The sequence below is a fragment of the Cyprinus carpio genome, chromosome B5, assembly GCF_018340385.1.
Source record: "Cyprinus carpio isolate SPL01 chromosome B5, ASM1834038v1, whole genome shotgun sequence".
Taxonomy (NCBI): Eukaryota; Metazoa; Chordata; class Actinopteri; order Cypriniformes; family Cyprinidae; genus Cyprinus; species Cyprinus carpio.
This window is the reverse complement of record NC_056601.1, coordinates 10,356,255-10,629,195: the sequence shown is the minus strand read 5'-3', so window position 1 is coordinate 10,629,195 and position 272,941 is coordinate 10,356,255. Positions and strand designations below refer to the sequence as shown.

General features: G+C 36.8%; 5 protein-coding genes and 1 long non-coding RNA gene across 11 annotated transcripts; 1 reads left to right on the top strand and 5 right to left on the bottom strand.

Annotated features, from left to right (window-relative positions):
- Positions 1-78,523: 78,523 nt before the first annotated feature.
- Positions 78,524-91,359, bottom strand: LOC109073801 (ectoderm-neural cortex protein 1). 2 transcript variants are annotated; one of them, XM_042724252.1, is made up of 5 exons: positions 91,004-91,359; positions 89,876-90,033; positions 89,410-89,709; positions 87,471-88,994; positions 78,524-82,324 (listed from the first exon to the last, which is right to left on the bottom strand). In XM_042724252.1, exons 2-4 carry the CDS (start codon positions 89,891-89,893, stop codon positions 87,513-87,515), a joined length of 1,800 nt encoding a protein of 599 aa, XP_042580186.1. In that variant the 5' UTR covers positions 89,894-90,033; positions 91,004-91,359; the 3' UTR covers positions 78,524-82,324; positions 87,471-87,512. The 2 variants fall into 2 exon arrangements, with proteins under 2 accessions (XP_042580186.1, XP_042580187.1); XM_042724253.1 differs by lacking the exon at positions 89,876-90,033 and having other exon boundaries at positions 91,004-91,358.
- Positions 91,360-96,472: 5,113 nt separating this feature from the next.
- Positions 96,473-104,514, top strand: LOC109067062 (beta-hexosaminidase subunit beta-like). 5 transcript variants are annotated; one of them, XM_042724247.1, is made up of 15 exons: positions 96,475-96,782; positions 96,952-97,100; positions 97,411-97,476; positions 98,053-98,099; positions 98,198-98,308; positions 98,732-98,833; positions 99,131-99,136; positions 99,341-99,473; positions 99,779-99,959; positions 100,259-100,345; positions 100,502-100,574; positions 102,627-102,804; positions 103,473-103,563; positions 103,727-103,831; positions 104,202-104,514. In XM_042724247.1, the coding sequence occupies exons 1-15, from the start codon at positions 96,541-96,543 to the stop codon at positions 104,263-104,265; spliced, it is 1,635 nt and encodes a 544-aa protein (XP_042580181.1). In that variant the 5' UTR covers positions 96,475-96,540; the 3' UTR covers positions 104,266-104,514. The 5 variants fall into 5 exon arrangements, 4 of the variants coding, with proteins under 4 accessions (XP_042580181.1, XP_042580183.1, XP_042580184.1 ...); XM_042724249.1 differs by lacking the exon at positions 102,627-102,804 and adding an exon at positions 100,950-101,124 and having other exon boundaries at positions 96,477-96,782; XR_006154854.1 differs by lacking the exons at positions 103,727-103,831; positions 104,202-104,514 and adding an exon at positions 100,950-101,124 and having other exon boundaries at positions 96,473-96,782.
- Positions 104,506-112,723, bottom strand: gfm2 (GTP dependent ribosome recycling factor mitochondrial 2). Its single transcript, XM_042724246.1, has 20 exons — positions 112,385-112,723; positions 112,080-112,149; positions 111,941-111,986; positions 111,744-111,841; positions 111,159-111,284; positions 109,939-110,027; positions 109,685-109,773; positions 109,486-109,546; positions 109,223-109,408; positions 108,958-109,038; positions 108,736-108,884; positions 108,498-108,638; positions 107,520-107,619; positions 106,937-107,126; positions 106,782-106,858; positions 106,353-106,491; positions 105,635-105,814; positions 105,382-105,497; positions 105,115-105,297; positions 104,506-104,922 (listed from the first exon to the last, which is right to left on the bottom strand). Exons 1-20 carry the CDS (start codon positions 112,418-112,420, stop codon positions 104,794-104,796), a joined length of 2,286 nt encoding a protein of 761 aa, XP_042580180.1. The 5' UTR covers positions 112,421-112,723; the 3' UTR covers positions 104,506-104,793.
- A 2,648-nt stretch (positions 112,724-115,371) lies between these two features.
- On the bottom strand, positions 115,372-130,609 carry aif1l (allograft inflammatory factor 1-like). The gene is made up of 6 exons (XM_042724244.1): positions 130,443-130,609; positions 130,183-130,244; positions 124,923-124,989; positions 122,991-123,032; positions 119,406-119,568; positions 115,372-117,119 (listed from the first exon to the last, which is right to left on the bottom strand). Exons 1-6 carry the CDS (start codon positions 130,465-130,467, stop codon positions 117,032-117,034), a joined length of 447 nt encoding a protein of 148 aa, XP_042580178.1. The 5' UTR covers positions 130,468-130,609; the 3' UTR covers positions 115,372-117,031.
- A 1,259-nt stretch (positions 130,610-131,868) lies between these two features.
- LOC109065903 (laminin subunit gamma-3-like) lies at positions 131,869-217,628 on the bottom strand. The gene is made up of 29 exons (XM_042724245.1): positions 216,875-217,628; positions 205,500-205,804; positions 184,025-184,155; positions 182,097-182,263; positions 180,082-180,087; positions 174,821-175,003; positions 174,081-174,198; positions 171,658-171,756; positions 170,442-170,578; positions 169,924-170,040; positions 162,023-162,221; positions 160,544-160,647; positions 153,560-153,787; positions 143,932-144,120; positions 143,472-143,723; positions 142,816-142,966; positions 142,588-142,730; positions 141,288-141,466; positions 140,695-140,887; positions 139,443-139,684; positions 139,258-139,334; positions 139,032-139,166; positions 138,664-138,916; positions 136,500-136,643; positions 136,152-136,254; positions 135,210-135,412; positions 134,731-134,871; positions 134,244-134,346; positions 131,869-132,806 (listed from the first exon to the last, which is right to left on the bottom strand). Exons 1-29 carry the CDS (start codon positions 217,242-217,244, stop codon positions 132,523-132,525), a joined length of 4,956 nt encoding a protein of 1,651 aa, XP_042580179.1. The 5' UTR covers positions 217,245-217,628; the 3' UTR covers positions 131,869-132,522.
- On the bottom strand, positions 212,446-213,401 carry LOC122137454. The gene is made up of 2 exons (XR_006154853.1): positions 213,207-213,401; positions 212,446-212,896 (listed from the first exon to the last, which is right to left on the bottom strand). It is a non-coding gene; the product is annotated as an uncharacterized LOC122137454 (long non-coding RNA).
- Positions 217,629-272,941: the final 55,313 nt, after the last annotated feature.

The window sequence follows — 272,941 nt, the reverse complement described above, 5'->3', positions numbered from 1 at the left end:
CATCTGGGGGTTTTGTTGGGGTGATCAAGAAAGCATGACCCTGTTATTGACATTAATTAAATCCTAAATGTCTAGGGTCAAAAAAGTTTATGCTGACTACACATGCACATGCTTAAACCAATAGTTGAACAAAGGACAGCTTCAGTAGAGCGAAACACAGGTGAAGGCTATGATTAAATATATTTGTGTGTCCACAATGGTCATGATGCACTCAGAAGATCTCCTTACAGTCTACTGTACCTGTTTGTTTTTTTAATCGAAGTGAATAAATATGAATATTACCTGTTCTATAAAGGCCTTGATTGAAGGGATGGTTAAATCAACAAGCATATAACACTGCTTTGTTTCAATATTTATTCAGAGGTCAAGACCATGGCCTCACAGTAGTTAATGTTTGACCTTCACTATTCACACAGTGCTCAGCTAACAACATTACCTCACGTACACAAACATTCAGAATGAAGGTAATGAAATTGGGTCATAGACCCTGTTAAGAAATGGGTAATTAAATGAGAGGGATTCATCAGTTTCATTCACAACATCACATGAATGTTAATCATATGTGATAGCGCCTGAGCGGAACCCCTTGTGTGGATTAGGCCTAGATTTTTTTTTTTTTTTTTTTTCACCTTTTACATGAATGTAGTACAGTGGGACAACGCATAGTACAAATTTTTCATGTGCTAATTTCGTTGTGTTGTGGCTTGTTTCCATTGTGTTGTAACAACAGAATCGCCACAACACAATGCATAGGACTAATTTCGTTGTGTTGTGCAAATTTCGTTGTGGAGCTTCTGCTCTTCATACAATGAACATAGATGGTCTCCAAATTTTTTCTGTTCCTCACATATATTAGGAAGATTATCAGTGAGTATCTTAAATTCCAAAAAAGTTAGGACTTGGAATATAGCACACAAAGCCACTTGTGTGAGACTTTTCTGGTACGTTTTTGTCCTTTGTGGAGCTTTGTATCATAAAATATCATCCACCATCCAAAATCCACAGTTGTATGCAAAACATTCTACTTCAGATCTACTTTTGTTTCACTGAAGAAGGAAAATGATGGATCAACATAAAGAAAATTATGAATAATGTAACACACAACTAATAATAACATATGAACTTTAACACACAATCTTGTCATCAAATAATTTCCAAAACTCGGCCATGTCCAAGAATCTTGGTCAGCTGGCGTAACAGGGGCGGGGCTTCATCAATCCGACGTCCTGCTCGTCAACCAGCCCTTTGTTACCATGGAGACAGAGAACAGAGATACTGACGGAGAGGAGAATATTGTGTATCTCTGAAATGAGCAAACAATCTTTGGATTTGCAATTTGAGATTTGGACCAGGATCTGATCCCACTCCTTATGTTGTGTTTTTTGATTCTTTCTTTAATCTTAGCAAGCTTTCGGCCTTCTGTGACATTCTCCAGACCTTGTAGCACTTACTTTGGTCCGTGTGTGAGATGGGGCTTGTCTGAGTGGCTGTATTTTGCTTTATAGCCTGGAGCCTGCAGTGACAGAATCAGGTTAGGCAGTTTCAGCACACGTTCAGGCACACACACAAAAGTCCCCCACCCACATTGCCACATAATGTATTTTTCTCAACTGTCCATGTCAGTTTACATCAGGACACGAAAATACTGACCCTTTTGTTCAGGAGATGAATGATGATTTAGCTTATAAAAGCATTCACCACCTACTACATGAGTCAGGGCTATGTGTGCATGTTAGAATAAGGAATCACATTGCCACCTTTCAGATTCAATCTCTCACATTTGGAAACTGGTTTCACATGTCCATATGGAGGAGAATGTGTAATATGTGTCATGCTTTACTCTTCTGAAACAGTTCAGATTCATTGGTGCTCACGAGCCATTGCCTATAATGCCACATGAGCAGCAAATGTCTTAAACAAGTCTCATCAGCATTGGGATTACAAACCGGCATTCAGATATATTTCTTGATACTTTTAGGTCATCATTATGTAGCTGTATCGGACTAAAGGCTTTGTTCATGCACTTAGCATATTGTCAGTTACATAAATTAGCATAAATTCAGGCTTTCTGTTATTTCAGTCACAAACAAAAAAGACATAATTGTTGACTGTAGACCAGTACTAGGTGTGAATATTATTTGTACTCGAGTTAAAGTGACAAGAATTCAGTGTGTATTTGCTATTTTAATTGCTATTTGTTCTATTGAAAAACACGTTTCTCTGTGCACGAGAACACCTGTTATTCTTTGTGTTTTGTTTCTTCCAATGCATAAACCTTATTTATTGTTAAAATTTGTAAGGAATCATTTTATGTACATAGAGCATGTTTTGTATAATTGTTGTATGTAGACGGGTGTATAAGGTGTATATGTAGTAAATGTTCATACATCAGCTTTTGTGTTTTTTCTTGTTTTAAGCTATTTTAATCCATTTTATTAGCATTATGATATCTAATATTTACTTATGTACATAACTGCTAGACCACAGCTTCAACTAGATGTTTTACATTTTTTATCTGGACATTTGTATCTATGCATTTTGAATGCAGGCAATTTTGATTTCATGTTGATAATTCAATTGGAGATTTATTCTTAAGTTACCCTTTATACAGTGACAGCTTCTGTCATACAAATGTTACAAATTAATTACAGAACTGTACAGGTACTAAAGCCTGATTCTCAGACTAGAGCTTTCATAGGCTGAATATATTAGACTGTAATTGCAGATGCAAAAGGTATTTAGAAATTTTCTTTCCATTATTGTAAACAGACATTGAGTAGTGTGAATAACATGATCATTTTGCAAATTCAAAACTTTAGAACTAATTGATTAATAATCCACATAATACAGTCTTTCAGTAGTCTGTAAAACAGTTATCAGTACTAGAAAAGGATGCTGCTTGTCAGAAAAAAAACTATGCTAATTTTTACCTTTGTGAATTTGAACATTCTCACCTAAAAAAGCTAACTTTTTAAATCAGACATATTGTCTGTAGAAAACAGAGGAAAAGCCTCACTGCAGATACCACTGTATACTTTATTAGTCTGGTAAAACTGCTGATTTGTTACATATTCAGCAAACCCTCCATTTCTCTTTATCCTTTCCCCCATTATTTAGGGACCTCTAAAAGTTATTTGCACACACAATTAGCGACTAACAAAGTCAATATATACAACTGCTGAGTAATGCATCTCTGGGTGGGGACAGTAACCAACAGTACAAAAACACTTCCCCATGGCACCATAATGACTTTAGGAGCAGTTCCACTGTAAACCTGTAATCCCAGCAAATAAATAACAGCCATTAACTAGTATCCCTCCTATGGCACTTTTAAAGAAGAAACCCCTTTCCTGTGCATATTCTACATTTTACTCTGACGAGTGTGTTAATCTTGAGACACAAGGGGACACAAAAGTAATCAACATAAAAAATGGCTACTAGGTCATTTTAAGTTTAAGTTAAATATTGTATTTAAATAAAATTAAAATCTGTAAATTATAGAAAATGAAAGTCACTTCAAAATACAGCATGCTTTTTCTTTATTCCCTTAAAGCCCATCAAGTCCTCACCCCCACATTTTACTGCACTCGTTTTTTGTGCTGATTTGTTTTTCTTTGATTCCGTTTTTTTTTATCCATTGTTTGTGGTGTCTTGTGCATGAGCACTGTTTTTTTAGGACGCTATGTTAACTTAAAAATGCATCTCGATACCTTGAGTTTTTTTTATTATTTTTTTTTTATTTTTTTACCCTGCTTGTTGATTTGTTTTTTTGAATTTGATTGGTGTTCCAAGCGCTGATATTTAAGACCACTGGGACTTTTAACTGTTGGTATCGCTCCGCTTGTGTTTATTATGTGCCCTTCAAGTGGAGTCATAAATATCATAATTAGTGAACAAGCGAGGTTGTATGTGGGGAACTCTGAATTCTAGATGTTACATGAGTTGCAACGTCGCTTTGAAACATGGCTGAAACACTGACCTATAATATAAATAATACATAATATATTTATAGTTTATAATATAGAGATCAGTGTGGGAAAGGCAAATATCGTAAAGTAAAAACTCAACTTTCATGGTTTGCTTTATGTAGCAAAACATTTTTTAGCTGTGACCATGAATAAATAAGTGACAGAACTAAATATTCTTCATCATTTTAAATTCAGATGTAGTTATTTGGGTTTATTGTGCAAAATATAATTTTTTGTTTTGTTTTGTTTCTGGCTTGAAAACATGACATGCCTGACTAACTGGCAATATTAATGTGTCAAAAAAATGTTCGTTGCTCAATACAAATTTGCTGAGTTATTGTAAAAAAGCAATATCACACTTGCAATTGTGCAGCCATCATGACTGCAGGTGTGATATTGCTTTTATACAATAGCAATACCAATACAGCTGTGACCGATAGAAAATCAAAAATTATTGCTCGTGTGATATTGCTCAATTGAGAAAGAAATAAAAAGATTTATACTTTGTGGGCGTCCATTTCTGGTGTGTTTTCCCATCAAATCTTTGTGGTGGGTTCAGAAAGGGTTGGAGAAATAGATATGTATACATTTTTTGTCATGTAACTTTTGGTAACCTGCGTGGGCAACAGTGAATCACACACTGACACACATCTGCACACATTGTTCCCTTCAGCTACAAAGGAAAGCTGCATCCCTGTTTACTAAACACACAGTAATTACATAGGCACATTACTGAGCTTTGATGCCAAGCAGAGGCCCGTAGCCATCACGCACAATCAAGTGTTTAGTGCTTTCGCACTCTTTCATTTCTTACTAATCCCTCCGTTTCTCCATTCCCTCTTCCTCAGGGAGCGCCAACACTGTCTTTCATCACCTGACAGAATAAGACCAGTACTTCCCAATTTGTCCTTCTTTAAGCCCTCACGAACACACACACACACACACATACACAAGCATATATGTTATCGCCTCATGAGCTCTGGTAATTAGAGGGTTCAGGTTTGACTGAAGTCCAGTTACTTTAGCCTGCGTGTGGTGTGTGAGCAACATTTTGAAGTATTTTGTCCCACATGAACCATGAAAAGTCTCGGTAATACTGCTGCTAGTGTCAAAACCCATCATTATGTCTTTGTAGTGGCGTGTGAGTGGTGTTTTGTACAGTAATAAAGTGACACTGTGAAAGGTGCTTAGGGAGTGGGTTTTACCACGGGTCAGCGGAGCACTTATGCACAAACGCAGATCTTCATCTGAAGTATGGCACGCTGAAGTAGATATCTCATAAGAGTGTCACTCGTGTTAAATCCTCCAATCCCTAAAGCCTCAGAGTCAACAAGACACTTATTCACTGTTAAATCAGTTTGAAGCCTGTATCCGTCAAAACTGTAACTGTGACAGTCCACAAATACACACAGCCTTCAGTCAAAGCGAAGCCTCTATTCTAGAGCTGTCAGCACAAATACACACACACAAACTGAAGTGCATGTACTTTTCTTCAAAAACATTCCATGTATTAATATCATTTTGAGGGGATGTCAGTCAAAGAAATACCAGGGAATGTCAGAAAGAGATTTAGAGAAAGAAAGAAAGAAAGAAAGAAAGAAAGAAAGAAAGAAAGAAAAGAAATGGGCCTGTGTACCTTTCAGAAAAAAACTTTTAAAAGAGTCTTTAGTGTTGCAGGGTGTGTGCAGTGCTTTGAAGTGTCTCTGAATTACAGTCTTTCTCTGCCAACTTAATAGATCAGCAGAACATTTACCACACAAATGGAAAACAGGTACAGAAACAATAAATATAATTTGAACGTAATCAAAAAAACATAATCTAGGTGAGGAGGGTTTATTTGACTCAGCAGTCGGAAGGGATTACAGTGTGCCAGTGAGTATGGGATGAATGGAAAGCTCAAGATACGGTTCAAAAGTTTGGGGTTGGTAGACTTCTTAATTTTGTTTATTTTTTTTTATTATTATTTTTTTTATTATTAAAGAAGTCTCTTATACAATACAATAAAAACAGTAATAGTGTGAAATATTATGATTTAAAGTAAACAGTTGGATATATTTTAAAATGCAGTTTATTCTTGTGATGGCAAAGCTGAATTTTCAGCATCATTACTCCAGTCTTTCCTGTCACATGATCCCTCAGAAATCTTTCTAATATTCTAATTTGGTGCTCAAGAAACATTTTTTTAAATTATTATTATCATTATATTTGCTCAATAAAAGTATAAATTTCTTACTGATCCCAAACTTTTGAATGATACATACTGTACAAACAGAACTGTTTGTTATATAATGGTCATATTAAAACTGTAATGGAAACATTTCTCTATGCCTTCCTGTTTTATATTCCTCTATATATTTTTCTGTATACATTCAATTGTATAATGTAGAAATCCATCAGTAATATAAATTATTACATTTAAAATTTGATAATCTAAACAAAGAATAAAAATACATAACCATTTATTGTAATATTTATTGTGTAAAATGATTTTGGTAAATTTAAAAAAAATGGCTTTGTCATTTCCACCACACCACAATGCCCATAGTTAAAAATAGATAGATAGATAGATAGATAGATAGATAGATAGATAGATAGACAGCTAGATAGATAGATAGATAGATAGATAGATAGATAGATAGATAGATAGATAGATAGATAGATAGATATGTGAGGTTATACGGCAGCTTTAATTTTGCCCTTCACAAAACCTGCTCCACACACAGTGTCTGTAATTGATATCGGTTGGCCTTTGCGGCTTGTGAGGGTGAATACACTCACACATATTCAACCTTTCAACATGTCACCACTGTGGACAATAACAAACACACGCACACCTGTTGTCACTTTGTGTGTTACTAATGACGCTTTTTCAATTGCTCAGTACAGCCAGCCTCAGCTGTTCTCAAGGGAGATAAAAGCACAGCGGAGTATTATTGGCTTTGTATGAGCTGTGTGTGTGTGTGTGTTAATCTACAGGAGCAGTATTATGAAGTCTGCATGATAGAAAATGAAGGTTCTTTCTGCAGTTCAGCTGACTACAGTTATTACCATCCCAGTTGACCCACCTGCTCTCTCAGCAGTGAGCTTCTGGAGGCGGCTTTGTTCCCTGAAATTACCCCACTGTGTGTCTCTGCATGTTGACACGCATCCTATATCACGCCTATTGTGAAATAGTTTCTCGTAAGAATGTGCATGTGACTTGTGCTTTGTCTTATAATGAAAGGTTCTTATTTCATTCAGGCAGTCACAGGGGCAGCATCTAATAGCTGTCCTTATTGGCCTGTCATCAGAACCCATCCCAGCTTATTAGAAAGTACACACAACTCCATCTGTCTTCATTAAGACCAGTGCCCCTCTCGGCCCTGTGTCCTCATAAAGATATCCCCATACATCCAAAGTAGTAATGATGCCACATTTCATACTTTACCACCGTGTGCTTGCTCTGCAGTGTATGCACTAGTCTTCTTTTGGCTCAGTCAGAGACTATTCTGAAAAAAAGAAAAAAAAAAAAAAATTATCTTTTTATATTCCCAAGTATGCCTGAATCTCTCTAGCATGCTTTTTGGAGTGTATTACAATTGCAGACAATTAGAGTAGGAGTACCCTGTAAACAACCCACAAGATTTAGTTTTCATCTTCACAAATATATACTACCACTCATGTATTTTTGATTAAATCACTGGAGCCTTGGCGAGCATAAGAGACTTTTTAAAAAATTATGAATGGTGTATGCTTTATTTTTATTTTCCTCTAGTAAAAACTTGCACTAGGACACTATACGTAAATATGACACTATATGTGACCGTAGACCACAAAACCAGTCATAAGGTTAATTTTTTTTAAATTGAGCTTTATACATCATCCGAAATAAATATAAATAAGCTTTTCACTGATGTATGGTTTGTTAGGATAATATTTGCCTGAGATACAACTATTTGAAAATCTGGAATCTGAGGGTGCAAAAAAATCAAAATATTGAGAATATCGCCTTTAAAGTTGTCCAAAAGAAGTTCTTAGCAGTGCATATTACTAATCAAAAATTAAGTTTTGATATATTTATGGTAGGAAATTTACAAAAATATGATCTTTACTTCATATCCTAATGGACAATTTTGATCCATACAATGTATTTTTGGCTATTGCTACAAATATGTACTACTTATGAATGGTTTTGTGGTCCAGGGTCACATATGTATAATGGTTTTTAAATTTATTGTATTATGATTGGATTAGATTGTGGGCATTGTAACGAATGTGTAACTGTATGTGATCCCTAAAAATCATTAAGCATTAACATACAGTAGTGGACACTTAATTAATATTTCTGTTGCATAAAAGTATCTCGTTTTGATTCTTGAACCATTAACTCCTCATAACTCATCATATGATGACCACAGCTGCATACCATGAACAAAAAGCACACACAGACCTCTCATTGTGTACAAAAACTTTTGCTATGAGTGTTAAGAATAAAAAAAAAAAACAACAACAATCAACCAAAGAAAGGGTCAAAACAGTGCAGATTATGTGATTATAAATAATTTAGCTAAACCAACTCATCACTTTACAAAGTGTCTTTGTGGATACACACAATCTGTCATTATTGTCATGAATCAGAAGGACTAGCAGCTTTTAAACTAAGTATCAGTCATTAACACCCCGCTGTGTGTGACCTCCAAGCAAATGCTTAATATCTCAGCGATCCACAAAGATTGCAGCTGTAATAAAACATTACAGCTCCCTAGCTAACCCACATACCACATCACAGCCATGTGTAATCCAGGAACTGCAGCTGGCTGTTAATAAATCCTCTGGATGATGAGAATGCATAATGATAACATGGTAATTGCTGCTGACAGTGACATTTGACATTTTATATACATTTTACAAACTAATACTGGCTGAATAATCATTAAAATAGATTCAGCTTACAATTACATTTAATATAATTACATTTTATACAACAATTCTGAACCTCCAATCTGATTGGATGAATGTTGTTACAATGAGTGCTTACAGTACACACTGGACTCAGACTTTCATCTATTTAAACAGTTCTGCTTGTCTGTGTTTGTTAAAGATGGCTGTGCGTTATTGGCGGGGATCTTTCAGTGACTCTTTCTGCGGGTTACATTATTACGCCAGTAGGCTGCTACAAGTGACAGTCGTTATAAGTGAGTCATTAAATCATTAATTCAAACGATTTATTCTAAGACACTGATTCATTCAGGAGTGAAGTATGTATAACTTTATTTCATTCACTCAAATGATTCATTCAAACCACTGATTTTTTTCAGGAACAAAACAAGTGGCTGTCTGTGAGTGAGCCATTACTGTAAATCATTCAGTCAACTGATTTGGTCAAAAATACTGATTTATTCATCCCTACTGTGTGTTGCTTGGAGACATTTGATTCTGCTTTTACTTTGTTTTGCTCCAGCAATGAAATGAAAGAAATGTCTTGTGTATTGCACTTTTGCTTTTTATGCAACTATCAATGAACATCGCAATGATGCTGTTGGTCTAAATATCATCTGATTTTTGGAACAATGAACAATTTGCGATATTGCTTACATGTTCTCTTAGATGTGTTTTAGATGTGTGCTCACTTAAATGTGTTTAAATATAAAGTGTTGGTGTGTTGGTGCATAATTCTCACATAAACATTTTGTATACTCTGAAAACATTTTTTTTTCTATCAATTGTCTTGGCATTAGTAAAATGAAATAAGGCAGTTTTTTTCAGTGTGAGACTTCAGAGATGCCTTTTTTCACTTTTTAAATCTAATCCAACATTATGTGAATAGGCCTTCACTCTGCAAAATATGTGCAAAAAACAAATACAAACCCTTTGTTCCTCCTTTGGTGGTTATGAAGGCGTAACAGAATCTGTTAAAATTGGACAAGCTCTGGTCTTTCACATGCCAACTCAAGTCTTATTCCAGTGCTCTACATTTAAGCTCACTGTTGGTCAAGGCTGGTACAGTCCTGGACAAACCACTACAATGTGGTTTGGACTACTTTAGATAACTAACTCAGCATGATCAGATATGCAGGCCAGGCTTGTTTCAAGATCATGCTGAGCACAGCAGATCTTGGAGGCTTCTTAATGGAAAGTGGTAAATTAAGTCTGCTTGAAAGGCTCTGAACACATACACAAGCACTGTGACCTAAGATTACATGAATACAAAACAATTTGCATGCTAAAATGTCTACCTGAATGTTTTTGCAAGCGGTAACAGTCTTCATATAAATTAACATTTTAAAATGTCAAATGAGCACATACTATATGTGACCCTGGACCACAAAACCAGACATAAGAGTAAATTTTTCAAAATTGAGATTTATACATCATCTAAAAGCTGAATAAATAAGCTTTCCATTGATGTATGGTTTGTTAGGATAGGCCACGATACAACTATTTGAAAATCTGGAATCTGAGGGTGCAAAAAAATCGAAATATTGAGAAAATCACCTTTAAAGTTGTTCAAATTAAGTTCTTAGGAATGCATATTACTAATCAAAATTTAAGTTTTGTTATATTTACAGTTGGAAATTCACAAAACATCTACATGGAGCATGAACTTTACTTAATGTCCTAATGATTTTTGGCATAAAAAAAAAAAAAATAATTTTGACCCATACAATATATTTTTGGCTATTGCTACAAATATACCCCAGTGACTTAAGACTGGTTTGTGGTCCAGAGTCACATATATGCGCACACATATGCACTCACAAACAGTTTGTATTGCATGATCTGTATTCTAAAGCTAATAGATTAATACCAAATCAATGCATGAATGGCATGTAACATAATTCACATTAATTCACATCAAGCCTTGACTAATGAACAACCCATGAGGTACCATTAATCAGCTATGCAAATCAATATGTTATAAAACATCCATTTCTCTTTCTCTTATTTTCACATTCAGTATGAGTTATTGGCATGGCAAAAGATGGTACATTTGTATTGCCAAGACACTAGCAAGTTCAGCAATATCCACTGAAGTCTGTCTTTTCCTCTTCTGTCTTTTTCTCCCACACACATAGGTAGGCGAGGAGAGTGCAAGCGAGAGTTGCAGAATAGTAATTTCATTGATTTCTTTTACAACAACCCAAGGCCCAGTAACATAGTTCAAACTGCAATAGATTTATCTTCATTTGCAGAAGGAGAATGCAGTACTTCTACATCATAACTCAAACAGAATTTGTACCCAAACACCACCCTTTTTGTTCATAACTGGCAACATCTATCTATCTATACATGCATGCATATATATAGTAGCATATAACATATATATATAAATAAACATGAAAGACAGTGAGTGCTTTAAATGTTATACATACCTGTAGTTCTTGCCATACTTCTTCCTGTAATGTTTAATGCAATACAGAGAAAGAAAGTTCTAAGAAGTGTAGCCTCGGGCTTCCCCGCAAGCATTCTGAAGTTGTACATTTGGGTAAACTGCTGAGATAAGTGAATTACTTCTAATACATCCCTGAGGAGTCACACAGAGTGATCACAAACATCCAGAACGTACAACGCTGGAGGAATGATAGACAGAACTGGTGCAGCTTCAACTGAAAATAAACACAGTGATCCAAATACAGCAGCTGGTCAACATTAGCAGTGTAAGCTATAAATAAATGAAGGTCTGTCCTTGAATGTATAAATATCATACTTTAATGTCACCCTGCTTAAAGTGTGTTTAATTTAAAGTTACATAAACATCACAACTCTCGCAACTACCTTCATGCATTCATGTAAAAGCTTTAGAAAATCTGAAAACTCAGTCACGGTGATTCACATACAGCATCTTTTCAATGTTAGTGTTGCAAACTTCAAATAAACAAAGACCTGAAAGTTTGAAGTTAAGTAATAAGCATCAGAGCACTTGTTATTCACGGAATAGTAATACAGGAGCAAATGATTTAATGTTAAATTTCTCTAGTTCTTTTCTGATGAAGAAACAAACTCATCTTGGAAGGCCTGAGGTTAGTTTTAATTTTTGGGTGAACTATTAATTTAAAGCCCAGAACACACGGCATGATTTTAGTAATCCTAAAAGATCACTGTATGTCACACTGTGCGACATGGATCTAATAAACTTGGCTTTGATGTGTGTAGAGTGCGATGACTCGTACGGTACGGCGCACGTTACTATAAAAGAATAAGACGTCATCAGTATGCGCTAATGCTACACAAAAAGAGCATGATAAATCACACTTTAGTAGTTGTATTTTTTTTTAACTGGGTGTGATTTTAGTACCGGACTGCCTTTTTCGAGAACCAAATTAGCTTCTACTCTGGAGCAGGGTCTAACAAGCATAACTGGTACTACCCGTGACGTACAGTAAGTAGACATTGATTGGCCAGACGCATTCGAAAAACACCCTTACCCGCCATGATTTAAAACGTGTGTAACATACTGTAAACATTGTATCAACTTATTTCGCAAGTATGAAGAACAGTGATAGATGAACTAAAGTGCAGGCACTTGTAGCACATGTAGCACTGCCAGTTGTTGTTGGAGAATCTTAGTCCTCCTTTCCGTTCTTTCAATCACTTTAAGTATACGTTAACATTCCATGTCCATTATAGTGAAACCCACAAGACACAACAAAAACACAGCTCCAATCACAGCGTCCTCCATCCTCCTGTTGTTAACGTTGTTCTTCTTTGTTAACCTTGTTGAAAGCCGCGCACAAATGACATCGCTGTCGACCGACTTACGTCACGTCCTAGTACACACTCATGGTGCGAAGGCAACCCTTTAAATGGTACTGAGAAACAGTTCGCGCAAAATCGTCCCAGTACTTTAGTACTGTACATTTAGTTCTGGAACTAAAGCGGTGCGAAAGGCCCTATTGTCTACTTATGACACGGTAGTACCAGTTTTGCTGGTAAGACCCTGCTCCGGAGTAGGAACTAATTTGGTTCTCGAAAAAGGCAGTCCGGCACTAAAATCACACCCAGTTTCTGCAGTGCGAAAACGCCCAAAAGTGGGTAGTTCCACAATTAGTTCTGGTACTATGAAAAGGTTCCTGCGGTGCGAAAGGCCCTAATGTCTGCAAGTCTGCTGAGGGCCATTTTTAATGTGGAAATATAAGCGGTTTAAGGAACAGAATAAGGGAGGACTAAAAAAAAAAAATGAATTTGACGTTTTTCATCTTTAGAAAAGGAGAGGATTATTAACAACTTCCTTCAGAGGATAAAGAAAAGGAAAAATTTGAAAAGTCAACTTGATAACACCACACTTTGTTAACACTTGTCTGGTGCATGTCTTTTTTTTATTACTGCTCCCCTTGTTCCTAATCTAGTCTGAACTAGCGATTTAAGAGTCAAATTCTAAACCTTCTAGTGCAAGTATTAATTAAAGCAAGTGGCCACAAAACAGAAGTCTTTGTCAAGTGCCTGTCATCTGCCATGTACTGTACCTGTATGTGTGTGTGTGTGTTTTACTGTGGAAAGAGCTCAGAGATGTTGAAGTCTCAGTAACATTTTTTTATTGCATTGCTTGTGAAACAAAAACACTTCAAGAGGGAAACTTTGGAAAACACTCACTCTACACAGTTTTATCTGCTATGTACCAACTTTTTTTTTATCCATGTTCTTGAGGGTTTACTACACACACTTGGCTACTAGGGAGTTTTCCACCAGCGTGGTGGCGAATCATTTGGCAATATGTCTGGTGTTACTGATCATTCAAATTCTAGGAAATGCTGACAATGAATGCTGTTGATTTTACATCATGATAAGCCATGAGTTGCATTTAGCTCAGGGGTTTCAGTTGGTGTGTTTATTCAGAATCTGTTTGTGATTCAAATCAAATGCTAATGAGAAATGCTGCTTTGATTGTGTTTTCGGCATGTTGGTCAGTAACATGTTGGTTTTCTCTAATGTGTATTAGTATTTGAGGGACTTGATGAGTGCATGCATTAAAAAAATAAAAGGGATGATGCATCTGTCCTTGACAGGAAATTAAGTGGAAGGAGAGATGGACAGAATTGGAAAGGACAACAAGTCAGGACTCTAACTCAGGTCGACTAAACCGCAAGCACGCAATGTGTAATTTAAAGATCGGACTATTGCAAGGCTCTACTGGCGGGCCTTTGAGCCAGCTCGACTAAACCTTTGCAGATGATCCAGAACGTGGCAGCCTGTCTGCTCTTCAATCACCTATAGAGAACCTGTCACACCCCTTCTGATCTCACTTCACTGGCTCCCAGTTGTGGCCAGAATCAAATTTGAGGTTTTGATGCTGGTTTCAGGACTGCCACTTAAGAAGCGCCTCCCTACCCCAATTCACTCATAGAAGTTTACAATCTATCCCACCAGCTCAGGCCATGGAATAAATGACACGTTGTTGTTCCTTCACAATGAGGCAAAAGTCACTCTCCAAAACCTTTACCCTCTCTGTTCCTCTCTGCTGGAATGAGCTGCCAATTCCACCTGAGCATCTTTCAATAGGCAGCTGAAGAAAAACCTCTTCCGTAAGTACTTAACCACCTCAAACCTTTAAACCCCTTATTCTCCCCCCAAATTAAGTAAATAGGAAAATCCTCTCTGCATATTTCCTCTTCTGTAGCTTGCTCCCAAATCTAGTAGTTTAATAAACATGGCATTTTGTTTTACAAATATCATTAGCTCTTTGATGAATCACTCTGATCCTCTTTTGTAATTCAGTTCGGATAAAAGCACCTGCATTCATATAAATCTATCAGAGAGCTGCTCACAAGGATATCAGTTCCAAAAAATTATAGAAAACAGTTTGCCATCTCTGTCTCTTTTCAGCTTATTCCCTTTATCGGGGGTCGCCACAGCGGAGTGATCCGCACAACTGATTTGGCACATGTTTTACAACGGATGCCCTTCCTGCAGCAACCCACCACTGAGAGTACACTAACTTGTGCAGCACCACTGCTGGGACACACTCACTCACCCACTACAGCCAATTTACTTATTTATCCAGTTTACCTGTACTGCATGTTTTTGGATTTTGGGGAAAACAGGAGCATAGAAAACAGTTTGCCATAATCCTTCGATATTAATTTTCTAAATAAATACATTTAACAAAACTGCTTCAAAACATTTGTTTGCAGAATCAATGTCATGTAACGTGACTCCTCAAAAATGGGATTGTTATGAATCATTACTTCAATAATAATAATAACTTGGTACACTCACATATATTCAAGATTTTTTTTTTCCTTTTCTTTATTGTAGACTCTCTTATTTTTCAGTTACCTGACAACCATCAATGGTGTAATTCCACGAGTGAGTGAACATGCAAACAATTTGACTAAGTGGTGACAGCCGAAACCCAGTGTAGAAAATGTCTACTCTCTGTCTGTTGTACTTCCTTTGTTCATCATTGTGGCTCATGAGTGAAAAGAGCATGACGGGTTTGCGTGTCTGATCACCTCTTCTCCTCTCTTGCTATAATGATGTCCCTTTGTCCATCAATCACTGCATGCAGCATCACACCTATATACTTGGACCTTCGCTTTCATGAAGAAAAGACGAGAGAAGGAGAAAGTGTCCTGTGCAATTAGAGGGGCCTGTGGCAGCCTGACGGTCACCTCCACCACTGCGCACACACACAAACAGTGCTAATGAAGGAGCGCTCGTGTGTTGTTTTCTGAGGGCGTTTTGAGTTCAGTACTCTGTCAGCTTGATGTGTCATATGCACTTGAAAATAAACTATAAATTTGAGCACTGAATTGTTCCTTTTTAAGGTTTCCCTAACTTCCTTTCTAAAACTTCTTGTCATTGACATCCCTCATTTCTCTCTCTGTCGCCTCCATTTCTCTCCTCAGGTAGCGGGGGGAGCTGAGGGTCCTTTTATGACTCTATAAATCTCCAGGCGCCATGGGCCAGGCAGCCCAGAGCAGTAGATCACCGTCACCCTGTCACACACACGCGCTTAATGAGCGAATCGCAGCCCGCGGGGAGCACAGGGTGGCACAGGGCCGTTTAGTCAGAGGACTGTCAATCACACAGACACATACACACACAAACGAGATGGGGACAATTATGAGTCCCAGCACAAAGCAAGGACTCTGAAGGTTGGATTTAGGTGGATACACTTGCTGTGACTGGTAATGGATGGTGTGTGTCGATTACAATGGTAAAGTACACCTGAGATTAGAATGCAATGTCTGCCCTGTGTGTTTGGCAGCTCTCCATGCTGTGGGTTATTTCAGCAGCGAAAACAACAGCTGATATCAGCCGAAAGCACCACACTACATTAGTGCTGACAATTCATGCAGTTATGAAACATTTTTGCATGGAGTAACTGATGGTTTTGTGGGGAGAAGGTAATTATATGATAAACACACACACACATAAACACACAAACACATTGTTGATATGTTTCCAAAATTTAAGGGGGAAAAGAACTGCATTATGAACTGTTATGAACTATGTATATATTTAAAATTTAAATAAATATAAAAATTAGAAATGCATAATTTTAATTATATAAAATTATAAAAATACAATTTATTATTTTATTATTATTAATATTATTTTGTTTTACTTCTCTTGTAAAATTAATGTTAAATAAATAATGACTTTTAGCTCTCGTCCTATACAGTACAGACTCTGCAAGTGTTTGAGGCTATTTAGTTTGTCAGGAGTTTTCAGTTTTTAGCTTCATTTTGTTAATCAGTAATTAAATTCAAAGTGGTCATAAAACTGCAATGAACTTTCACTGCAGGATGTAACTTTGATTTTACTTGAAAATTTAAGGCAGCAATAAAAATCAAGTTTTCAATTTCAGTGGGCTGAAATTTTTATAGCTCAAAAAGGTTCATAAAAAGTGTCATGCTGGCTCAGAAACTGCTAGAAATACAGGATTCATCTTTGCTTGACTTTTGAACACGAGCTGTAAAAGACTTGACTAATCTTTTTGAAGCTGCCTAGAAATGACATCCTGACAATGCATGATGGCAACACAAGAACAGTCTTAAAACCATGATACATGATGCATTGTAAGCATTCATTTAGACAAGAAATCTTTTGTAACATTAAACATTGCCACTTTTGATCGATCTAATGTGTTCTTGGTGAATAAAAGTATTTATTTTTTCTAAAAGATCATTTATAATTATAAATGTATACAGTGAGGTCCAAAAATCTATTTGGATTTTTTTCTGATGGTATGGGGTAGGATTAAGTGATCTAAAATATGCAGAATAAGCCATTAATATGAGCTTTATAAGTGCTAATAAACAGCCAACATACTAGTAGTACCTAATTGGTACCTAAACTAAAGTGTTACCAATATTTCTTTTTCATTTTACATCAGAAATTGTAAAATGTGTTTATTTCCAGATTAAAATTATATTTTGAAACCCTTCACTAGCAACTATCACATGTGAAATGTGAAAGATATACAAATATTTCATGTTTTTGCATTAGAATGAAATATTAGTGATGTAGGCCTACCGTTTATTGCTTGCAAAAAAAAAATACACAGCTAATTTTGGACGGCCATCAATGGAGAAATATTCTTTTTGCAGTCATAAACCTTGATGACTTGATTATATAATTGTTTCACATGCCAAAGAAAAAGATGTCTGCTACATAATATGTCACCAGAAATACCTGTTCATGACCCTGTGAAACATCATGTGCTAACACACAGGAGATGTCTTTGCTTCACTTTTATCCTCTCTGTTTCATTCTTGCTGAGGGAAAAACCTGACCTTTTCTTATTTTTAACATCTGTCCGTTTCCTCCCCAGTCGTATATTTTCATGACCATCTCCAATTCATGAGTTCATTCTCACATTGTGTTTTGTTGTGTAAGGATAATTCTATCAGTCTTATACAATATGCGCTCTGCCTTTACCTTCATGCTCCAGTGACTCTTCCATTAGTCAGGGAGGGTGTTGTCTCTTTCTCTTCCTCTGACGTTTCCTTACCTTCTCTTTTGTGTTTGAGCTTATTTCAAACAGCATTCTCTTCCGCATTACACAAAGCTGCATATTTGGGTTTTTTGTTTGATGATTCTCAAAGGAAGTTTCGCCTGTAGTCAAATGTAGGGAGAATACAGAAAGCAGTGGGACTGTCTTTATGTCTGTACCAACTGGCCAGCAAATCTTGCTCATAAAGTATCAACATTCATTAAAGTATTATCATGAAGAGCCTGCCTGTTTCTAACACTGAATTTAATATCTTAATGTTTTATGAGAAAAACAGTAAGTTTTTACATTTGATACTTTTAAAATGTTGTTGTTGTTTGTTTTTGATCTATAAGTACCATTATTTTTACTAGGATTAAACTGTGTGTCTTTAGGCATGTGTAATAATAAATATTATTGGGTCTAACAACAGCAATGGTTACTCTTTACATCATTTAACCCCTTACCAGTTACCCCCCATTTTCAGCATAGAGACAGAAATGACATACCCAAAATAAAAAGGTTTCTGCTCATGATTCTTTCTGATTAGATACATAATCAACATATGTTCACAAAGCTGACACTTCAAAGTTTACTGTTCAGGAATCAGAATTACTCAGACTGTTATGATAATAAAGATATATAAACTCAAACATAAAAACAAAAATAGAAATATGAAAAACATATTTTTTAAATGTATTTAAAAAATTGTTGATGTAGGATATGTGTGTTTAAAACATAGTGTAGCTAAAGCCACAAGTCTACCAATGCTTCATTTGAAATTTCATAATATAATCTGTAAAAACTGTGAATTTTATGAAATATTTTCTAAGGCCATGTCGTGTGTTTTTATAGAAGGCTAATCGGATTGATTTATGACCCCTGTCATCTTCTGTAAACTGACATGTAAAGCTCTCATATATGCTTTCTCATGTTTATTTGGCTCTGAACGATCCTCCATTCATGATTCTATTGTTCTCACGAAACGATCCTTTCACACCTCCGCCAGGTATGACACATTATCCGCATTATTCTTTTATCATTATTCTTTTGTTTTTATTCCCGCCATTATTAGCCTTTGTTGTGGTATTTTAAGGTCTACAAAGACACCAAATCTTCAGTTCCAGTATTCATTTGAAATGCACCTGTTAAAGCCTTACTATAAAAATACAACAAAACATTTTCTTACGACCTTACGTGAATTATTATGAAAAAAATGCATTATGAAGAAGAAATGCACCTGTTATCTAGCAGCATTAGAGCTAACGTTAGCACCAAGCTACCTCAGAGAATTTATGAAATTATTAGTACACTTTTACTTAAAACTCACTTTAAAACCCCGATCGAGTGTTTGTAATAACTTCCTTTTGCGAGCACAAGTGGAATTTGGTCGTTTACTGTTGTAAAAATATGCTATTTATAGCCTTTTACATCGCTGCACAAGTTAGCATTTCAGATGTACATTTTCAATATTTTCTATAAAAATGCCCCAAATCTCAAGAAAATCGCATACCAAGCTTTACTATCGTAATCGCGTGTTTATTGTTTGGATATGTCGTGGGTACAGAGGTGTATCTGTGTTGTTGTGGTCAGATATCAATGCGGAAGTGTACATGAAGCATGTGACACGATGTGACGTTGTCTTGTTATGAGACTCTAAGATTGACAAGGCGAAGGACGAATCAGAGTCTGTGTGAGACACAGCGCGTGCACGAAGCTCGGCACACACACATACAGCGCTGGGAGAGGCTATTTATCATCAGATCGCGTAAATCAGTGGAAAATGAATAGAAATGATTATTCTGTCTGAAGAAATATGAAGTAAACATCAGTAAATATATCATATATCTCCGTAGATATGCATCTTTGGTCTATAAACCCTTTTTGACGCTGTTCAGTGAGTCTATGTGAACACAAATAAACCACTGCTGACGTGACTGAATATGAATGCGTGGTGAATTTCTATTCAAAATTTGGCATAATACGGATTTATTATTTTGCACTCCTGACATAAATTAATAAATAACTGTCACTGCAAACAATGTTTTATCAAAACAGTGGTCAAATATCGAAGCTAGAGTCTTTAAACTTTCATCTGATGCACAGTTTCTCCAGATCAAGTAAGAGAGTGATGTTTAACGTGCTGTGAAAGTGAAACAATAATAATCTGGGGCCGTCAGCGATCTTTAACCCCTAACAAGAGTTAATATATATACACACTACGATTCAAAAGTTTGTGGTATGTAAGATGTTGTTGAAAGACGTCTCTTATGCTCACCAAGGCAGTAAGAATACAATAAGTACATTATATATTTTAATATTATATATATTAAATTTTGTTATATTCCTGTGATGGTAAAGTTACATACTCAGCAGCCATTACTCCAGTTTTTAGTGTCACGTTCAGAAATCATTCTGCTGATTTGGTGCAATGTTAGAAACAGTTGTGCTGGTTAATATTTTTTGTGGAAACCATGGTAAATAATGCCAAGATTCTTTGTTGAATAGAAATTCAATATAAGAACATTTATTTGGAATTTAAATCTTTTGTCAGACATTAGAAATGTCTTTACTGTAACTTGTCACCTATCTACTTGGATTTTATCTATTTTACATTCCCCGATTTACTTATTATTATAAATGATATTACCAGCATAACAGTTTGAAAGAAAAAAAAAAGTTTTTTAATACTTTTTTTAAATATAGCAACTTTCTTCATTTTACGTCAACATGTTTAGTTTGTTTGTTTTGCTTTTGTAATTTTTTAGAAGTTTTTATATTTTTTTTTTTATTAGATTTTGAATCCCTGATTTCCAGTCTTTTGAACTCTAGTGTATATCAAGTCAATGTAACCAAGAGGCTGTAAGTTCACCCCTTTAGCCCTGTCTGGTCTGAGAGATAAAATCATAAATTCACTCTTAAAAGGATCACATTGCCACAGCAGCTCTCCACCTCACACCTAAATAAAATATATCACTGTCCTGTTGTCTACATGGTACATATAGGTATATGAAAAGGTATTTTGCCAAGTATATTCATGTTTACATGTTAGCATTGGAGGGCATTTTCTTTTTGAGTGTATGAGTGTGAATGTTTTGTGTTTGTGTTTGTGTGTGTGTGTGTGTGTGTGTGTGTGTGTGTGTGTGTGTGTGTGAGAGAGAGAGAGAGAGAGAGAGAGAGAGAGAGAGAGAGAGAGAGAGAGAGAGAGAGAGAGAGATAACATGAGTGATCTGAGACAGAGAGACATTTTCCGAGGATGAGTCAGCTGGGAAATATGAGCCTCTGATTTCAAGATAAATCTGTTTTATTTGCCAGGTCTGTTTCTGCTTTTCATTTACACTTTATCGCACCTCTCCACTCTCTTGCGTTTACAAACATTTCAGAAGAACCATATCAAAAGACAAGACACAAGCTTAAGATACAGCGTAAAATCAGCTTTCTGTCTCTCTGTCCTTAGTCAACCTTGACTTTTAGCAGCTACATATGTATGTGTGTCTTAGTGTGAACCTTATCACCACTTTCTGTCTTGTCCTATTTTAAGATCTTGACATTCTGTTAAAGGGATTAACACTTTACTTTTGCTTATATGATTTCTGTCATCATATGTGTGTGTATGTGTGAGTGTGTATATATACAGTACATATATCTTTGCTCCAGCTTTGCTCTGTTCTTCATTTTTAAGTTGGTACCTCTGCAGTGCTTTACAAACTTCAGTGAAAGGTCACACGGAAGCAAAGATTACTCTTCCTGTAATAAACACCTTCTGATGAAATCAGTGAGGGACAAATCTGATAAGTAAAGCCTATTTCCCCTTCTAGAAAAATAAAGGAACCTCATGATTACAGAAAACTACTCACTTCCTCTCAACACGGAACATTCTTTACGCCTAAACAAAAATCATGTCTACAATCAATGGCATTTTTTCCCCTCTTCAGACTACATTGTGAGCTTAATGCATACAGATACAAAAATGAATAAACGTTGAGTATTTTATAAATTTCCAATTTGCTTAAAGATCTCAGCGTATTACTATTTGAGGTCAAGCACTGCCCTGGCCTTTATTAAAGCACCTGCAAACACACTGGTTACTGCAGAGACCATCCTGTCAGCACATTTTCTATTAATAATAAGACTGACAGGCTCAACACTACCTTACACATATCTGTCATTGCTGATATTATTACAGGAGTAATAGCCACAAATTAAAATGTCAAGTCACCTCTGTATATATTTGTTGATACCAGAACAACAACAAATCAGTGTGTTTTACATAAAAATTGTTGTTTTCTGTAACACCTTCGCTTGTTTGCATCAGATAATGTTTTAATCGCTAAAGTTATTCTAAAAGATTTTAATAATTAATTAATCTGAAAATGTTCACCTCATTCTCCATGCTAGATTTTTAACAGATAAGGGAGTATATACTGTAAGGATGAAAGAATAAAGATGAGTTATTTTTTTTAGCATGTTTAAGAATTAAAAAAAGATGAACATGTTTAAGATTTTAAAAAAAGTCAGTAACGGTATTAATTTTTTTGCATATGTGTTCTGATTAACCTAGAATTAGATATACAGTTGTATATGCAGAGTTGGATATAAAAGAAAATAGAGTTGGATATACATAGGTTTTGCAAATCTCAAATCAGTAGTAAAGAATTCTTGATTTTTTTCCCAAAACAATCTAAGTTCTCTACTCCACACACACACACACACACACACACACACACACACACACACACACACACACACACACACACACACACACACACACACACACACACACACACACACACACACACACACACACACACACACACACACACGTTGTGTTTCCATGTTTTATGGGGACATTCCATAAGTGTTATGGTTTATTAACTGTACAAACTGTATTTTCTATTGCCCTACACCTAAACCTACCCCTCACAGGAAACTTTCTGCATTTTTAGATTTTTTAAAAACTTCATTCTGTATGATTTATAAGCTTGTTTCCTCATGGGGACCTAAAAAATGTACTGGTATTACTATCCTTTTGGGGACATTTGGTCCCCATAATGCGATAAATACCAGGTACAGACACACACACACTTGCATTCCTGTGGCAAGAGGTGTGTCTTCTAATTAGTCTGTTGTGTTTTAATCTGTGTTCTTGTACAAAGCCTAATTAACAGGTACACTGAGTTAGAAGAGGTTGAAGGTCAAGATAATAGCATGCACTTGCTAACAAAGACACATTCTATCTCCTCTTAATCTCCAGCCTTTTCAACAACTCCAACACACACACACACACACACACACACACACACACACACACACACACACACACACACTCAGGTTTGATATGCACGCCTGGTTTTAGTCAATAAAAGGAAAGGTGAGAAGCCAAGTTAGCAGTAAATGTCAAGAAAGAAAGTGTGTGTGCATGCTGATAGCCAGATTATTAGCAAATGTTTCAGTGAGTTAGCTCTAATTCAATGTGTTAGTATGTTTTAATGAAGAGTGGAGTGGAATGTTTGGCATTTATCCATACTGACAGCACCACAGTTTACACAGCAACATATTAGTGTTTAAGGGAAAGACCTTGTTCTCATGGGAAGAAACACAAGACCGAGGCTCTAATAAGATCCAAAATGGCCTCATAAAACACAGAAACACACACACTCGCACACACTCTAATCCCAACAACTTTAATGTCTTGGGCCCTTCAACAGTGCCTTTGTGGTGCAGTAAAAACATTCTAGAGTTTCCTAAATGTAATGACCTGCTCTGAATCAGGAGCTTTATACAGATCTACCGGCCAACTCTCATGTTCAGAAGCCAGAGGTGCTGAAAATGTCTGCTATAGGTACTTCATGGCTCCTGGCCATTCTTGTTATTCTCTTTCATCTTAAAGAGATTGCAGTGAGACAATATAGAGGTTTTGTGGAATTGTGGATAAGCTTATGTCTTACATTAAAATCACTACTACAAAGCACAGAGCACAAAGGTTCAGGTTCAGTCCCCATCACATGTCTTTGTATTACCTGCTGGAGCTAGTATGCTGAAAGTTAGCTAACAGATAAAGCATGTGTCCTTTAGGCTATCAGGACCGGAATGCACTAGCAAGCTGTAACTAAATCATTCAAGAGCCATCCTTGTTTGTGACATTAAAACTATGCATGCTATGAAGCTATTATATTAGATAAAAGGAAACCCGCCTTTAAAGAAGGCTAAGCATTATGCATTATTTTAGTTTTGACAGCTCTGATAATGATAATCTGACATTTTTTTGTTTTCTCTGCACACAAAAAGTATTAAACCACTGATGTCACATGGACTTTTTTAACAATGTCCTTACTACTTTTCTGGGCCTTAAATGTTTCAGTTGCATTGCTGTCTATGGAGGGTCAGAGAGCTCACGGATTTCATAAAAAATATCTTAAATTGTGTTCCAAAGATGAATGAAGGCCTTACGGGTTTGGAACAACTTGAGGGTGAGTAATTAATGACAGAGTTTTCCAAACTGTCCCTTTAAGGGAATGTTTTATTACTGGTGGTCTAATCCACTTTCTAAAACTCACCAATAATGTACATTATGTAACGTAAAAATGATCATTACCTATGATAAATAAATGCTGTAAAAGTATTGTTCTTTGTAAGTTCATGATAGCTAATGCATTAGCCAACTGAAAACAGCTATTGTAAAGTTACTATTTGTTTTTCTTCTCACAATTCTTTGACCACTTAACTGAATGGCTTTTGTACATCTGAATTTTGTAGTATCACTTCACTAATGGTGTTTTGTGAAACACATGGGTCAAAATCACTGATATGGTCAAAATGCATCCAGCTGCTGTTGCCATGGTTTCATATCTCCGGTCTCTGTTTGTCTCTAATATCCATGCTGCTGAATGTTACAGAGACAAAAGGTCCCCACTCAATGAGCGCAGGCGCCGGTGTATATTCAAATGAGACAGGCCTTATATCAAACCACCCACACAAAAATTCACTGTTTTAAACAAAGTTAGAACAATACGATCCATGTGTGGGAGTTGAGCTCAGGGAAACAAGATGCAGAATGTGTGATGTATTATTTCACAAAGAACTACATGCACATGGGCTCCGTATGAATTATTAATAAACCCCTGCGCACATAGTGTTTATATATATATATATATATAGGATTTAATTTATTCTTTCCTACTAAAATTACTGAAATAATGGTTAACAGATCGTGTGTTCCTGCTTTGATAACAGGCCTTTGAAACACTATCTCTTTCACTAATTTGCATAGGATAGCTAAGATTTTGTCTTTGAAAAACATGCACCCCAGGTTGATCGATCCTAATGACACTCTTTTATTCAGCAAGGCATGTGTGATGATATGATTTCAAACCCTCATCATTTCTGTTCTCAGTTTATCTCCACTTACATTAAGCACATATTACCTGAGTGTGATTTCAGGCACATTTTGTCATCTGTTGTTCAATGTTATATGCTTTATGAGCGGAGCAATTTTGTGTTGCCAGGTTTCAAGTTGCTATAGCAACACATGACAGGAAACACATGATACCTGAAATAGAAGAGCTCCGCTTCACAAGGATTAAGACATTCCTCTTCATTGAAAGGACTGAGATGAGCCTGAGTGTTGGTGTGTGTTTGTTTACCTTTCCTTGTAAATTTGATATAAAACCATCTATAAAACTGCATAAATTACCAGCACAGCATAAGGCATCATGCTGCTGTAATGGGTTTTGGGAAATAGCACTGTAACTTTTATCACTACTGCATTCAAATATAGAGCTCATACTTTATTCAATTTGATGCAGTTGCTGATTTATATATTATTATATTTATATGCCATTTAAAAATTATTTAAATGCTTAATTTTACGATTAAACCTCTAGATTTTAATGTGAGATGCAAAACATAAAGTTTAAGAGATGTACAAATAAAAGTTCCTCAAAAGCTTGATGTATCATATTTTAACATGGATAAACAAATGAATGATCAAGTAACCTTAAGTTTAATCAGTCCAAGAAAAGTTCATCTTTAAAGTGCACCTATTATGTCCCTTTTTAAAAGATGTAATATCTCAGGTGTCCCCAGAATGTGTCTGCGAAGTTTGAGCTCAAAATACCCAACAGATCATTTATTATATCATTTTGAATCATGCTGAAACCAGGCGTTTTAAAGCCATATCAGTTTCAATTTCTGACACGGTTTTCTGAGCGCACACATCTGAAGCGCGTGCACAGAAAGTGCTGTCACATGGCATGTGAGTTCTCTTTCATGTCTTATTGTGCTTAAACAGTAAACGTTTTTATCATTATAGGGTGGTTTTGTACACACAACACATACTTATGTTCAAACAAAAGTGAATTTTGCATAATAGGAGCCCTTTAAATTTTTCTAAATACTTAAAAGTTATTATTATTTTTACTTTCAGTGCCCCACAACCTGAAGGCGGACATTTTTAGAATTACACTAATATATAATAATTTAGAGGTCAGGTAAATCAGATATAATACAGTAGGCTTTATAGAGTTAACTAGACACAGCATCTTAAATCTGTGGGCAAAAAAGTGTGTGAGACACAGCACAACAATCATAGACTTTCTATTACTTTCTTTCTATGCATAACGTAATAGGGTACAATTGAGTACAGAAGATGCTTTTGGAAGACTATTCATTTTTACATGCATCATGACTAACCAGAGGAGACAGATATAATGATTGTTTGATGGCATATTGAAAACACATTCTTTTCACACTGAGCCAGAACACAACAAATAACATGTCATGACAGCAGCATACAGGATTAGTTCAAATCATAATTCCTAGTCCACAGGCAAAGAGGATTCCACTGAGATCAACACCTTTCTTTCATATATGAGCTGTCAGCTGTCTTGTAAATCTTTTATGTCTAGCTTGATCTTTAGCATTTTGTTGGGTTTAATGCCAGTCAAAACAAGTCGATGACAGTTTCATTTAATATAAAGCACATTTGCTGAAGTCAGTCTTCTATTATTACAACCTGTCATGAATTTGTTAGTCACTGTCAGAATTCTGCTTTAAAAAAAATTAAAAAGAAGGCCAGCAAAAGTCATGTGCACTCCACATACACACACACAAATTTTCACAGTTTCTGTGATGGTATGCCAGATTTTGTCAATAACAATAACTGACCTGTGGCTCAACTGATTTTAGCTGAACATCAATACTACAAGACCTGGCAGACGATGCTCTAAAATTTCCAAAAAAAGAAGGGAGGAGTTCAATAAGTGTCATTTTGACTTGCAGTCAAGCCTTTTCTAAAACAGCCAAGTAACAAAGATCATCCATGTTTTGGCCTGGTTGCCAAGGAAATATGACATCAGAGATAGAGTTACTCCTGATGTCTTTCTCTAAGTTTTTTATTGTTTTCCAGCCTACATCTTTCAATTAATTAATCTTTTCAAATTAAATTCCATAATTATTATTTTTTTTTTTTAAATGTGGGGCAAATTACTTTTAAAAAAGCATGCTTATTTACTGTATCATAGAATGACTTTATTTATGTCTCAAAATTACAGCAGAAATGCAGAGAGTAGAAAATAGGTACTATGAGTGTCAACAATGGTATTGGTAACAAATATAATAACAATATGTGCAGCAATATTGCAGCTAAATGTAAACTGTCAACCATCTATGAATACCTCCCTAAAACCATTTCACATGCTTCTGTAGTCCTAATCAGATCAAACTCTAGTTTGAAACAGAATATTTCAGAATATCACTGTTTTTCCCCTATTTTAAAATTAATGTGCATGACTAATGCTAATTTATAACATGAAATGCTAAAAATTACTATATGTAGAAATGAACTTTAATCTGGATTAATAAATGCTGTAACATATATTGTTCATTGTTAGTTTATGTTAGCATTAGCTAAAGTTAATGTATAGAACCTTACTGTAAAGTATTACCTGTTTTAATGGGTTAGAAATGTTTATTGCTGTATTTTGTTTTATTCTTTGTTTTATTAAGTGATTTGTGGCAGTTTATTGGCTCCACACTCTTTGCTGTTATTTCTGGGTTTAACAGAAGCTTTTTGTTTCCACTGGAATGTCAAAACTGAATTTGTAACAATAGTTTAATATAATCAAAGCTAATTAAATATTCATTAATCATAGTCATAACTCTGCAATCTAGACTAATTAACATTCCCCACTGAGCTTTGGTGCGTTTCCTCTCTCACTACCTCTTTCTCTCTCAGGGATTTCAAACTGGAAACTTGTCGGCATTTCCAGCAGTGTTAAACATCCGCAGTAAGTGAGCTCTGACTGGGGACTTCATAACAACTTCAACTACACCCTGATGTTGTTTTCCTGGGCACTCATTCATTAAAATCCCCCTGGACTTCACACTCATCAACCAATCACCTCATGCAATCATGAAGTCCTGCAGGTGGCATGTTTATTTAAAATATAATTTATTTCAGCTTGGTCCCATTTTAATCAAGGCCACACAGGGTGAGAGTACCAGAGCCTTCATGAGGGTGTGTGTTTGAGACCCCTCACAGCATGATGGATTATGCCTGGCCAGGTGACAGAGCTCAAGGAAATAAGGGAGTGCCATCTCTCTTGCTCTCTCTCTTTCAATCTGTTTCTCCCTCAGAGATGCTTGACTGGAATAGTAATATGTGTTTTTAAGAAAACCCAAACAAAATGACAAACTCACACTGAATGTGAAGAGACTCTTCCACACTAATTGCAAAATGCAAATCTTCATGTATTATTAGAGGTGCCATAACCATACAACTATATTTGCTGTCCTTTCTTACAGTTCGTTTGTGTACTGTATATGAGCATGTGTGTGTTATTGACTTTTCTTTGTTATACTTTAGTCACATTTTTTTCACAGATGTTAGTTAAATCTGGCACAGTCCCCCTCCTGGAGACATTCAAAGATATGTTAAAGGGATAGTTCAGGCAAAAATGAAAATTCTCTCGTTAATTACTTACCCTCATGTTATTCCAAAGCTGCAAGACCTCCGTTCATCTTCAGAACACAAATTAAGATATTTTTGATGAAATCCAAGAGCTTTCTGACCCTGCATAGACAGCAAAGCAACTACCATGTTCAAGGCCCAGAAATGTAATAAGGACATCATTAAAATAGTCCATGTGACATCAGTGGTTCAACTTTATGAAGGTACAAGAATACTTTTTGTGCACAAAAAAATAAATAAATAAATAAATAAAATAAAATATAGGTCTTACAGCTTTGGAACAACATTAATGACATAATTTTTATTTTCGGGTGAACTATCCCTTTAACTAATGTTAATAAATAGAACCTTGTTGTAAGTGTTACCCAAAAACAACAGCAACAGAAGTCTATAGTAGCCTATGTTCTCATTTACACAGCTAAGTGTGTGTGCTGCCATAGGTCAATGTGTGTGACTTCACTGATCTGCTTTGAAGCTGTTTTCCACCTCATTAACACAGATGGTAAATGCATATGCACACACTACATATGCCTTTGTGGCTTTATATGTTTCACATCTGTTATGGGTGAATGTATAGTATTAAACATGAGCTACCCTTTTGAACACTATTAAAGCAACAATAGTTCAACATATTTAGTCAAGACTACCTTTTTGGCCTTAAGCAGTAAACTGGTCTGTTTAAACAGTAATCGGTTTCACACACACCTTACAAAGCAGCCCATTCATAACAGTCATCCTCTTCTTAATGTGTGTGAGTGTGTGTACATGTGCTCTGATCTACCTGTGTGCAGGGCTGTTGTCCGGGGGGTACAAGTGGGGGCCTACTAAGCTTGTTTACAAGTTTATATGATATAACGTAGGCCTACTCATTGGCCTCAGGGGAGAGAAGGCCCACCCTTAAACATTTTATCACTGACTCTGTGAATTTGTGTCAAGTGTCTCACATACAGTGTTTTTTATAAAATAATGTAAAATTTATAATTTTGCTCCGAGATGGAACTGTATGTTAGTAAATGTCATATTTAAGTGTCATATTGGCAGGAGATAATACAAGTAATGCATACATTTTTTTTTTTTTGTGACAGAATTGACTGCTCTTTTTTTACAGTCTATTTTTGTGACATAGCACTACATTTGATAGTGCAAGATAAATATCTTAAAAAATAATATTAGCAGCCACCACGAAAGTTATAACCAGGACTGATAGCATGAATATTGTGACCAGTGTTCAAAACATGGAGAGAATGACTTTCATTAAAATACTATAGATGGATAAATATTTGCGGTACTGGGAATAATGAACTGCATTGACCACTTTATGACATGTTTATTGCCCACTGTATGATCTCATATGTATATATATATATATATATATATATATATATATATATATATATATATATATATATATATATATATATAAAGAATAATAAATAAAAATGTCATATTGTGCATACCAGTGCATATATATGTAAAGGTTTCTGTATGTGGCTGTGCATTTCGGTTATTGTCCTGTGAGCTTGTTCTTTTCAAGAACACAAACATAATTTGAGTGTGTGAACTCTTTTTCTTTGGCTCTTTAAGTCATGAAAGGGTGTTAAATCTATCCATTAAAATAATCCACCCACTTTTACACACTCTCATTTGCTTAAGTTTAAAACCGTCTCCAGCAACCGACCAAAACATGTCAGTAAACATGCTCTCAAACACACACACACACACACACACACACACACACACACACACACACACACACACACACACACACACACACACACACACACACACACACACACACACACACACACACACTCACACACACACACACACACACACACACACACACACACACACACACACAATCTGTGAATCGCTTGAGGCACTTCAGAGCACTGATATTGATCGTGAGCTGCACATCTGGATACTCTTTCCATAAAGTTTTAAACACTGGGGTTGTGAAGAGGTGACTCAGTAGCTCAGATAATAGCCGCGGAGGATACAGTAGCTGAAAAAGGCATTCACATGCACTACTAACTTTAATAATGGATTCCTGTTCTGGTGGGTGTTGTTATGGATCTCATTTTCAGAATTTGTTGCTGCAGTGCTACATATGTTTTCACAGAATCTGAAATATCAATATACAGCAAATGTTCTTACACTCCTTACAATATGTTTTGTCTTGCTGGCACAGAAACACAAATGTAGCTTCAGGGCTCTGATTTTTGGAAGAATCATGACAGAGACTCATCGACACACTTCTCACATACCCACCATATTTTCCAATCTAAATCTGGCTAGAATAGAAATTAATCTGCACTGAGACTTTGAATTTCACATGTCCATTTGAAAGTGTGGCAGACACTTAAAGGGATAGTTCACCAAAAACTGACTTAGTACATTCAAAAATTCAGCACATACTCATCCTCATGTCATTCCAAACCTGTATGACTTTGTTTCTTCTGCATAATGCAAGAGATAATTTGAAAAATCTCTCAGAGAGGTACATTGACTTTCAATTGTGTGTTCTTCCTGTTTAATTCTTAAAACTGTCATTTTTGTGTAAAATCTCCCTCTAATAAAAGATAATACATATGTTTGTTTGTATTTACTCTTAGACCTACATGTATAATGACACACATTTATGTTTTTGATGACAGGCCCCTTCACGCCATGCAGCCTCTATCATTACACACACGTCACACATGCACACATACACAAATCTCCAAAGAACTGTTATGGCGGTCTCACTCCCCTGTAAAAACCAGGGCGTATCCCCATTACTAAATTAACCGCATCATGCTGGTCCTGTGGGTCAGTAATATGTCGCTATGGTCGGAGCAGAATGAACCACTTAGGCTTTTGTTTGAACTGTCACTATAGCTACAGCATGGTTGTTTGGGGCCATGTGCCATGTGTTACATTTCCTTCTCTGACCACAGCCTGTGCACAATAACATGCCAGAACATAATGGCATTAATCCTTCATTACATTTCAAATGACAAATGTGCTAAATACTGAACCAGTAGTGGAGACATGTATTTATAACTTCTATGAAGAGATTCACATCAGAAACACTGCTTCTCTTTCTTAAAAAGGCTTTGTTAACTTAGCAACTGACATACGCTATATACATCACGTATTTCAGCAAGGAGTGAAACAACATCTGCTTTTTTGTCGCCTCAGCAAGAAAAACCTTGACATTATCAAGCAGCACAAAAAGCTTTAAAGCATCCGTGTGTTTGTGTTACTCGCCATGGAGATTACGTTTTTATGAGCCAATATGGTGCTTGGTAATGCGATTCTTCCTTGCCGTCTCTGGAGAGGGTAATTTACGGTTTACGGTGCACTCAGAGGGAAAACATAACATAATAAATAACATTATGTAGCTTAAATAACATTATGTTGCTTAAAGGCAATGCAGTGACATTGAAAGCTAGTGCAATTAAACAACAACCTGGCTAATAACACACAAGGTTGCCAGTTTGAGTGTGCAGTTTTGCGCTGTTTTTGCTGAATCGCACTAGCTTTCAGTGTAGAGTTACAAATCTGTCTAATACATTCTGAAAACAGCTTCAATAAAAGAACTGACTTGATCCTGATGAAAGAAGCATTAAAGAGATACTTCTCCCAAGAATGAACATTCTGTCAATATATATATATATATATATATCAACTCTAATGTTCTAGACGTTTCATTCTTATTTGGAATACAAAACATCCTGAAAAAAGGTGTGAACATGAGGGTGAGTAAAAGAAAACAGAACTTTCATGCTTGCTTAGTTGAAGGCCTATATGGCTTTATTGGCTTAATTGACTAACCAAATTAAACTGTTTACAGTACTGTTGGTATCAGTATTTGTAAGGTTGTGAGTAAGCACTTTGTGATAAACTGCAGAATCTTTTAATTATCAATGAACAATTGAACAAGTTTCAAGAAAAGCATGCAGCCGTTTATCGTTTTTTAACTGCTGCAAAGGATAGGGTGACCAAACGTGCTATTTTCCTAGGACACGTTCTGGCTAGGATTCCTATATTGCCTAAAATATCCACTTTTTGGCTTTGTTTGCACTGCGCAGACCAATTGTTGTATGACAAAGTACCATGAGAGCTCTAGAGAGCAGACGGCTTCTTGTGCTTTTGAATCACTTTCATGGTACTTTGATGTCATACACCAGTCGGTTTGCTCAGTGCTGCTTCAAGTCGAACACTAATATGTACACGTATTTGCATCGCTTTGACCGTTCTCTGTAGATCCCACCTTCTCACGCACCACGAATGGTCAATTATGTACAATGTCTGCATGTTATTGGTCAAACGATCATTACCTTCATTAAGTATGAAAACAGGAAACCAAAGCCAAAACCCGGATATATTAGGCAATATAGAAATCCTGGCCAGGACATGTCCTGGGAAAATGGCATGTTTGGTCACCCTAGCAAAGGAGACACTTTCAAGACCATGCACATAAACAATCTCAATCACACCAGAAATGAAGAGCACTAGTAAAACCATTAGAGATAGATAGTTTACCCAAAAATGAAAATTGTGTCATCGTTTACTCACCTTCATGTTCCAAACCTGTATTTTCTAAATCAGTGGTCCCCAACCTTGTTACTCGAGGCCCCCCAACACTGCATGTTTTCCATGTCACCTTAATCAAACACACCTGATTCAAATAATCAGCTCATTAGTAGACTCCAAGACCTGAATTTGGTGTGTCAGACAAAGGAGAGATGCAAAATGTGCAGTGTTGGGGGGCCTCCAGGAACGTGGTTGGGAACCACTGTTCTATATCTTTTATCTTCTTTTGTTTTCCACAGAATAAAGAATATCATACAGGTTTGGAACAACATGAGGGTGAGTAAATGATGACACAATTTGCATTTTATAGATGAACTCACCAACCAGTCAACTAAACAACATGAAAGAAGAAGCAGACAGTTTGTTTGCAGAACGTGACCTCCTTGTCTCTCCTGACCTGTTTTTCACTCATGTTCTCACTGTAATTCATTTTCATTCCTTTTTCCCTGTTTGTTCTGACACCCAGCTTGTGGTGGGTGGTTCTGAACATCTGTGTCCTGGAACAAAACAAGAAGCAATTTCTGGGTGGATGGTATTTTCCACTGTCTTTTTTTGTGAGGTCATCCTGCAGTAAGACTGCTCGCACCATTAGATCATCTGGAAGAACACATGCAATATCTACCTACACACATGCTAGCGCAATGCTGGATAAATCAAATGTCAAATTAAAGTATTATTAAGTCATTAATTAATGGGACTATGGTTAATGTTTCCACCTGCAATATCAATATTAATAATATAAGCATTAACGTAATAAAAAAATGTATTAGTGTATTTTAAATATACAACATTTAAAAACAAAACAAAAACAAGCATAAACTTATACAGGTCACTGCATTGCCATTGTACATACTGTGGCAGCACATTCCTGTTAAAAATATGAATTTAATGAGGGAATTATGCTAGTGTGAGCCATGACATCATATAATAAATATACTGTTAATTTATTTCTGCCATATACTGGCTGTATTGACTCAATTCCATCAGTTCAAATATAGTTCAGTGCAAACATACACAAATGCTTTTGTTAATTTTCCAATGCTTGCATGAGCAATTGTCACAGATAAAACTCAAGGGACATGTGCTGTATCTGAACTTGAACTTGAGAAAATGAAACTGATGACAGTTGTTGATAATGCGACATTTGAGTATTATGACAAAACTGAAGATCATCTGGACAGAGACAGAGGAAACTGTTTCTCTAAATGTCATTGACAACATCTAGATGTTCATTTGAATTTGAACCCAAACATTTACAGAAAGAGTGATCAAGACAAAGGGAAGCTGGAAATGTGACCTAGCAGGTCCTTTTGTCTCACATATAAAGAAGTCAGCTGATTCAGGAGAAGTTTCATCAGCAGAGCAGTTCATTTTAATGCATGTGTTTGCTTGAAAGCCCTTTGTAGTCCTCCCAAATGTGCTTTTGATATGTCAGGCATTATGGGTGATTACAGTATACTTCAAGAGAGAGAGAGAAAGAAAGAGGGAGGTGTAAAGAAAGAAACAAAAAAAGAGATTCCCCAGAGGTGTATTATCCTGCTTTCATTGACTAATTTTTGCAAAACTGCACACACTTTTGTATCATTTGCTAGGACAAAGGAAACAGAGAGAGATAGAGCAACTGAGAGAGAAAGAGAATATTAAAATTTTATTAAAATGAATAAGGGTCTTGATGGCCCAAAGCTCATAAGATATTGGAACATTATTATTATGCATTATTAAACTTGCCGCAGCCAACATATGCAGCAAAAGCTGCAAGAGTTTAAGACCATTATCTCATGGACCACCAAAATTAAATTTTTTAATATCCATAAATCCAGTGAAACAGTCTCATTTAGATGCACATAGAGTTACTTAGAATCCAGCATATAACATTTTCCCTTAAACTTTGCTCCAAAAAAACATAATTAAGGGTTTCAATCAAAGTTATTGAATTAATCTGAAATTGTTAACAAATGTAGAGGTTGAAATAAGGCATAATAAATCTGTGAATGTTTCTTTCCATTTGCTGGAGTTTACTGGTTGTGTGGGTGATTCCAGTCTCTGTGTGGCTGTACATGTTTAATCAGTAAGATACAGTTCTCTCTAACTCATGCACTGCTGGGGGATTTCTTCGCAAGCTTTTCTTCAAGCACACATTTTCCAGGAAGAAGACATGACAGCATAAATACTGCAGATACTTTCCTTCCAGAGGATTCTTTCCGAATTTGTTTATAGATGTTCTTCATTACATCAGCACATCAACCGAACATGACATGAAAACTAAATTTCCTTTAATTGCAGCCCTGTTCTTTTAAACTATGTGTCATTTTCAGTCAAAATGGACCAAATGCATCAGAATTCAGTGAAGGGATTCAACTCCATTACTTGCAGTGTGATATTGTCTTCAAATGAAATGACCAGAGTGCACTTATCTTCTCCTGTTCAATACACTAATCTGATGATGTGTGCTAGCCTGATATTGTAAATATTATCTTTGCTCTACTGAAATTGTGAGAAGCATTTAAATGACCAGCAGGTTTTGCATAATTTTTACATTTCCAAACTTTTTTGTAATTTGTAAAGATGAAAATATTATGAATGTATAATATATATATATATATATATATATATATATATATATATATATATATATATATTATATATATATATATATATTATATATATAATTTTTCTCTTTTCACAATAATGATAAGATAACAGTGGAAACTGAGGCTAGCTGTCATACATTTACTCCTGTGAATATTTCTCAAGGTACATTTACTGAATAAGCACAAACATTAAAGTCTTTACTACAGAAAAATCAATTGAACATTTCCACCTTTATTTCTCAGGAGAAAAGATACAGTTCATTAAACTCTGACCTTTCAGTGAGACATGTTGTTGACATGCAAGTTGTCACAGTAGGCACGTGCCATTAAATATATATATATTAATTAACATCTTTTCAGCCAAATTTGACCAGTTAAAATCTTGAAACACAAAATGAGTCATACATCAAATATTAAAGGATGTCTAATGAAAAAGTGTTTTACGATTGTTCAGTACCTGCAGATTGAAAGATATTGTCAAGTACTACAATGTTACAATGCTTTGATTTCTATGATAATTTAATTCTAAAATAATAATTAGCCTACTACTTATAAAATCATCTCATAAAACTTAAAAGGAAGATTTTGCAAACAGCAGAGCTCTTCTTTTCTCTTCTTTTGGTCTTTTATTAAAGATTTCAGCAACCCTCATCACAAAGAACGAGAAAGGAAAACCCCAGAATCTTCTGAGGATTTCTGCCTCCCTTTGTTTTTCTTTTGGATACCAAAACAAGAAGAAAGTGAGGATGTAATCCCTGAAACACGCTGGTGCTTGACATCAACAAACATACTGTCAGCTTTTCAAAGCCAGGGGTGTGTGCACTCACGATTTGCCATGCATAGAGAGAGAGATAAGAGTGGAAATGTGGTGGATACGCAATACTGTAGAGTGCAAGCCTAAACACACAAACAAACACAAACAGTTTGACAATGACACTCTTTTTCACTTGTAGTTATGGCCCAGACATGTGCTCATACACCAGTGAATGTCAGACTGCTTCAGTTGTTCACAATCACACATTTGAGAAATGCAGCCTGCATAACATCAACAGTCAAGATGTAGATCTCGTCATGTCACTGCCTGCAACATCATGTGCATTCCTCAATCATAACGTTGCCAGAGTGCACATGAAAACACAATCAAACCACCCACGATAAGAAGTGTGCTCAAAAAAATTGACAGAAGGAAGGTATATATACTATACTGACTGTTGTGTGTAACTATGTCATCATACATGTCAAATGGGAAATATTCTCTATTAAAGGTGCCATAGAATGCATTGATACAATATTTTAAATTGTTCTCTGATGTCCCCAGAGTGTGTATGTGAAGATTTTTATAGCTTGTTGAAATTGCCACTTTTAGGGTATGAGCCAAAATTCGCTGTTTATGTGTATGTCCCCTTTAAATGAAAATGAGCTGGTGCTCCCAGCCTCCCTTCTCAGAAGAGTGCGGAGCTTCAAGAGCTCATGCTCGCAGGCATACCGTTGTTATGGTTTAACTGCTGGTGACCGTGTTACTGATCCTCACATTGCTTCCAAACGCAATTTTCAACTACCACATTTCTTTTTACGATCGTTCTAGTAGCACGTGAAGGCAGCATTAGTGAAAACAGGCAGATACAATGGTAGCTTTAGCAACATTAGCCTTACAGAGAGCCAAGAAGCTCTTATGGAAAACAAAATATGATGCGTGATGCTTACTTTGTCTGGAGTCTGGACGTTTGTCCCTCTTTCAGAAGCAATCTTTGCACAACTCCAGCGCTGAACTGACCCTCATTTGTGAGGCAGTCCGGCGTAAAATGTTAGCACAAAGTATAGGACATTTTTTAGTTTTTTTTTTTCCCGGGACATTTCCTTTGAAAATGAAATTTAACCATTGTGTCCTCAGCTGTCTATGGAGACTCCTATGTTTATTGGTGCATCCCAACACATGACACTTTTAATTGCTCTTTGGTGCTGACATTGTACCTCCAGCAGCAGTGGAGTTATGTATATGCTAATAGGGCAGAGAGCATCACAAATGGGTGGGACTTTCCCAGACTAAGACGTTATAGTCTGGAACTGCTTGTGTGGAGAGACTGTTTATGATTTTTTGGGATTATGAAACAATGAGTGAGTGGATTTTTACCATTATAGACTGGTTGTTTTCACACACTGCGGCCACACAACTGTGTTCAAACTGTATAATTTAACTTGGATTCAAACTGGTCAAAGCTGGTCTACAATCATTAGCTGGTTTAGATCTGTAGTAGATCTTTTATAGGGGGGCTCAGCAAACTTCCAAGCAGAAAATCAAGACGACTTAATAAGGTTAATTAATTAATATACAAATACTCCCAGTTTAGGTTAACATAAAAGTATGTTTGAAAATAAGCAGCTTTAATATAAACCTTATGCAAAGTCCCTTTAAGGCAAGTCATTTCACTCAGGGGAAACATCACATTTTCCAAAACTGTTTGCCAAGTTTACAATTAAATTTCATATTTAAAATCACAAATGAAATCTGACAACATGTTTGTTTTGAGGCTAGACAAGCCAGTGCGCATATGCAGTCCTAAGAATGCTCAGTCCGCTTACTGTTTCTATTGCAATCGGGACTTCAAGCAGCAGCTACAGTGATGCGAATGCGATGACTCTACCAATTAGCAATTGGCTCTTTTATTCAGAAGGTGGGGCTTCCTTCGATAGAACAGCCATACTGAGTGTTGCATTTCTCCCCATTCAAAACTATATGAGTGGCACGTCTTGGGTATTCTATAGTCTTTGCCATACGTGTCAGAGAAAGAAGTGCGCAGCTATCTTTAGAATGTCATCATGAACCTCCATTTTTCACGGTAGCTCTATAGCATCACTGCTGAAGAGTAATTAGTTGGTGAAGTGGATTTACTTATTGTAGAGTTAACGAAAGTTATTGTGTGCATTGTAATGCTCGAAGCGGATGTCATAACAAATGTCAGTAGGTTTTAAAAAAGAGCGGTTCATTCTTTCATTTGTATGACCTTATGTTCACGCTGTGGAAATACAAATGGAAGACAGAAGACAACAAGCACAGTGTTGAAAAGGGGCGGAGCTACATATAATTATAGCAGAAATGCTGAAAACTTAAAAAAATAAAGCTTCCAAAAGGAGGTTTTTGGAACCATTCTGGGTTCCCCAAAGAACCATTGAGTGAACCATTTTTTCTTAGTGAAGAACAATTTAATAACCTGAAAACCATAAAGAACCTTACAATAAACAATAGGGGGGCTGTGAGTCACTGAAGTTGAGAAATACTGGTTTAGATGATTTATCAGCTGGTCTGAACTGGTTTAACATTGATTAAGCTGATCTTGACCTGGTAGTTTAATTATGCTGACCAACCTATGACCTCATAGTCAAGGATCACACAGTGTGACTGCTGACAAAACAGCTCTCAGTTTGTATACTGGCTCTTTATTAGCATGCTAACAGACTCACCCAGGCTTAAAAGCAACCACTTAGCGTGAGTGTTCAGCTAACTTTAGCAAAACATGCCACCACTTAAACTTTTGCCAAAAGCTCATTTCCACAGCATGACTTCACCTCTACTTGAGAGAATGTTAAAACCTTCAAAGCAGCTGATGGAGGAACATTAATCAACCCACATTCAATATGACAGTCATTGCAGAGGGCCTCAAGGTACAAACACATTAGAGAGGGGCAACAGCTCATTCAATGGATGCAAATGAACACGCGATCCTCAGCAGACAGAAGTGCTTCTGTGGGACAGTATAATTGTTTGTCATAAAAATCCATCATCGGATTAAGGCAAGGCAGTGTACATTTTGTCGCGAGTGGAGGTGTGCGGGTGCATTTAGACATGATTTATTCTCCTCATGGCATGAAGAACGAACCACTACAGATGTTCATTTAAGGATCGTAAATTAATCTTCTTATCAGCTCAGTTTTACTGCACTATCTCTCGGCTTCAGTGAAATGCTTCAACTAGCTTTCATGGCTTGTTACCTTACCTCTGCTTGCTTGTTAACTGACTCAACCCTGTCGCACATCCAATTTATTCCGAAGTCGAGGTCAGAAGCATTGTTCATGGACTGCAGCTTGTTTTCATTCACACAATTATACCCGTTATACAAAGGTAGCATTTCTTTTCTGATTAAAGTGCATCTTTGGTTTTGATTTTCAGATTAGTGCATGATAGATTGCATGAACTCGATGTCTCGGTCAGTGGAGGAGACTGGTCACAGCGTTCGTATTTTCCGTCACATTTTCCATTGCATGAGTCATCCAAAGGCTCATAAATATTTAGACAGCATGGAGACATTCACAGGGTCACAGGAAATGGATCTTCGCATGCAAGCTCACCTTTGACAAGCGCTTGAAATCACAAAGCTGTTGGCACTTAAAACTAGAAAGAAAATGCATTTGTTAAGAATATATAAAAATAACGACTGTTACTGAAAAGAGTAAAGGAGCAATATGCATGTGTGCATCGTTTACGAGTTATTTAAAATTCACTGAGCATTTTGTGACCCTCTGTAAGAAACTCTTTGTGTTCATGCAGGTGTCTGCATTTGTGTGTGAATCAATTTGTGTTTACCATGTGATCTCATGTGTGGCCACTTTATGTATGCATGAATATATGTGTGTGTGCATGTATGTGAATGTAGCCCATCAGTCTTCACCAGGTCCCTTAAACACTGCTCTTATGTCCTTGCTCTGAATAGGTCATTTCTCCAAGATCCTGACAGCTGCTCTAGAGGGGAGGAACAGGAACAAGAGGCCCACCCTATACTCACTCTGCTTGGGCAGACAGCTGGGTAAGACCCTGGCCCTGGCCTACAACACTAGAGCCTTGTGTGCTGCTCAAAAGCTTTCTCTGAGCAACTTCAACACACTACTAAAGTGTTAATTTCTTTAACAAAAACTATGATGAAAAATAGTGATGAGATGACACTGACATCATTAAACACTAACTGTGACAATACTGTATCAACATAAAATACAGTTGAGAAAAAAAAACAAGACTAAAATGTAGTTTAAAATAATAAATCCCCTTGATATCCAAAATATCAATATATTTTTTCAAAAAACAAAAAACAAAAAAAAAAAACAAGTATAGACCTCTTTCATGTTTGGGTTTGCCAGATGTCAAGAGAAATCTCCATATCAGAGCTTTTCTCTTAAAAGGACAGATTTTTTCAAGTGTTTTACTCTGTCTTCATAAATTATAATTATGAGTAATTTCTCCTCAAATCACATCAATCATGACAAGTAATCACAATTATAATTTTGAGCAAAATAATTGGGATTATCAGTTGAACCGTTATGCAGTATTACTAAAATAGTATTTAAGTATTGAATGATGGATTGATTGATTGACTAAAACTTTACCAATAAAAAAAAAAAAAAACAGGATAGGTTAACAATATCATTAGAACTTAAAAATTACATTTCATACAGATCTAAGACTTAATTAAAAACACCTGATAAAATTAACATTACAGCAGAATGCAATTATGTTGGTAACATATGACTTAATGGTGCATGGCTACCTAAGCGAGAAGCATCCATTTATAATTTTGGAAACTAATATCATTATTTTTTTAAATCCAATTTTGTGTGAAAATACAGCAGATTAACATTGGGTGGTCCGATAATGACAAACCAAGTTAATATTTAAAATTGCAGTTGATATTACTTCCAGTTAATTTGTCACAATCTAAATTGAAGGTCAATTAACCAACCTAATTAATTATGTCCGTACACATACCTAATCGTACACAGAAAAAAGAAAATGTGCATAATGGGTAGTATGGCATGTGTTGAGAGAGCTTCTGTTCTTCTGCCCATCTCTGTCTCTTAGAAATGAAGTATGCATTACTTCTGGATTCTTTTAATGTGTGTTAATATTGCTTGGTTTTGCAATTTTATTAGGAATCAGGCAGTATAGGACCACGTCTATGTGTGTCAGTGAGTGGTCACAGCAGGAAGAATAAATTTGTATTTCTGTAACTCGGTACAGATTAGACTAGTCTGGTGTGAAATCCAGGATAAGTGGTAAAGAAAAGAAGAGGATATTTACACAGATCAAAGTCATTACCAACCGCTCATCCGTGCACTGGAACTGGAACAGCGCTCACCAGGAGCCTGCCACAAAGACATTCATTCTCTGCAGCTGCCTTTTCTGAAATTCAACTGGCTTTGAAAACTTTTTACTGCACACAGAAAGGCTAAAAAAAGGTATATACTGGAATAATGTTCCTATTACAAGGAGTAATTGAATAAAGAAAAGCAGGAGTGTTTAATCAAATGAAATGTTCTCGCCAGTAATCACTAAAGGTAAACAAGTAATGATGGTAAGAAAAAATACTGATGCAAAGGTGGCTGGCCCTTTCTAATCAAAGAGATATTATTAGTGAGAACATAACTGTTTATTTTATACACACATTCATTGTGCTGTTTGAATAATATCCAGTCTCTCTTCTGACATAATTGTTTAATATTTTTCACATGATCTTCAGCAGCACTGAACAGTACACTGAATTAAAACCTGTGTAGTAGTGTATTGAGGTGAAGGTGCATCATAGCGTGAGAGGGATGATACGCATCTGCACCTGCTTTAGTCAGACCTTAACCTGCTCCAAATCATTACAACATCAGTTCATCAGCTGTGGAATGCCCAGCAAGCACTGAACAGTTCCTAGAATTCCCCTTTGCATGTCTCGCACATTTCCCAAACATTGAATAAAGAACAAGGCATTAGCATTAACATTTGTATAAAACACTCACCTGCACAATCAACATAAGTATGGTGATTTAGCATAATGGTTAAATATTTAGACTGGTAACAGATACATTGTGTGTTCTAATCTAAGTCAAAAGACAGATCATAATCTAAAAGACTCGATTTTACACAGAATGTGTAGCTCCTATAGTTCGTCTTTGTATGACAAATGTACTATTTGAACACTGCTGCGAATATAAAAGTCCTTTTTGGAGATTACAAGTTGACACAAGTGACACAACTATGCCAGTCATGAGAAGAATGAGGAATTTGCATAAAAAAACATTTCACCTTGTTGCATAATGTGGTTGCCAATACTTCATTCCAACATGTATCTGATCTGCTTGTTCCATCCTCAAAGGCTTTGATTAGGATAATTGTAAGAAAGAAGTATATGGAATCTCCACATATACACACACAATTTACCTTAAAGGGATACTCCATCCCAAAATGAAAATTTTGTCATTATTCACTTACCCCCATGTCGTTCCAAACCCGTAAAAGATTTGTTCATCTTCAGAACACAATTTAAGATATTTTGGATGAAAACAGGGAGGCTTGAGACTGTCCCATAGACTGCCAAATAAATAACAGTGTCAAGGTCCAGGAAAGTATGAAAAGCATCGTCATAGTCCATCTGCCATCAGTGATTCAACCGTAACGTTATGAAGTGACGAGAATTTTTCTTGTACATGAAGAAAACAAAAATAACAACTTTATTCAACAATTCAACAAATCACTGATGGCAGATGGACTATTTTGACGATGCTTTTCATATTTTCCTGGAGCTTGACACTGTTATTTATTTGGCAGTTTATGGGACAGTCTCCCGATTTTCATCCAAAATATCTTAAATTGTGTTCCGAAGATGAACCAAGCTTTTACGGGTTTGGAACAACATGGGGGTAAGTGATTAATTACAAAATTTTCATTTTGCGGTGGAGTAACCCTTTGATTTGTTGCTGGTCCGTCTCTTTATGCTTTTGTGATAGCACGTACACTACTGTTTAAAAGTTTGGGGCAAGTAAGATTTTTTAAAAAGAAACGAATAGGGATACATTACATTTATCAAAAGTGACAGTAAAGACTTTTACATTTTACAATTCTACAACTATATTTTACAACTTTTACAATTTTAAATAAATGCTGTTTTGTTTAACTTTCTATTCATCCTGGAAAAATTTAAGTTTCTATGAAAATATTAATTGTTTTCAACATTGACAATAATAATAAATGTTACTTTAGCTGACGACTTTGTCACATTCTTCATTAATAAAATTAAAACCATAAGTGCACAATTTTCCACACCACAATCTGACAAGCACATAAACATACACTCGTTCACATCCTTATCGTCACTCTGAGACAGATGTCTCCAAACTCATCCTTTCTAATCATCCAAATACTTGTCCATCTCATCTCCTTCAAGCCATTTCTCCTGCAGTTGTACCTGCACTCACTCACATCATTAACACATCCCTTCACACTGGTGTTTTTCTCTCAGCATTTAGAAAGGCTCGTATAACCCCCACTACTTAAGAAACCCACCCTTAACCCATCTCTTACAGAGAACTACAGACTGGTTTCCCTTCTTCCTTTCTTTGCAAAAACACTTGAACAAGCTATGTTCAACCAAGTCTCTGCCTTTTTCACACAGAACAACCTCCTCGAAATCAACCAGTCTGGTTTCAGAAGTTGACATTCAACTGAGACTGCCTTGCTCTCAGTTGTTGAAGCCAAACAACAGATTCCAAATCTTCAATAGTTATCTTGTTGAAGCTGTCCGCTGCTTTTGACACGGTTAACCACCAGATCCTCCTGTCAACCCTATTGGCAAAGGGCATCTCAGGAACTGCACACCAGTGGTTTGAGTCTTATCTCTCATATAGGTCCTTCAAGGTATCTTGGAGAGGTGAGGTGTCCAAGTCGCAAAATCTAACTACTGGGGTGCCTCAGGGTTCAGTTCTTGGACCACTTCTCTTCTCTGTCTACATGGCATCACTAGGTTATGTCATTCAGAAACATGGCTTTTCATATCACTGCTATGCTGATGACACTCTACTCTACCTCTCATTCCATCCTGATGATCCGAAGATAACTGCTCACATCTCAGCTTGTCTAATAGACATTTCTTGCTGGATGAAGGACCATCACCTTCAACTCAACCTTGCCAAGACAGAACTGCTTGTGGTTCCATCAAACCCATTGTTTCATCACAATTTCACCATCCAGTTAGGCACATCAACCATAACTCCTTCAAAAACAGACAGAAACCTTGAAGTTATGACTGATGATCAGCTGACTTTCTAAGACCACATTGCTAAAACTGCCTGGTCCTGCAGATTTGCTTTATTCAAAATCAAGAAGATCAGGCCCTTTCTTAAGGAACATGCTTCACAACTCATTGTTCAAGCTCTTGTTCTGTCCAGGCTGGACTATTGCAATGCTATCTTGGCAGGTCTTCCAATTAATCCAAAACGCAGCAGCAAGATAAATTTTTAATGAGGTGAAAAGAATGCACGTCACACCTCTGTTTATTAATTTGCACTGGCTACCAATAGCTGCTCGCATAAAATTCAAGCCGTTAATTTTTGCCTACATAACCACCACTGGCTCTGCACCCCTTTACCTAAATTCATTACTTCAGACTAATGTGCCCTCTAGAAGCTTGCATTCTGCAAGTGAACGTCACTTTATTGTGCCCTCCCAAAGAGGCACAAAATCACTTTCACTGACTTCTAAATTAAATATTCCCTCCTGGTGGAATAACCTGCCCCACTCAATCCAGTCCTTAGCCATCTTCAAGAATTGGCTAAAAACACATCTCTTACATCTTTATTTGACCCTGTAACTCTAGCACGCTCTATTCTAATTATATTTTAAAGAAAAAACTTTTTTACTGTATTTTTTCAAATAAATGCATCCTCGTTGAGCAAAAATCATTAAAAAACATTTTTTTAAATTCTTGCCAGCTCCAAATTTTTTAATCATGTTCATATTTCAGTTCTTGCTCTAAATAACTTGAAAGATCCATCTGCCATACAAAACACACAATGGCTTTAACAAATGACAACTCAGGCATGCATATATCTGCAGACATACCTCAGCACGCTTCCCCAGAAATAGTGTAGAAATGCACACAAACACAACACTCATTCATGGCATTCCGCTCAGCAGCATACTTGCACAACACAAGTACATGATAACCTGAACACATACAAATATATTGCAAAACAACAATTTTGGTTACCCAAAGGCCTCAAAGAGAGCTCTCTTTTCTCTCTCTGTGTCTCTCTCTCTCTCTCTCTCACACACACACACACACACACACACACACACACACACACACACACACATTCATTCTTTATGTGCCACCCTGCGTTCCCCATTCCATTCCAGGGTGTAGTTTGTTCCATCCAACAGCGCAGTGTGTTAGTGTTTTAAAACGCACAACACATTCATTTCCTTGACCGAGAAAACACTGATCTATTTTCATTTTTCTCTTGAAGCAGCTGGATGTCACACCTGTTAGTGAGGAATGCAAATTAAGGTTCAGTGTGTGTCAGAGGGTGTGTTGGGACAAAAGAAAAGTTTAAACATTTCCTTCTCTATCGCCTAGTATCTAAATCAAATTAAAATCACATCGCATAAGCCAATGATTATCTCTATTTATTTGATAAAAATCTTAGGGGATTGAGAGCGAAAAAAAAAAACAGAAAGATGAGGGGACAGTATTATTGCTCAAAATAAGCAGGCATGAAAGTAGTATGGTGTCCTATTTAGTAGTATTAAGTAGTATTGTGCCTCCAGTGCGTAAACTGTGTCAAACCTCAACTGTATCAAACAATTAAAATCAGAAATTCATTTAAAATCCAACAATTAAAGCAATAAAAAGGGATTATATAAATGGATTTTTAAAAGTAGCAAAAATAATTTGTAACCACTAACTTAATTCAAATACCATTTGTTTAAAATGTAATATTGCTATTATATTTTTACTTTTACCAGCAAACCTCATTTAAAATTAACAGAAATATTGACCTCTGATTTTCTGAAGGTTAAGCATCTGCTTTTACTGGCCATTTATTTAAAAAAAAAAAAAAAACCTTCCTTCTTTAAAGTTTCAGGCCCTATGATGTGTTGAGAAATGGAAGGAAAGACAGGAATGTAGACATAGAAATTATGCAGGCCAGATTCAAACCAGCATCCCTGTGAGTATAGCAACTCTTATAAATCATGAACATGTTAACTAATCACTGTGCCACAGCTTAGCCCAGGCCATTATTTCTGACACCTATGGGAAAATAAAGAGATAAAAAAGAATGAGAAAATTGTATGTTCATTATAAAAAGAAAAAAAGAAAAACAAAGAAAAGCCACAAACACTGAACAACAGAAATGAGAAATGACCATCATACATTGCTGGTCACAGAACATTTGAATGTGTGTGGGTGTGAGAAAACCAACTCTATCATACCAGTCATCTAATTTAAATATCAACACTGTGTGCAAATACTCTCACGTGGACACAAACACACACTTATGAGCATCTGTTCAGTGTTTGTTCATTTAAAGCAGGAGGATACAAATGAATTCTTCCTGTTGACCTACTTCCAGAGTAGGTCATACAGAAAAACAGATGCTAACAAGTGCATTTGCACACCCATAAATGAAGTCTGAATTAAATATGTATTAATACCCTACCTGATATTTGTTTGCATTTCCAAAGTAATGAACTAAAACCAGTACCTCATCAAAAATTCCCTGCCAGCGATCTGTCGTCTGCAGTGTTTTTTCAGGGCTAATAATGATAGAGTACACCTGCAGCTGGAATAAACATGCTACATCCGTATTTGTGAATATGCCACTAGTAATATGACTGATGCTCTCACTAGCTTTGTCGGTATGCATTTTCATGTCACATCTCCTCTTATAGATGTCTAGAAAAAGGCACAAGAGTTGTATATCTAGGATTAAAACAGCTTTTCTTTTCTATTCTAAAAATGTATATCTGTACTACACACGTAGCATTGTTTAGCCAGAAAATATTTCATTTTAAATGACTGATGTGCTGCCAGCGTGTAATATGATAGAGCAATTTAGATGGCTTTAATCTTCGTTCTGACCGCTTTATTTGATGGGCCAATATAGTTGATTTCCACTTTAATATCTGAGGCCTGACAGGATGGCTTTTTGTCCTGTGGGGGTACACATAGAGCACAGGAATGAAGGAGAAGAAAAGATGAAAGAGGAGGGAGAGGTCTAGGGGTGTTTGCTCTGTGTCACGATACTGCTGTTAGGGAGACGAAGGCACAACGAAGATTATAAAAACAAATCCTTTTAATAATAATCCCCACGAAGAAGAGGGTCTAACACACAGGGTAACACCAACAATACCGGACAAAAGAAGACAGGACACTTTAAAGAACTACACTTTAAACACGGAAGCAAATGAAGATAATAAATGACACACACCTAAACTAAATGACACAATCAAACATGAGGGAAACTAGTTCACTCAGAGCACATGAGGGATGAAAACAGAACAAAAGTCCAATGAGGTGTGACACTCTGTTTCCTGTGGGGCAAAGTGGGGTAATATCACTCCCAAGCCCCCCGAAACACAACAAGAGGTCTATTGTGTTGAGAGAGAGAGAGAGAGAGAGAGAGAGAGAGAGAGAGAGAGAGAGAGAGAGAGAGAGAGAGGGATGTTACTTAGCTGTTAAAGGAGTAAAACTCAATTATATGAACCTGAGTTTTGTCAGTGTCTCTCTATTTTAAAGCCACCGAAGACAGCAGAAGCAGAAGCACATATTACATCATTAAATCCCAAATAGTAGTTTTTGTTGTTGTTGTTGTTGTTGTTGTTGTTGTTGTTTTTATAATAACACAAATGGAATTATTATAAAAATGTCAAGGCTATCAAATTTATTTGCAGTTTTAAGAGACAAAGCAGTAGATCAAAATTACTAACAGATAACAGTTAACAGGTAACAATATACCATGCAAGGTGTGCATTCCTGAGTTGCTTTCTCTTGCCCTAATGCCAAAACAGAAGAATAATTCCCAAGCATAATTTTCCTGGATTGTTAATCAAGAAAATACCTCAGGGAAATCTTTTTCCATTCCTAGAACTATGTTATGTCTGTATTTGTGTGTGTGCATGCGTTCAATTAGTTTGAAACATGGCACTGTGAAATTGAGAATGTGTTGATGTGTGTGAAAAAAAGGAAAGCATACTGGTGAGTGCAGACAGAATATGAATAAAGAATATATGTGTAAGTATATGTAAGTGATGGCAGGGCCACAAGGCGGGGGATCTGACAGGTGGCTGGATAACTAAAAGCTGCTGAGAGAACTACTTGTCTAAGATTAATAGTTTTGATAAAGTGGTAATGAGAGAACCGAGGGAGAATGAGAAGAGAAAGGAGAGGGCTGGAGAATAGAGGCAGGGAGAACAGGCACAAAGGCAAAAGTCATTTTTGAACTGGACACCATACTGTTTAGAGGTTGACTGTGTGTAACTGTACCCATATTCTTTATTTTAATTTTATATTTCATGACTATTTCTGGCACTTTATTTTATTTGATTTATTTACAATTAATACTATTGTTGTTGTATTGATGTGACTATTAAAACCACAGCAATAAAATACTTGAACTAAAATTAAAACTGAAAAAGGGAAAATAAAAGTCACTAAAACTTGCTAAATTACAACTGAAGAGAGAACACAAACAGAACAGGAGAAAAATAAAGGCAGAAAAAAAGAACCCATTAAAAAACTTAATTTGGTTAAGTTAAACTCTTGCATGGAAAAAGACTTCCTGCATCCTCATAACTGTGGTCTAATCTGAGGCCAAGACTGAGTTCTGTACTGGGTAAATATGACTCAAAACGGATACAAATGCTCCGTTTGGTGTTGTAAGTGACTGATTCCAAATGAGACGTGAAACATCCTCCCTAGTAATAAACCTCCTGCTGCGAAACACACATACACACACTTTGATCTTCAAAGCTTTGTCTCATTCTGCAGAAAATGATGACAGGCGCATGAGCAGGGTTGTGTGGGTAATTGAATGTACTGCACTCAAAATACATTGACGGTAGAATCCTATTAACAAAATTTGCTCTTTTTGTCTCTTTTTTTTCCTCCAAGTGTTTCCCCAGTTCTCAGAACCTTAAACTAAAATTAAAAGTGCCTCCAACTATGTCCGTTTCATCTAGTTTCTATAATTTATATGGCACATTTTCACTTTTTTGCTTTGCTGAACACAAGTGTGCCATGAACCAACTGGTCCAGACTTCACACTAGACAGTCAGGAATTAGCCCTGCTGATAGATGTTGTGAATACACTATTATGCTGACCAAACCCACTGAAAAAAACAAAACAAAAACATGCAATTTGTTGAGCCTAAGAGTGCTTTTTGACCCACTTAAGTAGGACATAATTACAGCTTTATAATTGCATTATTACTTCTGTCGTGTTTGAAATATTGTTAATGTGTACTGCTGAATGAACTGACAAGCATTTATTGTATCAAAAATATACTTTAATGTTATTACTGTTGAAAATTTTATTAGTCATTAAAGTTAGTCATCAAAGTGTACTCTTCAACAAACGTTAATTTAATTATATATTTTTAGACTATAATGTAATCTGCAAGTATAGCTTTTTAAAAAATTATTTGAAGATTTGAAGTTCACTCTATACAATTAAGTAAATTTTTTATGTCTTTGTGAAAAAAAAATGACTTCAAATGAATTTGTGAGTTGCTAGCCTAAACTAAGTGTAATGTGGTATGTAAACATTAGCATGATAATAATTATACTTCCGTAACATGCAAATAGCTGGTCTTATTGAGAAGAACTGAACAAACATAAACCTCCTATGTCAACATGTGAAGTCATGATTCTACACACCTCTTCTCCTTTGAAGAAAACGATCCCCATCTCAATATCCTGACAGAGCCGAAGGTCAGAGCTTAGGGTCAGCTGTAATGCAGTGCATAAAGAGGTTAAACACATTACAGCAGAGGTGGGCTGAGCTGGATAGTATCAGCTGACATGTGCACCACAGGAGATCAAACCACTGATCAGATCGGTGCCGGGCCATTTCTCTAACTGCCCGACTAATGCTGCATTAGCATGGAATGAGCCGGTCCATCTGCAGTCCACTGACCCCGGGCTAACGGTTTTTCCTGTCATTACACTGTCAGGTCATTTGTGTCAATGGTGCTAGAAAAAACCAGCTGTGATCTTAGCATGATGTACTGTAAAATAACACGCCAGAGGGACAATGTGGATGGTGCGGATATAGGGTTGTGTGCATAGATGTATTGTGTGCGATAAGCTTGGTTGGTTACATTCAGTGTATTTGTGTGGGGGTTTTTTCAGCCTGTTTGCTCATCGTATTTTCATACCATGTCTGAATTTCTGGCATGAAAAACACACATGACGAGATCTGAAAACTAAATAAAGCATCTCAATGAACTCATTGACACTGAGACAAAAATGTTAGATTGCATTGATCTGGGTTACTTTTGTTTATCAGGCTTTTTTATTCTGAATCAATTACAGAGAATAACAGACATAGGGGCCTCAAAAAAGTATTGACACTTTAATGTTCAAAGTTTTTGAGTCACTGATTTTTTACCGGCCTGTAGTTCATTTTTTTCATGGATGTATGAAGTCAGTTCCACTCAAATTCAAACTGGTGTCATGTGACCACCAGTGTAGCTCATAATATTTAAGTTTGTTAATATTAATAACAAACATGTTCCACAAAGTTTGACCACCAGAAAGAATATTTTGCCTTAATTTCAAACAATATATTGTCACATTTTAAAACTCCACAAACTTAAGTTTGTGAAATATTTTGATTAAAAAGGGTGTTTGTGCTACAGTATATACTGTATCTTAAAAATAAATGCCATTTTTGCAAAGAAAAAAATATTTTTGATGAAATCCAAGAGCTTTCTGGGCATAGACAGCAAGGGAACTATAACATTCTAGGCCCAGAAATGTAGTAAAGACATAGTTAATATAGTCCATGTGACATCAGTGGTTCAACCTTAATTTTCACGAAAGTGTTGTGGTACGTGAATGGGTGGCGGACATTGACTCAGAAGAGAAGAAATTGTTGAATAAAGTCGTTATTTTTGTTTTCTTACTGTTTTAATGGTGTCCTTTCAACTTCATAAAACCAAGAACGAACCACTGATGTCACATGGTCACATCAACATGGTAATTGTGTTGCTGTCTATGCAGGGTCAGAAAGCTCTCGGATTTCATCAAAAATATCTTAATATGTGTTCCGAAGATGAATTAAGGTCTTACGGGTTTGTAATGACATGAGCAATTAATGACAGAATTTTAATTTTGGGATGAACTAACCCTTTAAATGTCCAAATATTCATTGGCCCACTTTATGTAGATAAATGTATGAATGTAAGTAAATGTGGTAAATGAGATATGAAGAGACATCCATGAATAATATAATGTGGCCGCAGCAGTTCATATAAGCATACATAAACAGCATGGTTTAGTTATTGCTAAAAATGTGATCTAAGTGACTTTGGCAGAGGAATGATCACTGGTGCCAGACGGGATGGTTTGAATATCTTGGAGACCACTGATCTCTTGAGATTTTCATGCACAACAGTTTTTACAGAGAATGTGTGAAAAACAATAAACATTCAGACAGCAATGTCTCTGTGGGAAAATGGCTTGTTAATGAGCGAGGTCAGAGGAGAATAACCAGAGCAGTTCACACTGTGAGGAAGGTGACAGTAACTAACATAACCAGGTGTTAATGTTGAAGAGCAGCAGAAGACCAAACTGTGTTCTTCCTGTTAGAACAAGAAACAGGTAAAGACGTAAACAATTTCCATGAATCCATCCTGCTTTTTGTGATTAAGGCTGCTGGTGGTGTAATGGTGTGGGAAATATTATCATCTCATAAATTAGGGCTATTAATTCCAATTCAGCACCATTTAAATGCCACCATCTACCTGATTATTGCTGCTGAACATGTGCATCCCTTTATGACCACATTCTGCTTTTATTCTAATAGGGATATTTTATCATGGCAACAAATTATTTTTCTTGTTATCTCGACATAACAGTGATTTTCTCAATATCTTGATAATAGTTTTTTTATTTTTTTTTCTTGGATCTGGAACACTTAAGAAGATATCTTGAAAATGTATCAGTGTGGTTTTTTTTTAATCCACACACTGAAGTCACTGGGATCCAGTGTTTTTTTTACCTTTCTTTGGACCTTTTTACTGTTTGATCATGTGTTATTTTCATTAACAATTAGCCATACTGCATATGTGTGTACTGCAGGTGCTGTTCTCTGTAACTAACCCTCAGAGACCCTGATGTTTATTTTATTAGATGAGGTTAACCATCTTCCTGCTGTTCGTGGGACAATGAACTATGTGTAAGCAGGATATTTGTACTAGGCATTGTGCATCAGTGAATGTGTTTGGACAGTACATCACTGCTTTCGCTGCATTTTCTGTTTGTACTGCCAACTTAGCTATTATAGAGAGAAAACGAGGGGAGAAAGAGCATCTTCTTTCTCTATTTATCTTTGCTTTCTATCTTTTTATCTCTCTGTGCCATTCCATTGTGTCTGCTTTTCCATGCCAGTTCCTCTGCTTTAATGAAGGTGTCTGTGCAGTGAGTCTATTGACATAAACTGGCACTCAGGTGATTCACATATTGTTAGCAGTCGAGCAGGTTTTCCAGAAAATGCGAATTGCACTGAGGGTGTGTTGGTGTGAACCACAGGATAGTCATTAAAATTCATTCATTCTTTTCTACAAATACATCTCTTTACCTCCACCAAAGCAACATATCCTTTATCTTACTTCCCCAGAAACTCCCTTACACACATTAAGTGAACAGGTGAGTCATTAACATTACACCTATAAAAGCATAAAAAGCTAATTGTTTTGCGGTAAGCCTTTCAGGCTGTTCTTTATCATTTCTGTCAGACTAGTATGTAAAGAAAGAGTCCAGAGAAAAGGTCCACATACCAGACGTCTGAGATTTTACAGAGAAGTTTCAGAATAGTAATTCCTGCATACCACACATAGCAGCTTGATGACATACAGTCATCAAACAACGCGATGTCCGGGTCAACTCATGTGAACCCTTATGAAATGGATCTATTAATTAGCTCTGGCATAATATCAGAGAAAGGGCAGAAATAGCTTCACGCCTGGCAGAATGTCTTGTCGCTGTATGAAAATGCAGCAAGCCTGCCTTGTTTTTGCACTGATTACACACCTTTTGCTCCTTGTCTTGGTAGTTTTATGATTATTACATTTTTATGTGATTCATTTATTTTGAGTTGCCATAGTGGGGGGTAGGAAGTGTTTGTGTGAAGTGGGCTGTGTTTGTATATGTGTGTGTACTCTGTGTCTGTGTGTTTAAGACTGTGAGTCACACAACAGCCCGATTTCAACCGACACAACCAGGTCAAGAGGAACGGAGCTGCAGTGAGCTCTCCAGTGTTTTGGGTGGATTTCAAAGCCAGAGACTCAGTATTAAAACTTCTCTTCATTAGGCCTATTTCCTTATATTCATATTTCCAGTTTGCCTTCTAGATTGTCTTTTGGATAGTCAGTTTGAATACAAAGTTTTTAAGTGCTCATGCATTTTTTTTCTGTCATGTTTTCTAGTGATTTTTCTTCTGCTCTTGACATATCAAATGTTGACACAAGAAAACAATTTCTTTAGTCAGTATGCAACATATTTAATTGGCATCTTTCACACATTTTTCTATATACATACACTCATTTTGTGATAAAAATAATGTTTTTAAAAAGGCTATCATGCTCACTGGTGCTGCATTTATATGATCACAAATGAGTTATTATTATTACATTTTTTTTATTAGCTATTTTCTATTTTTAATTTATTCCTGTGATGGAAAACTTAATTTTCAGCATCATAACTCCAGTCTTCTGTGTCACATGATCCTTCAGAAGTCATTCTAATATGCTGATTTGGTGCTCAAGAAACATTTATTTCAGTATTCACTGATGAAGGAACAGAATTGATATGAAATTGAAATCATTTCTAACATCATAAATATCTTTAGTGTTGATTTTTATTTAGAAGGATTAAAAATCATATTGTTTCTCTCTTTCCATCTTTTCAGTAAAAAAAGATATGACAATTAAGACTAATGATATTAGTAATAGTGATATAGCACACGAAAATATGAACAACATAAACAGATTTAAAAAATGTGTCCATGTAGCTACTTGTTATTGGGCAGGGGCATTGTTTACTAAAAGTCACAAGGTAGATTTAACTAAATTACTGGTAATTAAACATTCTCAAAGGAGAAACAGTTGTGATGCATGTCAAGATGCATCTCTTGTTATCATAATCCCATCTCTGCTTAATGTGCTCTGTAACTGTCTGTCTTACATCCATGCCGCCGATTTTTGTCGTACATGGTGGATGTTTATTGTGGTTTATGTTAAGATAATCAAAAAGTTTGAGCTGTGCAGTTTTGTTTTGTATATTATTGTTGTTTTCACCTATAGCCTGGGAAGATTCGGTGGCTGTAATGAATCTCTCATGGGAGTTGTATTTTATAGGCAACAAACACACTAAATGTTCTAAGAAAAGTTGACAAAGACCCAAGCGAATCAACACACACACACACACACACACACACACACACACACACACACACACACACACAAACAGACACACACTGTAGATAAGCGTTTTATGCATCACACTGCCAAGGACTGCTCAAGATTGGGCCCATAAATCAAACAGACCCCCTTTACACACACACACAGACACACACATACGAACGCACACACACACACACACACACACACACACACACACACACACACACACACACACACACACACACCTACACACCCTCTGCCACCACGTCCTTGACATTAAATGGGTTTTTTCTCCACCCTTCCCAGCAGTTTCTTCATTACTGAAGTTATGGAGCTATGATTTATGTAGCAACGGCCATCACCGCTGCACAATTTTCAGCCAAACTACTGCACATCCCATAAAAAAAAGAAAAGAGGAAGATGTCCCTTTTTTATTTTCCCTCGCTTTAATTCTCTTTCTCTTGCTCACTCGCTTGCTCTTCTTCCCTCCCTCCGGCACAAACCGCTATGCAGGGGGTAATATAAATTGACAATGTTATGTGTGCCTCTCTATTTGGGGAGATGATTTCGCACACGGTTGCTGAATGCGGATTGTACATTTGAAAATAAATGTGTGTGAAGCAATCTCTCATGGTAAACTTCAAGATAATAAATAATTCACCTCCCAAAAGGAAAATATCAACAGACCTTGAGGAAGAAATAATGATTTGTGTGATTTATTATTTGGCAGCCTCTGCTCTAAAGGTACAGGATCCAGAAACCTCCTTGATCTCACACCTTGGCTTTCCTCCTGCTTTAAAGCTGATATTGAAGTTGTTGCATAATTGATGAATTTTGCAGCATTAGTGCTTATTTTCCTGTTTACTATTGAAGCTGCTTTGAAACGATCTGTATTGTATAAAGTGCTATAAATGTGACTTGACTTGTGTTTTGACTGTCAGGTGTTTGGATAATGGCTAATTTTTAATTCATAGTTAATTCATTTAGTTCAATTCAATTTAGTTTAATTCAACACAGATACTAAGACAAACGCAAATTTCAGTCTGATGCAGGCTATAAAAAATACTGAGTCATACATCATCATAACTAGACATTTATTTATAGAAACCAATTTTATTTTAACAAAGGGTCCAAAATTCAGAAATGCTTTTTTCGCCTCCTTCTTTCAACAAGTGAATAGTTGAAAAATTAATTTTCAGAATGTAAGACCCATAAGCCAATCTTTTTTATGTTATGGTTGATAATAAAACACATATATCTATACAATATTGTTTAAATAAATAATAATAAAAAACAATTATAATTAAAATTCATAATTTTAAACACTGGAAAATCTGTAAGTGAATTTAAGTCACAACATTATTATTTTCGCTAATGTTTAAAAATGTATATTCATTTTAAAAATTGCTAAGATTATAGTAGGTGTTATAAAATGACTTTTACAATTATTAACTTCAAAGTGAGTATTAGATTATGAGAAAATAAATCTAAATGTAAAAATAGAAATGAACAAGCACAATTAAATATTCAATATCAGCCGATATATATGAAAAATATCTAATATTGGCTGAAACTGATATACTGATATATCATGCATCTGACAATTCACATTTTAATGGTCACAAATATGCTTATTGGTTTATTGATCTAGAAATTTTTACGTGTTTATTGCAATTCAGTTTTGAAATTTTCAATATGCTTTCTGACATTTGGACCCGACTATATGTCCTTTACATAACTGATGTGAACTCCCATATGCTATGTGTGTGTGTGTGTGTAAGAGAAAAGACACAACATTAGACAGACATTGATGTGGAAAGCTAGAGCACATCTGCCTTGATATAATGTGACAAGCGTCCTGTGTATGTGGAGATGAGTCAGTGTGAGTCTGTCTGTAGAGAGACAGTCAGTCTATATACGTAAGAGTTTCTTCATGTGCTTGTTTTCATCATAGATGAACTAAAGACACTTGGTATGTGACAGTTTTACCTCATCGGATTAACTTTAACTTCTCCACCCTAACTCTGCTATGGATATTTCCTCCTCTCCCGGTCCTCTCTTTCTGTCTCTAAATATGTCTGAGGGTTAGCCACAGTGGAAAAATACATTTTGTTCTGTGTTTTAGCAGAATTGTGAGATATTAATCTCTGCAGCTGCGATTAGCTCCCATGTGTAGCTATGTGTGTGTGATGGGTTTAAGTCTATCTGACACCAGGTATATAGCACAGCCTGCACATTTTTACATGTTCTGTTCATATTGTTGTTATCATTCAGGCAATATGAGAGAAAAAAAAAACCTTAAGGGAATAAAATGTTATTATGGATAATTAATTATTCATGAGCTTATATAGCACATAACCATGAGCCAGATGAAGGTAAACTTATATGGACTGCTGTCCATTATGTAGAGAGTGACTTAATTTGGTAACAAATATTATGTGAATAATACACACACAAAGAGAGTTTTTTTTTTTTTTATTTTTTTTTACTTTTATGCATTAAATTATTCATAAAATTGTTCAAAAGTGACAGTAAAGATATTCACATTGTAACAAAAGCTTTCTATTTCAGCTAAATGCTGTTCTTTTAAACTTTCTATTCATCAAAGAATCCTTTAAAAAATTGTACAGATTTCAACACTGATAATAAATTTTTATTGAGTAGCAAATCAGTATATTGGAATTATTTCTGAAGGATCATTTGACACTAAAGACTGGAGTAATGATGCTAAAAATTCAGCTTTGCCATCACAGGAATGAACTGCATTTTAAAATATATTCAAATGGAAACCAGTTTGGATTAAATAAATGCAAATGATAAGTGCATATGGATTCATTATGCATTTGAAGTTATGCATTTCTAAACTTGCCCAGGTCCTCAAATGAACTTCAAATCATAAGCCAACATTTCATCATTGATCTATAGAAGTAATTACAGAATTAACAGATTAGATGGCTGTTTCTCTCCTCTGCCTCTCTCCTCATTCAGCTGGTCTCTGATCTCGCTCTTTCATTCTCATCTGCACATTTCATTTGCTCCTCTTGGCAATGTCTCATTACTGAGACTGAATGGATGAATAGCTAAATAATCCTCAAATCAACTTTCATTATTATTACAGAGCAAGTTTTTCTCTCACTCTGTCTATAGCAATTTTCTGTTGTGGTTTCCATGGAGCCGCTGCAGATGTAGCTAAAGAATATGAAAATGTGTAAAAACATGAATATGGAAATATGTGAGTCACACAAATGAAGAGGCAATGTTAAATTCAACCTCTTACATCTTAAAATATTTATTTCGTTTTTGACAAACTTAACCTTGGAGCTACATCATTAAGGTGATGTGCTTTTACGTGTTCAGTTATGACTCCCCCCTCCTTCACCCAGCACACACACTCACACAAATGTAGCAAATCTTGTCATATATTTCCTCACAATTTCTATAAAATAACAGCCTTAAGTCACAGCTCTGTCACATGATAAAGTATTCATAACTTTTTCTTCGGGTTATACAATAAATAATTTCTCTCCAAAGCTGATCTCATAAATGTTATGCTCTCCAAGTTTGCACATACATACAAACAGACAAAGCCTCAGGGCCAATCATTCACCTGCCACACATATATACTCTCTGTTCTGTTGCCAGAACTCAGCAGCATTTCAGGTGTTCAGTTTTTAACGGCAGTGTCTGTCCAGTGTATTGCATAAGCTCTGATATCATTCACTATTCTGCTTTGGCTGGAGGTGTTATTGCATAGGTTTTGCAATATCACCTCCTCGCATCTGCTTGCATTGAGACATGGGGATGATGATGGAGATCTACCAGCAGTGCCTTAGTATATGTGCTTTACATATTTATATCTCAATATGTGCATGTAAAACGTATGTAGGTATTTAAAAACAAACAGTAAAGGTAAGTCAGTAAGGTAAGAAAAAAAGAATATATATATATATAATAAAATTCTATTTTCAGAAACATGTAGCTGTTTTTTTTAATCTTTCTATCCATCAAAGAATCTTGAAAAAAAGTACAGTATCTTAGTTTCCACATACAAATTAAGCATCACCAAAGTTGATAACACTGAGATATGTTTCTTGAGCACCAAATCAGCATATCTGAATGATTTCTGAAAACTGGAGTAATTCCGCTTTGGCATTACATTTTTGTCTTAATAAAAAGTCTTTATGATGAGCATAAGAGGCTTCTTTCAAAAACATTAAATATATATATTACCAAAATGTACAGGGTAGTATAGGCTGCATGTTTGTTAAATTTCTGTTATAACTGTGAGAATAAATTGGCCTTATGTAGTGAAACCTTACATTACATCAATTATGAAGCCTTCTAATGATCTCTACTGAAAAATTGCTACTTTATTAACCCTAAAAGGGGCAAAACCATAAAGAGACATCAGGAAATTAATTTATTCATATGTTTTTATTTAAATTTTCATTATTTTATTTTTTTAATTATATATATATATTTAAATCTTTACTCTTATTTTTGTGATTTTATATTTTAATAATTGTAATTGCAATGATTGATTTTAATGATTGTATCCCCCAGGATACTTTGCCCCTTTGTGGGTATAAATTCAGTCTATCAGTGCTTGTTACATCATGGTTGTAAATTAATGAATGCTTTGGAATACAGATATAAGGTCTCTTTTTAAAGAAGACACATAGCAGATTATTGCTGAAGTAAAAGCATTAAAAAAAAAGAAAATATAAAAATGTCATACATGTTTAAGTTTAATGCAGTATACTAATTTTTATTTCATAAAAAATTAGTATTTTATAAAATATATTGTACTCTAAAAATGCTATAAAATCAAAGCCATATGTCTAACCATAAAAAGGCCTCTAACACTAGCTTGCTCTATTCTTTTTCTATTCTATCTGTTTTCTTTTTATTTATTATATAAGACATATATAGCACTTGTATATCATTGCTCTTTTGTTGATTTTGATTGCTTCCATTGTCCTCATTTGTAAGTCGCTTTGGATAATGTCAATGTAAATGTAAATAAATTTAAATAAATAAATTTATGCATTTAGCAGACGCTTTTATCCAAAGCGACTTACAGTGCATTCAGGCTATCAATTTTTACCTATCATGTGTTCCCGGGGAATCGAACCCCCAACCTAGCACATCTAAAAACAAATACATAAATAACTGATCCACAGGAAAATGTAATAAAGTTATGTTCCAAATTTGAAGTTGATATTACAAAAATTGTGGTTCTTGTGAGATTTTGTTTGGGCACTATACCAAAAATAGCCACTGGGTTACAACTAAAAACTCTATTTATGTGTTTTTCTGTCACTAATGAATGAATTTCTGTCACAATATCACTTCTATTACAAAACAGTTACCAAATATGAAAACTTGACTGTCAGACCTTTCCAACAATAAGATTACATAAAGATTTGATTTTCTGTATATATGTTTTTATATCTTGATTTATACTCCTACGTATCCCCTGAGATACAAACATTTTGAGATAGATAACAAAAAAATTTAAGCATTTAATTTATAAAATATTAATGTAAACCTTAATGCTGAAAAACTTTTTAAACATCTAATTCCCCTCCAACATGTGTAAATTTGTGAGCTAGATCAACTTTTATCGGAGAGTGTGTAGATTTCCCACTACAGGCAGCCATGAAAGTTTAAATGCTGCCCGTGAGCTAAACAAGGAATGTAGAAACAAAGTCACCTCATCTAAATATTCACAACAAACACCCTTTCAAAATGAAACCAAGAAATAAGACCTACACTTTCGCTGATTATCCCCACAGCTTCTTAAATGTTTGTATCCCCAGGATACGACACCCCTTTTAGGGTTCAAGTGTAAATTTGCAAAAAGGTTTCTATATAGGGTCAGTGTATGTTTACAGTAAATTAATACAAAAACAAACAAATAAAAATTTACATAAAAACAAAGTCCTCAGTGTATGTTTTGGCTTCACAAACCACATATTTAAAGGCAGGACTGATCCTGTTACAGCCTTTTTCAATGTCAGACTGATGCGAGGTCAGTTTACATCTGAGTGGCCATTACACTGTGCTGGAATCCTCACTGACCCTGAGAAAGCTTAGTCTCTGGGATAGGATATGATGTTGTTTTCACAAGTTACAGGAGGTCGTTTATACTGCAGTATATGACAACTTCCAGACAAGACATGATTATTTTATATTAAACAGTGGAAGTGCAGAGTTATATGTACACAAACAGACATATATCATAATGGCATCTGTATAAACATACAGAAAGCACCACTAATGCGTGAAGTAAGCTTTCAATTTATGGTTTTTGTCAAAGCTATCAGCCATATTGTCATCCTTATTAAGTAAATGAGAATATCAACACAGGCTGTGACTTGGCTGTCATTTCAAGAGATATGCATGCTTGCTAAAGTGACATGCAATATGTCTGCACAAATACCTGTACTGCAAAAACAAAATAAATAAAATGCTTAATACTGCATTTCTTTTAACTGAAAAAATATCTAAACATTTTTTACAATTGCTTTTGTAAGAAAAAAATACTTTTTTAAAGTATAGACCTTACTAAATTTGGTTGAATCTATGAGTAAAACAAAATAATTACCATGCTGTGATGTTTAGACAATGTTATGGTAAACATGACAATAATATTGATTAAGAAATTCATTTTATGCTGTGCGCAAACAGCAAATGAAAAAAATGGAAATGCCTTGATACTGATATTGATGAAATGCTTGGGAAACATTGTTATATCTACCATGGCACAGGGGCTCAAGTCCAGCAAACAATAAACAGAGCAGCTAATGCTCAAACTTAAGCCAGAAAGTCAATGATGGCTTACTAATACTGCCTTTAGTATTTCACACTCACTGCTCCCTGACAAAAGGCTTAAGACTCCCTGCTCTTAATTCTCCTCTCTCTCTCTCTTTCCGTTCCTACTCCTATAATTATTTGTCATTTTCAAACCTTTCCTTTTGGCAGTCATTTGGCCTGTGCTTTTAAATGGGAGAGACTGTAGTTTCCAGCTGTCCAGAAGAGTCAACATACGCCTCTGAGGAATGTGACCTTGCCTTTTCTTTTCTTTTTTCAGACATACTACAGTGAATGTACCAACTTACAACAGCGGTTTATTCTTTCAATAAGCAGACGTGTGCAGGCCATTGTTGAACATCAGTCTAGGCTGGTCTGCTTCACGCTCTCTGCATAACGTCTCTCACTTGATTATTCAATTCATAACAGAACAGGATCTCATGAAATGATAAATGTTCTGAGGAGTTTTTTTTTTCTTTCTGATGGCACTATGTATGTGCTGTCATCTGGAAAATGTCATATTTAGAATGTTTTCTTATCTGCAATAAATCACTGATGTATTTTCTGCCTCAAAAAAAAAAAAAACTTAACTGCAAACTCGTGAATGTGACTATACTGTGTATCTTCCAATTGTAAATGTATATCTTAAAATTGCAACTTTATATTTAATAATGCTTCTATATAATTCAGTGACATTTTATTTGCCTTTCTTTTTTTTTTACCTGATGTAAATAGAGGTTTCCATACTAAAGGTATACACCAAGAATAAAACAAAAGTATATTTGCAATGCATATTAGATGGTCTGAAAGGAAGCTCATTGCGGCTATTCTTTCATCTGGATTAAACTACAAAGAAGTACAAAGCCAAATGCTATTTTAAAGTAAAATAAAAAAAAAAAAAAAAGTAGACATGGCATGAATAACTTTCAAATAAAATTGTATTAATTGGTGATTTTTTAAATAAGAAAAAAAAAGTTGTATCACATGATTAAAATAAATTTTTGTTATATTTTTAGTAGTGAATAGGTCCATAAGAAATGCAGTGTTTCAGATTTAAAGTCTTGCCATGGCCTTTTCTGCTAGATGATTTGTGTGATGCATTTGTGATTTACTGCTGTTTAATATATGTATCTGATATTTGTAGAGAATGTGGTGTTTTGAAATGTGACTGAATCAAAGGCTGATTGCTGCGAGATGTTCCTTTGCAAAGGTTATCAAAGGATTACTGTAATTAAACTATTAGTTGCTTATTCAACAAACAATTAGTGTTGCTAGTGTTTTTGCTTTTCATCCATTCCTGTCTTTCTCTATTCCAGTTTTCCCCCCTCAAGCCTATCACTATTCATTATTGCTCTGTGTATTTTCCGTCTCACTTCTGCTTGGCTAACACAGCTCTCATTGCTGCTGGACAAATGTGTTTTTGAAAGATCCTGAGAAATGTAATCGTATCATCTGTCAAAACAAGACCCACGGCTTAGCAGGAACCCAATACTGGATCAGGACTTTAACATCTAGCCCGGCTCAGACTGGACTGGGTCATATGGGGCGAGTGTTTCTGACACATAACACAGCGCTAAGCACTAAGCTTGGTGGACCCTGCTTGTATTCCACTGACCCCAATTCTGTAGTGATACCAAGACGAAGGGAAAGAAGGTAAACAAGTTAAAAAACCTAACTGTAAAAGAGATTAGAATTATTCTGGTTAATTAGGGTGTCTGTTGAACCCGCTTAGAGTGCTTAAAAGAAACATGCTGAGTTAAAGAGACTGTAGAGACCACCCACTACCGTTTGGTACGTAACATATCCCACGACACACTGACCTCAATGTTCATTCATCTCTCACACACACATATTTATACACAAACACTCTTCCCCTTTAATTTATAGTGTAAATAATACTCCTCCACACGTGCATATCACTGGAGCGCACACTCACAAATTACACAATCTGACCTATTATTTACACGTTAGACGCCAATCTAGAGTTTATTTGCGGGATGATGCCGAAATTCTGCTGCATTTGATGTGGCTCATAAAAACTAAAGGGAGGCGCTAAAGTCGCTTTAACAAAAGTCAACAGCTGCTATGTGCTGCATTTGTCATCACTCTTAAATTTTTAAAAGCTAAGAGTTAAATTGGTGAGAGAGAGGTGTCTGTAGGGAGAAAAAACTGGCAATTACTTTTACTAAAAAAAAAAAACTATGTGTCCAATTTCACGAAATGTGTTAAGACATTCACGTATGGTTTGAGTAGATGGCATGGAAAGTTTTACATGTATTTCAGTGTGTGAGTGTGCATATATATAGCTACATGCGTACAACTTGTTTATACTGTGATACAATTTTCAGGATATTTGATAAACAGAAATCTCATAAGAACTGCATTTACTTGAATCAATTTAAAATGTCAGAATGTATATAAAGTTGGATTTGAACCCAGGTCTCCATGCACACTAATTAAAAACAGCGCCACTAGACTAACACATCTTGCACATAAATAAATACTAAGTGTTTTTTCATCATCTCGCCTAGGGCACCAAATGAGCCAGGACCGCCACTGGTGCCTCATCCAAAAACCTGATGCATGATGCCCCTGACCGTGTTCCACTCTGTCTTTCTCTTATCTCAAGAAATAAATTAAGCAATTACACGGGTCAGTCAGAGGATCATACAAACAGAGAGAGCAAGAGACACATGAGTGATTCAGTCTACATATTCAAATGTTCGCTCTCTTGCTGTACTAAATAGGGAATTTCCATCTCACACAAATCAGGCGAACAGACAAACTAAGGAACATGCAGTTCACATGTTTCAGACTGAGTACGATCTGAGTAAGCCCATGTAAAGCACAAATAACAGACAATGAAAGGTACACAAACAACACAATAAATAGAGTTCTTCTAATCTATAAAAACGATTGAATCAAATGATCCTTCCAGAAATTGTGCTTTATTTTTTGGTGTAAAAGTACTGTTTTTAAACAAACATTATAATAAATGAATATTCAAATTTATTACATTCAAGTAATACAGTGCAATAAGTGGCCGCTCCTCCTATTTTCAGTTTGTTCAAATTTCTCGTTTACTACTTCAAATCAAGACTGGATGTACTACAGCAGTTATCTTGCAATATTCTTGAAAAGACTGAACAACAAACTGAAAAGTAGGGAAAAGTCTGAGTACTGTTAGTAAACAACATGTATCTGTTTGTTTCATGTGTGTATGTGTCAGTATGAGAAAACGGGTCTCTCAGTTGGAAGCTAATGTGTAGATGACAGTGTGGATCAGCTAGCGGCTCCACAGGATTAAAGAAATGGGGGTTAAATGTCCTCTGACCTTTCCTATTAGCAGCATAATAGCACAGGACGCTTGCCATTCATATATACCTCTGCCTAAAAGGACAACTTCCAACAGAGAGGCCTTCAGGCATGCACCCCACTGAATTTAAGAGTGAGAACCACCGACCCCATTCCCGCTCTGCCCAGCAATCCCCGTAAATCACTAACTGCCCCCTCTAGAGCTAAAGTGATCACTTCAAACCCCTAGGCAACCTTCAAAACATCAACTTAAGCACCCTCAACCGACCCCAATCTCCAACAGTCCATTGATACTTCACAGTTCATTAAAGTTTAGGTGGCCAGTCCACCAATATATATATATAAAAACACTATAGCTTCAGGTATTCTACAATCAACTTCCAAAAATACTACAGCAAAGGATGACTGACAGCTGAGTAGGCAGTCTTTTGTTGTTGCCAAGATGCATCAAAATGGATTACTGTTTACACAACAAATGAAAGAGGTCAGATACATTTTTGACTACCACCAAATGTTTTGAACACCGTTTACACCTTTATTTAGCCTTTTATATATAAAATGAAAGATCTTAGCTTCATGTGTAAACAGGGTTTTGAGTTCTGTGACCAGTTTTAGACAGGCAATCAATAGACTCAACAGATGGTTCTGTTTCTGGTAGACCTGTCCACTAATTCACAAAGGACCAGTTTCCTGGAGCTGACTTATACCCAGTCTGGTAATGTGTGGTGATTGCTCACTGAAAGCTCACTGTTCCTGGATTAAGATGATGCTGAGCACATGTAGCCCCTGCAGAGTCTCAGACTGACCCGGCGTATGTATCATGATTCACACGCAGTCTGGTCTGGAGGTCTTCGGTACATGAGGGTTTATGGAATCAGCTGTTGTCACATCAGAAAGATGCTGGGCTAAAGGTTTCCAGTCTGTGGTCGATGACTCTCTGAAGCTGGTTTGTCTGGGTGCCTTTAAAATGTATGGCCTGGGGCCCTTTTCCAAAACACATGTTAGTGATTTAAAGAGGAAAAGGGGGGTGCTAACGAATGGGTGGGTAAATCTGCATGTTTGTGTGAACGTGAACACACTGGCTGTGCATTCATTCAAAAAAGGTGTTTAGAAGCGAGTGATAAGATATATATTTTTACAAAAAACCTTGTCACCCATTTCTAAGCAATAGTTTGAATTAATGCAGAGTGTTCACATTCACATAAACATTTGCATGCTCATTTACTCACCCAAAACATCCACCCACAACAGCAAATTCAGTACAATCATCCTACTGTATGACTTTAAGCACTGACAATTCAATTTTATAAACAATTTCTCAGTCCTTCATTGCTACATCATCATACTCATCTATGTGCCTCTCAGCCAGATGGACATGGCAAACATAAAAAAAGGAAGAGAGAGCGACAGACAGATAAAAAGAAGGCACGAGAGGGAAAGATTTGGATGACCTAGTTCTTAAAAGTATGCAAACTAAATAAAAATTTTGGTTGATTCATTGTCTTTTAATAGCACATATAAACACAGTTGAGACAGATGTTAACAACCATGCTGTTGGTTAATTTGTAATCGTCAGATAGATTGGCAACACATTCCTACTACTGTTTCAGGTTAATAAATAATAAGTAACCCTGCTTAGTAAATATAATACTATCTATATAACGTTTCAACAAGTCTCCATTGAAAAACAAAGAATCAAACAGTTTTGGTTATTTACATATAAGATTTGCTGGAATACAAAAATACAAACAAAACTAGCCATAATGAAATACAATTAGCAATTCAAAATCCATATGGTCACATTGAAAGGCCATGGGAGGACACAGGACGGCAATGCTGGGGCTGTATAGGCCCTTGTTTTAACCTCTGGCTTTTGACCTCTGTACTGAGAGCACTACAAGTCACACAACAGGACTGTTGTTGTAGAACAAGGACTGATACATACTAAAATTACAAGAGTAATGAGCGCCAACACACATGATCCTCCTGCAGCTACAGGAAATGTGGAGATGAAGTCATGACCTTTGGATAACCTTCCTGATACTGGGCCAGAGAGACTAAACCTAAACTCCCAGTAGGAACATCTAAGACAGAAACAGCGAGAGAGAAAGAGGGAGGGAGAGAAAATGTATGACTGAGGAAAAAAAAAAACAGAAGGGGAAAAAGAACAAGGCAGGGACAGAAAGAATAAAAGGAAGGATGAGAGACAAAGTTAAGATGAGTCTGATTTCACTATCAGCTGTCTGAGGGATATGAGTAAGCTGTGTGGCGGGGAGACGCTTCGGGTGAACTGATAAAGCAGCTTCCCCACAGATAGCACCAAAGGCAGAGACCAGACCAGGAGTGATCAGTAGGAATTCCTCTGAGGAAGAACCTTATCTGGGATAATGGGCCTCATGTCTGTTATTGGGCTGGAAAATGATTAAATGTGTGTGTGTAGCGGTCAGAAGCAGCTTCAGACTGTCTGCCCTCATTCTCTATAAATGAAGGAGAGTATTTCAAACAAACAAATAAAAAAATTAAATAAAATAACTTTTAACAGCCATTAAAATGTATATTATATATAACATATGTTTGTATATAAAGTAAATTTATAAAGTAAATTATGAATATTATTTATGTTGTTGTTGTTGTTGTTAAATCAATGATTAACAAATTTAAGTTATGTTTTAAGTATGATATTTATTTTTGAACTTGGCTTTTCTGAAAAAAAAAAAAAAAAAAAAAAAAATATATATATATATATATATATATATATATATATTAAAAAAGTGGCAAAATGGAAACCTGCTGGTATTTGAATTCACCAAGTTCTTCTCATCCTTAAAAAAAGGTAAACAAACATGTGTACAATGAATGAGCTGATAATGCTGCTCATGTTTACACACAAATTAAAATCAAGCAAATGGTCAATAATGTAGGTATTCCTTAGACCATATGACCTTTACCAGATAAAAAAAACAAAACAAAAAAAAAACACACTGTTTCAGGTGTTTACATGACCTTATAATCATTGTAATATATACTAGACTTTTAAAATGAATTTATTTTTAAGAAATGTAAACATTTAAACGTGAAATTGTTAATATTTATTTAAAATATTAAAAATATATAAAATACATTAAAAAAGTTTTTTTTTTTTTTAAAGGTTCTTTACAGCTAGAATCATACCATCCTGAAGAACCCCTTTTCCACAATAGTTATTTGGAATAATGATTATTTGTATTTGTAATATTAATAATTTATTTCATTGTTTATTTCCTTTTTTCAGGTTTATTTGCAGGGACAAATAATACAAATGTATCAATAATATCGATATACAGGCAAGGATAAAGTAAGCATAATTATTTAATCAGTACTAAACCAAACAACCTCATGTACATAGCATAAAAATCTCAAACTAGTAGAGCAAAAAAGAAATATGAATAAACATGAATCTTATTAAAAAATGGTATTTGTAGCATCATTAGGTTTCTTTATAGCACTTTTTTAAAGCATAGTTCTTTGTGGAACCTTTCCATAAGGGTTCTATTTAACACCAAAAAGGTTCTGCTATTGTTAAGCCAAATATCTGGTATTGTTCAGAACCATTAATCTTAAGAGTATTTTGTAAATATTTTAAATACAAACATTAGTGTGCTCATATACAATTACGATAATAAAAATATTTGCGAACAGCAGGAAGATTGGTGACCTCCAGCCTAAGAGAGGACTTGTTTTTCTGGTCAGAGACAAAAGCTCCATTTACGTCCTCTGCCCCAGCTGTGATTGGACCATTTGAAAGAGGAACTGGATTTAATTGGCTCTGTGACACAAGACACTTTCCTCTCTCGCTCTCTCTCTGTCTGTCTTGAGCATGCTTAATTTGCTCAGTTCAATGTCTGTTTTTCCACTCAGATCACTTTGGTTGTAAATGTCAAAAGCCATAAAATCAGTGTTCCAGAAACTGGATAAAGCAATAATTACCATATAAAAATATCAGCACTGGAATATTAGATGTTCACGCCATTGACCTTTGGTTATTGCTTCCTTCAGTGACAGTGTTATGAAAGGAAAGTGAGTGAGAGAAAGAGAGAGATTCTATTTTGATCTTTTTGTCCCATTACTCGTTAGAATGGAACTATAATAATAACTAAAACATAGTATTGAACCTCACTCACTATACTATCGTTTACTGATACTGTTACCTGCTGTTTATGATAAGGCCTTTATAACACTCTTTCTTTACACCTTTCATCATTTTTTAGCTTTTTAGTACAAAGCTGAAGTTACTGTCGTTAAGACCGGTTAACAGATACAGCTCATAAAACAGAGCGCAGCTGATAACTGAAAAGTTAATGTTTACTCAGTATTGTAGTATTGAAACACATTGTTTGTTTGTGTGTGAGAGATAGAGAATGGTAGGAAGTGAGGTGTAGGAGGACACACAGTGACACTCTCATCACTCAAACTACACAATAATGTAGAATCACATCGATGTTAGGCTTAAGTCATTTCTGTGACAGATTCACATCAGTCTGGAAAGTAAACAAACAATTATATTACATCTGAGAAACTCCTGATTTATTATATCAATACTTGAAAATAAGAGTCTCGTAAACACTGCCATCTGATAAAGAGGAGTCTCAAAATGAGAAGCTTTTAGCAAAGGAATCTGAAGTGTGCTTTAGTGCAAAGAGAAAACACTCTCTAGTCACTTCTTCATATGATTAAGTATGATTCAATATGCAGAATTTAATCTATCTTGTATATTTAATGCTCATTTAAACCATATTCACATTTAATCAGATTTAATCATAAAATGAAAGTGAAGATTTTACCCAGATGAAGAATATGGTCCTTTTTCATCCATATTACCTCATTCATATCCATCTTTTTCCTATTCCTCTTTCCTAACTAACATCATGTCTTCTTCCAAATCTTCTTGTGACCCAATACTTTTGAGGGAGACATTTCACACAAGCGTCAGAATATCAGAACAATAAAGGGATTAGCCTAAGATTAGGATAAAACCGTCGGTGCAGTAATTGTTTTCTGCCAATTACAATGTAACATAAACACAGTCACCTCAACAACTCAACAATAATTTATCTAATTTGGGCAGTTTAGCCCCTTTTTTTAAGTCAGTAGTGCGAAATTTAGGAGTTCTTTTTGATAGTGATCTCAAGTTTGAGAAACTTGTTTTTATCACTTGAGATTAATAGCCAAGGTGAAACCATTTTTGTCCATGCGTGACTTTGAAAAAGAATTTCATGCCTTTGTATTCACAAGGTTAGATTACTGCAACTCATTATATGTTGGCATAAATAAATCATTACTTAACTGCTTACAGCTGGTCCAAAATGCTGTACCGAGGCTTTTGACAGGTTCTCGTAAGAGAGATCATATTACTCCTGTTCTGAGTTCTTTACAATGGTTACCGATCCCCTATAGAATTCGTTTTAAAATGTAGTTTTTTGTCTATAAATCATTGCATAGTAGGGCTCCACTGTACTTGGTTGAACTGACTGAGAAATATGAGCCAAAACGGTCTCTAAGGTCAGCTGACCAGCTGGCCTTGATGATTCCTAGAACTAAACGGCAAAGTGGAGATCGAGCTATTGTAGCGATAGGTCCGAAACTCTGGAATGAATTATCGTTTTCTCTCAGATCAGCTCCCACATTAAGTATTTTTAAAGCTTAAAGAACATATCCTTGCATTAGCATTTAATGGGGTATAATCATTTCTCTGTATATTGTGGAATGTGGAGTTTATTTCACTGACATTTTATTGTTTTATGTTTTGAGACTGTTTTATTATGTGTTTACTTATTGAACAGCACTTTGGTCAATGTTCAGTTATGTAAAAGTGCTCAATAAATAAATAAAAAGAAAGAAGAACTCAACCATGTTACATTTATCGATCCTCTCAATCATTCTAATCCATTCATCAATCTAACACAAATGCTAGATGTGTGAACAGAATTGAACCAAAAACATACTGAAACATGACAGTGGAGATGGCTAACAATGATCTGAGAAAGCGCATTTGCTTGGATGTTGGTTTGTCCATAGTGTGACTGTGACACTTCAGTGTTGAAATGTTTTCCAAGAGCGTGGCCTGTTTACATGCTGTCCTGACGGTCCAGACATAGTGTCATATTGGACCGTGTACACTGTCGGTGCACTTTGTTTTTTGTCTCACTTAAATGATTTGACTCATCCAGCAGACATTTGTTTGTGTAAACACACATCATCGTTAACCCTTGTTAAATAAACCCGGTGTTTACTAAACAAATAATCAGCGATGTCCAGCGTCTAGTGAAGTGTTGTTCTTTTGCAGCTGTCCACCAGTTTGTCAAGCCGTGTTAGTAAACTTTGAGATCTTCAAGTCCTTAAATGGAAAATGTGGTTAGTGAGTCCACAGGTTCCACCCAGACATATACACACACACACACACACACACACACACACACACACACACACACACACACACACACATTTACTTAGCTAAATAAATGGGGACATTACATAGACTTACATTGTTTTTATATTGTATAAGCCTATAGATAGTTATCGATTTTATAAACTAATCCTATTCCTAATCCACACCCTAACCCTACCCCTCACAAAAAAAAACCTTTATGCATTTTTACAATAAACAAACAAACAAATACTATAAATTGCTAGAAATTTAACTAAAATTATTAAAATATAAAATAAATAAAACAAAAACTAATGTTATCTAACAAACATGAATAAAAACTAAAACTTAAGTATATAAATAATAATAAAATAACACACACTTACTCACCTGTATGACTTTTAAAACAAAAGAGTTTCAAGAGACCATCAAAGTACTTCAAAATATATTTTTTGATGTTGTTGTTCCACAAAAATAAAATTAATTAAAGTCACACAAATTTGTAATAATGTGGGTAAGTAAATGATGACACATCTTTCATATTTGGGTAAACTGTTTATTTAACTCTCTGTCCATTAGTGCTGTCAAACGATTAATCGCATCCAAAATAAAAGTTTTTATTTACATATATATCTGTGTGTACTGTGTATATTTATTATCAATATATAAATACACACACATACAGTATATATTTTGAAAATATTTCCATGTATTTGCGTGTATATATTTCTATTCATATAATTTACATTATATATAAATATATTTAATATATAAACGTAACATTTTTCTTAAATATATACATGCATGGGTGTGTATTTATACATAATACATATACACAGTACACACACATACTATCTAAACAAAAACTTTTATTTTGGATGCGATTAATCGTTTGACAGCACTACTGTCCATAGCTGTGGAAATGTGTCCATCAGGTGAGTTTACACATGCATGTACACAAGAATCTAATGCAGACATGGCTGTAAGAGCATGTTATATTGTATGTTTGCCATATGACTTTTGCCATTTGTATGTGTGTGGTCTCAATCAAGCAAATCTGATCAGAACACAGTTTTTCAATAAGAATGCATGTTTGTGTTCTCGCTTACACCTCTAAATTCCTCTGTTTTACAACTTGCAAGGCATGCTCGAGTGAGGGTGAAAAAAAATGTTTCTGGATCTTATTTAGCCACACACAGCCAGACCAAGCAGGAAAAATGAAGGGAGAATAAAGTAGAAAGAGACACTGATACCTTAAAAGAGATGGGGGAAATAGAGAAACTGAAAGAGAGAAGGGAAGAGGGAGACATTCAAAGAAACATTCACTGGAGAGTCTTGGCAGCCTGTCTCGACAGCCTACAGTTAATAAGCCACCATGGGAGATACAGGACTCACACACACATTCTCACATATACACAACAATCAAGATGACAAAACATAATTAAAAGGATTCCCAGCAGTGTTTCTTTGAGCACTGCAGAGGAGAATAGAAAGTGCGGTGCATAGAAAGGCCACAAGGTAAAGTGTCACAGAGAGGAATTGTTCAAAAAATTTTACAATTCCAAACAGGTATTGGATTTCCTATGGTTCCTCCTCCCACTCAAACACACGCTTGCACACACTCCATCTGCTCGCGTGCTGTCTAATTAGGGAGCAGCTCATTTAACTGATGAAAGGGAAGGCGGCCCCCAAATGTCAGACCGCAGTCCCAGTGAAGAATCCAAAGCCTCTGGTGCTTTAGCCTATTAACAACACAAACTGGTGCCTCGGAGGCTGACTTTGGGTTTGTGTGTGTTTTACGCTGCCTCATTAACAGTGGCTATCCTACCTTCATACGTCATTGACCAATTCAACACCTTATGATTAAGGACACTGCCCCTTATTAGTGTTTTTACTGAGGGGTGTTGCAAGGAAGCACACACGCACACACACACACACACACACACACACACACACACACACACACACACACACACACACACACACACACACACACACACACTTTAGTGGCTGCCTATATTGCTTATGTTTCTTATTTGCATCTTGTTCTAGCCACACAATGACATGAAAATGTAAACTTCTAGTGAACCTGACAGTATGCCTATACAAAGAGTGTATTTTATTGAATTTTTTGTCAAACATAAAAATTTAAATAGCCAATTAGTGTTATTTTAGAGACATGACATAATTTCCTCTGTTCTATAAAGTGCAACACAATAACTATTTTACAAGTTCACTGGTCCATATTATCCCAGCATGAGATATGAGAAATGAATTTGGCATGCCGTTCAATATAGACTCAGCTTAAGCATGAGCATCCCCCTTGGACTGAAGAATAAAAATACTATATATATATATATATATATATATATATATATATACACACACAGACACAAAGACAGAAGTGAAAATAATTTATAATGATAAACAAATTTTCAGAAAAATGCCATAATTTAATAGAAAGTCACTACTAGAGTAATGACTGCTGAAAATTCAGCTTTGCCATCACAGGAAAAAATACATTTAAAATATAATTAAATAGAAAACAATATTATAAATTGTATTGCATATAATATTTCACAATATTATTGTTTTTACAATAAGTAATTTTTGATCTTTGTTTTTGCTACATCTCTTCAAATAAAATTTCCACCACAAGAACTGATTAGAGTGAAAATTAAGTTTTGATTAAAAATGTAAAGTAGATAAAAATCAATGACTTTGGCACTTAAAAGTCATAAATTGACAGTTTTACTAGATTATGTCATGTAAAGCATAGCCCTCCTTAACTAAGCATTAGGCAAGTATTTAATGTTAAATTCATCAAAGGAATGGTGCAAACAGTCAATATATGTCTGCATCAGGGCAGGCTGATATTGACAACTTTCCTCCCTCAGTAATTACTTTTCCAGTTCGTTAAAGACCAGCGTCTTTAACGAGAATGGCAAAGACTGATAAGAGTGAAGCCCGCTCACGCCAGCTGATGCATGAGCATTCACTCCTTTAATTAAAGGTCAATAAACCTGATAAATTTCTCTTTTCTTTATTTCAGTTTCAAGCTGGAGTGTAGATTCACTAGTTCATGCTGCTGTGTGTCCGTCACTGATTCACACTGATCACTGAAGCAAACTCCACAAGTCTGTTATTTTAAATGAGGTTTCCTGTTATGACAGCCTGTCTGTCCTCAGAGTATCTCCAGCATTTTGAACAGCTCTTGGATTAATGAGAGAAGACGGGTTTAGAGAAACTGCACTAGCTAACTCTCCATCCCCCCGGCCCAGCAGAAAAAAAAGAAAAGAAAAAAAAATACAGCTTAACAGCTTCTTTGGCCCTGAAAAACAGCATCAAATCAGTGTGTTGCTGTGGTTTTGGGCCTGGCTATGTTTTCAAAGCCAATCAATAACAAACAGTATCCAAGTACAAAATAATGACATTTAAACAACACTTTACCACCGTTTATCGCAATCAAATAATCACAGCAGACCTTTATCATGCAGATGCTGGAGTTAATGAAGAGAGTGATAGTGTGTTTTGATATGTAATGAGCTGTTTTCAGTTCATGACAGCAGTTTAAATGAGACAGCAATAACAATGCGGTGTAAAAATAAAAAGGTGCACATACAAAGAGTTCTAGAAAATTATTCTAGAAAATGGAGGGAAGCTAGTTGATTAAACAAGGGTATTAAAATGTAAACTGTGACAGTGGCTAGTAGGTAATCTTAACCAAATGATGGAGATATGCAAAAGAGAGGAGGAAAGCTATTGACAGGATATTCAGCTCTGCCAGGCCTCGTAATACTGATCCAAAGAGCTCTTTAGTGAAAGAGTGCAGCCAGGCTCTGGAGGAGAAAGGGAGAGGGGGAACAGGCTTGGACGATTCCAGGCTTTTGTGTGTGGTCTCAATCACAAGCCCCTTGAGACCCATCCCTCCTCTGCTGCCTTCTCTCTCCATCCATCGTTCTGTTTACACGGTCACTTTCTCTTTCCTCTCTTCCTCTTCTTTTTTTAATGTGCTGCAGGTGGGCCTGATCACAAACAGGCACTACTAAAGGCAGCTAACCTTCCTCAAAGGTCAGTATAAGGGCATTTTCTCTATGTGTGGTCTTAAGAGTTTATGTTGGTCATTTGGGAATATATTTTGCTTTTAACCCTGAAACTGAACGAAACATGACTGACTGTCACGTTATAGGAGGTTCTGATTTGGTACGGAACCTGAAATGATTCGTTAAGCTAATAATGAAGATTCTGTAGTCATTTAACCTTACATCATCTTCTTGTTTTTTAAACGTATTATATATTTATTCTGTGGGTTTCAAACTGATATCACTCACAAGGCTCAGTAAAGTATAACAGGATATTCATTTCCTTATAACAATTTTATACTCTAGGAAAATGGTATAATATTAGCACTGTAATATGTTGCAGACTGATATATTATAAATCGCGATATGACAAGTCGACTCTATTTCTGATGCGTCTGAAGATTTTTCATAAAATATCCGATGCTAAATAATGTCATTAGGTAAGAAGCGGTATTTCGGTCCAATGAGGTTTCGGTGTGGCCGTAGCTCTGGCACGACCCCATATAAATAGAAGAAATCAAGCAACTAACAGAAGCGTCGAATTTAGTCAACAAAGGTCTTGTCAAGCAATAACAAATTACTCAAGTATGTAAATATATACTGTATGGTTTGCTTTGTTTATAAAGTATGAAGCCTTTCTGTAATGGGTCATTCATTATACTTAAATGTATAATTCACCCAAAAATGAAAAAAAATTCTGTCATTAATTACTCTCCTTCATGTTGTTCCAAACCCATAAGACCTTCGTTAACCTCTGGGATACAAATTAAGATATTTTAGATGAAAACAGAGAGTTTTCTGATGCATGCGTCATGGTACCCTTGTGAATGGTGGTGGACGAATGGTGACATGGAGGAGAATTGTTGGATAAAGTCATTATTTTTGTTTTCTTTGCACACAAAAAGTATTCTCATAGCTTTGTAAAATTATAGTTGAACCACTAATAATGTCAAATGGACTATTTTAACAATGTCCTCCTTACTGCCTTTGCGTTGGTATCTATGCAGGGTCAGAGAGCTCTCGGATTTCATTAAAAATATCTTTATGTTCCAAAGAAGAACAGGTTTGGAATGATATGAGGGTGAGCAATTAATGACAAAATTTTCATTATTGGGTGAACTATCCCATTAAGAAACCACACTGAATGATAGGGGTTTAAGACTGGCCATGAGTGTCAATTAGAGAATGTCATCAGAGAAAGACGCACTTGTTTTGCAATTAGTCTGCTATTTTTATTATAGCCATTGGCTAAACAGCAAGGTGCTCTACACCTGATTGATGATTGGATCAGATTTCACTCAGAGCAACCTATTATTGGCCAAGAGACCACGTGACATCTCAAGGAGGCTCTTACCATGGCAGAAAACACGGCGTATGTGCCAGCTCTCCCGAACTGACAGACATGTTGCCTGGCAACAGGAACTTGAGGAACACGATATCACATGACTGTATTTATTGCATGTATATTGTATGTAGAGTCATACTTATAATTAGTTTTGATTGGAGGAAATGACCATGCCACTACACAATCCATATAATATCTCCAGTATAAACATTAATATTTATCATCCTAAGTCGACATGTTATTATCATGGAGATATATTGTAATCACTTGGGTTATATGAGCCTGTGAGAAGTGTGAACTTTACGGCTTTCTCAGGGTGTGATTAAGCACATCCTTATCATCTTGCCATAGTGTGCTTGGGTAAGTGTCAAGAGCCTGTAAAACTGGTCTTTCTTTAACGTACTGAAAGGGAGTCGTTTTATCACAGGAATGTAAACACTCCTGTCCTCAGGATGAGCAGCTTTGTAACATCGTGTGTCACTGTGTGTTTACTCATGGTATACCTGGTAGTTATTGAGGGCAGGGTGCAGACTCTTTGAAATGGTTAAAAATAGACCATGCATGGTTATTTGATATCCATTAAGGAATTACTGGAACAAGGTAAGAGGACGATAAAGAACGTAGGAGGAACTTCCATGAAAAATGGAAAGATGACAAGAAAAGGAGGCCTGTGGCGGAGGAGGTCTTTTTAAATTTTCATGTTTCACATCAGCTGCCAGAGTTTGCAGATAATGGTCAGGGTTGCCACGGCAACACTGAAATAAAACAGAAAGTATCTTATGGGTCACGTATGGCTGTTACTTCCTGTCTTGCAGACACACACACACACACACGACAAGATGATCTCAGCCTTTTCTCTATATTTTAAAGGGGCCCTTAATAAACACACACCCATTTAATACATTGTACAGACAAGTGCTGCCTGCCATATAAAGCAGGCCAGATATGTGAGAAATGAGCTCCAAATAAGCCATGCTGGAATTAAAAGCTTAATTTCTTTACATAAAAGAGAGAAAAATTTAGTTCAGGATCATAAAAGCATGTACTGAAGTTATTTTTGACAAGCCAGGAAAACTTGAATAATGCAAGAAGCTTTTATACGGTATCTTTTAAGAGGAAAAACTCTTATCTTTATTCAGCCATGAATTTCACATTGTGAAAAAATCACTTGTACAAAATAATGTTAACCGCAGTGGTTGAGATAAAATAACAATACAATTATAGAATACGACAAATACAGGAATGAAAAGAAAAATGACGCCCACAAAAACAACAGTACAGGCCAACACTGACAGTGCTTTAGCAATGCGTCTGTTTGTGAAGGCATACAGCTTTTAAGAGTTCTAAATGCACACAGGCTTATGAGTCACCTCTGAATCAATCTTTCACTTCAGCAGGAGGAGAGCGGGAAGAAGGGAGGGCAAAGGAGCAAGAGGGAGAGAGGAGAGAAAAACAAAACACTTGACTATTACTAGTTAAAATGGAGAGGGGGCAATGATTGTTGACCACTGCTGTGGCAACTGTGTTATGCGAAGGGGGGCAGAACGGGGTTTTTTGATTGGCTGGAGGTCAGAGTGTGGAGTGTTCTGTGAAAAGGTATTCTGGAAGGGGGAAGGAAGGGGTCAAAGATGGAAGGGGTGTAAGACCCTAAAGGCTGATCGGAACATTGTAAGCAAGAATTTCCTGGAGGGGATGAGAGGGTTTGTGGGAGGAACTTTGCTACCAGTTTTCCACTCTTAGGGCTTTCCTTCAACTTTGCAGTCGCTGTGCAATTGAACAACATGGAATACTATATTATATCATTTAAAGCTATATAATTTGTTTGTAGCATGTAGAACAGAGTTGTCACAACAGCTATAGTGTAGCAAATGGCTAGTGGTGTTATTCAACCTACCCGAACACTGTTGTTGCTCTGCAGTGAATATTCAAACAGATCATCTCTACAATAAGTACATTTGGCATTGACATGAAAGCACTACGGTCTTTGCCCTTATGTAGACATAAGTGTTAGTTATTCCAAGACCTTTGGGATTCAGCTTTATCATAATAAACACCATTTTGTTCATCATCATTAAATTTTCCTGATGAAATCATCACTTTTTATGTCACAGGCTGTAGCAACCAACATCCACTCTTAAAAGTAAAGGTTTTGTATTGAGGTTCTTTATTCTTTAGATTATTAAAATGTTCTTCATACTAACACTGTGTTTACATAGTTCGCCATCTACAATGAACGCAAAACAAAAGTTCTGAATCCATTTGTACTGTTGTCGGAAGTAGCCCAAGCGCATGGAGTGTGTCAGAAACATAAAGGAGCATAAGCTTATAGTCTGTCATGTCACAATCACTGTAGACAGCCTTGCTGTTTATAATGGGCTCTTTGCTTTTGTTGTAACGCATCATTCGTGTCTAGTGTTAACAACATTCTTGGAAGAATCTTTCCATGGAAAAGTTCTTTAAAGAACCCAAAATGATTCGTCTATGGCAGGGATCTCAAACCCTGCTCCTGAAGAGCTACCATCCTGCAGACTTCAGCTCCAACACACCTGTCTGTAATTAACCTTGATTAGCTGGTTCAGGTGTGTTTGATTGGGGTTGGAGCTGAAATCTGTAGGACGGTAGCTCTCCAGGAGCACGGTTGGAGACCACTGGTCTATGGCATCACTGGGAAAAACCCTTTTTGGAACATGTTTTTTTAAGAGCACATCCAGAAAGGTGTCTGTGACATATTCCTAATCCAATCATGATGTTAACAGCACTGCTGAACTGTAAGGGACAGTCAAAGTTACAACATGCTGGTGACAGTTCCAGCTGTCTTCAGCTAGCCCTACGGGACCCTTACAACCCAAAGATACTCTGTGTCAGTCTGGGTTTCAGTACTGACAGAGTGATGGATGCAGAGCAGAGTTACAGAGGCTGAATACTGGCCCCAGTTTAGCATGGGGTCACTGGTTGAAAGCACTTGCTAAACTACACTAAGGTTTGAGGTCTATCTATATTGTATAAGATCACAAACAGTTGATGCAGGTCAGAGAACCATCACCACTAGATGAATTTACCTGTGGTTAAAGCACATCAGCACATATCAATTACTTAATCTAAAGAACCTGATTCTTTTGGGTCAAATTTAAAGGGACAGTTCACCCAAAAATGACAATTTTGAGAGTGGGTACAAGATGACAATCTTCATTTTTGGGTGAACTGGCCCTCCGTTTTGAAGAAAGCCATCCCCCAAACTCTCAAAACCACTTCCCAACTCCCCCATCTGCTGACCTGCCCACCCTGGGTAATCTGAACCTCTGACATCATTCGGACCATTCTTATCCTGTCAATGACCTTTGACCTCCAAGCCTCCCTGTTTTTGATCAGATAACCAAGAGGCTCAAGAGTTCGCTCACCACTACAAATTCCACCTGCTCAGTCAAAATGACCTTATGTAAATGTGCAAAAGAGCAGCTGGAACACAGAGCGTTTTGGGCCATGCGCGGTACAAAAACCTGTCAACTTCTACACATCTAAACATGTATCCAAGCAGAAAAATTTACAATAAATAAAAAAAGAAATATTGTTATTACACAATGGATCAAACAAAACAAACAGCTTAAAAAAAATCATAAATTAAGACTATTAATAGACACTGAAATATGTGAAGCCAGACAACCAGTTTCTTGCAGTTTTTTCTTGTCCTTTTTTTTTTTTTTTTTAATTTACAGTTTCGTTGTTGTTGCCATAGAGACTGCATTCCCTTGCAGGGTGACGAAATGACTCTCACCTCTTTTCTCTCTCCTTCTGTCATTCACGTTTACGTGACTATGTGCTTAGAATAGTACAGGCAAAAACGGCAAAACAGAAGCGTCTCGCACAGTTTAAATCTTGTGCAGGAGAAATGTACTGAACTGTAGTCAGTCAGTCATCAGAAGCTGGAAGTACAGTGTTTGTTGGTGCTTTCTCAGAGGGCATGCTCAAGCTGTTTATTTTTGAGGGGGCGGGAGTATGACTGGGTGTTGAGTGGGGTCAGACGGACTCTCGTTCAGACGAACATGCTGGGACATGCCTCTCCCGCACTCACTTAGTCGCAAACGCACAGCTGGCACGTGTACCTTGGGACACATTGTGCCCGTGTCCATTTTCACACCAAGCTGCCAAGGATGTTCAACAGGAACAGTTCAGCATCTGCCTGTCCTCCTCGTAGAAGACGTGTGAAGGACAAGTACTTAAAAAAAAAAAAAAAAAAAAAAAAAAAAAAAAATTCTTGCTCACGTTTCCTTCTGTTCTTTTTGTGATTTTTATCAGTCCATTAAGAGTCGGCATCAGCCTTTCTTCTGAGCAAGGTCTATTTTTTAACATCAACATGGGAGAAAAGGTAGATACATATCAGGACATGAGGTACTTTTCCTGGAGGATCTTAACATCTCCAATCATGCGTTGAAACTCTTGTTGTTCTCCCAATCAAAGGCTTCCACTCATCCTTCATGCATTATACAAATTAAGACAGGCATACGGGTCTATTTTAGCTTGCATGGCATCAGCATTGTACAAAAATGGTCAGAGTACACAAACGTGAGGGACGAAGGTGATGATTATGCTGGTTACGATGAAAGCAGACTGGACTTCAGGGTGCGTCGCAGTTCTTTTGGTTTTCATGGTGAAGCCCAAGTTATGATACGCCACAGAACGAAGGATGAGACATCACAATGTACTTAAAACTTCCAAGTAGGAAGTAAAAAAAAAATTGGCAAACTTGCAGCAGAAAAAAAAAAAAGCTTTGCGACTGGACTTTGTACACAATATTTAGGCTAGCTCTTATGGGAGAAAGTCTCTTCATAAAATTGCACGGGAAGGTTATAGCGTTTCTTCACAGTTGGAATCCAGTAGACAATATCGACAAATGGACACACAGAATTCTGTGGAAAGATAAGACAACAAAAACAGATTAGGAATTTCAATTTCTCATGCTGCTTTCGAAAGCTAGACTAGAACTTCACATTTACGCCACACATTCACATGCATTTCAGGAAAGAATAACATCTCACAAATATAAATTCAGACAATGAACCAGACCATTTGTTCCTTATCTTTTTTCCCTCAAGGAAAAACAAAAGAAGAGAAAACAGGTCAGACCTTCACACCTGTTCAACAGCAAACAAGGCATTACAATACACACACACTCATAGAGACCTGCACTCTTTAAAATACTGCATACAGTCAGATCATTAACGGTATTAATTCAATTAACAAAGGCACATTTAGGAACCTAGAGCACAACTGAATGTAGTGCAACAAAGGCTTCCTCTTCTCTCCATTGTTGTACCAAATGCAACAGTATGTTTTTCCTCTTTGGCTTTGTCTGTACTATCGTTTTACAGCCTTAAGCTTCCGCAAAGACCAATATCCATTCTGAAGTCACGTATTCTCTCTCAGGGCCTCTAGCTTGAAATAAAGGAGACAAATGAAGTGGAGGTGATCATTTGAAAGCTGAAGTCCCCCAGAGCGATCAAATCGAGTCGTCAGCAGACATTTTCTCTCTTTTCCTTCCCAACTCCCACTTTCTTCTTTTAAGTTCTGCATACAGTTCATATAAATGAGAGTAAAGGGCAGCAGAGCCCTGCAGTTACAGAAGAATTGCTTGCCAATTAAAACCCACTCAAACAGAGGCCCAACGAGACCAGAAGCGTGCAAAGCCAAATGCATCCCTCCATCGATCCCAGGGCCGGTTGAGTGTAGATTCTGTAGAGCTGCTTTTGAAAACAAAATGTTCTGCGAACCATGGCACTTCAATTAAGCAACATGGAGTTGACGGTGAATGAACACAGCTTAGGCTAATGACCTCCCTCCACTCCCACACCCGCCAAACACAAGCCTGGCATAAACACACATGCATATGTGCAGCTCACACTCGTGCACATGCGCAGCAACATACAAGCTTAGTTTTTACCATGGTGGATATTTTCCATTGATTTCCATTTTATATACGGTTATACTGAGCTAAGGACAAATTTCTGATGCAAACCTCTTCATGTCCTTTAAAGAAAATGTTTAACCTTCTTTTCTTTGTGGTCTATTAATCAAAAAAAAAAAAAAAAAAGAAACTGGAGAAAAATGATTGACAATAGTAAGAAACTATTTTTGAGCACCAAATTAGCTTATTAGAATGATTTCTGAAGGATCACGTGACACTAAAGGCTGGAGTAATGGCTGCTGAAATATGAGCTTTGCCATCACAGTAAAATATAATAAAACAAAGTAATTTTAAATTATACCACCATTTCAACTACTACCCAAAATTTTGAATCATATTGTGCATAATTGTTTTATTTGCTTCACACATTTATTAAATTAAATTATTAAATTTGTAAATCTCAAAATAGTCAACTATTGGAAATTTCGATCCATCACTACTTTATGTTTTTAAACAGATGTTCTAATTTTTGAGGATTATGACTAAAATTTTCAAAGTTTGACAAAAAGAATCCCACATCATGGACCATCTATCCAAACTGCTAAAGACTGAGGCTATTTGTTGTTGGCCATCTTTTAGAAGAAGAAAAAAAAAAAACTGTACATACAGATATGTTGTTTGTTATTCTGTCTGTTCTGGCATAACAAAATATTTCAGCAAAGAACATCACTGAACCTATGCAGAGTTCAACAGCACATTTGTACAAAAAACGGTTTTACCAAGAGAGGGAAAAGATAAGAGATAAAGAGAACAGTGTGTCTGTGTATGTAGGAAAGGGAGGATTCTCTGTAACCAGATGCATTCCCCTGGGAGAAAGATAGCAGGAGTTTGAGTGTGAGAAAACACAGTTGGAGAGAAAGAAAGAGCAAGACTGAAAATCTTTGTTTACCCTCCCTTATCCAGTCCTCCCCCTCTCCCCTCATCTTGGTCTTCTCTCTCCTCCCACTCCTCTGGCCAGCAGTGAGGCTCCTCATTGTTATAGGGAGGAAGCTTGCTTAGAACACTTCATGGTCTTTTAAGTGCATAGGAATGGCTCAGGGAACAAAGGCAGGACCACCACTTTGAAATGAACTGCCCTGTCAAGGTGGGCGGCATTTCACACGCACATGGTCACAGAGACCATGCGAAGCTAAATGACCAGTTCCATAGGGTCAGGAATGGAATGAGTGTGGAGTACTGCCTCAGTTTTTGTTTTTCAGTCAGGAGGAAGTTGGTGCTCGTTCTATTTAGTCTACTGTCCTGGAGTTTGATTCACTCTATCAGTATTTAATGGTTATTCTGTTCTCGCTGCAGTCAGACTGATTACCCACCATGAAGGGAGAGGAGAAATTAATGTATAAAATATTAATTTCATTTTACCAGGCAGAGATAAATCTTTCTATTGCTAGGTGCTTTTACTCAAAGAATAAAGTGCTAAATATAAATGCCCCCCCCCATTTCTTTCAATGGATATTCTCATTAAATAAGAATGAAAATATTGCCTAAATGTTCTTATTTTCCACTATAATATCAGTGCATCCAGATTGATTTTTGCACCTAAACTCACATCTCAGTCAAGGATTTCAGCACACTGCAAAACACGGTGATCGGCAATGCAGAAACCGTTTATGGAAAACAACAGCTATGACTCATCTGAATTACCTCATCTCATTTACTTATGCATGGTTTACTCTAAAGTTAAGCAATATACGAGTCAAGCCAAAAGATTTCCTACTAAACATCTAGTGACTCATCAATAGCGTGGGATTTACACTGATCTCTGAACTTAATCGGTTTTGTTTTACTAGACTGTGTTTTATCTATATACATTTCAAACAAGTATGTTTATTTCACCATATTTCATCAATGATTAACCAATCACAGGAGATAGATCTTACAGTTAAATCATATTAATGCTTTAGTCAGACTTAAACCATATTAGTCATTGATTTTTTTTTTTATCTACATAATGGGATTGTAGCACTGCTTTATCCAGCATGTACATGCATTAAGGTGTGGTCACATTTGCAAAATTTCAAGAGAAAATTTATGATATCTGCCAGTCAGGCTGCTATGCAAATCTGTGTGACCAACTTAAACCAATGCTGAATCTACAAGGGGAAATCTTGCGCAATCACACAAATGACAGACTGTGTAGATTCCTATTAAAATGACTGTATTTGCTGTGAAAACTCACTGATCTGTAAATGTGACTACATCTTTAACCTGAAAGACAGTGCAGCACAATGTCTATTTAATCAATATTTGATTACACATTGTAGCATATATACTGTACTTAGACAAAGACTGTAGCTAAACAATGCAAAAGCCTACAGTAACCATACTGCAAAGGTACAGAAGTTTGCTTAGACTTCAAGCTAGCATGCTCCATGTCGTCAACACCACTGCTCATCCAAATTAAACAACTCACCTTTTCTTTCTCTGTCTTTTCTCTGAGCCCTCCCTCCTCTCTCATTTGCCCTCCCTCTCTTTCCTCCTTCCTCCACCCTTAGACAAATTTCCCCCTCAGGAACAATAAAAGTCTTCTATTCTGCTTCAATTACCCACGGTGCAACACCCTCACTGCACACTCATACCTCATTTAGCCCTACCGCAAGCTGCCTCCACACAACAGAGGCACACAAAAAATTTTACATGTGAAGATTTGCATATGCCCACACACACTGAAATTCAGGTGTAACCTAGCATTTTCTCTGGTAGGTGTATGGAGCTTCAATCTCCAGCTTAAAGACCAAGGCTTTGAATTCTCTCAAGCAAGGATTTCTATTTTTTCCTCCCTCACAGTCTGGAGACTGATCAGATACAGCAGAGTCTCCATATCAGCAAGACCAGACAGAGCACTCGCACACACATACACACTGCATCGCTGGACATATCCCTGCTGAGAGGTAGATACTGGAAAGCATGATGCCCTTTTCTGATGCAGTCCTGCTGTGACCGAAGCCTGTTTTCCTGGAGACTGAGCAAAGCTCAATGCTTAATAGCCACTATTTTTATGGACTCTTGGGAGACGTGACATCTGTAGCAACCTATTATAAAACATCCATTAATGCACCAACTTTGAAAGTTATCGATTAAAGCGAAACGCTGCGATTAAAACACCTATACACAACAGAAGAATCTCCTAAAAAACAGCAAAAAGACTATCAGTCAAGGAACGAGAAAGAATACAAAAAAAAAGCACGGGGTAACTGATAGAATGAATAGAAAGATATCTGATTTTGCACGAGCTGTGTTGACCTGGTTGATATTCATAGCATGCTGTCTTAGCGTTTCTTTCCTCTCTGCTTCCTAAAACAATCTAATTGTTCTGTCAATACTCAATTTGCCATTGATTTGAACAAGGTTCTTTGTCAATGTATGCATGAGGCAGATCATGAGGGATAAATAATTTCTATATCCAAATGCAGTATGCATATAAACATAAAGAGCCATGTAAAATGTTTCAATGTGTCAGTACACTTTCAAAGAGGGGGTACGGTGTATGGCAACAACAACACTAGAATATTTTATAATTAGGAGTTAAAAATGTTCTGGAAAAAAACAGCTTCACAAATTAACTAAGAAGGGCTGTGAAATTCCCTCGCGTTCCAAAGAAACATTATCTTAAAACCTATTGCAGTTCTTACAAACTACTTTAACCATGCAAAGATAAGCTCATACAGCCACTTGTAGACAGAATGTAAACAACAACAACGTGATTTTCTGGATGAATGTCCACCATGAAATGAAACCGAGACTGATCCTAGTAATACATGAAATGCCGACAGGAATCTAGAAATTCTGGCCAATGATAAGCCAATAATTTTATGTTAAGTCTGAAAAATGATAACTGATAAATAGAACATATTAAAATTTCTATACTATTTTATCTAAATAGATTTGAAATAAAACCATTTATTTGAAGGGCCAATTTAAACAGCACAACTTTATGATGTACAGTATGAAAATGGGATCCCCTGACTAGATTTTGAAATTTGATAGATTAGATTGTGTAATGTTTTTAAATTATTATTTTTAAAGTCCTTTATACAAAAAAAAAGTAACATGCTTGCTAAGCCTAATTCTTTTCTTTAGACTGCATAACCTACCTCGTAGGAATAGTAGGGTCACACGGGGAGAACAGGCATGCTTCAGGCTGGGAGGTGTTTCCAGGTGCTGACGAAGGCAGTGGGGATTAAGGAATATGGTACGGTAGTGATGCTGTTCCAGGCATCCAGCGTGGGGTCGTAACAGTCCAGGGTTTTGCAGCGCTGTGTACCAAAGTAGCCACCCACCACATAAAGTTTGTTTCCAGAGGCCACTGCTTGGCAGCTCATTCGTTTTGCGGTAACATCTCCAACTTTAGTCCACTGATAAGTCTCACTGCTGAATTTGTAAGCGGAGCAAGCAGAGAATTCTGTGTCGCCTCCCATTACAAAGATCTGGTTGCCGAGAACAGCAGCTGCAGTGTAGCGCCACGGCTGTGGACAGGATGCCGGGACCGCCCAGCGATTTTCTGAGGGATCATAGCACTGAACTTTAGGCAGCTTGTCGTGGGCCACACTCGTCCCACCGAAGGCGAATAACTTCATCTTAACGCTGACGACAGCAGCATTGCTAACTCCTTCTCGCAGTGGTGCCACCATGCTCCACTTATTAGCAACTGGGTCAAACTGCTCTACCTGCTTCAAGGACACAGATGGTGATGCAGGCAGGCAGCCAGTGGCAGCTGTGTGACCTCCAACGACGTACAGGCAGTGGCGTAACTCAGCAGAACCGTGACCGAAACGTGCTATCAGCATCGGAGCCGCTTTGGACCATTCTTCATGTAATGTGTCATACACCCAGACATCCTTAGACACACCGTTCTCTGAGCCCCGGCCCCCAGTCACATACACTTTGCAGCCAATGGCACAGGCGCTGAACTCCTTGCGTGGACTGGGGATGTCTGCCTTTGGAATGATCTCTTTGGCCTTCTGGTCCACCAGGTAGAGCTTGTCGCACATAAAGGTGGGGCCACCCAACAGGAAAAGGGCATGGCTGGTCTTGCGGGGCCGGGCGCAAGGACTATTGACGACGCCATCGTTTTGCAAGATGCGCAGTTTGCAGCGGATGGCCTCGTCCACCAGCTCTTTGCTTTTAGCCTGTGCGATGATGAGCTCCTCCGTAGAGACATTCTCCATGAGGAAGATGGCAGGCAGGAGAGCCAGACGCACAGTACGGAGCAGCTCCGGAAGGTGACAGTGCCTCCTCTCAAGGTCGTAGTTCACCCAGTTAAGCGCCGACTCGTAGACCAGACGCTCGTCTTCGGTTTCGAGCTCTTCGTGTGCCAGCAGTTGGACCAGCATGTCCTTAGGCAGCTGGAGAAACTCTTCAGTCTTGCAGATAGCAGGGAAGTTACTGAGGCACATGCTCCAGGACAGCTGGAATAGCTGGGTGCACTGGTGAGCATCTGAGAGAAGCAGCATGCCCAGGCAGTTGGATGGGTGGAGGTTCTTCTCCAGGAACTCGGCACAAGCATCACGGATGTCCTGAAACTCCAGCATGTCACCGGCCTCAAGGAGAGACTCTGCGTTCTCCTCATTTATTATCACTCTTGATGAATAAGCATAGTCCAGGAGGAGCTCCAATACCTAGACAACGCAGAGTAAATGCAAAGTTAACCTAAATAAATTGACAAAACTTTTTTGCAGTCAAACTGTAATAGGAGTTACTTTGCAAAAAGCCTGATGTTCAACCTGATGATAAACCCAGAGCTACTCCAAGGTTTCAGTACTCTTCAATTAACAATGTGTTGTACATTAAACCAGAGTAGCTTACAAAGACAAAATTGATTTCTGTTATCATCTACTCACCCTCATGTCATTTCAAACCATTATATAACAAAAGTTTTGTCCTACAATGGGAGGAAAAAAAGATTTTCCACAGAAGAAATCACACAGGTTTGGAACCATATGGGGTGGGTAAATAACAGAATTTCAATTTTTGGCTGAATTATCCCTTTCACACTCTTTGACTACTCTACAAATTCAAGAACTTCCACAGTACCTCTGGATGAATGGAGTCCCTGAAGTCCACTTCACTGTCCTGACTCTCTCTCAGCCCTCCGCTGAACATTGCTTCAAAGTAGCGGCTGCAGGCGGCCAGCACAGCCCTGTGGCACGGGAAAGAGCGGCTTCCCGCGTGGAGCAGAACATCAGTGAAGAGTCTCTGCTGCCGAAGAGCATTCAGGTGCATTAGCACACTGTCGGCATACGAGGACTTGTGGAACAGGTAGATATTCATAGAGCCCGTGCTGGCACGAGACTTGCGGTTCTCGTGGACGCAGACCGACATTTTCATTGAATCCTGAAGAAAAAAGAGAAAAAAGAAAATTTGTCCTGTTAACAAAAGATGCAAGAATAAAAACTGATCACAAATAACATTTTCTACAGGGAATGTGTGCTAATCTTTTTTAGACAATTAAAAATCACACTGAGAATGAAAGACAAAAATTTTAATAGCACCTGTGTACCCTATTGACAACTGGCATGTTGCTGTGGCTTGAATAGCCTCTGTTGTCCGTTCTAGGAGCTGACTGACATTGTTTTGAACAGTGATATGATCACTATCAGCACAATACTCAAAGAGCATGCCAAACCTCAACATGAAGGCAGAGAAGATGATGTAATTCTGCAAACACAACATAAAAACCCACTGGAAGCCTCTTTGATGTCTAGCCGACTGGAATGCGAACAAATGCAAGGGAGTCTAATCATTACCAGGTGTTCAAAGGCAGATGGATAAGGAGGGGGGAAACTGAAGGGGGGGGGGTACTTTCAGAAGTAAACACCCCTGCCTGAAAATTCACAGTGGAAAAATGAACAAAGCGTGGAGAACCAGGCACATTGTCAACACTGAGTGTGTCAATGTCACCGGCTGCCATCTGGTCGCCTATATGGTGCACATTCAAATCCAATCAGTCTGAATTTCCATGTAACCGATACACGCCCCTCAGGTCCCTGCTGGCTGTCAACATCCCTCCGGGGAGAATTTAATTGTGTTTCCACTAATGTTGTGCAGAGGCAAAACGTAGTTCCGAACTTAGCTTAATAAATTAAAGACACACAAGCAATGATGATGTATCACACCTGATATAGTCCAATAATCCATTTATATTGGCCACAGCTGTGAAGTACAAGAGCCAGAAACCCTGTGCTGACATTGGCTATTAATTATTTTGCAACACAGCACTGAAAAACAGCAATGTGATCCGAACGATATGTTTATGATAAATCATAAACAATCAGTTAATAGGTTACAATAAAGAGTGAAATGACAAATACATCTTATAAATAGGCTCTATTAAAAAAGTGCTTTTAAAACACCATTTATTTCTTGTTACAGAAAACTAATTTTGAATGATGACAGATCAACATTCTCATGACAATGTCATAGGTGCACTGACATCACTTGCACACTCCACTATCTTGATAAATATGTATCATTAGAATATTATTTTAAAATAAATGACAACTAGAATTATTTAATGCTTTAAATGTGAATTTTTTCTTAATATTTCAAAAAGTTTCACATGCTTTAATAGAGAAATGTCCTATGAAATATGTACTAGAAACAAACTGAAGATATAACGTTATATTACCTGTTCAGGAGCAATGAGGACTTCAGTTCCGTCTGCTTTGATCCACAAACATGCCACAAGCAACGCGTGCAGAGTCACGATACTGGCGGCGATACTAAACGCTCTGGCAACAGCGTCCGATGTCGCGTGGATAAACCACAAAACAAACAAATGAAGAATAATTGAATTCACTTGCTTTTAACGTAAGCAACCGGCCTATAAATGCAGTTTGGTCTATTGTTACACAGAAAACTCCTCGAGTTCCTCTGTCTTTGTGACTACGGTGCACAACTACATTCGCTCGTATCGTCACACAGCAGCTCCGCCACCGCGTGTGTGTGCAGGTCTCAATAGTGAACAGCTGACGGGTGTGAACAGCTTTTAGAGGACGAAGAAAGAGAGGCGGAGCTCTGCTGCTCTTTAGGAGAATGTGGGAGGAGATAGACCCATGAACAGGCGTGAAAAGAGATAAGGAGATTGTGGTAGGGCTTATTAATAGAATAATAAAGGAATTTTACTAGGCTGCATCACCAAGGGGTTTGTGTGTATAAAAGTATTCAAAGTGTCTGTATACATTACTGTATACTTCGCATATAACTGATCTTTTAGGAAGTGCTGCTTAAGAGTCTTCCTACTTAAACAGCAACTCCAGTGGCAATGCTGTTTTTTTAAAGTGAAAGTAATTTAAATCATATAGTCTATAAATTATGCATCCAGACTAAAATATATATTCCTCATTAGTCTTGAGATGCACTACCATGCACACACTGGTTAGAAGGTTCAGAGCTAGTTTTGAATTTAAATTCATGGAACAATGTCGCCCCCTACTGAACAAAAGGCGCAATTGCGTTGTCTGCATCATGCTTGTAAATGCCCTTGACTTATGCTAGGTGATTTAAATTTGTACCTTTCGAATGAAAAATGTCACGATTGTTCTTGGATCTTCTTTGGCAGTAATGTGGTAGACTTATGTATGTGGCTCCTGTGGCCTGGTATGTTTCTTTACTAAATCTGTGGAGCTATAAAATGATTGTGGCCCATACCTCTGTTGTCGGGCTCCGTGTGCATACAAAAATTGGATTATTGGATAACTGGATTATTTATTATAATTAAAATTATTATAAACAGATCAAACAGCGCGGACATAGAAAACCAGAAATGCAAACTATAACCATGGTGTCATTCATTTCAGGGTTTGTACAACCTTTTGAGAGAGAAATTCAAGCAGTTTACAGTTACTTTCAAGCATTTCACATAAATGTTTCCAGCACTTTAAAGCTCCAAAATGATCCAATTTGAATGTTATTTTTAATGGGATGATCAAAATATACTGTGGTGAACAAACACTTGTGTAAAAAAATAGTCAAAATAAAATAAAATAAAATCACCATTATAACCTGTAGATGGCAGCAGAGAAGCACTTTTTGGTTTATTAGTCATTAAACGTACAGTAAGGAATTTTTGGCCACCAGGGGTCACTCAATCAAAATAATAACAAAAGACGTACTTTGATGACGTCGGGAAAGAGCGTGGGCTCATGGGAGTTGTAGTTACTGTCAATGACAACCAGCCATCTAGCATCTCCAGCAGAAAACATGTTCACTGACGAGGTAATGTATTGTTGTATTTTGTATTATATTTCTATTCTTGTTACGTTTAGTTATGGCTATTCACTTCATGACATGCCATTCTAATGAAATTGCCGCGAAGTAACGTTAGCTAATAAAACTGAATGGATGCATACCTGTTTATTAGAATGTAAGCGAGTTCGGCATCTCTTTGTAGATTCAGCTTGTCACGAAGCTCTCTCCATCTTGGAAATGCAACTCCAATATTTATCTTTGTCTTGTTTCTTCTCTTGTCCCAAAACCTTCTCGGGTCATTTATTTCACCCGTTCGTTTGCGCTTCACAGAACGTGCAGGCAAAGCATAATCATGATCCATAACTAACGTAAGTGATTGATTGAGGTATAAATACTAATATAAACAATATAGATATAAAATATAATAATCTCGATCGAGGCTAGCTACTACTTTTTCTTCGTCTGTTCTTTGCTTCTGTTGGCTGTGTTCACCTTTGTATTTGGCGGTTCCGCAGGAAGTTAGAGAAACTAGAGAGGTCAAAGGTTATATGACGCCATAGACGGGTGACAAAACGGAAATAAAGAAACGTGCCGTGTCTTCTAATTAAACTATAATTTTCTCCGGATTTGAAAGTTCGTGGAAACTGTCGAGATAATGTAAGTACACCACTAAAAAAAATATATAACATAGATATAGTGATTTCTGCTATTTTTAAAGCAGAAAAATTACATATTGTGCCTTTAATTTGTAGTTTTTCCTTTATATTTTGAAATGATGAAATCAGTATTATAAAATATCAAATCATCAAGAAATCAGATTTTGTCAGAGTTTAGCTCTTTTTTTTTTGTCTATGAAGTAAGACAAGTTGCAAAGTGCTTTGTGCTCATAAATGTGCAAAGTGCTCATAATCACTGAAGTTGTTGGTCAGTTCCAGATAAGACTATAGAAGAATAATGTGCATTTAATAATAGTACATTTTATACATTTTCTACTTAAAAATTAGATTTTGCACGTAACTGTTGTTAATAAAATAGATTTTGTAATCTTCCCAACTCAAGCTTAGTGCTTTACTGTCAAATGTGTATAAACATGAAATAAACAAGAAATGAACATGTAACATTTTTAGAAACTGCACTTATTCATGCAAAATGATTTTATTAATTAATTTATCATATCCCTCTAAAATTAAAAGAATACTGCACATTGTAATTTCTATGAGTCAAGTCTATTTATTATCAAAGCATTTGTCAGTAATACAGTTAAAATGGGGGAAATATGTGAATGATTGCATTGAAGGCTGGTTTAAGGTGTGCCCCTAAATTTTCTGCTTGTGCTCCTAAAATTTTTAGTCAGGTGCTATACGGTGCTCCTAGTAAAAATAGTTAGTCTGGAGCCCTGCCACAAGGTCAAAAATTACTGGTATTACTAAGTATACTTGTGGGTCCCCATAACGTAGTGAACACCAGTACACACACACACACACACACACACACACACACACACACACACACAACAGTAACTCTGTAATTGGGCTGAGTTTCTTTTTTATTTAGCTGAATATTATTAGAAAACCAGAATAGAAACAATTGGCAGCAAAGTTCTTTATGATCTACTTATGCATACAATGCTTTTGGGCAGCCCAGCTCTGGGTAGGTTTGATGAAATTGACAGTGTTCAGTGTTACTTTTCTCGTAATTCTTTAAAAGGAACATCAACAGTTCACTTAAATATTAAAATTCAGTTATTTGCCTCACCCTGGTATTCCTGTTATGTGCCCTTCTTTCTTCACCGACCAAGACCAAGCAAAACATTTTAAATTATTTTTTTGTTGTCTGAGACATTAAGAATGACTGAATTTTCAAGTATGAGGTCTCTGAGTAGAGTATAAGTTCTCTGCACAACAAAAGTGGGCATTTGTAGTTTTATTTAATAAACCTGGGGAAGGCTTTAAATGGTAGTACAGCCGTGGCCAAAAGTTTTGAGAATGACCCAAATATAAATTTTCACAAAGTCTGCTGCCTCAGTTCTTGTGATGGCAATTTGCATATACTCCAGAATGTTATGAAGAGTGATCAGATGAATTGCAATAAATTCCAAAGTCCCTCTTCGCCATGAAAATTAACTTAATCCCAAAAACATTTCCACTGTATTACAGCCTTGCTACAAAAAGACCAGCTGACATCAAGTCAGTGATTCTCTCATTAACACAGGTGAGTGTTGATGAGGACACTCTGTCATGCTGACTGAGTTAGAATGACAGACTGGAAGCTTTACAAGGAGGGTGGTGCTTGAAATCATTGTTCTTCCTCTGTTAACTATGGTTACCTGCAAGGAAATATGTGCAGTTATCTTTGCTTTGCACAAAAAGGGATTTACAAGCAAGGATACTATTGTAAGATTGCACCTAAATCAACCATTTATCGGATCATCGAGAACTTCAAGGGGAGAGGTTCAATTGCTGTGAAGGCTTCAGGGCACCCAAGAAAGTCCAGCAAGCCCCAGGAGTCCAGGCTGTCTCCTAAAGTTGATTTGGCTGCGGGATCGGGGCACCACCAGTGCAGAGCTTGGTCAGGAATGGCAGCAGACAGGTGTGAGTGCATCTGCAGGCACAGTGGGGCCAAGGCTTTTGAAGGATGGCCTGGTGTCAAGAAGGGCAGCAAAGAACTCACTTCTCTCCAGGAAAAGAATCAGTTACAGACTGAAATTCTCCAAAAGGTACAGGGATTGGACTGCAGAGGACTGGGGTAAAGTCATTTTCTCTGATGAATCCTCTTTCTGATTGTTTGGGGCATCCAGAATAAAGCTTGTCCAGACAAGAAAAGGTGAGCGCTTCCATCAGCCCTGTGTCATGCAAACAGTAAAGCATCCTGAGACCATTCATGTGTGGGGTTGCTTCTCATCCAAGGGAGTGGGCTCACTCACAATTTTGCCAAAGAACAAAGCCATGAATAAAGAATGGTACAAAAACTTCCTCTGAGACACTTCTTCCAACCATCTAGGAACAGTTTGGTAACGAACAATGCATTTTCCAGCATGATGGAGCACCTTGCCATAAGGCAAAAGTGATAACTAAGTGGCTCGGGGAACAAAACATCAAAATTTTGGGTCCATGGCCAGGAAAATCCCCAGACCTCTATCCCCTTGAGAACTTGTGGTCAATCCTCAAGAGGCGGGTGGACAAACAAAACCCCACAAATTCTGACAAACTCCAAGCATTGATTATGCATGAATGGGCTGCCATCAGTCAGGATGTGGCGCAGAAGTTGATTGACAGCATGCCAGGGCGAATTGCAGAGGTCTTGAAATGAAGGGCCAACACTGCAAATACTAAGTCTTTGCATAAACTTATTGTAATTGTCAATAAAAGCCTTTAACACTTATGAATTCTTGTCATTATACTTCAGTATACCATAGTAACATCTGACAAAAAGATCTAAAAACACTGTAGCAGCAGACTGTGAAAATTAATATTTGTCTCATTCTCAAAACTTTTGGCCACAGCTGTACATTATCTATTTGTGCAGAAAAAATCTTGAACCTCATTTTCTTTCTATCGTAATTTTACATTAGAAAAGAATATATCATATATCATAATATATCATATCTAGTTGTTCAGAACAACAACAAATATTGCTCTACAAAAAGTAGTTAAGTACACAGTAGGCCACTATTAATTACATTATAAGTACTGAAACCTGAAACAATTGTTTAGCTCATATCGTTTCGTTTGCCTGGGCCATTTGTTTGCAAGTTTAGCCTACATCTAAGAACTGACCTTCTTCATTGTTCTCGGCACAAATTAGCAGATAAAGGGATGAGGTTTGATAATAATAATCTGTGAAACTCCCAGGGGGTGTGGCGGCTTGGTAGGTCTCATGACTTGGGTTGAGGTAAACGCCGCCCCTGAGCTCATCCACACTCCTCCGTTCAGATTGAAGCAGAAGTCAGCTGACCGCACAGCGCTCAACACAGACATGTACTGCCTGCTCAAATGTGCGCCGCTGATTTTGGCGGTAGCCGTCTGCCATGGCTGGCTCTTCGGCGACTTTGTGGGAAAACAGAAGGAGCTGGATGAAATCTCTCTCTGGCCGCTACCGCAGAAATTTCAGTCGTCCGCCGTCGCTTTTAAACTCAGCCCCGCCAGCTTTCAGATCGTCCACGCGAAACAGTCCTCCGCCGGACCGAGCTGCAGCATACTCGTGAATGCGTTTCGCAGGTAACTTAACCGTACAATACCTTATTCATATTTGTGCAGATATTGTTTTATAAAAGATGCTAATGTTTCGCTTTAACAGGAAGTGTGTTACAGTGTGTTACAGTATGATTCATAAGCGCTGTGTGCTCCGTGCCAAATATACAGCATTGTCTTCAACTGACCTTTGCAGATATTTTGAATACATGTTTGGTGACCTGAAGAAGCACGAGAAAAGCCGAAAGAAAGTGTATGATTCAGATCTCGCGGAGCTTCAGGTATGGATCACATCAGCTGATCCGGAGTGCGACGGTTACCCGAGTCTGCAAACCGACGAGTCATGTGAGCTCTTTTCCCTTCCGCTTCTGTGATCCTCAATGATCTCTAATCCAATGAACGATCGGCAAATCCAATAACTGACATCTGCCTCTCGGAGGTGTAATCGGGTTAACATATTAACGTGATCCTAGATCTCTTTTTAGATGTAGTAACATTTGACTCATGCAAAGTAATTTATAAACGCCTTTCTGCTTAATATTAAATGGAAACTGCATTATAAAAGTCAGATGTGTTGAGATTAAACTCAGATCAGCTGTGTGGTGAATATTGTGGTTGTCTGTGAATTGTGTAAAGTTTTGTTCTCTTTGTGTAGATGAGCTGTCAGTTGATGAACCCTCTGCTGTGCTGAAAGCTGCTAATGTATGGGGAGCTTTGCGAGGTAAGCGAAACTCTACAATGGAGTTCTACAGTAAAGGCCGTAAACAAGCCTACATTTATATTTCCCTTTTGAACATACACACTACCATCAAAAGGTCTGTGGTCAGTCTTTTATGTTGTTAAGAATAAATTAATACTTTTTTTCAGTAGGGACACAATAAACTGGTCAAAAGTGACAGTAAACATTTAAATTGTCACAAATAATATATTTCTATTCATCAATGAATTGTAAAAAAAAATCGCACAACTGTTTCAGCATTGGTAGTAATAAGAAATATTTCTACAGCATGAAATTCAGCTTTGCCATCACAGGAAATTACATTTTAAAATATACTAAAATTGTTGTTATTTTAAATTACAACAGCATTTCTCAATATTACTGTTTTTACTGTATTAGCTCGTTTCCAGTCCTGTCAGTGGTATATTCCTTTCTTAAGAATGTTAAGTGTTGTTTTAAAGCCACGTTTTGCATAATCCTGCCCTAAGAGAAGAGATTGCAGTATTTATTATGTCTATGTTTTATCTTAATTTATGATTTCATCAACGTGTAACTTCCTCATATGTTTATTGTTGTAAGGACTGGAAACATTCAGCCAGCTGGTCTATAGGGACGACTATGGAGCCGTAAGTTTGAAGTAGACCATTACTTATTGGATTGATGTTTTTCATTAGAGCTTTAAATATTGATAAATTCCATCAACCTTTTTTGGTCTTCTCAACAGAACAACATCAATAAGACAGACATCTCAGATTTCCCACGGTTTGCCCATCGAGGGATCCTTCTGGACTCGTCTCGACACTTCCTGCCACTCAAAGTCATTTTGGCCAATTTGGTGAGCTAAAATCATTTGCTTTACAATGAAAGGCTTTACTTAAACACATGCATGGGTCTAGAGTTGCATTTTTTTATTAGAAAAATAGGCCATCATTAATTGATGAGTTTTTCATCAATTTCCTCATTAGAAGACTTATGTCAGCTAAATAGCTCAAGGAAGTTATTTCACTTATGAGACTGGAAAGTCAAGTTTTTAACGTTTGTACATGACAGTAATCACAAGACAAGATGATGCTTATCACAAGGTTTTTCTGGAAAAAATTGCGGTCAGTGAACAGTAGTTTTGACCTAGAATTAAATGCGAGTGAGTCACATGTTCATATTAGTGGACATATGTGCAAGGACCTTCCAAGGTTTTTTGTTGGTTTTGAAATGCTTCTCATCCCACAGTGTTAAGTAATAAAATGTCTCATTTTCACAGGAAGCTATGGCGATGAACAAGTTTAATGTATTTCACTGGCACATTGTGGACGATCCATCATTTCCTTATATGAGCCGTACCTTCCCTGACTTAAGCCAGAAGGTGAGTATATGATGTACTTGACTTTGTTTTAGATTTAAGCTCGACTGCCTCACACTGATTAAACACATCTCTATTCAGAACATGAGAAATATTTTAGATTTTAAAAAGGTTGTTAGTGGATATTATTTATCACTAAAGGGTGATGGCCAACATCATGTAAATAGGAGACCACAACTATGCGTATCAAGCTATTGTATTGTTACACTGCAACAAATTCCAGATTTTTTGAAAGCCTTTAAAAAAAGATATGCCATGCTTTTAAAAACAGTTCTTTTTGTGTATTTGCTGCATTGGAAGCGAAAGGTAAGGAATAAATATTTATCACAAAATGATGATAGTGCTGTAAGACACGTCAGTTCCAGTGTCATTTCCTTTAGTGTAGAAATTTCTCCTCTAATCGAAAATATTAGGTTGTAGAACTCAACTGCCACTGCTGAAATCTAACTGGTAAAGTGTTCGTCTTTGTGTAATGATCATGTTTTCCCTATTTTTTTTTGTGATTGACAGGGAGCCTATCACCCATTCACACATGTGTACACTCCATCTGACGTGAAGATGGTCATCGAGTTTGCCCGCATGAGGGGGATCCGAGTCATCCCTGAGTTTGACACCCCAGGACACACACAGTCATGGGGCAATGGTCAGTTGGTGGACTTGATACAAGAGTTTTTTACAGATTGTTTTGCTTAGTTATGTTTAGGGCTGGAATAACACTGCACAACTATTAAAATGTGAACAGAAAGCATTGACTTTTAAGTCGAAACAAACGCAGAGCTAACTCGCAAAGAAACATGCCTTATTGCTAGGAGATGCATGATGAATGTAAACAAGTCATATAGTGTGTTCCAGCCTTAAGTCGTGTTTTATTGGTTTCAGTAGTTCACATTTAAACTGCACTTACTGATGAATATGACAACACGTTTTCTCTGTCGCTCTTTCTCTTAGGCATAAAGGGTCTACTAACACCTTGTTACAGTGGCTCTAGTCCTTCAGGAACATTTGGGCCAGTGAACCCCATCTTAAACTCCTCTTATGACTTCATGACACAGTTTTTTAAAGAGATTAGCACCGTCTTCCCTGATGCCTACATTCACCTGGGGGGAGACGAGGTTGACTTCAGTTGCTGGTAAGAAAACAGGAGCTTCTTACTCAATCGTCAATTATTAAACTACATTGTTTATCTGAATAATGTAATGCCAATAATCTTACCTTATATAACATTCTTTTCTTTTATCAAATTTGTTTATTAAAAGAAATAACTTTAACTATCACACGGGACCTTGAGTGTTAAACAGAATGAAAAAAAAAACACATAGCCTAATATGTAAGGGCATGTATTGTTTCTCTTTTTCTATTTGATTTACTTTGTGTTGATCGCTGTTATTGTTAAAGGCCATGCTTACATTCAACTTATTGTTTCTGTAGGAAGTCTAATCCTGATATTCAGAAGTTTATGGTGCAGCAGGGCTTTGGCACAGACTACAGCAAACTGGAGTCTTTCTACATTCAAAGGTAAGAGCTTCACTATAGTCAGGAATACATTGTGGTCTTGTAGTCTAAATTATAGATGATTATGATGTTTTTTTTTCTCAGAAGAATGTAATTGTAAATGAAAATATGTATCAAAACACATTCTAACATTATGTATTATTCATTTTTGGAAAACAGATTGCTTGATATTGTGGCTGCAACCAAGAAAGGTTACATGGTGTGGCAGGAAGTGTTTGATAATGGGGTGAAGGTAAGGCTCATCTCTTCTGTGCTGATGGGCTCGTCCTGTTGGGATGTAATGTAAATCCATAAATGTTATATCACAGTCTTCGTTACTTTAACCACCTTTAATAAACAAATTAAGACAGATTCTTGCAGGTCTAAAATGTTCTGTGACTTCAAATCAAAACCTAATCTACTTTTCTTTAACCTTCTTAATCACAAATAGCTTGACTTGCACGCTCGCCTTTTCACAAGCCACTGCTAACATATCACTAAATTGCTGTTTTTAACTGCTTGCATGTAGATGTATGATTGCCCATAATGATATAACGACCCCCCCCCAGCAGAAGAAAAAAAAAAAAACATTGATTAGGGCACATAATGTGCTTTATGCATGTTCCAGCTGAAGGATGACACTGTGGTGGAGGTGTGGATTGGGAACAAGATGGAGGAGGAGCTACAGAATGTGACTGGGGCAGGATTTACAACCATTCTTTCTGCCCCTTGGTACCTGGACTACATTAGCTATGGACAGGACTGGCAACGCTACTACAAAGTTGAGCCACTCAATTTCCCTGGTCAGTTTTTCCTGTCCAACTCTTAATTTTGTTAATTTTAGCACCACTAGTTTACTAATCTACTCTAGTTATTGAGTTTAACACATGTATTGACCATTAAATTATGTGTGATAGTTTTGACATGTCATGTTGGCAACTTATGGTTAAGAAAGTGAGTTCAGATTTTTAATTAAATATGGTTATTAGTAACCTTTTCAATCACTCTACCTTTAATTACATTTCAACCTGTTTCTTGCCCTGAAAATAGCCATGGACAAGTTTACATGGTGTTGAATCCCAAACAAGCTTGGGGTTGAGGCTTTGGTCTGTGTAGAGATGGTTCATTGAGAAACACCTGCATTTTAAAAGAGGACAAATGCGCTCGTCATCGACCGTATATTAATTATATAGAATTTCCTGTCATTTTTTGCGTTATTGTAGTGTATAGTTGTGATCCGCTCAGTCTGGCTCTGGCTCTTGGTTTTGCTTGTCACTAGTACGTTGTCATGTCTACGTAATGTCAGAATGTTTGGCCACTCCTGATCAACTCTGAGCTCCTGCCACATCTCGAGGTCAGTTGTTGTAGACACTCAAACCACATATTCCTGAATGCTTTGGAAAGCTTGCATTCCATCATGTGTCACTCTAAATACACTACCGTTCAAAAGTTTGGATCTGGTAAGAGTTTTAAAAAATTATTTTGAAAGAAGTCTCTCCAAGGCTGTTTATTTGGTCAAAAATACAGTAAATGCAGCAATATTGTTAAATGTCATGATCATTCAGAAGTCTTTGAATAATTTTTTTTACTTTTTATTTGACAACATAAATATCTTTACTGTCACTTTTGACCTTAATAAAATCTTAGTGACCCCAAACTTTTGAATAGTAGGGTATGCTTTGCCATAATTCCTCCTCCATCTTGCTTCAGTCTTGTTAAATGAATATTACTACTAAAAAGTAACATTTTCTACCCCGTTCTTCATAAATGCTACTGTTCACTTTTATTTCTAGAATAATAGTTAACTGTTGTCAGGTTTTGAGGTCATTAACTAATGATCTAATGAGAAAGCAGACATGTTGAGTCACTGAGCATCTGACCTTCCAGGAAAATATGACACTAGATGGATATATTTCTTTGGACTACATTCAAGATCTAACGTATTACAATTTTTGATGTAGTGTTGACATTTTTAACCTATTATTTATAACTTATTATTAAGAATATTGATTGCATTATAATGGGATGTGTCAATAATAATTTTTTTTTACACCTGAATTTATGACAAACATCATACATCTATATTTTTCGTCACTTTAAAATGAACCATGTTCAGTTCTTTCATGATGACTACTTGCAACTAGATCTGCATAAATGTGCAAAGTAAAGTAAAATGTGACAAAGTAAATGTGAACGAAGCATGAAAAGCCTCACAGAGACCTTAAATGGAGTCCAGAGGGATTTATCCACGTTGACGTGTGTTCGTTTGTGTGTTCTACATGCGTCTGTATGTGTACACATGTAGCTGAAAGCCGACACACAGATCCATGTGTGGAAAGAAAGGCCGCAGTACCAGGATGAGATGGCGAAGGTAACAGCGGCTGGTTTCAATGCTCTGCTCTCCACACCCTGGTACCTCAACCGCATCAGCTACGGCCAAGACTGGGTCAACATTTACAAAGCCGACCCCCAGAATTTCACTGGTGTGTGTGTCATTCACAGATAAAGTCTATGGGCCTCTGTTTCTGTTTGACTTGTTGTGTTTCTCCCAAATTTGCACAAAATCTCAAGGCGTACAGTAAAAAACTGACTGATAAGTAACTTAAACAGCACTGATTATACAATACATGATTTTCAGACCTATGTTGGAGTTGAGAAGTCTGTTATTGGATGAATCTGGGTAATTGTCTTGTTTACTGTAACCAAGGTTGGTACAAATAGTTTTAGGTTCTGAAGGTCAGCTACACTGATTCAAAGGCAACATGTTTAAATGATAAATGTGGCATTAGATTGTACAGTGTCATTTACGCCAGATTTTCTCATATCCTTAAATCAATGAGGATCTTTTTTTTTTCTTCAGTCCAAAGCTCTGTCATAGCAATGGCATTGTTAGGAACACGTTGTCATTTGGATATGCAAATAAACATGCTTGTCATGTGACCATGGCACTTTGGACAGACTGACAGTTATGAGTCTATTCAGTCACCACCCAGTTTAAATGGTATGCTTTGTCTGCAAGTATTCAGGTGTTTGACACAAAGATCAGACTCAAACAGGATCAACTCTTTACTTTGAGGGACAGCTTTTTGTGCAATGTTAAATAATTTTTTTTTGCTGTTGTTTATAACTTGTGATTGATAATTTACCACAGGCACAGATGCACAGAAGAAGCTGGTGATTGGTGGAGAGGCTTGTCTTTGGGGAGAGTATGTGGATGCTACCAACCTCACTCCTCGACTCTGGTATGATATATTACTCAACAGTACCATCTCCTGTCTTGTAATATGTAAAACATAAAAGCTAAAGTTAGGAGTTAGTGCCAAAACTGGAACCAAACCTAGTATTTATTTAGAATTATGTAAATTATGCTTTTTTTGTTTTGTTTGTTTGCATATGCCATTGTAGGCCAAGAGCCAGTGCTGTTGCTGAGAGGTTATGGAGTGATAAAAGTGTGACAGACGTGGGTAATGCCTATAAACGTCTGGTCCAGCATCGCTGCCGCATGGTCAAGTGAGTTAAAATATGACAGTGGCAAATTCATTAATGCAATCTACAAGTTATTATTTAATTTATCAATAATACAACATGCAGTTCCATTGATCTATTTAATTCTTCAATTTTATGTGTAAGAATCAAATTGCTTAGCAGTGGAGTGGCCTCACTAATCTCTGATGTCCTTGATTTTTGTTTATTTATAGTTTAAATTATTACAATATTATTTATTTCTAATTATTTTTTAAGGCTGTCTGTTTTGGGTCGATTGGGAAAATTTAAAAAAATGTAAAACATTCTGTACAGTCTTTGTACAAAAAAAAATTGCACAGGCATATTTTTGCATGTTTCACTGGTGAAAGTGAGATTTTCTTCTCTTCCCCATCAGGAGAGGCATACCTGCAGAACCTCTATTTGTTGGCCACTGCCGTCAGGAGTACATGGGGCTATGAAATTCAACATTAAGTTCACAGTAGACAATTAAAGGGAATAAAAGGACAACACTTCTTAAAAGATAAAACCATGTTAACCATTCCAGTAACTATGATTTGCTGTTCTATGCACTGAGCCAGTTATTGACAGAACTTGATGTTTTTTATTATTAAATGGACAGTTCTGGATTTCCTCTGTAGGCTTAAATTTTATTAAACTGTAATTACTATTCTTGTGAATAAATTTGAATGAATTTGAAGTTTTTGAAATGAGGTCTGCTTTTTAATTATTTCCCAAGTAAATATTTTTTTAAAAAATGTATGCATTGTTCTTTTAAAATGATTGGTATATTTTATATACATGTACACACAAACACCAGTAAGTGTTTTTTACTTTACACTCTTCTCTCCATCAGAGAAAAAAATCCAATTAGGTCTCTGGATGTGGGCTGAGCAGTAGCTCCACTGGTTTCAATGGGTCTACGGTGTACTTAAGCTTTCCATGCTTTTGGGAAACACAGCCCAGTTCAGTTGGTGAAAGTTCATGTTTTAAGCCAGTCCAGCCATCTTGTTGAGCAGTATATTCTGCTCCTGAGTGTTCATAGGCTCATAGCTGGAAAGCTCCAGAGAAAAAGTAGCATTCCCAGAGGTCAAAGTGCGCAGAACGGTTGAGTAGCCCTTGAAGCAAATAAATAAATATAAAAATCGTTTCAGCATAGTTCACTTGTTATGGTGTATAGTAATCACGAGGTGAGTTACATTTTATTGGCATTATTATACATAGAGATTAACTTGCAGTAAATTGTGCTGACACGTAATATTTATCAATAATAATATATATCATTGTAATATTTTTAATAAAAGACTCACCATCATCTCAGCCAAAGGTACTTTAGCCAGCAAAACCTTGTTTTCCTGTCGACTTTGGATGTCGCATATAATACCGCGTCGCTGGGCGAGATCTGCAAGCACAGGACTCAGATACTCTTCGCCTACAGTCACTTCCAGAGCCATCACCGGCTCCAAAACCTGCCCCCCAGCCAGCTTCAAAGCCTGAACCAGAAGGACATAAACTCAATTGTTATGGCATTATTTGAAAGTGATTGTGGGAAAAGGCACGGGACAGTGTTTGAGTACCTTGAGCATGCAGCGGGACACGCAGGCTGACACCATGGCTGCAGAAGTGCCTGGCTCCAAACTTACATGCTGGATAACAGTCTTTACTCCCTCTACTGGAAAACCCAGCACAGGACCTGGGAAGGGAGTTGGTTTAACAACTGCATATGGCTGACAAAGACATTAGATTTATAGACTGCAATACTGTACCAGGAAGATATAAATGTGATCAATGATTCAGGCATACAAGCTTTAAAGCATCCATTTCTGTTACCTTGGAGGTAGGCGCTCTGAACTCCATTTTCCACAGCTTGTCTGACAACAGCAGGAAGTTGAGTTTTTACTTCCTCCTCAAAAGTCACGTCACAGGAAATGCTAGACTCCATCAGAGCATGGACGGCAAGCTCCACGGTAACAACATGCCTCTTTTCTCCAAGAGTACGATCTAATGTGTCTGAAATGATCATACGCATCATACTGAAATTTACAAATACTTATCTACTCAGAATAAATACTGTATTATTTGATATTATAATCCATTTTACATGTATACCATTAAAGTTTGTTCTGTTTAGAACTATAGGCATGTTAGTTTCTTCCTATTTTAAGTTTATATATATATATATATATATATATATATATATATATATATATATATATATATATATATATATATATATATATATATATATATAAATAAAGCATTAAAACATCCTACACTCTTGAACCTACATTAAATCAGGGCATGTGACAAGTCATACATGTCTTCTTTTTCATTTTATTGTTTTATGCCTATATATATATATATTTTTTTTTTACCATGGACAAAGTCCATTGTAACCATAAGTCGCACTGGACCATAAAACAGTAAAGCAGACAAACAAAACAGATGACCTGTCATTGGGAAATAGTGCTGATGTTTCATCACAAACAAAGTAATATGATTTTTACATACATATAAAAAACAAAGGTGGAGCTAGCACTAGCCTCACCTGTGGCAGTTGCTGATTGGAGGATGGTCTCTCTGTAGGCCACCTGCAAGGGTCCTAGGTGAGTTTCGATGTTGTACTCTCTCTTAATACGGTCATGGATGATCTCAATGTGCAGCTCTCCCATGCCACACAGTATCGTCTGTGCATGAATAAGTGAAAAATACATTGTAGAACAGAAGCACTCCTCTCCTCAACACAAGATTCAAGGGTATGTGATGTTCGCAGCACAAATGGTGCAGGATCAGTTACGTGTCACAATGTAATATTTGTGTAAAACTTTTTTTCTGAGCACTGAGGTTGTTTGAACAAGTAAATAAGTACTTAATATGAAAATATGTACATGCCTATGCAAGCACTAATAAACAAGATGCAACGTCTAATAGACAAAACACTTTCAAAAATGAAATACTTTGTAAATGACTCCTTTACCTGTCCAGAATCAGGGTCTATTCTGACTTTCAGACTGGGGTCTTCTCTTTGCAGGCAGTTGAGCGCATGCTCCAGATCTGTTTAACAAACCCCAGTGAGATTTCAATCCTTCCACCTGCTGCAGCCTATTTGGAAACTGTTCACAATGTTCTTACCTGCTTGTTTGGCCAGAGTAGGAGGTTCAATGGAGCAGAAGAACACAGGCTCAGGGACCTCCACCCCTGCAAGAACCAGACTGCTGCTCTCCCTTTGTGAGCTACTCTTGCTCTCTGCTTCCTGCTGAGCCCGCCGCACCGCAGCTGCAGCAGAGGCTTTGGAGGAGACGATGGTGTCTCCTGTCACAGTCTGATTTGAAACAAACAACATGACAGAACATATTATTTTCTAAAGATGTGTAATGCATCAGATGAAGACTCCAGACCTATAAGCCAGCAAGAAAAAGCATCTTTATGACGGTGCTGATAGCCTCAAGGGTCTCCCTCTTTGCTTCCTCAGTTCTAAACTGCCCTACTGTAATACAGGCAAAAAAATGCCAAAAATATATCTTTAAAAAAAAGCATCTTCAGTCTATAAGAGGGATACCACTAATGGTAACTGCTATTTCTGTTTTAAATTACAAGACTAATTGAATACTATGTTACTTTGAAGGATGTTGCAAGAGTATTTTCCTCTCAAAGCAGTTCAAACAATCATGTAAACTACACATAGTTTTCTTTATCCCATAAAAGTTGAGTTTACCTGTTTGAGTCCAACTGTGAGCACAATGTTTCCTGCAGATAAAGAAGGAATTTCTATATGCTGATCGGCAAAAGGCAAGAGAAGTCGACTCATTCTTTCCCTGGAGCAACAAAAACACAAAACATTGTTCTTCATGGTAGAGCTTAAAATAAAATAAATCTTGAGTCAAAATAAAAAAGTAAAAAAAAACAATAGTTCTTAATGTAACACTAGGGCTGTCACGATATATCCGATTTTTCACTACATGATTATTGTGGTCACAAAATTTTAATCAAATTCACCTTTATTTATTTGTTCCTTGTTTGACTGATGAGTCACACCATTGTATACAAAAAGAACAACTACACTAAACAGACTAAAATGCCAACCGCTTATAGTTTAGTACAGCATCAAAGTACGATTTATGAGAATAACAACATATTTTTATGTTTTAAATAACTGATTCATATCACAGAATGAGACATAAATTATATTATTTTATTATATTCTAAGGCTATGTCGATTAACATTACCTTAGAAGCACATATCCTTATTAAAATACCTGAGATGGATTGTGCGAGAGCACCCTCTGAGGTCGAGTATGAATGAAACAAATTACATGTGAGAGTTTAGCGCTCCCTAAAGGCACTGGATTAATATGTGTCCTATTCATTTTTAAATATCACCAATACTGGGTTTTGGCAATACTCCTAATTAAAACTACAATGGCATTACATTATTTAAATGTCACGATTATCGTCAATACCTGTATATAGTGACACCCCTACACCATAGTAATAGCCTTTATTTTTGAGTGTGTGTGTGTGTGTGTGTGTTGTGTTTTCCACAACAAATGAAAGACCAAAAGTAAAAAGATGCAGAATTAACAAAAATACATAAGTCATTTCTTTTTTAAGAGAACTATGAAAATCTGGCATTGGACTCATTGGATGTCATTATAACTGCATACAAGTCTGAAATCAAAAAGAATAAACCTACGTTCCGTTCCTGTTGATGTTGTACACTGCTGACTGAGCCTTCATGCTTCCTGAATAGATCCTAACAAACACGAGAGGACCCCTCTGTTTGTCATGGACCACTTTGAATGCCAACGCACAGAGATCATCCTTATACCAGCGTCTGGACAGACAACAACACATATACATTTAATCAGAACATGATTTATTCTCCTTTAGCAAAATGAGTTGATGAGGGGGCTGAGGAATGGTGCACTCACACTAGGTCATGGTTCCTCTCATTGGGGGCAGGAAGGTAAGCAGTAATGGCATCCAGCAGAGGTTGAACCCCTTTATTTTTCAGAGAGCTTCCACACAACACAGGCACCCCCTTACGAGCTAATGTCACTTTTCTCAGTGCCTCCTGCAACTGGATATTCGATTTCAATTCTGTTTAAAAAAGAAACATGGAGCACATGTATAGAGAAACTGTATATTCTTACCTTCCCAGCAGGCACTGCATCAAAGCTTTCACTGTACTGTCCCAGCAGCAGCTCCGCAAAATCATCATCTAGATCTGCTACCTGTCCAGTTCACACAAAAAAAGATCAGCCAAACATTAAAATTGTGTCATTATGAGCCATATCATTCTAAACCTCTTTTTGTTGAACTGTCCTTTTAAGAACCTTCTGTACCTCAGGATTTGGCAAATTACAATACATGTATCAGTATTTATTCTATTGTTTAAAATTTTTTGTTTTGTTTCACCTGTTCTATCAAGGTGGCCCTGGCCTCACTGACAGCCTGGAGCACATCTGGGTCATCTGAGGGCTGAAGGGCGCTGGTCTCAAAAGCATGACCATCATATGTCAGTGAGCTCCCCTGCCATGTCATTTTCTGCCTAGTGATCAAGTCCACCAATCCGGTGAAGCTCTTCCCTGAGCCAATGGGGATCTGGAAAAAATACCAAATATCCAGAAGGAATCTTTTCATTGGTAATAGTAGTTGGTTACTATGGTTAAAAAGGTTACCTGAAGGAGAATAGGGTTGGCCTTTAGTTTAGTCTTTATGCTGTCTAAAGAGTACCTCAGGCTAGAAGAAATTAGAGGGAACTGCAGTCATTCATTTAGATCAATACAACATGCCACTTTTCAGACAATGTGTTAATAGATCCTCTAAATTTAAACATGAGATTCTGAGAAATAGGCAAAAAATGTTTATATGTAAAACCTAGCTGCAGGCTTGTCCATCTTGTTTAGGAAACACACACATGGGATTTTATGTTTTTCTGCCTGCCGCCACACAGTCATGGTTTGAGCCTGAAATTCATGTAAAAAAAACAACAACAAAAAAATATATTAAAAAATATATTATGTACAGAAAATATTTTGCCATTACAGTTAATTGAATTACTAATTCAAATACATTAATAATTTATTTATACTATGATTTATTATTTTGACTACAAATAACTTCTGGCAAACCTCTACTCCAGCAGAAGCATCAAACACAGCAACTGCTCCATCTAACACTCGTAAAGCTCTCTCAACCTCCAGAGTAAAATCAACATGACCTGAGAAAGAAAGATCATTCATATTGACTTACTGCATTTAAATATATATTTACTTTAAAAAAAAATTCTTAAGATTATTTTTCTTCTCCTTTTACTTGCCATAATTAAAAAAAAAATACTTAATATCATTTATTTTTATATATTAGAAATTAAGTCTTTACTCTTATTTATTGGAAAGCATACAAGACTTCTTTACAAAATATTGAAAATAATAATTTATATATATATATATATATATAAAAAGAAAAAAAGTAATATTTTGAAATGTTTTTACAATTAAAATATAATTTATTCCTGTGATGCAAAGCTGAATTTTCAGTATCATTTCTCCAGTCTTCAGTGTCACACTTGATCCTTCAGAAATCATTCTAACATGCTAATTCATAATCAATGATGGAAACAGTTGTGCTCCTTAATTTTTATTTTTTATTTTATTTTTGTAACCTGAGACACTTTTGTTAGGATTTTTTGATAAATAAAAAGTTAAAAAGTACAGCATTTATTTAAAACATAAATCTTTTGTAACAATAATACACATTACTGTTCAAATGTTTGGGGTCAGTAAATTTTTTTCTTTCTTTTTTTTTAAAAAAGAAATTAATACTTTGTGCTAAATTGATACAAAGTGATAGTAAAGACTTATATTGTTACAAAAGTTTTATATTTTAAATAAATGCTGTTCTTTTTTACTTTTTATTCATCAAAAAATCCTGACAAAAGTGTCACAGGTTCCAAAAAAATATTAAGCAGCACAACTGTTTCCATCATTGATTATAAATTAGCATGTTAGAATGATTTCTGAAGGATCAAGTGTGACATTGAAGACTGGAGTAATGATACTGAAAATTCAGCTTTTATCACAGGAATAAATTATATTTTAAAATACATTCACACAGAAAACAGTTATTTTAAATTGTAAAAACATTTCAAAATATTACTTTTTTTTCTGTATATATTATATATATATATATATATATATATATATATATATATATATATATATATATATATATATATATATATATATATTATATTTACACACACACACTGTATTTATTGTACCAACCCCAAACTTTTGCACTGTGTGTCCCTTGCCCTGCACTGAATACAACACTGTGTGGACACGTGTACCTGGCGTGTCTATGAGGTTAATCCTGTGATCCTTCCAGTCAAAGGTAACAGCAGCTGACTGGATGGTGATTCCTCTCTCCCTCTCCTGATCCATGTAATCAGTTACAGTGTCACCGTCATCCACATCTAAACAAGACCAATCACAAAGACATTTATATCATATAAAACAAATACACATATTTATTAAAGGATGTGCATTAAACAACTTAAACATGTTATTTTAGTATTATTTATATACCATGATAGTATTTATTAATATTTTGAATAAGCCTTTTTTTTAGATTTATTTTAAGTTTTCATTTTAATTCAAATTTTAGTGAATGTGCCATTTTCATTATATTTGTTAAAAAATTTCTATTTAGCATTACTTTTTATTTGAGATTTATTTACATTAGTACTTCAATTTAAAATTAGTTTATTTCAGTTTACTGTTTTTAAATGTAAGTTTTTCATAATATTACATTCTTATTTAATACTTATATAATTAATGTTATCATAATTATTTCAAATTATTCAGCTTTTTTGTTTTTCAATTAACGATAGTCAGATATTCTTTGTCAACTTTCTTTCTAAAGGTCACCTCACCTCCGAAAGCCCGTGTGTAGCCAGAGAAGTACAGCATTCTCTCTGTTGTAGTGGTCTTCCCTGCATCTATATGCGCCATGATACCTATGTTACGAATTCTGACCAAGAACATAACAGAAACATTTGGTATTAATAGACCATTATTCTTACAGGCTCTAAAAGATGTTGTAAAAAGATGCTCACAAGTCATATCTTACTTTGAGATGTCAGGGTTGACCACTGCTCTAAGTGATTTCACCTCATCTGAAGGAGAAAAAAAAAGTTGTGAACAGTAAGACAATAGTCTAAAATTACAAAACACGCAGAACTCTGTAACTATTCTCTATTGTCCTTTACCTCGATAAAAACTGTAATTTCTCCTCCAAGAGCACGTCTGTGAGGATCTGGTCATCAGGTGTCTGATGCTCTGAAAGGGAATGAATGATGCAGTTAATGCTGTTAAACACTCATTTAAGTGTATGAGATGATGTTTAAATAGATCCAGCACCTTTTTAAAACAGTGGTCGCTTTAAACAAGGATTTACTGTTGTAACCATGGCATTTTGGCGGAAAGTATAATTAAATTACTCTGTAAATTACAGTCAATGACAAATACCTATAGATCTGATGCAATAAAGACAATAGGGACAGCACAAACTTACCCATCGGAGGATGGGGAACGGTACATTCAGATGCATTTTAAGACGGAAAGTTTGATTAAAGGGTTAAAGCTTCAGTTGTACAGTATGACACATGACTGCAGTGCTTGCTCAAAGTCACGCTGAGATCAGACTGGACATTAAATTCATCGTAACGCTTGCACGGATGGGTCGAATCTCAGTGACGACACGATAAAGCAAAACACATCTAAAACAAACTCGTATCGTTTCCCACTGGCAACATGTTAAACACGGTAAACTGGTAGCTGTCAAAGCCTTTTAGAATCGTTACAGTCGACGACAGTTTGTGAACGCACACGTTTTGGTGCCTCTGTAAATAAGTCCGACAGAAACATGAATGAACTGTAAGGTATTCCGGGGCTAACCAGACGAATAAAAAAGTTACTAGTTAAATGTATATACATTTAAAAAGTAGTAAGTCCATAATTAAAGTAACTTCACATTTTATATACTTGTAAAAACCTGTAACTTCATAATTAACGTTTTTGTCTGCGGATTAGTCCCGGAATATTACTGGTCGTTTATATTTCTGTAACGTTATATATTATATGCATATCCCGTGTGTGTGTGTATTATATATATATATATATATATATATATATATATATATATATATATATATATATATATATATATATATATATATATATATATATATATATATATACTGTAAATACATACTGTAATACATTAATACATAATGTGAATCTATAAAAGTTTAAGTACGCCAATAATATAGGTTTTTTTTTTTTTTTTTTTTTTTTTTTTTTTGTGAAAATTTGTTTGTTTGTTTGTTCATTTATTTGGTTAGGGTTCATTTGTCACACGTCATTAAGGAGTGACACCATTTGAGCCCAGTAGGGGGAAACACAGTCCTTCATTACGACTCTCGCACAAACCTTTGCAACTGACCAACGACCTTATATTTCAATACTCTTTGAACTGACTAGCAGTGTAAACAGCACGAACAGCACGCGGAACTTTTTAATCGGTCTGTCCCAGCTCTGTTTGTTATTTCATTGCAAAGGTCAGTGTTACACTGTTTGGTAAATTTAATTTTTGTGTCAGTCCGTGTTGTCCCTCAGGCAGAATGGGGAAAGAGCAGCAGATTACAATGGGCCTTTCTCACATTGCAGTTTTTTTTTCTCCAGCAGCGGAAGTCGTCATAGTTGGGTAAACTTGAAGAGCAGTGAATGTTAGAGTACCACAAATATATATTTTTGAATTCCCATAATTGAGAGACACTGATAATGGCAGTCGGAAGAGAATGTCCAATGTCCCTCCCATAGACGCTGCACCTGCATTAGCGTTAACCGGGTTTTTTTTTTCTTTGTAATTTGATGCAAATGTGATATAATACAAAGAGTTTTATAAATGTACATACATTAAAAGAAAAAAAAATACAAATGTGAAAAACTTGAGAGGATTTACGATGCTGATGACCGTTAAAAGCGTCATCACAGTCTTGTGAAAAGGGTCCATTGACAGAGAGAGACCTGTAGACCTGCCGTTTATGTGGAGGAGGTAACAATTACCTTCTAAAACATTGTTTCAAATATATATATATATATATATATATATATATATATATATATATATATATATATATATATATATATATAAATAAAGCTGTATGAAGAACTGAATTGTGGGTGAGAACAAGGCCACTTCTATTGAAAACTGTAATGCAGAAGTCTAATGAGGAAGTGAACCAGACCACTGAGTCTACACTTACGAAAATATCCTCTTTACTATCATTATTCTGGAAAAGCCCCAATAACAAAACCTTTCTGTAATTAAAAAGGTTTTATTCCTATCTTTCAAGCTTAAAATTGTTTGAAAAATCACGTAACCTACACACACAGCATAAAACAGGGTGTCACAAACAAAACCCTATCGTAATATCTAATTGTGACCATTATCATACCCACAGGGCTCCAGACTAACATTTGAGAGCAGTGGCACCAGTGCCACTAAGTTCTACAGATGGTGACACCAGGAGCAGATTTGGTAGCACTGGGAGTATTAAAATATACATCATTTAATCCTAAAATTACTATTGTTTTGCATTAATAAGTGCACTAACTAATATTACGTTAATTTCTTTATTTTTCTTTTGTTTATTGTTTATACAGATTTGACAGTAAAGCACTAAGCTTGAGTTAAGATGCATACAAAATTTACTTTTATTAACAACAGTAACAGGTGCAAAATCTAATTTTTAAATAGATAATGTATATATTCCACTCTTATTAAATGTACCATTATTCTTCCATGGAACTGACCAACTTCAGTGATTATGTGTGATTTTGTAGCAAATTTAAGAAAAGTTTGTTTTTCAAGGCACTTTGTGACTTTTCTTACTTCATGCACAAATATAAAGTGTAACATTCTGGAAAAATCTGATTTCATGATGATTTGATATTTTATAATAGTGATTTTATAAACATATATATATATATATATATAACTAGAAATGAATGACTAATAAGCACTGATCTATATATTCTCTATTATAGATCAGTGCTAATAAGCCAATAAGCGCTCCTCTGCTGCCGTCTACTGGTTATATTTGTGATTTGATGCATTTTTAAAATTTAACTAATAAGTGTTTGCTTACAGTCACGTGATGCTACAGAAATCATACTAATATGATGGTTTGCTGCTTAAGAAGCTTTTTAAAATATAACACTTGATTAATGATTAATTTATTTAACTTGCTGAATGAAATTTTAAAATAAATATTAGAATAAATAAATCTGACTGACCCCTCACTTCCTAACACACACACACACATTTTTAGTGTTATGAAAGATTGTAAGAACAAAACTACTTTATAATAGTTTTTCACAAATTAGGACATACCCAAATGTCCCCAAACTGAGATTGTGTCACATTTTGCACAATTCTGGGGAACAATTAGATGTAGACACATACACACACAGACGTAAATAAAGCTCCACTAATAGTTCAGGTGTAACAGTAGGGTATTTACTTCCTTTGGTGTTTGGCAAAAAAAAAAAAAAAAAAAAGATATGAAAAAGTTCACAAATGCCTTTGCAAATTAATATGCTGACAGAAAACTATTCATAATTCTAATAACTCATTAAAAATGCATTTCTAATAAATAGCAATACAGTGCAGCCCTCAATTCACATTTCACTGATTTTAAAAGGAAAACAAAAGCATGTCTACAAGATAAACTTGAACAGAGGCACAGAAATAAAACTCAGAAAACATGACATGTGACAGAATCAAATAAATGTTGCTTTGTTTGCAGTCTGAAATGGAAGTGAAAGCCACACCTGCTACGGCTGAGTGATGTCATTTCATCATCTTAAACTTAAAAAAAAAAAAAAAAAAAAATACCTCTTGAGATCATTTGTGCCATAACGTAGCACATCTTATAGAAAGAAAACTTGAGGACAGTGTAAAACAAAAAAACAAAACAAAAGCACTACTGGAATATACACATTGGAGCTGCACAACATGCAAGTCTGCTTGGGTTAAAACACGACAACATTTCCAAGGACTCCACCACACAACGACATTCTTGGAATGTCTCAGAATACGACTCAACAGAATATAAATTCCAAGCACACGTGCAAACACACAAAATCTGTTTCAAAGATGCTTCACTCAATCATCACTCAAAACCTCTGCTACATCAAACTGAGTGAGGCACTTGGAAAGAGGGCCATAGTGACTAAAATCAACCCTGCTGCGGATCTTTCCTACAACATCATTTCCAATTCAAGCAGGAGAATTTATAAATGCATATCTGCACAAGATGTGTGTACTTAACAGTTAATGTGCTTATATGGTACAGTAACATTACAGATTAATCATTTGGACGCATACAAACAAGTTAAAAAGAAAGTCTGAAGACTGTGGAAAGTAAAAAAGGGACAGAGAATGAGCAAAGAAAGTTTGATGAATTAACGGGCGTCCCTTTTTGCCTTCTCCCTCACTCAAATCCCAGCGTTCTCACTCCCTGCGCCTTCCTGTATAAAAATGTTACAAAGGAAATCCTGCTTTAGAAGCAGATCAAGCTAAATGAAACGTTTTTTCATGGCTGAGCACTAACTGAATCTTACAAGAGCCTCATGCACATCTATGATGTCACACTATAGGACTCGGTGTTAAGCATAAGCTAAAGAACTCTTCAAGCGACTCAAATGGCAAACACGAATGTACTGAAATGAAAAAATAAAAAAAAAAATCACACATTATGGGGAAAGACGAAATATCTTAATTCTCAATCTTGATTCTTAAAATCTGCCTTGCAAGCTAAAATTGTGTCATCCTGTGCACTTTATACTTGGTACACTTGCAGTGTTACACACTAAACTTCCAGGATTTGTGCTTGTAAACACTATTCAAAAACACCTTTTTCATATAAATATATACATTTGTTTACTTATAAAAAGCTACTTTGCGCTTCGACTTCACAGCAAATATAGACATCTTTCACTTTTTTTTTTTCTTAATTTTGTCAGTCTATGAACTAAGATTTTCCCTGGATCTTGGCAAAAAGATTCTAGGTAAGGCTATAGAAACCTAGCCCCTAATGTTAAATGGGCGGGATTTGTGAATGCAGGGATGTCAATCAAATCCATCTCCACTGGTCTATGGTAGGCTGGTGATGTCACGCTTGGGAGGGGGTCCACCGGGTTTACAGCTGGTCCCATTAGCTTTGTCTTCAAACATCATAACCCTGTATAAGGAAGAGAGAAAATTCATTTCAACAATCCAAAACTGGGGTGGGTTATATACACACACATTTTATAACAAAAGAAAATTAACTACTCTTGCCACCTAAAAGTAATTAGAACCGTGATTTAAAGTGGACAAACAATTGTTACATTTATTTAAACCATATTAACTTTGCAAGTATTTTATTAACAAGATTAATCTTCTCACCACTACAAGGGAATTTATAATACATTGTAATTTAGATATAACATTTATATTATGTTGTATTATATTATATAATTATAATATTGTGAGAGGTCAAGATTTTATTATGCACATACACATTAGTCCTATTTTTCAAAGGATAAGGCTTCTATGTCCAAATATAGGCATTTAAGAACGGGGGAGTTAAAAAAACGTTGTGGTGTCCACTCAGTGTCCAGCACCGGCTATAAGCTATCCAGCTTCCCACTGAGTAGATTAGTAGAGAAAGCTAGAGAGTGTAAGTGCACTGCAAGAGACAAGTCAAAAAGAGAATGGACCAGCCTGTGAAACCACATATCCCGGATCAGACAAAATGCAGGTATTTTGGAGTTAATAGATACAAAACAAAACAAAACAAAAAATAAAAGTGAGAGAAAGAGAGAACAGTGACAGTGCAGAACTGCTGACTGATCCATTCACATGTGACTTTCTGTTTTAGGTAAACCTTGACAAATCTCTCATAAGACCTTAACAAGCCCTGATTCACCTAACAGCTAGTCACAAATCACCCGTTCACAATGTGTAGAATACTGACAGATGAAGATACAAATCTCTGCAAACTAATAATAAATCAGTATGTGTCTGAATCATAAGTCTGATACCACCTGTTATTAAAATCATCCAGCACGTGGGGAAGTCGTGGCCTAATGGTTAGAGTTTGACTCCTAACCCTAAGGTTGTGGGTTTGAGTCTCGGGCTGGCAATACCACGACTGAGGTGCCCTTGAGCAAGGCACCCAACCCCAACTGCTCCCTGGGCACCGCAGCATAAAAACAGTTGCCCACTGCTCCGGGTGTGTGTTCACTGCTGTGTGTGTGCACTTTGGATGGGTTAAATGCAGAGCACGAATTCTGAGTATGGGTCACCATACTTGGCTGTATGTCACTCACAGCAAGAAATTAAACAATCTAATTTCTGCAGCATCACAGCCAAGAACCACACATTCAGTGATAGTGGTTATAAATTAGTTCTGTTTGCTTAGGCAAAGCACCAGACATCTTTAACACAGAACTCAAATGATAGTTATGCAAAAAAAATAAAAATAATAATTTATTGAGTAATTGTGCAATTACTTTTCAAAATGGTCAGACGAACCAACCTCTGCCTGGTGGACCACAGAATGGGTGAAAAAAAGTAATCTATCAAATCTAGCAAGCACTTGTGAGAGAGAAAGTTCAAACCTCCAGTCTGTGCATCCACTCAAAAGCCTTGTGAAAAATGGCTTAAGATGTTTTCAATGAATCATGAAACTTGGCACAAACTAATGTTTGTTTCAAACAACCCAATTTTCTTTTCCAAACTACAGCCGTGTTTTTCACAAAAAAGGCAAAAATGGAAAACAAAACAGGAAGTTGATGGTTGTGTTTATCGCTTCCACTGAGACAAGGGAGGTGTTTAGTGGTACCTGTGCCAACTTGGACAACATCCACACTTGTGTCAACAGCCATAATTAGGGGATAACTGTATCTCCAACCCCACCCAAGAAAATGTGTGCTGTTATGTCATTATATATACACACTAGTGTGTTTATACAAAACTAAAAAATCATCAAATCTTACATGACATAATTTCATTAATGAATGAAGCCTTAACTTTTAAAATAAGTAGTGAAAAGACACAATTATTTTTTTGTGCAAACAAACATAACTGAAAGCCCTAGTCTCTTTTTTTCAGTCACTCAAGGCAGTTTATTTAATGACTGATTTAACATCGATACTGAGTTACCGGAGGCTTGTACTGTACTAAAGCCAAATTTCTGGTATCGATCCAACCCCAAGTGTCTCATGATGATGACGACATCACCCGTCACGGCAGATCCCTCTCCCACTGAGAGATAATGGCACAGATATGCTGATCCTGCACTAGATGTGCTGATGAGATTAAACACATGTCGACATATCTAAAAATAGCTAGACTGAGTCAAAGCACATGGAAGCAGGAAATAGCCCAACAATTCTGCACAATGCCGTTTGCCAATATTAAAAACAAGACGGAGAGAGAATATACATGAAGCATGTTTAAATCCGCATATATACAAACTTACAGTTTGAGAACAGCTGACCGCTTGCCAAGCATCATTTTTACAAAGTCCCTGTAGTTGATGGTGTCGCTGCAACCTCCTGTCACCTCCGAGATCATTTTCTTCATCTCCAGATGAGTCTTTGGCACACCCAACTTCTCCATCATTCGCTTCAAGCCCATCATGTCTGGAAACACAAACAAACTCTTACAGCTTGACAAATAGATCCCTAATAACCATGGGATGCTGACTAGTTGTTCACCAATGAACTAGTCAATTAATGAGGTCACAATTTAGCCTGTATATTTGTTGAAGATCTGGTATTAACTCTGTTGAAGGGATACATAGAACACCGATGTCTTTGGCTGCTGGGTTGTGTTTTAAAGAGGTTATATGACGTCGCTAAAAAGAATATTATTTTGGGTATTTGGTGTAATGCAATGTTTTATGCTGTTTAAGGTTAAAAAAAAATATATATATATTTTCCACATATTGTACATTATTGTTGCTCCTCTATGCCCCACCTTTCCGAAACACGTCGATTTTTACAAAGCTCATCGTTCTGAAAAGCAAGGTGTATGCTGATTGGCCAGCTATCCAGTACATTGTGATTGGCCGAATTGCTCAAGCGTGTGACGGAAATGTTAAGCCCCTTACCATATTGTGATACCGTGTGTCCCGGTGTGACAAGACAAAACTAATAAAAACCCATTACAAATGAGGCATTTGTAGCATCCAGTGGGGACATAATTACCGATTATAATTACTTATACTTTCTTTTTACGCATTGCGTATCGCGCTGCGTAAATATAAAACCATGTCTGGAGAAACAACAAACAACAAGCGCTACTTTACACTGCACAAAACTCGCATTTGAATCATTAGTGGCAAATTCTTTAAACATGAAAATGTACTTACAGGCTGTGAGTCAGAAGTGCAGGCTGTCCTTGCAAAGTTGGAACTGCCCACTTTATAGAAACAGCCTTTGTGCACAGAAGCATTGGAGGCTACTCTCACAGGAAACAGTCCTCATCCTCTGCAAAATGCGCTGCACATATCTGCATATTTGGGTTGAACTGTTCTGGCACAGTGCTGTAAATCCAACTAAACCACTGATTTCTAGTTGTGTCCTTTTTGAAGGCCAAACAAAGTAGTTTCGCTTTCACAATGAAACACACAGTGTCTCCACAACATGGTGGTGGCGGCAACAGCGAGAATAAAAGTCACACCTTCTTTCTTTGCATGAACATTTGGGCGGCGTTATGCAAATCTTCCCACATCATGATGTATACATGTGGGGGCATGTAAGAATGAGCCATTTTAGGTAGGAGTGGTTGACTTAACTTTTATAAAGAATCTCTCTTTGGATTTGAGACTTTAGTCTTTGCAACTTTACAGATCTTCTTTATGCACCAAGAGCTTGTAACACACCAAAGAGAAAGGAAAAATTGGAATCGCATCATTTGACCTCTTTACGTGAAACATCAGGTTAAAAATAGTCTAAGTAGACTAAAAATATGTCAAGAACCCTACTTTTTGTGTGAGTGTCCCCTAAGAAATAAAGAGTCTGATTTGGTGTACATTGACACAAAAATTGGCCTAATTAGAAAAGGGCAACAACCATTATGCTCAAAGAAATGCATTTAAACTTCCAATGTGCTGACATCCTGAAGATAATACTACATACGTGTCATCTATGCGGTGAACCAGCCTCAGGGCTAATACTACAACACCAAGCATATTACAACCACAGAGTAGGGCTACACAGAGATGTCAGTGTTCATCTGTCCACATCATTTGCATTAATGGAATGATTTTCTCCTCACTGTGCATTAAAAAAATTTTGTCCCATATTATACAATTCGCCTTTCTCATGCATACATGCTACCACAAACTACACATTTGTTCAAGTCTTCCATGAATCAGCTTCTGTAGTGCCCTTATTTCTGTGACACATGCTTCAACTGTTTGGATTTATAATCAGTAATAATGACCTATGCCACTTTCCCCCAACATCTTATGTGGGCAAGCCTTCTATTTGCATAAAAATGCATGCTATACTTTCCTGAATGAAACAGAATTGGAAAATAGTACAGGATTTCAACTTGTCTATCATGATTTGAGTGCACTGATGGTAACTTTAAAAACATTATTATTATCAGTAATGATTAACATTTATCTATCCCTACCTACGTTGTGTTTACGCCAGATGCAAAGTTGTTTTAGATGCATGTTTTTTTTTTTTTTTTTAAGTGACATGCAGTGATCAGTTACACACAGTAAGACCAGAAACTTCAAGTGTTATTATTCAGGTAAAACTGACTTAACTAGCTTAAGTTTTTCTTGAAACTGTTGCTCAATTTTTATTTCATGCTGTCTTTGACGATGAAACTGTTCTACAGTGCAACTATTACTTTTTTCCCACCATAGCAATATGAATCTTTTAGAGCAATGGTTCATGGTCTTAGCTCATTTAGACAAACAACTAAATGAGCTAAAAAAAAATATATATATATATATACCTTGAACCACCCATTACAAATTACAATTAAATTCCTAATATGTTAATGATGAAGCGTTAAGCGCGAGTGATTTACATGTTAAGTCAATGCAAAGACGCGAACAGACATCCTGCGGCGCGAATTGAGCGTTTTGACGCGCATAACGCATGATTTGTGCAAGTTAACCAATCAGGAGCTTGCTCTAGTAGTGACGTAATTATGACGTAGCGAGCAGAGGCAGAAATCCGAAACAACAATGGAGGACAAAATCATCGTCGGTGTGTGTGAATATTTTTATACGGTCTATGGTGGATACCCAGAGCTGTACGATGCATCTTCGTACTTTTATAGAAACAGTGGCTCCATTTATCATTTGAAAACTATAACAATCTAAACTTGAACAAAAAAACACCACTGCCTCCTTTAGTTTTCATTTAAACATTAAATAGCCGCAGAAATGTAGTTCAGGGAAATGTGTAGGCTTATAAAGCCTGCATTTAAATGAAACAAAATATTATATCAAACAGTATTGCCTCTTTTAATTTTTATTTTCATTGTAACACATTAATAGATTAATTGAATAAAGACCAAAGATTACCTGTTAGATTTACCCAAAACAAATTATATTTTATGTTTAACCACTAAAGAGACATCAGAGCCAGCGGCAAATGTCAGAAGGACTAGCCGAGTTGAGTGCGCTCTCGTCTGTAACATGAGAACTGAGCTCCCGCTGATCATCTCCGAAATCGGCGAAACACATTTTTAAATAGGCGCGGTAATAAATTTATAAATAAACCGCATATTTGAGTTTAAACCAACTACATTCTGTTGTGAAGTGAATTTCACGTGCGAATGAAGCGAATAAACTCAAAATGTTCAAGCTTCCAACTACAGTTTTTTAATTTTCTCCATCTCCTATCATGAGTCACTCCTACTCTTTTTACAGCACATGACAATGACCTTTAAGTTGGTTACAGATGAGATCTTATGTTTCCCATCTGTCAAGTGTGGCATCATCTACACAGAGCATGACAAAAGAGCACTTCCCCAATAACACCTCAAAGTCTTAACTACATATGCACACACACACACACACACACACACTTACCGATCTCTCCCTGATCATTCAGGTCAAACTCAGCATATTTATCTGTGGATTGAAAAAAAAAATAAAAAATTATTTTAATAGTCAAACAAGAACAAATGAAAATTCACACACAGCCGCCAGCAACATCTGGACAGTGGCAGCATCTAGAGGTCAGGCATGTGACAGCTGCGGTTCAGAGGCAAACAACAGAGAGGAAATTTGGAGAACCCAGCATTTCTTATCTGAAATGAGGCCTATTTCACAAAGGATGGCTGGCTATATCTGTAAATGAGGACAGCTAGTACCAGATCTGAATCTGTGTCCTATTTGATTTAGCTAGATTCTACCATTTCCTCTCTCTCCCCTCCATCTTTCTCATTCGATGTCATTTCATTCTCACAATGAAGCTTCTGTTGGAGTGGATGCATAGAGAGTGTAATGGAGTCACCGTGAGGAGGCTGATGGGAAGGAGGGGTTTACAATGGCCCCCTATAAACACAAACGCAGCCTGTTCACCCCCGAGCTGAATGAGTGTGTGAAACAGACAAGAGCAACGATGCTGCCTAAATGTAACTCACAATTTTCACTGACTGAATCGCTACCTCTCTAAATGGTTTTCTTTTTTTTGGATGGTGATCCATCTTATAATCAACTGTATTCTTTCCCTCTTTTCACTTCTGCTTTTAGGGCAGTGGTGTACACACATTCTGACATTAGTGGGTCAAACTAATATATATATATGTGTGTGTGTGTGTGTGTGTGTGTGTGTGTGTGTGTGTGTGTGTGTGTGTGTGTGAGCATGTGCAAGCGTGTGCTTCCATTTCAACAATGTCGAGAAATCTCAAGGGTTTGGCACTCCTCCTGTCCCTTGTGCTTTTGACTTCTGTCCTTTCCTTCCTTCCATTTTCTCACAGTTTAACAAGAAATTACTGTAATATTCAGAGCCACTTAACCCCTTTAACCCAATCACTGCGTCTTGATAATGACCCACAAAACCAGGTAGTAAACTGGTAGACAACTGGTAAATAATTCAGTTAAACATGTCTCAGTCAGATCCTTTTTTTTAATAATCTGATGCAATCCTGACTTGACACAGAATATTCAAAGAAGGGCAAAAAAAATAGAGCACGACTAGACTGTATTATGAAAAGTGGGCAATACACACCAAAATGGAGACAGGCAGCTGGAGGGGAGGGGTTAAAAAGTAACAAATTCATAATGTCAGCCAAAAATTAAAGTTGTTTCAGATAAGGAAGATTTAAATGTTTTGGCCAATATTTTCTTAGTAGTTACCGAATTCCGAATTCAGCAAATAGTCAAGTCAAATCAGATAAAATAGCTTGTGAATTAAACTTCACTCTTTTGTCTAAATACTCAATATTCAAGCATCTCTAGTTTCAGAGACAGAGCAAGTTATCACATTTTCATAAAGATTACAAAGATTACAACAAAAAATTGTTTTTTTTTTTTTAACTTAGAACAACACCAATCAATTGTGCACAATAAGACCAAGTATCCGTGTTAAGTCAATACTGACTTCACAGGTCATCTTTTGAGTAGTGTTAACATTAGAAAGAGAGGGAGGATGACTTCAGGATTCAGGGGACAAGTTTTCATGGAGGTTTTCAAACAGAAAAGCAAAACCACACTTTAGCTTTGACCAAAAGGCTCAGAAGACTGTTCGTTTACATTCCAGTTGTCCTTTCCCACACACACACACACAAACCGTTATTTTCCTCTCCCACAAGAAGCACATGTCCAAAACCCTTAGCGCTAAAACAACAACAAGGGGGCAAGACCAGCACATTCCTGCAAGACCATATGGAGAAAGCAAGTTCATCACATGCACAAACACCCACAAGCTCTCTTAGCATTCATGCAACAAACACACAAACATATGCGCATATAAATGCTGGACTGTGTCGGTGTTTAAAATATTTCAACTATCCTTACTTTTTAAAGAATCCAACTTATCTGGTAAATCCTCTTCATCCCTGTACTTCTGATCTTCCATAAACTCCTGCCAACGAGAGAGAAACAGAGTTAGCATGATCTCATACTGGAATAGGCTGGGTGAATGATTATCCCCTCTGTTTGGTTGTGCATGGCAGAATCCCAGAGAGGGCGAGCAAGCATGTGTCAAGTATCTTAGAGTGTGGAGTCTCTGCAATGTAGTTTTATTCTCTAGAACAGTTTTGATGCCAAGGACACCCAAATATCCCCTTCCTTGAAAAACACAGACAGCTAGGCTATATATTTTTGTGTAGAAAGAGAAATATGATTGGGATTATTCGCCCATGTAAATTTTGCACTTTTTAAAGTTAGTAACATTAAAACATCAGAAATCTTCTTGGTTTGAAAGTGACTTGTGTGTGAGCTTCATCAGGGCTCAGAAAATCGTCCCGGTGCTATTGTGTTTTCCAGTCAGATCCCTGCCCGATCTTAAATACAAGGGTTCCCGCAAGTCCTTAAAAAAAGTCTTCAATTTTGTTGTATAAAATTTAAGGCCATAAAGTGTCTCAAATATCTTAAATGGTATAAGAAATGTCAACATTACAATTTCAAGAGGTCTTACATTTGGGGACGGAAAGACAAGAATTGCGGATTAATGAATATGGATTAATGTGATGATTAAACTTCAATTTCACTGAATAAATATGAGCTGCACGTTTCAAGTCAAAACGCAGCATGGGTGTTTTTATACGAATGTATCTCTGAAGGGAACCGACTGCATTCAGAAAAGTTTTGATGGCATTTTCATTTAATCTTGCCTGTAATGCCTAATAACTAGTGCAGTCGAACGATTAATCGCATCCAAAATAAAAAAGCACAAAGCATAATGTGTGTGCACTGTGTATGTTTATGTATACATACACGAATACACACACGCATGTATACATTTGAGTAAAATGTTATATTTACATTAAATACACACACATAATATATAAATAAATAATACACACACACACACACATACATATACACACACGTAAATTTCTCAAAATATATACTGTATGTGCGCGTTTATGAGCGCAGCGCTGCTTTGTGTCCAACCGCTATCGTGAAAATGCTATATTCTGCCTTTCCAAAAGTGGCACCTACTGGCAGGGAATGAATCTGCATTTTCAATAAGCCTTTCTGCTGTTTATGTTCAGACAAATGCAAAAATCTACCCATATTTTTATGCAAAACACAGAGACTGTGACTTCTAAAAAGATATACATTTATGTTTTAAATTAACAAGTTATAGGTTTGACTTATCCCTATTCTTAAAAATGGTTCAAAAGCAGAAATATGATAAAATTAAAATAAGTTCGGCCTACCAAAATCTGAAGAGTGTCTGCCGGAAGGGCTACCAGGGATTTTGAAATTTTGCAAGCCCTGTTTGCATCGCTGCATTATTGACAATAGCCAACAGCCCTTTTTTGGCCAAGAAATTCCACTAATGTGACTGCACCTTTAGTGTTTGAGGATAAGCATGCTTCATAAATGCAGCCTGCAAGCTAGTGAAGTGTAGAGTGCTAGCTAGTGTGTTATCAGTGCATAATAAAGACAAACAACACAGGTCGGTAAATTCTAACATTTGTTAATGATCTTTGACAAGACTCTGCATGAGGCCCATAAATCAAAGATACACATGTGTGATATGAGACTTCACTATCAGTGAAGTATTAGAGTGTGTGTGCGTATCAGGGAGTGCAGTGTGTGTGGGTGTGTTTGTGAGTGGATTTTAATTATGGCTGGTGGGAGATGCTGCGGACTAAGTTAAGGAATGTGCTGTAAAAGCGAACAGCATGTGTGTGTGAGGAGCATCAAGCAACCTTGAACAGTCAAGTATGACTCATCGTGACGTCTTGTCTCTGCTCGTTCTCTCTAACCCACACATACTGAGAGAGGGAGTAAAAACACGCTAGATTAACAAAGTGTGGTCAAGTCGTGATACAGTTTTAGAATTAGAAGATAAAAACTACACTGTGAGGATCAGACCTCTTGAGTCATGCTGAGAGATGAAGAGCACGAGTACCAGCTTCTACCTCAGCCAAGTCACGACTAGGGATGCAATGATACTGTTTTTTCAGAACCTATCTGATCACAAAAATTCTGAGTATATCTGCTGATACAGATCCAATCCGATACCAGCACAGTTTTTTTTTGTTAAATCAATGTAGAATTTCTATATTTCTCTGTGTTGACCTAATCACACTCTTGATGTGTAAAACACAATCTACTACATATAGACAACTTAATTTTAATAAAGAAAAAAAATCATAATCTATGACAAAAATACTATTATAAACTAGGTTAGTGGATAATTCAGCAGCAAAAGATACTCTAATCACTGGTGTACAATTTTATAAAATCTAGTGAAATATTTTATTTACAAATAAAAATAAATCTAAAATCTGAAAATGTTACACATTGCTCTTTGTATTGTACAATACATTCATGAAAAAAAACAAGCATATACATTTATATAGAAATATAAAAGACGTTTCTTTTAAATGTATAGCACAGTAATAAAGGCAGCAACATATGATAGATAGGACAGAACAAGAAAGACTTAATCTTTGATTGCGCAGAACAGTATTATAATACTAAAGGCGCCAATATACAGCGGCACGTGCGCTTATGCGCATCCTGTGCGCAGAATGATACGCTTGAAACAACACGGAGTCACAGTGCGCAGCCCTCCGAGCCGAGTCCGCATAGAAAAGTTAGTACAACACACATGCTGCTCTGCTCGTGTTCATCTTCAGTTCTCTCTTCACAGCAGTTCAGTCAGTGTACTGTTTGAGTAAATGAATTACTCCGGGATATTGGTTTATTTCGACTCAGAGGGAGTGTCAGCCACGTTACAAAAAAAAAAAAAAGTTAAATAATTTAAGTAATTTGTGGATTAATGCTGACTGGAGATGCGAACCGTTTCAAATGATTCAGTCCGAGAAGAACCGGTTTAATCGAACGATTCGTTCGCGAACCGGACATTACTAGTGTAAAGGGAAGAGATATTGATACGTGGTGTATTAAATCCGTGCGTTAGTTTATTAATACTTTTCTTTTAACGGTTTTAAAATTTCAGGTAATGTGCGCTCTTGAAGAGAGTTTCATCGTTTTGACTGTAGTAACTGAACGCAACACGCAGTTTGATTGCTGAATAAAGGATGACAGAGCAGCGGCGGAAAGAAGAGTTTGTGAACTTGAATTTAATGACTTCAATATTAATCTGTACCTCACATCGAACAACTTCAGAACACTTGAAATATAGTGCATAAAAACGTTTTGGTGCTTTATAATGTTTTTGTGCCTTTCGTGGGGCTCAACAATAACAATAGTATACGCACAATATCTGGTTTGGATCGGTCTCCCCTGACCGATACCCGATCCGGCAGAAAACGCCAGTATCGGATCGATGCATCCCTAGTCACGACTACACATCAACATTCCTTCACATCATTCAGAAATCGAAACTGAATTTTCTTCATTTGAGAAGCTCAGTGTTTGCTTTTCACTGGCATGCAGCATCTCTTATCACCCTTATACTGCTCTTATCAGATTATTAAGAAATCAACAAATCTGACTGACGAAAACACGCAAGAACACGCACATATCATATTACACCCTCAAAATCAAAAGACACTAGCCCTTGTTTTACTGAAAGAAAATTACGGCTTTTTTAGCACTGCTACGATTTTCTGCATAAATAAAAATTAAGTTAATTTCCCCTAATTTTTTTATTACCATAAGGGACCAACAAAGAAACCATTTTCATTACTGTAAAGCAGAATTTTTTTTAGTATTAAGCACATAAAGCACCATAAATTTATAACAATTAAAAATACACTGTCCTTAAGAGAATAATTATACAAAATAAAAAATTACAAATAAAACAAAGGTCAAATGTCTTTGCATTATGGTAACAAGAATTTGGTGGGAAATGTGCTTAAATGGTGAAAGATTTTTTCTTCTGGATTGTGACGCACATTAAAATAAAAAGACGAAAAAAGAAAGCAGCAGGATAGATACTTGGGTCAATCCATCAGTTGTTGAATGGATGAAGGCAAATCTTATCGGAGGTTGACTAACATTTTATTGACCCTTTTCCTGAGATTCACCTCTACACTATGTGCAGGTAAGCACTGCAGATGTCACTACTAGTAGTAGGCCAGAACATGACCTGATTTTCTCCTTCGTGTTCATGTGACCAGACCAAGCTGTCACTCCCACCAGCCTCAGTCCACATTAGAGAGAGAGGGAGAGAGAGAGAGAGAGAGAGAGGCCTCTGAGACTGCGGCTCAAATGCCACTGCTGCCCACTCCTCAATCTCCCTCCCACATAATGGGTCCATTCATGCTGGATCACAGACACCTGTTTCCCGTCTGAGGCCACAGAGACAGCCGGCTGCGGGGGGACACACTGCCTATCATCACATCAAAGAAGGCTGATCTTAAATATTAGCTTCAAAATAACACTAGTCAAGATAAAAAGCCTCTTGGGATTTTCATTAAAAGGTTTTGCCCAAAATGAGGTCACCTCCTTTACTTAAACGTTAAGTGTGTCATTTTTATTTTAAAACACTTTAAGATTAATATGCTCATTATTATAGTACATAGTTGTATGTTGATTCCACTAAAACTATTGTTCGAGGATCTTGGTCCCTCACGACACACTAACACTGGCTCAGCCAATAGCGTGAGTTTTGGGCGGGGCTATCTGTTTGTCCGACCAATTGCTGACGGGGCGAGTGTTTGGGGGAATCCTTGAGCGTTTAACGCAGCTGTGAATGACTCATGAGCGGGTTGAACTGGGCTGTGTCTCAAGACCTAGTCATCGATCTACTGAGATAGTGATTTTTAGCAGTTTTATAGTTTGCTGCAGCATTAAAATGAGAAGAAAATCATGTCTCCGTAGGCAGCTCAATAGATTGAGACACAGCCCTGCTCTGGATTGTGAAATGATCTGCAGCTTAATGTGGTCGAGCTAAATAAATTAGGTCATGCTGCTGTAAAATCGAATTTAACAATTTCGCTGCTGTCCAAAATAACATTTAACAGCTAAAAGACCACAGGGAAGAGTAAAGTAAATTAAAAGCATCGCTAATATTTACAGACAACGCGGGAACTACATCAGGGTAAATGGAGGCGGCTCAAGGCCAATGAAATAATCTCGCCTCCTCACTCAGACAATAATAATCCATCAGCGTTAGCTTATTTACCTTATTGATTTCCTCCAGCTTCTCCCTCTGCTGTGCTTTGAGTAACCCGAAGGCTTTTCCACCTGAAAAATGAGACATAGTGACTGTACCTACCCGTCTGGATGTTTTACACAGGCTGTCTGGTGCACTTGCAGGCATGAGATAAGGACAGTCGGCCGCTAACGGCACACGCGCGCGCACAGAACAAAAACAGATTTCGCGCGGATAACCGTAAATACAGCATCAGTTCACTAATAACAGACCGGTGACAAACCATATACCTTGTAAATCCAGGTTGGAAGGCATGCTGGGACGGTCAAGAGGTGGTAATGAAGGAAGAGAGAGGAGAGACACTGGTGTAGGTGACTGCTCGCGTCGGTTATGCGGGAAAGAGGGAATCTCACGCTATTTAAGAGGCGCAGGTCTCCCTGTGATGCAGTCGCTGCTCGCCAGGAATGCAGCTATAAAATATATAGCCACCGTGCGGTGAAGAGAGGTAATGCAGGCCGACGTGACTGAACTGGGAAAAAGCGTTCTGCCAGCCAATGTTCTTTCATCATGTATAAAGCTATTTGTAATTTAATTAGTCATATATACGCCTAACGCCTTCAGCGTATCAAACGTGTTCAACTGCACAATGTAGTGACTATTTAGTCAGTTTTGCACATATCATATTGCATGCACAGCAGTTTATTTTTAACAGTCTTTAATCTTATCTTTCTCATCGTTTACATTTTAATTTAGAAACATCTAATTTCCTGTAATTACAATTGCACGCCTCATTTAGTTAGTTTTGTACATTTCATGGCTATTGTATTTCACAGTTGCGAATTAGTTGTTTACTTGTACACTTTTATTAGAATACATATCGTTTTTTTTTTCTCTTTCCCTATCTTATCGTTCATCATCTTAACATTTAATTTTAAACTCTCAGCTTAGGCTATCTCTGATTTTATCTCTGCTTTGGAGCAAGTCATAAGCTTTTAATTTCCTGCAGTTATGATTTATTGTGCAGTTGATAAAGTTTGACTTGATGTGTGTGGGTTTCATTAGAGACAAGTTTTAATATGTTTTAACAGCGGTTCTCAGCAGGTTTAAGTAAGTAGCCTATTATATTTTGCGTTAATTTATATCCATATATTGAGCCAATGAACGATCAACATTAAACGTATAGCTTTGTAACTAGAACTGTTAGTGATTACTGATAACATAGGCCTACAAATATGAGAGTTGTTATGAATTCAGGTTTTTGTGATGCAATATGACGTGAAGTGTTCAGTCTGGTTGTCTGTTTTTGACAAATGGTTCCCTTTTTATTGAAATAAAAGTTAAGCAAAGTGTCTCTAGTCTCGGGTTCAGTGGGGTTAAAACATTAAAAGTGTACTAGCCTCAGTCAATGGCTCAGAGAATGGATCAAAAGCTCAGATTTCACAGGAAGCAGCTAATACAATTAGCTACGATACATCAAAACTGAAGACAAGCAAACAATGGGCCATGCAGGCATTCATTTTGATATGTCCCAAATAATGGAAAATTTCGGCTATTCATAGCCAAATCCTTTTGTGACTATAATTTATGAACAGATGGATAATAAGCACAAAAATACATATTTAATATGCCATGTTAGATATTAAATAAGTAATAAGTTGCAAGTCAATAGGCTCACAAGTAAACACACACTGATGCTCATAATGCATGATCACACTCTTGAGAACAGCATGACACAATGTGTTTATTTGGTCTTTATTTCCGCACTTTAAAATCAAATTTTCAATTTTCAAACTCATGTGCAAGACATTGTGTACAACAACCGAATTATTTTGAATAGATGGCTCCCTCAAGTGGCCAAAAGAGACCATATCTTGTCAGGAAATACCATTAGTTAAGGTTAATGGATGGGAAAATTGCATATTACTACATTGCAAGTAGATTGCACGCAAACTTCATAATGGTAGCCTGCAAAACATCAATATTTAAGCATAATGTCAATGTGATCATCTTTGAAAGCCCAATAAAGATAACACTGACATTTTGCTTGAAAACTGATGATTTCAATTCAAAGTGCTACAGTGTATAAATGCCATCACTTGCATTTTTGACTTTTTACCAGTAGAGTAAATAAGTAAAGCCACTCTGTATTCACAACAAATGAATGTTATAAAGAATTTACATTTGAATGTGTCATTAATATGTTCAGAATTGCTTTTATAACAAGACAAAGCTGAAAGAGGAATGGAGAGGGGGATTTCAGAAGTTTGTTTCCTTTTTTTTTTTTTTTTTTTTTGGTTCTGCAGCTTCCTTTGAATCAGATTTTCTAAGGCGACTAACACCTTTGAGATACCTCAGTGTCTCTCTAAAAGACTAGATAACTGATATACTTCTTCCTCCCCCCGGCTTAGTCCCTTTTTGTGGGCATGTTTTAGGCAAGTTCTGGGCGATGTCTGTCAGACTGTCTCTTTCTTCTCGTATTTCCTGAAGGCTCTGTTCAAGATTTTGCAGCTGTTTCTCTTGATCGTGCGCAGCACTGTGGAGCGTCTGAATCTTTCCGGTGAGAGATGGACTCTCCACAGCACCCTGGAGAACACGAAGACGGGCTGCAGTCTCATTCAGGATGCGATCATAGTTCTCCAGCACCACATTAGCATCTGTTCACATCAATGGGAGAAGAGTATGATTTTGAGAATATTGCTGGAGGAATACTTTTGTTCCTCTTAAAAAACACATAACAATGACCAAAAAAAGAAAAAAAAATTTCCTTGTCCTAGGTATAGGGTTGTAGGGAAAATAAAATGAAATAAAATAAATAGTGCTGTCAATCAATAAAAAAAAAAAAATAATTGCATGTTTTTTTTCTTTCTGAAATTAATCGTGATTAATCCCACCTAACATTAAAGTTTTTAAATCTACTTTTATATTGCAATAATTTTACATTTAATCTTCAAATTAATTTACAGTAGAAACAACATGAACACAGTATATTTTCAATATCTGTTTAATGGCATCTCTTTTATGACAAAAGACCAGTATCACTGATACCAAAACTACTGATATCTCTAGGACTGTGCTTCCCAAACCTGTCCTGGAGGCCCCCCTGTCCTGCACCTTTTGTATGTCTCCCTTATCTAACACACCTGATTCAACTCATCAGCTCATTAGTAGAGACTGCAAGAACCAAATTGGGTGTGTCTGATTAGGGAGAGATACAAAATGTGCAGGGCGGGGGTGGCCTCCAGGACAAGGTTTGGGAAGCACTGCCCTAATATTTAACCATTGACTAAATGTAATGTTGACGATACTTACATAACAGTATAACTGAGAGCTATTAATTTTATTAGCTCTTTTTATTGGACATTAAAAAGTAACAATGTAAAAATCTTCACATAAACACATTATAAATGCCATATTTACCTGAGCCCTTCAGCAAGTATAGGAAATATACAGAAATTTAATAAAGTTATCAAACACTAAATTCTAAATTAAATATAGATTAATCCTTAAAGCTACAAAAGTTACTGATTCCCTCTTTTTTTTCTTTTGTTCTTTGATTAACAGACATCACAGCAACTTGGTTTATTAGATTATTTGGCTGCTATTTCAGTAGCACTTTAATATATGATATGATTCAGGCTACAGTGCACGCCACCATATTTGCATGTGTAATTATTAATTAAAGAGCACACACTACGAGCACAGTAAACGGCTGACAGGTAAAGAAAATTAGTTTTTACTGTCATATGGCATGACAACATCTCATCTGACCACAGTCCACAGTTATTCTACTGAAGCTCCTCGTCAAATGGACTGCTTCCTCACTTGTTTAACTAGCGCCTGGCACTGAGGCGAAGTGGGGTGTGTGTCTGAAATGTCTCCTGTTTGATGTGGATGTAAAGACGTTTTGTGTCTAAATAAATGCAATTCTTGTCAAGGAAAAAGAGACAAAAGCAGTTCCGTCCCTAGTTCTGTCCCTGCATTAACTGCGATAAATATTTTTAACCCTGTTAAACTGGAAAAATTAATCACCTGCATTAATGCGCTAATTTTGACAGCACTAAAAATAAAATAAAATAAAATACTGAATTTACCCAGTTGTTTAAGGAGCAGAGTTAGCGTGTTTGTAAAGGACTCCAGCTGACTCTTGGCTGTCTCCATGCTGTCTATCACATTCCTTGAAGAAAGCTGGAGGTCCTGAGGAGAAATGGCACATCAGCATCGCGGCTATTCAAAAACAACCTCCTCGGTCAACTTATCTGGGGTGCATTTCACAAACGCAACTATGGTCGCAAGTTCCTTCGTTACTAACAGAGTTCAATGGAACTTACGACCATAGTTAGCTAACGATGCTTTTGTGAAACGCACCCCTGGACTTTACAGGTACGCATCATGTTTAATACTTTTCTTTGATCTAGTCTTTCTCTGGAACATGTACTGCAGTGTCTCAACCCCCCTAAACAGAATGGCAGTACTGAATGTCCTGCAGAAGTCTGTGTTCTAATAATAATGACATTGAGGTCCTATCCAACTGGACAAACATTGGCAATTCTACTATCAAGTTAATGCCAAATTGTTTACCTCTGCCTCCATGGTTTTCTGTTTCTCTGAAGCTTGGCTTTCCAGCTCAGTCAACTGCTCCAGGGTGGTGTCCACAGCTGAACGCAACTGTCCAGATGCATGCTTTGTCCGTTTCCCCTGCGTGAGGGACACTTTGGCATCCTGTCATGAATAACAACATAACAGGGCTTTCAGTTCCCATCAGTTCTTGCTTCAGTCCAGGCTCCTCAAGGCAATATAGTGTTTATACACTTAGGCTCTGATCTGACTAAATTGCCTTTCACAGTTACGGTTATACACAACATCTATAATCACAATTTGTTTAACAGAATGAATTATAGCATAAAAAAACTTTACTGACAAATACTTAGATTCAGTGACTTTGAGAAAAGTATTTCTTATTTGCATAATTCAGACAAAGAAACTTTAGCTGAACAGGACTGATAAATATAACCACTTTTTGTTTTTTGAATACATGTGTGCTTCAGCTTATAGCCTACTTTAGCCACTGCATCTGCAGACTCCTGGGCATGTTTAGCTGTGCTGCTCACAGCCGTAGCGTTCTCCACTGCAGGCTTGACCATTCTCTCTGTCTGCTTGACTCTTTTTTTCACATCCACCAGGGTCTTTTCTCTCAGCAGCTTCTCTCTCTTCAGATATCCTTTGCTATATGTGGGCAGTTGAGGCCAGTCCTGCTCCATGTCTACGGCAGAGAACATTTTTACAATTCAGAGTACATTATCACAACACTGTCACATTTTCATTCCGTTATACACTACCATTCAAAAGAATTCAAAAGCCTCTTATGCTCACCAAAACAGCATTTATTTGATCAAAATACAGTAAAATCAGTAAAACTGTGAAATACTATTACAATTTAAATTAAATGTTTTCTATTTTAATATGTTTGTAAAAGCTGAATTTTCAGCCAGTCTTCATTGTCATGTGATCCTTCAGAAATCATTCTAATATTGGCTGCTCATGAAGCATTTATTAGTATTATAATGGTGAAAACATATTTTTTTCAGGATTCTCTGATGAACAGAAAGTTTAAAAGAACAGCATTTATTTGAAATAGAAAATGTAGATTATATTTTTTTTATTGTCACTTTAATGCTTTCCAAAAAAAAAAAAAAAAATCTTACTGACCCTAAAATTTTAAATGGTATACCATTCTTCTGCTGTATTTCTCACAGTCCTCAGCTGGACCTTATTACTCTCTTTCAATCCCCCTTTTTTATTACAAATGCTTAATTTTTACCTTGTTTAACTCAATTTACAGCACAGCTTTTAACATTATACAGCTTAGAATGTTCAAGTTGTAATTAGGACACATTTACTTCTATGTTTACCTCATTTATTGCTCATCTGTCATAACTTGAAAATGGATTTTATGTATCAACAGTGAAAATATGAAAGAAGTAAAAAGCAGAACCAGTTACCTTCCAGACCCTTCTGTAAAGACAGAATCTCCGCCTCAACCTCTTTCCCTGTCACCACAGAGGAGACGGCTGACACCTTAAATCCCTCAGCCACAGCCGTCAGCTTCAGATAAAAAGACAAAAGATGCATCTCATTACACTGTCTTTTGGCAGGAAATTGTCACATTTGAATTTGCTTTGAGCTGAGAACACATCCCTGTTGTTTTTTCTCTTGTGCTGTAACATTTCCCACCAGACTGACTGGCAGGAGGTGCTAAACTCACAGGATGAAAGAACTGCTAGACCTTTAATTACTAGGACTTTATTATACTTCTTTGTGTGTTTTTTATCAGTGTGGTCAGGCTTTACCTGCTTGTGCTCTTGAACATTTTTCAGGTGTTTTTCTGCACTGTCCACGTGAGGCTGTATTTCCCCTCTGGTCTTATTTATCAAATGCTCTTTGGACTGGACAGAAACGTCCAACTCAGCTGTCCTGTTCATCAGGTCCTCGATCTGAAATGCAGATTAATTTGGTTTAGAATATATTCTTTTCGATGACCTCCACACTCAGAGCACACTATTTATTTATTTAAAAAAAACAAAAAACAAAAAAACTATTTTTATTAATATTTTATTGCCTATGGCCTGAGACTTTTTATTGGCATATCAGCATCATTAGCTAATTTTTAAGGTTGAAATATTTTATAATATATATAAATGTAAATAAGCTTCTTACAGATTACAACAAAAATACTATTGCTAAAGATCTTTCAATTTTTAATTTGTTAAAAATCCTACAAATTTTCAAGGTGAAAACTTCTTAAAAACATCCATTAAGGAACCTTTTAGATTAAACACCTCTTAGCATTAAAGGGATAGTTCACCCAAAAATGAAAATTCTGTCATTAATTACTCACCCTCATGTGGTTCCAAAGCTGTAAGACCTTCATTCATCTTTAGAACACAAATTAAGATATTTTGTATGAAATCTGAGAGCTTTCTGACCCTGCATAGACAGCAATGCAACTGACACATTCAAGGACATTGTCAAAATAGTCCATGTGACATCTGTGGTTCAACCATAATGTTATTAAGATGAGAATACTTTTTGTGTGCAAAGAAAACAAAAATAAAGATTTTAACAATGTCCTTACTACCTTTCTGAGCCTTGAATGTGGTATTTGCGTTGCTGTCTATGCAGGGTCAGAAAGCTCTCGTATTTCATCAAAAATATCTTAATTGGTGTTCCAAAGATGAATAAAGGTCTTATGGGTTTAGAACAACGTGAGGGTAGGGGTGTGTGATATTGACAAAAAGTGATATCTCGATATGTTCTGTTTTTTTTTTTCCCCCACAACAATAACTAGAAGATATTTTGCAGAGTGTGTTATTGTGCTGATATCTGACTACCGTGGACTGCTGCAGTTTATGATATTCTTCATATTCTGTATGGTCAGTTCACATCAGTGATAGAAATGAATTTTTTTCTATAAGTTTAAATTGATATTTACATTTTATGGGCATTTTTACCTTTAATAAAGCTTTTTTTTCATAAAAATGTGCATCTTTTGAGTCAAATTCTTACAATTAATCAGTCAATTAGAATAATAAGACATTAAAGCTGTTACCAAATAAATGAAATCAGTATCAACAAAATTAATCTTTGCAGAAATTGCATCTGAAGTGGCATTTAGATGTGTTTGCACACATTTTAATGCAGCTCAGAGGGACATGGTGTGCTTAACCCGCAAGAAAAAAAAGCATAATGTTTTGATATTTTAAACATAAAACATTGAATACTGATATTTGAAATTATTTTAAAAATGAAAAGATACTTTATATGTGAAATTAAAACCGCCAGTAGATGGCAGCAAGTCACTGTTAATAAGTGAATCATTTTGACTGAACCAAATCATTATAACTGAAATATATGCATTTTCTGCCCCCATATCTTGAATTTTGTGATCACTCTTAATGCATTTTAATAGACTGAATCATGCAGTGAAAGAATGCACACTAAATGCACATGTGCACTGTTTAACCCACTAGAATTCATCACGTAATGTACGCGTGCAATCCCTAGGTGTTTTGTTTGTTTTTTTGCAAAATACACGATAATGCTAAAACGCACACAACAATTACGATATTATCGCAGACGATATATATCGTAGACCCCTACGTGAGGATGAGTAATTAATGACAGAATTTTCTTTTGGGTGCACTATCCCTTTAAATGTTTTACAATTCAATCAGAAATGCTTCTTAGTATATAGCTTTGGTTACAAAACATGACTGGACCATAAAATAATGTTTATGAAAGCTTCTGAAAATGATTTCTATATGTCATGTTGTGGAATAGTGATGACAACTAAGCATAGTAATTTTAACTATAAAATAATTAATAATTTTCCATTACTCTAGATGTATAAGATTTTAGTTAATAAGATTAAAATACATGCATGTTAAACAATAATTAGTGTATTGAGGCATTAATAGCAGTACCACAATGTCCATTCATAATGCATGAACGAACCTCTGTGATTTCAGGATCCTGTGTTGCTGTGACATTTGTTTGATTAAGCATCTGTGAGAAAGACGTTATATTGGACTCCTGCACTGTGAGGGTGAAATTGCCCTCCGTTCTGTGTAGTTCAGATAGTGAAGAGGTGATGTTCTCTAAAATTGCAGCTATCTCGGAGTTGTGCCTCTGAAGTGACAGGTGTGTCACTAAAGTCTCATTAACCTCAAGCGTCAGATTCTCCTTCAACTGCTGCATCTCCTCCAGCCTTTGAGACAAAAATAGATAAGACAGTGGCATTTAAAATGAGTTATTAAAGACAAATACCCAGGGAACCCCAAAAAGTGCTTGATGAATACAGACACAAACATAATGTAACTCACTTCTCTGTGAGATCCTGTACATATGAATCGGTGGAGTTGTCTTCTAGTAACATTATCAGCTGTGAATAGGTTCTGTTAGCCATTTTAAAGGCATCTTCTGCTATCTGCTCTATATGAGCTGCCATGTCTGTGTGACTGTTAAAAGAAAACATTATAAACAATTTTTGCAGAAGTCGCATCTAAAACTCAAATTGACATTTGTAGTAAATTCAGTATTTCTGCTAACCTTTTCACCAGCACCTCAGACTCATTCACTATAGCGTTCCATTTGTTTGGTTCTTTAGGGATTACAGATGGGATGACTAGAATAAGATGTTTGAAGAGAAGCAGAGAGACACAAAAGCCTTCATTATGACACGTTCTCTGGCCAGACGGATTAGACATTCATTTAATTGATCTGTGCAGACTCACCATGCTGTTAAGGTCAAGAGTCATCTTCTGAAGCTGGTCTTGCATTTTCAGAGCAGCAGATAAAGTGTCACCAAGCTCTTGACACTCATGTTCACCCTTCACTGTCTTTTCTTCCTCTGTAACTTCTCCGGTGTCTGTTAAGTTGCAGTTCAGTGCCGATGCAATGCTACGCAGCTGTAGCTGTAAGGTCTGGGCAGATGTTTCCAGCTGTGAGAACTGCTTAATGAAAGCCTCGCGAGCCTCTGCATCAAAGGAGGAACATCAGTGTTGGATCAGTAAGGAGTTTCCAACAAAACGACTGTCACTGGCAGAAACAACAAAGCTGAATGGAGGTACAATATGTTCTACATTAGTTTCTGATAAACTGAAAAGCCACTGTACAAACCATACTAAACAAATTAGTTTTTCTTAGCATATAATATCCTTCAAAAGTATTTTTGAAATAAGACTTTCATGCTCACCAAGGCTGCAATTATACAGCCTTATAAAATATAGTAAAATCAGTAATACTTTAAAATGTCATTACAGTTTAAAATCTATTTGAATATATTTTAAAATGGCAATATTAAAGCTGAATTTTCTGCAGCCATTACTCCAGTCTTTAAAGTCACACGATCCTTCAGAAATCATTCTAATATGCTGATTTGAATATGCATAATATTTTTGCAGAAACTGTGATGCATTTTTCTTTTCAGGATTCTTTGATGAATAGAAAGTTCAAAAGAACAACACTTATTTGAAATAGATTTTTTGCAATATTGTAAATGTCTTTACTGTCATTTTTGATCAAATTAATGAGTCTTACACACATGTTGCATGTTAACAATTACAACAATATATAAATAACTACATAAGCCCCTCTAATTACACATTAAATTCTTCTTATTTACATTGTGTTACTTTCTATTAACTATGTAATGGTGCTTTAATGTAAAAAAACAACAACAACAACAACAAAAAAAACACAACAACAACAATGACTAATTAGGCTTTTTAAGGGCATTATTATTTATTTTATTAATATTTTATCTAATTAATCTGCCTTCCATGTAGTAAACATAGTACATGTGCTGGACATTAAATATTATATACTAAACAGTATTATATATTGTATTATAAAATATATTGTAATATTATATATTATTGTATAATATTAGATAGTCACCAGTGGTACTTTGCCATTTAATATGTGTTAAACAGCTTGTTTGTGAATTCTCTTATCTTGGGAGTGGGAAGGTTAAGGACTTTTCACCTTGAATAGCTATGAGGTCCTCCAGAGCATTGGGCAGATAGTCTTCAACTTGGTCCTTCTGTATGTGATTGTCCAGGCCGTTATGTTGGTGTCTGTGCTGCTGGCGCCCACGATAATGCCGACTGTATCTATTGCAGTCATAGCTGCTGAGCAGCGTCTCCAACTCCCGCAGTCTGGCCTTTAGTTTACTGGCCTGTACACATAACAATGTGAAAAAAATCATTAACAAAACCTGTGAGAAAAAATGAAGAGACAATGTGTAAACGTAGTCATATTTAAAAACAGAAAAATCAAAGCACTCAATTACAGCAGTAGACGAAACTTTGATTATTAAAAATATCAACTGCACCTTATTAGCTTGAGCCCCACTGAGCTTTGCACTATCATTTAAAGGGCAGAGTTAAAACCAGCCTTGCGTTACCACCCATTCATGCTCATTATGAAAAACCAGGAAGATCTGAGCAAAGGAACTTCGTGAGTGGGTGAGATAACACGTAATTGTGAACCTTTTAATTTGCTAAGCAACCATTACATCAAAAGATAATTTTTCATGCTTCATCATCTCTCTCTCTCATGAACTGAGGAAGGCCCACCTGGTCTCTGATGAGACTATAGCACACAGGACACTCCTCACATTGGTGGGTCAGGCGGTTCTGGTAGTAGTTCAATTCACACTTGTCACACTTATATCCAACAAACCCATGGCGACAAGAACACGTCCCATTGTCATGGCACTGCATCAAGGTCGAGCCCATGGGGTCACAATTACATGCTATAGGTGGAAGATTGACAAAGAGAAACAATGACTCTCACTTGAAACAGGTATGTGAAAGACACAATGGACAAAATTATATATAATGTTAAAGGGATAGTTCACCAAAAATGAAAATTCTGTCATTAATTACTCACCTTCATGTCGTTCCAAACCCGTAAGACTTTCATTGGTCGTCAAAACACAAATTAAGATACTTTTGATAAAATCAGAGAGCTTTCTGACCCTAGACAGTAATGGAACTACCACATTCAAGGCCCAAAAAGGTAGTAAGGACATAATTAAAATAGTCCATGTGACAGCAGTGGTTCAGCCGTAATTTTATGAAGCTACGAGAATACTTCTCTTGATGCATGCATGTGGTGCTGCTGATGCAGAACTTGGCGTTCCGACATAGAACCTAGATGCGCTGCGGCTTGTTTGAAAAGAGAGGAATGCACACACATGCGTTGTGGTACTCTGTACGTTGGTACTCAGTACGTCATGTAAAACTGACACGGAAGAGAAGAAGTTGTTGAATGAAGTTGTTATTTTTGTTTTTTACACACAAAAATTATTCTGGTAGCTTCATAACATTACGGTTGAACCACATTGACTATTTTAATGATGTCCTTACTACGTTTCTGGGCTTTAAACGTGGTAGTTCCGTTGCTCTCTATGGTGAGTCAGAAAGCTCTTGGATTTCATCAAAAATATCTTAATGTGTCTTACAGGTTTAGAATGACATGAGGGTGAGTAGTTAATGACAAAAAAAAATCATATTTTGGGTGAATTATCTTTTTAAATATGTATTAAAATGTATACCCGTTTAAAACTAAATTCAATTGTGTTATAACACTCCTTGGAGTTTATTTAGCTGAACTCACAGTAAAATACTTTGGTTAACAGAGTAACATTGACAGCTGACAACTATAATTTGTTTATTAAATATTTGTATTTTTAATTTGTTAATAATAAAAAAAAAATGAAAAGTTCCATTAGTAAAATAAATATTAAACATTAAAATGTAAATAGTAAACCGTTTTTAAAGATACAAATCAATCTTAGTTTCAGGGCAAATCTGACTTGTCCATGTCAACCACACATGTCCAGTGTCTGGTTCTGATTATTGATTTCAATACCTCTGCAGCCTCTAGACGAGAAACCAAAGAATCCCATTCGACAAGTGTCACACGACAGCCCCTCTACACCTGTTCGACACATGCACTGTCCTGTGATTGGATGACATGCTGAAGAAGAGGAGCCAATGGGGTTGCAGTTACACCTATAGAAGAGAAGAAAAGAGTATAGAATTTATGCTATTTTAATTTATAGGCTGATAGACTGACAGGCATACTGACAGATCTTACATCTCGCAGCCCAAGCCTGGCTGCAGGTTGAAATAGCCAGTTTCACACTGTCCACAGTCTCTCCCTGTCACATGACTCAGGCAAACACATTTTCCTGTATCAGGGTGGCAGTCAGGTGATCCTGATGTCCCAGCCACGTTACAGGCACAAGCTAAGAAACAGAAATTCATAAATTCTCAATGCAAAATACCCAGAACGTTAAGTTTCCTGAGTTACAAAGAATTTCACAAAAAATCTTCTCACCCACATGATCGCAAATGATGTATAGCTCATGCACAAAATGTTTTTTAATGTCTACATTCTAATGAGGCATGCAACAAAGCAACAGCTCGAACAAGGACAAAATGCTTAATGTTGCCAAGCTTCTCAAAAACAATTTAATCAAAGTTTTGAAGTCTCAAAGCATCAACGCCTTTCCATTGACTTCTATTGTTTTTATACTCAGCTAATGATATTTTCTGTCTCTTACTCATTTGCATTTACATATCTGCAGTATATTAAGCCATTTTTTTTTGGCTGGTTTCCACAATGTAGGTGATTTTTAATTTTACTGTCCCTAGGAGGATAAGGTAGGTGACTATATACCCCTCCCCCCCCGAAATCAACAATCAAATGTCTTCATTTTGTGCCACATTCATGTTTTAAATGATACTCACGTTTGCACTTTCGCTCTGGATTGAGTTCATTGGCCAAAGCGTTGCCGTAGTAACCTGATCTGCATTTTTCACAATGGTCCCCAGTCGTATGTCCCAGGCATTTCAGACAGCGTCCAGTCATGTGATCGCACACACCCACTGCATTGGGATCCACGTTCCCATTACACTCGCACATCACACACGGTTGCACTTTATCTCCCCAACCCAAAGGGTTGCCATAGAAACCATCTTCACATAATTCACACCGTACACCTGGGAATCCATTAAAATCCATTAACACAATCTACTTTCTATTTATTATCACCCTTTGTGTTTGTGCTTCAGATGCAAGCGTCTGCTAAATGTATATTTATTTACAGTGAGTGCATAATGTATTTTAACTACTAATCTGTTTGCATATTAATGCTGAGCTATGCTGAGCTGAATTATGTAAATAGCACATAAACTGAATGCAACTGACCCCTTTGGCCTGTTGGACAGTTGGTACAAACCACGTCCCCCGTCTCTGGCACCTGGGCACAGGTGGTGTGATCTGGACAAGGACAAGGTAAGCAGTCGCCTGGGCTGCCAGTCAGTGCATTGCCATAGTAACCATCTTCACAAAGCTCACAATAATGACCTGTGGTGAAGTCTCTGCAGTCACACACACCTGCAATAAAACACACACACACACACACACACACACACACATCAAGTACAGTACATGGCAAATTTTCTGAAGGAAAAAAAAAATCCCTCAACTAATGCTGTAAAATAAACATGAGAGTCGGTTGGTACTACATTATTATAATACTGAAGGTTACAATTAACTGATTTGTATACAAACACTCAAATTACACTCATTGAAGTTTTTATAATATTGAAGTTATAATATTAACTTTAAATGTAAATAACATAATTATATTTCTACTCCAATTCGTTTTTTGAAATATAAACACTGAACACTGAAGTGAACATTGCTGTGGTTGAAACAATAATTGAGCGATTATATGAGACAGGATATGGACTTGGGTCTCGGTAAGTTGTACTCTTTCTTTTAACATACCATCAATTGTTCATTCATGCTGTCGCCGAAAGAGATCAGTTCAGAAGAGTTTCGCGCTGCCACTTCTCTTGAACTGAGGCGATACTACAGCGATCTGGCACTCCACATGAAATAGTATTTATTGTTTGAATATTGTAATAAAATGGACAGAATTTGAAATATGGGAGTTTGTTTCACACGAAAAGTAACAAAGCACAAAGCTTATTGCGATTTCTGGATAAGAGGTGCACATCAATGTTCCTTTCATTAACTGAAAACATGCTAGACTAATCGATTCTTAGGATTTAAGAATCGATATAATTTCATAAAAATGAGAATGGATTAAAATTGAGAAATCAATATTTTTACCCAGCCCTAAAAATATGATATTATTTTGGAGACAGGCTACATGAAGTCAGACAGTCTAAGACAATCTTAAGATTCATTGAACCTCACAAGCTGAAACTCAGTATTACAGCTCCATGAATACAATATTAGTTTCTACAAAAGCAAACATACTCAAATGGCTTTCTGGCTCAGTGCAGAAACACCAGGGTGTGAGCAATCACGCATCAACTCATCAGTTCAGACCAGTGTCAGCACAAAAACACAGGCTACAATATGTCATTGGGAAAATCGCTGGGCTCCATTTGGATTCTGCCCACATGTCCTGAAAGTTTAATTTTACAGAAATTAAAAACAAGTAGAGATATACTACAAAATACATAAGGAAGAATACACATTACATAAAAAATAGAAATGTTTACACATAAACTAAACTATAATATATATGAAAAGAAACAAACGTTTTATAATTTTTCAAGTGTATGAGTGTGTACCTATAGACAAGCACCCCTCATCTGTTTAAGTTAAAAAGTACACTACCCATCTGAAACAGCAGATGGCAATACACTATTATATTAAACGTGTGAGTGAAAATGCGAGAAAGTATGTGATGTGACTAGTCGGTAACTACAAAGCTCAAAGATATCAGACTGTTCAAATGCATCTGTCTTCAAAAGCTCATCGATTATTTCTGATTCAGTGGTAAGAACTTAATTTAAAAGTCATTTATTCTCTTTACCAATAAGAACATAAAGTCTCTAGATGTGTCTTTCTGTCTCAGATTATTAGGAAAAGCTGCCCTAAGAGGGCAAACAGCATTATGAGAGTTCATTCTGACCTTCGACTTTGATATATAATACGTAAGCACATTCATGGTTGAAAAAACATGTTTCCTTACCCCGTGTATGTATGAAATATGTTCAGCACATGAGATGAATAGTAAAGCAGCTTCATGAAGGACAAGTATTCAGAAAGATCCACGAAAATAATTGTATAAATTACAGGCACTATAACATAAAAGAACATTCTAACATGCATTTCAGTGAAAACCTCGAAAGCTACTGAATTGTTTATTAGCTTTAGTGCTGACGTTCCCTATTGAGACAGCTTTGAGAAAAATCACTAGCGGAATGACAAAAGATAGAAATCAATAATAAAACTATAGTGTTAAAGAAATTAAGTCTCTAAAATTACCAATCTATGGTAAAGATGACTTTAGAAACTGAAGCTAATAAACCGATTAAGATATTCAAATGGTTTGGATAAAAGCACAGAAGCACTACACAGTACAAGTGGATGGTGAAAAACAACTCAGCTTGTTTGTAAGTGAGGTCGTGTGGAGCTCTGTGTGATGGTTAATTCACACCTAGCAATCAGATAATCACAACATTAAAGGACAAAGACTTCACACTCCTGCTGTCCCTCAAATGCACTAAATGCCACTGAGAGAATTTGCAAGGTTAACAGTAATAGATTTAATAAGGTTTCACTGAGAGAGATAGCTGAGTGCCTGAGAGAATAGAGAGAAAGTCAGAGAAAAGTATTGGGTAGGGGTAAGAAATTATTTGAATTATTTATGAAATAATTTGTTGTAATTATTTATTGTATTGTATAGCTGATAACAGACAATAATGTAACTGGAAAACATTCTTCCACAAATATAACAAAGAATAATTTGATTGTGTTATATTTGTGAATAAAGCATACACATATAGTACATATTCAGTCCCAACCACTATCCAGGAGGACATGATGCTTTCTTATAAGCCAGAGTACTATCTCTAGCTTGGAAGACTTTGTGATTTCGAAGATTTTGACCAGCGTTAATAGATCCAAATCAGAGTCAGAGAAAGAAAGAGAAAGCAAGCAAGAGACTGAGAGGAACAGACAGATGGACAGAAAGATCAATAACGGGGAACCAGTGTGATAACTTCAAATGAAAAGCACCTTAGTTCATAAAGAAGTCTGGAGTCTTTTAAGAAAAGACTGTAGGGGCGTCTGGGTTTTTATTTTTTTTGTCTGATTTTATAAGCAGCTGGATTCGGCCGTGTTCCTCTTCCTCTGTTTATTTGTTCTGCTGAAATAGATTTAGGAGGCATTTTATTTTCAGCCTTTGGGAGGTCTGGAAACACAGTGTATGCACAGACGTACCGTCTGTGTCGGTCTGACCTGGAAACAAATTTAACTCTAAAAGTCTTACTAAAAGAACCACCGCCCCATATATCACTTCACCAAGACAAACCTCAACTCTCACAAAGATCAATACCACTCTCTTACACAACAAAACACAGGACTCACAGCAACACCACATAATGCAGAGCAAAAACGTTTTGAACACTCTGCTATACCTTAAAGTACAACAAAAAGCCAATTTTGGTCTTTTTATGGCGTCAGAAGACATAGAATAGAGTACAGAACCCACATGGACCACATTTTCGGGGGCTTTTTGCAATTTGAAAGCTTTATTCTCCTTTTTTTATAACTGCGTGGAAAGGATTGTTTTTTTCTGGTTTTATGTAAGAGAGCACATGAGGGTGAGAAATTACTATATTTATTTTTGAGTGAACCAAATGTATGAGTTCTCAAACACTAAATTCAAGGTCACGAAGTGAGACAACATTACATATTTTGTCGGTGACCCGTTTCATTTCACTTCACAGTAATGTTGCAATCCAAAGGCAACAGGTGACTAAAATTTGGATCAGATTCATTTGAATCATAACTGAAGGCTTGAAGATGACGGATGACATTTCTGTCAGCATTGCAACCGGTGATGAGAATGTGTGCAATCCAGCTGAAATGATTAATCTCAGGACGTTTTTCAGCATGAACAGCCAGTTACACCTGGTCACAAAGGTATAAAGAGACAGACAGAAGGAAGAATAGGAAGGTGAGAGAGGTTACATTTAATTATGTTTGACTGTAAAAGAAATGCTGGCTACCATCTGTCTGTCGGCCTCGGCGGATGTTAAAGTTGCCCTTATGGTAATATGAGACAGATGTGGCAGCTATTGACTGGCAGATGCCACACACACACACACACACACACACACACACACACACACACACACACACACACACACAGAAACAACCACTTCCCTGTGTGCAGATCAAAAGCTGCTGGCATGGAAGTTGGTTCATTTGCATTCTGAAACAAAAGTCTCCTTATTCCCTCAAACTGCTTGACGACTGACAGTGATATCAGATCAACATTCTCTTACAGAGTCCGATTTATATTTAATGGTTAATCAATCAAGATTAATCAAGTTAATTTTACATGCTGTCCAACTAATGGTCACAAAAGAGGCCGGGTTCATTATGTATTCAAATCAGAATCCTAAATATTCACAGACTCATCTGTGCTATGCAAAACAGGACGATATCCACGGCCAGAGGTCTGCTGGGATTATCATATCAATGTCTTTACTTGAAATCTCGCATCTCTTCAGGCAAGTTTATTCCTAGCGCCTGACATTTGTACCTTTCCTCTTTTTGAATTATTCACTGCTTTAGGGGGGCTAAATGTCAACACCTCCACATGGGCCCTTCCTGACTCTTTGAGAGGGGTGAAAGAATGAGAGTAAAATAAAGACGTCCCTCTCTTTCCAAAAACAGAGGCATGAAAAGGACCCATCCCTGCAGCTGTCCTTTGGGAAAAGGGCGCTCTTGACCTCCGGTAGCTGCCAGACTACATCCGTCATAAGGCGGTTGAGCGTGTTAGAATATTCATTACAGGTTGGTCTACATTAAATAGCTAATTAGACTGTAGCATTTTTATTTATGAGGCTCCAGATGGTTAGCCAAACACTTTTTATGTTGCAATGGCATCATATAGAATAAATCTTTGGAATCAATTACAGCAAAAAGATTTATTTAAGAGTTTGTATGTGTCTTTATTTATGCTTTGTTTAACTATAGACTATTGTTCAAAAGTCTGGGGTCGAACTTTAGAATTTCTTCTTTGAAATAAATTATTTTATTTTATTATAATAAGGAATGTTTCTTGAGCATTACATTTCACAATATAACTGTTTTTTACTGTATTGTTAAACAAATATACGCAGCATTGGTGAGCCTCAAAAACTAAGGAATATGTAGCAGTCTAGAAATAAAATAAAATGATTTTTTTTTTTTTTTAGAAATAAATCATTCTTGTATTGTGTACCATGCTCAAGGTGTAGTGGCAAACGGACATCTAAAGCCTCAGAATGATTTTACTCACCGATGCCCTGATACTCAAATCAAAAAGATTGAAAACTGAGTCTTTTCATTCAGTCTTTGAATTGATGATATGTTCTCACAACTCTGAAAAATAGACAGCCGATCATCTATGACAAAGACAGACAGATGTACTTTCTCACTACAGAACATCTTCCATGTATTTTTCTTTCTCCTTTCATTATCTTTTCACCTCCTTTATAAGGCCAACTTCACTGTAGGAACAATGATGATGGTAGGAACAGAGAGAAAAATCAGAATAGAACATACAGAAAAAACAGCCTTTTAAATGTATGAGTCACTCTTATAAAACACATTTTAAAACCCATGTGAACACAGAACCTCATGTAATATAAGAATGTGAGAATATATTTAAGTCTGAGTTGACCATTCAGTTTTCTTTAGGCAAGGTTGTGCTGTTTTCTTCTTTATTTGCTGGTTTAAATTAAGTTAATATTACAGACAAACATCCTAAGCAGATGAATGTTCTTTTTATGTGCTGTTATCCGCTATAAAATTATTCATTGTTTTTGCCATATTTACTGATCCAAATCGAATGCACATCTCTTTTGCAAAGGGTGGGAAGAGAAGGTGAGAGGAAGAGAGAATGAAAATGACACAATGGCGCAAGGTGAGATATGAATGCTCTCGCATTTTCTGCGACTGTAGCAGTTAATTTAAATACATTTATATGAAAACCCACATTCTCAGCAAACCCCTCTTTTTCTGCTTCTCTGTCTGTTCTTTCCCCGATTCTTCCAAGACAAATACAAGCCCTCTCAACCTAATTTTATGGATGGGATCCCTTAAATTAACATGCTTGGGAAAAGTACTCAAGAAAGAGACCAGAAAACACACACGCACGCAAAATATATGTGCATTCGAAGGACATATGCTTGACTTCATTAGCCCTCAAGCACAACACTGTGCCACCGTTCCATTTTTCCGCTGCAAATATTAACTTTTTCCAATCTGTTGTATTGCTCGCAGGAAAATAGAAATGACACGAACAGGCAGACTTTAAATAAATCACAATTACGAAGCACTACTGGATTCAGCTCAGAGTGGTGAGCTTCCCTCCTCTCTTATCTCTGACCAAATAAACAACACCTGTGCTGAGTGACAAGACTAATAACCAATTAACAGCCAATTACAACCATATTACATTACCGTGAGAAACACCCTCTTGTTCGGAAAAAAAAAATAAATCAAAGGGGTGTGGCTCGTCAGTGCACAAACCCTTCCTGAAGTGGAAATGAGATTAAATTAATGCTCATCAAAGGACTAACAAAACATAATTACGCTTAAGAATACGAAACAAGATTAAAACACACTTTGGTTTTTGATGCGGAGAAAAATGAAGAGTGACGTATGCATATGCTAATGAAAAGCGTGCTGGTTTTCAGCAGGGACCTTGCAGGCCTAGTTCTATTTACGAACCTGGAAAATATTTAAGCAGCTAAATGGCAATGAACAGCGCCCGCTGTGACTTAGGCGAAATCTGCTTTGAAGTTAAACATGTTCATAAATAAATAAAAGGAACGGGCTCCTCCTTTTCTCAGAGGAGGTGAAGATTTCCTGTGCATACATTCGTTCAATCTTTCGTTCACCCCCCCCCACCTTGAGCTCCCTTTGCTTTGATTCCCTCTTTCCTTCTTCCTTCCATTCCCTCCCTCTTTCTCGCATACAAGTGAATCGCTTGCTCTCATTTGTCCTTTTGCCTACCCCGAGTGGTAGATAAAGTCATGTCTGACATTAATTTGTAATGTTAAAGACTTGTACCAAACTAATCACACATTACACTCATAATAAGAATGATGGAGGTTTAATTTGCCGCATATTAAAAGAGTGAAATTACTCATCAGTGTGAAAGAGAGACAGTCAGAGCAGGCAAGAGTGAGAAAAAGAGGAGGACAAGTGCTTAAATCCACGTCAGGAGTGGTCGTTGAAAGTAGACGAACACAAACAAACACTCTTTGTTTTGCAATCGACATTACAATTAATTAGCCCCTGGCTGGCTCGCAGGTCTAATAGAGGAGAGAGGAACGAGTGTGAACTCTATCAACCCTGTACAGAAAGACAGCCCGCCATTCTAGCTGCTAATGGGGTCATGGAAAGAACAAGAGGAGGAATGAAAAAGTGAGAGAGGAACAAGGAAAAGCAGCTCAGTAAATGACAGCAACAAGAAGAGGGTTGTGAGAGGAACATTTCAGTGATTTTGCTGGGGGTATAAAAATGTATTTGGAAGCCTACAGTCAGAAACATTATAAGTACACCACTTGTAGATATATTGAGAAATTGCAGCATTCAATTTGGCGGCTGTGGAAATAGAACGTCCATCTTTTAGATAAAAGAGCAAATGGGCTTTTGATAGGGGCTTCTTTTAATCTAGAAGAAATAGGAACTGTACCTGTAGGTTTATGACACCACTATTTAAAAGTTTGGAAACACTGAAGACATTGTTTGAAAGAAATTCTTCCTTCTGTTCACCAGTGTAGCTCTTAACTCTTTCCCCACCATTGACGAGTTATCCCGTCTTTTAAAAGAAAACGCTTCTCCGCCATTGACGAGTTTTTACGGCTTTTCATGTTTTCACTGTTATACACTCGGGGCGCTATTACACATCTTCTGAACGAGAACAAAACCTCCTGAACAAAAACACACATGAACACGACAGAGAAATGAGCGATCTCTTATATACCCATATGCATATGAGAAATAATGCGACCATCAACAATAGACAGCATAATGTTACAGAGTAAAATGTTGATCCAGGAAGTGGTATATGTCTATGCAAGCTTTGGAGGTGTTGATGGAAGCGATTTACCGGATTTATGCTTTGATAATCATACTGAATATTATCCAGATGTAGTTTTTGATAAAAATTTGATTTCCTCACCTTTTTACTCAAAATTATGCATTTTTTTTTTTTTTTTGATGAAACCTACCTATATTCAAGTGTTGATAAAAAAAGAATGCTTTAAGCTAGAAAAAAACTTTAAAAGTAGAGGCTCTGATCTTTATTTTGGTGTATTGCATATTCAAATATTCATCCAGCAAAATATACTGGAGGCCATCAAATTTTAGTGAAAATCATCAAAATCGCTGGCCTTGGCTGGCAACTTTTAAAAACAAAATGATGGCGGGGAAAGAGTTAATTAGTAAAAAATACATTCAAAAACTTGTATACAGTTTAAAATAATTACCATTTAAAAAAGTTTTTTTTATATATAATTCTATAATCATTTTATACATTTAAATTAATATATATATATTTTTAATTATAATTCAAAAAATATATCTACCACTCAAAAGTCTGGGGGTCAGGTTTTTTTTTTTTTTTTTGATTGTTGGAAAGAAATTAATACTTTTATTTACCAAGAATGCATTAAATTTATCAAAAGTGGCAGAAAAGATTTTTACAATATAATTATAAACAAAAAAAAAATGTATTTCAAAGAAATGCTGCTCATTTGAGCTCTCTAATAATCAAAATAGTATTAAATATTAAGCACCACAGGACAACATTGATAATAATATGAAATGTTTCCTGAAAACCAAATAAACATTTAGATGATTCTGATCATATTACACAAAACAATGGAGTAATGACTGCTGAAAATTCAGCTTTGCCATCCCAGGAATGAATTGCTTTTAAAAATATATTAAAATATGCTATGATTGCAAAGCCACATTTTCAGCAGCCATTACTCCATTCTACTAAGAAAACCATGTGCTATATAATCCTTAAGAAATCCTTCTAATGTGCTGATTTGGTATTCAAGAGACCTTTCTTATTATTAGCATAGTTGAAAATGGTTGTGCTGCTTAATGAACTGTGGAAATGGCAGTGCCAAGTCTATTTCAGTTGTTAAAGTAGTGAATATACTTGCATTTCTTTCAAGTCACTGTACAATGTCACTTTTGAAATTTTGGTTTTATAAATGGCCCAACACAAACACATTCTTCCAGTCATTCAATTGTTCTTTTGAGAGATGAAGGCTATTCTGTACACAAGAACAAAAGAACAAAGCAAACAGTATCTAACAGCACAGGGGAGATAAGTGGACAGCCCAGATTCAAAACAAAATGAGGAGCACATAAGAGTCTGCATTTTGAGAAAGAGACCCCTCACTGATGTTTAGCTGGAAGCTACATTAAACAGGACACGCTAAACACCAGTTTTATTTGCAGTAGCCAGGAGAAGATGCTGAGATGCTGCATGGCCTTTCGAAAGAGCCCAAAGACAAAGCCACTTCTGACACTTGCATGATTAATGATCAGAAATGCATGGGTGTATCCCATCCTTAATAAACAAGTGTCATTTTCTCTCAAACAAAAACAATGTATTAGTGTTTCCCAAATTTTGAAGATTAATGTATCTATATGGAAAAATAAACATTACTACGGTGGGGAAACAGTATATGTTGTATCACCGGATGACACCCTGCTTTAAAAAGTTGAGTCTGCATGCAAACAAACAAACAAACACTCTCCCAACCTGTTTCAGGATGGCAGGTCCCATGCTGATTGCAGTTGCACGGTACACAAGGGGAGAGGGGTCCACCATTAGGGGTCTCCCTGGTGAATCCAGGAGCACAGTGTTCACAGAACTGCCCAGTGAATCCTCTGGGACAAGAACACTCCTCCACCCATGATGCATGTGAAACCATATCGTAGTTTGTCCGGACTGCAGATTCAAGGCTTACCCTGGAGAGCTGGGAGGTGTCTGTAAACAAGAAGATATATAACTTATAATAACTGTATAACCTACTTAGAAATTATACAATAAATATATAAATACACAACAGTTTAAGTTTGAGTTTGTTTGAGACCAGTATGATTTAAAAAAAAAAAAAAATTAAGTCATTTATTCGGCAAAAACACATTAAATCGATAAAAGTGACAGTATATATGTGTGTGTTTGTGTGTTACAAAAAAATTCAAATAAAAGGTTTTCTTTTGAACGATCTATTCATTAAAGGATCCTTAAAAAATGTATGAGGAATTCCACAAAAATATTAAGCAGCACAACTGTTTTCAATATTGCTAATAATATTTATCATTTAAAAAATGTTTCTTGAGCACATTAGATATTAACAATTTGAACTAGATTCTTTATTTCTGAAGGTTCATGTGACACTGAAGACTGGAGTAATGATGCTAAAAATTCAGCTTCACCACCACAGAAATAAATTACATTAACATATATTACAATAGAGTTGTTTTAAGCTAACATTTCACAATATTAGTGTTTTGTGGTATTGTTGAGTCTTATATATATATATATAAATATGTATATATAAAACTGTTGAACAGTAGTGCAAACAAACAAAAAAATAAATAAATAATGGATCAATCCTTGGGGTGCACAGAAATGGCATAACAGTAAATATATGTAAGACGCTGTGTGACAGAAAAACAAGTTTTTTTAAGAGTAAAATACATCATATGCTGACTAAGAAAAGACAAGTGCCAATTCAAAGGTTTTTTTTTTTTTTTTTTTTTTAGCGGGATTAAGCAGTTCTGATGAATTTGGAAAGAGCACTCCACCATGAATCTACTCTGAATGTGAAATCACTGTGTCCCGTCCACTTGTAATTGCCCTCACGATGTAGTTTAGCTACCCTGCCTGCTAAAGCTCCCCTCTGCCTTTCTCACACCTTTGCTTACACACAGACAGACATCAGGACCACTGGGTGCAAGCAGATAGAATCTTTGATCATCATATGAATAAATGAACAAGGAATGAATTAATCAATAAGGGCTGAGTGGGGAAAGGTGGAACATGGTGAAGGTGAGTGGGTCTTTGTTTCTCTCAGGGATCCATACTGCTTCATAAATAGTGATAGAGGGAGACTGTACACAGATCAAATTTCTCTCTCACCTCAACTCTCTCTTCCTCCAGGGTCTCTGTGTCCTATCGTCTCAACTTCTCACCTTTCATATCAGGACATGGGCAGGAAAACTAATGATTGCATGTGCTTTTGAGAGATACTGGCATTTGTGTGTGCGTGGCCGTATACAGACAAACTGATTATCATGTGCACACTGTAGCAGGGGGAGAACGGTTCGAACACATGCACAAATTTCAGTGCAGCAGTTTCCAAGAATCAGTGAAAGAACCTGTCAGTGCATGACGTGGTAGAGAAATAATTATGCTCTTTGGTAAGATGTAGTTTTCTTCCTTTGACGAAGAAAACAGACGAGAGAGAGACAAAGTGTGTGTGAGAGAAGAAATCTACTCCCACGTAGAATCACACAATTTGCCTTAAACTCTATGCTTCATGTACAGTATTTGTAAGTGCAGCTTGGCAGGGATGCTCAGAGTTTAGTCTCCTCTTATAGGCATTTTTCTCTTTTTACTACAGCTTCTTACTATCTCCTGAATGAAGATGTACAACAAATGCAAGTTTAAAAAGCATCTATGAAAAGAAAAAGCTTCAGGCTAGCAGAAAACACTGCCAAGTAAAATTGCCATATGCTGATGACACACACACATGGATGTCATGATTGAAACCACAATTGTTTTCTGATGTTTATCATGTTGTTCACACATTTATAATAATAAAATATACTTGTTGATAAGCCATGTGGTCTCTGTTGGCAAATATTTCAGTCTGCCATGGAAACTGAAATACTTTCCTCCGAAAACACAAAGAAAAACCTGTTTTAAAGGGGTCATATGATGTGATTTCGAATTTTCCTTTCTCTTTGGAGTGTTACAAGCTCTTGGTGAATAAAGAAGATCTGTGAAGTTCCAAAGACTATAGTCTTAAATCCAAAGAGATATTCTTTATAAAAGTTGAGACTCGTCCACGCCCCCTTGAAACGGCTCATTCTAACATGCCCCCACATATCTACATCATTATGTGGGAAGATTTACATAACGCCACCCAGAAAGAAGGCGTACCTTTTATTCTCGTTATAGTATTGTTGTTGCCACCGCCGCCATGTCGTAAAGACTCTGTGTGTTTAACTGTGAAAGCGAAACTACTTTGTTTGGCCTTCCAAACGAGGACGATATCCGCTTCATCATGCCTGGAGCTGATCTGTGCTGGTCGCTGAGGAAATACATCAATTTTGCAATGTGGATTGCAGAATCGTCTTTCACCGTGGACGAAGCGGAGTCCACCCCGGGGTTGTCACATGTGGTTGCTGCAAGACCAAGGTACGCTCCTTCGTAGAATACGCCTGCCGCACCGTTCTGAAGCCGCCTGCCTCTGCTCACTCAAGCCGGCCTCTGCTCACTCTAGATAGCTGGATAGCTGGCCAATCACAGCACACCTCGCTTTTCAGAGAGATGAGCCTTGTGAAAATCGATGCATTTCAGAAGGCGGGGCATAGAGGAGAAACAATAATGTACAGTATGTGGATAATAATGTGTTTTTTTAAACCTTAAACTGCATAAACCAAATACACCAAATATTGTTCTTTTTAGCAGCATCATATGACCCCTTTAAGCAATTCACACAGACTATTCCCTATAACATAGCCCTATTTCACCTGGTGTTTTTTTTTTCAAGTTGGCGATGCTAAATACAGGGGAAAAATAGAGTATTGATTGCTGTATGTGTGTATGCTGCTTTCTGTTGTGGTCTGGCCTGAAAATAAACTTTAAAATATCTTACTCATTTATTTACATGGGAAGGGTTTTATTATATCTGTCTTCCTTTTTTGTGTGATATTTGTGTATGTATGTATGTATGTATAGGCACTATACTGAAATAGAGATGTATTATTATAATTATAATTAGAATTATTATTATTATTATTACAAAACAATTATTATTATTATTAATAAATATAAATAATTATTAGTTTTTCTCATTGCTTTTCATTAACTACCTCTGCAAATTATTATAATTATTTTTATATTTTGAGAATTTATGCAAACTAAAAGAGTTTATAACAATAACATTTATTTACTTAAAGGGGTGGTTGACTGTTTTTTCTAAGCTTGATTATGTTTATGGGGTGCAGTCTAACATGTAAATGCTTCGTAAAAAAAAATATAAACACACTGATGAGTTCCTGATTTTATGAAGCCCCTCCCTCAGAAATATGCAATGGGCTCAGATTGGTCAGCTGGCCCAGTGTGTTGTGATTTGCTAAACCGCCTAGTGCAGTACAGAAACGTCACGCCCCTCACCTCAGAATGTGCTCCGTTGTAGTAAACAATGACGCAGGCAATATTCCCTATCAATTTGAGGCAGATTGAGACCCGGAGAATATTAGTGCAGAGAATTGCACAAAACCTGCAGGTGCAAACTCTTATAGGACATTTCAGAATGATAAGTTTTTTTGTTTGTTTATGTCTTATACTTTTAGATATGCTGTTATTTGTACGCTTAGTACTAGGGGTGTAACGATTCATTGATATGGATCGATACATCGATACGATGTCTGACGATACGATGCATCGATGCCACACGTAAAATATCGATATCTGTAAAATAAATAGGCAGCTTATTTGGCACTGTCCACATTTTCACATAATGTCCGTCTATGCATTACCAACGCGTGCATTCTCGCTCAAACTCGCGTATCAGGACTCAATATAAGGACTGCCCTTGACCGAAGGCACAAGGTGAAGCATAAAAGACGCTCGTGATTGTTGGTGGAACAGTCGAGCGCTGTGTGCGCACGGACACAGACAGTGGCGTCTAGACCGCGTGACTACTAAATCGAGCTCTCTTCCGCTTTTTTGTGCATGGATGAATAAATACAGACAAAATTAAATCAAAATGAGCATTTTGACGAATATCCTAGTAAACACAGTCGTTAGGCATATGTTTTAACGTAAACAGTTCAGAAAGAAAAGGTGTGTGTATCAGTAGTATTAAATCCGTGCTTCTTTCTTAAAGTGAAAGCAAACTAATAATAAATCTAATGCTGTCAAAGAAAAATACAAGTGCTCACTGCTCCTGACTAAATAACCGTTATAACATCAGAGATGATTAATCTATATTTAATTTATAGAGTGAAGACTGTGCAGTTATTTCACATTTTCTGTAGCGTACCTGAAAATTTATTTTTGACTGAGCTGAAAAACCTGAAAAGCACTGTTTATTGAACTTGTGTCTTTGTTGTATTGTAGTTATTTTCTGCTATTGCTTGTAATTTGGTTATCTGTAGAAAATAATTTTAGCACTGAGCACATAGTAGCAGCCAGAATTGTTTTTCCAATTGTTTATTTTCTTTATTATTTAAAAAAAGTGTAGGCCTATTTTTTTGTTGTGAATGTCCCAACTGAGGTACAGAATGTAAAATTTTCAGATATATGTTTTTTTTTTATATATTTTGGTTGCATTTATGAGTTAATAAAAATGTAGATGGTTGTTTAAAATAGATATAAAATATCAAAATATCGATATATCGATCGATATACTCCTGTATCGAATCGAATCGCAATCGTATCGTAGAATTTTTTGAGGTATCGGAAAATATCGTATCGCTGGGTATTAGAATCTATATCATATCATATCGTGACGAACCATCCGATTTACACCCCTACTTAGTACAGCAGAATAAATGATTGCATTGTAGCAGTTTTGTAAAGTAATTGTTTATTTTGTAACAGTAAGAAGTGTTTGGCAGCAAGTATTGCTCGTTACCACGGCAACCGCGTGCTCGTCCATGTTTAATGCTTCTCGTGGCTATGTGAAAAATATCTGTCTATCTATAGATGGTTTCAATGGCAACAATATAAAGAAAAGTTTACCGTGCATACACGCTTTTGTGGCCCTAACTTAACTTCCAGTAGACTTCCTATTAGAATCAATAACAACAGCAATAATTATTCAGCGAAAACTTTTGGAAAATCGGTCAGTTTTGCTATTTTGGTGAGCGCCACAAATAAATAAATGTATGGGAAACACATCACACAGCACAACCACCTGAGCCCAACATCAGTCTACTCATCACCTTACCTTTAACTCTTGTGTTTGTAGCCGGCGCCTAGCCAGACTGATAAACAAACACAGACCGGAAGTTAACTTAGGGCCAGGCGCGTGCGCCCGATGAAACCGTCTATACACAAAGTGTATAATTGGAACAGTTTATTGTTGGAGCTGAGCAGATGAGCTGAATGAGAGAGAGAGATGCAGAGCAGAATGTGTGCAGAGCAGGTGGATATGAGGAACAGTATTAAGAACTGCTTCTTTAGAACATTGATTTTGAAACTTGTGAATCCATCAGAATCGTTAGAAGACAGAATCGCGATTCATATATGAATAGATTTTTTCGTGCAGCCCTAGTTTTGACGGCATGGCAACAACTCTTCCTCTTCTTACAGCAGCGCAACATAGTCTCGCCCCCTTTGTTGCATGTTCCCCGGGACGGGGTTTATGTAAATTTCTGGGTTTGTGACGTCACGAACCTGGGAAGAAGTTTGTTGTAGTCCCTACGAGCCATTTTTGTAGGCATTAAACTGCCATCATTTTAAAAGTCGATATCTCAGTTTGCATTGAACTTTTAGCACTGAAACTTTGCAGATATTGTTTATGCTCAAACAGAAACATTACACACTTACTAAAGTTAAGTGAAATTGCAATCAACCACCCCTTAAATAAGTGCTGTAGAGGCACTTTATTTGAATCCATTTAAATAGATATATTTTTAACAACAGCAATAATAAATATAATTATAATTATTTATATTGTTTACAAGTGCCTTTAGAAGCTAATTGTAAGTGCATTTTATAAAAATAGATATTTATTTTAATGAAAGAAAATTCTGTTACACTGTGTCTACACCAAATTGCCGCAACAGCTGGACATTGGACGTGACAAAGAGACCATTAAAAATAATTTGAACTTTGTGTCAGTACGTCATCAATAGAACGAGGCATCAGTTTACTGTCGGGATTTGTCGTGTCATGCCGCACGGCATCCAGTGTAGACAGCATCACTGATTAAAATAGGTTCTGTTGTATTTTTTTCACAGGAGTAATGTTCAATACACTTATGATATTGCTTTTGGTTAGATACACAAGTTTAATTCATTTTCCAGAATAAAAGCTAAATCATCATTACATTATTGTTTGTAAAAATCTGTTAAAGGATTAATTCATTAAACAATTAAAGAAATAAAACTTTTAATTGATGCCAGAATGGGAAACATTCACACCTATAATCCATTCAGATGTACTGTATTCCAGTGTGTCACTCTCCAACTGGCTAGTACAGAGGTACATCACTGCATATATTTCAATGAGCACAGAAATCATGCCACAATGAAAGGCAATAACTAAAAACAATCACAGGCCAGGAACGAACTGGGAGGCATGACCAAAGTTACAGGCTCCACTGGAATATTAATCGATGGCTGATTACAGTACAGTCCATACTGGAAATGCATGTTCCCTTGCCATTTAAATCATTTTTTTTTCAGTCTTTCATGACTGCATTTCTGTCTCATTTCAGTGCATGTCTTTTCCTTATACAGTTGTGTAACACACATACATATATAAACAATGACTTACAGTCTTGGCCTCCTGCATTGCTGATATGTAGTGCAGTTAGATTGTAAAGCATTCGGAGAAACTCAAATTGGGCAACAGATGGATTTACGCTCTTCTCTGTTAACCTGGAAACCAGAAAGCAGAGATAATGGTTAGAAACATGTGACTGTGTCTGCTATAATAACTATGGTAGTGTTTTTCAAAAGAAAACAGCGCTCCTCTGACTTTATTTACGTAAAACTGAGGCTCTTCATTAAGGCACACTAGGTCTAGTCAATTTAAGCCAACGGAATAAGGTATGAGTGAGTCACAAAATATATGAATTTTCTTGTCACTCTGGTAGGAAAGTGCCTGTCAAAACAACAAATGCAAATGTGAAAAGCTTCTATGAACAGAAAAGCTTCAGGTTAGCAGAAAACACTGCCAAGTAAAATTGCCATATGCTGACCAAAGTACATAGTATTGTACGCACACAGATGTCATGACTATATATATATGTCATGTGGTCCCACTGGGCAAATGTTTCTGCCATGGAAACTGAAATACCTTCCTTAGAAAACACAAAAGCAATTCACACAATTTTTTCTTCCTATAACATTGCTCTAATTCCACCTGGTATTAAGATGCTTTTTTTAAGTTATCACTGCTAGCCTATATAGAGGTGAAAATGGTGTAGTAATTGATGTAATAACCAGCTTTTTAGCAGTACTGCAAGAAGAAATTAATCTGCTAAATGACTAAATGTAATAAATTAAAACTTGAGCACTTTCATGAGAACAACTACAATATATTTTTAAACAGAAAGCCCAATCCTGTGAAAAATCTGGCATCTTTTCATCCATCACAGGTTATACATTTAAGATGAAATGCAATGAACATCCTCATTAGCAACGTGAACAACAGTATTCTTACTGAACATGATGTGAACCTACCGGTCTGCAAATGTCCTTAAAGACCATTATGTTTTATTTATATTTTATTTTGAGGTTTACCACCTGATCTTAGAGTCTGTGGTTTCACTCTTAAAAGTAGGATAAAGGATTCCATGAAAACATAAAATGCCAACAAATAGTTATGTGGGAAGATTGTTTGGCTTAATTATTCACACACGAAGTGATCAGATCATTGTTAACAGCACACAATGAGGCACAATTAGAGGCAAATCAAATAAGCACATTGTCTTTGCCCTTTTATTTAAGTTTCTTTAAACACCTACTTAAAATCTTGGCTAAATTTGGTATAGTATGCTACTCTTACTATATCTACAATGTCGTTATATGGAGTACAGATGATGGCAAAATGAGGCAGAGAAGTAAAATTTAATATAAACTGATATTAGAAATAATTCTGCCAGACCACCAAATCATTTAAGCTAAAAATGTTTAAGCCAAATCTGATCTTTGAATCCCTTTTAACCCATGTGCGTTATTTCAGCAATGTATTTACTATCTACCCACATTTTAGCAAACAGTCGGGAATAATACGCTCACTCACACACACCTGAGAGTGAAAGTGTTGATGGGCGTCTTCTCCAATGAGGAATAAGTCTCCTGTTGTGAGTACAAATCAGCAGTAACTGATATTCCGGAGCCCTCCAGCATCACAGTCACACTTCTGGGCAAGAGTTCCTCCAGCTCAGCCGTAAATGACACACTAAGGGTCCGTCCGTAACTTAGCAACCTGTTCCCCAGATATTTATCTGCAATATAAAGATAAAACATTTAAAAATTACCGTGCACATTCCAATTTGTATGACCATGGTGTGATTAAGCAAACATGAGTGTAACATCTATCTGATAGCAACAGCTAGGCTGTGAATTGAGTTAAGTGGTTTGCTCAAGGGCAGCGCAGAATTTTCTGGAACACAAACTCACAACCTGCAGATTACCAGCACATTACACCAGCCACTGAGCTACAACGACCAGATTACCAAAGATAAACAACGGCACAATGAAGAGTGTGTGACTGAGAGATAATAACTGTAAAAATATAATAGGAAGCCAAAAAGTTCAGTTCACAGAAAGAAAGTGGATTTTTCTGCTCTGGAGAAAAAAGACGGTTGTATCTCTCTGATCTTATTGTGTTTGTACATCTCTATATGCAAGAGGGTGTAAGAGGACGAACATAATTGCCACTCATATCTTCCAGCCTCATTAAAGAGCTTTAACAAGACTTCAAAGAACCCCATGCTGAGCTTCCACAGAAATTCACATGCATGGACACACACACACACACACATACACACATTCATACATGTATACATATAGTATATATATCTATATATAAATCTCCATTGAATAAGTCTGTAAAATAGAAAAAGCCAGAGTGGATGTTAAGTAGCTGGTACATTTTAAATTGCATCAGCAGTCAAGCTTGCCATTAGCTCTACTATATTTCTTTTGTAGCAGTAGTATTTAAAATACCAGTAGAAAATGCAGAAGCACTGAGACTTTTTCTAAATTCAATAGCACAGGACTGGTGTTCTTGTACTATAATTATGTATAGATACTGTGCTTTATCTATTTTCTGAGGCAACTGTGCAAACAAAGTGGCTTTATGCAGAAAAATGCAAAAATATTTTTTTTATGCATTCCAAATTCATTTGCATGATGCAAAAATTGGTTTTGGAGCATTGCAAAAGTTATGCATGAACAATATGAAATATGATATTTAAAAACAATTCAACTGAAATGTGTTACTTATATAAGGATTATTGCCTCCAGGAGCTTCAAGTCAAGATGTCTGCAGTGCAACAAGGCACTGCAAATGTAAATGGTATACAGCAAACAGCGAGCCAGCACTTTAATATAATTGATCAATTTAAAAATAAAAGATGCACAGCAATGCAAAACAAAGTTATTGATTCCAACAGAATATTAGAATTAAATAGAATATTTCAATACTATATATATAAAAGTGTCAGGTAATATAAAACTGCAATTATGAGAAGGAATTCTGAGAGTCTGACAAAATTACGATGAATAAATTCGAATAAATTCTCAACTGCGGAATGAAAACTGAATATTAAAACATACCATTACAACCTTGTTTTATCTTATCCGAACTCTTTGTAAGTTCTCAAGCTGCACACCCTTTTAAATAATGCTAACACCCATCCCAAGGGATGTGTGTGTGTATACTTGTTTATGCTTCATTGTTGGGACCAAATGTCCCCACAAGGATAGTAAAACCTGAAATTTTTGACATTTTTGACATCACGAGGGGAAAAAAAAATAGTACAAATAGTAAATTATGTTTATCTGAAAGTGTACCAATGCAAGCAGGTTTTCTGTAAGGGGTAGGTTTAGGGTTAGGGGATATAAAATATCATTTGGTCAGTATAAAAGTAATAGAAGTCTATGGAAGTTCCCCACAATTCACAAACATGTATATGTGTGTTCGTGTATGAGAGAGAAAAAATTTAATCATTTGTTTTTGTTGGGGCGCATCCAAGCAGCTGGTGCCCCAGGGTCTCGCAGGACCATAATTCCTCCTTGGGGCCACTGTATCTGTAGGCGGTTAGTCTTTACTCCTCATAGAAGTTAATGCTTGCTTCAGTCAAAGAACATTTTCCAGAGATGATTTACACATCTCGGGACATAAAGCGATAGTAATACCTGTGAAAAATGTGATAGAATAGGATGGAGGGGGTAAGCTAGGGAAAGACACACTGTAAAATTTTTGCCCAGACACTGTAATGGCCAGTGGTTACAGTAAAATTGTTTTATTGTTTTGGGACTTTGAGAGAAACACATACACCTGCTGGCGGTGATTAGATGCTCTGCTTAGGGATAGAGGTTCAGTAATGTCAACCCTTCCTTTTCTTTTACTCTCAATACTTTTGTCTTATGGGCCATTCACACATCTTGCCTTTACAAGGCAAAAGAAGTGCAAAAAAATAAAAATAAAAAATTATAAATAAATAAATAATATAAAATAAATAAACTGCATTCTATGGCCCCTTAAACATGAGTTACTCATTTAGGATCTGTAATTTAACGTGTGAAGTAACAGAAAATATTAAAATGTTCCAAAGTTTCAATCAATACACAAGTTCAAATCATTTACTTGTCTAATTGTGATGCTGTTATGGAATACGTGGCGACTCATAATTCTTTGCATATTGTCGCAAGTCAGTACAAAAATCATAGCAAAATGATTGTCCTTCCTGTTATCTAAAGCATTGGCCACTCTGTGGGATCAAATCTCTCATTGGACCATTATGTGGCACCCCTAGGAGTTTCTTGTTCCCATCATCTCTTCACCATCGAACTGAACCCTGAAATACATGCACGGCGCCGCATGCATCTCCTGAAACAAAGAGCTGTACAACATTCTAAGCCCTGGCAACCTGAAAGCTTGTTAGATACTTAGCAGGAGTGTGTTTTCTTCTCCGCCCCCCTGCCGTTCCACATGCGGAGACAAGTATGAGTCAACTTCAACAAAAGGAGGCTAAAATATTCTGTACCTGTTGGATTCCTGTTGTTTTCAGGTCTGACAGAACGCTGAAAGCTTCGCTATGAGCTTGTTCGCAAACTCCAGCACCGGTAGAGATGCTAAGGCAAATTTTAACTTGGAAAAAAATGGTGAAACAACTGAAGCTAGAAATTAGAAAATATAATATAAAAGTAATGTTAGCAGTTCAAAAGAATACAATATCCCTCATAGCTTTCAGCACTACCTGTTTAACTCCCATCTCTTCAAGATCAAATTTGATTAAATGGAGGTGTTAACCCTGTCTCAGACAAACAAATTAATCGTCACCACGACGACAAAGCCTGGTGACATTTAGCAAGCCGCCGTCAAACTTAACAATCAATCTGGGCTTTAACTTTTCCCTGACTCAATTAAACCCACCGAGCCTCATTTTAATTTCCTCAGCTTCACACAAACAATCCCTCTGAGGGGATGGATTGAGCATCTTGGTCGTTTTCATAAGGAGAGGCCTGCTTAAATGCATTTTCTACATCTTTCTGGGGTTTTTGGTTTGTACTTTAAAGGCCAGAAGTTGAAGAAATAATCTCTAAAGTAGCGGAAATGAAACAATTTATTTTTAACATTAAATGTTTGAACAGTTGCAATAAAACTCAGACCGGGTAGACGACATATTTAATGTGATGTGAATGAAAGCAAAGCTGTGAGTCCAGTCCATTCAACACTATGCAAATGGATAGTTCACCCAAAATTGAAAATTCTGTCATCATCTTTTCTTCTGTGCAACACTAAAGAAGATTTTGCCTAACAGTTTTGACTTCCATGGGCATGTTAAAGCAAGGACAACAACACTGAAGCATTTTTCCAAATATCTTCTTTTATCTTCCACAGAAGAAAGAAAGTCATCATTTTCAAATAGCATGGTTTTCATTTTTTTTTTGAGCAGACTATCCGTTTCAATTCATGTATAATTGTCACAAACCACATAATTTCATATGAACAAAATTATGCTACAAAAGAAACATTTATTTTTAATGCATAATTTTAATTATAATTAAATATTTATGATTTAATATATATTTATTTACACTTTACATAATTACACAAATACAAATAAATGCAATGATAAAATATATTAAAATATTAACTATATATATATATATATATATATATATATATATAAATTTATATATATGAATTTTATATCTGCAAACCCATAAGACCTTTGTTCATCTTCTGTGATTTAATAAAACATATCTTAATATGTGTTCCGAAGATGAACAAAAGTCTTACGGGTTTGGAACGACATGAGCGCAAGTAATTAATGACAGAATTTTCATTTTGGGGTGAAATAACCCTTTAAAGGTGAGTAATTAATGACAGAATTTTCATTTTGTGGTAAACTAACCCTTTGAGAAAAAATAAACTGCTAAAAGGGTTTCTGTATTTCCTAAAGCTCTATTAAAGGGATAGTTCCCCTAAAATGAAATTACTCTCATGTTGTTTTTTTGTCCATAAAATGGAAGTCAATGGTAAGCAAACTGTTTAGTTACCAACATTCTTCAAAATATCTTCATGTTCCGCAGAAAAAAGTAACTCAGGTTTTGAACAACATAGCTTGAATAAATGATGAAAGAATTGTAATTTTAAGGTGAACTATCCCTTTAAGTTACACAGTGAAGATCCTCCAGTTGTTACGCAGAAGAGAGGCAGATCAGTCAGTGAGGGGGGACACAGACTTATAAATCAGGTATTTATTCAGTATTTACCTCATTGCAACCACAGTGAGGTGTGCTTGCACTTTTTCCCGGTGTCATCCCACGCCACCCACTGCACTAAAAAACCCAGCAGCAGCATCAATGCGGCATATATCAGACCTTTTAACAGAGGAGTCTGGCCTTACTGCTGCAGTTCTATATTTCTGCATTTTACAATCAGTACAATCTTACATATGGGAGGAGAAGTTGGGTTGGATATCACGATTAAACCCCAGCTTTAAACATCAATCTCAGTGATTAAAGGATTGAGCCTAATTTGTGCCACTTGTTTCAGTTTATCACATTTGATACGTTTCACCAGCGAGTTCTGATTGCCGGAGAGATTTATTCCAGGCATATGGTTGGCTGTTAGGGTGCACTGGCCAAGTTGTTCACGGACACAATGTGGTACCTGGATGCATCTCTCTGAGGAAGGGAGAGGTTTAGATTTCCCTCCAACACTCTTCCTTCTCTAACTCTAATCTCACAGCGACCTCCGTTTCTCTCCATCTGTGTTTGTGACTCCGAGACAGCTTGTGACCAGCTTTAGGGAGGTGTGTATGTGTGTTTATGTGAGCGTGTGTGTGTGACATGTTGTTTTCTCCTCAAAGCTATGATAAATGTTCCACTCTGTCCTCTCACCATGGAGCAGATGTACCTCTGGGGAGATCACACACACATACACACAGTCTGGCTCAGTCAGCCAGCTAAACTCTTGGCTTGGCTGCTTGGCTATGGTATCTTGTCTCACCCCTCTGTTGACATGGCAGCCTCAGCGGTGTCAAAAGCCCAAAGCTGTGCCTAGCTAGATGAGCTATTCAAGTGAAGAAACATTTGCACACAAACACACACTCATAGCATCTATAAAACTCCTTCCAATACTCAAGACAGACTTAATCAGTTCCTTAAAACGTTCCTCCTTCACATTGAAATTTCCTAAGACCGCTGGTGTGTAAAAAGCATTAAAAAGAGCCAAATAACGTGCACGCCACAAATCAGAGAGTGACATTCATGAAAAGGATACCCTTACTAAAAAGTAGTATACTTCAAGTTTATTTTATTAAGTATACTTAAGTAAAGTTAAAGTATATTTTAAAGTATACTTTATGTAGCAAGTATACAAATATCAGTGTTCTAGTAGTATACTTGTAAGTGTACTGTTTCAATACTGCCTGGGACTAAATTGGCCCACTTTCTAGTATATAAAAGTATACTTTTAAGTATACTTTAAGTATAACAGTAGTAAGTTTTGAGTACACAACTAGTTTACCTCTATGTCTGTAGTTTGTACTGCAATTATACTAAAAGTGAACTTATAGGTATACTGATAGTTTACTAATTAAATACTTTGTACACTTTGAAGTATAGTCTCAGTAAACTACTAATTTAGTAGTTTTATACTGCAAGTATACTCATTAGTTTTCTTTAAGTGAACTTTACATCATACTTTAAGTATACTACTATGTCCCTATTTAGGTTTTAATTTGTATATATTTTGTTATATGAATATCTGAAAATACAAAACATCCAAAGAAAGAACAGGGTATCTGCTTGTAAACAAAAACATTTTATTCTAACTTCATGCATTCTTTTTTTAAACACTTTAATGTGGGTATGTTTCATAAAAAATAAAGAAATAACATTTTCAACAAAAAGCTAAAAAAAGACTATGGATTGGATTCCGAAAGATAATCAAAACGTAGATGGAGTCGATCAACATCCCAAAGCTTGACTGTAATTATAACCTCTTCATCGGTCGACATTTTATTCCATAATGTTACAGTTTTGATGCTGTTTCATGTCAGATGATCATGTTACATGTGTTAGTATGACTTGTTTCTTTTTCTTCTTCACTTGTGTTTTTTTGGAAATTCTGTAAAGAAGATGTGTACTAGCGCCCTCTACCGTATAACAATGAAAACACGGATTCTAGGAACACAAGTATAGCTCAAATATACAGTATTTAGACTTTTTGTAAGAATAAGTCAAGTATACTTAAATATCATTTTAAGTATATTTCTGAGGAGTACATTAAAAGTAAACTAAAAGCATACTTTCCTATTTTTAGTTTAAAAGAAGTATACTAATACCACACTTGAATAAACTACTTTTTCATAAGGGTTACCTAAAAAGTCCTTGGGTGTTGTTCCAGTTGTCATGGTGGCTGTACTCTAAAGCAAATGCACGTGAATGACGAGATGAGAGTGAGTGGGAAAACAGAGAGAGGGAAGGAGAGCACATGAGATCATTAAACGCATCGAAGGAGCAATAGATCTTGGCGCATTTTAGCTGAGCGGCCAGAACGGAACAAACAAGCTCTGCGCCACAGCGATAAGAGAAATGGCACCAAATGCTGCAAAGAGCTGCAAAAAGGGCAACGCCGCATCTCTGTGGCCAGTCGATGGTGGGAAAACAAAGTTGAATGAGACTAAACATGCACATTAGGACCTTGTGGATACTTATGAAACCTTACTATTCAATATAGGGTTAGGTTAGGTTAGGTTAGGTTCAGTTTATGCTGCAAAAAAAGCCACATTTGTGTATTTTAAGAGTATTCGGTACAATAACGTTGCGTTGGTAACGTTGTATTTGTCTATGTGCCACTCGTAATCCATCAAAAAACTTCCAGACATCCAGACATGAAGAAGTGCTGTTAACAGGATTTCTCCCAGACAAGCAGTCAAGTTGGTCTGGCTGAGTGTGTCCCCGTGGCGGTAAATTGCTGTGTAGACAAGAGTAAATCCCCTCAGCCTGTCCACTACACTCAGGGGACCTGGACTAAAACTAGCCTCTGGACTGGCCTGTACAGCTGGTTTATCTTCAAAGGCTACTCTATAAAATACTATTTATGGCCAAGCATACTAATTCTAGCCCACTGTTTATCATCTGTTTGTTTGTTTGCATAAAAAAGAAAGTTTGAATAAATTACACTACCACACACAGTCAAGCTATGGTAGGTTCAGATTAATCAAGTTGCTCTGAAAAGAACAGACTTGATGTAAATCATGTGAATCAATTTTTACAGGTTTAGCTTTAAGGTATTTTCTGTGTCATAAAAAATATTCTAATTGGCAGCATATACTATATAACAACTTAACAAACGTGACAGATACTGTAAATCTCGTAACTAGTCTAGAATAGTTTCAAAGTAGGACAACATCTACAGACACAACACATGTTTTAAAAGGGAGTGTATATTTGTTGTCCTACCAGGTGCTTTGTAGAAGCCATTCTCCTCTCTGTAGGGCAACAGATAGACTTCTCCCTCCTTCCAGATGAGGGACTGTTCATGCCCTCTGGTGAACACACCCTTCCAGCCATCTGGATCTGAACACAGAGTACACACAACAAAATCTGATATCATTGGTGAAAGTGCTTCCATTGTGCATTTATTGTTTAATACAGAAATGCTCTTTACAAATTGAATCAGCATAACAAAATATTAAACTGAATCTTAAAATGTTAAAATCAGAATGTGTGTGCATGATGGATGTTCACCAAAATAATTTTAGATGATCCAAGGTGTACCAAAACTTAAAATCCGATTTTAAACTTATTTTAATGTGTTCTCAGTTCTTTTGGACCCCACTATATATCTCAACTATTACCTGGAAAATAATACAAAAAGTGTTGATAAAGTGTGTGATTGCAGTAGGAGGCAGGAATTGTGAACACTGATATTCAGAATGTAAATCATGTCAAAACAGTATAAATGTTTGATAAATCACCTTCTAGGAAGTCTGAAGTAATATTAATTGCCATGTACTGATTGGAGGATGAACAGGCTAGAGAGTGTCCAAAGCAAAAGCATTTTTTACAGCCATCTGGGTTTTCCAGTTGGAGGTTGAAAGAGCCTGGTTTACACCTATAATACACATAAAGACACATAAAGCAGACATAGGGCCCTATTTTAACGATCTCAGTGCATGGTCTAAAGCGCACGGTGCAGGTGCACTCAGGGCATGTCCGAATCCACTTTTGCTAGTTTAACGAAGGGAAAACGGTCGGTGCGCTCGGGCGCATGGTCTTAACGGGTTGTCCCTATTCTCTTAATTAATAAAGGGTATTTTTTTCGGTGTAACGTGCAATAAACCAATCAGAGACTCATCTCCCATCCCCTTTAAAAGCCAGTTGCGCTCGCACCATGGCGGGTTTCTATTTAAATGGCGGAATGTAATTTTTCATTTAAAAAAATGTTTGTGTGCTGCTCTGTTTCCTGTGTGTGTAATAAGCAAAGTGTACGCGCATTGTGCACCCACCTATAGGTGCATATAACTAACGCGCTCTTTAAATAACAAAGAAAAAATATTGTGCCAGACTTTAAACCAGGTTTGAGTTGGTCTATGGCACACTCTATTTTCAGTTCCTCAAAATAGCAACACGCCACACCTCTTTTTAGACCAGCACGCGCATTTGCGCACAAATGGGTAAATGAGAACTGCGTCGGGCTGAAACTAGCAAAAACACTTGCGCTGCATTGCACTGGGTGTATGATAGGGCCCATACAGTACACTGGTAGAGTGTTCAAGTTTCCTCACATTTATCAAAACAATTTATGTAAAGATCTGAAAAATCTGGAGCTTATTTCTTGAGCTTGCAGTGTGCAGAGAAGAGTGCAAATAAGCATTTCTCCACTGATTTATTATAACTGGACTTACTTGTGTATGTGTGTATGATGTGACCTAATAGGAAGCTTATTAAAGGAATAGTTCACACAAAAATTATAATTCTGTTTGAAACACTGAAAAATTCTTTAGTTACCTAGTGTCTTCAAAATATCTCCTGTGTTCAGCAGAAGAAAGAAACTCATACAGGTTTGGACCAACTTGAGGGTAAGTAAATGATGACAGAATTTTCATTTTTGGATGAACTATCTCTTTAAATAACAAAGTAAATATAGAAGTAAATAGCTATAGTATGCAAGGGTGAGAACCAGTAGTTTACCTGTTGCAGGACTGACCCTCCACATTAGTCTTGCAATGGCAGCGTCCGTCTTCGGCTGAACATACTCCTACACTGCCCCTGTTGTCACACTCACACAACCTGTTTGAACACACACACACACACACACACACACACACACACACACACACACACACACAAACAGATGAGAGAGCCACAACTGATGTGCCTGTAGTGTGCGGGTCAGTTGGTTGACGGCCTCAGGTCAGAGCTGCTCTGTCAGGTGTAAACTTTTTTTTTTAATCTCACTATGATCTTCTACATGGCCTGGAACCATGGTTTTACCTGGCTTGCCATTACCCATAATTCTCCTATCTGACAAGTAACCTCCCTCCTCTCGTTTCTCTCGCATTTCATCTTTTTTCTTTCACGTTTCGCTCCAGTGAACCAAATAATTTGCACCCAAAAACAGTGACCCACATGGGCCACATGAAAGTGTAGTGATGTATAAAATTTTAGTTTGTCGTTTGCCTTTCTCCTGTGTTTTCTTCTGCATTACACCATTATTTGCGTCACTGAATAAGCAAAATATGCAAAAAGCAAATCTTCTCAGGTGGATATAATCTTTACACAGCTCAATACTGAAATGTTTTTCTTTCTTTCATAAAATAATTAAAATAACAGATGCAAAATTAAGTATCAGTACAACTGTACCAGACTCTAAAGCAATACATTCAATATAAGGCATACATTAAACAGCACAGACGACCATTACATTCCTCTGCCTCCCCCTAAAATTTCAACATTAAAAAAATTAATTTGAAATAACAGATATTCCAGACTCTGCCTGACACTTTTATATTTGTCATATGATAGAGGAGGTGTACAGTGTCCTAATCTACATTGGTATTATTGGGCTGTTTTATTTGTTGGTATTATTGGACTGCTTTATAGGTTTTATTTTATCTCAAGACTGCCCAACTTGGGTGGATATGGAATCAGCTGGCATCAAATCTGGTCTGCCTCTAAATTTGTTTATATTCATCAGAACTGAAAGAACTTTAAAAAAAAAAGGTTTCTAACCCTATAGTTATAAATGTGATTGCTGTATGGTATCATGTGAAAAAAAAATGTAGGTGCCTTTTACCCTTTATGATGTTTTAGTCCCATTTGACTGCAATACAAAGTTTAAACTAGGCAGATTAGACACAGGCTTCAAGATTTGGGCTGACAAGGGCATTGAAAAGATAACAGATCTATATGTTATTTGAGGAAGTACTGTAGATAATACACACAATATTCCTACAAAACATTTAAGTATCTACAAATAAGAAATTTTATACTCAAATCACAAACTAATTCCCTTTCTATGCCATCATTGTCTTGGAAAGGGAAAAGACAAGAAATTGCTTTAGTAAAGGTTTAATTTCATCAGTACACAATACTCTGGTGTCAGGATCAAACAACTCTTTAAACTATAAGTTGGAAGCCTGGAGATCGGGTCTAAAGGAGGATATTCAGATGGATATCCCTGACACTTTCTTAAGATGTAGTGAGTTTAAAGATATGCTATACCATTGTATATAGGAGTGTAAAGAAGCCAAGAATTTTTGGAAAGGTGTGAAAAGGATGATAAAGGTCATCCTTGGTATTAACATTCCACTGTCACCTTTACTTTTTTTTTTATTATTCCAGTTTTATCCTAAGCAGTTAAAGTGGAATATATATTTATAATTATATGTATTCTTCAAGCAAAAAGTCATTTTTGTACCAAATATATACCTGAAAAAGTATTTGTGCACCAAATATAGGAAGCTGGCTGAAGAAAATGGTAACAAATATATAAATGGAAAAGATATATACATAATTTTTTTTTTTTTTTTGATAGAGTTTCAAGATGTGGAGTTGGAAATGTGTTGATAGAAGACTGAGGTGATACTGTATATTAATGTAAAACACTGAGAAGTTATTTCTTCCTTTGATTTTGATTTGTTCCTGTTCTCTTTGTTACATGGACATTTATTTGCACAAATGTATAGTTAAAATGTAATTGAAAAAATTCATAATAATAAAAAACAGACTACCGTTCAAAAGCTTGGGGTCAGTAAGATTTGTTTTCCTGAAATAAATTCATATTTGTATTCCCCATAGATGCATTAAATTTAGCAAAAATGTCAGTAAATTTATAATGTTATAAAAGAACGTTTCCTCATACTTTTACAAACAAGCACTTTGGTATTACAATGTTTTTTTATACATTTTATACATTTATACAGAGTCGTTCCTCTTGTTGCTTCACAGTATTGCTCTGTTGCAAAGGTTAGTGTGAAGTATATTAGCTTAATTCTGCTCGCCATGAGTTTTCAAATGTACTAGTCAGACATTTCTGCAGAATTCTGCATTCACGAATCAAATGTTTTTCTCTTTAGATGAATTCTTGGTAGGGATATTCTCGTTCTCATTACCTGCATCCACTAGGGCCGAGAGAGTGGAAACCTGACTTGCAGATGTCACACTTCACACCAGACACACCTGGCCTGCACATACACACTCCCTCTGCATTACACTGCAAACTCACAGAGCCTGGAGAGAGACAGAGAGAGCGAGAAGACAGGTTTTTGACAGACATTCATAGCCTTTGGGTTTTTTAATGAGTACATAGATAGTTTCAGTTGCATTAAAGAATCATTTCCTTATCTAAAAATTCAGCCAATAAAGGTTAATAAATGCTAATTTTAACATATCTTATACACACATTTTGCCACCTGAAGCAAAATCAGATATTTCAGATACAAGACGGACACGATTAGTATGTATTAAAGAGCAACAAATAATTTTAAAAGTGCACGATTTTTTCCCTGGCATTCTGGGAATTTAAATCCATTAATATTGCAATATCCGAATGCAAATTAATATTTAAATATTACACCAATAGGCAGCATATTTAATGTATTTTAAATAAACATTTTTTTATCACCTGTAGTCTTGTTAGTATTACCTATAGTAAAAAGAAAATCCATGTTTGAATTTGAGTGTGTGAGAGACTTTTCTTTGCTGTAGTCACTTTAGAGCTGTATATTTGTATGCATATATGTTCATTTGCATGAGTTTATGAGATTCAAGACTGATTACATGGGTTGATAGAAGATGTGAATGAGTGTGACTGATGCACAATTGGTTTGTTGAGTGTGTGTGTATAACTCACCCACTGCATTACAGTTACAGTTTTGGCAGGTCTGCTGTGGTAAAGATCTAAAGAAGTTCTCTTTGCATCTCTCACAGTGAGGGCCAGCTGTGTTTTCCCTGCAGCCAACACAGCGCCCCCCACTTCCTGTGCTGCGGTACTGCTCTGCATCAAACACACATTCATCAGCAAGACCATTTAAATGAACGGACAGAGGAAAAAACAGGCAAAACAAGAACAAAAACATGGAGACAGAGGAAGAGAAAGATGTGGAGGAATGTATAAGGATGGGACAGAGGAAAAAACAGGCAAAACAAGAACAAAAACAAATAAAACTGATTAAAAATAGCAGATGATGTTCTTCTAAAGCTTTCGGTCAAATTCACACCAGTGTGTTCAGTTTCAATAGGCTTTAGATCACACACACTACCTAATAACATCCCCTGCCACAGGCCCCTACTTCTCAACATATCATCGAACCAGAATGCAGAAAGTCAGCTTTTTATGCACCCCGCTACCTAGGGGGGCATTGTGGGACATTATTCGTTTTATTACAGCTCCGTCAGTCTATTGACTCTGCAATAACCATCACATTATCACTTTCTAATGGGACACAGTTTCTCGAGCTGCCACTGAAAAAAGGAATGCATGCTATTACAATAAAGGAAATGTGCTAAGGAAAGGGAGAAATGCTTATTTAAATGAATTAAATCTCAATTTCTTTTACATTAAAATACTTTCCTAATGAGCACAGACAACTATAAGTAAACACATTTTTCAAAGATTTCTCTAAAACAAACTAGCATTCCAAAAGGGTTTTGTAAAGTAATTCATTCCTTAATTCATCAAAGATGCATTAAATTGATTTAAAGTGACTAAAGATTGTTACATTGTAATGCTGTTTTTTATATTCAAATAATTTTTGGGAAAAAAGTATCATGGTTTCCACAAAATATTAAATACGCAGAAAACACAACTGTTTTTACTGTGATAAGAAGTATTTCTTGAGGAGCAAATAAGCATATTAAAATATCACGTGACACCGAAGACTAAGTAATGGCTGCTTGAAAATTCTTAGGAATATATTATATTTTAAAACAAACTAAAATAGAAAATTGTTATTTTATAAATCTTTTTACTTTTACTTTTTTAAAAACCTGGACAGACAGGTGAAAACTGTTACTCAGCTACAGAAAAACCACACAAATACAACCAATGGTGTGAACCTGGGGCAGGACTATACGTGTTCCTATGGCTCAGTGGTAGAGCATTGTGTTAGTGGTGCAAAAGTTTGTGGGTTCAATACCCAGGGAATACACATACAAAATGTATAGCCTGAATGCACTGTAGGTGCTTTGGACAAAAGTGTCTGGTAAATGTACTATATGTTTGTTGAACAACAAAAGACGGGCAGAGTTCTGAAATCATTATTTTTTGCAATTCTGTTCAGTGCCACTAGTGACAGAGAGAAAGAGAGAGAGAGAGAGAGAGAGAGAGAGAGAGAGAGAGAGAGATCGAGAGAGAGAGAGATGCAACTACTGTGTTCAAAGACATCAAAACAGACTGAAGAAATGGAAACAAACTTAATAGCAATTGGTAGTATTTTCTAATTATGTCTGGTTTCAAATAGTTGCAACATGTTTTAGTAAATATGCACATATAAGATAAGTGTGGACATAATAAACATTTATAGGTAGTCCTAATTACTCTTCTAATTTTTAGTCATGCAAAGTATAGCATTGCAATTTAACAAAAAATTTCCATTGCATATATAAAGAAAGTAGTGGTATCAAACAAACCATACGAGAACATTCTTGAAAAGCAAAACAAGGATTTTGTGCTGTTTGTAAGCTAGATTTCCATCTTTTCTCTTACACTTTCAGATTGGAGGGTAAAAAAGACATCCCTTGTCCATCTGTTTGAAGTATTACAAGAGAGGCATATGGTGGAAGCTTTCAGAGTCTGCCATGCAAATGATAAACTTGGCAGAGTCTGTGACGAAAAACTTTGCGAAGCAACCATGCACGGAATGCATCGACAGTTGACTCCACCTCCTCACCAACAGATAGTGCTGCTTTTGCAACCAGAAACTTGTTTATTCATTAAATCCACTTTGATGAGAAGGAACAACAATTACCAACAGAATCCCATCTGTTGACCACTGAAACAGAGAGTTAATTAAAGAAACGTGGAGCTTAGTGGAATACAGAATGAAAATAATTAACATGGCTTTTTTCGCCTTATGGGTTTATCAGAATAGCCAATTACAGCATCCCCCTAAAGTATTTACCAGAGACGCATGACAGCACACACGCACACAACAGATTACACAAACAAAACTTTCTTAGTTATTTTGGTAAAAAGCTAAATGGTGTGTTGTTTGATTGAATTACTGACTGCTGTGAGCATCTTCGTGTAAGATTGTGCTGTAAATACAGTAAAGTTAAAGTGAGCAAAAGAAATGGGATATTTCCAATATATTGCTATGATAATACTGATGATACCTGTAACTTCATACGGATTTGACACTGTACTGTACAACATGCAAAGCTAACTTCTTTTGATTTTACAAACTTCTTTTAAGGTAAATGGTTGCACGAAATTGATCTACAGAACATTTTAGATAGAGAACGTACCACATTTTAATTATTTGTTTTAATTAAATCAGTTCAGTTAAACGGAGTAAACTAAGCAAATTCAATCATACCAAATGCATTGCAAGAGGCAACAAATTAACTTTTTAAAGGGGTCATATGATGCGATTTCAAATTTCCTTTCTCTTTGGAGTGTTACAAGCTCTTGATGCATAAAGAAGATCTGTAAAGTTGCAAACCCAAAAGAGATATTCTTTATAAAAGTTAAGAGTCAACCACCCCCCCCCCCTAAAATGGCTTGTTCTAACATGCCCCCACATGTCTACGTCACGATGTGGGAAGATTTGCATAACACCACCCAAATGTTCACGCAAAGAAAGAAGGCGTAACTTTGATTCTTGCTGTTGCCGCCGGATCCATGTTGTAGAGATGCTGTTTCGTTGTGAAAGCGAAAATACTTTTTTTGGCCTTCCAAAAGGTGGACACAACTAGAAATCAGTGGTTAAGTTGTATTTACAACATTGTTCCAGAACAGTTCAACCCAAATATTTAGTGTGCAGCACATTTTATGGAGGACTGTTTCCTGATCCTGGGAGAGAAGACTACAATGCCGGCTGTTCTGAAGTCTGTAAGTACGTTAACATATGTAAAGGATTTGCCACTGATGATTCAAACGCAAGCTTTGAGCAGTATAGAGCAGTGGCTCTCAATTCCAGTCCTCATGCCCCCCTACTCTGCACATTTTGTATGTTTCTCTTATCGCTTCAGACGTTTGTTCTATTCGAATGTAAGTGCCCTGCGAAGTGGAGATCACAGGATATTCTGCCATATTTCCAGTTCGAAGCGAACGTATTTATTCCATTCAAAGTGCATTGAAGTGTGCAAGACGTGAATTTAAATTGTATTTATTTACAGAGGTATATGATGCCACACTTCTCCGTGTGTGAAGATGTTGCGCAGCACAAATCCGTGAATTAATGTTCCAAAGTGAGGTAAAGTTCAACAGATTTCCCCTGCTCAGGGAGTAGGGAGCAATGAACACTGTGTAGGGACTATGTCAATGGGAACACAGTTCAAGTTCTCTAATGAGCTGGTTATCTGAATCAGGTGTGTTAACAAAGAGAGACGTGCAAAAAATGCAGAGCTGGGGGGCACGAGGACTGGAATTGAGAACCGCTTGGGTAGAGTAGTTTTGTTTGTCATATCTCCGATCACAAATGCAGACATGGTTTTATGTTTATGCAGCACGGCACAATGCAAAGCAACGTGTAAAAACACAGTCATTATATTCCGTAATTATGTCCCCACTGGATGCAACAAATGGCTCGTTTGTAATGAGTTTTATTGTTTTTGTCTTGTCTCGCCGGTGTTCTGACCGGGACACGCATCAAAGTATGACAAAGGGCATAACATTTCCATCACACGCTTGAGGCATTTGGCCAGTCAGAAAGCACTGGATAGCTGGCCAATCAGAGCACAACTTGCTTTTCAGACTGATAAACTTTGTAAAAAATGACACGTTTCAGAAAGGCGGGGCATAGAGGAGAAACAATAAAGTATAGTACATGGAAAATAATGTGTTTTTAGAACCTTAAACCGCATATACACATTTAATTACACCAAATACACATAATAATGTTTTTTTAGCAACATCATATGACCCCTTTAAACTACTTCATTTGAAATCTAATTTAAGAAAGAAAAACTCTGCAGCCTCCAACAGAATTTCATGTTTAATGAAGTTTAAAGAATTAAATATATAATGCAGATGTGGAGACTCATAGAAGCTAAATTCACTGATTCTCAGATAATCCAGACACAATGCACAGATGCGCAGATGGGCCCTCAGATAAAACTTCAGTTTCTTCTGATTGATTTAAATTTACATATGCTACTTCAAAACACAGAAAACGGATTAAAGATAATTTATTATTAACTAGTAAAATGAAAAACACTGTTAAATTAATCATGTAATGTAAAATGTACTTGGGCCCTTTCAGCTCTTTTCTTGATTATAATCTCAATGGGTTGAGGTGTCAATAAATTTATGAACCAGATGATAAAACTTTTAACTTTTAACAGGAATAATGAAGAACATTTTATTAATAAAAAAGACCTAATATTATAAGTTCCCCTTCAGAAACTCAAACTGTGTCGCATAACGCTTAGGGAACGCCTCTGTGTGACCATGCTCTAAAACACGTGTGTAATCCATCCGAGGGAATCCCAGGTGATGTCACTAGTGCTGATGACATAGGGACCAGGAAGTATAAAAGCACAAATGCGGTGGAGACAGCGGCAGCTTCTGTTGTTCAGTAAGCGCTCTATGTGTGTTCGTTCTATCTATTGTTGTCTGTCTTTGACATGTGGAAGAAACATTGGTTCCTGTCTCAAGGCCCCATGTTGGGGACTCTGTGTCATCTTGTGATCACAGGCTGGGGAGCGGTCATTGGGGGCCGCTCCACCCAGGGTGTGTGGGAACGTCCCCATCTCATGTGGCAAATAAATTGCCTGGGAATGCTTTTCTCCCAGACCTGAGAGGCCATCATGTGCTAGTTCGCACAGACAACACATCAGTGGTCTCCTATATAAATCAGCAGGGGGGGTCTGCGTTCGCACCCCCTTTACAGGCTGGTGTGCCAGATCCTTCTGTGGGCCCTGGCAGAGCTGCTCTCACTGAGGGCAGTTTACATCCTGGGCACCTCAATCAGGAAGCAGACATGCTTCTGTCGAAGCAGGGGCCCAGAAGTGGTGAAGCAGATATTGAGGAAGTTTTACAGAGAACAAGTGGATCTGTTTGCAACTCAAGAGACTTCTCACTGTCCCCTCTGGTTTTCCCTCACTCATCCAGCTCCTCTTGGACTGGATGCTATGGTACAGATGTGGCCGAGGCTGCATCTGTATGCGTTTCCCCCGGTTGCTCTGGTCCTGGGAGTTCTGGAGAGAGTTCACTGAGATGGGGTTCATCTCCTATTAGTAGCCCCATACTGGCCAAGTGGTCCATAGTTTGCAGAGCTGGTAACCCTACTCGAAGACTCTCCATGGGAGATTCCCGTCTGGCAGGATCTCCTCTCAAAGGCAGGGGGCACCATTGTTCACTCCCATCCAGAGTTGTGGAAGCTGAAAGTGTGGCTCCTGAGAAGGGCACAACTCATAGCTTCCGGTCTCTCTACTGAGGTAGTGGAGACCATACTCCAGGCCAGAGCTCCCTCCATGAGAAAATCTCCGGTATGCCTCCGGTATGCCCTAGAGTGCCTGCTTGGGATTTGGAGGCCCTTTCTAAAGCTCCCTTTGAACCCCTGGAAGAGTTTTCTTTGAGGTTTCTCACTATTAGGACTGCACTTCTGCTGTCCATTTCTTCCTTAAAGAGAGTCTGTGATCTTCAGGCCCTGTCAGTGACCCATCTTGTCTTGAGTTTGCTCCTGGAAGGGCCAGAGCCTTTCTGTATCCCAGACCAAGGTATGACCCCAAGATACCCTCTATTGTTCCATTGCCAATTATTCTTTAGACATTCTGTTCTCCTCCCTTTCGGGATTCTGACCAGAAAAAGTTGTGTGTGTCCAGTGTGAGCATTGGACACATACGTCCACAGAGCTGCCCTGTGGAGGAAGTCGGACCAGTTATTTGTCTGTTACAGTCGTTATAAGAAGGGTCTTCCCGCAAACAAGCAGACCCTCAGCAGGTGGACATTCTACTAGAGGTATGGCGGCCTCCAAGGCCTTCTCGTCTGGAGTTTCAATGCATGACATTTGAGATGCCCAGGGGAAGTCGTGGCCTAATGGTTAGACAGTTGGCCTTGTAATCCAAGGGTTGTGAGTTCGGGTCTCAGGCCAGCAGGAATTGTAGGTGGAGGGAGTGACTGTACAGTGCTCTCTCCACCCTCAATACCACGACTGAGGTGCCCTTGAGCAAGGCACCGAACCCCGAACTGCTCCCTGGGCACCACAGCATAAATGGCTGCCCACTGCTCTGGGTGTGTGTTCACGGTGTGTGTGTGTTCACTGCTGTGTGTGTGCACTTTGGATGGGTTAAAAGCAGAGCACGAATTCCGAGTATGGGTCACCATACTTGGCTGTATGTCACGTCACTTCACTTTATGCTGCGGGATGGTCCACCCCTCTGACCTTTGCCAGGTTTTATAGCCTTGACCTTCATGCCACTCCTGGCTCCTCAGTTCTCTCGACCTAGCTGTGCCGATCAACAATGGTCAGGGATTGGTCAGTCTGGGGATGTGGGCATACTCGTTCCCAAAGCATTTTGCGATGCAGCTTGAGTTCCTGAAGGGGAACGTCACTAGGTTACGTATGTAACCCTAGTTCCCCGAGTGAATGAGACCCTGCGTCTCATAGCCATACTTCTCAATCCAGAAGCTGCCGCTGTCTTTACCCCATGTGCTTTTATACTTCCTGGTCCTTAAGTCATCCCCGCCGGTTACGTCATCCGGCATTCCCTTGGACAGATTACACGTGTTTCAGAGTGTGGTCACACAGAGGTGTTCCCAAAGCGTTTTGCAATGCAGCGTCACGTTCCCTCGGGGAACTAGGGTTACATACGTAACCTAGTGATGTTTTGCTTTGCATATATATTTTTTTATTCTCCTATTGTTGTTTATTTATTGCCATTGTATCTATCAAATCTGAGCATAGGATTTTCAGGTTAAGGGTGAATCTACTCAAACAGATAAAGAATCAGGCTATACTCACTCACACACTGGTTGGCTGAATCGGCAGTGGCCCGTGCCCATGGCCGGTCCTGGTAGAAAGGGGCACAGTGCTGACAGTCAACCCCTGCAGTGTTGTGCTCACAAGCACACACCAAACGTCCCTCTTCATTGGTGAAGCAGTCACTGGCATGGCCATTACACTTGCACCTGCAAAACAGTTGAGAGAACATTAGCATATTTTTAAGGCTCATTGTCTCTGTGGACACTCATAAAAAATTCCCTTTGCCTAAAAAAAAAACTCAGGATGTGGCATACTGGAAAGGGAGGAACAAATGAGCCAGATGGTTGAATTTAAAACCAAATTACACCAAAACACAAAGCAAATTACGGTATGCTACAGGGTCTTTAAAAGAAAATATGAACTGGCGTTGATCAATATTGTCAGATATATTAAGTAGAAACGCATTCTGAGCACAGAGTAGATACTGCATTTATTATTATTGCCATAAGTTTGGCAGGAAATTAGATTAGCAAGGGATGTATATTTTTACCAACTTGGCCTGGAGTTATGTTTATTGTGCAGTTTATTGTAAGATCATCATTGCCAAGCTACAAAACATGTTACCTGTTTCTGATGCAGAAAAGCTATTTCATGCATTCATGACCTCTAGACCTGACTATTGTAACGCACTGCTAGATGGTTGTCCTGCCTCTTCAACAAACAAGCTACAGGTCCAAAATGCATTGGCTACAGTCCTTACCAGATCAATAAAATTTGATCATATTACCCCAATTTTACAGTCTCTGCACTGGCTACCTATTAAGTTCCGTATCAGTTACAAAATATTATTATTTACTTATAAGGCCCTTAATGGTTTAAATGACTTTTGGTAGTACCTAGGATAGCAAAGTCCACTGCATTTGACTCCCAAACTCTGGAATAGCCTTTCTTATAACGTTCGGGGTTCAGACACACTCTCTCTGTTTAAATCTAGATTAAAGACTAATCTCTTTGGCCAGGCATTTAAATAATCCATCTCATAATCTTGGACTGCAGTTATATCTGATCAAATGCGCATTATTTATTCCTTAGCTTGGGTTAAACTAATTAATTTAGCTTTGTTGGAACAGCAGCTACGGTAATTATGTCTATATTTGTTTCTTTGTTTCTGCCACGGGAATGACATGTGGTAACTAGGATTTAAACAAGCTTCAGTCTGGATCCAGAACACCTGAGAAGAGATGAAGGCAACACCTCAGAGGACCTCAGATGATGCCGACCCTGAAACAACATACAGATCTACCAAATTTTGCTATAAGTTTGAATGCATCATATAATAATTGCTGTTAATAGTGTTCATCGTCTGTTTGATAAAACCTATAATTATTTTACAAACTTAATTTTCTGCAAAGTTTGTATCACGAGCAGTCACCACTGATAAGCTACTACTAAATATTGTAGAAACTTAATTTTCTGTAAAGTTGCTTTGCAACGATCTGTATCGTAAAAAGCACTATACAAATAAACTTGAATTCAATTGAATTATTGTAAGACCAAATAATCAGAGAAAAGTTAAAACGTTGCTTTGATATGTGACCTGTTGACAAAAAATAAAATAAAAAAATCAGACATGCACAAACTCAAACACAGACACAAACAATATACAGATGGTGACAAACAAAAATACGCAAACACTGTCTCTAACACATCCTGTTTATATTACAAATACACTGATGAGGTAGAATGCAGATCACACAGCTGACAAAACTCTCTCTCTCTCTTACTAAAGCCCAGTTCCCATCGATATTTAGAGCTCTTTCTCTTTCTAATTGTTCTATTCATCACTCCCTCTATTGCCATTTTCCTTCATTTGCTCGCTTTCCATTTTCTTTTCGTCAGTATACGTCTGCCAACAAAATATTGATGACAGCTAAATGACACATGTACATAGTTGTGTTTTAATTTACCTGCCCCCCACGGAGAAATCAGATACGGCATAAAAATATGAACGGAGCACTTTGGGATCTTTGAAGAACTCATCTCCAAAAGTGTTCAGTCTGTCCAGAGAGATGAGGATATCAGTAGCTGTCACCCAGTCCTAGAAAGAGAGAGGGAAATTAAATGAATTATTTTTTACTAAACTTGAAAACATGAAATACTATTACTAAAGTAACCTGATCAACAATTTAGAATGCAGGTTGCAACATTTTACAGAGCACTCTGATAAATTGTGAACCAATTGTTATATAACAGTCTGTTCTAATATCTGAACATGTATACAGCTAAAATAATACATTTAAGACCCAGTGAACTGTTATAGCTATATATAACACAACTATATATAATTTAACAACCATTTGTTTCATTTAATATCCAAGATAAGATATATATTTGAACAAAATATAACTAATCATTATAAAAACTAAATCTTCAAAACTGCTAACTGATTACAACATGTCAAGATCCAAGCCAATCATGATAAATTGCCCACTAAAATCTGTTTATTAAGGGTTTCTTTCTATATTTTGATTGCAACGCAAACTGGTTATTAACAACCTTAAAATCCAAGCCATTAACTACTTCAGACTCTGTGGCCAACAAAAAATGTGCAGTCCTTTACAACTCATTTGTTTTCAGTCATATTTCTTTACTAAACAATTTTCAAATGCTTTACTCTTTTCAAAGAAGGATGAAAAGGTAGATGAGTACATCTTGTTTTTTTGGAAGGGACAATAGTTTCCAATAAACAAGTTTTACATATTTTGTGAGGTTTTGATCTGAAAATGAAGCTAAACACTCACTTGTCTACACTTTGCACTACTTCTTGTGATGCTCTGTATGAGATTCACGCATCCATATGCAAAGCATTTTTATTTCTGTGAATGGGATGCCAAATTGAAAAGCGTGCTACTGTAACAGTGTGAATGCTGTATTCCCAGGGTTCTCAACTCTGGTCTGTGAGATCCATTTTCCTGTAGAGTTTAGCGCCACAACTGAACAAGCTAATTAAGGTCTTTGTGATTACTATAGAGTTACAGTCAGGAGAATTTGATCAAGGTTGGAGCAAAACTCTGCAGAAAAGTGGATCTCGAAGGCCCAAGTTGAGAACCCCTGCTGTAATCTGTCTTTCCATGCATAATCTATTGTGGGATTCACATACTGTATACAGTGTGAGCAGCAGGTTTTTATTTCATGCCTATATAATTGTATGTGTGAATCCCACGATAGATTGCACATACAGTGATATTAGACCATGTCTAAAATACTTCTGTGAATGCACTGCTTGTTTTTCGTGTGAAGTTTGCATGTTGCCCATGGGCACTTGCTCAATTGCCCATATTGTTTATCCGCCTAAGACACTACTGTTACATGTTAAGAAATACTTTTATTCAGCAAGGATGCATTAAACTAATCAAAAATAACAGTAAAGACATTTATGTTAAATGAAATAAGGCATTTATGTTACAATATATGTATGTTAGAAAATATATATTTCATATATATTAGATATTTTACATTTCAGACACTGAAAACTAGAGCACTGACTTTGCCATAACAGAAAAAAAAAATATTAAACTGAAAATATATTAAAACACAAAATGTGATTTTAAATTGAAATGGGACAATATTACTTATACAATATGTTTGTGTACTGAATGCATTACAACTGAAAATATATTAAAACACAAAATGTGATTTTAAATTGAAATGTCACAATATTACTAATTTTTGTGTACTAAATGTATAATGTGTTTAAACAGTAGTGTATTAAGACCCAGTTCTACTGTGTAAGTGCTGTATAAAGATATTAAGAATTAAATAAATGGATTTTATGTAGTCAATCCAATTTTATTAATGTAGTAAAGCAAATGAATACTTAAAATTAAGTTGACAACATACTGCTTTAAACTAGAGGTGTAAAAAATATGAATGATCAAAACATTTTTACAATGATTCGCATTATACATAATAAAATTCTGTCAACCCTCGACTACACACATTTTTTCTAAATTTTACTTTCCCATAAGGCTAAGAGCTGTAGAGAACAGAATCACAGCTGATGTAGAAGGTCACATGACAATACCAACAGCGGATTTACATGTCCACATTATATACTACACACATGCATAATTTCAGAATGCACTTTATTAAAGGTCTAGAAGTAAATTTGAAATTTAGATGCAGCTGAGGTGAGGGATTAGTCTGATATAATGGAAAATAGAGCAATGAGCAACTTTTTTCTTAGTTCTTGTGCTGAAGTGAACTTCAAGGAAAACAAAGCCAGCACCTCTGTGTATTCATGTGTATGTCATCCAGACCGAAGCAGAAATAATGAGATAGCTACAACAGACAACAACAGAGCTTTCCTTTTTTTACCATGTATGTGTGCAGCTGCATGTCTCGTCAAGTGTGTGTTTTGGTTTGATCATGCTTTTGTGCGTTAGTGTGAAAGCAATAGAGTTTGGTCATCCTTATCAGTGGCTGGCCTGTTGACCCTTGTTCTGTCCGTGTTAATGGGTTTTGAGCCAGGTGTGACGACCTGGAGTGTGGAGGTGAGTGCACAAATCTTTCATTCTGGGGGAACAAGATAAAAGAAGGAGCAGAGTTGGCCAGCACGTCCCTGCAAGCACATCCAAGCCTCCTTTCGGAGGGACGGTAAGTCCATTCCTATTCAGAGCAGTTGAGTAAACCAAAGAGAGAAACAAATAACCCCACCATGTCTCTTTGTCTCTCTAACGATACTCCTCTGCCTCTCTTTTTATTATATATGTCGCTCTGTTCTTCTGCTTCCACCTCTCTCCGAGTACATGTACAATATTCTTTATCCCCCCAACTCCCCCCCCCCCAGCATCTCTGACTTTTCTCTTCCCCATCCATAGCTCTACAGTTTTTTCTGCCTACTTTCCTTTTTCAACTCTCTCTCTCTTCTCTGCCTCTCTTGTTTTTGTTTTCACAATACTTGTGCATCATGTAAAAAAAAATACTTATTTTGGGGGAGAAACAATGTGCCATAAATCATAAACAATAACAGCCCCAGTACTACAGAGTGAGAGGAAACTAGAGAGAGAGAGAGAGAGAGAAATACAAGTTGTGTTCTAGAATCTAATGAGCTGCCTCTGTAGACAGTATTTTATGTCATTGCAGTCACACTCACGATGTGTAATCTGTGCCAAAAAGTAGGCAACTTAATCATGCTACCTTCTAATATATCTTCTTTTAGCTGAATTATTGGAGGCACTGCATTTATCCTTCACAGTGGTGGCAATCCCATAACGCACTACAAAAAAGATGGTGTACAAGAACTGACTATTTTACACCAAACCGTGTGTGCTATGTACAGGTGCTGGTCATATAATTAGAATATCATCAAAAAGTTGATTTATTTCACTAATTCCATTCAAAAAGTGAAACTTGTATATTATATTTATTCATTACACACAGACTGATATATTTCAAATGTTTATTTCTTTTAATTTTGATGTTTATAACTGACAACTAAGGAAAATCCCAAACTCAGTATCTCAGAAAATTAGAATATTGTGAAAAGGTTCAATATTGAAGACACCTGGTGCCACACTCTAATCAGTTAATTAACTCAAAACCCCTGCAAAGCCTTTAAATGGTCCCTCAGTCCAGTTCTGTAGGCTACACAATCATGGGGAAGACTGCTGAATTGACAGTTGTCCAAAAGACGACCATTGACACCTTGCACAAGGAGTTCAAGACACAAAAGGTCATTGCGAAAGAGGCTGGCTGTTCACAGAGCTATGTGACCAAGCACATTAATAGAGAGGTGAAGGGAAGGAAAAGATGTGATAGAAAAAAGTGTACAAGCAATAGGGATAACCGCACCCTGGAGAGGATTGTGAAACAAAACCCATTCAAAAATGTGGGGGAGATTCACAAAGAGTGGACTGCAGCTGGAGTCAGTGCTTCAAGAAACGCTACACAAAGATGTATGCAAGACATGGGTTTCAGCTGTCGCATTCCTTGTGTCAAGCCACTCTTGAACAACAGACAGCATCAGAAGCATCTTGCTTCAAAAAGGACTGGACTGCTGCTGAGTAGTCCAAAGTTATGTGCTCTGATGAAAGTAAATTTTGCATTTCCTTTGGATATCAGGGTCCCAGAGTCTGGAGGAAGAGAGGAGAGGCACATAATCCACATTTCTTGAGGTCCAGTGTAAAGTTTCCACGGTCAGTGATGGTTTGCGGTGCCATGTCATCCGCTGGTGTTGGTCCACTGTGTTTTCTGAGGTCCAAGGTCAACACAGCCATATACCAGGAACTTTTAGAGCACTTCATGCTTCCTGCTGCTGACCAACTTTATGGAGATGCAGATTTCATTTTCCAACAGGACTTGGCACCTGCACACAGTGCCAAAGCTCCCAGTACCTGGTTTAAGGACCATGGTATCCCTGTTCTTAATTGGCCAGCAAACTCTCCTGACCTTAACCCCATAGAAAATCTATGGGGTATTGGGAAGAGGAAGATGCGATATGCCAGATCCAAGAATGCAGAAGAGCTAAAGGCCACTATCAGAGCAACCTGGGCTCTCATAACACCTGAGCAGTGCCACAGACTGATCGACTCCATGCCACGCCGCATTGCTGCAGTAATTCAGGCAAAAGGAGCCCCAACTAAGTATTGAGTGCTGTACATGCTCATATGTTTCATTTTTATACTTTTTAGTTGGCCAAGATTTCTAAAAATCCTTTCTTTGTATTGGTCTTAAGTTATATTCTAATTTTCTGAGATACTGAATTTGGGATTTTCCTTAGTTGTCAGTTATAATCATCAAAATGAAAAGAAATAAACATTTGGAATATATCAGTCTGTGTGTAATGAATTAATATAATATACAAGTTTCACTTTTTGAATGGAATTAATGAAATAAATCAACTTTTTGAAGATATTCTAATTATATGACCAGCACCTGTATATGACTGCACATTAATAATGAGAATTGGTCCTTAAAGGGATAGTTCACCCAGAAATGTAAATTCTGTCATTGATTACTCACCCTCATGTCGTTCCAAACCCATAAGACCTTCATTCGTCTTCGGAACACAAAATACGTAGGGTTTTTTTTTTCTTATTATTTTCATTTTGGGTGAACTAACTCTTTAAAATAGAGTTATTTAAGAGTTTTTATTCAGCACTGTTTTTTTTTTTCTCTGAAATTCAGAAAAAAAGTATATTGGTTTCCACAAAAATATTTAGCAACACAAGTGTTTTCAACTGCGATAAGAAATGTTTTTTGAGTGACATATCAGCATATTAGAATGAATTCTAAAGGATCAGGAAAACTTCAGCTTTGCCATCACAGGAAAAAACTACATTTTCTAAATGTGTTGAAAAAGAAAATACTTAATTTGTAATAATATTTGACAATATTACAATAACCTCAAACTTTTGAATACTATATGTGCATTCTATATGTAGTGTATGTTCCAAATCAGTCACTTGTGAGGTAACACTTCAATAAATATGCTACTTATGTATAGGCAGAAGCAGCTCCTTAAGTTTTGGAATGGAAGAGCAAAGGTTATTTGGTTTGCTCTGACCCTGTGCTAATGAGCTATATATTGTGGCGGGCTCTACTAATAGACTATACACTACTATACACTGATCCTCAGTAAGCATGCAAAGATTAATTTAAGCACAGGTGTCATACAGGTACTCAACTGACATTTAGATTCATTTCACTTGTTAATGTTGCAGAAGTTATAGTTCACATCTCTGACATTAGTAATAATATATAGCAAGTAATTTATTTATTAACCTGACAACATTAAGCAGCATTTAAAATGAGCAATGGTATAACATTATAGATTTAAATGACAGTGCTTCTCTTGCTGTCAGTACAATGACACATCTACACAGCCTTATTTAAGCTGAGAATCAGTTCACTGAAGATAGTGTAGTTACCAAAGGTGGGCTGGTATGATCCAACAGAAAAACAAAGAGGTTTATCTGCCTCAGTCAGGATTGTGTTAGCAACTATTCTGTCATCTCACCACATTTGTGCCATGATTAATCATGTTGCCACTTCACAACATACTGGCTCAAACCCTATGCCATGAAAGAAAATCCCCTGGGTAAGTATTAAAAGTGTGTTTGAATGCCATGAGGCGACTATGAAAGGGTTGCTAAACCATAATTACATATATAGCACCACAATATGCCTACAAAGCAAGTTAATTTTAAAAAAGTGAGAGACTGATTAAGAAATAAATAACTTCTTATAGAACAAGCATTCAAATTCCCATTAAAAGAGCTCAAAGGGTTAGGCTACTAGTACTCTCTGGCAATGACATTCAAAGTGAATGCAGATCATAATGAAAAAAAGAAAAAAAAAAGTTTTTTCTTGATTAATGCCAGCTGAACTATGTCTAATTGTCTCGAGTGAGTTGCTCTTTGAGATATTATTTACATGGCAGGATGGAACTAATCTTTGAAAGGTTAAGATCCTTTACTGGTGGTTCTTTGCGCAAATCGCAGCAAGCACTTAATTAGTCTTCATTTGCTTTTTCTTGTTTTGGCTGATGAGATCCTAAAAACTGCTGACTAAGCACAAAACGTTTAAGTGAAAATTGTGAAATACTCTTGGTTCTCAATCTTCTCTGTTTTAATTTCTTTTTCTTCTTTGAAGAGTTTAGAGGAATCATACTCTCTACTTTTTGTACAGCTCTTCTGTGAATTATTCACCCCTGCCCCCTAGCCATTTGTCTCTCAATTGCTTTGTTTCTTGTTTTCACATCATGCATTTTTTCCATCCCTCTGCCATCTTCCTTTCCTCCCCTCTTACGTGGGTCACAGCCAGGAGGGCCTTTATGATTAGAATGCATCAGGAAGAGTTGAGCTTGTCCCTCATTTCAAACTGAATAACTTTTTTATTATTATTATTATTATTTGATTGCTTAAGTTCACTGTGTGTTGCTCGTTTTATGCGCTCTATCTCTCATTCTCATTCAAACCTGGTGTTCCAATTTAACACCCAGCTCTCCAGCCTTAACCGAGAGAGAGAGAGAGAGACAGAGAGAGAGCACGCATGTCGATTTAATGGATGACTGAACAAATTAAATTTGAATTCATAGGACAACTTTCATCTTCAGCATGGATTTTGTTGGTGGGGGGAAAAATATAATAATGCCTGTCAGACTGAAAAAAAAAACCCATACAAATATCCCCTTTGAAGTAATTCATTACTTTGCAAGAAACCATCAAGTATTAGGTTACAAGGTGAGTGTTTTTTTTTATTCTAGCCAATTTGTATAGTAATGATGAAAAAGGGAAAGCATGAATATATTAACAGATCAAGATCTGGCTCCTCCCCCATGGAGAAGTAATTCCACTTTAGTAGAAAAATAAACAATTGAATTAGTGACTAGTGACAGAAGAGCAATGAATTAAACAGAACTATGAGGGTAATCTAATACAGATAAGATAATTAGAAGATAATCTGATAATTGGGTGGGCTAGGCTGATTTAAGCGCCCCTGTGAGCTGTGAACAATAAACATTAGTTTAATAGTTTTTTTTTTTTAATTTTATCTTCTTTTATCTAGTTCTTAATATTATATATCTATAGACAGACAGACAGACAGACACACAGATGTTTAAATATTTTAAAAGAAGTTTCTTATGTTCACTGTTAACCAAAAATACAGTAATATGTTAAATATTACAATTTAAAACAACTACTTTGTATTTTTCTATATTTAAAAATGTAATTGTGATGGCAAAGCTGAATAGCTCAAAAAAAAAAAAAAACATTTGCAGATCCAAACTTTTGAACAGTAGTGCGTAAAAATAAACATCAAAGTACCCTAAATTAAAAACATATAGAATATCACAGAACACCTGTATTTAAAGAATTGAAACAGCCTTCTACAGCCTTCATGAAAAAAGGTTTAGTATAGCAGACATGACTTTATAGAGAACATTGCAGTTGATTTGAGTGCTATTCTTTTCCTCTTTGAGCTTTCTCTCAAATTATTCTCAGAATGGAAATACAACCCAGGGGGCCTCTCGTCTCTGCCATCTGATTTGAAGTTCAAACTTCCTTCCTTTTCTCCCCTTTTTTCTTCCGAGAGGTTTAAGAGTGGAAAAGGGTGTCTGTTAAGTTCTATCTACAGAAAGCTCTGTAGGAGACACACTGGGATTAAATGCTAATATTAAAGGCAGGATGCTGACTGCTGGCGTTAAAGCTGATGAAATATGGATGGTTTCAAAGAGGAGACAAGAAGGGTTGGCCACGTGTCAGTCTGTGCCTCTTTTTTGTGCTTTACTCATGAAAACTAGTTAAGAACATTTAGACTTGCAACCTGTGCTGTCAATCAATTTAACAATTTAGTGTCATTAATCTGCGGTTCTTTTTTGTAGTTAACACATTAACATATTTAGTTCATTTTTAACCTTCAAATTCCCATGGAGGCACAATGTAAACAATTAAAACGAACCTAAACCCTAACCTATACACACTGCAGTTTAATACCATTTTTACAAATGAGGATGCCCCCAAAGTCTTGTCAGATTTACCTCATTTTTGTGTACAGATTTGTCCCCAAAATATGGTTTAGCAGGTAACTCTTCTGCTTGCTTTCTTCTACACTGCTCCAGTTTACTTTTGAAACTTGGCATAGCGGTATGTGTTGGTTCTTGCATGATAAATTGTTTGTGATTTTCATTTGTAAGTCTTTTTAGATAAAAGCGCCTGCTAAATGGCTAAATGTTAATGTAAAATTAGCATATAACAGCAGCTGAAGCGCGACTGTATTGCAGCAAGAATTTGTGCAAAATAAAAAAAGGTCATACAACAAGGTCACTGCTTACTAACTACATTGATAATACTTTAGGAATAAATGTTGCCATTTTCCAAATAAGTAATTATACTGACACAGCAATATTATACATATAAGTGATATGTGAACAAATGTAGTGATTGAAAACATATTACAACCACAAAAATATCAATCTTCATAAAGACAATTTTGTAACTCTGAAAGCCCAACATTGAACTACTGCAGAACATGTTTCAGAAAAAATCACTTTCAATGAAGAATTTTTTTAAAATTCTTCATTATTAATGCTTGGATCTTTGAGGATTAAGGGAGAAATATAATGTATTTCTGCAATTAATCAATTAGTAATTCTGATGCACAAAACAAAACATGGGTGCATATCAGTGATCTTTTTTTTTTTACATTTTGTATTTAAAGCTTACTGTGGAAGATTTTCTGAAGGTGTGGAAGACTGAGGAGGTAAGCTAAAGGGCCTTTAAAATGGTCTAGACTGAAAAAGGCAAGTTGGCATAATGAAGAAGATGCTTCACAAGGTCATTAACAAAGGTCATCTCATCTTCATGAAAATTCAGGCTGCTTCAGCTGAAGAAAAAAACTAAGAGTTGTAAATGGCCAGTCATTTTCCCTTTTCACAATTTAATTTAACAATATGTCAGTGGGAGAAATAAGAGGGAAGGAGAAAGCTGTGTGTATGTGTGTGTGTGTGTGTGTGTGTGTGTGTGGTAATGAAAGAGTGTGACTTCATTGATCTCACTTTCATTCAGATTAGAAGTGAATGTATGCTCATTTTCTCGTTAAAATAAGAAGGCGTGCAAAGATGAAGAAATACAAAGGATGAGAAAACGAGAAATACTGTAGATAAGAATGCTCCAAGTGGATACAAACAAACAAAAAATTAAAGATTTAGTTTTGTCCCCAAGATTTGTCACCAGCTCCATGTACAAACTGGCTTGTGTATTGATCAGGAGTTGCTTTATAATCAGCATGTCGATGAACACCTCACTGAGCAGAAATCTATGGGCAACTGGGCCATTAGGGAAAGCTCAGCTATTAAAAAATCTGACAGAGGTTTTGAAAGCTAAAAACGATCAATCATCAAAGAAGTGATGGAGAGGGCAAATGGGAAGCGTGCTGTGCCATCATTCTTGTTAACGATCACAAAAATGCAGAACTGCACTGCCACAAAACCTTCAGACGAGTTATGAAAGCTTGGGTGGTAACGGAAAAAAATAGCTGAATCTGAATCCAGAGAGATACAGCACAACATATTTACATTACTTTCTGCTCAGATGCTTTCCAACAAGTGACTGAATATAATATGAGTGTCAGTATACAGATGAATTACATGATTCACATTAGCAGTACAACCTACCAAATCAATATTTAATTTCAGTATTGAAGTAAAATAATTACTTATATTTCAAATAAATACTTTACACCTATGCACAAGATGACTGCATGGCATTTCATGGTATATGATCTGTTTCTGCTCCTCCACTTCCTGGTTGTCTGTTGTTTAATAGCATTGATAATCCAAAACAACATATGGATATAATGTTAGCTGAAAACAGGCACATCTTAAAAATCTCTTATCATTATGAAAATGTCAAGAGCAAACATACATAAACGGATATATGTTGGCAAAGTGATGTTTTTGCGTATCACTGCTGCAACACAGGCCATTCGATGCTTCTTGGTTTCCACTACATGGTGTCAATAGTCATTCATCCAAATGGAAGACCTAAAATATCTTTCTTCGTGGTGAGTTTTTGACCTTTTCTATCATGTGATTTACTATTGCAGACTGTCACATAACAAGAACCTACCAATTCATCATTAAATGAAACAAATAAAAAAGACTATTCTCCAGCTACAAAATGCCTTAGCTTTGATACCTTACAAATGGTGGTAATACCCATAATGCACTTTGTTTCTCGTGAGTATGACGTCACCCTACAAAGACCGATTGTGCGTCTTGTTGCCGAGCCCCACCTTGATATAATGATTGAGAGGTTGGGGGCACGATCGGCTCGGAATGCATTTAAAAATCAACATTGACTTAAACTACATTATGGCGGGGTACTTAATGAAAATTCAATTGAAACATCTTAAGTGTAAGTGTAAATGCATTTAAGAAAAATAAAAGACTTAAATCACCGTTTTTGCAACCATTTTGCTGCACATTTGGCTCAGAATGCATTTTGAAATTCACACTGCATTTTGCTACAATTATCACACGGTATCACGATGAAAATGCAATCTCAAGTGCCCTACCCGCAAGTCTAAATGCATTTAGGAAAAATGGCATTTAAATGATAATTTTGCTACAGTTTTTGCTTGGACATGTTAAACATATCTAATCAATTTGGATAATGCAATTTCATTTTAACGTTTTAATTTATAATTAACATATTAAAACTAGTGTAGAAAATGGCTAATGTAAATTATATAATTGAATTTTCATTTTGCACTAAATGTTGCACATATCTATGGGAAAATGTAAGTTTAAATACAGAAATACTTTGCCATTTTACATATTGCATTGTCAATTTGTATATTACATTTCAAAATTAATTTTGCTACCCATATGCTTACATAAATTAAAAGCTAACAAGAAAAATAAAGCATTTTAAAATCATTCTTATAAATACAAATGAATATCAAAAACGTTATGTTTAAAGCAAAAGAAGCAAAAGTTATGATCCTATTTTTGCTTTTATCCAAAGGCGACTTACAAATGAAGACAATGGAAGCAATCAAAATCAACAATCAACAAAAGAGCAATAATATGCAAGTGCTATAACAAGTCTCAGTTAGCTTAACTCAGTACACATAGCAAAGTAAATAATAAATAATAAAAAATAAATAAAAAGAAAACAGAATAGAAAAAGAATAGAGCAAGCTAGTGTTAGAGGCCTTTTTTGTGCTTTTGTTAATTATATATAATTGTGTATATATATATATATTGTGACGTGTGTCCCGAGCGCTCGTCAGCGTCGCCCTGGCAACACAGCGGAATCACCGGCACTAGCTCGTCACGGGCTGAGCGGCCGCACCTGCAACTCATGAAGAGGCGTCTACTTCAGCCGGGGAGGAAAGCAGTAGGGTGAGCAATGTCTCCCGACACAGAGCCTAACTCTTTCCTCCTCTATCACAGAGAGCAGCGTGTGACCGTCAGCCCCAACCAGGAAAGCACCGCACGGGATCCACCACTCAAGACACAGAGGGCACCAGGGAGTTGGAGCACTACGGAGAGCACTGTCTTCACTCAGAGCACCAAGTTGTGAATAAATCCACCCTTCGGGGATTTTCTCTGTCTATCGGTTGTCGTGTCGTTCCTCACCTCGCCACACTGGTGGAGAATGCGGGCAAGTGTGAGGTGAACACCGACAACCGACCCCTGAGGAAGTCACCGTCACCCATTTTGTTTTCTTTTTTTTTTTTGTTTGTTGGCATTGGTTTTTTGTTCCCTCTGCTCTGGTTCCACAGGCGGCCGCTCCTCCCCTCGGCATGGAAGAGCTGCTTAAACACCTCACCGAGGTGAGCATCCGCCAGCAGCAAATAATGGAGCACATGGCCTCACGTCAAGGAGACGCCGAACGTGAGCTCGCCGCCCTCCGCACCGCCGCCCACCGCACGCCGCTGCCTGACCCCCGTGTCCCAAGCCGTACAGCTGATGCCGCGAATGACAGCGCACGACGATGTGGAGATGTATATGCAAATGTTTGAGGCAACCGCGATCCGGGAGGCATGGCCAGAGGACGAGTGGGCCAGACTTCTCGCGCCGCTGCTGACCGGGGAAGCGCAGCGGGCGTATTTCACCATGACGGCGGAGAGAAGCCGGAACTATGAAGAGGTGAAAAAGGAAATCCTGGGCCGAGTAGGCCTCTCCCCAATCTGTGCGGCGCAGCAGTTCCATGACTGGGCATATCGAGCTCGACAGCCCGCTCTCGCGCCCAAGCGGCAGAACTAACCCGGTTGGCCCACCATTGGCTGTTGACAGGGGGGCCCCTCCGCACACAAGGTAGCTGAGCGTGTGGTGATCGACCGACTCCTCCGCGCCCCCCCCCCGCGCGTTGAGGCAGGCGGCTGGCATGAGGAATCCCACCGATCTCGACGAGCTCGTGGAGGCCATTGAGCTGGCGGAGGCCGCCCAACACCGGGAGGTAGGGGAGCGAGCGCCGCCTTTTCCCCCGAAGGGTGGTCCAGGAGCGACGCTCGCCGGAGGGCACCCAGCGACCCGTGAGCAGGCCTGCGGTTCCCGGCCCCCAGGACGAACCGATGCCCACCGAGCCGCCGCGCTCCCCAGGACGGATATGGCTAGCAGGCTGTTCAGTGCACGACCCGCCGCCGGAGGCACCACGAGCCGAGGTGCATATCAATGGCCGGCCGTTTCATCGCCCTCCTCGACTCGGGCAGCGGGGTAAGCCTGATACAACCCACGGTACTTCCGCCCAGAACCGGGTCCAGAGCCCGGCTGGCGATAACGTGCGTGCACGGGGATACCAGGCAGGTACCGGCACGGCGAGTGACCATCACCGCGACATGCTGGTTCCTGGCCCGTCGAAGTGGGAATCTTAAAAGACCTACCGGTACCCGTTCTCCTCGGCCGGGATTGGCCGGGGTTTGATCAGCTCCTCACCTCCAGCACACAGCCTGCTAGCCGGGCCGGGGACCGCCGACGCCGGAGATCAGCAAGGCGCCCTCGACGACGCCCCGCGCTGCTGACATCGGACAGCCCGCGAGGAGGTGAGTCCCCCTCCCAAAACTCTAACCTGTTCTTTGATGTCTTCCAGCAGATAGCGGGAGGGGGAACCCTCGCCAACGAGCAGCGCGGGGGACGAAAGCCTCAAGCATTGCTGGTCTCAAGTGCGGGTGGCGGAAGGAGAGGATTTACAACCGGCTCCCCACCCCACTCCCCATTTCGTTGTCCAAAACGGCCTGCTTTACTGTGTCGCGCAGCGAAGGGGGGAGGAAAAGACGTTGCTGGTGGTACCGCAAAGCAAAGTCCAAACGGTGTTGGAACTCGCCCATGCCCACCCGATGGCTGGCCACCTCGGCGCTCAAAACACCGCGCAACGGATCCGGGATCGCTTCCACTGGCCAGGACTGGAGGGGGATGTCAAGCGGTACTGCCAAGCTTGCCCGACGTGCCAACGGACATCGCCCCATACTCCTCCCCCCAGCCCGCTGATCCCGCTGCCTATCATCGAGGTGCCCTTCGAGCGCATCGGGATGGACCTGGTAGGGCCGCTGCCGAAGTCTGCCCGGGGGCATGAACACATCCTGGTTATCGTGGATTATGCCACCCGCTACCCAGAGGCCATTCCCCTCCGCAAAGCCACCGCAAAGAACATCACACAGGAGCTCTTCCTACTGAGTAGTCGGGTTGGCCTACCAGCGGAGATCTTGACCGACCAGGGCACTCCTTTCATGTCCCGGATCATGGCTGACCTCTGCAAGCTCCTCAAAGTCCGGCAGATCCGGACCAGCGTATACCATCCACAAGCGGATGGACTCGTGGAACGGTTTAACAAGACCCTGAAACAAATGCTGCGACGAGTCGTGGCCGAGGACCAACGCGACTGGGACCAAATGATCCCGTATGTGCTGTTCGGGATCCGGGAGGTGCCCCAGGCTTCCACCGGCTTCACGCCCTTCGAGCTCCTCTTCGGCCGCCAACCCCGAGGGCTTCTAGACGTCGCCCGGGAAGCTTGGGAGCAACAGCCGGCGGTAGGTCGGACCACCCTCGAGCACATCAAGGCCATGAGAGAGCGGATCGACAGGGTCATGCCATTGGTCCGGGAGCACATGTCCAAGGCCCAGCAAGACCAGCAGCGCCTCTTCAATCGGGCCGCCCAACCACGGGAGTTCCAGCCGGGAGACTACGTCATGGTTCTGGTCCCCACATCCGCCTGTAAATTCCTGGCACGCTGGCAGGGCCCATACACGGTCACCGAACGGGTAGGACCCGTCACCTATAAAGTGCGCCAACCAGGTCGCCGAAAAGAAGAGCAGCTCTATCATATAAATCTGTTGAAGCGCTGGGTGGGGACCTGACCCCAGCTCTCGGCCCTCGCCACCACCTCTCCCGTGGTTGTAGGCATGCATCCCAATCTCTCCGCGGCCCAGAAGACGGAACTGCAGCACCTGGTCGGTCAGTTCTCGGATGTGTTCTCCCCCCCTGCCAGGGCGGACGACCGTCATCCAGCACGAAGTCCGAACACCACCAGGAGTTATCGTCCGGCAGCGACCCTATCGTGTCCCGGAGGCTCGGCGACACGCCATCGAGACAGAGGTACAGGAGATGTTGAAGTTGGGGGTAATTGAGCCCTCGCGGAGTCCCTGGTCCAGCCCCATCGTAATGGTCCCGAAGCCCGACGGCACCCTCCGGTTCTGCAACGACTTCCGCCGCCTAAATGAGGTCTCGGAATTTGATGGCTACCCCATGCCCCGAGTCGATGAGCTCCTGGATAGACTGGGAAGGGCCCGGTTCATATTGACTCTCGACCTCACCAAAGGTTATTGGCAAGTCCCTCTGTCTAAGGATGCCAAGCCCAAGACAGCCTTCTCAACCCCCGGTGGCCACTGGCAATACCGGGTCCTTCCCTTCGGCCTGCACGGGGCACCCGCCACCTTCCAGAGGCTCATGGATGTCCTGCTGAGGCCCCATATGGCCTATGCCGCGGCCTACATCGACGACGTGGTCATCCATTCCGAGACCTGGGGGGAGCATTTAGAGCGGCTCCGGAGGGTGCTGCTGGAACTCCGCCGGGCGGGGCTCACCGCCAACCCCCGGAAATGTCACCTGCCTCTCTCCGAAGCCAAGTACCTGGGTTTCTGCGTGGGTCGCGGCCTTATCCGGCCCCAGGAAAAGAAGGTGACAGCTATCCTCTCGGCACCGCGGCCCACTACCAAGACCCAGGTGCGAGCCTTTTTGGGGTTGGCGGGATACTACCGGTGTTTTATCCCTAACTTCTCCTCCTTAGCCTCTTCCCTGACAGATCTGACCAGGAAGGGGCAACCCGAGAAGGTAGCCTGGAGTCCGGAAGCGGAAGAGGCCTTCCAGCAGGTGAAATCAGCCCTCACCACGGAGCCAGTCCTGCGAGCCCCCGATTTCACCTGCCCCTTCCTGGTGCAAACCGACGCCTCAGACACCGGGTTAGGAGCCGTTCTCTCCCAGGTCCAGGACGGCGAGGAACACCCGGTGATCTATATTAGCCGGAAGCTGACCCCGACCGAACAACGGTATGCCGCCGTGGAGAAGGAAGCGTTGGCTGTCAAGTGGGCAGTCCTGGAGCTTCGTTATTACCTCCTCGGCCGCCGGTTCACCCTGTTGACCGATCATGCGCCACTGCAGTGGATGGCCCGCGCAAAGGACACCAATCCCAGGGTGACCCGGTGGTTCCTTGCGCTCCAGGACTTCCACTTCACCGTACAACACCGGGCGGGGACAGCCAACGCCAACGCGGACGGCCTCTCCAGGATAGGGGCAGCTTTCGCAGGTCTGTCAGGCTCCACGCCCCACCCTCCCCATATCTCCCCATTGTTCCGCAGGCGCAGGTCGACGCTTAGGGGGGGGAGTGTGACGTGTGTCCCGAGCGCTCGTCAGCGTCGCCCTGGCAACACAGCGGAATCACCGGCACTAGCTCGTCACGGGCTGAGCGGCCGCACCTGCAGCTCATGAAGAGGCGTCTACTTCAGCCGGGGAGGAAAGCAGTAGGGTGAGCAATGTCTCCCGACACAGAGCCTAACTCTTTCCTCCTCTATCACAGAGAGCAGCGTGTGACCGTCAGCCCCAACCAGGAAAGCACCGCACGGGATCCACCACTCAAGACACAGAGGGCACCAGGGAGTTGGAGCACTACGGAGAGCACTGTCTTCACTCAGAGCACCAAGTTGTGAATAAATCCACCCTTCGGGGATTTTCTCTGTCTATCGGTTGTCGTGTCGTTCTATATATATATATATATATATATATATATATATATATATATATATACACACACACACACACACACACACACACACACAAAATGAACTAGATATCTCTATTTAAAAACAGCAGCAGTGTATGCACTCCGGAAGTAAAGAATTAAGAATGGCTCAGTCAGCTAAAATACTTAAACTTTTCCATGTGTGGTAGATGTTTGTCATTTCCTGCTGTGTTCTCATTTTCCCCCAAAATATCTTTATTTAGCTATCTTACATGAACCGCACTCAGCATAGTCATAACATCATAAACTTTAAGTCCAACCAGACAGTAAAATATTAAAAACAGAGTAACTGAGATCTTTCCCAAATATAAACAACAAAAAATGTAGCAAGTTTTTGGATCTAGGTAAGCAGTGACTTTCATGTGAAAGCAGGGGGAGAATTTATTCCCCCAGAAGCATCTGATCACAGCAGTCAACCTGGGGCTGCTATAAATAAAACTGCGCTGTAAAAGAAACCTGGTGGCAGAGGAAAGTTCAGGGGTTTGGACATTAGAAAAGAGGGGCGGCAAGAAAATGAAAGACACTTGACTTTCCCTCTATTTCACAGAGTGGCTAAATCACTACTTCCACTCTCTAATTACAGAGGGAAAGAATGAATGATTAAAGTAATGAGTGCAAAGGGAGATAAATGAAGGCAGGAGTTCAAGTGTGTGTGTTTGTGTGGGGCAGAGAAGAAACAGTAAAAAGTGAAGTGTTCATGCAAAACCTTGACTCAGTATCTCAGATCAGATCATATCACAATACTATACTATGAAGTATTTATAATTAATCAATCATTGTTTTTATGTATGAAACCAGATTGGGATCCTTTTGAATTGCACAGAAATGTGTATTACTGCAAACAGTGAACTGAATTGCAATTCAAATCTAAAATTTACAAAGTAGAAGTAAGATGAACTGAGATATAACACCATTCACACAATAATTGTAATTTTTAATAAGAAAAGGTCTTGGATGTGTATAGTTCTTAGCATTTTGCACTTAATTTTTTTTGTGTATACTTTACATCTTTATATTTAACAAAATTATGGACCAGTGTGGACAAACACATTTCCCTGAAGGCATTACTTGTGAATTTCTCTGAATTGCAATTCAGTAAATTCTACTTCCTGTCATTCCAACTCAACTTCCTGCAGGGTGTGGCCAATTCAACTCAAATTCCAACTGATGAATTTAAATCTGTGTTTTGCAAATCCCTAAAATGCAATGTGATCAAAAAAATGTCAAAAAAAAACCCTTTTTGCTGCTTATTGATACATGTAGGTAGTTACTGTAGTAATTCTGTTTAGGTATAGGGTAGGGTTAAGGGTTCGAAAATATGGTCACGCAGAACAAGGAAATAATATGTATAAGTATATAATAATAAGTACTATTAAACAGCCAATATTCTAGTAATATGCATGCTAATAAGCAACTAGTTAATAGTCAATAGTGTTCCCTAATCTAAAGTGTTACAATAAAAAAAATCAAGATAAAGTATGCATCTAAAATTTAATTATTGGTGTGAACAGGTTTTGAATTATTTGGCACTGTTTTTAAAAATGTTGCTGATTCTGAATATATGCTTAATGCATTTTATTATTATTATTTTTATTATTATTATTTTGGTAAAACATTTCCTACAGTACATCCTATTTCACTGTTGGATCTGCATTAGCCTACACGTCCTACTATAATGAAGCCAGAAGTTTAACATTCTGATAAATTATTATTTTCAGTTCTCATCTCATGTATTTCCATCGTTTTTGCCCTATGAATTCCCTCATGTCAATCAAAGGAAATCAAGTAAATTAATTAAAATAACTAGGCTAGCAACAAGGTGACATTTGGGTAATTGGAGAATCTTAGTTCTTCTTCCATCTGCAGATGATCCATTTCCACTTGCAGAGAGCCAATTATGAGAAGCAATACAGATGCATGTGTGAGAAATAGATTTTAACCTATAAGTCATTATAAACAGGTCGAACAAAAACAAGCTTCACTGAATAAAGTGGTTCTCCTCAGATCTCCTGACTTCACTCCACTGGCTCAAATATGCAGGCATAATTAAATTTAAGGTTTTGACGCTGGCTTTCCACTGGAATAGCACCTGCTCACCTTTATTCATGCCTAGAAATATATGTCACCTCCCGACAGTTTAGGTAACCTAATGAACATTGTGACAAAAAGTCACAAACCTTCACCCTCTCTGTTCCTCTCTGGTGGAATGAGCATCCAACTCCTCCTGAATTGCTGAGACATCTTTCAAGAAGCATCTGAAGAAACATCTCTTCCACAGGCACTTAACCACACCAAAACCTTAAACCAATGCACTTATAGACACCCAAACATCTCTCCATTTCTTCTCTTAGCTTGCTTCATAATCAAATTATTTAATAAACCTGACATTGTATATGACTATTGCTGCGTTTTTGATGAACTTACCTGGATAAAAGCATCTGCTAAATGCATAAATGTAAATGCTTAGCCTTCAGGGTCCAGGTCCATAGTGGAAGACACACTGGACAATGTGTGTACATGCATACACATATGCTGATTGCCATGTACCTCTCAGCCCAGCAGCTGAACTACATCAAGTCAAGCACTCTCTTCTAGTTCCTCCTCTTTTTTTTGTGGGGCCACTGGAGTCCCTTTACATACTCATTTTAAAAACCCAATTCATCTCCCATTTGTGTGATGGGGAGATTCTATTTCACACATCAGGCTACAAGCCTCAATCACAAGAAGCCAAACTGTTATCTCTGCTCTTAAATAAAATGACATCCCCTTCTTTTCTGTTGCTCCCACTCATGTCCTCCTCTAGTGGCTTTTACTCTTGTAAACAGATGGGATGGCTGTTTTTCTTTGAAAAATTGAGAGAAAAGAGGATGATGAAAAGAATGAAAGTGAAAAAGCTTTTACCTAAAATGGGCTTGTTCACAATTCCACAACAAACCCCAGTAGGTCCAAACATTTTTATGCCTGTTCAATCGCTGAATGTCAAGAACCATGTTTACCCCATTAAAAAGGTTTTTTTTTTTTTTTTTTTTTTTTTTTTTTTGTAATAAGATCAGCACTTAATACAGGTGTAAATGGGGCTTCAAATATTATATTTATTAGATACTAGCCATACTAATATGTGATCATTATTAGACAAATGAAAACAAGTGATTCAAACTTTGCTGCATTGTACTAAACATACATTACCGTCAAAAATCACAGGCTAAAATTCTTATCCTTTTCAATAGTTTTCTTTCCTGCTCACTTGTAACATCTTTTGTTTTTAATCTTACCGAAAATAATTGTGCAATGTAATTATTTACATAAGAATATTTTTTAGAAAGCTGCACTCAAACACTTTATGGGGAACTATATGCACATCAATTTCTCTTCTTGCAGGTATTGGTATGACCCTTCTGTTATAGCGAAACCACATTCTTTCCCTTCCATCCATTTCTTGTTACAAAAATAGATGTGGAGGCGGTGAGCTCCCATTCTGAATGCTCTTCTTGCAGGTACTGATCATCTAATATCATGTCCAATCTGCTTTGATTTAGGCTATACCTATTTCAATATATTCTTCAACTTTGGACACTTCAATGTTCCAGCCAGAACAGATTTTTTTTGAAGGTCACATTAATCAAATCAATGTCTTGTAAACATTTTGGAATGTCTTCAATATAATTAAACTTTTTAAATGATTTTCAAATGCCTTTTATGTGCATTTTATTGATTTAACCAAGCTCTATAAAAAATGTTATAAAAATAAATTAATTATTGTGTAAAATGTATATAATTTCTGTAAAATAAAATAATAACAATAAATTATTGTGACATTTTCTATCACAATTTTGTAAAAACATGCAAAACATAAAAATCTTTAAAAAAAAAAAAAAGTTTCATTATAGAGTAATTTCATTATAAATATGTTAAAAATTTAATTTCTACCTATCTCATATATTTTGGAGGTGACACTGCGGTGAAAATGTTCATTACTCTGAAACAAAATAATAAAAACAAAATAACTTTTCTGTCAAGTATGTGTATGCACTATTGAAAATTGCTGCTAGACAAATAAACTGGCGAGAGTGTGAAACAAGAGTTCATTTTCTTCAGAACCAAATGTCTATAGTTGCAGAAACACGTATATATATGTGTATTCATATACTGTATCAAATAGTTGGGTGAGCTCTGACAGTTGCCTGTCACCTGTGATTTTCTGAACTTTGTCTGACGGCTGTGACTGCATCACTGAATAGAAGAAGCTCCCTAGAAATCTTTGGAAAAGGTTGCAGGCTGTATTTAGTAGCATGGCATCACGACCAAACACAAGATAAACAACGAGACTGGGATTTTAAAACACAAAAGTTAGAGAAGCTTGACAGTGAGGTATATTTCCCTTAAAGCTTTGCTCTGGAACAACAAAGCACACCCATCTACATATCTAAAGGCCAAGGAGAGGAGCCGCTAACTAAAACAGCAAGTTACTGTCAACAAGCATGAATATAAATATTTTGCATGCATACACACTGTAAATGCCTCAGGTTTACATTAGAAGTTGTTCATGTTTATATCTGGCATGCTAAAAGATGTATCCAGATGTGTTAAATATAAACCGTAGTATTGCATTACATGTTATTATAAAATAAACATGATATACCTGTAACACAGGACTCTGGTCGAAGTTGTAGGCACTGGGTCGTCCCTCCAATGTGGAGAAGGCCACATTTCCACCAGTTAGAGGTGAGATGTCACTAAATTCATCCGTGCAGAGTGCCGTCCTTTCATTCTCGCCTGGACGTATGAAACCCTTATTGTCCCTCCCGTACATCTTGTGACAGGAAGCGCTGTAATATTGGTATGGTTGCCACGTTCCGTTCTCCTCGGTACGCTTGTAGATGGCGAAGCTCTCCGGTCGGCTGGTGTAGAACTTCAAACGGACATATGTGATCTCAAAGGCCTTGCCTTGGAAAAACAACAACAATGTTAATGTCATTAATTTTTTTATGGAATCCCACAAAATTCAGTACCTTTATAGTTATTGTAGCCTAATAATTCTCCAAAGTCCAAGTCATTAAAATCTATGTCCCTTCATTTTTATTAGGTCAGTGATGGTGGGCCAAACTAAGAGTGAACAGGTGGAAGATTAAGCCAAAAAACCCTTGCATTTTAGGGATGTGCACAGAACCTGTGCATGCACGGCTCTTAATGGTATGTTTGTTTGTTGTTGTCTCATACTTTTAGATACGCTGTTATTTGTAAATGCTACCGCTTTTGTTAGCTTTTAATATATGGTTTTATTCTGATTAAAGCTTTAATACAGCACAGCAACTGCACACGCGTCCATGTACAGTGCTTCTCATTGCTATGTGAAAATAAGTGTATAAATGAAACAGTTTGTTGAAGCTGATCTGACGATCTGAATGAGAGAGAGAGAGAGAGAGAGAGAGAGATGCAGAGCAGGGCTACGCGAGGAACAGGATTGAGAACTGCTGCTATAGAACACTGGCTTTGAAACTTGTGAATCCATTAGAATCATTAGAAGACGATCAAAAGTTTACCCCACCCCCCATTACTGTATTTACTCTGAATTACTTTATTAACATTAACATAACGCAAATATCCAGTAAAGCTATTAAAGCAGCGAATTGTTTTTCTTTTGCTCTTTTTGATTAACATTTATATAAGAAATGCACGGATCCGTTATACTAATGCACATTTGATATTTTCTTTACTGTATACGTTCACTTAAAACAACCGACTGTGCTTAAAAGGATACTTGTCAAGATGCCCATTGGTATCTGTTTGTGCACTTCAGATGTGTGCGCAGTGCGCATAGAAACGCTTTATCACAGCGCATGCGTACTGCATTGAGATGTCTTGGGCATAATTGGCTTAAAATTACTTTAGTGGTTAAAGTCTGCGTGAACCGGAAGTTTGGGACCGATTTTACTTTATTTTGACGTACTTCCAAAAGAAATTAATATTGAATGAGGAAAGCAGTGTTTTTTCCTCCATGCACTGTCAACGCTCACGGGGCACTGACAGTTGGAGGGGCATGCTTATGCTCATGTATCGCAAGCCGTTTTAGCATTTAAAACTTGTTTTTGACTATCCATAAATATAATTTCGGATAGTCACAATTGTAATTCCAGATATCTATATTGCAATTATGACTCGTCGTAATTGGAATTAAGATATCTACAATGTGATTATGACTAGCCGTAATATGCATTGAAGATATCTACAATGTCATTTTGACTAGTCACAATACACATTCCAGATATCTACAATGCTTTTACGACTAGTCATAATCTTCCATTGACTTCCATTGAAAAATATTTGCAGATATCTTCAAATTAGTTTTGACTAGTCGTAATTCCAATTCAATATATCTTTAAATATGATTTGCCTAGTCAAAACTCTAATTAAAGATATCTCAAACTACAATTTGACTAGTGATAATTCAATTAGAGATATCTTCAAATGAGTTTTGACTAGTCGTAATCCCAATTCAAGATATCTTTAAATATGATTTGACTAGTCAAAATACAATTTAAGATATCTTTAATTCAAAAATTTTAAAGATATCCAAAATACATTTGTAGATATCTGCAATTCATTTATGACTAGTCAAATTACAGTTGTAGATATCTTGAATTGGAATTATGACTATTCAAAACCCATTTAAAGATATCTGCAATTTAATTATGGATATCCAAATCAGATTTTTGACTAGGAAGAACTATATTTAGAGATATCTGCATTTAGCTTTGTGACTAGGCGTAATTGCAATGTAGATATCTGGAATTAACAATTTGACTAGTCAAAATACGTTTATAGATATCTACAATGTGCATGCCAATACACCTTTGTTGAGCCCCACCTTATACGTTTTATTTAACCAATCCTGGCTTGGAAACTGTTGTCATCCGCAGTTTTGTCTAAGAGTTGTATAATAAAAGTCCTGCGTCTTTGGGTGATTTTAAACTGTTTTATACAGAAGTAATTCAAAAGTATGGAAATAAAAAATGTAGCTGGAGCATGTGTAAAAGTGGTAGGCTATACAGAGAGGACTTAAATAGGCTTTTGAACCTGTTTTATATCGTAATGTTGAGACGTGTGTGCTGTGGATTAAATTTTGTTAGTCTTTATTTACAAACCAACACATGTATAAACCTCATGTCAGCCGTTGCAACATTTAATATAATGTTAAAAGAATCAGTGTCTATTTACACTAAGTGCAATCCTGCCTTGTTGTCAGAGGCTAGTTACACTATCGCCCACCAACATGTTATTTGAATAGTCAATACTCATAAACGACGCAAACTCAGTATCAGTTGAAATTGATTAGTGGTTGAAGTGTGTGCTTTTTGACGCAATCGACCCGAGTTCGCGTCCGCCTTTTGCCAAATATTTTTTGTCCTTTTTCAAATCTCATATCGTATCGGAAAGGCATTTATTTTCAATAAAAATTAAGGAAATAATTAAAAGGTTGAAAATAAATATTTGGTAGGGTTAGGGTAGATGTAGGGAGGGCTTTATTGTCCCAGTAAGGTCGCATCTATTTAAAAAAATTGAATTAAAATGATAATTTACACTCACCAAGTTATTATTGTGTACTGTTTTATAATGTACTACAATACTGAGGTGCAGATAATTGCCATTATTTGAAATAAGTAGTATACATAGCAGAAAATCTTGCTATTTTAACATAGTGTAAATATAATCTATAATTATTTGCACTTAGTGTAAATGGCACATCGTTAAAAAAAATACTGCTATTTTCACTTAGTGTAAAGAGAATCCATTGCCATTTTCACTTAGTGTAAATAGCATCTATCGCTAAGAAAATATGCTATTTACACCTAGTGCAAATAGCCGCTGCATAAAAGAATACATTGGCGCTCATCACTGAACACAGCAGAATATCATCATCATGGACCTCTTGCTAAAATACAATACAATACCCCACCTTGTGGGCTATTTATGGAAGCTCGTTTCCAACACTACATAAAGAAATTAATTAATAAATTAATAAAGAAATAAAAATAGCTACTTTTTATCTCAGTTATATATATATATATATATATATATATATATATATATATATATAGTCTCGCATTGTCTATATAGCTATCTGCAATTCTGAGGAAAAAAAGTCAGAATGAATGGTAAGATAAAATCTGCAAATTAGGCCTACCTTCATTTTTTTAAAGGTAGGCCTATCTTTAAATAAATAAATAAATAAATAAATAAACATTGTTTTTCATTGTCTAAATATATAATAAATAAATTCAGACGAGCAGTTTGTGATTTTCTGCCTTTATTGAACATTGTACTGCATTTGGTCTGTTTTGCAACATGATTCAGTTAAAACACAGCGCTACATGCACGCTGGAGACCTTTTACCACACAAGGCTGCATTCAGATTTATTTAATAATCCACGAAGCACTTCATCCGGTATCTTTTCTCTCCGTGACAACAAAAGCAGACTTTTATTATGTTGTTAGCAGTTAGAGGAGTAGGCGGGGAGGAGCTGAGTAAATTTATTCTGACGTTACACAACAGCATTTCGACTAGGAGCAATAGGGCTTGGGCGTCGTGACGTCATTACTTGGCGTGGCCGCCATGCTGATGGCCTCCTTTACTGGCAGTGTTTACTACTGCGCAGTGTTTAGACATACTCCCTCTCAGCCGTGTGTCTTAATTTGATTAATTAAAAATCTATTTCAACCATGATTAAACCGTTGCTGTCTTGTGGGGTGTAATAGCGCAAACACATAATCGCCCTTTGAAAAAAAAATGGATTAACTTGCCACTGCTTTCCTGCTTGGAGGCGCGACCACGGAGACCAAGTGAGGTATAATATCTGAATATTAATTTATATAGCTTAAGTAAACACTGAAAATAAGGGAAATTTACTGGGCTACTCATCCAAAAAACCGGAAAATTTCTACATTCATCTTTCTGTTGCTGTCCCTCTGCTGACAGCAAAAATTCGTACCACAAAACTGCTGCATTAACTATGCGAGATTGTGAAGCTATGTCTAACGTGACTTTGCTTACATTGGTGTGAAATCGTGCTCTCACAACAACCACGCTGTTATCTTAAAAAGGCCAATATCACGCTAAGGTTGCTTTCAAGTAACGTTAAGCAAAACGATGGTTTGAAAATATCTGTTTTGCTGGAAGGGCAACTGTGTAGCAAAAGGACAACAGCAAAGAGACTGACGTCCAATGGAAGGGCTAATGGGATATTTTACAGGAAAATACTACAACGGGAAGACAGCGGGAAAAGAGCTCAAATACATGAGAACCCCGGAAAAAAACGGGAGGGTTGACAGCTACTAAATAAACTTTTGAAACACATAAGTTAGTTAAAAGTACATGTGAATGGTTGTTAGCACTAACGGTTACTAAACTAGCAACTAGAAGGAGTGCAGTTTACCTTTGTCCGATTACTGTATACTGTTTGCCGGCTTTATGATCTGCAGTTCCTTAACCCATCCATTTGTGAACTGCACATGAGACTCCAATGACTTGTAGCCTCGGAACTGTTCTGAAGTGTAGGCGCTCACAAAAACAAACAAGGTAGCCGAAGATATCTGTAATGCAAAAGTGCGGCAGCAACTCGTCGTCGGTGCTCCACTCTTTGTTGGGATTTTCATATTGATCCAAACCGTTAATAGTACCGATTTTGTCCACATACCGATCCCTGGCATCCCTACTTAGCGTATCCCTGTAAATCCCACAACCTTTTCGCGATTTTAACATATTTTTTTCTTTCTCCCAACTCTGTTTCTTCTCGTTCGACTTGCTGTATGTTTACATTCACGACGCCATCAACATGGCCGCGACGTCCCAGAATGCAACGCGGCGCCCAAGCCCTATTGCAATTCAGATATCTTAAACTATAATTGTGACTAGTCGAAACTGAATTAGAGATATCTCTAATTACATTTGTGGATGTATGACGCGTCTTTTGAAGATATCTATAAAGTAATTACAGATATCTTAAATGGAGTTTTGACTAGTCATAAAGTATTTAGAGATATCTTTAATCCGATTTCCTTACTAGTGCAATTATAATTGCAGATATCTCTAATTGTCATTGTGACTAGTCGATTTATAATTATGACTATCCGAATTAGAATTGTGACTATCCGAAATTATATTTATGGATAGTCAAACCAAGTTTTAAATGCTAAAACGGCTTGCGATAGCTCATGCCTTAGGTCAGACTGACGTCATCACAGAAGGTCCGTCGTTTTAGAGGGGAGGAGCATTCTCAGATTTGTATTAAAGATTACGAAGGCAAACAAATTTTTTTTTTTTTTTTTTTTTTGTGGATTGACTTGCACAATGAATTGTTCACAACAAAAATAGCAATGTGCGCTAACAAAATAAATATAGTCAATTTTGATTTCTTGTGTACTTGAAACTGACAAGACTTAAAACGTGAGAATGAAAAACTTTCTTGAGGAAGCAGCACTGGCCTGATTGTTTAGATTTTCGATCTTAAGAAATCTTTAGAATCATTAAGAAGTTTTTGGGAGCTAAGGTGACAGATAGGGGGACTAAAACCCACCTAAAAAGAGTTTAGAAGCACCCCTGGTATAGCATGAGGAATTAAACTAAAAAATAAATATATAACCAGTTTACCTGATTTAATGTGATGGCTGAGCCTGTTTCTGAGATAACAGCATGCCAATCCGTGGTTGGATTTCCGAAACAGCTAACCATAAATCATCTTACACTGTCAATGAGCGTGACTGATACTTAACCAACTCTGCTCTAACTGTCCAGTGTCGACTAGCAGTGGAAGTCAGATTGCCCTCTAGTGGATGGCTAAAGATTTGCTAACTCATATTCATAAATCCTCAAGGGAATGTCTCTGAATTAAATGATGCTCGCACCCCCTTGACAGGTGCTGGGGCCCCACAGGTTGAAACCCCCTGCTCTAAAGCAGTGCAGCATGGCCTTGCCCCCTATGTTGTGTGTTCCGGGGGTGGGTTTATCTGGGTTCGTGATGTAACTGACCCGGGAAGTAACTCGTAAGTCCCTTACCAGCAGTTTTTTTAGGCATTAAACTGCCAGAATTTTAAAAGACGATATCTCTGTTTGCATTGAACTTTCAGCACTGCAACTTTGCAGATATTGTTTATGCTCAAACAGCAACATTACACACTAACTAACATTAAAAAAGTGAAATCGCAATCAACCAAAGTGCCCCTATTATGCCATTTTTAAGGTTGCTAATATTGTTTTATGAGTCTCCTAAAACAGGTTTACATGCATGCAGTGTTTACAGTGTATAGGGCGAATCGGAAACGAAACGCCAATTGCCTTGACAGAATGACAGCCCTGGAGACTTATCAATACATAGAAAAGATTGTTTGGATTGTAGCTTACCAACTCGAGACGGATTCTGTTGATAAAATGGTTGAAGTGGTTGATTGACAAGAGACTGATTCACAAGCACGACTGGCACTGTTTCTCAGTGGTAAGTGTCAAGTGTTGACAAGTTTGTGGTAATTATGAGATTTGACAAACAAACAATTTCAAACAAATTTACTCTCACAGCGTAGGATACAGCGTCTTCTCGAAATGATGTTAATCACATAAAAATTTTACTGTGTTTGTGGGCAGGCAAGTTGGCGACCTAAAACGTGGGCGGACATTATGCAAATGTGTTACTTTGTGACGTAGAGCCGTAACAGAATAAGATTCAAATTCCTGACGACTTGTTTCGGTAATTGCGAGTTGATTCTTTTTTTTTTTTCTTTTTTTTTATACAGATAATAACTTTTATCTATTGTGCACTGTCGGCTTCACAACTTTGCAGATAGTTTATGTTCACATACAGCTACATGACACACTGCATGAAAGGTAATAGTCGAAAAGAGACTTGAGAAAATGGCATACTTGGTGATACTTTGTCAGTTTAATTGCTGCTCGAATATAATTGGAGAGTTCCTGAGAAGTCTTTAACCCCGGGTTGCTCCAGGGGGACTGTTCCTGCAGCCATTGCAATGAAAGAGATACAACTGTGACTAAAAAAAAAAAACATTTTGTTTAAATCCATTTATATTTAGTCAACAGAAATTCTACTGTTATTCTGCCATATTTTGCAATTTGCTACCATTTCTGTAAAACTAATATGTCTATCACCAGTGTTGCTGCCAGAAGATCACATTGGGGTGTCATCAACTAATAAAGCCCACAGCTGGCATCTGACTGCATGAGGTCTCAGTAAACAATAATAACATGACTGTACTGATAGGCTATACAGACGAACAACACGACTGCCATTGTGATATTTCTTGCACTCAAATAATTAGAATAAAAAAAGTATTAACTTACGTTTCAGACACATTTAGCAGTTACATTGTCTAGTCTTTCTTTGCCAGCCAAAATATCCCCAAACACTGTAATGGCGTTTGAATCAGTGTTTTCGAATGAATCGGTTAAGCAACTATATGAATGAATCATTCAGTATGACTCAATCATACAGTATATACATAAGTAATTTGAAATAGCACACAAGCAAACTCTTACCATTTTCTTATTAAGATATAGTACGAATGGTATGCTAATATGCTAGTATTCCAACCTCAAACAGTCACTTATTTGTTAATTAATTAATCAGTTTTTGAATGAATCGGTTAAGTGAACGAATCAATGACTTACTCATAAAGACACAATTCACTTGTCGCCACCTATTGGCAAAATGATGTAGGCCTAAGCATAAAGAGTCCTTACTACAAAAAGGATATTTTTTCTTTCTTTCTTTCATCATAATTTCAGTCATATACATAGACACGCTCACCCACACCATTTTGGTTGCCATGTTGAAATCATTTAAGCATAATTTCATCTCAGCATGAGAGAAGATTATCTTGGCTTGAAAAGAAAGGAAGGAAATGGGGGGGGGGGGGGGGGGGGTCAGGCAGGAGCAAAATAAAAAGAAAACAAGAGTTGGTCTCCAGTTCTAATCTTGATGATGAGACTGTCTGGAACAAAACAAAAATCACTCAGCTGGACTTGAATTGAATACATACATATAATATGTTTGTCACCCACAGGTTTAATGTGTATTCTTATGTAACTCCATAGAAAGCCACCAGTATTGTTGCTACAGCTGTTATCACAGAAATAATGAGTAGACTAAACTTATCTGTGTATATGTGTGGGTGTGTTTGGTTCTGAACTCGACTGAACCTGACCAGACTCAATATTTATAAATAATCTGTAAAATAGTCATGCCTGTGAATAGTGAAACTGGAATGATTTTTTCCCCCCTTTTATTATGATATGGATTGGTGGACATGATGGTAAACACTATAAATGAATGCATAACCAATTCCTGTTAACATTTCTCATTTTCAGTGCAATATATTGACTTGAACTTGAAGATATGCACCAACCAGAAAATGTTCAGTTATTAACTGTGTTCTTCTAGCATCTACATACGTGACATTTCTAATTGCACTTGGTCTAAACACTTTGTTAAAGCGGTCTGATTTGCACACAACAACATTTAATGTTCAGTTGAAGTATTTTGCAGCAAACATCTGCATCTCATATCGGACCTTTGAACATCTTTGAATGAAAACCACAATGGAAACCAGATGTGGAAACATTCTTTAGAAGTCTGCAAGTGTGTGTTTGTGTATGTTTACATGTGTGTATGGGAAAGACCTGACCTGCCACTGGACCTCTGCTGCTTTATGTGTTTGTCTTAGTGTTTTCTGTACCACCCCCATCACTCTTTCCGCTGTGTGTGTCTGTCTGTCTGTGTCGGCCTCCCTAGGATATTTCTGTTTGGTTTGGAAATATGAGAAGGCCTTTCATAGATACCCAACTGCAAGGTATCTCTGAATCAGAGAAAAAACAAGAACATACACATTTATGCCAGATTAGCTTGTTGAAACATAATTTTAGTGCCCTTTCATCTCCCATTTTTCTTCTCTCTCTTTCATAAATGTGTTTCCAAGAGAATCACCAAATCACATCTAATTTTTTAATGTGCAGAAGCTGAAAACTGTTATGAAAATAACCACAAGGTACACATGAATCAATGGTTTTGTTATTGACAGTCCTTGAGAATAAGAAAAAGATGCAAAGATATGCTCAATACTGTAGTGTAACTGTAGCCTTCATAGCCAACCTTTTGACTACAACTAAGTCTGCTTCACATTGCAGCTTAGAACCGCCCACTGAGGTAGGAAGAAACCATCTGTAGTCTGTAACATGTAGGAGACCATCCACAGTTTGTTTGTTTGTTTGTGTGTGTGTGTGTGTGTGTGTGTGTGTGTGTGTGTGTGTTTCGAGCTTCACACGTTATTGCATTTAAATATTTATAGACATTTTGAAATCTATTTATACTGCATTCAGGATATACATTTTATCAGTTTGTGCATTCCCTGGTAATTGAACCCATGACTTTGTCTTTACCCTTAAACACGTCTTTAGGTATTTGTTATTAAAGCTATTTCTTTTATACAAAATTTGCAACAGTGTATAATATGGAAAAACACTGAAAATTTACAGTGCTGCGCATTTAGGGTTGCAAAATTTCAGTACTATTTTTTGATACAGAAAGTAAAAGTTTTATAACATCCATATATCAGGGCATTGATTGTTAATTGATGAATTTGTTACAAAAGTGTTACAACTTGTGTCCACTGACTTTTACTGCTGTGGCCGTTCTACTAATAAACAAAATCATTGTTGTAATCAGTTTTAGAGTCTCAGCTACCATGTTTACCGCTATTCAGTGAAAGTTAGTTTTTTTTTTTAATTGCACTGTTCTCTGAGGCTAAAAGAAGAAAAACAAGAGGAAAATGTCACCTTACAGAATACAAATGACATTTTAAGTTTCAAAATCGTTACATTGTTAGAGACATATGGGAATGCTTGTGATTGAAAACATTGTAGCATAAAGTCTGCAGGGCAATAATGTAATAAAACTAGAAACCAGCTGAGATATCAGAGTCATCTAATCTTATAGGCCACCAAAATGACATTAGATTTCTGAGATGTTCTCATTTACAGGCAGCATCAAATTCACAGCTGGGAAACTCATTGTGACTAGCAAGGTTTTTGCTTCTTAGTTGCTGTTCAGTTAGCATGCAGTTTACACAGTATAGAATGGTGAGTTAAATTTTTACTATAGTAAAAATAAGCAGACCTATGTACAGTGTGTTTAGTAAAATAAAGAATAGGATGCATTTGGACAGCTCACAACATTCAGATACATGTTTACCACTGCAGACAGCTGTAATAGGAGGACAATTGGCACATATTAAGGTGTTTAATGCTAATAATCTATCTAGATAGTTTTTTATTGTCTCAAAAGTGTAGTTTAGTAAAATTAAACATTATTAGTATTTTTGTATTTTAATATTTAGTGATCATTTCACTAACTAGCAGTTTTGTGTTGTCTGTACCAGTACTATTTTGGTGTTAATTATATAAAATATAATTAACATTTATAATATTTATATATTTAATATTAATATTCTAAATAGGCTTTTATTTCTATATCTTCAGTTTTCTATTTTAATTTTAGATTGTTTTAATCATTTTGTTGTTTGTTGTACTTTATTATATACTTTATTATATATATATATATATATATATATATATATATATATATATATATATATATATATTTACATCTTTACAGCTTTAAATTTTTTTTTTTCTATTATAATTTGAGTAATTTTAGGACTTCAGCTTAAACTTTTTTTCAGCTAGTTAATTTTTTTTATAAAATTCATGTTTATTATTTATATATTTAATATATATATATTTTTATTTATATTTTATTTCAGCTTTTTTTCAATTACTAAAAACAATTTCAAATATAAGTTTGAGTTTTAGTTAACAATACCACTATATCTGTAAAACTTTTGGTACACATTTTTGCACAAATATGTATAACTTCTGGCTTACATTTAATGTGCAGAAACAGGCATCTTTTCCCATTGTTTGATCAATATTAAAGCCCAAACTGGGTGTCTTACCAAGATGCAGCGTGATGTTGACTGAATTAGGATACTGAACTCCATAGAACATGGACTGGCTCTGCCACCAGGTGGGCTCTTCATCCGTGTGGAAGTCTGTCAGGTAAGTGGCGTTGTGATTCAGTTCCAAGTCCAAGGCATCACAGAAGTGGCATGACCGCGTGGACCCCGTCTGCATGCAATAGTCCTCAGGCGGAATACCGCACACATTTGAGACTATCACTGTATGACTGAAGGCCGCATTTTCAAATTTAGGCAAACAGCGGCTCGGGATGCCTTCCTCATCGTAGCAAGAGTCCATTCCAGCAATAACATAGGATAAGAACGTGAAAAGCAAAAATAAAAGAGAGTGAAGTGTAGAGGAATCCATCCTTGTATGCAACAGCCTAAAACAGAGACAACTTCAAAGGAGCCGAGCGAACGAAAACAAGTCTAGTAAATAATCAAAATCAGAGCCACATGCTACAGGGAAAAACTTCAAGGGAAGTTCAGTAGTTCAGTGTTCAAAGGCAAGCACAATAAAGTATGTGATATAGCAAACACACATTTTGTGTAATGCAGAAACAGTTCTCTGAGTTTGCATGCAGCAATTACGTTTCATTCAGTATACAAGAGTTGCATGCACACACGCATTCAGTTAAGAAGAAAAGGTTTTAAGAAACTGGTGTATTCCTTCATGCTCAGTCTTTGTCCTCAGTGCTTTTTTCTTTCTGTCAGCATGTGTTCCCCTCTAAGAATCCCGGGACACACTCTTCATACAGATTTGCAGATAGACAAAGTAGAGGGAGGAGAGAGGGTTGGAGGGGAGTTGACTGGGGTTGACCAATAATTAGATAAAAAGAAGGAGGGGCAACATGAAAGAACAGATTTTTTAAAAAAGTAGAAAGAGGAGTAAGAAAGGTTGGAAGAGCGGTGCTCTCTTTTGAAATGGTAAAGAGGAAGTTACCAAATATACATCATAAAATAAGTGAGGCATCAAGGTTTGGCTGGTTAGCATGACCCCAATATCTCCTGATGGTGGATGTAACTACAACACAAAGCACCAAACAAATGCTTAAAAAATTACTTTGAAGTTTTTAAAAGTATTTTTTACATTTTATTTATTTATTTATTTAAATATAGTATTTTTAGTACACTGTAAATAATTATTTTTGAAGTTGTAAATAAAAAAAAGATTATTTGAATATGTTTTATATGTTTATATGTCAGTCATTCTACTTCAGAATTCTCATTTACATTTAATCAAATGAGTAAGCAAAAAAACAAAAACAAACAAACAAACAAACAAAAACTTTCATGGTATCCTGTGACAGCTGGAAAAGTACCAGTTAGATGGGAAAGAGATAACCAAGTATTAAAGATCTCCTTGCAAATAACAACCAGTGATGATAAAAATTGTGGAAGCACATTTTTAACCTAACAGTCAGTGAATGTTTACACATGCAAATAACCTGAAGTTTCCTATTTAAACATAAATATTTGAAGCAATCACTAGTGCTTGACTCCATACTTCAGCAAACAAATTGACAAACTTACAGTGTTTGTGGTAAATGACAATGTAACTGTTCATTTCAGTTGAGTGTAATTTGATTGTGTGCACTCATTAAGTCAAGGTAATCTCAAGCAACAACATAATCATTTGTTTAACGGACACATTATGCGGCAAAGAGAATAGAATGATTGATTTTCCTTCCTGCGAACCTTTTATATGAAGGAAAATTCACACCACACGGAAATGCAATCATTACAGAGGAACATGAGGAATAAATGCACCACACTCATGACATTGCTTTTCATTGACAGGACTGTGATTGGACAGTAATTCAATTTTACTGTGGCACATTTTCTGCTCTGTTTGGACTGCAGTGCAAAAGACAGCATCATTCAGGCATATGCAATGATGTGTCTCATATTTAACTTGCCAAGTGTAAAGTGTCATGCTTGCAATGTAGCTAGATAAGTGGATTATATTTCAAGTTGTGAATGTATTTCATTCTGAATATCTGCATTTTATTGTTTCAAAAGCAAGTTACCATACATTTTAATGAAGAGATAAGTGGCTGTAAAAATAAATAATGACAGTTAGGCTTTTCATTGTGGCACAATATCAGGTTGCAATATGCAGGTTGCAAATGAAAGTGTATTAAGTTTTACATTGTTTCTCTGTAATGACTGCTTTTAATGAACTCAGAAATTCTCTCCCATACGTTTTCCATGTCTACATTCGAAGTTGTACTTGTAAACTGACATTAAATCAGCTTTGTTTCCAAGTATGCAGGGTGCAATAGTGGTTTTGCCCTTCATCGTCTCCACCTAGAACTCTGTCTGCCAGCCCCCTCCCAGGTGCCCGTCCTCCTCCCGAGCCTCCACCCAAGTTCCTACCCATCCCTCCCTATGTTGTTTGTACAGCGCGAGGACGCGCCTTCCGGGAGGGGGGGGCGATATGTCATGCCCATGGACTTTCTGTGTCTGTTTTTTTCCCCACGTGCTCCTGTGACCCAGTTTCTTCCTTGTGTGATTGTCTCATTTGGTTCAGATGTGTCTCATTAATTACTTAGTTTAGTCCTGTATTTAAAGTGTTGTCTGGCCTAGGTTCCCTTTTTCAGTGTTATACGTCTACCTTGATGTGCTACGTGTGTCTCCTGTCTGCTTTGTATTACCCCTTCCTTGGGTATTAAAGTCTGTGATTTGCATTTTCCTCGTCTCCGCATTCCTTGCTCCTCTCTGTAGCAATCCTGGGTCCAGGAATAATTATATGTACATAAGTTTCTTCTTTTTATTTATCCTTTGTCTTTTCACCCTTCTAGCTGATGGTACAGTACATATTGTATATATATATATATATATAATCTCAAACACACATACATTCTCCTTTCACATCCATATTTTTGCTTTCACACACTTACATTCTTCCTTTCGCGTTTCGATCGCCCCCAAGTGGCTGGTCCCAGTATGGGACATAAACCCCGCCCTCTCCATGTAATCTAATGGTACGTGGGACAAACTTAAAATTAACTTAAAATTATTATTATTTTTTTCTCAAACATGGTTTATGTCATTTGATGTAGATTTTATCACGCTGATGTAAGTTAGGGTGTTCGTTTTTAAAATAAGTTTGGTTTTAGTTAGTTATGTGATGCTTGGTAGGGGCTCCTTTTGCTTTAATTACTGCCTCAATTCGACGTGGCATGGAGGTGATCAGTTTGTGGCACTGCTGAGGTGGTATGGAAGCCCAGGTTTCTTTGACAGTGGCCTTCAGCTCATCTGCATTTTTTGGTCCTTTGTTTCTCATTTTCCTCTTGACAATACCCCATAGATTCTCTGTGGGGTTCAGGTCTGGTGAGTTTGCTCGCCAGTCAAGCACACCAACACCATGGTCATTTAACCAACTTTTGGTGATTTGGCAGTGTGGGCAGGTGCCAAATCCTGCTGGAAAATAAAATCAGCATCTTCAAAAAGCTGGTCAGCAGAAGGAAGCATGAAGTGCTCCAAAAGTTCTTGGTAAACGGGTGCAGTGACTTTGTTTTTCACACAGTGGACCAACACCAGCAGATTGCACCCCAAATCATCACAGACTGTTTAAACTTAACACTGGACTTCAAGCAACTTGGGACTATGACAACTGTAGCCAAATTCCTTGACACATCAGTGTGTGGTGGCTCTTGATGCCTTGACCCCAGCCTCAGTCCATTCCTTGTGAAGTTCACTCAAATTCTTGAATCGATTTTGCTTGACAATCCTCATAAGGCTGTGGTTCTCTTGGTGGGTTGTGCATCTTTTTCTTCCACACTTTTTCCTTCCACTCAATTTTCTGTTAACATGCTTGGATACAGCACTCTGTGAACAGCCAGCTTCTTTGGCAATGAATGTTTGTGGCTTACCCTCCTTGTGAAGGGTGTCAATGATTGTCTTCTGGACAACTGTCAGATCAGCAATCTTCCCCACGATTGTGTAGCCTAGTAAACCAAACTGAGAGACCATTTTGAAGGCTCAGGAAACCTTTGCAGGTGTTTTTAGTTGATTAGTTTATTGGCATGTCACCATATTCTAATTTGTTGAGATAGTGAATTGGTGGGGTTAGGTTTTATTAACAAAAAAATCATCAGAATTAAATGAACCAAAGACTTAAACTACTTCAGTCTGTGTGCATTTAATTTATTTAATACACGAGTTTCACAATTTGAGTTGAATTACTGAAATGAACTTTTCCATGACATTCTAATTTATTGAGAGGCACCTGTTTCTACATATATGTGTGTATATATGTTTATGTGTATATATTTGTGTGTGTGTGTGTGTGTGTGTGTGTATATATATATATATATATATATATATATATATATATATAAATACAGCCCCTATAGTTGAGAAAAGACATGTGACCATCTGTGACAAGTGACAAGGAAAAGCTGATGCACTTTTAGACGAATGGCCAACTTAAATGTGTGTTTAAAAAAATGAACTGATATTATTAAAAGGAAATGAACCATGAGCACCTCAACATGGTGCTCAGTCAGTCACCAGCACAAACACGCAGATACAATGAGAACAAATACCAAAGTATGTGATTTATGAATGATTTTGACTGCCAATTTAAGAATTACAGATGCTGAACAGAAAAGGAACTAATCTAGATGAAACAGAGAGAGAGAGAGACAGAGAGAATATGTGTGCCCGTGTGTGACATTGCAGTAGGCGAATTTAATTGCAAAATGGTTTGTAACATTATGGAAAGAGAGGCTCAAACAAAGCCAAGGAAGTTTCTGGCAAATGAGATTGAGAAAGAGAGCAATGACACATTTGACATGAGAAAAGGAGAGTGTGAAGAGATGATGAGAGTAAGGCAGAGGAAGACAATTAGGTGATGGAAGAGGGTGGATGCATAGAAGGTAGGCTAACGTTATATAAAGATGAAAAAAATATGACAGTAATGGAGGGATGGGGGTGGTGGAGAGAACCAGATATAGAAAAGAAGAGTCCACTCCATCGAGCTGTGCATTTAGTCTGTTAGATGAAAAGATTCTACACAGAACCCTAATGAATCTTGAGTGTGTGCTGACTGAAAACAATGAAAATACATCTATACACCCCTTGGACCATCCTGCTCCACTCCATTAAAACCCACTTCATTCTGCAACTCTGTTTAAAGCCAAAGATGGTTTCACTCTCACCTGTGTTTTGATTACAGTTTGAGCACATTTCATAGACCAAATGAACTGTGGCCTTCGGTTAGGGAGAAAAGAGAGCAAACTCATATATGCCTGGCTCACAAATGGATGCACATTTAAATGCATTTACACACAAATAAAGAACAAATGTCTATTTTGTGCTAAAGCAAATTAGCATTAAATTAAGTGAAATTAAAATTACATGGTTATCTAAACAAAGAAAATGCATATATTGCATTTGTAAGGATTATATAAACTTAGCAAATGATAGATACTAAAACTTAAGAGGAAAGTGACAAGAAGACAACATTTACAGCATTACAGTCATGATAGATAGATAGATAGATAGATAGATAGATAGATAGATAGATAGATAGATAGATAGATAGATAGATAGATAGATAGATAGATAGATAGATAGATAGATAGATAGATAGATAGATAGATGGGTGACTATACTACAATTATCATGCCAAACTGAAATAAACTGAATTGGTAAGAAAGAGTGCAAAAAAGAGATAATATGTACAACTGCTGTCATACCAATAAAGCTGAACAAAACTGAACTGAAAAAGGTAAAATAGAGAGACAAAGAAACAGATAGAAAAAGAGAAATAGAAACGGAATGAGAGAAACAGAGGCAGCAAACGACAGGGAGCAGAACAGATTGCGGTCAGCGATAAACATCTGTAAAGGTCAAATTGAGAATGCTATGGGAAATAAATGGCATGGCTGTTTCACCATTAGATCCAGAATTAAGAGCAGTGGCACCAATAAAACAGGGGTGCTTTTAGTTTTCCTTCTGCTTATCTTCAGACTGCCCAAGAAAGGGCTGATTGGGAGCTCTAGGTCTTCTTTTTCAGTCAGACTCTACAAAGAATAATGATTTCATTATCTTACAATGAATACTACAGAGTCATTCAAGTGAAAATACATAAGAGCGAATCCAATTCATTTTCAAAACTATCTGTTCATTCCATGGAGGGAAAGTATTTTGTGTTTGGTGCAAAATAAAATTCTAGTCCCTTGACTATTGTACTTTCATGCAGGTCATCTGCATGTACTTAGTAATTAGCTGACCCTGCTCTTAAAGGGGTCGTATGACATTGCTAAAAAGAACATTATTTGGTGTATTTGGTGTAATGCAATGTGTTTATGCGATTTAAAGTTCAGAAAACACAGTATTTTCCACATAATGTACATTATTGTTGCTCCTCTGTGCTACGCCTTTCTGAAATGCGTTGATTGTTACAAAGCTCATCAATCTGAAAAGTGAGGTGTGTGCACAACATGACGGTGGCGGCATCAGCAAGAATAAAAGTTTCTTTGATTGAACATTTAGGCGGCATTATGCAAATCTTAGACATGTGGGGGCGTGTTAGAATGAGCCCCTTTAGAAGGGCGTGCTTGACTCTTAAAGGGTTAGCTCACCCAAAAATTTAAATTAGGCTGCGTTTTACTCACCCCCGAGGCATCCTAGGTGTATGAATCCAGACAGATGAATCCAGTCGGAGTTATATTAAAAATTGTCTTTATCATTCAAGCTCTATCATTGCAGTCGGTGGGTGTTGCATTGCTTCAGTCCAAATGAAGTGAAATAAAAAGTGCCCTTCCATATCCATATTCAAAACGTAATAATCACTTTAATCTAGCTTGTACCAACAGTTGTACACAGAAGCAGTTCCAGGAGTTTTCATGAGCCGGTGAGTCTCATGAAAACCAACGTTTGTTTACATGATCAAAAGAAGCAAAGTTTTCTTACTTTAACAAAGAAAAACCAGTCTGCTCTTGGCTTATATCGAAATTTAACTTTTAAAAGACTTTAGCCTTTGCAACTTTACAGATCTTCTTTATGCACCAAGAGCTTGTTTACACTCCAGAGAGAAAGGATAATTTGAAATCGTATCATATGACCCATTAATAAACACTGGTCATAAAAACATCTGAGAATTAACTTTTGATGTATGAATCTTATAAATTTAGCATAAAACATTTTTTTTTTTAATCACTGATCTTGATTTGATCAGGTGTGATACATACTGGTTCAAATCTGATGCTTCATCTAGCATTCCGTATGGTCAATGCCAAAAACAGAGAACTTTCCACATAAGTAAATATCAAATGCACTTCATATGTTTAATGCAGAGGTTCATGGTTCATGGTTTCCCCAGTTACATCACAGTCTTTTCCTTTTCACTTTCCTCCCAGACCAATTAAAAAACTGAGGCATTTTAACTGACTTTTGGCTGGAAGCTCCAGTGACCATAAATCATCTAAAAGATTATTCATTTAGTTAACTACACAATGAATCCTTAGGATAGATGTTCACACACAGGCACACAATTAGCATTCTCACTAATTTCTGTTCTTTCAAAGAGGTAGGATCTCTCAGCTGGATTTTCAGTTCACAGTGTTTCAAAAAAGGCCCACTAACTCAAAGCTGTGTCTGCTCTCAATGGGAAAGATGTTCATGTCTCCTTCAAAGACTAACACTGAAAAAGAAATGGTTACTATAGTCAGCCGGATCCAGTCTGTATCCAGATCAGATGGTGGACCTACACCCATGAAACTGAAACACAGCTCTTGAATATCAGTGAAGGCCACAACAACAGGGCCTAGTGGTTAGAGAGTTTGACTTCTTACCCTAAGGTTGTGGGTTCGAGTCTCGGGCTGGCAATACCACGACTGAGGTGCCCTTGAGCAAGGCACCGGACCCCCAACTGCTCCCCTGGCGCCGCAGCATAAATGGCTGCCCACTGCTCCGTGTGTGTGCACTTTGGATGGGTTAAATGCAGAGCACGAATTCTGAGCACGAGTATGGGTCACCATACTTGGCTGTATGTCACGTCACTTTTTTTTTCACAATTAGAAGAGTTCTCAGAACAGATCCTCAGCAAAGTCTTTGACGACTCGATATGCCCATGACCAGTTTGTGCCTAGACCAGTTTTTAACAAGAATGACAATCAATGTGCCTATAGCCATTGATAAGTAAGTTATCTATTACTATGTCGACTACAGCCAAATCAGACTTAATTTTAAGGATATTTCTATTTACTTTCATAACAGTACTGGCACTGTGTTGGGTTGGCACTTGATGTTCAATATAAATCTGGGTCCATTATCAATGAGTTCCAATTAATCAATGAATTAATGAATATACTATATTGATACTATACTATAAAGTACTATACTTTTATAACTCTAAGGTTATGAGAGGAAAAAAAAACACATACTACTTTGTATGGGGTTCAGTGTGTGTGTATGTATGTGTGTATATGTGACCTTTACAAGATCCAAAAGTTCATCATTGGCCATCTTGACCAGACTGTCTCTGTGGGGTGCAAGCTAAACTTTAGGGAAGTGGAGTGAAAGGTGGAGACCATCATCCCCTTTTTTCTCTCTTTTTCCTTCATTTGTCTTCTCTCTATAAAGTCTTATTTTTTAAACAAACTAAAAGAACCAGCGGAAAGCCACAGCATCAACCCTGCACCCCACAGATCTACACAGCTTGCTGCTATGCATAGTGCATTGCAATTAAATTAATAATTAATAGCACTGCATTGCATTAACTCAGGAATTAATCTGTCGATGTTCAAGCAGTAAAAAATCAATGTCATCAGCATAAAGTGATGAGTTAAAGAAAGTGGCTGAAAAAATAGTGTGGTGAAGTGGATTACTAGGTTATTCTAGTCATGTGGTGCTTTAAGAGCTCCTTTTAAAAAACTGTGCTTTATGTTTCTGAGATTTTCTACAAAAGATAAGTCAGTCTTTCAAAAATATGTGACCCTAGACCACAAAAATACATTGTATGGGTCAAAATTATATATATATATATATATATTATATATATATATATATATATATATATATATATATATATATATATATATATATATATATATATATATATATATATATATATATGCCAAAAATCATTAGGGTATAAAGTAAAGATCATGTTCCATGAATATATTTTGTAAATTTCTCACTGTAAATATATCAAAAATTTATTTTTAATATGCATTGTTAAGGACTTCATTTGGACAACTTTAAAGGCGATTTTCTCAATATTTAGATTCCAGATATTCAAATAGCGGTATGTCGACCAAATATTATCCTAACAAACCATACATCAATGGAAAGCTTATAAGCTTATATATATTCAGCTTTCAGATGATGTATAAATCTCAATTTTGAAAAATTTACACATACAGTAAGACTGGTTTTGTGGTCCAGGGTCACATATGTTCTGTTACTTGATGGTGAGGTGATCATAAAAAAGTAACACCCCAGAACCTAACTAGATGGAAATAAAGAGCAATGGAAGTTCACAAGAAGCTGCCAATTTAGAGTTTGTTTGTTTACTTATTTTTTCTTTCAATAATAGGCCTATAATAGGCTAATAATTAATAGGCCTGCCTTACCAAATCTGTCATAATAGAATGTTTTAAGGTGAAACACACAATATAAAATAAAATAAAAAATATAAATAATAAAAATGATGATGATCAATAGCTTATACTTGGATGCTGTTGTTGCCCAACAAAAAAAGACACTTCCTGTAGGAAGGAACAGGAAACAGGAAAAGAAAACTGTGATTGCCAATTAAAACAACACTAATAATAAAATGTTATAATGATAACATATATATATATGTTTAATTCTTTTAAAATATTTTTTATTTCAGAAATGCACATAGTAAAATTGGCAACAGTGAAATTATATAACTGTGTCTTAACTTAATCACTCATACTGTGATTAATAATAATAATAATAATAATAATAATAATAATAATAATAATAATAATAATAATAATAATAATAATAATAATAATAATAATAATAATAATTTGATTTCAATTTTAAAAAACTGTTTAATATTTCATCCCAAATATAATGATAGAAAGAATCTGCCACGGTTTTTTCTGTCTTAAACTTATTTCATGACTTTTTGTCATTCTGGTGTTCAATGTCTATCTTTGTTCACTGCTGTTTTTAAGTTTCAATATCTGAATTGTTATTTTAAAAATGCTTTGGAACCCTATTATTTATTCTCTGTCTCTCTCGTTTTCTCCCTTTTCTCTTTCAGCAACTATGTGTGTGTTAAAAAAAATGTGGTCTTTCACAACAGGCATAACTTACGCCGCCCCCTTGTCTTACCTCAGGACAATCATTGTGTTATTTGTTTGCTCACAGTGTGTGTGCTTGCATTTGTATTTATCTTTGCTCAGACTTTTGTAATCCTTGTTTTAGCTCTGTGTCTTCCTCTTCAGGAGCTGTCAGAATTCATTCTCCTCACTTCTTTCAATCTACGCTTCTCTCACTCTCACTTTCTCTCTCTTTTTCTCTTTCTCCCTGAGGCAAGGTGCCTTGGGCAATTGTGCATTTATTCATCAGTTTGCTCCTTTGTGCCCTTTATATGTATTTCACTGGTGCACACACAAACACGCACACACTGGTGTTCTGCTGTCAGCAGTGGAGATTAGTCAGTCAATCAGAGAGAGAGCACTTTCTCTAAGAGACAGAATGAAGGAACTGTTCTTCACATGCTGGCCCATATGTCTTTATCCCCTTCTCAGGTGGACGTTTGCATCTCTGACATATACCCTTCTCACAGCCTCAATAATTCAAATGCTTATTGCGTGCTTTACTTTTCTCACTTATTCGTTCATACCTACCATTACAATTCTCTTAGCATTTGTTTCTCATCCCTCTCAATTTTCAATCTTGCCCTGTACTGACATGACAAAAACAATATAAATTATATATATATATATATATATATATATATATATATATATATATATATATATATATAAAAAGAGAGAGTAAATTGAGTAAACAAGTGATATGAATAATAAAATAAACAAAATAGCACTTATTCTCTTAGACAAGCAGTATTACTACTGTTGTTATTACTAAAAAAAAAAAAAAAAAAAAATGAAAGAAGAAAAAAGATATGATGCATTGCCTACTAACTGGAATAAAAAAGTTTAAGTTATGTTAACTTAACTTTAAGTTAAGTTAGCTACATATAAACATAAAAAAAGACAAAAAAAGACAATAAAAAGACAAAAGCACGTGGACGTTTGCATCTCTGACGCAGTAACACATTCACTGACATATACCCTTCTCACAGCCTCAATAATTCAAATGCTTATTGCGTGCTTTACTTTTCTCACTTATTCGTTCATATCTACCTACCATTACAATTCTCTTAGCATTTGTTTCTCATCCCTCTCAATTTTCAATTTGCCCTGTACTGACATGACAAAAACAATATAAATGATATATATATATATATATATATATATATATATATATATATATATATATAGAAAGAGAGAGTAAATTGAGTAAACAAGTGATATGAATAATAAAATAAACAAAATAGCACTTATTCTCTTAGACAAGCAGTATTTTTAAAAAAAAAATTAAAAATGAAAGAAGAAAAAAGATATGATGCATTGCCAACTAACTGGAATAAAAAAGTTTAAGTTATGTTAACTTAACTTTAAGTTAAGTTAGCTACATATAAACATAAAAAAAGACAAAAAAAGACAATAAAAAGACAAAAGCACACAGCAAACTTACTAAAACTAAACGTGAAAACAAAAATAAATCTAATTCAAAATTTTACTTTAATAGTAGTATATAAATAATACTGAATGCTAACTAAATAAATAACACTGATTCATATACGGTCTCTTGAGCTACAATTAGACATGGCCATAAACAATGACAGAAGTACATTTACAGAATGAAATTTCTACAAAAAGTCTTGTGACTGAATAAACCATCTTACTTGCAGCTTGGATTGAGCACCTGTTTCTGTGCTCAAAACAACATACAAACATGTACCAAACACCCATTAATCTGTTTCAGGCTGAATTACAAATACTTACACACAGCAAAACAGTCCTCCATCATGCAGCCTAGCCCTTATGCAGATAAGCTCCTTCTCAATCCAATCACTGTTATCAAACATACTCCATTGACAGAGGGCTTTTTAAAGCTATTATATGATTTATGGGGTGTGTACTGCGATTAGCCGACTTGTGCAGGAAGCATGCAGCGTGTCAATAAAGAATGAAAAAGCGAAGCTGTCACTGTCATCAGCTCTCCCTAAGCACTGAACACTGTTTACCATCACTCATGTGGAGTTATGGTTTTTGTGTAGTAATGAGATTTCCGGCTAATTCCCCCCTGAGGAGCGTTAATTGCAGAATAATAAGTGGAACGTCAATACTAGGCTCCTGGGGTTGTGTGGTGTTTGTTAGGCCACATTATGCTTGTACTATTGTTTTTTTTACCCTATCTGTGAATGTTTTTACTATCTACACGTGTTACACTGTGAATATAATTTTTTGAGTACAGTAGATTGCCTTGGTGTAAAGAAGTAGATGTGCATTCTCTGCCTTTAGCTCACTCTTCTCGGGATGTAGCCATACATTAATTAAGTGCATTCATGTCTGATGTTCCTTTACAGTGGCAGCGTCTGCACATTCAATGAGGGAGACCAGGCAGGAAGATTACAGCCTGAGGGCAGTCAAGACTCATTTCCATCCCCACATACTTTTTTTTTTCTTACTTCATGCACTCACAAAAAAAAATGAGATGAAGATAATATCATCTCCGACTGCATGTCAGCACTGCTGCTAACCACACACCTTCGCTTACACAATTTCCATGTAGCCATTAAAGCATACTTGTTGCCTGATGCGTTAAAACATTTATCAAATGAGTGCTATACCACTTGTGCACTGAATTTTCAGATGAGAGGGCAGTAAAGAGTGTGTTTTTTATTGTTATTATTTTTTCTTTTGTGTTTGAAGTGGACATTATATATTTTATACACACTTTTTTTGTTGTTGTAGAAATCAGGGTCTGTACTTACAGTATTTTTTTTACAGATTTTTAAAAATGCTTTTGAAAGAAGCCTCTTCCGCTCACCAAGGCTGCATATATTTGATCAAAATACTGTATAGTAAAATAATTGTTTTCTATTTTAAACATTTTTTTTATGTATTTTTTTTTCATGTGATGGGAAAGCTGAATTTTCAGCAGTCATTATTCAAGTTTTCTGTGTCACATGAAATCATTTTAATATTTCATATTTAATATTTTGTATTATTATTAATGTTGAAAACAATTGTGGTGCATAAAATTTCATAGTAATCAGCTTTGTCACAGGAATAAATCACATTTTAGAAAACAGTTATTTTTAACTGCAGTAATATTTTACAATATTGTTTTTGCATTATTTTTGTTCCAGCTTGGTGAGCATAAGAGACTTAAAAATAAATAAATAAATAAATAAATAAATAAATAAATAAATAAATAAAAAATAAATATTGCAAACATTTGACCACCAGTGTATGCAAAAGGATCAAAGTGTAGTTGACTGGCATGATATACAGTACATTTCAAGTGTAGCTTAATAAAACCCATGGACAGATTAAGAACTCTTGGCCATGAAACTGTTCAATGAGGTCCAACGAGCGTGCCTATGGGCGTTTTTACGATTATTAGGTTTATGGAGCTGTCAAGAACCACCCACATTTATATATATCATTCACCTTCAGGATTCATACAGCGAGAACAACATGTTCCATTGACAGGGAAAGTAAATGAGCTACTCTCTAACTGCCCATTTTTCAAATGACTAAAGAGTAAATCATTTCTTAATGACCGACTCATTCTACCTAGACAACTGACCCTGACTAAGACTTGTGTTAAGAAATGTAGATGATAATAAGAACATTTCTCACAATATCACTGAACCTGACAATGATGGGTCAGTAACTCCCTGCTGTAGACTAAGTCCCTCAAGGCAAGTCTGTTCACTCTTCGGACATTTTCATGATGCCCCTTGGCTGCTGTTTGTAGTCAGGCAAGTACAGTACTGTACTACCTATTTGAACAAGACATCTCTGTATATGTCTGTAAATACCTGTCAAAATTACATTTCAATAGTATTTTAAATCATGCTTCTTAAAGTGAAATCAGCTAAAACACATTTTACAGTAAACATTAGGTGACTGGTTGTTTTACCTGTAAGACTGAAGCTGCCATATTTCACTCATTCATATATTTATAATTGAACAGGATCACACTTTCTTTTAAGGTCAAATTCTTACTATTGACTATGACTTTTGCCTCAATAGACTAGTAAGGTAGTTAGGTATTATGTAGGATTAGGGGTGTGGAATATGGTCATGCAGAGTATGTGATTTATAAATATGAATAAACAGCCAATATGATAATAATAGGCATGCTTACAAGCAATTAGTTCATAGTGAGAATTGGTCAGTGTTACCTTCACGAATAATAACCATGGTTTTATTATAGTAAAATTGTAGTAACCATGTTTTTTGGGCATATTGATTACCATTTGTATAACCACAGTTTTACTACAAATACCATGGTTTAACTATAGTAACCATGGTTTTGTGGTTTTATTTGTAGTAAATCCATGGTTAATTTTTGTAAGGGTACTAGCATTGTTAGCAAGCAGTGCCACAGCTTTGTGTTAGCAATAGTCTTTTTTAAAAGTGTTTTTCCTGTTTCCTTTCATCAGTACATATGTAAGTAACATTGATGTCAACAACACTGCAAAATTAGTCTTTCTTAATTTTCTTCCTATAACCTCTAAAAATACTTCAAGCAAGATACTATATGCTAGTTTAATTTGAGTGCATTTTGTCTTTGCCTTGATTAGTTCACTTGTTTAAAATGTAAGGTAAAAACAAGTGAAACAATACAACAAACTTTAGACTAAACAGGTTAAGAAAACTGAAAGAATGGGATCTTGCACAACACCAGAAATCAGACATTCTCACTGTAAACTAACAACTTCAGGTCAAATCACTGTCAGTGTGAATGGTCCTTATTGGCACACTTTCTCTGTTGCTCATTATCCTCCCCTCCCACACATAACTTTTATTAATCATAACTTCTTATCGGACGTAGGCCTACTAATCAGAACATCAGGATGATTTATTTCGCAGAGCTGTACTCTTAACTAATCCGGGGTCAGTGCTACAGGTCGACGCCTGATCAACATTCAGTTGTAGTTTTTCTCTTATAGCCTTTCTGAAGACTCTGCAGCTCTTTCCAGAAGCCTCTGATGTAAACACCTCTCTCTTCCCAGCCACCCCTGAGACACATCATTTTCTATATGTGGCTGTGAATCCAGCTTACATGTGTGCTGAAACTGCTCGTAACTAGCTTTTTCCACACTTTTGAGAGGACTGTTCATGGGCATTAAAATACCTAATCTTATTTAACATGCATAATCACTTTACTCACCTCAATCTGGTGGAGGGCTCACGTTACACTCTTAGAAGAAATGGTTCAATATAGATGCCTAATGAACTGGTTTTCTATGAGTGTAGGCCGTCATGCCTTTGAGATTCTTTACAGCCATTTTATTGTACTCCTGTGAATCTGATAAACTCAATATTCATGTTTCAGCGACTGCAATGGACAGGTAATGGAATTATTTTGTAAAGTGGCACGTAGGAGTTGCTATAATGCTAATATATTAGCCAGAATTGGTTTGATGTTATTGTATTCAAGTCATTCAGCATGCTCAGCACTGGAAATCAAGCGTGAGAAGAATCATGAAGGGAGAATAAAGAGATTTAGGGAAAGACTTAGACTTAGATAAAAGAATATAAAGAGATATAAGCAGAGATAATGCAATAACGTTTGAATAAATGCTTAGAACATTGAAACTTTCATTAGACAAAATCTGTCATCATTTACTCTCTACACCCTTTCTTTCTTCTGTATAACATAAAATAATATATTTTTTAGAAAAGCCTTTGTGTTTTTTCTTTATACAACAGAAATGAATGGTCACCGAAACGGTTTACCATTCATCAAAATATCTTCTTTTATGTTTGGCAGATAAAATAAACACAAAGAGGTTTAGAATGACATGAGAGCAAGTAAAGTATGATGACAGAATATTCAGTTTTGGGTGAACTATCTCAGATACATTGAAAGAGGTGCAAGAAACTTTAATGAAAATATCTTTAAAATGGTAGTCAGAGCTGAGGTTGATACTTTTTCACCAAAATGAAAAGACAAAGAGTGTCAAGAGCCGTATTGTGTACAGCTTTGTTAACATGACTTAAATCAATCTGAGCTCTTCAGCAGTGCTAGGAAACCAAGAAATATTGACAGCATCACTGCAACCGGCTCCAAAACAGTAGAAACCATTATACAAGCATTTGTATGAAACACAACATTCCATATTTAGCAAAAAGATGAGCTTATTGTTATTCAGGTTTTCTAAGTCAATGTGTGAGGCTCAAAGAGGCAGAAAATCATTTCTCCGAACTTCAACCTCAACCAAATGACTTTTCCATTAGCACTACATTATATACAGTGTCTCACCTACATGTTTGTACTAGGTCAAACTAACTGAAAAAATGTGGAATTCTGCATTACAGTATTACTGATAAATCACTTGTGGTGTCATATTGTTTTGTAAATCCCTTTGGATAAAAACATTGGCCTAATGAATAAATGTAAATATGAATGGATCAAGCTCCCCTCTGTGAAGCCAGGTCCTGTGCGCCCTCTAGAGGGCATTCTTAACGTCAATACAAACTTAAAGGCAGCATCTCCTTTACATATGTGAAATGACAAAAGTGCGCGCGCGCGCACACACACACACACACACACACACACACAGAGAGAGAGAGAGAGAGCGAGAGAGGGGGAGAGAGAGAGAGTAAATAACTCTAATAATGACAATAATCCATTTCCTATAATTAGTCTGATATCAGTGACCTCCAAGTATAATTAGCTAAAGGAACCGAGAAGGCAGTCGTAAACAACGAAGATAAACATGAATGGAGCGATCAAGATAAATCAGCAGGTGACAGGAAAAGCTAAGCCACAGTGCCTCAAAGCTCCAATCTAGTTCAGTCCTCCATGGGGTTCATTATAAAATATAAACATATGATACGGACCAGCATGGAAAGAAGACTTTGATAGATTAACTCCAATTAAACCGTTCAATAGTCAGCACTGCTCAAGCTTTATCACAGTCACAATTACGGTGAAAGGTAAATCTGTTTTGTTTTGTGAAGTGTCAGGCATATAAGCAAGGAGCTATGCTTGGCTAGTTTTGACACAGTAGAACAAGGGTGTCCAATCCTGCTCCTGCAGGCCAACATTCTGTAGAGTTTAGCTTAAACCTGCTCCAACACACCTGCTTGGAAGTTTCTAGTAACCCTAAAGACCTTGATTACTTTTTTATGTGTTTTTAATTAGGGTCGAATCTAGACTCTGCAGGACACTGACCCTCCAGCAGTAAAACTGGACACCCCTGTAGTAAAACATATGGCCCTGAAGTGCTAAACAAATAATTCTGAAAACAAAATGTGTTATTCTGTTTCTGGAATTGATTTGTTTTTGGGATTTAGGGATTTTTTTTGCACTTCAGGGCTATTAAAATATCTAGAGGAAAGCCTCATAATTTCATTGTCTATATTTTTTTTAGTATGGCTGCAAAGTTACAATAGCTAGGGTGTTATTGGTGGGCTTACTTTGCATAAACTGACAAAATGCAAAATATAAATGGGATGCATTGGAATAAGTAAACAATCCAAGCTTGTTAAACACCAATTCCTAAGCCCAGCAACAGTGTTTCCTTTGTAATCACAATTAGAGAGAAATCTGAATGTTGTGTTGTAATGAACATGCTCTGAGCTTTATAGTATGGTGTTCGCATTTATCTTCATAAATAAGGAACCAGTTAAGTGCAAATGCTTCACATGCTAATGTTGTGAAAAAATAAAGGCATATTTTAAATTGTAATATAAGTTCAGTTCAAACAAGCACAACCTTCATCCAAATTTCCTCTCACTTTCTTTGGCACCATCATTTAACCTTAATTATTGATGCATGATTTTTAAATGTGTGCTGCAAGAAGATGAGAACGTCACTGAAGCGGAAGATCAGAAAGCCACTGCGTATCTTGGTTATTATGAGGAGAGAAATTAAGAATTTTGCTTTTGATCAAGAGGTGACGTGCATGCATGCACACACAGACATCTTTGTAAGAGCACTTTAAATGCTTTGACCCATAAATAGTGTTGCTTTCATCTGGGGGGGCGTTGAAGCCTCTCTGACCTGTACATAGTTCAAACTGACATATCTTTCATGTGGGGAGATATCGAAACCTATTTTTCCTCTGTGAATTCAAAGAGAAGCTGCTCGGCTTTTATCTGAGACCGAGTTCAGTATTTAAACCCTTCTCACCTTCAGACCTGCTCTCGCATGTTACTTTGATCTCTAACGAAGGTCCTCATATACATCCAGTTTCACCTGAGGCCGTTTTGAGGAGTGTACCATTCATTGGTTTCTGGCTTGGTCAGCGCGTCCTGGTTGAATAAGTAGAAGCAGATTAATTTGAACTTCTGCTCATGTCCCTCAAAAGCTTTAACTGGAGAGTTTGCTGCATGTTTCTTAGCATTCACATTAGTAGTAAAAAAGAATGTAAGAGACTCAAAATAAGTTTCACTAATCAAGATTTAAATTGTAGGTTACTGTAGATTTTGACTGTTTATTGTGACATTGTACAACCAAGGCTTAATAGAAAAATTATGCCTGTGGTGACACAATTGTGTAAAATGAAATTATGTTGCCTTTTGCATATTTTGCAACATTTTCAAAGTGAAATGTCTAGTGATAAAACATTGCCATATTCAAATGTGAATCTTGTTGTATGCATCATAGCAATCTGGAAATAAAATGTCTGGTGAGTGGTGTTAAAATGTTAATGTTCTATCATGTTGGAAAATAGCATATACCACCTACACCAAACCTAACTAATAGTGTTAACAACAGTATAAAAACACATTTCATGAAGTAGCCATGCCATTTTAGGCATGCCTCTGTAAGTCTTTGAACTCTTTTCGTATTTAGTCGAGTGCTCCATATCAAAAGTGCAATGCCGTACCAGGTGAGCTATAATGCGAATTTACTAGAGTTTACTCAGAAAAGCCATACACCTGGAACTGGTTGCATGAAAATATATGAAAATGTATTAGTTTACAAAATATGCACTATTAAGGTAACAATATTTTTAGGTCATAACATGGTATTGTGCAAGGAAATGTGAGGAAATAATTTATTTTTTAATCAATAATTTGCCCTGTTATTATAATTTGTGGGAAAAGGAATAAAAGTTACAGGTGTTTTACTGCCAGTAGTGTTCATTTTAGCTGGAAACTGCAGTGAATTCTAGGTGTGCTTTTGGTGTTTCGCAAAAATGTAGGTATAGGCACATTTTTCCAATAAGCCGACAGTATGTTGCAAGGTCAGTATTTACTACTGATCAAGAAAAATGCAATATGGAACTCAAAATCCTCACTATGTGTCACTTTTGACAGATATAACTCTAAAACGTATTAAAATGAGGACTGGGGGCTAAATAATAAGGGAAATAGGCATTAGATGGTTCAACACTTCAACAGATGCACAAAGAGACTGACCCAGTTTGTACAGCTTTCTTAGGTTAATGAAAATAGCTAAATATGTGTTAACATACATATAGATGTTGACAGATTGTCTCCTGCTAAGTCTAATTCCCTATTTCAGCTGCTACATGTGTATACAAATAAAATAAAATCTTTAGCTTCTTGTCTCAAAGGGCAAGGAGACTCTTCACATGTCACACATAAATCTCGAGCTGGAATCAAGCCCAGAATTTCCACTCCCGGAGAGAGCTCATTTGAAATGATTTCTTAATGAATTTCCTCACACCCAGAGTTGGTATTAGTGTTGTTGCTTTGCACAAAAATACAGTGCAAAGCAACACTGCAGCAATCAGAGCCATGCCCATGTTTAGCATAGGCAAACATGCTGTACTTGGCCACGCATGAACACACACAGCCACATGCACTTCCACTTACATCTGCATGATATCTCTCTCTTTTTTTTTCCAACAAACACACTGAAATAACTTTGTAATCACATGCTTTCGCATTCCTGATTTATATTTTTTGATCTCTCTTGTTCTCTAACAGCAGGGGTCCTCAACCAAGTCTAAGAGGTCTAAGGCAAAACTGTGGGGGATCCACCAATTATTGTTTGATCTCAAAATATTTTCTTATGAAAAAAAAGAAAGAAAATTAAATATACATTAAACAACAACAACAACACACACACACACACACACACACACACACACACACACACACACACACACACACACACACACACACACACATATATATATATAATAAGCTAAAGTTCAGTCAAGATTTAATGTTCCATATTTAAATAAGAAAGGCAAACATTGCAAAATGCTGTAGGTACATGTTCGTTATCTTCATTGAAAATAATTTATGCTACTTTTATGCCAAATATGACTTTCATGCGTTTTTCAAACATCAGCATGCATGAAAAACTTTATATTAAAAAATAAGGCAAATTTCCCTAATAATTTCCTATTCATTTTAATGCAACAGACTACGTTTAAGAGGAACAGTTAATCCAAAACCAATTTTAAAATTGAATTGTTTTTCCTCCTTAAAAATAAAAAAAACTCTTTTCAGAGAGCTTCAAATCAATTTTACTAATACAACTCTTCCCACCACCTTCAAAAATCAACTGTCAACATTTAAATCAACTTTTATCAATTAATATACATTTCCCAAACACTTATCCCAGTTTTTTGTTATTTGTTTTATTTTGCTTGTTTATAGTTATTAACATTTTTGCTCTGTCCATATTCATTACTTTGAATTAATTACTACTATAATGCTAAAACTTAAAATACTTCAAAAAAAAAAAAAAAAAAAAAAAAAACATGGGTCATAAAATGAAAATGAATATCAATGACTGATCATTGTACCACTATATGAATTTTGTCCACCAGGTGGTCCTTGGCCTGAAAAAGGTTGAAGAACCCTGAGTTACACATAAAATTCAACTGTTCCCACCTTCTTCAAATATCCACAATGTCCAGTCAAGTTGAGCTATTTCTTTCTTTTGTCAGCTACTTTATTGTGTTCATAACACACTCTATTTCTATTTTCTTGCTATTTCTCTTTTAATAATTTTGAAGGTTATGTGATACATACTGATGATAGATGTTGGACTGAATGAAAGACCCAGAGGAACAAAGGATCCTCATCATCATCCCTCTTTTACTCTCACTCTCACACATAGACTGTAAATGGGGAATTAAGATTCCAAGGCCTATTCTTCAAGAGAATGTCTCCAGCTAGAACACAATGTGCAGTTGAAGTGAAGTGAATGGAGGGCGTCTACTGGACTTATGGGTGCGCGTGTTACATTTGCAGCGTGACAAATGCTTGCAGCACATATTAGAGAAGTCCATGTTAATATGTAGATATATGCAAGTCATTTTCAGTTGTCTGAGAGCTAATTTGAAGCTGACAAATTTCTTATTACAGGATATGAAGTCTTAGAACTGTCCCCAATTTAATTTGAGAGAAAAATATGCCAACAGTATGAATAGATGTCATAAGGCCAACAGTGTGGTAAGGTTTCATTCAGGGGTTTTGAGCCTGTTCATGAAATAAGTGTACACAAACTAAAGTTATTATTGAATATGCAGATTATTATTTTTTAATTTATATTTTGCCAGTATATTTGTAAACAGACAAAAAACTGTGTGTGTATATATATATATATATATATATATATATATATATATATATATATATATATATATATATATATATATATGTGGTGTGTGTGTGTGTGTGTGTGTGTGTGTGTGTGTGTGTGTGTGATAAATCATAACATAGTCTGAACACTATCTATCATTTATTTATTTATTTATTTATTTTACTTATAAATGCAGACTTCTTTCAAAAACATATAAAAAAAAAACTTTCAGTGACTGCAAACCTTTAACCAGTAGTGTAGCTAGTGCATTTCAAGGCAATTATTTTAGCACATCGTGATGTTTTATTAACAACGTTCAGGAGGAGCCTATTTTATACAAGTTGAGTGCACTCAAATTAAAGGGTTACTCTACCCCAAAATTTTGTCATTAATCAATTACCCCCATGCCGTTCCAAACCTGTAAAACTTTGTTCGTCTTCGGAACACAATTTAAGATATTTTGTGGCGCGGCTGTCACAGAAGAGCGTACTCTGCCTGCGTTCAGCTCATATTCTCCAAAATGGCGTTACGGTGATGCGGAGAGACACAGAGAAGACGAATTGTTGAATAAAATCTTTTTTTTTTTTTTTTTCGCATACAAAAAGTATTCTTGGACATTCACAAGTAGGCTTGTAACGATTACCGGTTTGATGATAAATAATGATAAAATTCCCCACGGTTATTATTACCGTTTCATATTTTAATTATCATTAAAACTGTATTAGATTACCACGATTTGATCAACTGACGATAAATAAATACTGTCAGTTTTCACTAACAGTGTCACGTGCGCACAGCATGCAGAGTAGTTTCGTTTTGAGTGAAAACAGGGTGGAAAAGCTTGGAGGTTTTAAAGAGTGGGAATTATACAAATGACTATATAAATTAATTAATATAAATGTACCTCAGAAACGATTCGATGGCATTTTGTTTTCATCTTTGCTCCATGTAATACCTAAAGGAAGTGTTCATAATCGCAGTACTGGTTTGTACACGGAGGTTATGAGAAACAGCTCTAATTCAGCATTTCCTGTCAGAGAGTGGATTTACAGAGACTTATATTTACATTCAGTCTGTGTACAGTTTCTGTCTGGCCAAAAACTGACCGAATTTACATGCCCTGCTGTAAATTTTGACCGGTTGATGAAAAACAAGCTTATGTGGATTCTACACATTTAATCAATTCAGATAAGTTATCTAGAATTATTTATGGAGCAGATAAAATACATATAATAATTTATTAATCAGTTATAATTTTGGCTGAAATGTGAGGTTTAACTTTTTATGAAACTTTTTCAAAGCTTTATTTGAACATTTACATTAGATATTTGAACATGCTATTAAACTGTTGTCAGGTCAAGTTGTCATTTAAAATCTAAACATCACTGGTAATGTTATTGTTTTAGTGATTATGCAAACAAAAATCATTTTATTTGTTGTTTGTTGATTTTGTTGGTGAAGTGATTTATGTGTCGGTACTTTTTGAACATCTCCAGCACATTTTAACAATACCGTGATAATACTGATAACCGTGATAATTTTGGTCACTATAATCATGATAAGACATTTTCATACCTTTACATCCCTAGTCACAAGCCTCCTGGTTTTCATCCAAAATATCTTAAATTGTGTTCTGAAGATGAACAAAGCTTTTAGGGGTTTGGAACAACATGGGGGTAAGTGATTAATGACAAAATTTTCATTTTGGGGTGGAGTATCCCTTTAATCAAAAAATACAACTGACTTACCACTATCCATTGACGGTTTATCAGCATCCCTCCACTACCCCATCACCTCACTTCATGTTCTTACTACACCTATTTGGGGGGTGGGGGGGTACTCTATGTTCGGGCCATTCACGAGCTCAGAGCCCTTCGCCGGACAGCACGCCAAATATGCATTACCATACTTCAGCTAGTTATATGTAAGTGTGAACTCCAATTACAAAACTATATCAGAGAATCAGTTTCCTGACAACCCTAGTGTGTATGCTATGCAAGGCATGCACATTTTCTGTATGTATGGAATGCTTAGATGAAATCAGACTAAAATATGCCAAAATAACATGATAAGTGAAAAACTGCTGAAGCTAACAAAATATACATTGAAATTAAATACAGAAAAAAATAATATTAAAAATGTTAAAATATTAAATTATAACCTTAATACAAATGTGATGTGGAAGTGGATTTTCAAGTCACCATTTGGGGCTGTCAACAGGACTCCCCATACATGTGCCACTCCTTTCCCTCTTTCGCAGAAAAACGAAATGTCAGTATGATCCCAAACAGTTTTACAGCCACAGCCGCATGAAGAAATTCTTCTCAGCCATAACTTCCTGCCCACCTGTGCCCCTCTCTTTTTTATATCTTCCCTTTTGTGTTCCCATACACCTCTTGAGAGTAGGGCATGGTGATGAGGCGTTGCTTGTCACAGAACCTATAATATGTGTCTGCTAACATATCTTTTTCTGTCTGAGAAGCAAACATAACTCAGCCTTTCTTAAACTCATGTGTCAAGAGCATTCAGCATATTTCTGTGCTAAAACACCTTCTTCCTTTTTCTAGGTACAGTACGTGTCTGTCAAGACAGTGACTGTCAGGATTCTTCATTCCGCTCATCTTCTCATTAACTCTCTTATAATTGCCCCAGAGCTGTAAGGTTGCCTGTTTTTCAGCCGAACAGCCTTTGCAGTGGCTATGTCTCGATTCTGAAAATGGCATAATATACTTGTCACTTTTTATGAGTGGAAATATAGAGATTTGAAGTAAATGTGTGAGTACGTGCCTGCCCTTTCTGAGAAACTTATTCATCCATGCTCTTTGAAGAAACCCATTACTGCCTTACCCACACAGTAGAATGTTTTACTATAGTTCTCATGGGTATAACAATTTAAAAACAAAAGAAGAGATGAACAGGGAAATAAAGCAAGCATCCTCATAATAAAAACATTAGTAACTAAAGTCATAAGAGGGTTGTGGTTGTGTGCTCTGTGAGTTTAATGTGATATACAGAACACACACACATACACACACACACACACACACACACACACACACACACACACACACACATATATATATGTATATAAATAACACCGTGTCTACACCGGACGCGAAAATTGTCGTGTCACCCCATGCCTTATCCAGTGTAGACAGCTTCACTGATTAATATATATATATATATATATATATATATATATATATATAATTTATTACAGACTACAAGCCCCCACCGCAGACCTGTGACAGCACCATCTCCCTGCTGAATGAGCTGAACGCCTTCTTCGCTCGCTTTGAGGCACAAAACAGCACCACTGCACAGAAGACTCCACCTCCTCCCGGCGACCAGGTGATGACGCTGACCCCAGACAGCATGAGGAGATCCTTCAGCAGGATCAATGCACGCAAAGCTCCGGGTCCTGACAACATTCCTGGGCGTGTACTGAGTGACTGTGCAGTGGAACTCACTGATGTCTTCACAGATATTTTTAACATCTTGCTTAGTCAGGCTGTTGTCCCCACATGCTTCAAAGCTACCATCATCCTTCCAGTCCCGAAGAAGCCGTCTCCATCCTGCTTTAATGACTACTGTCCAGTTGCACTTACCCCTATTCTCATGAAGTGCTTTGAACAGCTAGTCATGGATCACATCAAGTCTGCCCTCTCCCCCTCCCTGTTTGCATATCGGTCCAACTGCTCGACCAATGATGCCATCGCCACTACCCTCCACTAAGCACTCACACATCTGGACAAAAAGACTATGTGTCAGAATGCTGTTCATAGACTTCAGTTCAGCATTCAACACAATCATCCCTCAACAGCTCATTCACAAACTGGTCGAGCTTGGGCTCAACACTTCGCTGTGCAACTGACTGTTGGACTTTCTGACTGGAAGACCTCAGGCAGTATGGGTCGGCAGCAACACATCCAGCACCATCACACTGAACACTGGGGCCCCCTAAGGATGTGTGCTGAGCCCCCTCCTCTTCACTCTGCTGACCCACAACTGCACACCATCATACATCTCTAAACTCTTTATTAAGTTTGCGGATGACATGACTGTGGTGGGTCTCATTAGCAACAGAGATGAGACAAACTACAGGAGTGAGGTGAGCCGCCTGGCCGGGTGGTGCAGTGAAAACAATCTCTCTCTCTCTGAATGTGGAGAAGACTAAGGTGAGTTCAGGAGAGTGCACACTCAGCATGCTTCAGGTTCCTGGGTGTGCACATCACAGAGGGCCTCTCCTGGACTGACAACACCACAACACTGACAAAGAAAGCACAGCAGCATCTCTACTTACTCCGCAAACTGAGAAGAGCCAGAGCCTTCTACAGAGGCACCATCGAGAGCGCCTACAACGCATCCTGCCGCAAGTCACTTCAACGCATAGTGAGAGCAGCTGAGAAGATCGTTGGTGTCTCCCTCCCCTCCCTCCAGGACATTTATGGAACCCGTCTCACCAGTAAAGCCCTCTGCATCGCAGGTGATCCCACACACCTGTCACACAGCTTTTTCAGTCTGTTGCCATCAGGGAAGAAACTGTGGAGGCTTCAGGCCAGGACCAGCAGACTGAAGGACAACTTCATTCATCATTTTTGTTTAACTAAAATAATGGATATGTGTCATATTCTGAGTTTGTGTGTGCTTGTTTTGATCTGTTTTCTTGTCTTGTTTTTTTTTTATTTTAATACTGTGAGCAGTTTTCTCCTTAGGCTGGGTCTGGTATTGAAGGTCATTGTCTAATAGTGGTGTAGAAGTATTTCTCCTGTGATCTACTGCATTTATGTTGGTGAATTTAAATAAAGGACCTTGGAAGGTTTTTTTTTTTTTGTAAAATTCTCCTCTATGCACACTAGGCACTTTTCACATACAGCACACTGCTGTATGTACATAATCACACAAAGACTCAAATATGTTTACATGCTTGTGCACTATTAATCATCTTGCACTGTTCCCCAGCCAGCTGCTTGACTTACAATATTTCTCTTTGCACATGTACAGTATTATGTGAAGCATTATCTATATATATATATATATATTTTTCCCATTTCAGTCTATGTATAGGTAAACATTTATATATAGTATATTCATATTAAAAATCTGTCAGTTAGTTGTGTATAGGTACAGTGTTTATGTGTAGCATTTGTATAGTTTTCATTAATTATATTTAAACAATTAAAAATAAAACATAAATACAAAATATTTAAATACAAAATCTGTCAATAGATATTATAATACAGTAGGTATAGTATTATGTGAAGCATTCGTATAGTTTGCATTTTTTTAGCTTATGTATAGGTAAACATTTATATATAGTATATTTATAGTCAAAATCTGACAGTAGGTTAGTGGTGTGTAGGTTTTACTGTTTTACTTCATTGTTGTATGTCTGTATTTATGTAGCACTGTGGTCCTGTGAGGCATGACATTTCGTTCTGTACGTCCACACATGTAGCGGAATGACAATAAAGCTCAATTTGACTTGAACTTGACTTGATTTTTGCATCTTCTTCATCGGGTGCCTATCTCTGCTATGTCTGTGACAATATGGATGGATGAATGAATGAATGAAAGAACGAATGAATGAACAAATAAATAAATAAACAATAAAGCACTGTTTAAAGAATGTAAATAACTGTTTTCAACTTTGAAAATAATAATAATGTTTATTGAGCACCAAATCACCATATTAGAATGATTTCTGAAGGATCATTTGACACTGAAGACTGGAGTAATGGCTGCTAAAAAAAGTCTTGCATCACAGGAATAAATTACATTTGAAAATAAAAGGAAAATTATGGTTTTGTGTCTCTGAGCTATATGATGGACCGGTGGGGGTAAAAAAGGTAGGGAAAGACTGAAAAGGAGGAATGATGAAAGGATTAGGGTGGAGTTAAAGGTCAGACTGAAGCAGAAAGTCAAAAAGGGAGATTTTTTTTAAATATAAAAAATACAGAGAAACAGAGTGAGATTCGTTTATGAAAGGCTAGATGGATCTGGATCAAAGCTGGATTCCTGATTCAGTTCAGCAGACTAGCTGGTTATATATTGATGCAGACAAGCCATGCCTCGTTACTGTTTTGTCAGTTCTGTCACAGTGCAAAATATAACATCAATACCAGGCTGTTATTACATCAACCTTTAGTCACTATGGCCCCAAGCCTTCGATCTCTCCCCCAGACAACCTACAAGCTGTCACATGCTTTCAAAAAGGATCTGTCATAATCACTCCTAGACTAAGAGAAGATTTCAGTACCTCTTAAATGAATAATAAGAGTTTGTACCATAAACTAATTTTAAATCCATCCTCTGTAATTCACAAAATATATTTTGTTCATCTGCTTTTCTGGCAAGAACCACTAAAGAAATATAAGCAACCCTATTTCTGCAGTTAGATTCTTCTTGAACTCTGTGTTGCCTGTAATGGGAACTAAATCTGAGCACAACTAATGCGTTTTGCAATTCCTGACCTTAACACAGTACTGTTGGGATTCAGGGTATCATGAGAGGTTGCACAAAATCAGTGTTTTTACTGAGTGTTTTTAATGGTAATTCTTAAGGCCAGTATACTTTGGTTTTTACGTGTGCGTGAGGGTCAGTGTACAGCGCATGCTGAAAATAGTGTGTGCATAGGTACTGTACGTGCACCATACAATTTTGTAACCTCGCATACTTTGTACGTGCAATACCCCACATGCGGATTGAATTAGTTTTGCAGTAATCAGATGTTCCACAAGGTGGCAAAATTTGCCCAGGGGTGCATTTCCCAAAACCATAGTTGCTAACTGTGACGAGTGGGGCGGGTCCGAGAGCCGTGGGAACTGAGCGAGGCCAGTGGAGTGATTCGGAAATGATCGAGTGACACCTGCTCCGCTCACCGGTCTCGAGTCCCACGGAGGAGACTGGGAGGATACAAAAGAGGAGCGACGACAGTGAAGGACGAGAGAGGACCAGGCCTGGGTTTTTATTTTGGGTTTGGTTTTTGTTTTTGTTTGTGCACAGCAGTCGACCGTGAGGGGCTGTCGCGCTGTTTTATCTTTATTTGGTTATTAAAGTTTTATTTGAGTGTTCGCCGGTTCCCGCCTCCTTCTTCCCGTGATTGTGAAGTTTTTATATTGTTACACTAACCTGTTAGCAACTTAGTTGGTTGGCAATGGGAAATTGCATTGCAACCAACAAAGTTGCTAACTTAGTTAGCAACTATGGTTTTGGGAAACGCACCCCGGGTCCATTATTTCACAGTAGAAAACGAAACTAACAACAGAACAACAATAAGTGTTAACAAGTGCTCATGTGAGGGGGTTATGCGCATGCCTGGAGTCGGCCCCACCTGTGTATGCTAAAATATAAAAATGAAAAGGTAATTACAGGTTTTTTTTTTTTAATCACAACTTTGACTTTACTTTTTGTAAATTTGACTTTATTTCTTGTAATTGTGACTTTTTTTAATGATTTTTGAAGGATCATGTGACACAGTTTTTTTTTATATATATATATATATATATATATATATATATATATATATATATATATATATATATATATATATATATACTGTATATATTAAGAGTATAAGAGACTACTTTCAAAAACATTCAAAAATCTTATAGAGCCCAAACTCTTGAACGTTAGTGTATATTTCACTATTTTGCCATTATTTCTCTTACAGAATAATCACATAGTTTTAATTGTGGCTTTAATTTTACATAATGTAACTTTCTTTCTTTTTTTATACCTCTCAGAGTGAGTTTAATTCTTAATTTAAACTATATCCCTATTACCCGTTTTTTACTCTGAGGTAGAAACTGGCATTCATGCACAGTCCTTACAGGTCCCAAATGGATTAATGTGAGCCGATAGAGTAAATCTTGAACCCTCAGAGGTATGTCCTACAAATCTAATAGTCTCTAATGAGTGTAATTGGGTTGAGGGTAAAAGATAAGACTCACAGCTCTGCACGTTTAAAGAGAAGTACACTAGGGAAATGGAGTATACACAACATTCAACATCCCTGAAGCGTGCCTCAGGTCACAGTAATACTCAAATGTTGCAGGTCAGAACTGCTGGTGCTATTCAGAGCATTTAATTATCTTAAACTCGGGCTGAGGCATGTCACCAAGGGTGAAAGGACTCTGACTAACTACCGAGAAATGAACTCTGAGAACAGTAAGCTGTGTCAGCGTGTCTGCAAGATCCTCCACAAATATTAGAATTGACTTTCAGCCTCTTGTAGAGAAATACAGACATAAACACACACACTCGTCAGTGGGGATTTAATGCTAAATTCAACTCCTTCAAGGATCTGTCAACCATGTACGGGCTTTTGGCAAACATTCAAATGCCACCACCTTCTCACTTCTACCTTCTATCAGTCTTTCTGTCACTCCTTCTCATAGTCCTCATCTTTCTTCTCTTTGTCACTTGTCATTACTGTCTGTAAATGCCAGCTGACAAAGCTGCCATAAATCCACTCCTGCCCTGCGCACCTGTCAAATTCATCTTCTTTGTCTCACACACAAAGAAGAGAGAATGTCTTGAGCAATACAAAAAGAAAGTCTCTTAAATGATTAATTTTAAATATGGATTCAAGAGTACCAACTAACATACCTGTCTCATTCCAAACCTGTATGCAGAAGATATATATATATATAGAAAAAACCTATATATACCTGCTTTTTTTTCACACAATCAAATTCAGTGGAGTCTAATGTTAATTTAACTTTCATTGCATGGACAAAAAAAAATAAAAAATTAAGAACCCCCAAATAATAATAAAAAAGGTCAGTTTTCTTGAAACTATGTCAAAACCTATGTCACACCAACAGAATTACCCCAAATGTCGTCCCAACTAGGCAAACACAGTTATTCAGCAAAATATTGCTGAAATGTTAAACCTTGGTGAGATCGCAGCATGTTAAGCTACTCTTGTTCATTTAAAAAATTTGTATTGTTGTTTTGTCACCGTGAATGTCATTGTTTTTCAGTGTGAATAAATGATTCAACATTTTCATTTTTGGGTGAATTATCCCTTAAATCCTTTATATTACTGCATGTCTGTGACACAGCCCGAATAATCCCAAGTGTTTAAGCAAGATTTCAATCCCGTCAGTCTAGAGAGCTTTGAAAAGTCACATTGTTCCTCTTATCTTCTTTTACTGTAGTTCTGTTTTGCTGGGGAAGAATTTATGTGCAGTAAATATGCAAATATTAAATATAAACCAATCATATGCTCACCAGCAGGTTTTCATGTACAGTATGCATTGATTACTTTCATTTTAATAGATGGTAGACTAAAAGTGCAAAAGCTGGTAGGATTCTTTGCATAATAAAATAATCTGTCATATTCTCTGCTTCTCTTGTGGATTTATACAATGTGCTGCCTCTCTGATGAAGTTAACAGACTAATTAAGACTAAAGAAAACTTGTTTCCCAAGGGCAGCCTCTCCAATCCGCTGCTAATTAAATCTAGGGAGTGTGAGTGATACACAGCCAGATCGGATGTGATGGCACATTCCTGGATGAGGCTGAGACAGTCTAAGACAAGAGAAAGAGGCTTGATACTTATCATTGTGTAATGGACAAGTCATTGCAGAGCTCTAGTTACTTACAGATAAATAAATGAAATAGAAAAAGAAATAGGGAAAAAAGGAAAAAAGCACTACTCTAACCCCAAATAAATAAATAAATAATGGAATAGAGCACTTGAGACAGGTGTACACTGCGTGATTTCATTTTTCCATGTCCTGTATGATTGCTTGTCAAAGTGCACAATATGACCCAGGTGGGATCTTGGTTAAAAAGCACAACAGACGGTATGAAATCAACAGTCTTTTATGTTAGACTGTACAATATATAAAACTTGGTTCATGATTTTGTCACACCTCTGGACTGTCTCTGTGTGTTTTTCTCCCCATGTGCTCCCCGTGACCCAGTTTCTCCCTCTCGTTTGAGTAGTCATTTGGTTCAGGTGTGTCACGTTAATTACCCTCATTTAGTTCAGTATTTAAAGTGTTGTTTGTTCCTTGATTCCTTTGTCTGGTGTCATTAATGCTATGTGCTACATGTGTGTTCCCCTTGTTTGTATTAATAAAGACTTATTCGTGACTCTCCGCATTCCTCGACTGACAGATTGACATGTCTGACTGGGTAATTTACATCATCAGACATGTTATGCTCTGACATCCTCTTTGTAATGTGATTGAAAGTGTACCTCACAATAGTGTTCAGTTCACCAAGGCTGCATTTATTATCAAAAACACAGTAATATTACATTACAAATATTACAATTTAAAATAACTGTTTTCTATTTTAATTTATTCCTGTGATGCCAATTTTCAGCAGGGATTGCTCCAGTCTTCAGTGTGACATGATCCTTCAGAAATCATTCTAATATACTGATTTGCTGCTCAAGAAACATTTCTTCTTATTATTAATACTGAAAACAGTTGTGCTGCAAAACATTTTTGTAATAATGGTGGTCCTTTGTTTGATGAATACGAAGTGGACAAAATCAGCATTTATTTCAATTGCACATCACAAATTTATGCACTTTTGCATCGTTGCTGGATAAAAATATTAATTTCTTTCAAAAAAAAAAAAAAAGAAAGAAAGAAAAGAAATGAATAAATACTGACCCTCAAAATTTGGAAGGGTAGTGTAATACTCTTTAATGTTATCTTAATTAACATGTCAGTCATCAGCCATATAACTTATTTGTTATTATCAGAATATTTACTTCTTCCATTTTACTATGACACAGAAAATCACATTCATTTTTCATTGGAGACTTATCTGAATTCCACAAATCACTTTCAGGAAATTGCAGCGGTATCTAGGCAAGGCAAGGCAAGTTTATTTATATAGCACATTTCGTACACAATGGTAATTCAAAGTGCTTTACATAAAAGAAGGTAAAATAATCATGAAGAAAAATAATAACAAAAATAAAACAAGCAATTTTAAAAACATAAAACAGGCAATTTTAAAACATTGGAAATGATTTAAAAATTGACGTATTTAAAATGAATTTAAAACAGTTAAAAATAGAAAATGATTTTACATAGAATATAGTGAATATGTAAAATACAGTGCAATCAATTCGGACATCGCACATTGCTCATTCAACAAATGCACAGCTAAACAGATGAGTTTTGAGTCTAGATTTAAATGTGACTAATGTTTTAGCACATCTGATCTCTTCTGGAAGCTGATTCCAACTGCGGGCGGCATAGTAACTAAAGGCGGACTCCCCTTGTTTTGTGTGTGAACCCTTGGTATTTCTAGCTGACTCGATCCTAATGATCTGAGTGGTCTGTTAGGTTTATATTCAGTGAACATATCTGCAATATATTTTAGTCCTAGGTCATTGAGTGATTTATAAACGAGTAAAAGTACTTTAAAATCAATCCTAAATGTAACTGGAAGCCAGTGTAAGGACCTGAGGACTGGTGTGATATGCTCAGATTTTCTGGTTCTAGTCAGAATCCTGGCAGCAGCGTTCTGGATGAGCTGCAGCTGTCTAATGGTCTTTTTGGGAAGGCCGGTGAGGAGACCATTACAATAGTCCACCCTGCTGGTGATAAAGGCATGAACAAGTTTCTCTAAGTCTTGACTGGAAACAAAACATCTAATTCTTGCAATGTTTTTTAGATGATAGTATGCTGATTTAGTTACTGCTTTGACATGACTACTGAAACTAAGGTCTGTCTCCAGAATCACACCAAGATTCCTGACTTGATTTTTAGTTGTTTGTCCCCTTGAGTCAAGGTATGCATTCACCTTGAAAACTTCATCTTTGTTTCCAAATGCAATAACTTCAGTTTTTTCCTTGTTTAACTGAAGAAAGTTCTGGCACATCCAACTATTAATTTCATCAATACATTGGCAGAGGGAGTCAATGGGGCTGTAGTCATTTGGCGATAAGGCTAGGTAAATCTGTGTATCATCAGCATAGCTGTGATAGGCAATTTGGTTCTTTCTCATTATCTGACTTAGTGGGAGCATATACAGGCTAAACAAGAGCGGTGCCAGAATTGAGCCTTGTGGGACTCAGCATGTCATGGACGTCCACTTAGACTTATGCTCTCCTAGACTCACATAATAACCTCTCCCTTCTAAGTATGACCTGAACCATTTAAGTACCATCCCAGAAAGCCCGACCCAGTTTTCCAGTCTCTCTAGTAGTATGTTTATGATCGACAGTGTCAAATGCAGCACTGAGATCTAGCAATACCAGCACTGATATTTTGCCAGAGTCAGAATTTAAGCGAATATCATTTATTATCTTAATGAGCGCTGTCTCTGTGCTGTGATGCAGTCGAAAACCAGATTGAAAATTGTCCAGGTATCCATTTGAGTTTAAGTATTTGTTCAGCTGATTAAAAACTACCTTTTCTATAATTTTGCCCATAAAAGGAAGATTAGATATTGGTCTATAATTGCTCAAAATGGTGTTATCAAGATTGCTCTTTTTCAGGAGGGGCTTTACAACTGCAGTTTTCAGGGAGTTTGGAAATGTCCCAGAAAGAAGTGAGGCGTTCACCACTTCTAAGAGATCTGCTTCTAAACAGTTAAGCACACTTTTGAAAAAAGATGTGGGAAGTGTGTCAAGATCGCAGGTTGACGATTTTAGGTACTGCACTATTTCTTCCAAAATTTCGCTATCAATTGCTTCAAAAATAGACATAGTATCTTTTTGATATTGCGTCCAGATCTGTCTGACCTCTGCATTACTTGAGGATGTGCTAATTGCCTTCCTGATATTAATGATCTTCTCAGAAAAGAAGGAAGCAAACTCATTGCATTTGCTAACTGAGAGCATTTCACTGGGAATCTGACTTGGGGGGTTTGTCAGTCTCTCAACAGTGGCAAAAAGAGTACGAGTGTTGTGTTTAAGTTACTGTTTATAAGGTTTGAGAAGAAATTCTGTCTAGCTGTGGCTAGTTTCACATTAAAAGCATGAAAGCTGTCTTTATAAATGCTATAGTGAATTTCAAGTTTCATCTTCCGCCACATCCACTCGGCTTTTCTGCATTGTCTTTTCATAGTCTGAACTGCTGTTGATCTTCTCCAAACTGATTTCTGTCTGTTTGTTTTCATACTGACTATTATTGGAGCAATATCATCAATAACATTCTTAACTTTTGAGTTAAAGGAATCAAGGAGAATATCAACAGAGTCTGCAGAAATGCTTGGTGTTAGAGATATAGCCTCCATAAACCGCACACTAGTGTTCACGTTAATGCATCTCCTTCTGAAAGAGACAGATCTAGATTCATTGGTAGCAGAGATCAATATATCAAAGAAAATACAGAAGTGATCAGATAGTGCTACGTCCTTAATAACAATGGATGAAATGTTTAGACCCCTACTGATGATTAAATCTAGAGTGTGTCCACCTTTGTGTGCGGGTCCATGCACATGCTGAATCAGGTCAAAAGTGTTTAGAACCGTTATCATTTCTTTTGTAATTTTGTTTTCTGCATTATCTATATGAATATTAAAATCCCCTGCAATAGTCATAGTCAAAAACAGTCAAACTCTGAGGAAATCATTGATAGCATTTCTGTGACCTCTTCAACAAAGGCTGGAGAGTATTTTGGAGGCCTGTAAATAATGATAAACAGAATGCGTGGAGCACCTTTCAGCACAATCCCTAGATATTCAAAAGACAAGTACTGACCAAATCTACACCTCTATCCAGCTGTTCGGTTGTGATGTCAATTTGTAGGCCAACCTGGAAGGCTAATTAAGCATGGGTTCCTTCTTGAATATTTCAGAAAAGCAGTGAGTATAACAGCATTGAGTAAAAAAAAAAAAGCCTGTTGTTAAGAATACTTGATAACTCTTCTGTAAAAATTACACCAATCATACATGGAATGTGAATTTCAAAGCTGCTGTGTTATTATTTGTATTTCTTCATTTCTTGCGTAAGCCTAAAACTTTGAAAAAGGAGCCAACACTACAGTACTTCTCATGGTCTGTGTGCTTAGCTAATGATGAGTAATTAATTGGACAACCGTTTTTGACTGTGTGTACTTTGTTATAGAACAAAGCATAAACATTTCTTCAAGTAACTTTAACCACAGATCTTAATTTAGTCATAAAAACTCCCATACTAAAATCCTATAGGAAATTGCAGAGGGAACCCATGCATCAAAAATGATAATTCCATTCCTGGTTTTACCTATCTATTGTAGACTGACAAATTAACATTATGTGGGAGGTCATGCACTCAAATACGTCCTCAGGTACACACTGTACTGTAAAACTATGTTGCTGTGTGTGCACAAAACACCCAAAATATATACAACAATCAGATGGTTTTTACAGTGTATAAATCTGTCTTAGTTGACATTTAAGTGAGAGCAGAGAGAATGTTTAATCTCCTGAGATGTCACCGCAAGGCTAATTGTAACTATCATATTCTATATGCTCCATTTTCCCCCCACTCGTCCTTTATTATATTACATTACATAAGCACATAAAAGGACTTCTGATGACTGAAGACAAAAAGATCATTATTTCTGACCAGCAGAGTCCCCAAGATGTCAAACTTGTTTTATGCAGCCACATATACATGCCAGTGCCCAAACCAGGAATAGCAATATCCACTTGGGAAAACAAAATATGTAGATGTGAAAGCAAGAAGAAAGTGTGATGACAAATCAAGGTGAAACAGAAAAGAATAAGCTGCTGAATGCAGAACGTAACTATGATACGGACTAGAATAGAGTTGCACCTACATCAAGACTTCATGTAAAATATCTTTCCAAAACCCAAACCAGCATCAATTTGAATATATAGTAGCTGAATAAGTTCAGTGGTGTAATGCCAAGTGGCAACATGGGTTCCAAAATCATGCATGGGTCAAATAACCCAAAACTGCCTGGACAGTAGTCTTATTTTTGTTCTTATCATACCTGAAGATCACTTGTCTTGTATTTGACACTTGCTGTGAAACTTGATGTCACTCCAGCTGGAGACTTTTGGTATAACATATTGGTCATTTAATTGCAGCTGTAAGGGTTTATGTACACACAACAAAAGGCAATTCAGTGCTGCACAGCTGCTCAGGAAAAAAAAAAAAAAAGATTGTTGGTGGAAAATGGATTGTTCTCTCACAAGGAAAGGCCCATTTTCAGCTAGCAACCCTTCCATGGCAGCATCTTAGTCCTCCTTTCAGTCATAGTACCAGAATTATAAGAGGTTATTTCAGCCAAATGGTACCACAATAATTAGGCTAGGTATTGTGCCCTTTGTGCATGGCACTTACCCCAAGGTTCTGCCAGTGTGGTTGTCCCTCTAATAGATGTAATACAAGTTGCTTTGGATAAAAACATCTGTTAAATAACTACCTGTTCTCAATCAATTTCTACATCAGCAGATCCTTCAGGATAACAGATTAGAGTCCCTGACAGAGCAAACACATACATCTCTGGGTGCACTAAAATCCAATATGAGTGTTCAAAATACTCACTTTATCAAAGGTTCTTCATGCACCTTGATTTATCAGCCCTGCTATCGGTGATGTTTACTTCCATAAAATATTTGATTCTGAATGAACATAGGAGGTAAAATCACATGGGAGGTTGCATTTCTAAAATATTGACAATCTGTCAGGCTATACTTACTTATTACCACAGACTATAGATATTTTTTATACAGTACATTTATAAGTTCACATTTTGTCTGTTAAAAGAATAGTTTAACCAAAAATATAAATTTGATTTGATTGTTTCACTAGGAATGCCCTTATAGTCCTGTAAAATCCCTTATGAATTTTGGACCGTCAAAAATGGACTATCTTGAGCCCCATTGCAAAAAAATCCTGGAAAGTCATATACACAAATATCCAGGAAATGTTCAGAATCAGGGTAAACTATTTAAGAACTGTCAAATGTCAAGGAAGTCCGATAAAAAAAGCAAAAGTAATCAATGTTTGGACTAAAATTACAACTGAAAACAGATTTTAAAATGCAGAGTCAGGGTTTGTGCTTGCTTCCTGAGTAGAGTCAAATTTAATTGCTTACAATGTATTATAAATCAATTTCATTCCCACATTTTCCTTTATCTTTGATGCCATTTCACACACTTGTAATCTCTCTTAACCTAAAAAAACCTCATTAAAGTTTGCATTAGGTGGTGAAGTCCCTTTTTTTGCCTCTTTATGACAGAAATTGTGGCCATTCATTCAGAACACAACCTAGTAAAAAATAAATGTATTTAAATGTATTTGAAATACATTTATTTCACACTAAGTATACTACAAATACATTTTTATATTTATGTACTTAATAAAATGTTCTGCAATTGTACGTTTAGTATAACTAACTAATTTTGTACTTAATGCACTTTAATTGTGCAGAAGTAGAGCTAAAGTACAATTAGATATACAGTACTTAGTATATTTTATTGTGCTGAAGTGGAACTACTGCAAGTATACTTCAGGTACATATTAAATATTTTATTTAAAGTCTATTATTTAAAGATCATACAATCCTCATCAAAAGTGACATTAAACACATTTTAGACTTAATATTAAGAAAAGTAATATGCCAAGTAAAGTTTAATTATAATTTTTATATCAGTAAGTCTTGAGTTATCTGTCAGTAAATATGTTAATAGATTTGAACTATACTTAGAATGAAATAAATGTATTTTAAATATATTGCTTTTTTAATGGGGAAGGGCAGTGGGAAAAATGTGTTGTTGTTTTTTTAAACTTGTAACTTAAGCACTGCATTTTTAGAACAGCGTGTCATGCGTGCAACACTGCAAAACAGTACCTCTGTTAAACACATATGTCTAGCATGTTTATACAGAAAAACAATGCAAAAGCAGTGCTGTGAAATGCAAATCACATTCTGTGTGAACAGATCCTAGGCCTGTTTCACAAGCTGTTAAAATGGGCGACAACATAAATGCACACTATTTTCATCTTTTGCATGCCACGTGAAACATGTCATATCTTTGTGCTAAAGGTCAAGATTTCAGACTATGCCTGGCCTATTAAAAAAAATATATATACTAAAAAGTATTTGAAGTGTTTATATTGTTCTAAGTATACTACAAATAACGTGCTTAATAAAACTTAGACATACCCTTAAATATACATTCTTAAAGTCTGCTATATTGGAACAACTAACTTTGAGCTTAAAAGGGTTAGTTCACCAAAAAATGAAAATTCTATCATTAATTACTCACCCTCATGTTGTTCCAAACCCGTAAGACCTTCATTCATCTTCGGAACACAAATTAAGAAGCCAGGAGAATACTTTTTGTGTGCAAAGAAAACAAAAATAATGACTTTATTCAGGAATTAGTTTCCTCCGTGTCAGCCTGGCACCATTTTGGAGAGTATCATGACGTATGTGCATGCTTTGATCTGAACATAAACGTAAGCGCATGATGCTGCTGACAAAGAATATTCTTGCTGCTTCAAAAATACAGTTGAATCACTGATGTCACATGAATTATTTAACGATTTCCTTAGTACATTTCTGGACCTTGAGCATGGTAAGATCCTTGGTGTCTACGGGAGGGTCAGAGAGCTCTTGGAATTCATCAAAAATATCTTAATTTGTGTTCCAAAGATGAGCAAAGGTCTTACGGGTTTGGAACAACATGAAGGTGATTAATGACAGAATTTACAATTTTGGGTGAACTATCCCTTTAATGCACTTTAATTGTGTGGAAGTTGTGCTGAGGTCCAAGTAAAGATACACTTAAGTATTTTGATGGTGCTAAAGTGGAACTATTGCAAGTATACTTCAGGTACACTTTAAATATCTGGCATTTAAAGACTGATATCATACAATCCTTATTAAAAGTGATAATGACACTTGACACATTTTAGGCAAAATATTAAGAAATATGCATTGTGCACTAAAGAAATATTTAAAATAATTTTTTATTCTAATTATTAAAAAGTCTTAAGTGATACGCCAATTAAAATGTTAATGATTTTGAAGTATACTTAGTATGAAACAAATCTTTTAAAATAAATTATGGCATGGATTTTATATATATATATAACTTGGGTGGGCCCTAGAGTGTATATGCTACTCTGTTGTGTTGGAAGCTGTCTGATCACATCATCCTTGTTAATGTTTGTAGCTTTTAGTGTGAATTGAATAATTATATCAAGAAAAGCATGCCCTGGGGTCTAGAGGGCAAGGCTAAACTTGTTCTAGCTTCTTTTTCACATCCCTTTTCTGGCCTTAAAGTGGGACAGTCTTTTATTAAGCACTGCAAATTGACTTGGTAATTCAGTGGTGGCTCAAGAGCATCATAGAGGAATAGCAATGAGAAATAGACAGAGAACAAGTCTTTTGAGGGTGAATGTGTCTGTGTATGTGCGTGAGTGTATGAGCAAAAGGAGTGAGAGAGAGCTGCATTAGTGCCTATGAATACCAAATGGTCAAGTTAGCCTGTTGACAAAGTTGACAAAAAAGTGTTTGTTGAAGCCTATGGATGGTATGACTGTCTCACTCTCTCCTTCTGTTACACACCTGCTCTCAATAAATCCACCCGAAACAAAAGCAGTGTTTCAGAGTATCATGTCGTGCGGCTGCTGCTTATTTTCACCAAACTGAAATCTACTTCTGAAACAGGATCCACACACATGAAATGACAGGAATGATAAAGAGGTGCTTGCTTATTTATATAACGGTAAGAGGCTTGCATTTGTGTGTTGGAGTATGTGCAAGCTACAGATAGAGAGAGAGTGAGAGAGAGATTGTCCAGTCAGCGCTCTCATATTGCACAGGAAGACTCTTTGGCATACTCAAAGATGTTTTAAGAGATCTCATTTAACTCCCTTTAGTGATACCCTCTTTGCTCTTAGACTCTATTACCTCTCCTCTCCATGGAACACTCTAGAACTCTATTCTGCACTAAAGGGACAAGAGCTGGCCCAGACCCAAAACATCTACTCAGCAAAGCTGCTCCAAATCCGAGCAAGATATATGAGCCATTTGCTCCTGAAATGATCAGAAATAGCAAGTCAATTTTCACCAAGTCGCACCAACTACAGCAGGCACTTCAGCTGTTTTGGAAAACCTACTAAAAACAAATATATATTGGCAAAATGTGTCTCACCAGCAGAGAGGGAGGGAGAATACAATTTTTTTGTACTATGTACAATGATTTGGTGAAATTCTTATTAGGATGTGTGTGTGTGTGTGTGTGTGTGTGTGTGTGTGTGTGTGTGTGTGTGTGTGTGTGTGTGTGTGTGTGTGTGTGTGTGTGTGAGTGTGTGTGTGTGTGTGTGTTGGAGGCTGGTGGGGGTCACAGAGTTGTCTGTGTGTTTACAAACTTATATCAAATGAATGTGCTATACTGTAAACATTGTACAAATAAAAATTTTACACCATAGTAGACTAATTAGTGTCTAATATTTTTTTTTTTTTTTTTTTTTTTTTGCTAATTATTGACTTTTCCATCAAAGCAAATAAACAAATCTTCATAAATGTCTACGAAATACCCTCATTCCAACAATGGAAATGGTCATTATTTACCTACCTAGGCCTACATGTTGTTCTACTCCCTTATATTCTTGTCTAATTATTTTCTTATAAATGGAGGTTTAAATCCCAAGATAAGATAGGTTTGTGTAAGGAACAGAATGAAATTAATAAATGTTATTATAAAAATGTTTGAACACAATAAGTCATTGTTTAACGTTACTAACTCTTTATTTTCTTCTACCTGGTCAATAGATTAGAAAACATGGGCCAACGCCTCACGCGCTCTCTTGGGCCACTGAAACTTAGTATGTGTCAAAAAAAAAAACCTCAAGCCTCAGTAAAAAAAAAGTGCAGATAAATTACTTTACAACTAATAAGATGAATACGCTGCCCTAAGAAACACATTCTCTGACACCATTTCAACAATCAAGGTGTATTTTCTATTGACTGTTTAGCATAAGAACTAGTGATGCCCGGTTCGCGAATGAATCACTCTTTGAATCGGGTCTTTTCAATGAATCGTTAAATTGTTACGTAAAAGCTCATTCAAGTTGCAAATCAACTGAAATGGCTAAATGGATTATTTGTTCAATGGTGCACCTGCGTAAGAAGTTTGTGAACAACTCCATACTGCATCTAAATTTAAAGTATCAAAACTTAATCAGTACATGAAAGCACTTAGAGCACCAGTAAGTACTTTAACCTTGGAGTACCGTGAAAACATACCACGGAACATGTTCATGAATATGTTCAATACCATACATATTCTATATCAAAGTACGTACACCGTATTACTGATACTATCACAGTAGGCTACGTTTTAAAAGTTAATTACCGATAAGTTTCAGCTGGTGATTTGTCATGTGACTGTCTTTCAGAGATGTTTTGTAGCCTATAATGCTAATGGTAAAAAAATTTGCTCCCAAAGTCATAATTGAATGCTTTGGTGCTTTGTCCAAAAAGTCTCCAGCAGTATGCCTATAAGGGTATCCCTTTTTATTTTTATTTTTTTATTTTTTTTTTACTTGACGAGGGGCCTGTGTTGTGCCCCAGGATTTTTTTTGTTACTTTGTTTATTGCTGTGCATGATTATACCTGTTTATGAATTCATAAAATCTTGACTGAGATTTGAGAACTATCAAGGAGGGGAAGATCTTTTGAGAATGATGGCTTAAATTTTGACCTGTTCCACATGCAAACCTGCAGTATCATATGGTCTCAGATGTCTTTGATATAGCACGTATTATGCATGGGCTAATTTTATGATGATTTTATGGTGCTATGATGCAGCATAACCAACACTTTATGGGAAAGAGCAGTATGCATATTTGTATATTCAGTTATCTATTCCTTTACCTTTTACAGATCGTTGTGATAACACAAATGTAGATGAATGAGCTTCAGAGGTCCCCAGTGGCACAGTTGGGTTTTTAAAATATAATGTTTTCAGTCTTGCTGCTTGGGCCACAGTCTTCAAACAAACTGTTCTTTTTATCATAGTGGCATTTCACATTTTCATATATTTTGTTCGCTTTTGCTTTTAATTGTCCTATTCTAGTTCCACCCCCCCCCCCCCCAAACACACACACACACACACACACACACACACACACACACACACACACACACACACACACACACACACACACACACACACACACACACACACACACACACACACACACACACACACAAACACACACACACACACACACAGACAGAACACATAAGAGAAAACAGAATGTGGACAGGACTGGCTAACCCTTGTTGTCTGCTGAAATGTCTGTTTTAAATTGTATGTAAATTAATTTTTTGGATAATAGAAACAGTGACAGGTGCAAGCAGTATGTGAAACTTATTTTCTTTTACAGGCGTTTTGGGTTAAAAACCTGGAAGAAAGAAACTGTATGATATTACTTTACAAGCCTATTTGGACAGATTTCAGCTATTTAAATCCATCTACACAGAGTGAAAAGGGTTTGACTTAAATGGATGGCTCTGCCTATTTATGTGAACTGGCTGTTTATCACGAAGCTTAATGATACAAAAGCAAAGAAACTGGTATAAGAAGAAACTGAAAAAATATTGAGGAATAATATGCAAAGAGAAGTACTATTACGAAAATAAAAATTCTCTTGAGTTGAGAATAAAAAGCTTAAACATAGAGCAAAAAAAACCTTGGTACTGAAAGAATTGTACTGTTGATGTTATTTATTTTCATAATAAATTGTGAAATCTAAGTCCGAGAGAACAATCAACCATCAATAAGCTGTAAAACTGCTTCCGCAGCTGAAGCTGTTGATAACCGAAATGGCTGACATGAACTGATTAGCATTTGCATTGCTACAGAGCAAAGTGGTATTATTTCATGTAATGAAACATAGGATGCAAATCATTGAGATATTAATGTTCAAAATGGTTTGAAATTACTTTAAAAATGAAAATAAAATCATCCAGACCAGTCTGATCTTATTACATTTGTACTGCAGGCATTTGTTGCCTACATAAATACATACAGTATATTACAATATACCACAAATATGTTAACAAGTCATCTAAAAATGTAAACCCGTATGAATAACTTTAGAGATGTGCAAATGTTTACAAATGTTTTAAAGTTCATAAAAAAAACATTGTATGTAACGTTACTAAATTTTCTCGTTTATTTTTCTTATGTGTGTGTGTGTGTGTGTGTGTGTGTGTGTGTGTGTGTAAATTTGACCTTGACCTGTTCTTGACAGGTTTTGTGAGATTCAAAGTTTGACAGAATGATATCTTGTAACAGAGGCAATGTTTATGCATCTTCAATCGCAACAGATCTTTTTGCATATGTAAGCAAATCTAAGCCTTAAAGGTTTTAATATAGATAAACTCTTTCAAGCTTCCAGTCTGTCTTTGCTTTGACATGGTCTCTCTTTAATGAACACTGTCTCTGCTCAGCCACTTGACATTCAGTGCACTGACAGATTAAGAGAGAGCCCGCAGGTCCTTTTACTCTTCAGTTTCTGTTTACTTGTCATGCCCTCAGTTTCTGGAGCCATGACCACTTTTTTATAGTCTAGTTTTTATTTTTTTATTTATTTATTGTTAAATCCATTATTATTAATTTCTCCTTTTCACATTTAATAAATGATTTTTAAAAAGTTCTATTTTAATGAGGTTATAAAGAATTGTCTGCCATATGACTAGTAAGGGTGAATTAATTAAATCTACAGAAGAATAAAATGGTTGGATTTAAATGAATTGCTCTATGTGGTCTGTTTTTGGAAGTGAGATCACATCAGAAAGGCATTGTAATTCGCATCGCAATGTGTGATTTCTTCTTAAAATGTATTATTTCACTGCAGAGAGTGCCCTTTTTGTTGCATTAATAAGATTTAAAAATGAACTCATCGTGTTATTTGCAGGATTGTTCTTTTAGCCCCAGTTGAGACCTGGAATAATATATTTTTAAAATGTTTTTTTTTTTTTTTTTTTTTTTTTTTTTTTTTCCATCAGATATTATGATCCATTTACTTGGTGGGCACAGTGGCAGAAAATGACTTGGGTTTTCTGTCTGCACTGTGAGTCACTTGGAGTTAGTGTCTAGTGAAGATGACAAAAAGCTTCTACTGAAGAAAGAATTTAGTGTTCTTTCCTCTTAGCTCTTACCATGTGAAAGGCAGAGTGGCAGCAGGATGGTGAAGTGAAACTGGTAAGCACCATAGATTTAAAGGGGACATCGGAAGCCAATTTTCCACAAGTGGGTATAATTCTTTAGGGTAATCATGAAATGTCTGAAAATCATGAAATCATTAAAATTCCCCAATGATTGTGTAAAACAACACTCTTTTTAACTTGCCGAAGACCCATTTCAGTGCCTGTCTCTTTAAATGATAACCCCGCCCTTCTCTTCCATGGTGTATGTGACACAAGACACGTGAATATATTTGTATATGACTCGGAGGTGATCAAATAGTTAGGTATCTACTTAGAAACCAGCTACACATCAGTTCGCTGGATAACAGTTTCAGACTGCCCATAAAAAACTGGCTGCATGTATCCTTTTCAGCTTTTCTAAGCTGGCAGTCATGCCAGAAACCTTACTAAATGCAAAAAAGCCAAAAATAAAAATAAATAAATAAATTAACATTTCTTCCGATGTACCCTTAAAGCCAGTGGTGTGTGTGTGTTTGTGAACAAGGTTGTGAGGAGACAGAAGTTGAATTTGTTTTAAGACACTCTCTCCTTTACACACATAATAAATGTTGTTGTCCTCTTCACACCAGCTCAAACACAATTGTGAGTGAAGATACTAATCTCCACAGTCAGTATACCACAAATAGGATCAGGGAAGCATGAAATCCATACCTTGTAAACACATACACCTTCAGACAGAGACAGACAGAAAGTGACAGAGTAGAAGCGTCATGCCCATACAAATGGGCTTTCTCACAAGGTGTTTTAAATGAAGCTTCCAAAACAATTTGTCTTTGTTAATCAGTAGCACAGCTATTGTAGGTATCGCTATGGCACATATCACCCATTCACATCTCAGAATTGGGTCAGTCCAGTGGAGTTGCATCTTTTGTTGATCATTCTACTGAACCTTATGTTAGTAAACTAAAATTACTGAATACTTTTTTGCATGCTAAATGCAAACTATAGCAGTAGACAAATGTTTTAAATACAGCTTGTAATTATTTTTTTATTATTATTGTACTCAATTTTTTACTTAACTTTTGTTTGACACACTCAGATGTACAGACCAATAAATTAATATTACAAACTATTCAAAATAATATATATATTTTTAAATTTTGTCAGTTTAACAAAACTACCAATAGTCAAAGCATTGCTCATTATCATAAATACCAATTGCTCATAATCTTCCATCAGTCTGTCACGTTATGGTCTGACAGGCTTCTGTACTTTTGAATATTAATCAAGTTGACCAAGCTGATTTGCTACAATCAAAATGTGGCTGGTGATGGGGGAACGCTAGCCAATGAAATGCTTATTGATGCTTATTATTTCAACCCACTTCTGAAGGAATTACAGTTGAAAGTTTTTGTCCGAATCCCGAAGTAAAGATATGGTGTCAATTTAATAATTTTTGTAACACCAACCAGTGTCATCACAATGAAAGCATCCAAAGTTGAACATACATAAAACAACTTTGATGCATCCAGTGTGTAAACAATTTGATTAAAGCACTAAATCCAGCAGAAATATTTTGCATATTATAAACACTCAAGACAGACATCACTACCTAAACTTCTCAACGTTTGGCTGCCATTCATGTTTTTCAGTTGAGAATTTCCCAATATTTTTTGATGCTCTTGGCCACTCTCAATGCATTCTCCGGCCTGCTATCAATCACACAATTCACAGAACAAGAATGAAGTTCAACCCTCATAGAAAATTGATTGAAAATTAAAAAATTTGATCTCACATTTATTTGACAAACTACTTGTTTTCTTTGATTATTGGTGTGGTCGACTTGAAGAGGCACTGTGCAGACAGGTCAGTGTACAGTATGTACAGAGCCGTCTATCTAATCGCTCTCACAGTCATTTGATGTCATACAAATAGTCTGTGCAGCGCTGCTTCAAGTCAAACACACCTTATTTCTTATCCTGGCTAGTGAGCCAAGACTGCTACTGGTGCCACAAAATAGGCACATGATTCCCCTTCCATTACTTCTGCTTTTATCAGACAACCACAAATTATGCAAAATTACATAAAGCATAGTGCATAATCCTCTAGCCAGCACATTATAGAAACCCTGCTGTTTCACAACAAATCCTGTAATATAATCACCTGTCACGGTGGATAGAGATTCAGTTGCTGTACATTGCTTTATTTTGCTTGTGCTTTATGCCCAGGTCATGTCTCAAAGTGAAGGCACGCAGAAATAATAAGCTGCCTGAACAATGAGGCAGTCACAGAAATGCCACATTTAATCTGTAAAATCAGCCTGATGTTGGAAAATGGTTCATTTTCAATTCTGCTCATTATTTTTAAGGATTAAACCACAATTCCCCATGTGGTCGCATTTTCCATAGTCATTGATGGCTACGCTGGCAGTCTGAAGGTTGTGTGAATGTGATTGAGTAAAATGATTCGCATACATTTACCTCATAGTTGTCACTAGTTACAAAGCACCATATATTACAATGCACACTTGTAATGAGTGTACTTCCCATGCATCTTGCTACCAGGTTATTATCATGCAGTCTGCATGTGATCTGTCTCTGGTACTGCACACAGTCTTGTATACTTGCGTTGTCAATCAGTATATGAAATGCCCTCATCTTCTGTAGCATTACTAGACTGTGTGAATGTGTCGGGCCAATGCTTTAAAGAGAATCCTACATGGTTGACTTAGCTGCCTGTACATGAGCAGTGTGAATGATTTGACACTCAACAAAACGTTGACATGACCGTTTCTCAAAGAGTGAGCTCAAAATGCGGCTGCTTCAATCTGACGTGAGCTTGTACAATGCTTTAGGTTTGATGACATAATGTGTGATGACTGCTGAGAGCTCTTCAAGTGGTACTGTTGAGTAATTATATTGGCATATTTTGTTGTACTTGCAAAACGCTGAAAGCACTCGAGAGAGTAATTATTTGATATACCTTAGTGAACAGTATTGCATACATAGTATTAATATGCATGAATTTAGCTTTGGCGTGTAGACTTTTATATATGGTAGTCTTTAATATATGGAAAAATAGCAGAAACCCCTGTTAATATACTAGGGGTGTAATGGTACATTGGTATAATTTTCAGTATGGGTCTTTTCTAATAGAGCATTGTAACCTTTGTGCAAGTGGAACTTCACTGGAAGCTTCCAGTTTTATTATTACTTGCGATAAGAAACAAAATCTAATTTTTCAAATTATGTCGATTTCTTTCAGGAAATTCAAACAATAAATGCAGTTCACAGTGTGAGTGAGTGCAATCATTGCTTCCTCTTTACTATTAGTTTTAACATGAAATAAACATGAATGAACATCTCAGACCTCATGTGATCGCTCAGTCTGTGTTCGTGTACTGTTGCACCCCTATAATATAATGATATCAAGAAATTCTTGGAGATATATATCCTTGGAAATTAAGGGGAAAAAGCCTTCAAGTAAAATGTATCTTATGCTGAGCTGTTGTAAAAAAATATTTTACAGTAAAGGTCATAATAACAATTAAAAAATAGTCATGTAAGACTACATAGAGTTTCAGCAAGCTCCTGGGACTTTCATGGCAACTATACATTGCACTTGGTTTACTTGAAAGGGCTGTCTATTTCTGCCATGCTAAATTTAACAATAAACATGTTTGTCAAGACAGTCTGAAAGTAAAATTTTTATTAAGCTAATGAAGGAGTGAATTACTCACCCACTAGTTTATTTTTTATTATTTAAATTATTATTATTATTATTATTTTTATTTTATTTATTTTTCGTCTTAGCAGGAAAAAACAATAGATTCAGACACATTTTGTAGGAGGCTTAAAATATGATTTCATTAAGATTTTTGTTTATGCTTGTCAGTCTGAACAAATTCCCTGCCGTGTAAAAAAATAGTCTTAATTTCTGATATAGTTCCCTATAGACACATTTTAATATTGCACTCTGTGCAATGGATAAACCTGAAATTTGAGCACCTATTATGTGGTTTTCTTGAACTTTTCTGGAGTTGGTTCATGCTGCTTCTAACGGGTCAGTCAAGCTAATGTGACAAATATCCCCTGTAGTGGAGGACCGATATTGGTATTTTGACAGCCAATGCTGATGCCGATATCTTGGAAAGTGGGGGGCCGATATAATTGTATTTTTTAATCATTTGACAAAGGATTAAATTAATATTTAATATATAATTATTCACTCCCCCGGATCTGTGGGAGGCACGTTTTATTATGGATGCGTGCGCTTTATTTGACGACTTGTGGACTGTTCAACTGTAACACCCTCTGACTGCAATGGTAGAGATTGGAATAGCCAGGACAATTTTTAATGTAACTCTGACTGGATTTGTCGGAAAGAAGAACGTCATATATACCTAGGATGCCTCGTAGGTGAGTAAAACACAGGCTAACTTTAATTTTTGGGTGAACTAACCCTTTAAGGCTTTTGATTTAAATAAACAATGTGGTTTTCTCAGCCATCAGGACTTAATGAGCTCTTGATTTAACAACAGGGGTAACATCTTCAACTCAGTCTTGTTTTATACACTCGCATACATATACACTCATATATTGTCAGCTATTGAGCACCTGCCCAGAATATAAACACTCAGGAGCTCACGTATCCTGGCAACAAACTGCACAGTTTCAGAAAGTTCTGGAGGCTGAGTATCTATGTCGAAATCCATCAGGAATAAAGTGTGTGTGTGATGACTTATCAATCAGCAGCCTTCCATTTTTGCTCTGACATAAAATTCAGTGAGTGGAAGAATTGTAAAAGATATATAAAAAGTTTTTTTTTTTTTTTTTTTTTTTTTTTAACAAGCTACACACATGCAATATGCAGCAGGCGTATTAATTTAAATTGCATGAGATATGAAAGGCGCACCAAACTATAAATTAATATGAGGATGTTTTAAATGGGTTATTTGAACTCAAACCAGTGAGTGATATTAAAGATGCTGCCTGGATGAATAAGATTATTCAGACAGTTCAAACAGAGAAACCTTTAATTCACATCCTCTAGGTTTTAAAGTGGACTTACAGTACAGTTTGTTTTTACAATATTTATGCATTTTGAATTTTATTATATTAATGACTAACTATATTAGTTCTCTGCTGTTTGTTTTATTTTTATTTAAATATCAATGTCTTAATGAAACAGGTTGTTTGTCCTTATCCTAATTACTGGTGTTTGCTAAGACATAGAAAAGATGGTACAAAGCGAAAAGGTGCTTCTTTGCACCATTTAACTCTAAATAGTACATATTATTAACTTAAAGTACAAAGCAAACAAACTATTTGAAAAAACGAGTTTCCTGTTGACACTGTAAAGCTGCTTTGACACAATCAGTATTGTATAAAGTTCTATATAAATAAAGATGACTTGACTTGACTTATAGGTTTTCGCTCTCTAGATTTTATATAGACTTGTGTGAATTAGGCTGCAGCAGCGTCTCTAAACAGCGCTGTTATTACCTCGCTAGTGAAAAATGTCATGTGTACTTACTTTCGGAAAATCGTTTGTCATGTTGTTGTTTTTGTTAGTCCAGTAATTTCCGTTATTACAGTTTTACTATGCGAAGTGATATGGAACTGTAATGTAGTCAAGAGAGCTGCCTGGAACTACGTTCGCATGCGTTTTCCAGAAAATAATTGCGCACCTCAGAACCAACAAAACACAATCAAACACAAAAATTCAACGGAGTATAAAACAAAAATTAATTTAATACATTTGAATACAAAGATAGTTCATTAGTTCATATTCATGATGTCTAAAAATAGCACAGTTCAGTACACTTAAATGTTCATACGATTATATTAAGAAGTACTAAAGACATTTTTAGTATATTAATTACAAAATTAGCTTCTGAAAATAGAGCACTTTAAGTACATCATGGAAGTGCACTTTTTTCACCTGGGTTTGTGGTATCGCACCTCTTATTATTTTATAACAGAACAGGCCTGTCCAAGCCAAAAAGACTATGTCAAACACATATTACCTTTTATTAAGAGTGGAAAAATCCAGCCATCATATCATGCTGTCCTTTTGTAAAATGACTCTATGTGATTAGCTGTGGCCTAAATGAGCTGGGAAACCTATTTGACTGGTCCATTGGAGGTCTTTCTGGGAATAACTCTAATGAGGGGAGACCCTTCGAAATGGGACACCAACCAAAACCATTCAATGGACAGAGATCTAATAACAGGGTTGGTTAATGTATACCGAGGCGAGTCCATCCGTTCTCTCGCAGAGTGCAATAGGCCTTGGCTGCTTAACTACATGTCCAGAGAATGGATTGATGGAGGGAGAGACAGAGGGAGAAGCAGAGAGAAAAGAATGGATGGAGACAGACCAATGGAGGGAATGAATGAGTGAGGGGGACCCAGAGGTGGAGGCAGAGAAAGAGGAGAGAGAATGTAATAGAGTGTATATGAAGATGGAGAGAGGTGAATGGGTAAAGCGGGAGAGGTGAATGAAGGGAAATTGAAGAGGAGAGATGGGGATGGATGGGACAGAAAAGTAGGGGATTGGATAATTATTCTTCTGAAATCGTTGTAACAAAGAGTCTCACAAATGTTTCTAAATGAGCTTTCTCATAATAATGAAGAGACATAAATTATCATGAAACACGTCCAATATGACTAACTGGAATTTTAAGATATATATATATATATATATATATATATATATATATATATATATATATATATATATATATATATATATATATATATATATATATATATATATAATTTTTTTTTTTTTTAACAATAAAGTATAAACAAAAATGTTTTTTTTAGGGTTGGAGCTGAACTCTGCTGGACATCGGCACTCCAGGACCGACATTGCCTATCCCTGATGTACGATATGTACACATTATGTACAAATACTTACTAAATGACTACAATTACTGATGAGATCACCTTTCATAATGAGTAAGGTAAGTTGTTTTATATGAAAAGCCTCTGCTAAACGGTTCAAATATCAAACTATCCATTACACGCAGAAAATGCTGTGATAACAATGGAAAAGAGAGGGATGAGAATGAGTGGGAGGCTGAAAAGACTGAGATGAAGAAAGAAGAAGATGGAGGTGAAGATAAATAGCTGTTTTCTCGAGAGCATCTGCTCTTACAGTCTCATCTGCTGACATCTGTCCTCAACAGCTATCAGCCAGCTGCTCATGTTCTCCAACCACCCCATGCCCCTTTCTTTTCCATTCACTTGCTGTCTTTAACGTTGCCTCTAACTATATTGCCAGTTTCACTGCTGCTATTCAGGCCTTTCTCCTTCTGTCCTCTATTCCAATTCAATTTACATACTGTTCCAAAGCCGCTTTACAGAGAAGAGTGCCTTACAAACTCCCCAGTGAGCAAGCCAAATGTTGTAGTAGCAAGGACAAACTCCATAAGATGTTTAAGAAGACGAGAAAGAAAGTGAGGAGAAAGCAAGATTTAACTGAGGAAGCCCATTTATTCATTTGAACAGATGTAATACAGCCACATTGTAGTAATGATAATTGGTTAATTTGTTGCTTAATTAAATGTAATGGTTATAACCAACATTATGCGATAGGTAGACAGTACTGTTGTTGACAGACTCTGGTAAGTCTGGTGGTATGATCTTATATATATGCACTGCGCAAGCAGCTACGACACATTAGCGCAATAAAGAAACATGCATGAATAAGAAAATAAAACTTAATTCTTTGTCTTACTCTCATACTCACTGTCACACAAGCCAGGGGTGCGAATGACAGGACCTAGTGAACCCCAGGATGGGTGTCCCAAGGTGTGGGTTCAGCAAAGGAATAGAAAATAAGGAAATTTGCCTTCTGAAGAAATAAGGGGAAAAATCTCTCCCATGCAGCATACAGAATGACCCAGTTAGGGAATACCAATGCATCTGACTCGAGTACAGAAAATGGAGGTGGATTTACTGTGTTTTAAGAACTGGGAGAGCTAGTGTAGCATGTTTAAAATGTGTTCCTGTCTCTCTTTTTCTGAGAATTTGTGTTGAGTTCAGTGTTACTAGGTGTGAGGAGTCGCCAGTACCACACAATGGTACATGCTGATGAGTTCTGTCTGTAATTTCCTGCCTCCTGCCTCCTAAATTGCCTGTTTGGCAGCTGTGTGTGTGTGTGTGTGTGTGTGACTGCATAGGCTGAAGAGAAATTACCCTCTTCTCTCTAATGAGGGACTCAAAATGATGAAACAATGAACTTGGACATAGAAGAACAGTAATTACAGAGACCAATCAACAGGTGCGAGTGAACAGCTGAGTTGTTAGTACTTCTACAGGTAGCCTATATTTGGTGCTGATTGCAGTCATGCTGTGTGTGTCTTTATGAATGTAATTATGTGTTTGTACACATCCTCAAATACTTAATCACAATTAAAGAGCATTTATAAACTGACAGAAATAGGAACATAAGAAGGATGAACTAAATATGAAACAATCCAGGTGTGGAAAGAACATATTTAAAGTATATTATATAAAAAAATTAACTTGTTAAAATTATTTTAAAAAATAAGCTACTTCTAATAACAGATGTTTACATTTATAGTTGTGTTATGAGGTATATGTAGCACAAAAGAAATGTAATTATTTAGTGCCCTGTTTTAAATGTTGCAAATATCCATCCTAAAGCCGCATGCAGAGAATTCCTCCCATACTTACGTTGATTGTGAAGCATTGGCTAAGATGGCCAGTCATTATGTGTTTTTATGTGTGTGAGGTCATACAAATCTCATGAACTTGTCCATATAACCAGTGTTTATTGTAGCTTTAGTTTGTTCTGACAGTATGGTTCATTACTGTTCCCATAATCCCTGTATTCCTTTAATTTTCCAATAAATGTTGATTTTTGTCTTGACAGATGAGTATTTGTGTCTTCAGGCTCTTTTATGTGTCTGTGTGCATGCCTTTTTATTCAGAGCTTTTTTTCATATTTAATTTCCTTTTTTTTTTTTCTGTCTAAGATTTAGCCTTGAGTCTTTTGGATGTTTTGTCTTTTAAGTTTTTCTTTTTCTTTTTCCCAAGGACTGAGCAGAGCATGTCTCATAATTTAACCTCACCTCACTTTTATCCATTCAATGCACTTGCTGTGTTTCTTCTTTGTGTTTTATTGGAATTCTCTGAAAAACAAGTAAGCAGATAATATAAAATGGAATTTCAGAACGTTTTCAGTGACATTATAGGGGTCATGAACTGCCTTTGTTTTTATTTTGTAGTTCTCTGAGGTCCACTTATAATGTTACTAAGATTTTTAAATAAAAAAACATCATAATTGTATTGAGAAGTATTAAGCTATTTTCTGTCCTTTTTTTAATCCCCCTCATCAGAACACTCTGTTTGAATAGGCATGGTGGATTGTAGACTCTGAAGTAAACGCACAATGCTATGACTGGCTAACAGTTGTGTATGTTTGACAGCGTACATTCCTCATAGATGGACGCTGCTGTGATTTAGGTCAAAAATGCATAACTCAGTACATATCAAACGATCAATAAGAAGAAACAAAGCAATAGTGACCACGTAATGAAAAAAATGACTCACACTTGTGTGTTGTGACATGACTGTCGGATCCATTACAGCTGGCACTGCATCGTCTTTTAGTTTCAATCTTTTTGAAAATCCTGCATCAAAGTGAATTGTTTGTAAATTAATCCATGGTAAAATGAAGTAAACAAAGGACCAAGTTCTTACTGAGGTAGTCTGGATCTTTATTAAAAATAATTCATCCACTCTTTCTTAATGTTGGGATCAGAAGTAAGGCAACACAAACACTGTTTTACAACAGCTTGGCAAAACTAGAACTGTTTTGTGTGTTTCTTTTCATGACTGCTGACTGACCTCTGTAAATGTTTCATGTTCAAACATACAATTTGTTTTCTGAATGACTAATTTGCTGTTCAGAGCTCCTCATATGGGTGTCTGCATCTATAATTCAGTTTAGATGGTTTGCGATAATGTTAAAATTATCCACCCCTAATTTATAGTAAAATTTGTAGGGGTTATTAAAGCACAATTCTTAACCCCACCCCAGAATTTACTAAATTTCAAAGCCTGGCTAAGTCCATGTCCACAACATCATATTATCATATTAATTAAGTTAAATTCTTATATTGCATTTATTGGATTACATAGAATTCATCAGTTGGGCCTAACACATTCCTGAGTTAATGAGAATATATATATATATATATATATATATATATATATATATATATATATATATATATATAAAACAATTAAAAAAGTCATCACGCAATACAGGATGAATTCTGTGTCTAAATTCTGTGTGAATGAGAATATATAACAATTCAGCATGTTCTCACCATTCGTTTACCTCACAGATGTGAGATAGTCAGTGCAATGATAGTAACCTCTTCAGCATTACCCTTTTATATCTATGGCATCACCTACTCATAAATACTCATTAAAGCCATATGCCATAAGCCTTCAGCTCTACATATTTAAAGCCTTGAGAGAAACATTTGTTGATTGGAGGATGATTAATTAAAACTCATCTGCGAGTGGGTTTTTCCACAGGCTGAGCCACGATATCTCATAAAAATAAAACACGGTGATGCATTACTTGCAAAATGGCAAACAGCTTTGTTTTCTCTTCAGGCATTTATTGTTATTATATGAAAGTTTAACAGCATCTTAAATTACATCTATAATCTCAGAGTGATTTCATTCCTGTATGGGTATTCGTAAAGTGTGCACACACAAACAATTGTGTTTTTGGATAGAATTTGAAATGTACAATATCAACAAAATGACAGCAATTAAACATACATACATGCACAATATTTTATGTTTGCTTGTTTGTTTGTTTTACTTTATTTTGATGGTCCCTTCAACACATGCTGTTGACTATAAGTAACAGTGCACCTACACATCTACTAACTCTCATTAGAGTGTTAGTAGATTATTAACTGACTGGTAGGGTTAGGGTTAGAATAAGTTGACATGCACTTGCAAAGTTACTTATAATAAGTAGAATGTCTATTGGGACACCATCACAATAAAGAGTTAGCAGATATTAAGCAGACAGTCTACTAATACTGTAATGAGAGTTAGTTGAC

Coding starts and splice junctions, on each gene's coding strand:
- LOC109073801 (XM_042724252.1), bottom strand. Junction 88,995..89,409: donor GGGACTCCATTCATCCAGAG/GTACTGTGGAAG, acceptor TGCGTTGTCTAG/GTATTGGAGCTCCTCCTGGA.
- LOC109067062 (XM_042724247.1), top strand. CDS start 96,541: ATGTACTGCCTGCTCAAATGTGCGCCGCTGATTTTGGCGGTAGCCGTC. Junction 99,960..100,258: donor GAGGTTGACTTCAGTTGCTG/GTAAGAAAACAG, acceptor TTGTTTCTGTAG/GAAGTCTAATCCTGATATTC. Junction 103,564..103,726: donor AACCTCACTCCTCGACTCTG/GTATGATATATT, acceptor ATGCCATTGTAG/GCCAAGAGCCAGTGCTGTTG.
- gfm2 (XM_042724246.1), bottom strand. CDS start 112,420: ATGCATCTGAATGTACCGTTCCCCATCCTCCGATGG. Junction 111,285..111,743: donor CTACACACGGGCTTTCGGAG/GTGAGGTGACCT, acceptor GGTCTTGTTTAG/ATGTGGATGACGGTGACACT. Junction 107,127..107,519: donor TCACAGTTGGACTCAAACAG/GTAAACTCAACT, acceptor GTTTCAAATCAG/ACTGTGACAGGAGACACCAT.
- aif1l (XM_042724244.1), bottom strand. CDS start 130,467: ATGCCTTCCAACCTGGATTTACAAG. Junction 130,245..130,442: donor TTCCAACCTGGATTTACAAG/GTATATGGTTTG, acceptor CTCATTTTTCAG/GTGGAAAAGCCTTCGGGTTA. Junction 117,120..119,405: donor CGGTCAGCTGTTCTCAAACT/GTAAGTTTGTAT, acceptor TTCCTTATACAG/GGTTATGATGTTTGAAGACA.
- LOC109065903 (XM_042724245.1), bottom strand. CDS start 217,244: ATGGATTCCTCTACACTTCACTCTCTTTTATTTTTGCTTTTCACGTTC. Junction 135,413..136,151: donor TTTACAGAAGGGTCTGGAAG/GTAACTGGTTCT, acceptor TCTCTGCCGTAG/ACATGGAGCAGGACTGGCCT. Junction 134,872..135,209: donor CTGCAGATGCAGTGGCTAAA/GTAGGCTATAAG, acceptor TATTCATGACAG/GATGCCAAAGTGTCCCTCAC.